The 275,682-nt window shown below is 42.3% G+C and overlaps 1 protein-coding gene across 1 annotated transcript; it reads right to left on the bottom strand.

Annotated features, from left to right (window-relative positions):
- Positions 1–129,120: 129,120 nt before the first annotated feature.
- Positions 129,121–275,146, bottom strand: LOC146782693 (extracellular calcium-sensing receptor-like). The gene is made up of 6 exons (XM_085637185.1): positions 274,890–275,146; positions 240,109–240,400; positions 236,412–237,236; positions 198,959–199,186; positions 144,502–144,625; positions 129,121–130,031 (listed from the first exon to the last, which is right to left on the bottom strand). The coding sequence occupies exons 1-6, from the start codon at positions 275,144–275,146 to the stop codon at positions 129,121–129,123; spliced, it is 2,637 nt and encodes an 878-aa protein (XP_085493311.1).
- Between the last annotated feature and the right edge of the window lie 536 nt (positions 275,147–275,682).

The raw sequence follows: 275,682 nt of genomic DNA, 5'->3' as shown, positions 1-275,682 counted from the left end.
CATTGACACCCTGTTGCACCCCTGATTCTTGCATGTGTGCACATGTGGCGCACATACATGCCCTAAGGGCATGTATGTCTGCCACATGGCACTCTTACATCTGCAAAATATTGCGTTTTGCAAGGTATTCGTTATTTATCACCAACCTGTATTTGGTGGTAAATAACAAATTCTTAATTCTAATTTGCACCCTTTAGAGTGCTCCCTACATTCAGGATTCGGTATTTACCGATTCGGTATTTTACCGATTCGGTAATTTACCGAATCCTGAATTATGCCTCCTACATCCCAAATAGCTAAATACCGGTCGGTAACGGGATATTTACCGAATTTCGGCCGTTACCGACCGGTATTTAGCTATCTACATGACGCCCTTTGTGCGGTATAAGTTCATACAAATTGGTACTGACATGCCTCCTAAAGCAGGACAAATTTACACACCAGCAGGGCTCCCATCTGGACAATCTCAAAGCACTATATGGAATGTTTTAAAGAAAATAAATAGTAGGCGTTGTCTCGTGCGTAAAAGAGAGTGAAGGTCTCCTGCAGTCCCCACGATGGTGCCTGAAGGAGGCTGGTGAGCAAGGTACCGCTCCTACAGAATCCGATAACCCCGGGGGAGGGGGGGGGGTCTCAGCAGTGCAGAATTCACTGAGAGGGGCACATGGGCCCTGACTCGAGGGAGAGCAGGGTAGGCAAGTTGAAATCAAAATGCCTCACGGAAACTCCTCCTACAATAGCCAAAAGATTTTACATTCCTGCTGTCATGTTGCAAATTAGTTTAAATATGCCCTTACCTGGAATATCATATAACCACGGGTATGCTCTAACTTCCATACGCTGTACAAAGTATTTTCTAACTTTCATTATTAATGTGTACCTGATCAAGAAAACTCTTTTGGGTACTTGTGGGTTTTTGGAAAGCCCCACAAGCACGCCACAAATAACAGATTCCCTAAACTCCAGTATAGCAGTAACTCCTTTTCGCATGAGCTGCCCCCCAAGTTTCTCTTCTCTTCTGGGGCTAAGTGCCTACAAAAGATTTAATGCTTTTATGCCACAAACAGTGAAGTGCGGAATGACAAATGAGCACTTCCTGTGGTTGAGCTCCACCGTTGTGGTGCAGCCAAGGCCTGGGGGCGACAAAGGCCCCTCTGACACCAGGCTGCTCGCCTTGGGAGCAGCCATCAGTGCCAGGGCTGGTAATGGGCGAGCATTGATCGTCTTTCCATGCGGTCCTAATGAGCTCCCCAGGTGAGAATGGAGCCCTTTGCATTCTCACACTGTGTCTCAGGACCCCCTCACCTCATTGGGTCAGGCCCAAAGAAAGGCTAATGGAGTATGAGGCCGGCTTAATAGACCCAATATTAAAACCGCCGCAAGCATGTCACCCAACGCAAAGCGCGGGGCAGGCCCTGAATGAGGTATTTGTTACAGTTAAAGAATACACGCAGATAGTAACAGACTCTCAGCACTATATCAATGTCATTATGGCAGGTCTTCGGCGTTCTCCCGAACACAAATGCCCCTTTCCGTGCATTCTTCCCCCATTGCACTGGCCGAATCACTAGGCTTCCTGAAATGTGGAACCCCTTACAAGGATGGCGTTTCTGTTCTGTGAATCTAATTATCCTGCGCGGTTTATGTCTCTCTCATGAGCAAATCTTTTGCAAATCACGAACGCCGCCTGGCATTGAACAGCGCGTGTTTCTGCAATTCTTAAGCTCTGCCATTCAAGCAGGAAGTCACGATGTGCGTATGTGAGTGAACACGTTTTTGGTATACATTAAAGAAGATCAGCAAAATACGTCACATTTTATACAGTGTAGCGCTGAATGTTGGAGGTGTGCCTGTTGATAACCGTGGCAACAAGCAAACCAGCTGAGAGAGATTGTATCGCAACATTCAATCATTTCATATGTTTGGCCAGAATGCCATTATTTGTACACAAATAAACAACATGGGGCTTTGCCTTTGAGTCACACAGAGTTCATCACCCAGCCCTTCTCTGTGAGCAGGCAGCCGTCTTCGCGTTATTTTAATATCAGTTTGCGAAAGGAAGGACGGGCAGGCTGAGCTGCGTCTGTACACACAGCAGACACGGCAGAATACCAGCTGGACCCGCTCCCTCGCCAGCATGCCTCTGACGCACTCCACAGGGACCACCGGCCATGCACTGACAGCCCATTCAATCCCGGTCTGTTGGCGAAGGCCTCCGCGCGCATGCCAATTAATGGACAATGTGAGAGAGAGGAAGGCTCTGGCCCGCCGAGGCCCAGGCCTGGGACCACCGGTTGCAGCCATGCGGACCAGCCAGGCGTCCTCCCACAGCGAACGCGCCACACATGCAAGCAGATGTTTACACTTCACTTCGCTCAGAGCATTAGTAGCTGCAGTACATCTTCTGCACAAAAGTGGAACCCATTCAAAGATTTGGATACTTACTCTATATATTAAACATGAATGGAAAGGAAGGCTGTTCCTGTGTATTTATTGCAACAAAAACAAGCCCGGGAGTGGTGCGCGCGCGCGCGCCGACCTAAACAAATGGCCCCTGCGCGCCGCTGCTGGCGTTTCATTGTTTGTAAGGGGAAAACAAGCACACACATGCTGATTAAAACCACATGGCCCCTGCGTGCCTCTGCTGGCTCCCGAGAGCAAAACGCTCTGGGAGTAAACCTTTTAAAAGAAGCTGAGACATCCACATGCCTTTGGCCAATTGCGTAATAAATCCAGACACAAAAGCCAATGGCGTGTGAGCTCCACATGCACGAGCTTTTAGGAAAGCTGAAGAGATTGCAAGAGGTTGTTTTCCAAGTGCAGCACATGCGCTACGCTAGGCTCGACCTAATAGGTCAGCACCTCTTTTTACTACTCCTCAAAAACAAAACATATCACTCACACCAGCACAACATTATCTCTCAAGCGCAACACTTCATAACCTTTCAAACTGCACAAATGAATAAACTCCAATGCCAAGCTTTCTCTCTTCCGCCACACCTAACACACATACAGCAAACACAGCAACTCTCTTCTAACTGCCTCTTATCCATTGGCCAATTTAGAACCTTACTACATGACCCACATGCTGCACCACTACCCCTAACACATACACCTTCCACCATAAACACACGCAAACAATATAAGCAACATGCCACACATCACAACTTTGCTTCTCCAAGTCTACTGCGCAACAAGGAAACACCACAAAAACAACATAGCACACCAAGTCACGTTCAAACACCATCTCCACCACCTTCATACACAGACCCCTTAAAATGCCTTCTTAGCCTGCTGGATGTGGAACATGATACGGAACTGCTACACTATTACTATCTTCATACATCTAATACCAGCACTAATGACACTCCTGCTACAATCCCACAAAATACTGCTCACTCTTCTACAAAACAAAGTCACACTATCGCCAAAGCACATTCTCTACACTGTCTACTTATAAATGCTTGATCGTTCTCTAAAAACAAACATCACATCTACAACCTTCTCACTGAATCAAAACCAGACATAATATTCATAACTGAATCATAGTTGGGAGATGATATTGCTCTAGTCCTGCATGAAGTTGTTCCTCTAGGCTATCAAATAATCACACAAAATCATATAGGCAAAAAAGGAGGTGGCCTAGCTGTTGCGTTCAGACAAACATTACATATCACTAAAGTTGATGACCTCCATAAAAAATTGTGAGGCTCTTTTCACCATATCCTACACCATTTTTCTCCTGTAACTTCCTACTCCTTTACAGACCTCCACCTAGCAATGCGACATTCCCAGACACGCTTCTAGACATGGTTTCAAACCTGATAACACTACACTCCAACCAGTGAGTTCTAGGTGACCTCAACATTTGATTTGACAAACCCAATATGCCCCAACTGAAAACAATCATCGCTGGCCTAGACACACTGAACCTACATCAGATCGCCCACAAACCCACACACAACACTGGACACTTCTTAGATGTAATTTTACCTAATAACGAACTAGATACCTTTTAAACTATAACTCCAGTCACATGGTCACAACACCTAGCGACGCACTTAAAACTGCCACCAAAAACTTGCATCCACCTATTGATCGTGGTACAAACTCAATTTGGAAGACTTAGAAACACAACTAACATCCAGTACAGATCTAAAAACAATGCATTCTGTTAAAAAACTATATGAGTGGTTAGAGGAAGCTTTTGATATCCTCATGCCACTAAAAACCACACAACAGAACAAAAGAAAATAAGCACCTTGGAGAAATACAGAGATAAAAAACATAAAACAACAAATTAGAAAGCTGCAACATGCCTGGCTCAAAACAAACACCAATCAAGACAAACTTCACCTACCAAAAATTAACAGATAATTCAACAAAAGATACTATTCAGACAGAATTCAAAATGCTAAATGTGCAAATAAAGAATTCAATAAAATACTCAATGAATTTCATAAACCAAATTACCTAGAAGGAGCTCATCCCTTTACTCAAGATTTCACAGACAAACTGGCAAATCATTATACTGCCAAAGCAGACACGTTGGCCTCATACTTAAAACAAAGACAAAGAATCAGCACTGATCCTTTTACAAAACAATCCAAGAATACTCCAACCCAGCCTCTCTGTTCCTTCCGAAGAAGAATCATCAACAACTCTTTAACTACTGGAATATTTCCAGAAGAAGTCAAAAAGTCACACATACGCCCATTACTGAAGAAAACAAACTTGGACCTGCTGAACCCTGACAACTACAGACTGATTACAAATTGACCTTTCCTGGGCAAACTGATAGAAATAGCCACATTAGCCCAGATGTCACAGTTCACTGAAGATAATGTCATACTTTCAGATTTCCAAACAAGATTCTGTCCAGGAAGAGGCACAAAATATGCCCTTCATGACATCTCGGATGACCTGAAGAACACAGTTCATTGCAATTGGGTTGTGTAGCTACTTCTCTTGGACCTCTTTGACACGGTTGACCATGACACTCTGATACAAAGACTCTATGAAGCTAGCATAGAGGGGACTGCTCTATACTAGATTGCATCCTACCTTCACCACAGAACTAATGCCATCCATACCCCAACTTTCTTGTCCAAGCATACTCCACAAACGCTGGGGTCCCTCAGGGCTCTATCATCTCGCCCATGCTTTTTAACATCTACATGAAGTCATTACCAGCATTGATCAATCAATTTCACCTCACGTGCTATAACTATGCAGATGACACACAAATATTCCTTCAAGTGGAATGCCCCAAAGACATTGGAAACTCACTAATTTTCATTTGTCGAAGAGCCATGGATCAATGGATGATGTGGAGCCATCTCAATTTGAATGCTTCCTAAATGGTACTCGTGTGGCGATTGGAAACATTATGACCACTTGCCTCCTGGCCTGATGATCTTGGGACACTGCCTGAAGTCTCAAATGAAGTAAGAAATCTCGACTCCAAGCGATCTATGAATGCCCAAGTGGACAAACTAGCAATTTCAAGCTGTGTTACTATAAAAACTCTGTGAAAAACCTTCCTCCATTTGGGATTTCCACACAAGGTCCAAGCTAAGATCTCCCTTGTTCTGTCCAAACTCGATTACGCCAATAGCCTTTACCATGGATCAGCATTAACGTCCATGAAAAGACAACAACGGATTCAGAACTCAGCTGCCAGACTACTCTTACACATGAAAGGGCAAGACCACTTCTCCCCTGCCCTGAAAGCCCTGCATTGGTAACCGGTTGCCAGAAGATCTATGTTCATGCTGCTCTGTATCACCCACAAAGCAATAGCTGGAACAGGACTTCTCTTCATCAGGAATAAAATCACCAAACACATTCAACAAAGGAACCTCCGCTTTAGAGTGGCACCTCGCCTCAAAATCCAGATACAAGAAAAAGACCATGTGTGGTACATCCTTCTCTGTTCAAGCAGCCAAACTATGGAACTCTTTACCTCAACATAAGATGCATGGATAACCACCTTATCTTCAGAAAACTACTCAAGAATTGGCTCTTCCCCACATAAGCACCATACACAAACAGAAATATACTGCATATCCCTCTGTATATAAGCATTTATTTGTACTATAGATATTTACCTATATATGTGTATTGCTTTGTATAAATGTGTAGAATAATTATGTTAAAAAAAATATATATTTAGATATTCATTAGTTCTGCAAAACAAATGTACATATTACTGATATTTTCCTGTTTTTAACATGTATATAAGTGACTGCATAGGTACGTAAATCATTTATCATGACTATTTATATACAATTGCTTCACTGTTGAATTAAAATATATATATATATATATTACCTACTGGCGTTCGCCAGTAGGTAGTTATAGTTAGGAGCAAGTCTCCATAGGAAGAACATTTTTTGTTTTGCTTATAACCTTGGCGTCGTTTTATGATTCCTCATGAAATTTTGCAAACAAATTCTTTCTTCATATCAGCTCCAATGTGGGAAGTTTGGGGGTGATTCATCAAAGGGGGCCCGAGAAAAAAGGGGGGTCCCAAAACATGTTTTCTCCATGTTAATTTCCATAGGAAACTTTAGACAAGGCTACAGGTCGAACGGGTGAACGGAATTTCCCCATATTTGGCAGGGTGAAGGGTCTTGGTCTAGAAAGCATGCTTTTATTTATTTGGTATAAATCTGTTCAGTAGTTTTTGAGAAATATCAAAATTTACAGATATCGATATTTGGGCATTCTGCCATCTGATTGGCTGAGGAGTTACGAGCACAAACTTGCTGCTTATTGGTTGTGAGTGCTGCGAGTGGTTGCAACTAGGAAATTTTGGCCGCCATTATGTGATTCCGTCGAAGTGAGTAAGGGGAAAACAGGGCAAAAAAAGTGGGAAAGAGGAGGGGAGGAGCACTGTAACCCCTGTGGGGTGTTTAGGGTGTGCTATAGATGGGGTGTGAAGCAAAGTATTCACCCCTAGCAGTCTGAAAGTGCTGGGCTACGGAAATTAAGTGAGGTATTGCCTAGAGTCTGATGCTGCTAAGGTGAGCTGGTGCGGGAGTCGGGGATTAAAGCGTGAGCCCAAATTGTGTGAGTTATGCTGTGAAGTCATGTGCCGTGGCCGCTGCACTACACCTGTGGAAGTAGTGTCAGCATGTGTTTATACCTACTAGGACGAACTACTGACCCGTACTCGTCTAAAAGTCCTGGGGTATGGAAAATATGTGAGGTATTGTGTACAGTCTCATGGTGCTAGGCTGAGCTGCTGCCAGATGATGGGATGAAAGTGTGAGTCCAAACAGTGTGTCATATGCTGTGAAGTCATGTGCTCTGGCCGCTGTGCCACATCTGTCCAGGTAGTGTCAGTATGTAGTTATACCTACTCGAAGGAACTTTTGTTTTGAACATTGTAACTTGTGTATGGTGCTTAGGGGGTGTTATACAGGGAGTGCGAAGGGAAATTTGTGCGTATCAAATCAATTTGGTATTTGTAAAGTGCAAACTACTCACTCCTACGGGTCTGATGGCGCTGGGGGCATAAGCTGAGCTGCTGACGGACTCAGGGTAAAGCCGGTGAACTACTGACCCCTACTGGTATGAAAGTGCTTGGGCACGGAAATTAAGTGAGGTATTGCCTATAGTGTCATGCTGCTAAATTGAGCTGCTGCTGGACTCTGGTATGAAACCGTGAGCCTGTGTTTGCTATGCTGTGAAGTCATGTGCTCTGGGCGCTGTGCCACACTTGTCAAACTTGTATATGGTGCTTAGGTGTTGTTGTACAGGGAGTGCGCAGGTAAATCAATACGGTATTTGTAAAGCGTAAACTACTCACCCCTATGGGGGAGTAGAGGTCGTGATCAAAGCGAGAGCTCTGTGCTGCAAAGTCAGATGGTCTGGCCGCTGCATCACAGCTGTGTGGAGAGTACATTTTGGCAAGGGTCTGGGAGTTGCCATTACCTGGCCCTAAAATAGTAGGCCTACGTTGTCAGTTATAGGGTGGCTCTAAAAAAGCCCTTGTGTTGATTAGTTGGAGCTACATATAAGTGCGGATGCACAGATTCAAGTTATTCAGGAAAACTCAATTTCCGTGATCCGTGAAGTGTACTCCATCACTTCTGTAGATATCAAAACGTATCTTGTTGTTGTAGATGGACCCCATTTTGTGGTCTCTAAGGTATGCAAACACAGCTTTGTTGAGTTTCTTCCTAGATTTTTCAATCTGAGGACAAAATTGTTTTGACCATTTCCACTTCTGTCTTTGGCATATATTGGAATATACAAAGACAGTTTCAAACTTCACAACAGTATTATCTTCCATTTGGTGATCAACACCTAGACATATCCAACTGTACAGTTCTCTTGACTAGCAAAGAAACGTAAGTCTATATCATCACAAATTTGTTTTATAACATTCATATTAAAACTCGATTTCGTGCCGCAGGAAAACCTAGACTTATCCAGATGGTTCCTGTTGACTTTGAATATAAACTTGCAGATGTCTATCGATCCGAATATTGGTAGGATCCAATTTCTCGATGTGAAAGTATCTTCAAACTGAAGCTGTACATTTTTTTCCTAAGCGTCTTCTCCTGTGAAATTTCTTCCCACATTTCTTTCAATTCTATCTTCTCAGAGTTGGTAATATATGATGTGACATAGTGAGAAACAACAATTGAGTTATGTGCATCATGCTGTATGTTCATATTTGCATTTCACATCTTCAAAATCTCCGTATTGTAATCATTATTGAACTTCGATGCGTCTGTTCTTTTTATATTATAAGTATTTTTGGGTGATTTACAAGTGATGGTATGTCTCATTGCTGACATAAAACTGTTAACTCTTCCTTTGGAAATTACTGGACGTGGAAAGGGAAATCGACAGTTTGTGTAAAATGAATCTTTTGCATTATCTTTTCGTCGGCAATACTTTCCACATTGATGACTTCGATATGCAAATACGCCACACTAATCGAAGGGATTCTGGTGCTGTGGTCGCTGGCAAGTTGGGGTCACTGCCATTCAGGACTCAGGACACAGTTCCACATGTGGGATCAGCTTGTGTTGAAGATGGTTAGTGGTACAATTTGACGCCGGTCACTTACAGTGTAGGGCAGAGGTAGCGGTGAGCTAGGGTCCACAGCCACGTGCATACGTTGGTGACCCAAACAAACCTTGCGTAGTACAGGTTCAGTGGAACCACGTGTCGCCGGTCTTCCATGTGGAAATACCCCTCGGTGATGGAAGGGAGTCTGGTGCTGTGGTTGCTGCCATTGAGGACTCAGGACACAGTTACACATGTGGGATTGGCTTGTGTTGAACAGGGTTAGTTGGCACCATGTGTCGCTGGTTTCCACAGTGTAGGCCGGAGGCAGCGGTCAGCAAAGGCCCACAGGCAGGTGACGTTGACTTGAGCTGCACAGATTGGGAGCATTTGGCTTTCTTAACCCATTATAGTCTCTTACACATTTTGCATCGCTACTAATGTTGAATTGTGAACCATGTAACTCCAGTGTAGGACAGAGGCAGCGGTCAGGATGGGCGCAAAGCCACGCGGTGTTGAGTTGAGCTGCACAGTTAGTGGCACCTGGAGTACTCAGCGTGTGCGCACCCTGCGATGAGACGTGGTCCCGGCGGGCCGCACTCGGAGCAATGTGTTTTGTCTAATGAATTCTCCATTGATAAGGCCACGTGGCGATGACTTATGGTGCAGTGAGTTAGTAGCACCTGAAGCACACAGTGTGTGCGCACCCTGCGATGATGCGTGGTCTGGGTGGGCCACACTGGGAGCAACATGTCTTGTGAACTGGACTTCAATATCTGCAATCGCCCCTACATCTGAATTGTGAGCCGTGCTGTCCGTAGTGTAGATCGAAGGCAGTAGTCTGTACAGACATAAGTCTGCGGTGCTGTGCCACTGGGTTCGAAGGGGCCCTGTGTCGAGGAGGCCCGCGGTTTTGGCGGCTCCCACATGCCAGGGTGAGGGCTGATGTTCTGACAGACTTGTTGGTCTTCCCACAAGTGAACCACGCCTAGGGCCTGTTCTATTTATTCATACTCCTACTCTGGAGTGGCGTACGTTGGAGCAGCCCACTCCGTTTCCGCTTCCAGGGGGGACAACACAGCTACATGACCGAGATCTTCCCCACTGCCTGAAGTAACATGGTTGCGTCCACTGTACACTACACTACAAGTATCAATAGTAAATCTCCACATGGAGAGGTTTGTGCTTTGCATAGTGAGGTCTGTGCAGCACATGAGCATTACACTTGGCATTGTGTCTTTATCAGTAATGGGTGACTTGCCTCCTTCATATATAGTTGGTTGCTCATCTCCCAACATTCAGCTATTGTGTGGCTGAGGAGCATGGCATTTTGGGAAGGTCCGTTGTTCTGTTTTGTGCTGCCTCGGTGGTAGTAGGGGGTTGGTCTGGGGGAGGTTCTGGTGGTAGTGGGGCTGGGTTTTGTGGCATTGTTGGGTGTCAGAGCTGCATGATTAGTAGCTTTATCATGTGTTGGTCTTTAGATGTGGCTGTGAGTTGGGTCGAAATAACGGAGTAGATAGTCAACCTCCTTACACCAGTTAAAAGTTTGATGTTAATTTGTTACTGCTAACTCGGCTTATCGCCTGCTTTTTGGATCGCATTGCAGATTTGGCTGGTCGTTGAAAATATGGGGAAGTGGTGTTTTTGTGTTTTTTTGCATGGGAACGCCTACTGTGCCTTTCATTAGCGTTAGATGTGGCTCTTGTTTGAGGCAATTTTGTTGGTGTAAGGAATTGATGGAAGAGTGGTGAGATTTGCAGTTTTCCCCAAGTTGAGAATGAGATGATAATTAAAAAACACAGAAAAAAAGATAGGTTTAATGAACGTTATAAATAGAAATTAGCATTTAAAAAACCTTTGAAATGCACTGAAAAAAACATAGGTTTCAGGCATGTTATAGTTAGAAATTAGCATTTAAAAAACCTTTGAAATTCACTGAAAAAACCATAGGTTTCAGGGACGTTATAGTTAGGAATTAGCATTTTAAAAAACCTTAGAAATTCACTGAAAAAAACATAGGTCTCAGGGACGTTATAGTTAGTTGGACAATGGACTCATAAAAAACCAGAGAAATTTGCCTGTTATAGTTAGTTGAGCTAACTATAACTCGCGCCCATGCAATGCACAGCTGATGACGTCACATATTATATCACTCATGACATGGTCAGTGACATCACTGATGACATCTCAAATGACATCACTGATGACATAACTGATGACATCATCAGCGTGAAAATCAGATGCACCTGATCAGACCCTAATATAACACTTGATACACCCAGTCTAAAATACAGACTATAATTTTCGAAACTGTGAACACACCAATACCAGTTAGTGCATATCCACTCTCTAATTTGTAGGTCTACACACATCCATTCATTCACCTATACACTCACTCATACATACAGTCAGCCATCAATACAGAATTATCATATCTAGTCACATATCTATATAGACTCTCACACACTGCCTCTCATTCTTAGAGTTATTCACACACCTAGTCAGTAATGGAAATAATCAATAACACTTTCATTTACTCACCTGTACAGTTATACACATACCACGTCACTTATTTACACATATACTAACACATACTTACACTCTAATACAATAACTAATACAAGGACACACTGATCCATGCAGGCACTCTCACAATCAATCATTCTCACATATAGTCATTTATATAGTCCAACACTCATATATAATGCCTTTCACATATGGAGTTACTCAAATGTACCACTGAGGCATCCATTCACTCACCGAGACACTCATACACACTCACTCAGCCATAAAGACCTTCACAGATACAGAATTGAACATATATACCTAGTGAACTAGCCACTCACACATCTATGCAGAGAGTCACACCACCGCACCCACCCACGCAGACACTCAGGTACTAATACAGGTACTCAGACAAGCAATGAATAGCTCATATAGATCCTCATTTAGTTGCTAACCAAACCATGGAACTGCTTACACACCAACTAACAACCTAAACTGTGTGAATGTCCATATCAGTCGCTAACACATGCATTAAGCAAGACACAATTAATTAGTCACTTATACATGGATGATGTCATCAGTGATGTCATTTGAGATGTCATCAGCGATGTCATCAGTGATGTCACTGACCATGTCATGAATGATGTAATATGTGACATCATCAGCAGTGCATTGCGGGGGTGCGAGTTATAGTTAGCTCAACTAACTATAACAGGGGAATTTCTATGGTTTTGTACGACTGAAATGTCCAACTAACTATAACGCACCTGAAACCTATGGCTTTTGCAGTGAATTGCTAAGGTGTTTTAAATGCTAATTTCTAACTATAACATGCCTGAAACCTATGTTTTTTTCAGTGAATATATATATATATCTTATACTATGTATACATGTGAAAATATCTCGGTCCGCCTGTTTGCCTCGGTGGTACAGACAAAATGGGTGGAACTGACGTCAGCACGCCGACGAGGTCCTCTTATGGCTCCGATGACGTCATATGGTGTCGCGAGTGGAGCCGTGCTATTATGACATCCTCATCGACGTGGGAGAGCTAGGAAAGAATGTCCGTGGAATGCTGGTGCAGGGGATATTCACCTAAGTGTTCAGGCTAGTCCTTTGGGAGCAACTGTTTATGTTGCCACTCCAGAAACCGAAACCAGTGATGCACCGGCGGGGCAGCGAAGTGACAAGCACCACAACCCACAAAAAAGGTAACGAGGGCACTGAATAACACATGATTTTCTCTTTGTATCTGGCAAGAACAACAAAGTTAAAATGCCCTAGTACCAAAATGTAGAATTAGTGCTACAACGGTCTTCAAGAGGACCTGCGATGTCGCTTCTGCCTCCCGTACCCTGGAGGCGGCACATGGGTCATGCAGTACGGTCATACTGCGGTGGGATGCACACTCGTTGACCTCTCATGGCACTGCTCCACACTTCAGGGAGGACGCTTTCCATTAGCTATGTTTGCTGATGATGTGTCACGCCGTCCCCGTCCAACAATAGAACTGCTTTAGATCCAAACAGACTCTTCCACTTTCTCACCGGAAGTGAAACCAGGCCATACGGACACTTTCACAATACAACAGCTGGGAATGCACTTTTCGGTTAAAAAAAACCACATTCCTTCTTCCTAATTAATCAAATAAACGTCTCACTGAAGAACAGGGTCAGTAAACAGCCATTACAACGACTTTTTTACTTTGTGATACCATTACAACGCATCCATTACCACGTATGCGTTGTACATCGTGAAATCATTACTACACATTTTTTTAGAATGCATGGTCATTTACCACGCATTCCTTTACAACAAATTTTGTTGTCAAGGTATGTATGGTAAATGACCATGCGTTCTAAAAAACATTTAGATGATCCACGTTGTTGTAAGGAAACAGAGGCTGTTCTGTTTCCTCACAACTACGTGCACCACCCCTCAGAGACGATGTGAAGCAGGAACCACGAGGAGAGAGGAACTATGAGGAGTGAGAGGTAAGGGGGATTGGGCATGGGGTGTTTTTTCCCCCTAGGATTTAGAGTAGTGCAGTGGTGTTTGGGTAGTGTAGGGGGTCATGCTGGGGTAGTGTTTTAGGGTTTAGGGTAGTGCAGTGGTGTTTGGGTAGTGTAGGGGGTCATGCTGGGGTAGTGCTTTAGGGTTTAGGGTAGTGCAGTAATGTAGGGGGTCATGCTGGGGGTAGTGTTTTAGGGTTTAGGGTAGTGCAGTGGTGTATGGGTAGTGTAGGGGTTGTGCTGGGGTAGTGTTTTAGGGTTTAGGGTAGTGCAGTGGTGTTTGAGTAGTGTAAGGGGTCATGCTGGTGGTAGTGTTTTAGGGTTTAGGGTAGTGCAGTGGTGTTTGTGCAGTGTAGGGGGTCATGATGGGGTAATATTTTATGGTTTGGGGTAACGCAGTGGTGTTTGGGTCGTGTAGGGGGTCATGCTGAGGGTAGATTTAAGGTTTAGGGTAGTGCAGTGGTGTTTGGGTAGTGTAGGGGTAGTGTTTTAGGGTTTAGGGTAGTGCAGTGGTGTTTGTGTACTGTAGGGGGTCGTGCTGGGTTCTAGTGTTTTAGGGTTTAGGGTAGTGCAGTGGTGTTTGTGTAGTGTAGGGGGTCATGTTTTAGGGTTTAGGGTCATGCAGTGCTCTTTGGGTAGTGAAGGGGGTCGTGCTGGGGGCAGTGATTTAGGGTTTAGGGTAGCACAGTTGTGTTTAGGTTGTGAGGGGGGTAATGCTAGGGGTAGTGTTTTAGGGTTCACGGTCGTGCAGTGGTGTTTGTGTAGTGTAGGGGGTCATGCTGGGGGTAGATTTAGTGTTCAGGGTAGTGCAGTTGTGTTTGTGTAGTTTAGGGGGTCATGCTGGGGTAGTGTTTTAGGGTTTAGGGCAGTGCAGTGGTGTTTGTGTAGTGAAGGGGGTGTGAAGGGAGTTTTGCTGGTGGTAGTGTTTTAGGGTTTAGGGTAGTGCAGTGGTGTTTGTGTAGTGTAGGGGGTTGTGCTAGGGGTAGATTTAAGGTTGAGAGTAGTGCAGTGGTGTTTGGGTAGTGTAGAGAGTCGTGCTGGTGGTAGTGCTTTAGGGTTTAGGGTAGTGCATTTATGTTTGGGTAGTGTACGGTATTGTATTGGGGGTTTTAGGGTTTAGGGTAGTGCAGTGGTGTTTGGGTAGTGAAGGGGGTAGTGTTTTAGGGTTTAGGGTTGTGCGCCCAACCAGCCACAATATCTGTGGACAAAGGGGATCCTGACTCTTTTGAACGTTCCACCAATTGAATAATTTGGGTCAAGGGCCCTACCATGTCCAAGACCTATCAATTCCTTTCTTGGGATCCCTCATATACTTTGAGAAAAAGGTACATCGTTTCTTGTCAATTTCAGGCGTATGTGCCACCTTCCCCTTCAGTGAGGGCCTGGGGCATTCTCCCCTCATCCTATTCCTGACCTCCTTTTCAACATACTCTGCCACTTTGGTGTCAAGGGTCCACTCCGCCGACCTAGGATGGTAAATTTGGGTAGGCTCAAACATGTCCGAGTGGACCCCGTCCCCAACCCAGGACTGAGAGGAGTGGGACTCTGGATGCCAGGGATGCCCCGAGTCCTTATCCTCATCGGAGGAGAAATCGTCCTCCGATACACCCTCTCCCTCTAAGGGAAACCCGCCGTCGGGGTCTACAATAGTGGTGACAGCGTCGCAATTTTCTCCGGACTCATCCTTCTCCCGGCAGGGTGCATGTTTTAGCATTCGTGCACTCTTGAGGGCGGTCTCTGTAAGTTGATCAAATACTTCTAAGTGTCCTGCGTTATGCTTAACAGCCCTTTTATTCCCCATCTGGGAGCTACTGGGACCTGCCAACACCAGATCTGGGTCACTGAACACCCCAGGGATGCTTTTCGCCAGCTTATCAACCTGATCCCTAAGAGGAGCCAGCGCCCTAGAAATACCCAGACAGAGCGCGTGGTCCACTGCTGGAGGGAGAAGTTGGGGGGCCATCCCTCCTCCACTTCCTGGTAGGAGGAGTAAAAATTAAGGGTGGGTGGAAGTTGCGAAAGTGCCTTACGCAAAATATCGCGAAATGGCAAAAAATCTCCGCGATCACGCAAAATTTCGCGTGAACACGGAGATTTTGTGCTGATTAATGCATTTCTGAATTTGACCTTCAACTCGGGCACCTGCTTTATTTATATCTGTAACAGATATAAATAAAGCAGGTGCCAGAGTTGAAGGTCAAATTCAGTATAAGTGCTTCCTGTTGAGGTTTAATTTTTGTGACAGGAGCATCGTGCCAGAATGAATCCTGCCCTGCATTATCCAAGAAGATGCCACCATTTTGTGCAATACCTCTACTCAATAAGAGTACTTTCTACTGGCTAATCAGTAAGTGCTACCTCTTTGAGTAAATGTATAGTGCCTTTCCAACACTACAGCTGCGTAAAGGGCCAGAAGAGTTGTCTACAGAGACCATGTGTGTCTGTAACGTTGCCACCGCGCCGATGGGCGCAGGGGTCCCTCGAGTGAGCTGTCCATCATAGTGGGGGAAAGGGTGGGAAGATGTTGCACACCGCTGGTGTGTGGGCTGGGGCCAAACGGGCGGGGCTTCCATGCAGTTCACATGCCTCTTGTTTATAAAGGGCCAGAGAGCAGAGACCGATCAGAGCAGCAGATGAGGAGACAGAACCTCCTGGTGTCAGGAACTACACTGGGATTGCGCTCGAGAAACTCATGGATACACATAGCTCCATCAAGGATTACTGCAAATTGTTGACGATAGATATGGGGAGACAGCACACCTGCCTAGCCTCGACCGTGCTCACAAATGTTTTTGTGCTGATTAATGCGTTACTGAATTTGAGCTTCAACTCGGGCACCTGCTTTATTTATATCTGTAAGTGCTTCCTGTTGAGGACGGTTTAATTTTTATGACAGGAGCATCGTGCCAGAATGAATCCTGCCTTGCATATGTACCCAAGAAAATGGCACCGTTTTGTGCAATACCTCTACTTAACTGGAGTAGTTTCTACTGGCTAATCAGTAAGTGCTACCTCATTGGGCAAATGTATAGTGCTTTTCCTACACTACAGCTGTGTAAAGGGCCAGAAGAGTTTTCTCCAGCGACCGTGTGTGTCTGTAACTTTGCCACCGCACCGATGGGCGCCAGGGTCCCTTGAGTGAGCTGGCCATCATAGTGGGGAAAGGGCGGAAAGGCATTGCACACCGCCAGTGTGTGGGGCGGGGCTCCTATGCAGTTCACATGCCTCTTGTTTATAAAGGGTCAGAGACCGACCAGAGCAGCAGATGAGGAGACAGAACCTCAGGAACTACATGGGGATTGCGCTCGAGAAACCCATGGATGCACAGCAAATTGCTGACGGTAGATATGGGGAGAAAGGACACCTGCCTAGCCAAGGGTGGGAGACAATTTCTGTTACCCTCGCGGATCGCAGAAGTTTTGACATTTCCACGTTCCGCGTGGAACGCAGGTGTCGAAATTTCACAATTTCCGCGAGCGGAACGTAAATTGTCACCCACCCTTAGTAAAAATGGTCTTCTGGAGAAGACATGATAGCAGAGGGTGTGAGCACAGAACAAATGCCCTTAAAATCCTTAAGGCAGCCCGCTCGCTGGTGCTCCAATAGCTGGGCTTTTCCCGAAGCTGTTATAAGTATAGACTGAGGGGCAATACCAATGGTCACTAACGAGGCCGTGTGGGGAAATCACTGCATAGCGGTGTGAAAATTAGGCGAGGTTTGGTCGGGAATCAAGCGGACACTAAAGGAGTGACCAGATTCCCAAACACGCGCAAAGACCAGCGGGAGCGCTCGACGCAGCTGCCTCGGGTCAGATGCGCCTGACAGGATCTCACCGCGTGCAGAGCGCACAGCGGGAGAAACTGCGAGGGGGAGAATGCTCTCGGGCAAGAGCCTGCTGCGCAGGGAATATGAAACAATACCAAGGCAATAATGCTAATAACGTGCACAAGAAACCGCTATACAAACAGCAACGTCACATTAAGCCAAGAATGTAAGGAATGCACTTAACTGACGAGCAGTGAAGAAAGAGGAAGCGGAAGGGACGTCACGATATTATATACAATGGACTGTGATATGATTGGACAATAGTTGCCTTGGAGACTACCCCCCTAATGGTTCATGGGTTGTGTAGTCTTTTGTTTAATGAATGTTGTGTTACGTTTTCTTTGAACTGCTATGCAAATAAAGTGAGGAAAGATATGCATAATCCCTGCCTCCGTCCTGCCATAGAATTCATTAAACTTTATTCGATCTGATTTAGAAACACAGATCATAAAAGTGTACATAAAAACAGTAAATACTCTTTCCTAATACAATACAGTGAAAATTAATTAAAACCAGTAGGTAAAAATGGGTGTTACAAAGCCCGGTTCAGAGCAACATCAGGTTAACAGAATCGTAAAGTTCAATGTTTTGCAAGATCAATCTCATGTACTTCAAGCATAATACGCAATAAGGGGTCCAAGGAAGATGTAACGCTCCAATACCTGACCAGTCTGCACTATACAAAACTGCAGAAAAACTAAAAATAGAAAGTGTTTTGCACACTTCTGTCATTGGGCTATATGTGGGCTCCATCTGGGTGACATATCTATGCTACATTTGGGCTCTTTTTTCTCTGGTGGCCATCTTGGAAGACTTATTTGCTATGAAGTTTCCTAATTTCCTCATTTACTGCAGTCTCCTCAGTAGGACATGCTTTCAGTTTTTTACTTTGATTCCATCAAGAAGGCATTCAGATGTGTCACACATTTGCCATATATTCAGAATGATAGCACTCAAGTTGTTCATTAGATCACTGTAGTAAAGCTACTGCTCACCAGGGAGTTAACTGGAAGTCTACTGCTGGTATTGAAAGTGATTGTTTCAGTCTGCATGTCAGAATTTTCTAATGAAATAGAAGAGGATTTGAGATCTCACTTAAAACATGCCCTACATTTTCTTTCTGCAGCACTAACCATAATTTCTATGGCAAAATGAACCCCCTCATTGTGTTCCTTTTTTAAATTAAATGTTTTAAGTGTTACCAGTCTATTCCAATCAAGATGGCTTTAGGTGTGCCATAATTGTGTCACAAGTAAGACTGTTAGCTCTCTAGTTGTTCTTTTGAAAACTCTGGGAAGCTGCAGTAGAACACAAATGCATCGACTGACAGGCTGCTCCTGTTGAAATATAACAGGAAGATATTTGAGATCTCACTTAAAACATGTCCTAATTTTTCTTTCTACAGCACTAACCATAATTTCTATGGCAAAATGAACCCCCTCATTTTGTTCCTTTTTAAATTAAATGTTTTAAGTGTTACCAGTTTATTCCAATCAAGATGGCTTCAGGTGTGCCATAAAGTTGTCATAAGTAAGACTGTTTGATCTCTAGTTGTTCTTTAGAACACTCTGGAAAGCTGCAGTACGACACAAAGGAATCAACTGCCAGGCTGCTCCTGTTGAAATATAACAGGAAGATATTTGAGATCTCCTTAAAACATGTCCTAATTTTTCTTTCTACAGCACTAACCATAATTTCTATGACAAAATGAACCCCCTCATTTTGTTCCTTTTTAAATTAAATGTTTTAAGAGTTGCCAGTTTATTCCAATCAAGATGGCTTCAGGTGTGCCATAATTTTGTGATAAGTAAGACTGTTAGCGCTCTAGTTGTTCTTTAGAGTACTCTGGGAAGCTGCAGTAGAACACAAAGGCATCAACTGACAGGCTGCTCCTGTTGAAATATAACAGGAAGACATTTGAGATCACACTTGAAACATGTCCTAATTTTTCTTTCTATAGCACTAACCATAATTTCTATGACAAAATGAACCCCATCATTTTGTTCCTTTTTTAATTAAATGTTTTAAGTGTTACCAGTTTATTCCAATCAAGATGGCTTCAGGTGTGCCATTCTTTTGTCATAAGTAAGTCTGTTAGTGCTCTAGTTCTTTAGAACACTCTGGGAAGCTCCAGTAGAACACAAAGGCATCAACTGACAGGCTGCTCCTGTTGAAATATAACAGGAAGATATTTGAGATCACACATGAAACATGTCCTAATTTTTTTTCTACAGCATTAGCCATAATTTCTATCACACAATGAACCCCCTCATTTTGTTCCTTTTTAAATTAAATGTTTTAAGAGCTACCAGTTTATTCCAATTAAGATGGCTTCAGGTGTGCCATGAGTTTGTCATAAGGAAGACTGTTAGCGCTCTAGTTGTTCTCTAGAACACTCTGGGAAGCTGCAGTAGAACACAAAGGCATCAACTGACAGGCTGCTCCTGTTGAAATATAACAGGAAGATATTTGAGATCACACATGAAACATGTCCTAATTTTTTTTCTACAGCACTAACCATAATTTCTATGACAAAATAAACCCCCTCAGTTTGTTCCTTTTTAAATTAAATGTTTTAAGAGTTACCAGTTTATTCCAATCAATATGGCTTCAGGTGTGCCATAATTTTGTCATAAGTAAGACTGTTAGCGCTCTAGTTGTTCTTTAGAGCACTCTGGGAAGCTGCAGCAGAACACAAAGGCACCAACTGACAGGCTGCTCCTGTTGAAATATAACAGGAAGACATTTGAGATCACACTTGAAACATGTCCTAATTTTTCTTTCTACAGCACTAACCATAATTTCTATGACAAAATGAACCCCATCATGTTGTTCCTTTTTGAATTAAATGTTTTAAGTGTTACCAGTTTATTCCAATCAAGATGGCTTCTGGTGTGCCACACTTTTGTCATAAGTAAGTCTGTTAGCGCTCTAGTTGTTCTTTAGAACACTCTGAGAAGCTGCAGTAGAACACAAAGGCATCAACTGACAGGCTGCTCCTGTTGAAATATAACAGGAATATATTTGAGATCACACTTGAAGCATGTCCTCATTTTTCTTTCTACAGCACTAACCATAATTTCTATGACAAAATGAACCCCATTTTTGCCCGCTCAGAAAAAGAATCTTAGAACATCTGAGAGCGATTACAAATCAAGATATGAATTATGCAATCTCCAAACACATTCATACTGTACATAACACCAATTGGTAAAACACCAAATACTTCAACATTGCAACAGTTCCACCTAATGAAAGAGGCGGAAATTGAACCCTCAAGCTGAGAAGACTGGAATCCCACCTAATCATTCGATTTAAAACCGAGACTCCTTATAGTCTCAATGGGGATGAAGAATTATATGTCCATCTATAACACCCTCACTGTGGATTGAGTGTTGCACACAAACTGGTCATCAGCCTATGATGGAGCATACTACATGCATCTTTCTAGCTGTTAATTGTACCACATGACAACATTTTGAAATATAGTGTATAGAAGATAACCATTATGGTAAAATCTGGATGATGTCACTGAAATAGTATCCAGTGTGACTATCACTATTTAAGCACACTACTAAGAACTGCAACTATAGTAAAAGGGTACTAAACCCATTATGTGACAGAGGAAATAATTCTGGAACTTTGTAACCCCAAGGTTGGTTATATCAAAGTTGCATACCTACCAAGGAAAGAATGTGATCTCAAGAGACCATCCATGCAACTGTAAAGGTGTCTATCCATAAGTAAATTACAATATAGATGTAAGAACTTCAAGTCCCATAATGCCTCATAATGGGCTAACATGGAACAAGTATATAAATGTGAAACAAAGGACTCACGATACCGTGATCAAGGCCATTTCTTGGCTGAAGCGTTGGTGGTGGTAGTGGTGATATTTGCGCTTGAATAACGCTAATTTACTGGTGAATCATGGAGTGCGGTAATCTTTCTTGTTGAGGAGTTTGTTATGAGGTTAAGTCTGACCGCGAAATACCGCACCGGCTGGGAAAATGTGCGCGCTGAATCCGGACAGTTTGGAGAAGAATATATATATATATGTACAATTAAATACATTCATTTTAAGTACAACAACAATTGAAAGCCGGAGTGTATTGAATGCATCTTTAATCTACATATACTTAATTCCTTTATGCATCTATAAACTTTCCATCTACTTATGGATCTATACATTTATTACTTTTCTTCTGATTCAGCATATCCAATGCACTACCCTATTTCTAACCTTATACCACGCTCAATATATCCTCTACCTCAACTCCTAGACTAATCTTAAACCTCTTTCTACTACTCTTTGTAATGCACTACCCTATTTCTCACCCTTTACCCCTGTCAATATATCAGCTACCTCCACTTTCTCTCTCACTCATCCCAAACCCCATACCACTAATATGAGCCCCAAATTTACCCTTTCTAGACTCTTCCCTACTCTGCCCCTCCTTGCATCATCTCCTACTGCTATGATCACCGAAACAAACAAAAGAATGTCTAAATCCTCCCTTCCTATTCCTCCACTATCCTTTCAATCCACATACCAGACTAACATGTCCACCTCTCAAATGTACTTAATATTTCACTTTACTAATTCACCACTAATCCTTTATGGGTTCCGGTGTAAAGTGATACTAGACGAAAAAACGCTTATCAGGGGTATCAAGTGCAATATAAATGCAAACCTTTTTTCCTCTGCTATCCTTCTCAAGCCAAATAACTGACTAACATATACACCACTCAATTTACTTTCAGATTTCCCTATACTAGTTTACCACTAATTCTTTATGGGTTCTGAAGTGCTACTCACCGTAAAAGTGCTTTTACACCTCATCAAGGGTACTAAGCACTATTTAAATGCAATTACAATACAATACATAATAACAACGATAGTGGTATTTAATTACAATAGGGAAGGCGCTCCTGGATAATCTCACTCCAAATATCTTATTCAGGATGAGTGTTAGGTGTGGTGCTAAAAAGGGAGAGGAGAACAACCAAACTTTTCTAATAAGACCGTGGCAAATGCTACAGTCAACACACAGATACAAAACCCTTAGCACACAACAAAAATAATAACATGATATTCTTTATATCAGGATTACAACAGCAGCAATTCTGAAATAATTTGTAGATGCAAGACTTGTTCTTATCGGTTTTCTTGTAGGTCCTTTTTAATAACACGGTAGATAAGCCAATGCCAAATGCCAACACGTGTTTCGTCGCCTTCCCCTGAAAGAAAACACTAAACTCCTCACAAATAACAAAGACGATAAGATTAGGTTGGTGACTAACTACAGCGCACTATCTAAGGTACTTATCAAAAGCCTTAACAAACATTGGCACATATTAAAGGGAGATGTCTCCCTTAATGATTTTATCAAATCAAGACCAGACATCACGTACAGAAGAGGTGTGTGCCTCAGAAACATACTGAGCCCGAGCTACAGAACTCCGGCCAAAAAAAAGGACTGGCTCACCCTTGAAAGTGTGGGTTTCCACAAATGTGGACATTGTGTAGCATGTAAATGGGCACACAGTGGTAAGAAAGAATTCAAGGGACCAGGAGACAAACAGTTCAAAATACGCAACAACATTAATTGCACCAGTACTTATGTGGTGTATGTTATAGAATGCAGATGCAACAAAAAATATGTGAGTAGCACCATCCGCACACTGAGAGAGAGAATGAGTGAACACATAGGAGCTGTTAAAAAGTGTGACATCAGATACCCTATAGCAGCACTCATTGATCAATGCAGCTCACAGAGCAAAAACAAAGACTTCAGATTCTATGGAATTGAACAAACACCCAGAAACCCAAGGGTTGGTAATCGGGAACTACAGTTGCGACGGAATGAAGCAACTTGGATCCTTAGATTATGTACTACTGAGCTGGGTCTTAACATTGACCAGGAGCTACATTATTTCCTAGGTACCAAATGAGATGATATTAATAGACCTGTGACCTTTGAGCAGTGATAATTCATTTTCGTAACTGTGGGAACTATTTATACTGAAGAGTAATCAATTAGATATTCAGACTAAATAATATGCGCTTAATGTACAGTTTGTCAGCATACATAGCATGTTTCAATTGTTGGTGCATAGGACCGCTTATGTAATACATAAATTTATATGGAGGCAACTGTTTCTCTTTCTCCATTTAAGTTTCAAATATTGGTTGGCACTACTGTTTGTGAGTTGACAAATTAATACTGATTTATGATGTGTTATTTTGTATATACAATTAGCCATTTGGACAAACAATGGCAATATACTCTTAGAAGTAGGAACTTTTATATTACACATTGTATTAATCATAGGATGCGCGTTACTTTCTTTCATTTTGGCTTGCAATTTTCGGCCCCTCTTTTCTTTGTCTCCAATAGACATGTGCGGTGACAATAATGGTAGCAATTGATGCACCGAATTTGGACTATTGACCAAATGTTACAGATTGAACTACTGGTCACGCTTCTAATCCATACATTCCTTTAATTCTTATCACTTATATACTTAATAATAGACATTGGAGGAATTTCGGCTTTAGCGTATTAGTTTGTGCGGTCTCTCACTGAACTATCTAATGAGGTGCGACTTCAATTTGGCTCACACACTCTATGATTATTTTTGTATTGCCTTATTTGGAGTATTATTGATATTTTATGTGGCTGACTGGCTGAGTTCACTATATACATTGTGATTTGATGAGTAGTGGCGCTGGCTGCATTTTCATTAACCGGCTTGGAGAGTAGCAACCCACTTTTTGAGTAAACAAACATGTTCCAAGATGGCGCCGTTATTGGATGTGTCGAGGCACCGGATATGTTCGACACGTGATTTCTTCACGTTGTTTTAAATAAACAAGGATACAATAGAATCGGCCTCGTACTCGAGGGATTCGGCGTGAGACTGTTACTTCTATTCCAGATGAGGACGCGGTAGGAACTTTATGTATATACTTCTCGGAGCTTGTCACGTTCGTAAATAATCAGTAACTGATGCATCTGTATGATCACCACACCAATTTATCGAGCAGAATAGTGCAGTGGTACAGGGTAATTGTTTTACTATACAGAGGCGGTTTTGCCGATATGTATGTTCACTACTTCCCAATCCGTTCTAGTTAGCGGTATTAGTCACCTTCTGATGTAGCTTCTCGGTGTTGAACACAGATAGCTAGTGATCTATTAATTAGGGTGGGACTAAGCACGTCTTATTCTTCATTAGTATGCTTAGGGACACTGACCTTTACTGTCATACGCTTGAGTGGGTACATCTACCTTTACCTGTATTATTTTTAAAGACAGTTTTCTGACAGATAGTTTAGCTTACATAGACTCTCTTTGGCTTTAGGTTTATTACTAGCATTGGATTATTCTCTTACAGTTACCTACATGATACATGACTGCATACCGTACCCATACCTATTTTAGCTTGACTACTCACGCCACAGGATCGTGTGGGTTGGAATTATCACCACACGTCAAGTAAGTGTTCTCTTAGTCCTCTACTTAGACCTTTCTATAGAGGTGGCAGTTCATTTAGAATTGGAGCCTGATTACTGATACAGTTTATGTTTGTCTTACCCCACAGCTTTATGTATTCAAGCCTATACAGGTTGGTGGGATTTGAAATTGTATACACGCGTGGGTGGCAGGGCACTCACGTGTGTCGGTGTTTTTAAGATTCATGTTGCTATGATTGTCACCGCACAAATTTTAGTGGTGACTGACTTTAATTTACACTGGGACCTACTATTTGTCCTCTTCCTTTTAAGATTCCTTTCTTTATGCTCAATTATTTACTCGTTGTTTATCTACGTAGCCATTCTGCTCACATTGGCAATGCTTAATCAGAATGTTTGTTTGCACTATTATATTTGGACACGGTGGAGGAACTTTGGTGCTTTTTACCTTAATTGATGATTAGGACTATTGTTATTGAGTATTGACTGTGATTCATTATGTTTTATTTAGCCTTGAAAAAGTCGCATGTAAATTTGAGAAGGCGACGAAACACGTGTTGGCATTTGGCATTGGCTTATCTACCGAATCACAGTTCGTGTTATTAAAAAGGACCTACAAGAAAACCGATAAGAACAAGTCTCGCATCAAAAAGTTCTTTCAGAATTGCTGCTGTTGTAATCCTGATATAAAGAATATCATGTTATTTTTTTTTGTATCTACAATACAATACAATATTCGGCCACTAAACAAATAGCCCTATCTCTGTCCCTTTATCACCTTATGCTAGTGCTTTGAGTTCAATTATTTTTGGCACACATTGGTGGAAACAATGCAAAGTATTAGGTGTTCATTCAATGTGCCTTGGTACTTGCATAACGTCAGTGTCTTTCTTCAATACAATTAAGCCGAAGGGAAAACAGGAGACTAGTTTTATGGCAGTATCAATGCATTTTTCTGATATAACAAAGAGTAAGAAAAGGGAAAGGATCTGTACTTTAATGATGGCAATTATATCGATCAGCAAAGTGGAATGTGACTTCCTGCAGGTGTTCAATGAGATACATGCGAAGTGGAGCCAGGGCCAGACAGGCCATAGCGGGCACCAGACGTTTTCCTGATGGGCCGAAAGGGTGAGGGCTGGTTTTGGAGCAGTGAGGGTCGGTTTAGCAACAGTGCTGCAAAATCGCCCCGTAACAAAAGCGGCAACACTGCTTCTCACTGTCACCCACTCCCCCCACCGCCATGTCACAGGGCCGGTCAAGCTGAATTTCCAGGGCTAGCTTATGTTCCCAGTCTGGCCCTGAGTGAAGCTCACTTCACAGAAAAGCACCTTTTTAGATTTTTAGATTTCATGCACTCAGCTGTCATGATTCTAGTTTTTTTTTAATACTGCAAGCCCAGGATGTTGCTTTAACTTCATTTTGGCTCTGCAGTGCCAATTGAACAAGAGCCGAGTCAGAACTAGTTGTTCAGCCCGAGTCAGGCTTGAGCCTTACTTGGTTTGCTCATCTCAAGGAAAAGAAAATTGCACAGCACATGTTCCAAAATATGTGCACCAGTGTAAATAGTGCAAACATTTCCAAACCCACTTACACCATGTTAGATGTGTTTGAGATATGGAACGAATCAAACAGTATTTACTCCAAACGTAACTTTCGCACCAAAAAAATCACCCTCATAACTGATGAGTTAGTTTTTCTATGAATTTACAAATAAGTTCCTCCACTTAAAATGTGAGAATTGATAAACGATATGATTATGATACGTTGTTTTAATAGATATCTACAAAAGTGCAAAACTACTTTGCTCTACATCAGAACAATGTATACAAGAGCTAGGGTGTTTCTGATATATATATATATATATATCCACTGCTTTCCGTTACTTCGTCGAGTCTGCCCGCTTCTGACGCCGGCCCCCAACAGTACAGATACGGACCTCAATTTTGGTGCAATTTCTTCATTTAAAAATCTTGCGTGCTAGTCGCCATATATATATATAAATATATATGTATATGTATATATAAATATATATCAATCCAAGAAAGACGACGCCGTGTGCGGTTCAAAGATTTATTTTAACTGCCGTTATCATGATAACGGCAGTTTAAAATAAATCTTTGAACCGCACACGGCGTCGTCTTTCTTGGATTGATGTATTAGGACCTGCTCTAGAGAGGTCCCTTGCGACGACGCAGCTCTCGTTAAGGAGTGGCAAAGAAATACTCGTGAGAGACAGAAGGATATATATATATATCTATATATATATATATATATATATAGATATATATATATATTCACTGAAAAAACCATGGGTTTCACACACGTTATAGTTAGGAATTAGCATTTAAAAAACCTTAGAAATTCAATGAAAAAACCAAAGGTTTCACACATGTTATAGTTAGCTGGACATTTCACTCGTAAAAAACCAATGAAATTCCCCCGTTATAGTTAGTTCAGCTAACTATAACTCGTGCGCCCGCAATGCACTACTGATGACGTCACATATTACATCACTCATGACATGGTCAGTGACATCACTCATGACATCACTGATGACATCTCAAATGACATCACTGATGACATCATCCAGTGAATGTGTGTTTTTCTGAAAATTAAATATGTTTTATATATGTATATCTCAAGGTCGATGGAAGAATAAATGAGTATATAAGTGTCTAAATTGATGATTTGTTTCTGAAAAATTGATTGTATAACTGACTGATTAAGTGTATCTTTTTTAATACATGGCTTAGTGAGTAATGTTTAAATGTGTAAATACCTGTATCAGTCTCTCACTTTGTATATAAGTGGCTGCATGGGTTGGTGAGTAGCTACATGAGTGTCTATATAGGTTAATAGTTGGTTTTTTGAGTATCAGTATGAGTGTCTGAGTGTCTGCATGGTGCGGTGGGGGGTATTACGTAGTGCATAGATGCATGAATGAGTGACTCACTGTTTGTATGTGTTGAAGACAGCATGTGTGCAGGACTGTATGGGTGGATGAGTGTGTGCATGGGTGTGTTAGTGAGTGAATGACTGTCTCAATAGTGTCTTCATAAGTAACTACATATGTTTGAAACTAGTATATGTGACTATTGGTGTATATAAGTGAGTATATGTGAAAGTGAGAGATTGGTAGACTTCCTGTATGAATAAGTATGTGTTTCTATAAGTGATTGTTTAAAAGACTAAGTATGTGTAAGTTTCTGTAAAAGTAAGTGTGGTGGTGTGTGTATAACTGTATATGCAAGTAAATGGATGTTTGATTCTTTATTAGCATGAGTGACTATGTGTGAGTAACTCTATGGATGAGTGGCATTGTGTAACAGGATGTATAGGTGTATGAGTACATATGATGTGTGAGTACATGTATGAGTGACTGTATAGGATTGTTGGTGGATGAGTGGATGTGTATGTGGATCTTAGAATTACTGAATAGGTTGTTGTAACTGTTATTGGTATGGCCATTTTTTTGAAAACTTTTGTCTCTATTTTTGAATGTTTGTATCAAAGGTTATATTAGGGTGAGAGGAGGTCTACCACTCTGTCACAAGGATAATGTCATCAGTGATGTCATTTGAGATGTCATCAGTGATGTCATGAGTGATGTCACTGACCATGTCATGAGTGATGTAATATGTGACGTCATCAGTAGTGCATTGCGGGCGCGCGAGTTATAGTTAGCTGAACTAACTATAACGGGGGAATTTCATTGGTTTTTTACGAGTGAAATGTCCAGCTAACTATAACATGTGTGAAACCTTTGGTTTTTTCATTGACTTTCCAAGGTTTTTTAAATGCTAATTCCTAACTATAACGTGTGTGAAACCCATGGTTTTTTCAGTGAATTTCAAAGGTTTTTTTAAATGCTAATTCCTAACTATAACGTTTTTGAAACCTTTGGTTTTTTCAGTGAATTTGTACGGTTTTTTATATGCTAATTTTTGTATTATTTAATTAATTACATTTATTTTTGTATTATTTAATTAATGATATTTATTTTTTTTTTAAATAAAATTCCTATATATTCATTTATATATTATCTGTATCTTTTTTTTTTTTTTTTTAAATTTCAATTAGGATAATTTTTTTTTTTTATTATTAATTTTTTATTATTATTTTTTTTCCACTTTTTTTTTTTTATATAAATTCTTGGGGTGCGCGCTCTGAGCGCGCTCCTAGTACTATTTCGTAAGATTTTTATGAATTCCGTCGTACGTTATTTACGTACACAAATATACGTCATAGTGCGCGCTGGGAGCGCGCACCCAGTACGTATGTGTGCGTACGTACGTACGCATGCGCGCATGCGTCCTACGCGCTCTACGCGGTTTACTTCCGCATACGCTAAAATTACGCGCAATAACGGTCGCGTATACGCGTGTTCAACGTATGCGCGCTAGGTACGCGCATATGATGTATGCACATACACTCTTACGCGTTCGCGAATACGTAATCACGAGGTGCGCGCTCGGAGCTTGCGCAGTGCGCGCACCTCGGGTTTATGCATAATAAAACAATATTTCTTATTGGTTATCATTACTTTCAGTTTCTAATTGTTTCAACACCACACCCAATCCCCTCATGGCAAGTCATGTGATCAAGAATCATCACTTTTGATTGGTTTGAAGTACTTTCAGTTCCAGATTCTTCCCAAACCACACCTACTCCCCTTATTATTAGTTCTGATTCCTTTGGAGAAGGAGCTATTCTGTTGTTGAGAGACAATGGCTGAACAGCAACCAACTTCAGACAGTGACCAGGACACTCTTGAGAGGCAGAGGAACAGGAAGCAGAAAGACAGCTTTATATGGCAGTTTTTCACTTTTCCAGAAGGTCTGAAAAAGGTAAATGCACCGAAAGTTACATGTGTACTTTGTAATAAAGTCTTATCTCGTGGGAATCCTAACAAGAAATATTCTTTTAGCATTCACACTATGTTGAGACATGATAACAAAATGCATCCAGTAACTTTTCGTCGAGCTTCTGGAGAAAACCCTCCACCTGCTCAGCCGACGACATCAGCAGCAGCTCAGCCGAGCACATCTTCGGCAGCTCAGGGGAGCACTTCAGCTGCGATGGTGCCTTCACCTGTTTCTACACCTCTTGTTGGTCCACCTTGTTTGGCGAGGTTGTCTACACGGTGCACTGATTGCGGTTCTCTTATTTCTGTGGGGGAGACCAGTCTTGATCTCCTTCAGAGAAAATTTGATGCGCATCCGTGCACTAGGCCATAGATGTTTTTTCTTTTTTTGCGTTTTTCTCTTCCTGTTTCCCTCCATTAACTCAAGGGCTTTTTTTTTGAGATATTGTTTTTTGAATTTTTTTTTGAGGTGCGCGCACCCAAGGTTTTTTAATTTTTTTTTTTTTTTTCTTTTTTTAAATTAATATACAAAAAGAGGTGAAGAAATGGAACCACACAGAGTCATGCCATCATTTTGAGCACATAACACAAGCTGCCCCTTTCATGGGCTGCATTTCTTTCAGAACAACAACTTCACAAATTAAATCTCTGCCCACAATTCCTGTGCGCACACAGACTCATGCTATGTTTTTTTGAACAAAACAGTGTCCCTGAATAGTACCAAATTACTGTTACAGCCTGATACATTTCCCTTATTATTTACAGAAGCAGAAAACTGCAGGGATGTATGTAACAGTGCATGTGTGCTAAAGGATAATTTGTGTAAACACAACAGGCTGCCCCTTCCATGGGACTGCATTTCTTACTGAACAACATCTTCACAAATTAAATCTCTGCCCACAATTCCTGTGTGCACACAGAGTCATGCCATCATTTTAGGCACATAACACAGGCTGCCCCTTTCATGGGACTGCATTTCTTACTGAACAACATCTTCACAAATTAAATCTCTGCCCACAATTTCTGTGCGCACACAGACTCATGCTATGTTTTTTGGAACAAAACAGTGTCTCTGAATAGTACCAAATTACTGTTACAGCCTGATACATTTCCCTTATTATTTACAGAAGCAGAAAACAGCACATTTCCTAACTGCTCCTTAAGACCATGTCCATATGTTACAGAGTGAGTGATTAAACAAGATCAATTTAAATGAGGCCTTGGTGACGTTGAATGTGTTTGCATTACACAGTGCTATCTGAAACAGCACACAGAGCTGTGTACTACACATGAGAGTGTTGGAGAAGCTGCTGCGTGTGTGCCAAGAGTGTGTTTCTGAACACTGTGGATTGTCTGGTGCTTGACAGATGAGCAAAGAGACTTCCAGAACTGCATGAAGACTGCAGGGATGTATGTAACAGTGCATGTGTGCATGCTTTTTTCAAATGTGCTGCCATTTTCCTCTCTTTTTTTTCAAAGTGATTTCTGCTAAATGCTAACCATTACAATTAAAAAGAAGCTGTCCTTTTCTTTCAACTGCAAGTCTTACTTTTCAACAGCAACACAAATTAAATCTCTGCCCACAATTCTTCTCTGCACACAGACTCATGGTTTGATGGTAGTCACAAAACAGTATTCCTCATTGTTACCAGTACACATTATCTTATGTTGAAAACATACTCCATAATATTTTACATATTCAAAACAGTTAAATATCTTGCAAAACTGAAAATGTATATCACAACTGTAAACAAATAATCATAATTTTTTTTTATATATCAAAATTAACCACAAACACCCCCTCTCAAACTCATAACTCACCTTGAAAATTAGTTAGTTGTGAAAGAAATGTAGCAGTCACACAGCAGTTTATCAGACCAGAATCACTGAGCTCCACACCTCTCTCCTCTCAGCAGAACCAGTTAATGGCACAGTTTCCCTCTCTTTTTTCACACATATACATGTTAATTTTCAATCTCAGTACTTCCCAAATTTTTTCAAATGAAATCACACATTTCTATTGGATGAAAACTTCAACCCCTTTCCAAATGTACCCTTCCCCCAACTTAACTTCTGCCTGCTACCATAGCAACAGGTCATAGAACACAGGTGTGAGCAGAGAGGTCAGAAGTTCAACAGACAATGTTTCATTTCCAAAGAGCAAGAGTGCTTGACTTTTCAAACCTAACAGCAAATCCAAACTAACGTTCTTTTTTCACACTTTTTTCTGAACCAATGCAATACATGCTTTTTAAAATTTAAACATACAGCCTAGTTTTTAGTGTAGAATGGTTTGAAACAGCCAATGAGTTCTTTTTATAAAAAAAGTATGTGTGCCTCCATTTCCAAACTGTCTTTCATTTCTTTTTGCCATTCTACTGGAAGACACCTCCTGAGTGCATCCAGATCTCCTTGGAAGATGTTCACAGTGTGGATTGTAGGACACAGCTATGTCTTCTGGAGTGAAAAATTTGCAGAAAAAAGAGGTATGGTGAGAGACCTTGCTTTGCCAAATGTAGACATTAAATGGATTGGTCAGAGAGGGTTAAAGTGGCACCAATTAATGCCTTTGGTGAAAACCTTTCTACATCTCCCACAGCCTAACCTTATTATTGTGCACTGTGGTGGAAATGACCTAGGCACTTTAACTGGGGTAGGTCTGGAAATGCTTATTAAGGACACCTTTGTGCAATTGATGACGCTTTTTCCACAAACTGCCTTCGTATATTCTAACATATGCCAAAGGCAAAAGTGGAACTGGTCCAACCAATTTTGTCCGCAGATTGACAAAGCAAGGAAGCACGTCAACAAATCTATTTCTGCTTTCCTCAGAGACTATGATATGGGTTCTATATACCACAACAACTTGCGTTACAACATGCAAGACATTTATAGAGGAGATGGTGTACACTTCACTGATGAAGGCAACAGAGTCTTCCTCTTGAACTTTAGACTCTGCATCGGTACTTACTTGTAGGTACCAAAAAACAAACAATAAACACAAGGGCTCTTTTTAGAGCCACTTTATATCTAAACACTTAAATGCGATTTTTTTTTATTTTTTTAATAAAGTTTTTTTTCGGGTGCGCGCTGGGTGCGCGCACTCGGCGATATTTTTTAACAAAATATAAATCTTTTTTTTTTGCCCTACAAGGTCCAACTGTGACCCCCCTTACAATGCCTACTGGGTTAATTTCTCCCCACTCTGCCCCCTTTTCAAGTTCTCCCCCTTTGTTTATCACCCCCTCTTTATGCGATAGACAAAATGGCGGCCGCCGCTTCCTGATTTCCACCGATTCGAATGTTGACTAAGATCTAACAACCAATCAGAATTGCGCTCGCGCACGGCAAGGTGCGCGCACCCAGCGCGCACGCTGCGCGCTTACAGATATATATATTGATTTAAATACTATTTTCTCAGGAAATACTGAACAGATTTACACCAGACCTGCAAAAGGCACTTCATGGACCTTATGGCTACCTCTCTGCCAAATTTCACATAATTCTGTTCAGCCGTTCGGGCTGTAGCCCTGTCTAAAGGTCCTATGGAAAAATGCATGGGAAAAACGCGTTTTGGGACCCAGCTTTTATCTCGGCCCCCGCTTGACGAATCCCCCCGAGACTTTCAGGGTAGGAGCGGAGCGTAGCGCCCCACCTATTTTGAAAAATTCGCGAGGATTCATCGACCGGCGCCAAAGTTATTCAAAATAGAATGTTGCGGATTTCCTATGGAAACGTGGTCCTAACTATAACTACCTACTGGCGACCGCCAGTAGGTAATATATATATATATATATATATATATGTATGTATATATATATATATATATATTCAGTGAAAAAACCATAGGTTTCACAGACGTTATAGTTAGCTGGACATTTCACTCGTAAAAAAACAATGAACTTCCCCCGTTATAGTTAGTTAAGCTAACTATAACTCGCGCACCCGCAATCCACTGCTGATGACGTCACATATAACATCACTCATGACATGGTCACTGACATCACTCATGACATCACTGATGACATCTCAAATGACATCACTGATGACATCATCCAGTGAATGTGTGTTTTTCTGAAAATTAAATATGTTTTATATGTGTATATCTCAAGGTCGTTGGAAGAATAAATGGGTATATAAGTGTCTAAATGGATGATTTGTTTTTTAAAAATTGATTGTGTAACTGACTGATTAAGTGTATCATAGTGAATACATGGCTTAGTGAGTAATTTTAAATATGTAAATATCTGTATCAGTCTCTCACTTTGTGTATAAGTGGCTGCATGGGTTGGTGAGTAGCTACATGAGTGTCTATATAGGTTATTAGTTGGTTTTTTGAGTATCAGTCTGAGTGTCTGCATGGTTCGGTGGGGGGTATTACGTTGTGCTTAGGTAAATGAATGAGTGACTGACTGTTTGTATGTGTTGAAGACAGCATGTGTGCAGGACTGTATGGGTGGATGAGTGTGTGTATGGGTGTGTTAGTGAGTGATAGACTGTCTCAATAGTGTCTTCATGAGTAACTACATATGTTTTAAATTAGTATATGTGACTATTGGTGTATATAAGTGAGTATATGTGAGAGTGAGAGATTGAAAGAGTTCCTGTATGAATAAGTATGTGTTTCTATAAGTGATTGTTTAAAAGACTAAGTATGTGTAAGTTTCCGTAGAAGTAAGTGTGGTGGTGTGTGTATAGCTGTATATGTAAGTAAATGGGTGTTTGATTCTTTATTAGCATGAGTGACTATGTGTGTGAGTAACTCTATGGATGAGTGGCATTGTGTAACAGGATGTACAGGTGTATGAGCACATATGAGTAAGTACATGTATGAGTGACTGTATAGGACTGTTGGTGAATGAGTGGATGTGTATGTGGATCTTAAAATTACTGAATAGGTTGTTGTAACTGATATTGGTAGGTCCATTTTTTTGAAAATTGTAGTCTCTATTTTTGAATGTGTGTATCAAAGGTTATATTAGGGTGAGAGGAGGTCTGCCACTCTATCACAAGGATGATGTCATCAGTGATGTCATCAGTGATGTCATTTGAGATGTCATCAGTGATGTCATGAGTGATGTCAGTGACCATGTCATGAGTGATGTTATATGTGACGTCATCAGCAGTGGATTGCGGGTGCGCGAGTTATAGTTAGCTTAATTAACTATAACGGGGGAATTTCATTGGTTTTTTACGAGTGAAATGTCCAGCTAACTATAACGTCTGTGAAACCTATGGTTTTTTCACTGAATTTGCAAGGTTTTTTAAATGCTAATTCCTAACTATAACGTGTGTGAAACCCATGGTTTTTTCAGTGAATTTGTATGGTTTTTTAAATGCTAATTCTTATATTTAACGTGTGTGAAATTTTCTTTTTTTTTCTTTTTGCAAGGTTTTTTACTTCTTTTTTTTTTATATTCTCTTTAAACACTATGGTAAAATTTTAAAAATTCTGCAATATAAAAATTTTCACCTTTTTTATAACCAAACAGGTAAGATATAGTAGTATAACATAGTGAATCTTTTTTTTTTTGTAAATTTTTTTTTACGTGCGCGTACGGTAAGCTTACCGCAAGCGCACGTGTTGCTTTACGAACGTAATATTTCTACTCTGTTTGCGTATAGTTACGCAATTTACGTAGACGTCCGTACTGCGTACGCGACGCGTAAGCGCATACGTTACACGCGCACGTTACGCAGAAGTGTTGGAGCGTGCCTGTTATGCGCATGCGCGCATTCGCGTGTCTTTTATACGCGCATGCGTACTTTTACCGTAAGCGCACTGTAAGCGCTCCGTAAGCGTAACCTACGCGCACGGTTGGTCATGTGATCAAGAAACAGCACTTTTGATTGGTTTAAAGTACTTTCAGTTCTAGAACTCTCCTACACCACACCCATTCCCCTCATTTCTGCTTGTGATCCCTTAGGAGAAGGAGCTGAGTTGTCTTTGTGATACGATGGCAGAACAGCAGTCCTCTTCTGAGAGTGAGCCAGGTAGCAGCATCATCAGAGAGAGAAGGAGGAAACAAAAGACTTCTTTTGTATGGGAATATTTCACCTATCCAGAGGGGCAGAAAAAGGTAAATGCTCCTTTAGTCACCTGCTCACTTTGTGAGCGTGTCTTATCTAGAGGGAATCCTAGGAAGAAGTATTCCTTTGGAAATCACTCTATGGTTAGACACATTAAGGATAAACATCCCAGGACTTATGCTAGACATACTGGAGAAACATCTCCAGTAAGTCACCCAAGCACACCTGCAGATGCTCAGCCGAGTACTTCTTCGGCAGCTCAGCCGAGCACTTCCTCTGCGGTGGGAGCATCACCCTTTTCTGGTCCTCTGGATATAAACCCTCGTTTTGGGAGGGTTACAATGAGGTGCACAAGATGTCATGGCCTAATTGTTCATGCGGAGACCAGTGTTTCCCTCATAAACAATAGGATAGACCAGCACATCTGTGGTCCTTGTTAGTATTCCTATTCTTTCTTTCCTCTTTCCCTTAATGAACACAACGGTTCTTTTAAGAGCCAACCTTACTTCTTAACTTTTTTAAAAAAATTTTAATTGACTTTTTTTATTTAATTTTTGTTACCGTGCGCGCATTTTTTTTTTTTTTTTTTTTAAAACCCAAAAATGTAATCACCCTACAAGGTCCATGAGGGACTACTACAGAAATGAAAAAACACATAGACAAGAGTAGTGAAAAAAGTGAGCATTAAAGTAAATGTGTGATAATTCCTGAAATTTCACACTTACCTGACAAAGAAAATAACTAAAAGAAAAATAAGTGATTTATTTTACTTTGTGAAAAGAAGTTTATTTTTATATTTTTCCTTTCTCAATCTGTAAAAAAAGAAAAATGTATTAATATTTAACAATACTTTTTAGAATACAGTGCACATATTTTCATTTTTCATTAAACATATTTTTGCCCTTTTTTTGCTGTTTTCAGAATATATTGCATTTTACTGTAAATCGTAAAAGCAATTGCATTCATCACTTAACAGCGGGCAAAAAAAAATAACAATCACAAAGATTGTTTTAAAAAAGCCCATAATCTCTTCTCATTAAAACATACCGTAATATAATCCTCACGTAAAAACAATCACTAATTTCAGTAAATATTGTCCAAAAATTCTGTTGCATAAGCATATTCACCAAAATAATTTTTGTCAAAGAAGTCCACAATGCAAATTATTACCTTTCCGTACGGCCAAATGGTAATTTTTATAATAATATTTGATGACATTTCCGATGGTAATCCAATTAAATGTAAATAATGTTTTGTACAGATGTTGCAATTTCTGTCTAAAATTTTGGTTGCAGAAAAATTAAATAGGAATTTTCTAAATCAAAAGGCAAACATTGCTTGAAAACCAACTGAGAATCATTACACAGTGTCCAGCCTTTTTCACATTTAAGAAAAACTGTGTAATGACCAGAAGTTACAATAGGCCCATCATGGAAAATTATTGCAACTGTGACAAAAGTTTTTCCAGAAATTGATAATTGCTGTCCTGTAAATTTCTTTATTAAAGTGTCCAATTTTGTTCCATCAGCTCTACAACGTTGCATCATTAAAATTACATACTGTCCATATTTCTTTAAAAATAACGTTGAAAACATGTCTGATTTACATTTAGAACATTCCATGTTTTGATTGGCATCTTTAACTAATTTACTAAAAGTCACTGATTTAGTCTCTGGCAATGTTAAATAGATAAACCTTTCTGAATCAACATTAGAGCTGCATGTGTAGAAATAGTTTTCACAACTATGTTCCCATTTATAAGACAGACCAAACATATTTTCTATTTCTACCCCTTCATCTTAAAGTACTAAAAGAATGTACATGAAGAATTCCTGTGCATCTTCCTGGACATTTTGTGAAAACTGTGTTCGTCCTGAACAAACATCTAATAGATTTCTAATTTCATTTGTACTTTCTATTTTTGCTTTATCAACACTCAGCTTCTCATAAAGAAGACTTAGCACAGAACAGAATCTTGTTTCATGATTTTCTGTTATCTGCTCAAGCAAACTTTCAAGATAAAAAACAACATTTAGCACTACATTAGCATAGCAGTTGACACCAGAGCTATTTTCAAAATGGAAACCAACAACCTGTTCAACATTGTCCTTTTTCTTTTTGCTTGCAATCACATGACTCTCTTTTTGTTTTCTCTTCTCTACATCCTCATTACAGCTATTCTCAAATCTCCTTTTCCGATAAACAACACGTTTCTCCAACACAGGATACTGACCTAAAAGAGGAGCATAGGTTCTTCTTAATCTATTATACTCCTTTACACAATTTGCACCTGCACTAACTTTTGAGTCATCAAATTCTATCATGAATAAACCAGATAATGTTTTCACTCATGACAAAGCAACATATGCCATACCTTCTTTGAACACAGTAGATCCAATGTTTACAAATGCACAGTTAATCCTTGACACTTGTGAATAGTTACAGCATATGCTAGAGAAAATGGAAACTGCTTCCTACGTACATATAAGTCTTTCACAAGCAAAAAACGGACTGAAGAACGACAAATGTTTATTACCTCTTCAATCTGATCAAATTTTATTTGTAAATACTCAATGCCTTATTTTTTTCTGGTAGTTAACAAAACCCACAACTTTACCCATAGCTCCATTTACTAATCCTTTTTCTACATCCAAATTTCTCCTTAAAAATACTCGACAGTTCATGCAAAGATATACATTTTTTTCTAATCCAGCTGTTTTCGAAATGTTCTTCTCTAGAGAATCCAGTTTATTTTTCAGTTCGCCTGTTAATGTAATTGTAATTTTGTCCACTGCTTCCATTTTCTTAATCTCTTCCTTTTCCAATTTCAAAAGTTCCTCATTGAATATTGAATATTGAACATTCACGTAGTGTTGGCATTAAGCAGATTACAGTATTTTTTTCTGCAATGTTCTTGTAGATTTTCTCTGCAACTATTTCTTCACTTGGAAATAAATTATGTAGCAATCGACTCTGTAAAGCTTTTCTGGCATGTTCTGTGAGTAGTCCAATTCTGATATCTTTTAGAATACTTCCATATTCTTCATCGTTTGCTTGTCTCATATTGGTAGTGAGTTCTTTGTACTCAAAGAATGACCAAATATTCGCATTACCAATGCTTCCTAATGACTTCTTCGTGTCCTCATGTGTCACAGTATTAAACACTGGTTGTCCTTTAACTGGAGTGAGCTGCAGTAGATCCCCAAAAACTATAACATGTTTTCCTCCAAATAGCACGTCATAGTCTCTTTTTAGAATTTGCTGCATTCTTAAAAGCTCAAAGGCAAGCATTAAGTTTGATACCATGCTTACCTCATCAATAATGAGAACTTGCAACTTCTTCAACACTCTTGAAACTTCGAAACATGCTTCGCCAGTTAGCTTGTGATATTCTATTTTGTTCTCATGCTCCACTGGTAACATTAGCAAGTGATGGAGTGTAATTCCTTTAATATTATATGCTGCTAATCCAGTTGGAGCAGTAACAACACAAGATAAAGTTGAATCAGTTTTTTGCTGTAGGTAGCTTCTGATGACTTTAATTAAGAAACTTTTCCCAGTTCCAGCTTGTCCACTCACATATAACCTAATTGGTTCAAATGCTGTGCATGTGCACTCTTTATTTTCGTGTAGTAATCCGTGATCAATTTTTTTTCTGACTTCTTCATAAATTTGTCGTTGTTCTTCATTCAGTTGTTTTTCCAAATCTGGTAATTCTATTAAATCTTCCTTTGCTTGATTCATAGCCGTTTCCACTTCAGTCACGGCTATTGCAGCTTCATTTTCTATGATTGGTTGTCCTAGGGGATCTTGACTGAGCGTTCCAGAACTTTGGCTGTCTTGAGAACTATCTCTAGCTACTTCAGCTGCAATTGTAGCTTCCTGTTCAATTTCTTCGTTTAACATTTGGACATAATTCCTGAAAATACTGCATTCAATGGTATCTTTACATGCATTAAATGAATCCTCATAGCTTTGAAATTCTCCAAGTAGTTTGTCCTCCTAACGCCATGGTTTAAACAACTGTAAAAGTGCCAAGTAGTACAATTCCTTCTTGTCAGTAGTGTCACAACTCAGCTTCCTGTGATTAATCAAACTTCCTTTTATTTGCTTCACTAAACATCCTTCCTCACCAATGACTTTATATTTTCCATTGTTGATGTCCTCTGTGGCTTTCCGTGAAAAAATGTAGTTCTGCAGCACTTCATAGAGACACATGTTCTCAAGATGATGACTTCTTTTTGGGTAATATGTGTCCAACATGTTTGTTTTCAAAATATCTGTACTTTCTGGGTCATTTTCGGCCAAATATTCAATTTCTCCAACAGATTTCAGTACCCGATTTCGCATTCCTGCAAGGCCTAAACTGACCCAAATTATTATTCTGGATTTCGAGTAAAGACTTGCAGATGATAACCTATCTGAACATTCGTAGGATCCAATTTCTCGATGCGTTAACATCTTCAAACTGAAACTGTACAGCTTCTTACTGACACTCTTCTCGTGAGAAATCTCTTCCCACATTTCCTTCAATTCCGTTTTCTCAGATTTAGTAATGTACGATGTGACATACCGAGCAACAGCAATAGAATTGTCTGCCACATACTGAATATCCATGTTTGCATTCCACATGGATAAAATGACTGGGTTGTAGTCATTTATATATTTTGACTCTTCTTTTCTTCTCAGGTTGTACGTATTTTTGGGAGATTTTCTTGTAATAGTATGTCGCACAGCTGACATAAAACTGTTGACTCTTCCTTTTGAAAGAACCGGTCTAGGAAATCCAAATCGACATTTTGTGTAGAATTTATCTTTGGTCTTGTATTTCCGTCGACAGTATTTTCCACACCGATGTCTTTGGAAACGTAAAACTTGCTGTTTTAACTTTTTCTCCTCTGTGCTTTTAGGTATAGCACATGTTGCATATTGTTCAATGAAAGATAACACTGCTTCATCAGCATCTGTTCCAAATTTTGGAGCATCCTTGATCCACAACAGCATATGAATGTGAGGAGCACCTCTTGCTTGGTACTCTTTTCTCCAAAAGAAATCCAAAACTTCTCCAAGTGGTGGATTTTTTTTGTTGCAGATAAAGGACATCATAGCCTCAAATCTATGATTGAAATATCTGCAAACATTAACCGGATCCAATGAGCACAGTTCTCCTGCTGTCTTGTATTCAATGTTTTTAATGTTTGAATTTGCCTCTCGTAGAAAATCCAGTAAATCATCCCAAGCGTATTCGGCGCAGCTTAGGGTTAGGAACCATGTTGGAGTTCCTAAATTCCGTAACATACATTTCAATTCTCCATGGCGTCTGTACCAATATTCATTCGTCCCACGCTGACAAGTCATCAGATTGATCAATTGTGATTCCAAATGATCATCTCGCTGCTGCACTTTGTTCATAAAATCCTTAGCAGACACATTATGTAGATGTGTTCCACTTTTTAAAATGTGGTTTACTGCATAAGATAGTGCAGACAAGTCACTTTCAAATAACAGATGGAACAAATAAGGAATACTTTGACGAAATCTGGGATCTTCTGCATATAATCTTGTAGTCCGATACTCAGAAGCAGGAATCTGAACTGGACGTTCATCATATCGTCCACCTTCTCCTGTAGGAAACAGCTGGGGAAAACATCGAGCTTCCAAACTCTCCTCCCATACACTCACAGGAGTTCCTTGTGCTTTTTTCATTTGAAATAGATCAATGGTGTTTGCCATTACTTCTTTTGAATGAAGAGGATGTATGCTGAAATGTTTATAAATTTCTTCTTCTTTTGACTTGTCAACTTTTTCAATTTGCCCAGTTGGTGTGTCTGTGTCTCCTACTAATTCTTCTTCATCTTCATCCATATAAATGGCTTCATACCATTTATTATTCCTTTTCAAATATAAATTTGCTCTTTGTACTTTCCGAACATCTACCAATTCCTGCCAAATTTTCTTATTCTTTGTAGGTACACCATTAACCAGAATAACTAATGGTTCAGTTTCCAAATTTTCTGTGTCAATAGTTTCCATATTTTTTTTCAAATCCAACGGCAAATAGACAACTCTTCCTTTTAAACCTCTCTGTAAATCTGAAGGAGGTAATTTGCCTGTTTTTGGCTCCATACGTACTATGGTCTGGAATGGATGAACACATTGAATGAGTATAGACTCATACGTATTTAAATCAGAAAGTTCAGCAGGAACTTCAACCAATTCTAAATTATTATGTACAGCTCTAGCTGGCATTTTATTTTCTTCCAACTTGTTGTAACAGTATTTACAAATACGATGATCTTCACCCAAATCAAAACAATTTTCAAGAAATATATATGTTGCAAAATCCTTCCACTTATAATTATCTTCTTCTTCACTTTTTTTGTAGAGATCAACATTCCTTGTTTGGATTTTGTAATGGCTTCTCCGGCAACAAATACAAGTAATATTTGGTCTTTCATTAGAGATGATAGCAAATTTTGTAGTTTGATCTTCAAATTTCTTACTTACGGAGGGTTCTACATTCTCTTCCACATTTTCCTCAATAACTGTGTCATTCCCTGCACTTTCTTGTTCTGGCCCAAAGTAACAAAACTGAATCTCTTCAGTAACCTTCTCAACATCTGATACAGATCCATGAAACAGAGCCTTATTCAACTCATTTAACTTTAGTGCTGGACTTTTAGCAAAATACAATCTTCTTACAAATTTCCTAATTTCAGTATGATGAACTGCCAGCATCCTAAAATGGTGAAAAACACTTTGACACACTTTCCTAGATAGACAAGCCAGAGAGTGACCTTGCAAACCAGTATTCTCTCTCACTCTGCATGGATCTAGTCCTTGAAGCACCTTAATCTTCTGTTTTACACTCTTTTTACTATATTCTCTTAAAAACTCACGTAATTTATCAATAGATTCCTGTCGCAAAGTACAAATACTACTACATTTCCAAGTATACACTGGGGCTTTAGGACGTCTCCCCATAGCCTCATCTGCAATCACTTCTTCCTCATTTCTTGGAACCATTTTCTCCTTTTCCATTATACAACCATCCTTAACTTCATATGCTCGACCACTGGTGTCAACTGCATGCAGCAAACTATTACTTTGAAGATAACTCTCTTCATTAAAAAATGGTTCAGTACTTGAACTATGCATCCATTCTCCTAAAAACACTTTACAAAAGTTATTTCTTTTTACTACTCTTTTCTTTTTGCTTTGTGACTTCATTACATTAACTATTTTTTCTAATGTACGCATCCTGTTCAAAATTAAAATTAATAGTTTCCTTTTTAAATTGAAAGCCTTTTCTACAATGGCTTCAATATCTTTTTTTCTCTTTAAAAATGTTGCTCTTTTCTTATATTTTTTCACATCTTTTAGCAAATTGGACATCACTCTTCTCTGAAACATTTTCCTACGGATCTCTTTAAATGCTGATTTTCTTTTCAAGTTAATTATTTTAGCTTCTGCTTGTACATTAGCATTTTGTACATTTTCACTATTCTCCTGTTGTTTTCTACTTGAAACAGTTTTTCCAATGGGGGCATTTTTAAAACTTTTCCTTTTTTTGAATATATTTTTTAAAAATTGCTTTCTCTGCTTACCAGAAGACTTTTTCTTTTTCCCAACATGAGCATCTTCAACTAATTTGGGTCCTCCAGTTGTCTTCAAAGAAACCTTTTTTTTCTGTTGTTTTCTTTGTCTTGATTTTATAGGCATCTTTTATTTTCTTCACTGCTCTGCAGCAATACCTGAAAGAAACTAAAAAAAAATACCTTTTTTGTAATTTAAATATATTACTATTTTTGTTATGATCATTTCTTTTCAAATAACACTATCTATCCCTTTCCTACAAGTGAAAAACACAAGAAAACCAACATGAATGTAATCTTTAAGATCAATTCCTGTTTGCACACAGACTCTTGGTAAAATTCAAGACAGAACACGATATTTCTTTTGCAATTCAAAAGCACACTTTTTTTTTTTTTTTGCAATTATTGATTACTCTAACAGTCTGACACATTTTCTTTATAGTTTACAGAGGCAAAAAACCGCACATGTGCAATCTGCTTTTTCCGAGCATATACATGTGTAACCTGGCATACTGACGGCACTCCTGCAAAGATAATGAACCTTGGTGATGTTGAATGCATTAGCATTTGTCAGGGGGTCCAAAAATGCCATAAAAGACTCATGCTGTGACTTTACGCAGAAAATGAAATTTGCTTGCCAATTTCAAAGCACAGTTACTACTGATTTTTTCCTCCAAGCGTTAATTACTCTAACAGTCGCATACCTTTTCATTACAGTTTTCTGAAACAGAAAAGAGCACATGTGCAAACAGCTTTTTGAGACCATGTTCATGTGTGACCTTGGTGACTGACTACACTCCAGCAAAATAAATCAGCCTTAGTGATGTTGAATGTATTAGCGCGACTCACTGCTTCCATGAAACACCAGTCTCTTGTGAATACTCAGCCAGATTCTACAGGATAAACTGCTGGGTGTGTGCTAACAGTCTGCTTATGCAGACTGTGTATTTTCAGTAGCAAGAGACATAAGCATGGTTACTTCCCAAAAGAACCAGAGAGACTCCAAATACCTCTGTGACAGCAATTCCACTATGCTCACAGCCTCATGCTGTGATTTTACGCGTAAAATGAAATTTGCTTTCCATTTTCAAAGCACACTTACTACAGTTTTCTGTGTTTTTAGGCAGAAAACGAAATTTGCATGCCAATTTCAAAGCACACTTAGTACTGTTTTTTTCCTCCAAGCGTTAATTACTCTAACAGTCTGATACATTTTCATTACAGTTTTCTGAAACAGAAAAGAGCACATGTGCAAACAGCTTTTTGAGACCATGTACATGTGTGACCTTGGTGACTGACTACACTCCAGCAAAATAAATCAACCTTAGTGATGTTGATTGTATTAGCGTGACTCACTGCTTCCATGAAACACCAGTCACTTGTGAATACTCAGCCAGATTCTACAGGATAAACTGCTGGGTGTGTGCTAACAGTCTGCTTATGCAGACTGTGTATTTTCAGTAGCAAGAGACATACGCATGGTTACTTCCCAAAAGAAACAGAGAGACTCCAAATACCTCTGTGACAGCAATTCCACTATGCTCACAGCCTCATGCTGTGATTTTACGCGTAAAATGAAATTTGCTTGCCATTTTCAAAGCACACTTACTACAGTTTTCTGTGTTTTTAGGCAGAAAACGAAATTTGCATGCCAATTTCAAAGCACACTTAGTACTGTTTTTTTCCTCCAAGCGTTAAATACTCTAACAGTCTGATACATTTTCATTACAGTTTTCTGAAACAGAAAAGAGCACATGTGCAAACAGCTTTTTGAGACCATGTACATGTGTGACCTTGGTGACTGACTACACTCCAGCAAAAGAAATCAGCCTTAGTGATGTTGAATGTATTAGCGTGACTCACTGCTTCCATGAAACACCAGTCTCTTGTGAATACTCAGCCAGATTCTACAGGATAAACTGCTGGGTGTGTGCTAACAGTCTGCTTATGCAGACTGTGTATTTTCAGTAGCAAGAGACATACGCATGGTTACTTCCCAAAAGAACCAGAGAGACTCCAAATACCTCTGTGACAGCAATTCCACTATGCTCACAGACTCATGCTGTGATTTTACGCGTAAAATGAAATTTGCTTGCCATTTTCAAAGCACACTTACTACAGTTTTCTGTGTTTTTAGGCAGAAAACGAAATTTGCATGCCAATTTCAAAGCACACTTAGTACTGTTTTTTTCCTCCAAGCGTTAATTACTCTAACAGTCGCATACATTTTCATTACAGTTTTCTGAAACAGAAAAGAGCACATGTGCAAACAGCTTTTTCTGACCATGTACATGTGTGACCTTGGTGACTGACTACACTCCAGCAAAATAAATCAGCCTTAGTGATGTTGATTGTATTAGCGTGACTCACTGCTTCCATGAAACACCAGTCTCTTGTGAATACTCAGCCAGATTCTACAGGATAAACTGCTGGGTGTGTGCTAACAGTCTGCTTATGCAGACTGTGTATTTTCAGTAGCAAGAGAGATACGCATGATTACTTCCCAAAAGAACCAGAGAGACTCCAAATACCTCTGTGACAGCAATTCCACTATGCTCACAGCCTCATGCTGTGATTTTACGCGTAAAATGAAATTTGCTTGCCATTTTCAAAGCACACTTACTACAGTTTTCTGTGTTTTTAGGCAGAAAACAAAATTTGCTTGCCAATTTCAAAGCACACTTAGTACTGTTTTTTTCCTCCTAGCGTTAATTACTCTAACAGTCTGAAACATTTTCATTACAGTTTTCTGAAACAGAAAAGAGCACATGTGCAAACAGCTTTTTGAGACCATGTACATGTGTGACCTTGGTGACTGACTACACTCCAGCAAAATAAATCAGCCTTAGTGATGTTAAATGTATTAGCATTACTCACTGCTACCTGAAAGACCACTCACTTGTGAATACTAAGCATGATTCTACATGATAAACTGCTGGGTGTGTGCTAACAGTCTGCTTATGCAGACTGTATTTTCAGTTGCAAGAGACATATGCATGATTACTTCCCAAAAGAACCAGAGAGACACAAAATACCTCTCTGACAGAAATTCCTCTTTGCTCACAGACTCATGCAAAAATCACCACATACATCCCCTCTCAAACTCATAACTCACCTTTTAAATTATTTAGTTGAGAAAGAAATGTGGCACTCAAACTGCAGACTATCAGACTCAGAATATCAGAGCTGTACACCTCTGAGCAGAACCAATTAATGGCAATGTTTCCCTCTCTTTTTTCACACATATACATGTTAATTACAAATCTCAGTGCTTCCCCCTTTTTTCAAATGAAATCACACATTTCTATTGGTTGAAAACTTCAACCCTTTTCCAAAAGTACCCTTCCCCCAACTTGACTTCTGCCTGCTACCATAGCAACAGCTCATGGAACACTGCTGTGAGAAGTCAGGTCAGAAGTTCACCACACAATGTTTCATTTCTAAAGAGCAAGAGTGCTTGACTTTTCAAACCTAACAGCAAATCCATAGTAATATTCTTTGGTAACACATTGTTCTGTACCAATACAAAACATGCTTCTATAAATTTACACATACAGCCTAGTTTTTAGTGTAGAATGGTGTGAAACAGCCAATGAGTTCTTTTTATTTTAAAAAAATATGTATGCCTCCATTTCCAAACTGTCTTTCATTTCATTTTGCCATTCTACTGAAAGACACCTTCAGAGTGCATCCAGATCTCCTTGAAAGATGTTCACAGTGTGGATTGTAGGTCACAGCTATGTCTTCTGGAGTGAAAAATTTGCAGAAAAAAGAGGTATGGTGAGAGACCTTGCTTTGCCAAATGTAGACATTAAATGGATGGGTCAGAGAGGGTTAAAGTGGCACCAATTAATGCCTTTGGTGAAAACCTTTCTACATCTCCCACACCCTAACCTTATTATTGTGCACTGTGGTGGAAATGACCTAGGCACTTTAACTGGTGTAGGTCTGGAAATGCTTATTAAGGACACCTTTGTGCAATTGATGTCTCTTTTTCCTCATTCTGCCTTTGTATATTCTAACATATGCCAAAGGCAAAAGTGGAACTGGTCCTACCAATTTTGTCCGCAGATTGACAAAGCAAGGAAGCACGTCAACAAATCTGTTTCTGCTTTCCTCAGAGACTATGGTATGGGTTCTATATACCACAACAACTTGCGTTACAACATGCAAGACATTTATAGAGGAGACGGTGTACATTTCAATGATGAAGGGAACAGAGTCTTCCTCTTAAACTTTAGACTCTGCATCGGTACTTACTTGTAGGTACCAAAAAACACTCAATGAACACAACAGCTCTTCTTAGAGCCCCCTAATATCTTAACAGTTAAATTTGTTTTTTTCTTCTTTTTTTGTTATTTTCTACCGTACGCGTACAGTAAGCTTACCGTACGCGCACCCCGTGATTTTTTTTAAAAACATTTAAATGTATTTTTCATACTTTTATGGCCTTCTTGGACCCCCTGACAAACGCTAGGGGGTCTGCAACTCACTTCGTTGCCCCCTTTCCACGTTCTCCTCCTTTGTTTATCAGTGTGAGACACACAAAATGGAGGCCGACACTTCCTCATTTCGGCCGATTCGAATGTTTACAGTCATGTAACCACCAATCAGAATTGAGCTCGCGCATGGCAGCGTGCGCGTACGGTAAGCTTACCGTAAGCGCTCGGAGCGCGCCTATAGATATATATATTGATTCAAATGCTATTTTCTCAGCAAATACTGAACACATTTACACCAGACCTACAAAAGGCACATGCCTGACCTGAGGACTACCTCTTTGCCAAATTTCAAGTAATTCTGTTCAGCCGTTCGGGCTGCAGCTTGGACTAAAGGTCCTATGGAAAAATGCATGGGGAAAACGCGTTTTGGGACCCCCTCTTTTTCTCAGCCCCCGTTTGACGAACCCCCCCGAGACTTTCAGGGTAGGAGCGTAGTGGAGCGCCCCACCTATTTTGAAAATTTCGCGAGGATTCGTCAATCGGCGCCAAAGTTATTCCAAATAGAATGTTGTGGATTTACTATGGAAACACGGTCCTAACTATAACTACCTACTGGCGACCGCCAGTAGGTAATATAAATATATATTACTTTTTTTCTGGCGAGAATCCAAAATGCAGGAAGCCAGAGACAGAGACGGACCCAGAGTAAGTGGTAAAGATGTTTTATTCCCCCATTGTCGTCAATACGCGTTTCGGCTCCTGGTGGTGGTTGCCAGTAGGTAGTTATAGTTAGGACCAAGTTTCCATAGGAAAAACATTTTTTGATGTGCTTATAACGTTGACGTCATTTGACGAATCTTTATGACATTTTCCAACACAATTATTTTTCAGATTAGCTCCTATCTTGAAAGTTTGGGGGTGATTTGTCAAGGGGGGGCTGAGAAAAAAGGGTGTCCCAAAACGTGTTTTCTCCATGCAATTTCCATAGGAAACTTTCGATAAGACTACAGGTCAAACTGATGAACGGAATTACGCCAAATTTGGCAGGGAGAAAGGTCTTGGTCCAGAAATCATGCTTTTCTTGAAAAGGGGTAAATCCATTCAGTAGTTTTTGGGAAATATCAACTTTTACAGATATTGATATTTGAGAATTCTGACATCTGATTGGTTGAGGCGTTACAGAACATGCTTGCGGCTCATTGACTGCGAACTGTTCAAACTAGGAAGTGTTGGCAGCTATTCTGTGATTCAGTCCGTCAGCTCGCATCTCTCCCTCTACAAGCCATCGGGTCCGTAGTTCTACCTCTGCAAGGCAACACTGAAAATATACGGCAGCTCTGTCTCTGCGAGATACCCCTTTCACGCTCCCTCTCCCTACATCACCAGCTCGCAGCTATGCCTTTAGAAGCCAGTCCGTCGGCTCGCAGCTCTGCGTCTGCGAGCCGTTGGGTTCGCAGCTCTACCTCTGTGAGCCAGCCCGTTAGCTTGTAGCTGTGTCTCTGCTAGCAGGCCCGTCGGCCCGTTGCTCTACCTCTGCAAGTCAGCCCATCGGCTCGGAGCTTTGGCCCACAGCTCTACCTCTGTGAGCCAGCCCATAGCTGTGACTCTGCTAGCAGGCCCATCGGTCCGTTACTCTCCCTCTCCTTTTTTGACACATTATTTAGCCTAGTGGAAAAATGTGAACAGAAACTACAGAGTAAAGGTAAGATTTAAAAATTGGAAATAGTATTGGATGTGTTATTTGTGTTGATTTCGTACTCTACTTGCAAGAATTAGACAATCTAGTTGACTGTTTTTTTCCCTGCTGTTTTTGATGATACTACACTGTGAATAGTGAAGTTAAGTAAAATCTGATAACAGCAACAAAAAGGGAGAAAAATATGTTTTCTGGATGTTAAATTATGTTGTATTATTTGAAAAGTAACACTGTAATTTGTGAAATATATTTCATTACATAACAGTTTTACAGTTTATTTTCTTTTATGTAGTGGAAAAGTTACAAAAAACAGTACTAATGACAAATAGCTGAATAGTACTTTAATAGTTAAAAAACCTTTGAAACTCACTGAAAAAGCAATAGGTTTTACAGACTTTATAGTTAGAAATTACGATTTAAAAAACCTTAGAAATTCACTGAAAAAACCACAGGTATTTAGTAGGGACGTTAAAGTTAGTTGTACAAAACCAGAGAAATTCCGCCGTTATAGTTAGTTCAGCTAACTATAACTTGCTTCCCTGCAATGCACTGCTGATGACGTCACCTATTACATCATTCATGACATGGTCAGTGACATCACTGATGACATCACTGATGACATCTCAAATGACGTCCCTAAAATCTATTATTTTTTCAGTGAATTTCAAAGGTTTTTCAAATGCTAATTTCTAACTATAACGTCACTGAAACCTATGGTTTGTTCAGTGAATATATATATATATATATATTCACTGAAAAAACCATAGGTTTCACACATGTTATAGTTAGGAATTAGCATTTAAAAAACCTTGCAAATTCAGTGAAAAAACCATAGGTTTCACACACATTATAGTTAGCTGGACATTTCACTCGTAAAAAACCAATGAAATTTCCCCGTTATAGTTAGTTAAGCTAACTATAACTCGCGCGCCCGCAATGCACTGCTGATGACGTCACATATTACATCACTCATGACATGGTCAGTGACATCACTCATGACATCACTGATGACATCTCAAATGACATCACTGATGACATCACTGCTGACATCATCCAGTGAATGTGTGTTTTTCTGAAAATTACATATGTTTTATATATGTATATCTCAAGGTCGATGGAAGAATAAATGAGTATATAAGTGTCTAAATGGATGATTTGTTTTTGAAAAATTGAATGTATTACTGACTGATTAAGTGTATCTTATTGAATACATGACTAAGTGAGTAATGTTTAAATGTGTAAATACCTGTATCAGTCTCTCACTTTGTGTATAAGTGGCTGCATTGGTTGGTGAGTAGCTACATGAGTGTCTATATAGGTTATTAGTTGGTTTTTTGAGTATCAGTGTCTATATGGTTCGGTGGGGGGTATTACGTAGTGCATAGGTGCATGAATGAGTGACTCACTGTTTGTATGTGTGGAAGACAGCATATGTGCAGGACTGTATGGGTGGAAGAGTGTGTGTATGGGTGTGTTAGTGAGTGAATGGCTGTCTCAATAGTGTCTTTATGAGTAACTACATATGTTTTAAACTAGTATATGTGACTATTGGTGTATATAAGTGAGTATATGTGAGAGTGAGAGATTGAAAGAGTTCCTGTATGAATAAGTATGTGTTTCTATAAGTGATTGTTTAAAAGACTAAGTATGTGTAAGTTTCTGTAGAAGTAAGTGTGGTGGTGTGTGTATAACTGTATATGCAAGTAAATGTATGTTTCTTTCTTTATTTTCATGAGTGACTATGTGTGTCAGTAACTCTGTGGATGAGTGGCATTGTGTAACAGGATGTATTGGTGTATGAGTACATATGATGTGTGAGTACACGAATGAGTGACTGTACAGGACTGTTGGTGAATGAGTGGATGTTTATGTGGTTCTTAGAATTATTGAAGAGGTTGTTGTAATTGGTATTGGTATGTCCATTTTTTGGAAAATTTCAGTCTCTATTTTTGAATGTGTGTATCAAAGGTTATATTAGGGTGAGAGGAGATCTGCCACTCCATCACATGGATGATGTCATCAGTGATGTCATCAGTGATGTCATTTGAGATGTCATCAGTGATGTCATGAGTGATGTCACTGACCATGTCATGAGTAATGTAATATGTGACGTCATCAGCAGTGCATTGCGGGCGCGCGAGTTATAGTTAGCTTAACTAACTATAACGGGGAAATTTCATTGGTTTTTTACGAGTGAAATGTCCAGCTAACTATAACGTGTGTGAAACCTATGGTTTTTTCACTGAATTTGCAAGGTTTTTTAAATGCTAATTCCTAACTATAACATGTGTGAAACCTATGGTTTTTTCAGTGAATTTGCAAGGTTTTTTAAATGCTAATCCCTAACTATAACATGTGTGAAACCTATGGTTTTTTCAGTGAATTTGCAAGGTTTTTTAAATGCTAATTTCTAACTATAACGTGTGTGAAACCCATGGTTTTTTCAGTGAATTTGTATGGTTTTTTAAATGCTAATTCTTACCTACAACATATGTGATTCCCATATTTTTTTTTATTGATTTTGTATGATTTTTTTATTATAAATTCTTATCTTAAATGTGTTTTTTTTTTTTTTAAAACTTTTTATTCTCTTAAAACACTATGTTTTTTAAAAAAAAAATATGCAATATATCAAGTTTTCTCTTTTTTTTTTTACCAAACAGGTACGATATATTAGTATAGCATAGAAAATATATATATATATTTTTTTTTTTTTTTTTTTTATTGCGCGTACGGTAAGCGTACGGTAAGCGTACGGTTTACGCAATGTCCGTAATTTATCTACTCTGTTTGCGTATAGTTACGCAATTTGCGTAGCCGCGCGTACTGTGCGTGGGGCGCGTAGGCGTGTACGCTACACGCGCACGTTACGCGGAAGTGTTGTGGAGTGACTGTTTTGCGCATGCGCGTGAGCGCGTGTCTTTTTTACGCGCATGCGCACTTTTACCGTAAGCGCACCGTAAGCGCACCGTAAGCGTAACGTAAGCGCAACGTACGCGCACGGTGGGTCATGTGATCATGAAACACAACTTTTGATTGGTTGAAACTACTTTCAGTTCTAGAACTCTCCTACACCACACCCATTCCCCTCATTTCTGCTTGTGATCCCTTAGGAGAAGGAGCTGACTTGTCTTTGTGATACGATGGCAGACCAGCACTCTTCTGCTGAGAGTGAGGCTAGCAGCACCACCATCAGGCAGAGAAAGAGGAAACAGAAGAGCTCTTTCATATGGGAGTATTTCAGTTTTCCAGAGGGTGAGAAAAAAGTCAATGCTGCCTTGGTGACTTGCAAGCTGTGCCAGCGTGTACTTTCGCGAGGTAATCCCAACAAGAAGTATTCCTTTGGGAATCACACTATGTTGAGACACCTTGAGGATGTGCATCCTAGGACACATGCACGACATACTAGGGGCAACCCTTCAGTAAGTCGAGCAAGCACATCCACAGCAGCTCAGCCGAGTCCTTCTTCGGAAGCTCAGCTGAGCCCTTCATCTGTGGGGGCACAATCACCTTTTTCAGAACCTCTGGAAATGAACCCTCGGTTTGGTAGGGTTACTATGCGGTGTTCATTTTGCCATGATCTAATTGTTCATAGGGAGACCAGTGTTTCCCTCATTAACAACAAAATAGATCAGCACAAATGTCCAACCAGCTAATGTTCCCATACTTCCTTTCCTCTGTCCCTGCATGAACACAACGGCTCTTTTAAGAGCCAACCTTACCTCTCAACTTTTTTTTATTTTTTCTTTAAAACTTTTTTTTTTTACCGTACGCGTACGGTAAGCGTATTTTTTTTTGGTTTTTTTTTTAAAAAACACTAAAAATCAATTACCACATCTCAAGATCCTTGAGGAATTAATAACTAAATACTAAAAATCTTTTTGAGATAAAGTGGAAGAAAGAGACCATCTAATTTCTCAGTTACCTGTCCCACCCAACGATTTAATTTTTAATTAAAATATAATTGAAATTACTTGAAAAAATGGTTGGTTTTTTTTGAAAATTTTCTTTCACAATCTGAAGAAAAAGAAAAAAGTATTAATATTTAATAAATCAATATATTACACAGTACACGTATTTACATATTTTTCCCCAAAAATGTTTTGCCTTTTTTTTGCTGTTTTCAGAATATATTGCATTTCACTATAAATTGTGAAAGCAATTGCATTCATCATTTAACAGCGGGCAAAAAAAAAATAACAATCTCAAAGATTGTATAAAAAAAGCCCAGAATCTCTTTTAACTTAAACATAACATTATAGAAATGCATAATATTCTAAAAAAATATTAACTAATATCAATACTTATTTCTTTAAAATACCGTCTGACATTTTTGTTTCAGAAGTATAATCACAAAAATATATCTCAAATAATTCCACAATACATCTGGTTCCATTTCCTTTAGGCCAAATAGTAATTTTAAAATTCTTTTTTGATTAAATTTCCAATGGTAATCCAATAAAATTCTAAAGTTTAAATTGTACAGATCTCACCGATTCTCTGTAACATTTTGGTTTCCGAAAGATTAAATAATAATTAAATAAGTCCACAATACAATTGTTTACCTTTCCTCATGGCCAAATAGTAATTTTAAAAATCTTTTTTGAATAAATTTCCAATGGCAATCCAATAACATTCCAAAATTTAAATTGTGCAGATGTTACCGATTTTGTCTAAATTTTTGGTTTTCCAAAGTTTCATTAAAAATTTAAAAAGTCCACATTACAATTGGTTACCTTTCCATTAGGCCAAATGATAATTTGAAAAATCATTTTTTAAGAAAATTCCAATGGTAATCCAATAAAATGGTGAAATTGTTTTGTACACATCTTGCCAAGTCTCTCTAAAATTTAGGTTTCAGGAAGATTAGATAGGAATTTGCTAAATCAAAAGGCAAACGTTGCTTGAAAATCAATTGGGAATCATTACACAGTGTCCAGCCTTTTTCACATTTAAGATAAACTGTGTAATGTCCAGAAGTAACAGTAGGTCCTTCATGGAAAATTATTGCAACTGTTACAAACGCTTTTCCTGAAATTGATAATTGCTGTCCTGTAAACTTCTTTATTAAAGTATCCAATTTTGAACTATCAGCTTTACATCGTTGCATCATTAAAATTACATATTGTCTGTATTCCTTTAAAATTAACGTTGAAAACATTTCAGATTGACACTCACTGCATTCCATGTTATGATTAGCATCTTTAACTAATTTAGCAAAAGTGACTGTTTTACTTTCTGGCAATGTTAAATAAATAAACCTTTCAGAATCAACATTAGAGCCACATGTATTGTAACAGTTTTCACAACTATGTTCCCATTTATAAGAGAGACCAAACAAATTTTCAATGGGAACCCCTTCTTCTTCCAGTACCTGAAGAAAAAACATCAAGAATTCCTGTGCGTCTTGCTGTACATTTTGAGAAAACTGTGTTCGTCCTGAACATACATCTAAAAGTTTTTTAATTTCAGTAGCACTTTCTATTTGAGTTTTATCATTACTCAGCTTTTGAAAAAGGAGACTCAAGTCATAACAGAATCTTTTTCTCTGATTTACTATTATCTGCTCTTGCACACTTTCCAGATAAAATGCAACATTCAGCACTACATTAGCGTAGCAGTTGACACCAGAGCTATTTTCAAAATGACATCCTACAACCTCTTCTTCATTTTCCTTTTTCTTTTTGCTTGCAATTACATCACTCCTCTTTTTTTCCTCCTCTCTACATCTTCATTACAGATATTCTCATTTCTCCTTTTACGAGAAACTACACGTTTCTCCAACACAGGATACTGACCTAAATGAGGAGCATAGGTTCTTCTTAATCTATTATACTCCTTTACACAATTTGTATCAGCACTAACTTTTGAGTCATCAAAGTCTATCATGAATAAACCAGATAATGTTTTCACTCGTGACAAAGCTACATAAGCCATACCTTCTTTGAACACAGTTGAACCAATGTTCACAAAAGCACAATCTACAGTCAATCCTTGAGACTTGTGAATAGTTACAGCATATGCTAGCGAAAACGGAAACTGCTTCCTACGTACATATAAGTCTTTCACAAGCATGAAACGAACTGAACAACGACAAATGTCTTTAACTTCTTCTATCTGATCAAATTTTATTTTTAAACATTCAATTCCATCTTTTTTCTGATAATTAATAAAACCCACAACTCTTCCCATAGCTCCATTAACTAAACCTTTTTCAACATCCAAATTTCTCCTTAAAAATACTCTACAGTTCATGCAAACATATAGATTTTTTTCTAATCCAACTGTTTTGGAAATGTTCTTCTCTAGTGAATCCAATTTATTTTTCAGTGTGCCTGTTAATGTGATAGTAATTCTTCCATCCTCAATTTTGTCCACTGCTTCCAATTTCCTGATATCTTCCTTTTCCAATTTTAAAAGCTCCTCATTGAATATTGAGCATTCACGTAGAGTTGGCATTAAGCAGATGACACTTTTCTTTTCTGCAATGTTCTTGTATATCTTCTCTGCAACTATTTCTTCCTTTGGAAATAAATTATGTAGCAGCTGACTCTGTAATGCTTTTTTGCCAACTTCTGTGAGTAGTCCAATTCTGATATCTTTCAGAATACTTCCATATTCTTCATCGTTTGCTTGCTTCATATTAGTAGTAAGTTCCTTGTACTCAAAGAAGGACCAAATATTTGCATTACCGATGCTTGCCAATGACTTCTTTGTGTCTTCATGTGTCACAGTATTAAACACTGGTTGTCCTTTAACTGGAGTAAGTTGTAGAAGATCCCCAAAAACTATGACATGTTTTCCACCAAATAACACGTCATAGTCTGTCCTTAGAATTTGCTGCATTCTTAAATGCACAAAGGCAAGCATTAAGTTTGATACCATGCTCACCTCATCAATAATGAGAACTTGCATCTTCTTCAATACTCTTGAAACTTCCAAGCATGCTTCTCCAGTTAGCTTGTTGTATTGTATTTTGTTCTCATGCTCCACTGGTAACATTAGCAAACGATGTAAGGTGATTCCTTTTATGTTATAGGCTGCTAACCCAGTTGGAGCAGTAACCACACAAGACAAAGTAGAATCCGTTTTTTGCTGTAGGTAGCTTCTGATGACTTTTATTAGGAAACTTTTTCCAGTTCCAGCTTGTCCACTTACATACATCCTGATTGGATGAAATGATGTGCATGAGCACTCTTTTTTTTCATGTAGAAATCCGTGATCAATTTTGCTTCTGATCTCTTCATAAATTTGTTGCTGCTCTTCATTCAGTTGTCTTTCCAAATTTTGTAAGTCTATAAATTCTTCTTGAGCTTGATTCATAGCCGTTTCCACTTCATTCATGGCTATTGATGCTTCATTTTCAACGATTGGTTGTCCTAGGGGATCTTGACTGAGTGTTCCTGAACTTTTGCTGTCTTGAGAACTGTCTCTAGCTACTTCAGCTGCAATTGTAGTTTCCTGTTCAATTTCTTCATTTAACATTTGCAGATAAGTTGAGAATGTACTGCATTGTATGCTGTCTTTGCAAGCATTAAAAGAATCTTCATAGCTTTGAAATTCTCCCAGTAGTTCATCCTCTGTACGCCATGGTTTAAACAGCTGTAAAAGAGCCAAGTAGTAAAATTCCTTTTTGTCAGTAGTGTCGCAACTCAGCTTCCTGTGATTTATCAAACTTTCTTTTGTTTGCTTCACCAAACATCCTTCCTCACCAATGACTTTATATTTTTCATTGTTGATGTCTTCTGCGGCTTTCCGTGAATAAATGTAGTTCTGCAGCACTTCATAGAGACACATGTTCTCCAGATGATGACTTCTTTTTGGATAATATGTGTCCAACATGTTTGATTTCAAAATATCTGTACTTTCTGGGTCATTCTCGGCCAAATATTCAATTTCTCCAACAGATTTCAGTACCCGATTTCTCATTGCTGCAAGGCCTAAACTTGCCCAAATTATTCTTCTTGATTTCGAGTAGAGACTTGCAGAAGATAATCTATCTGAACATTCGTAGGATCCAATTTCTCGATGCGATAACATCTTTAAACTGAAACTGTACAGCTTCTTACTGACAGTCTTCTCGTGAGAAATCTCTTCCCACATTTCTTTCACTTCAGTTTTTTCAGATTTAGTAATGTAAGACGTTACATATCGAGCAACAGCAATGGAATTGTCAGCTACATACTGTATATCCATGTTAGCATTCCACATGGATAAAATGACTGGGTTGTGGTCATTTATATTTTTTGATTCTTCTTTTCTTTTTAGGTTGTAAGTATTCTTAGGTGATTTTCTTGTGATAGTATGTCTCACAGATGACATAAAACTGTTTACTCTTCCATTTGAAAGAACAGGTCTAGGAAATCCAAATCGACATTTAGTGTAGTATTTTTCTTTGCTCTTGTATTTCCGTCGACAGTATTTTCCACACCGATGACTTTGGAAACGTAAAACTTGCTCCTTTAACTTTTTCTCTTCTGTGCTTTTTGGTATAGCAGATGTTGCATATTCTTCAATGTAAGATAACACTGCTTCATCAGTATCTGTTCCAAACTTTGGGGAATCCTTGATCCACAACAGCATATGAATATGAGGAGCACCTCTTGCCTGGTACTCTTTTCTCCAAAAGAAATCCACTACTTCTCCTAGAAGGTGGATTTTTTTTATTGCAGATGAAGGCCATCATAGCCTCAAATCTATGATTGAAATATCTGCAAACATTAACCGGATCCAATGAGCACAGTTCTCCTGCTGTCTTGTATTCGATGTTTTTAATGTTTGAATTTGCCTCTCGTAGAAAATCCAGTAAATCATCCCAAGCGTACTCAGCACAGCTTAGGGTAAGGAACCATGTTGGTGTTCCTAAATTCCGTAACATGCATTTTAATTCACCATGGCGTCGGTACCAATATTCATTTGTCCCACGCTGACAAGCCATCAGATTGATCAGTTGTGTTTCCAAATGATCATCTCGGTGCTGCACTTTCTCCATAAAATCCTTAGCAGACACATTTTGTAAATGTACTCCACTTTTTAAAATATGATTTACTGCATAAGATAGTGCAGACAAGTCGCTTTCAAATAAAAGATGGAACAAATAAGGAATACTTTGTCGAAAACTGGGATCTTCTGCATATAGTCTTGTAGTCCGATACTCAGAAGCTGGAATCTGTTCTGGACGTTCATCGTATCGTCCTCCTTTTCCTTTAGGAAACAGCTGGGGAAAACATCGAGCTTCCAAGCTCTCCTCCCATACACTCACGGGAGTTCCTTTTGCTTTCTTCATCTGAAACAGATCAATATTGTCTCCCATAACTTCTTTTGAATGAAGAGGATGTATGCTAAAATGTTCATAAATTTCTTCTTCCTTTGACTTGTCCACTTTTTCAATTTGTCCAGTTGATGTTTCTGTGTCTTCTTGTAAATCTTCTTCTTCTTCTTCTATATAAATTGATTCATACCATTTGTTATTCCTTTTCAAATACAAATTTGCTCTTTGTACTTTCCGTACATCTACCAGCTCCTGCCAAATCTTCTTATTCTTTGTAGGTACACCATTAACCAGAATAACTAATGGTTCAGTTTCCAAAGTATCCGCATCAATAGTTTCCATATTTTTTTTCAAATCCAAGGGCAAATACACCACTCTACCTTTTAAACCTCTCAGTAAATCTGAAGGAGGTAATTTACCAGTTTTGGGCTCCATACGTACTATGGTCTGGAACGGATGAACACATTGTATAAGTATAGACTCATATGTATTTAATTCAGAAAGTTCAGCAGGAATAGCATCCAATTCTAAATTATTATGTACAGCTCTGGTCGGCATTCTATTTTCCTCTAACTTGTTGTAACAGTATTTACAAATACGCTGATCTTCACCCAATTCAAAACAATTTTCTAGAAATATATATGTGGCAAAATCTTTCCACTTATAATTATCTTCATTTTCACTCTTTCTGTAGAGATCAACATTCCTAGTTTGTTTTCTATAATGAGTTCTGCGGCAACAAATACAAGTAATATTTGGTCTTTCATTAGAGATTTTTTCAAATTTTGTTATGTGATCATTAAATGTCTTACTTACAGAGGGTTCTACATTCTCTTCCACTTCTTCCTCATTTACTGTGTCCTTTTCTGCACTGTTTTGTTCAGGACCAAAGTAACAAAACTGAATTTCATCAACAACCTTCTCTACATCTGATACCGATCCACGGAACAGAGCCCTATTCAATTCATCTAACTTTATTGCTGGACTTTTAGCAAAATACAACCATCTCACAAACTTTCTCATTTCAGTATGATGAACAGCCAGCATCCTAAAATGATGGAAAACACTATTACACACTTTTCTAGATAGACAAGCCAGAGAATGACCCTGCAAACCAGTATTCTCTCTCACTCTGCATGGATCTAGACTTTGAAGCACCTTAATCTTCTGTTTTACACTTTTTTTACTATATTCTCTTAGAAACTCACGAAATTTATCAATAGATTCCTGACGCACAGTGCAAATACTACTACAATTCCAAGTGTACACTGGGGCTTTTGGACGTCTCCCCATAGCCTCATCCGCCATCACTTGTACCTCATCTCTTGGAACCATTATCTCCTTCTCCATTATGCAACCATTTTTCACTTCATAAGCACGACCTCTGGTGTCAACTGCATGCAGCAAACTATTACTTTGAAAATAACTCTCTTAATTAAAAAAAGGTTCACTACTTGAACTATGCTTCCATTTTCCTAAAAACACTTTACAAAAGTTTGTTCTGTTCACTACTCTTTTCCTTTTGCTTTGTGATTTCAGTACATTAACCATTTTATCTAATGTACGCATCCTATTCAAAATTAAAATGAATAGTTTCCTTTTTAATTCTAATGCCTTTGCTGCAATGGCTTCAATTTCTTTTTTTCTCTTGTAATATTTTGCCTTTTGCTTATATTTCTTGACATCCTTTATCAAATTGGACATAACTCTTCTCTGAAACATTTTTCTACGTATCTCTTTAAACGCTGTTTTTCTGTTTAAGTTAATCTTTATTGTTGCAGAAGGTATATTTGCATTAACTAAATTCTCAATTTGTTCCTGTTTTTTTCTATTGAAAACATTCTTTCCAGTACAGACATTTTGTAAATTTTTCCTTTTTTTGAAGATGTTCTTTAAAAAATCTTTTGTCTGCTTACCAGAAGATTTGTTCTTTTTCCCAATATGAGCATCTCCAACTAACTTAGGTCCTCCAGTTGTCTTCAAATATAGGTTTTTTTTGTGGTCTTTCTTTAGTCTGGATTCTGTAGGCATCTTAAATTTTGTTCACTGCTCTTCAGCAATACCTGAAAAAAACTAAAAAAAAATTCCTTTATTTTATTTAAATATATTACTACATTTTTTATGATCTTTTCAAATCTTAAAATACTATGTACCCCTTTCCTACAAGTGAAAATCACAATAACACCATCACAAATTAAATATCTAAAAACAATTCCTGTGTGCACACAGAGTCATGGTTTGAAATTAGGCAGAAAACGAAATTTCTTTGCCAATTGCAAAGCATACTTTCTACTACTTTTTTGGCAAGTGATAAGTACTTTTACAGTCTGACACATTTTGAATCCACTTTTCAGATTCTGAAAACAGCACATGTCCAAACAGCTTTTTCAGACCAGCAACATGTGTAACCTGGGTGTCTGACTAAACTCCAGCAAGGGCAACCAGCCTTAGTGATGCTGAATGTATTTGCATTACTGATTAAAACCTCAAACCCCACTCGGTTGTGAATACTGTGCTTGATTCCACAGGATAAGCAGCTGGTTGTGTGCTAGGAGTCTGCTTCTGCATAAAAAAATAACACCCCCTTTCCATCTAATGCAAATGTAAAATCACCAGAGCAATACCAAACAGCTTTCTCTGACCAGCAACATGTGTAACCTGGGTGACTGACTACACTCCAGCAAGGGCAACCAGCGTTAGTGATGCTGAATATATTTGCATTACTAAGTGCAACCTCAAACCCCACTCGGATGTGAATACTGTGCATGATTCCACAGGATAAGCAGCTGGGTGTGTGCAAAGAGTCTGCTTCTGCATAAAAAAATAGCTCCCCCTTTCCATCTATTGCAAATGTAAAATCACCAGAGCAATACCAAACACCTTTCTGAGACCAGCAACATGTGTAACCTGGGTGACTGACTACACTCCAGCAAGGGCAACCAGCCTTACTGATGCTGAATGTATTTGCATTACTGACTGAAACCTCAAACCCCACTCGGTTGTCATTACTATGCATGATTCCACAGGATAAGCAGCTGGCTGTGTGCTAAGAGTCTGCTTCTGCACAAAAAAATGGCTCCCCCTTTACATCTAATGCAAATGTAAATTCACCAAAGCAATACGCAATAAATCTCTGCCTGTAATTCCTATTTGCACACAGAGTCATGTTGTCATATTAGTCACAAAACGAAATTTCTTTGCCAATTTGAAAGCACACTTATTACTCTTTTTTTTGGCAAGTGATAAACACTTTTACAGACTGACACATTATGAATCCACTTTTCAGATTCTGATAAAAGCACATGTCCAAACTGCTTTTTCAGACCAGCACCATGTGTAACCTGGGTGACTGACTACACTCCAGCAAGGGCAATCAGCCTTAGTGATGCTGAATGTATTTGCATTACTGACTGAAACCTCAAACCCCACTCGGATGTGAATACTGTGCATGATTCCACAGGATAAGCAGCTGGGTGTGTGCTAAGAGTCTGCTTCTGCACAAAAAAATGGCTCCCCCTTTCCATCTAATACAAATGTAAAATCACCAGAGCAATACGCAATAAATCTCTGCCTGTAATTCCTATTTACACACAGAGTCATGTTTTCACATTAGTCACAAAACGAAATTTCTTTGCCAATTTGAAAGCACACTTACTACTCTTTTTTTTGGCAAGTGATAAACACTTTTACAGACTGACACATTATGAATCCACTTTTCAGATTCTGATAAAAGCACATGTCCAAACTGCTTTTTAAGACCAGCACCATGTGTAACCTGGGTGACTGACTACACTCCAGCAAGGGCAACCAGCCTTAGTGATGCTGAATGTATTTGCATTACTGACTGAAACCTCAAACCCCACTCGGTTGTGAATACTATCCATGATTCCACAGGATAACCAGCTGGCTGTGTGCTAAGAGTCTGCTTCTGCACAAAAAAATACCTCCCCCTTTCCATCTAATACAAATGTAAAATCACCAGAGCAATACGCAATAAATCTCTGCCTGTAATTCCTATTTACACACAGAGTCATGTTTTCACATTAGTCACAAAACGAAATTTCTTTGCCAATTTGAAAGCACACTTACTACTCTTTTTTTTGGCAAGTGATAAACACTTTTACAGACTGACACATTATGAATCCACTTTTCAGATTCTGATAAAAGCACATGTCCAAACTGCTTTTTCAGACCAGCACCATGTGTAACCTGGGTGACTGACTACACTCCAGCAAGGGCAGCCAGCCTTAGTGATGCTGAATGTATTTGCATTACTGACTGAAACCTCAAACCCCACTCGGTTGTGAATACTATCCATGATTCCACAGGATAACAAGCTGCCTGTGTACTAAGAGTCTGCTTCTGCACAAAAAAATACCTCCCCCTTTCCATCTAATACAAATGTAAAATCACCAGAGCAATACGCAATAAATCTCTGCCTGTAATTCCTATTTGCACACAGAGTCATGTTTTCACAATAGTCACAAAACGCAATTTCTTTGCCAATTTGAAAGCACACTTACTACTCTTTTTTTTGGCAAGTGATAAGTGCTTTTACAGACTGACACATTATGAATCCACTTTTCAGATTCTGATAAAAGCACATGTCCAAACTGCTTTTTAAGACCAGCACCATGTGTAACCTGGGTGACTGACTACACTCCAGCAAGGGCAACCAGCCTTAGTGATGCTGAATGTATTTGCATTACTGACTGAATCCTCAAACCCCACTCGGTTGTGAATACTATGCATGATTCCACAGGATAAGCAGCTGGCTGTGTGCTAAGAGTCTGCTTCTGCATACAAAAAAATGGCTCCCCCTTTACATCTAATGCAAATGTAAAATCACCAGAGCAATACGCAATAAATCTCTGCCTGTAATTCCTATTTGCACACAGAGTCATGTTTTCATATTAGTCACAAAACGAAATTTCTTTGCCAATTTGAAAGCACACTTACTACTCTTTTTTTTGGCAAGTGATAAACACTTTTACAGACTGACACATTTTGAATCCACTTTTCAGATTCTGAAAACAGCACATGTCCAAACTGCTTTTTAAGACCAGCACCATGTGTAACCTGGGTGACTGACTACACTCCAGCAAGGGCAACCAGCCTTAGTGATGCTGAATGTATTTGCATTACTGACTGAAACCTCAAACCCCACTCGGTTGTGAATACTATCCATGATTCCACAGGATAAGCAGCTGGCTGTGTGCTAAGAGTCTGCTTCTGCATACAAAAAAATGGCTCCCCCTTTACATCTAATGCAAATGTAAAATCACCAGAGCAATACGCAATAAATCTCTGCCTGTAATTCCTATTTGCACACAGAGTCATGTTTTCATATTAGTCACAAAACGAAATTTCTTTGCCAATTTGAAAGCACACTTACTACTCTTTTTTTTGGCTAGTGATAAACACTTTTACAGACTGACACATTTTGAATCCACTTTTCATATTCTGAAAACAGCACATGTCCAAACTGCTTTTTGAAACCAGCACCATGTGTAACGTGGGTGACTGACTACACTCCAGCAAGGGCAACCAGCCTTAGTGATGCTGAATGTATTTGCATTACTAACTGAAACCTCAAACCCCACTCGGTTGTGAATACTATCCATGATTCCACAGGATAACCAGCTGCCTGTGTACAAAGAGTCTGCTTCTGCATAAAAAAAACCTCCCCCTTTCCATCTAATGCAAATGTAAAATCACCAGACTAATACCAAACAGCTTTCTGAGACCAGCAACATGTGTAACCTGGGTGACTCACTACACTCCAGCAAGGGCAACCAGCCTCACTGATGCTGAATGTATTTGCATTACTGAGTGCAACCTCAAACCCTTAAAGTATTCCTTATTTTTACCAGTACACCTTAAATTTTCGTGAAAACATAGTCCATATTATTTTACATGTTCCTCACATTTAAATTTCTCCCAAAACAGAAAATAATAAACACAACTTCAACAAAAGGAATTCCAATTCTATTATTCATTTCTTAATTTACCATATACATCCCCTCTCAAACTCTAAACTCACCTTTAAAATTAGTTAATTGTAAATGAAATGTGGCACTCAAACAGCAGATTATCAGAGCCAGGATCTCTGTTCTGTTCACCTCTCTCCTCTCAGCAGAACCAGATAATTGCAAACTTTCCCTCTCTTTTTCCACACATATACATGTTAATTTCAAATCTCAGTGCTTCCCCCTTTTTTTCAAATGTAATCACACATTTCTATTGGTTGAAAACCAACCCTTTTCCAAAAGTACCCTTCCCCCAACTTGACTTCTGCCTAGTACCCTTCCCCCAACTTGACTTCTGCCTGCTACCATAGCAACAGCTCATGGAACACTGCTGTGTGGAATTAGGTCAGAAGTTCAGCAGACAATGTTTCATTTTCAAAGTGCAAGAGTGCTTGACTTTTCAAACCTAACAGCAAATCCATAGTACTGTTCTTTGGTAACACATTTTTCTGTACCAATACAAAACATGCTTCTATAAATTTACACATACAGCCTAGTTTTTATTCTAGAATGGTATGAAACAGCCAATCAGTTCTTTTTTTTATAAAAATAAAAAGTATGCCTCCATTTCCAAACTGTCTTTCATTTATTTTTACCATTCTACTGAATTACACCTCCTGAGTGCATCCAGTTCTCCTTTGAAGATGTTCACAGTGTGGATTGTAGGGCACAGCTATGTCTTCTGGAGTGAAAAGTATGCAGAGAAAACAGATATGGTGAGAGACCTTGCTTTGCCAAATGTAGACATTACATGGATTGGTCAGAGAGGGTTAAAGTGGCACCAATTGATGCCATTGGTGAAATCCTTCATGCAAATCCAACACCCTGACCTCATAATAGTGCACTGTGGTGGCAATGACCTAGGCACTTTGACTGGGGTAGGTCTGGAAATGCTTATGAAGGAGACCTTTGCACAACTGTTTTCACTTTTCCCTAAAACTGCCTTTGTGTTTTCTAACATATGCCAAAGGCAAAAATGGAACTGGTCCAATCATTTTTGTCCACAGATTGACAAAGCAAGAAAGCATGTCAACAAATCTGTTTCTGCTTTCCTCCGTGACTATGGTATGGGTTCCATTTACCACAACAACTTGCGTTACGACATGCAAGACATTTATAGAGGAGATGGTGTACACTTCACTGTTGAAGGGAACAGAGTCTTCCTCTTGAACCTTAGACTCTGCATCGGTACTTACTTGTAGGTACCAATAAAAAATCACTTCATAAACACAACGGCTCTTTTTAGAGCCCCCTAATATCTAAACACTTAAATCTGCATTTCATTTCATTTTTTTTTTTTTTTTTACCATACGCGTACGGTGAGCTTACCGTACGCGTACCCCGCGATTTTTTTTAAAATCAATAAATGTTTTCTTTGTACTTTTCTGTCCTTCTTTGACCCCCTTACAAATGTTAGGGGGTCTGTAACTCTCTTCCTTGCCCCCTTTTCAAGTTATCACCCTTTTTTTTCTGAGTGAAATACACAAAATGGCGGCCGCCGCTTCCTGGTTTCGACCGATTCGAATGTTTACTAAGATCTAAGAGCCAATCAGAATCGCGCTCGCGCACGTCACCGTACGCGTACGGTAAGCGCACGGTAAGCGCACCGTAAGCTGGCTCAGATATATATATTGATTTAAAGGCTATTTTCTCATAATCTACTGAACAGATTTACACCAAACCTACAAAAGGCACTTCCTTGACCTGAGGACTACCTCTCTGCCAAATTTCACGTATTTCTGTTCATCCGTTCGGGCTGTAGCTGTGTCTAAAGGTCCTATGGAAAAATGCATGGGAAAAACGCGTTTTGGGACCCCCCTTTTATCTCAGCCCCCGCTTGACGAATCCCCCCGAGACTTTCAGGGTAGGAGCGGAGCGTAGCGCCCCACCTACTTTGAAAATTTCGCGAGGATTCGTCGACCGACGCCAAAGTTATTCCAAATAGAATGTTGCGGATTTCCTATGGAAACAGGGTCCTAACTATAACTACCTACTGGCGACCGCCAGTAGGTAATATATATATATATATATATATATGTTTCCCAAAAGCCCACAAGCATTTAGAGCGCACTCGCTGCTTTTGAAAACTGAAAGTTTTATTTTCGGCAGACAAGGGTAATTGAATCCGGTGAAGCGTTCTGGGGCCGACGCGTTTCGAGGATCAACCTCTTCTTCCTGGGCTCGCTTCACGACTGTATTACAGAATTCTCTTGGTGGGACCTTGAAGTACTGCATGCTCAAATGCCCCGCCTTTAGTGGGTATGTGCTTAGTAGCTGGTTGCAAAGTTAGAATAGTGCATGCTGGGTTACATGGTCCGTTCACAAGAGATAGTTCATCCTTAGTAGGTTCTGAAAGCAGTCATTTTAAGCACATTTATATTCCTTAGTAGGACCTCCGAGTTCAATCCTTTGTTAATTTTGAGCCCAAAAGCAGCGCTGTAGAGTGAAGGACGTTTCTTCCTCGCAGCCTCCTTGGGATGAAAGGACGGTGCAGCTCAGCGCGGCATGGGCGCCACGCATAAATTTATGTTTCCCAAAAGCCCACAAGCATTTAGAGCGCACTCGCTGCTTTTGAAAACTGAAAGTTTTATTTTCGGCAGACAAGGGTAATTGAATCCGGTGAAGCGTTCTGGGGCCGACGCGTTTCGAGGATCAACCTCTTCTTCCTGGGCTCGCTTCACGACTGTATTACAGAATTCTCTTGGTGGGACCTTGAAGTACTGCATGCTCAAATGCCCCGCCTTTAGTGGACTACGAGTCCCAGCATGCTCAAGGCACTAAGCACAACCCACTGATGGTAATGAGCCAATAAAATCACGCTTGAAAGGGAGAACATTTGTGCACTGTTTGTTCCAAGCCCATGATTAAGGGGTAATGTACCTTGAAACGCGTCGGGCGAAGAAATCATTCCAGGAACGCTGACACAAGTGCATGTTTAAACCCGATGGGAGGCAGTTGTCGAGTGCGCTCTCAAAGCTCAAGGGCACTTTGAAATATAATGAATATCACGGCGGCCCGCGTCGTGGAGAGCAGCACCATCTACTAATGGTTAGAGGCTGAGGATTGAAACTATATTCAACCCATCTTTCAGCGCAATCTGCCAGCACCAAAAGAACTTGTGCCAAGGTCCGGAGCCTACAGAAGGTCAAAGAATGGATTTTAACTTACAAAGAGTGCACGAACCCACTGCGGGGAAGGTACGAATTTCTCCCGAAGACTACGAGTCCCAGCATGCTCAAGGCACTAAGCACAACCCACTGATGGTAATGAGCCAATAAAATCACGCTTGAAAGGGAGAACATTTGTGCACTGTTTGTTCCAAGCCCATGATTAAGGGGTAATGTACCTTGAATCGCGTCGGGCGAAGAAATCATTCCAGGAACGCTGACACAAGTGCATGTTTAAACCCGATGGGAGGCAGTTGTCGAGTGCGCTCTCAAAGCTCAAGGGCACTTTGAAATATAATGAATATCACGGCGGCCCGCGTCGTGGAGAGCAGCACCATCTACTAATGGTTAGAGGCTGAGGATTGAAACTATATTCAACCCATCTTTCAGCGCAATCTGCCAGCACCAAAAGAACTTGTGCCAAGGTCCGGAGCCTACAGAAGGTCAAAGAATGGATTTTAACTTACAAAGAGTGCACGAACCCACTGCGGGGAAGGTACGAATTTCTCCCGAAGACTACGAGTCCCAGCATGCTCAAGGCACTAAGCACAACCCACTGATGGTAATGAGCCAATAAAATCACGCTTGAAAGGGAGAACATTTGTGCACTGTTTGTTCCAAGCCCATGATTAAGGGGTAATGTACCTTGAAACGCGTCGGGCGAAGAAATCATTCCAGGAACGCTGACACAAGTGCATGTTTAAACCCGATGGGAGGCAGTTGTCGAGTGCGCTCTCAAAGCTCAAGGGCACTTTGAAATATAATGAATATCACGGCGGCCCGCGTCGTGGAGAGCAGCACCATCTACTAATGGTTAGAGGCTGAGGATTGAAACTATATTCAACCCATCTTTCAGCGCAATCTGCCAGCACCAAAAGAACTTGTGCCAAGGTCCGGAGCCTACAGAAGGTCAAAGAATGGATTTTAACTTACAAAGAGTGCACGAACCCACTGCGGGGAAGGTACGAATTTCTCCCGAAGACTACGAGTCCCAGCATGCTCAAGGCACTAAGCACAACCCACTGATGGTAATGAGCCAATAAAATCACGCTTGAAAGGGAGAACATTTGTGCACTGTTTGTTCCAAGCCCATGATTAAGGGGTAATGTACCTTGAAACGCGTCGGGCGAAGAAATCATTCCAGGAACGCTGACACAAGTGCATGTTTAAACCCGATGGGAGGCAGTTGTCGAGTGCGCTCTCAAAGCTCAAGGGCACTTTGAAATATAATGAATATCACGGCGGCCCGCGTCGTGGAGAGCAGCACCATCTACTAATGGTTAGAGGCTGAGGATTGAAACTATATTCAACCCATCTTTCAGCGCAATCTGCCAGCACCAAAAGAACTTGTGCCAAGGTCCGGAGCCTACAGAAGGTCAAAGAATGGATTTTAACTTACAAAGAGTGCACGAACCCACTGCGGGGAAGGTACGAATTTCTCCCGAAGACTACGAGTCCCAGCATGCTCAAGGCACTAAGCACAACCCACTGATGGTAATGAGCCAATAAAATCACGCTTGAAAGGGAGAACATTTGTGCACTGTTTGTTCCAAGCCCATGATTAAGGGGTAATGTACCTTGAAACGCGTCGGGCGAAGAAATCATTCCAGGAACGCTGACACAAGTGCATGTTTAAACCCGATGGGAGGCAGTTGTCGAGTGCGCTCTCAAAGCTCAAGGGCACTTTGAAATATAATGAATATCACGGCGGCCCGCGTCGTGGAGAGCAGCACCATCTACTAATGGTTAGAGGCTGAGGATTGAAACTATATTCAACCCATCTTTCAGCGCAATCTGCCAGCACCAAAAGAACTTGTGCCAAGGTCCGGAGCCTACAGAAGGTCAAAGAATGGATTTTAACTTACAAAGAGTGCACGAACCCACTGCGGGGAAGGTACGAATTTCTCCCGAAGACTACGAGTCCCAGCATGCTCAAGGCACTAAGCACAACCCACTGATGGTAATGAGCCAATAAAATCACGCTTGAAAGGGAGAACATTTGTGCACTGTTTGTTCCAAGCCCATGATTAAGGGGTAATGTACCTTGAAACGCGTCGGGCGAAGAAATCATTCCAGGAACGCTGACACAAGTGCATGTTTAAACCCGATGGGAGGCAGTTGTCGAGTGCGCTCTCAAAGCTCAAGGGCACTTTGAAATATAATGAATATCACGGCGGCCCGCGTCGTGGAGAGCAGCACCATCTACTAATGGTTAGAGGCTGAGGATTGAAACTATATTCAACCCATCTTTCAGCGCAATCTGCCAGCACCAAAAGAACTTGTGCCAAGGTCCGGAGCCTACAGAAGGTCAAAGAATGGATTTTAACTTACAAAGAGTGCACGAACCCACTGCGGGGAAGGTACGAATTTCTCCCGAAGACTACGAGTCCCAGCATGCTCAAGGCACTAAGCACAACCCACTGATGGTAATGAGCCAATAAAATCACGCTTGAAAGGGAGAACATTTGTGCACTGTTTGTTCCAAGCCCATGATTAAGGGGTAATGTACCTTGAAACGCGTCGGGCGAAGAAATCATTCCAGGAACGCTGACACAAGTGCATGTTTAAACCCGATGGGAGGCAGTTGTCGAGTGCGCTCTCAAAGCTCAAGGGCACTTTGAAATATAATGAATATCACGGCGGCCCGCGTCGTGGAGAGCAGCACCATCTACTAATGGTTAGAGGCTGAGGATTGAAACTATATTCAACCCATCTTTCAGCGCAATCTGCCAGCACCAAAAGAACTTGTGCCAAGGTCCGGAGCCTACAGAAGGTCAAAGAATGGATTTTAACTTACAAAGAGTGCACGAACCCACTGCGGGGAAGGTACGAATTTCTCCCGAAGACTACGAGTCCCAGCATGCTCAAGGCACTAAGCACAACCCACTGATGGTAATGAGCCAATAAAATCACGCTTGAAAGGGAGAACATTTGTGCACTGTTTGTTCCAAGCCCATGATTAAGGGGTAATGTACCTTGAAACGCGTCGGGCGAAGAAATCATTCCAGGAACGCTGACACAAGTGCATGTTTAAACCCGATGGGAGGCAGTTGTCGAGTGCGCTCTCAAAGCTCAAGGGCACTTTGAAATATAATGAATATCACGGCGGCCCGCGTCGTGGAGAGCAGCACCATCTACTAATGGTTAGAGGCTGAGGATTGAAACTATATTCAACCCATCTTTCAGCGCAATCTGCCAGCACCAAAAGAACTTGTGCCAAGGTCCGGAGCCTACAGAAGGTCAAAGAATGGATTTTAACTTACAAAGAGTGCACGAACCCACTGCGGGGAAGGTACGAATTTCTCCCGAAGACTACGAGTCCCTGCATGCTCAAGGCACTAAGCACAACCCACTGATGGTAATGAGCCAATAAAATCACGCTTGAAAGGGAGAACATTTGTGCACTGTTTGTTCCAAGCCCATGATTAAGGGGTAATGTACCTTGAAACGCGTCGGGCGAAGAAATCATTCCAGGAACGCTGACACAAGTGCATGTTTAAACCCGATGGGAGGCAGTTGTCGAGTGCGCTCTCAAAGCTCAAGGGCACTTTGAAATATAATGAATATCACGGCGGCCCGCGTCGTGGAGAGCAGCACCATCTACTAATGGTTAGAGGCTGAGGATTGAAACTATATTCAACCCATCTTTCAGCGCAATCTGCCAGCACCAAAAGAACTTGTGCCAAGGTCCGGAGCCTACAGAAGGTCAAAGAATGGATTTTAACTTACAAAGAGTGCACAAACCCACTGCGGGGAAGGTACGAATTTCTCCCGAAGACTACGAGTCCCAGCATGCTCAAGGCACTAAGCACAACCCACTGATGGTAATGAGCCAATAAAATCACGCTTGAAAGGGAGAACATTTGTGCACTGTTTGTTCCAAGCCCATGATTAAGGGGTAATGTACCTTGAAACGCGTCGGGCGAAGAAATCATTCCAGGAACGCTGACACAAGTGCATGTTTAAACCCGATGGGAGGCAGTTGTCGAGTGCGCTCTCAAAGCTCAAGGGCACTTTGAAATATAATGAATATCACGGCGGCCCACGTCGTGGAGAGCAGCACCATCTACTAATGGTTAGAGGCTGAGGATTGAAACTATATTCAACCCATCTTTCAGCGCAATCTGCCAGCACCAAAAGAACTTGTGCCAAGGTCCGGAGCCTACAGAAGGTCAAAGAATGGATTTTAACTTACAAAGAGTGCACGAACCCACTGCGGGGAAGGTACGAATTTCTCCCGAAGACTACGAGTCCCAGCATGCTCAAGGCACTAAGCACAACCCACTGATGGTAATGAGCCAATAAAATCACGCTTGAAAGGGAGAACATTTGTGCACTGTTTGTTCCAAGCCCATGATTAAGGGGTAATGTACCTTGAAACGCGTCGGGCGAAGAAATCATTCCAGGAACGCTGACACAAGTGCATGTTTAAACCCGATGGGAGGCAGTTGTCGAGTGCGCTCTCAAAGCTCAAGGGCACTTTGAAATATAATGAATATCACGGCGGCCCGCGTCGTGGAGAGCAGCACCATCTACTAATGGTTAGAGGCTGAGGATTGAAACTATATTCAACCCATCTTTCAGCGCAATCTGCCAGCACCAAAAGAACTTGTGCCAAGGTCCGGAGCCTACAGAAGGTCAAAGAATGGATTTTAACTTACAAAGAGTGCACGAACCCACTGCGGGGAAGGTACGAATTTCTCCCGAAGACTACGAGTCCCAGCATGCTCAAGGCACTAAGCACAACCCACTGATGGTAATGAGCCAATAAAATCACGCTTGAAAGGGAGAACATTTGTGCACTGTTTGTTCCAAGCCCATGATTAAGGGGTAATGTACCTTGAAACGCGTCGGGCGAAGAAATCATTCCAGGAACGCTGACACAAGTGCATGTTTAAACCCGATGGGAGGCAGTTGTCGAGTGCGCTCTCAAAGCTCAAGGGCACTTTGAAATATAATGAATATCACGGCGGCCCGCGTCGTGGAGAGCAGCACCATCTACTAATGGTTAGAGGCTGAGGATTGAAACTATATTCAACCCATCTTTCAGCGCAATCTGCCAGCACCAAAAGAACTTGTGCCAAGGTCCGGAGCCTACAGAAGGTCAAAGAATGGATTTTAACTTACAAAGAGTGCACGAACCCACTGCGGGGAAGGTACGAATTTCTCCCGAAGACTACGAGTCCCAGCATGCTCAAGGCACTAAGCACAACCCACTGATGGTAATGAGCCAATAAAATCACGCTTGAAAGGGAGAACATTTGTGCACTGTTTGTTCCAAGCCCATGATTAAGGGGTAATGTACCTTGAAACGCGTCGGGCGAAGAAATCATTCCAGGAACGCTGACACAAGTGCATGTTTAAACCCGATGGGAGGCAGTTGTCGAGTGCGCTCTCAAAGCTCAAGGGCACTTTGAAATATAATGAATATCACGGCGGCCCGCGTCGTGGAGAGCAGCACCATCTACTAATGGTTAGAGGCTGAGGATTGAAACTATATTCAACCCATCTTTCAGCGCAATCTGCCAGCACCAAAAGAACTTGTGCCAAGGTCCGGAGCCTACAGAAGGTCAAAGAATGGATTTTAACTTACAAAGAGTGCACGAACCCACTGCGGGGAAGGTACGAATTTCTCCCGAAGACTACGAGTCCCAGCATGCTCAAGGCACTAAGCACAACCCACTGATGGTAATGAGCCAATAAAATCACGCTTGAAAGGGAGAACATTTGTGCACTGTTTGTTCCAAGCCCATGATTAAGGGGTAATGTACCTTGAAACGCGTCGGGCGAAGAAATCATTCCAGGAACGCTGACACAAGTGCATGTTTAAACCCGATGGGAGGCAGTTGTCGAGTGCGCTCTCAAAGCTCAAGGGCACTTTGAAATATAATGAATATCACGGCGGCCCGCGTCGTGGAGAGCAGCACCATCTACTAATGGTTAGAGGCTGAGGATTGAAACTATATTCAACCCATCTTTCAGCGCAATCTGCCAGCACCAAAAGAACTTGTGCCAAGGTCCGGAGCCTACAGAAGGTCAAAGAATGGATTTTAACTTACAAAGAGTGCACGAACCCACTGCGGGGAAGGTACGAATTTCTCCCGAAGACTACGAGTCCCAGCATGCTCAAGGCACTAAGCACAACCCACTGATGGTAATGAGCCAATAAAATCACGCTTGAAAGGGAGAACATTTGTGCACTGTTTGTTCCAAGCCCATGATTAAGGGGTAATGTACCTTGAAACGCGTCGGGCGAAGAAATCATTCCAGGAACGCTGACACAAGTGCATGTTTAAACCCGATGGGAGGCAGTTGTCGAGTGCGCTCTCAAAGCTCAAGGGCACTTTGAAATATAATATATATATATATATATATATATATATATATATATATATATGTATATATATATATATACAAAAAACACCTCCTTCTGTCGAAGTTGATGAGGAGACACAGCGGGCTTGTAGAAACCATTTATTTAAACAGGCATGACTCATTTCGGTATTTAACCTTTTTCAATTGACATTTGTTTTAAAAGTGCCTCTGGTGCTAACAGTTCCCAATTGAGTCTATTTATATGGCCCCAATTCCTAAAGTAGTTTGGAGTGCAGCTGGATCAACTTACACGAAATCACTAACGCAATACATTATTTTAAGACTGCAATATCCAGCATGCAGTTTGTCCATCGTGCTGGTGAGTGGTTCCGCTTAGCCGTTATTTTCTTTACGTTCCAAGCTAGGAAACTGACTTGAAACGTGACCAGGTCGAAACTGTAGTGCTGTACTGGGCAATGATGGTCTTTACATCCCTCACTTCCAGCCGCGCAATTCCGTCGGTAGCAGGTCCAAGGACGCCATTAAAGTAGCACCGTCTCTTCATGTAAGTATGGACTGCCCATTGACAGCATGTGCTCTGCTCCCTCTGGAATGCGGGGTGGTCCGGGAAAGCACCATTGATTCCCAACACTCTTGCGGAAGGGCCATCCTCCCGTGTCACTGGCATCATGCAAAATATACAAAAACCACCTCCTTCCATCGAAGTTGATGAGGAGACATATATATATATCCTTTACCACCAAAATGGCCCCAAAGAGAGCGCACTATCTCTCAGTGGGTGCCGGTGTCGAGGATGGAAAATTCCTCACACTTAATCATTCATCAACAAATCTTCCAAAGGAAGGCATCGCACACCAGTAATTCGAGTAATTTATATATTTGTTACAAACGTGCAATTTTCACCAACAAACCACCACCAACGCCTTTCAACCTCAATCGGTCTTGCTCACATATACACATATATGTATGTGTGTGTGTGTGTATATATATATTTTATGCATTTAAATGTCTCAACAGCAGTGTATGTGTTATATATGATACTAAGGTGTTAGCTTTTAAATGACTTGAATCACTGGATCTCAGTAAAAAAGTGATACACACAAGATCTATGAAAAAGTACATCTGTAATCCAGCAGGTTACCAATTTTGTCTTATGCGAGAAAGTAAGATTTTCCTTACTTGGGGCCTGGTTCACACAGGTAAACTTATACTTTTATGTAAGTTTATACATTTTTGCAATTCACAAAGCAATTTTATGAGTAGTATCTTTACGACTGTCTATCTTTTAATGTGCGGAGTCTCCGTCACAAGTGCGGGGACTCCGCAGTCGTAAGAATACTATTTTTAAAATTCCTTTGTGAATTGACAAAAATCATAAACTTAAACAAAAGTGTAAGTTTACCTTTGTGACTCAGGCCCTGTGAATTTATTGTAGCAAAAGAGGAGAGCAAAGACTTAGGAAAATGTGCAGACTGACTTAAAGTAGAGTGGTTTCTGGAGAAATTGGTAAAGTTCATGAGAATCCCCTTATGGGTTTTTCTCCAACATTGGGGGGTCAGGTTGGGTGAAATTCTACAGGAGTATCCTACCGCAGGTTACAGACTCCTAGCAGTAAAGTGTGGTTGTTAATATCATAGTCTGATATTAGTATATTGTCCTAAATAATGCTTGCAAAAATATTTCCCCCTTGGAGTTAATAATAGAAATTCTAGACCCAATGGGTTGATATTTTTGCAAAGGGCATTAAGGACAATGAAGTTATAAACATCATTAAATATTTGCCAGTGAAGGATGACAATGTAACTTCAGAACTAATAATAAGGGACGCTATCTATCTGATTTCATGTAGCCAAACTGGACAGAATAATCCACCTTATCCTCCTTATAGCGCTGGCAAGACATTGGGAAAATTCCAGGATGTAAAAGCAGCCGTAAACAGCACAACTGAAGACCCGGCAATACAATATACAAAAGATGATGTTTACAAGATAATAAGATCAGGCAGAAAGGATGGTGCTCCAGGACTAAATGGCATCCCACAGGCAATTTTTTTTATTGGGCGCGGATTTTTGGGCCACTCCTTTGGCTCATTTATACAACAAGGTGAGCAGCTCTAGTATTTTACCTGAAAGCTGGAGAGGCACCATAATCAATCCTGTATATAAAGGAGGCAATTTAGAGGAACCAGCAAATTACAGACTGATCTGGCTAATGGACTCAGAAGCTAAATATTACACCTCCCTAGTTCTTAGAGACTTGGTACATTGGTCGGAAATTACTAATATAATTCCCATTAATCAGTCTGGATTTCGTAGGGGTTCTGGCACAATTACGAATATCCTAGCTTTCGGCTCATTGGTAGACAAGATCATAAAACAGAGGAAAAGTCTATATGTTTGTTTTGTAGTTTTCAAAGCAGCATTTGACCTTGTAGACAGAGGTGTTCTATGGAACAAATTAAGGCAATGGGGGCTTCCAGCACATATCCTCCGAGCCATAATGCAGTTATATACAAACACCTTGATGCAAGTTAAAGTGGCAGATGGTTCTAGACTTACGAGGAAAATACAAACAGAAAATGGCCTGAAACAAGGTTGCATACTAGCACCTTATCTTTTTAACTTGTTTATGACCACTTTCCCCTAAGTTGGACCAGGTGTATTTACATCCGCTACTCCTAGGCCCCTTATAATTAACACACTTATCCTATGCGGACGATATAGTCTTGCTAAGTCAAACGAAAGTAGTGCTTCAAATAGGGATTAACATATTGAGCAATTTCACGAAGGATAACTTATTAGAAATAAATATAGCGAAAACAAAGGTCATGACAATAAGCCACCGCTTGCAGGTACGACAACAATTTAAACTAGGCAGTGTGAATTTGGAGGGAGTCACAAATTTTAAATATCTCGGTTTAAATATTGACAGCCGATTTAATTTTAGAACGCATAACGATGGTCTGACCAAGAAAGGAAATGGATTGATACATGCTTTCTGCGTAATAGCAAAGCCTTTAAGTGGTCCATTGTTTAAACCTCTACGGGTCGTTGTTAAAGCGAAGCTCTTGCCAACACTAGCTTATGCTACTGAAGTTCAATACGGCAAGGAAACAGCAGTCCTTGAAAGAATGCAAATCAAGACATATAAAACAGTTTTTGAGTTACCGACAAATTCCTCCCCAGAGCAGATTTGCTTAGAATTTGTTTTAATGCAGCAACGTCTAGCAAGAATGTATGCGACAATCAAATTATGGTATAAAATCCGGTTAAACTGCCAGGACCCGCTAAATAGTGCCATCTGGGAAGCACAGAAGAATAATCCACGATCAGCTTATCATAAGTATTTGCAGCTATCAATAAAGTTAACAAAGGTGTCGGATTTATGGAATCTGAACTTACCATTCACAACATTTCGACAAATAATAAATAAAGCAGCAAAAAGACACTCGTTAACGGAGGATGAAAATAAATTCAGCAAGCGCTTGCATGCCTGGATGATACTACAATCTTATACGATCTTACAACCGGTGACTTACTTGAACATAAAGTACTCTATGGGGCAGATCTATATTGGAGATGCGCCACTTTTACGCCGTTTACGCGCTTGCGACGCAACTGAAGCACTGCGCCAACCTTACGCCATCGGATGCGTCACGCATCTGTTTATTCCTGCGCCATGATGCGCCGCATTGTAAATGCGGCGCATCATGTGTGGCGCAAGGGTAAACTTGCGTGACGCATCATTCCTGGCGCATCCTTGCTGATTTGCAGGGATGCGCCAGGAAACATAAATCTGCCCCTATATATTTAAAAAGGAAACTGCTAGAAAAACGTCTTGGGTCACTACCAACTAATGCTAATCAACCACTTTGGAAATACAGTGGCCCGACGTCATGCACTCTATGTGGTGCACCGAAGCAGGATTTTGTTCATCTGATCTGTATATGTCCCGTTTTAAAATTAAATTGTCTTTTATTGTTAAAAAATCCTTTTAATGCCAGGGGCATACGCATTTGTAGATCTGCCATCCTAAGGTGTCTTGATCCAAATGACCCACAACTTAACTTTAAATTGGTAACATGTTTACTTTTATATGAGAAATTAACTTGAATTGGTATTTTAAATGCCATTTTATCAAAGAGAGGAATATTCTTGATGTACTGTTTAATATTGTCTTATCTACTTATAATTGGTTCTCTGGCAGACCATCAGCAAATCTAACATGTATATAACATTAGTGACAATACCGTCTTGATATGAGTTTATGAAAAGCCGCACACCTTACCAATGGCAATTAATGATTTTAATATGTATATTATTATATTTTTCTCTGGGAATTGTTTAATTTTATCAAAACTGTTATGGTTTTAATTAACTTAAATAATAAAGAATTTCAGACACCTGGGGTTAAATTTATTAACATTTTGACCTGTGTTTGCATCACAAAAGTGAAGCAAATTGACACAAAATCTTTATTACTAATCTAATCTACAAAACTTGTTTTGTGCTGAAAATCACTTGAAAGTAATTCAAAGCAGTGCATGCTTAGCACCAAGGGGGCGTTCCGTGGCTGGTGCATAGGCGCTCCCATGCAAACACCCACGGTTTTTGATGCAAAACCCTATTTACTTAAAAAGTGAACAGAGTTTCGTGGCAAAATACAGCACACATTTCAAATAGGATCTATCATGGAGAAATGCTTGTATTCCTCCTTTCCTTTCCGACCTACATACAAAGTGGGCAAAGTTTCAAAGTTAGACAGAGTTTAGTATTTCGTACTGGAAGGGGATCCTCCCACTGCAAAACCTATGCTAGGCTGACGCAGACACCCTTGCACTAGAGTGCAAAAGTGAGCATGTGGTGTGTGGCAGCATATTTCAGCACTGGCGCTAGGGAGAGGAGAGTGCCATATTTCTGTAAACAAGACACTCTCCTGCTCTCTCCTTCTCATATATATATATATATATATATATATATATATATGTACGATATTTCTGACAGCAATATTCTGGGTGAAGCCCCTCCAGAAAGAAGGGGATAGTCATTATTAACACATTTTAAATCAGGGTATAGGATGGTCGTCCAATGGCCAACATTCAAGTGTCTACACCACACCCACTCAGAGACAGGCACTTTGCTTAAAAAATACTGAAAGAATCAATGCTTCTTTTAAAGGTACTTGCCTAAGATCACACTGGGCGGCAGGGGCGGCTGACTGAAGTTTGGCTTCGGAGCTCCCGATTTCAGCGAGAGATGAGTATACCGTAGCTGTTTAATTTAAAAGGCAGGATTCTCCAAAACTCTGAGCCGCGAAAAGTGAAGCGACCGGCAGGACCTTGGCCCCGACCGCAGGACGTGTCTGCTTCAGCTGCTCGCAGGGACGTCTGCCGGGTCCAACGATTTATTGCCCTCCTATAAAGTCAGTTTAGGGAGGGGCTCGGAAACAATCCCATTATGCGGAGCTCATCTGTTTTCTAATTGAGCCCAAAGATTAAGAGGTCGTAATTGAGTGGAATGATGCAACGGTATCGCAATTCCAGCAGTAACAACACTTAGGCGCCCAGAAGCATTACAATTAGTGGAAAGGTGCTAATGACTGCATCTGTTCCGTACTTCGCCTAACTTCATGGGCTATAATGGCTGCAAGCAGCGCCCGTGGAGGGGGGGAGGGGGGGGGGGGGGAGCTAGAAGGATCGCAGGGTCCTACAATGGGCCAGACCCACAACTGACACAACACACACGTCCAATGCGCACTGGAGCTTTGTGTTGACAAACCATCGAGTTGTGGCGCATGCCGTCCAGCGTGGGTCTTCTTTGAATCATACTTCCGGGTACCTCATTATTCCACTAATCCTTATCCTCATTAAACTGAGGCTAACGTTTCCTCGCTCGAGTTATTATCAGCGCGAGTGATTCGCAACGTGAGAGCCATTTTGTTATCTGAACAGTAATGCATCCATTTTTGCACCCAACTCAATTGAGAAAAACGGCCTACAATATCACTACCACTCATGATGAATTCATCACTAAAATCAAGAGTGTGTGAGAGAAAGAGGGACCGCAGCGACGCAGAGAACTGCTCAGTGCGATTTTACATTCTAACCACCACTACCACTTTGGCGGCTCTGGTGCCTCGGGGGCCTAATACATCCACTCCTGAAGTCTTTGACCTAATAGACATAGGTTTAAATCCTGCAGGGTCTAGTGAGACTTTCATCCTTCAGAGGTCAATCAAATAAGTCTCACTTAGTTGGATGACAAAAACACCTGTTATTCAGCGCCACGATCACTAAGAGGTTAACGTGTGCTTTACATATTCATGTCATGTTCACCACAGCTCAGTGAAGATATTTGGAGCAGTGACCTCATGACGTGACCAAAACCCGAAGTCAAAATATATAGGGGCAGATTTACAAGAAACTGATGCATCTGTATAGATGCCTTAGTTTCCCTGCGCCTCCATGTGAAACCCCTTGCGCCACCATGGATATGCCATATTTACAATACGGCGCACTGTCGCGCAAGGATTTCAATTATGACACATCTGTTGCCGCAAAATTCACCCATTGCTGGAGTCATGTCACAAAGCATGACGCAACTCCAGTAATGCACGGGGAGGCCTATTCACAAAACACTGCGTCACTCCTAATGCCTGTTCCAAGCAGGGAAGAGTTTTGACGCAATGGTGTCCAGAATTGGCGCAGTTAAATCTTGCAGATTTCACTGTGTCACTTCTAAGAGGCTTTTTTTGCAACACGCTGTTGCAGGGATTCTGCTCATGCACAGAACTATGCACAGGAAACCAGGACCTCAGTGAATTGCGGTGTACCAAAAACTCACCTCAGTACCCAGAACCCCAATCCGACTAGCATCAGTGTCCCATTCATCCTCCGAATCTCTGTCAGAGCTCGCAATGTATAGACAACCCAGAACAAGCGACTTAGAGTACTCTCAGGAATGGTGGGAATCAGGCATAGTCACCCTAGAGTAAAACAACTCGTAGGGATACGACGCATCGGCACTCACCACAAAAATAACGGCCATCCCATCGTCCGGCACCCCAAACTGCGTCAAACGACGCCGCAGAGGTGTTCGGCTATGCGCTGCAATTTCAACCGCCATAAGGACACAGAGAAGAACAACAATGGATATTACAGTAGCACAAGGGTTCAGAAATATAAAAACCTTTTTAATTAACAAGCTTGAGGGAACCTATCGTACAAACAGGTAGGTCAAAACCGTCACTCCCGCTATCCGGAAACAAGAGTGAGGGTGTCGTGGACTAATATAAGCACTACTAAGGCGTTTCAAATCAGAAGACCAAACGTTAGGTGCGCCATGTTGCAGGGATTCTGCTCATGCACAGAACTATGCGCAGGAAACCAGGACCTCAGTGAATTGCAGTGTACCAAAAACTCACCTCAGTACCCAGAACCCCAATCCGACTAGCATCAGTGTCCCATTCATCCTCCGAATCTCTGTCAGAGCTCCCAATGTATAGACAAACCAGAACAAGCGACTTAGAGTACTCTCAGGAATGGTGGGAATCAGAAATACATGTTCGTTATTATTCTCATATCAGTCCACAACAAGAGTAATCAAAGACATGGTAAAGTTTAAAAGGTTTATTTTATAAACTACGTGTCCTAAGACGCAGTACTTTGGCTAACACAAGCAGAAAAATGATTAAAATTAAAACCATCAGCATTGTTACAATATCATAGAAAATGAAGGGAGAAATCATATTACAAATGATAGTGGAATAGAACCACCCTCCCTTCGCTAGTGAGCTAGTATTATTATACTAATAGAAGGTCTCTAGGTTTGAATGGGGAACCCCATACCGTAAAGATCAGCTTAGGTGAATCACATCACAGTATCAGCTTTGCTCTGCGCCTGGAAAAATTCTTCTCTAGAATGTGTGTGTAATGCATGCAAACTGCAATATTAAAGGCTCTCGACTTTCAGATATTTTCAGCTGTGTGCGTGTTAGGGCTAGAGCGTGGGCCGATCAACCTGAACTCAAAAACATACATTGTTTGGTGGCTCAGACTGATTCTGCACACAATGTTCAGACCAAGGTCGCAGTGCACGTCTAGGGATGTGAATAACAGACAGTTCTCATGTGAAGAAAAGGCAAGCAAGCATTTTTCAAAGAATAACATGTATCTGCAGTGTCGTGTGCAATAGCAGTAAAAGTGGCAAGATGGCGTTTCTACATCTAAGGCGCTTATGCTAACATAGCAATGTATGTATCTAAAACACTGCCTCCACTACACCCCCTCTTGGTCGGACCACGAACTATTAGGGATACAATTAAGTAACGCAGAGTTCAAGTTTGACAGAGCGGAACCAAGTGCATGTATTGGAAATCCAATTATAGGGGAGTGAAAGTTCGAAAAGAAAAAAAACGCAAAAAGCAAGAAAAAAAAATGAAGTGGCAAAAAAGGAAATGGAAAATTGAAACATCTTGCAAAGGCTCAGCGAGCCCAAATGTCGAATCAAAAAAAAAAAAAATGTGTGGGCTGTACAATGAAAGTATGGGACATCCAAGTTAATCCATTAACGTGTAAGCACAGTAAGTAGCGACAGCTTCCAAGAGAAAGTCATTGGAACGTTCTGCAAAAGTGTCCGCCATCCAGTCTAATAAGGTAAACGAACATACATGTTCCTCGACAACTGGGCCCTCTAGCACAATCAGAGGACAACTGGCATGTTCTTCAAGATAACTTCTTGCCAGGAAGTCATACGCTGCCGTACAGATGTCCCAATTCCCTAGGACTCCATGTGCCGCTCCACAGGCCATAATCCTGACGCCAGAACAGTCCAACTCATGAGCCACTAAGGGACTCCTCAGTCAATCATAATCCGGGGCAGGAGACACCGAGTTTGTCAAGCACAAATCCAGAGCCCATTCGAAAGGACAATCTAGGCAATTAAAAACAGGTTGCACGCAAGTAAAATAGGAAAACCGGGAGAACAATCCATAGGCTATGCTCAGGGTTGCCAGTTGTAATGTTCCACAATATTCAAGCATCCAGTTACGAAGATGGAGCAGCCGGGACAAGCTGTCGTGTGACACAAATTGTGCAGCCATTGCGCAGTAAGCAGACCAACAACAGCACACCAGCCGTGAGAGCGAGAATCAACGGGAGCCCGCCAAAGACGCTGGAAAAAATAGAATGAAAAAATACCGGTGTCACACCAAAAATAGTTTGGAAGGAGGTCACGAGGCCGGAGCCCACAATTTTGAAAAAATGCGCCAAGCCAGATGTTGACGAGGCATTAAATATAATTTGAATTAGGGCACCGAAATGAAGTGGGAGATCCGTATTTAAAAGCGCGTGCACCTCTGTGCGGGTGTTTGCTACGTGAAGGACAAATGTTTCATGGGATGAAGTCAGAGCGACTTCTTTTTGAGACAATAGAGCCCTTATTCTGCTCATCTTGTTGAACTCTGCTTTCAAGGTTGGAATGGAAGGCCAGATGGATACATCCAGCCGACCATGTGGGGGTGGGAAAAGGACATTTTTACAGCAGACTACTCTCTGTGATACAGTCACAATGTAGGGAATTCCCACTAGCATCCCGCAGCAAGCCTCGTTATTTAAAATCAAATAACTACCATTAGCTAACAACGTGAAAGAGGGTGTAATAGCTGGCACTCGAATACCTTTCAGGACGCATGCTAAATTAGGTGCCTGAACATTGCACGCGCCATGCAATTGTATGTGACTACAAACTACTGAGTGTTCAGGTGTGGAAGTGCAGTCCACACCTTTCCAATAAACGTCTTTACCTTCTCTCCTGCACCTGTATGTAAACGGGAGTGACCAAACTTCATGCAAGAAAGCAGTACCCAACGGTTCATATCTACCCATGGCATAATGTTTCATGCACAAACCGAACTTAAACAAAGGAAATGGTAATGTGATTAGGCCTTGGATAAGCCACACAGTGGAGTTCAATTCGACCACAGAGAAAGGCAAAGGTTCTAACTTTTCAATATGCTGCAATGAGAATGTTGCATCTTTCATGGACATGAATTGTTGTTTCGCAGTTAGATTAAAGGGAAGGAACAAAGACGAAGTATTCATGTAGTCCCAGGGGACTCTCCCAGCCTTTAACGTTTGCAAAGTCCATGCAAACTGCATTATAGAACGTAATTGATTTTGACCATGACACAAAACAGACATATCATCCTGCACAATATAAACAACAGATGAAACAATATTATCTAACATATAAATTCTGGAAGAAAGGGTGTTAATGCTATTATCGATAACAGCTAGTACTTTTTCCAAATTGGCTTGATCAATGGCTCTCAATCTGGAAGCCGCTTCAATTTGAGATAATTTCCAAACTTCGTTATACACAGCATAAACCTATCTTTTGCACCTGCCACCAACACGACCCTTAACAAAATCATTCAAATCTATTTTGTCATGTAATTTAGATAAATGAAGTTTAACAGATGCCATGGTGGAATGTTGCAGCCATGATTGGCATAACTTTCCCACAGAGTAGGTAGTAACCGAATGGGAAGATTCAAAGCGGGGGTCTACGCGAACCTGCGTATACCCAGGTCTCAGACCCAGAAAACGATGATGACAGGAATCAGAGCTCGTCTGCCATGTTAACCATCCTTCCGGATTTAATTTGGAAATATTGAAGGATGTATTAGTAATGTATGACTGCAACGCATCAAGGGACAGATCTGTATGATTATCCCAATTTGGATAAGCACCCAGATCTGGAGTAGAGGGGGAATTCAGTTTTTTAGAGGTAGCCAATCCAAAGCAGGGGGTCTGAAAAATAGTCGAATTCAAAAATATTATGTGGTTTGGGATGAGGCATGCACAATGCAAAGCCTCTGTTCCCTGTACCTGCCATGGTTTAGAACCCCAAACAGATTTAAGATCAATAGTAGCTTTCCACAGATCATAACCCCTGACCGCCAAATCATCCATAAAGGATTTGGAATACAACAATTTAGTGTGTGTCAGCCTAACTTTCGAGGCAGACTGGGCTGCCAATTTAAAATAAAAGGCGGCAGGTTTTGAAACACTGAAATCAGTAAAATAGGCAAATTTGTTCACTAATGTACTGGAGCTGCCTAGCATTGGCGTTGGACAATGTTCCCATTGCGTATAATTTACAAAATTTCGATACGTATTGGCTTTATGTAGGAAATGATTGCCATAATGTTGGTAGCAAAACAGCTCCCCGTAATTAGCAGTGTCTAAGTACAAATCTTCAGCATCAAATGCGGCATAATATTTCAAATCTGAAAACAGTGCCTCTATGGCCTGAACGTCCCAATCATCAGAGCGGATGTTTTGTTTAACCACATCACCCATAGAAACACGAAAAACATTCGGAACATTAATAACCTCAGTGGGTCCATGAATTTGAAATTTAACAGCATCCCACACAATCCCATCTAACACAGGCCAGGCAATAATATTTAAAAAAGTCTGGTCCCTCTTCATGATGTGTGATGAGGAGTAGGGGGCCAAAGTTCCATCAATTAGTCTAATCGTAGATCTTTCTTTTAGGTAGTGTCCATTTATAAGACAAAAAAATACCACCACAAATCCAATGGACATAAACAAAAAAACACATATGAGCACCAGCCAAATGTAAGTCCAAGGGGGAATTAAAAAATGTCTTTTAAACAAAACAGCAGAAATAGAAACTTTTGATGGGACACTGAGAGTCATAGAGTTAGTGTCAAAGGAGAAAGGTGACTGGTTAACTGCGCTTGATTGTAAAACAGGCAATGATACATCTGCAGGATAAGCATACTCAGTAGCTTCATGTGGACCACCAGCCGGTGGTAGCAACAAAGGATCAGTAACTGTATGCATCTCGATGGCAACATCAGGCGTGGTGGTAGAAGCCAGAGCCAAAACAGAATTTCTTAGCATCGCAGGGCAAGAAACCACTGGAGTCATACTAAGAAGAATTGGCCACTCGCTGTAGATTGACATTGTCAATGGAGATGTACCTGTTATCCTTGTGACCAGGAAGTGGAGGTAAAATAACTGTTCTTGTTCCCTGCACGCCAAGCACTGGAACCGGGGCACGATAAGAGGGGCCGAACTCCTTCTTGTTCTCCACCTTCTCACGGACCAGGTCTCCAACTCGAGGTAGCCAGCCGACTAACGGAATCTGAAGCGCAGCATCAGATGTGGAGGGCAAGTGTTCTTTTGCGAGACTGTCTCTGGTCTCTAGTAGACTCTGTAATACAGCACAGTGATCATCTACGTCAAAGGGTGCGGCAGACGCCGCCATGTCTAGACCATCAAGGTCCAGGACAAACATTTTTATGCCAAAGAGCATCATGTATGGAGTCCGCCCACCCAGAGACCTTCTAGGGAGATTATTAAGTGCACGTTGAACGTTATACAGATGGGCTAACCAGTTTCGGCCAGTGCCTAAAACCCTGGCTGTCAAGGATTGCTTTAACTCACGGTTCATTCGCTCCACTACACTATTACCCTCAGGTCGGTATGGGGACGAAAATTTGACTTGGACCCCCAAGGATTTCATGGTTTCTTTGTACACCTTAGAGGCGAACGCAGGGCCTTGATCAGAATGAAAGGTACCACATGCAAAAATTCCCACAAAGACAAGCAAAAACCCTTATGACAGTACGAGCATCAGCACTCCTTTGTGGGCATACCCAAAGAAAACGTGTGCACGGATCCACCGCAACTAAGATGTACTTATACGCAGTATCAGAGGAGAAAGGACCGCAGTGATCTAAATAAACACACCCAAGTGGTTTATTAGATATGTACAACTGAGTTTGTGGTGGGCGCGCAGCATTCGAAGGTTTAATCTGCTGGCAAATGTCACAATCAAGAACATAAGTGCGATTTTGTTTATACAATCCGCGCCACCAGTAACACTGTTGTAATTGAGTAACAGTAGCTGACACGCCGGCATTGGCAGAAGCCATACCCTTGTGAGCCGCTGTTATCAAGGATGGTCGGCAGTCCGCGTTGGGAATCAATCTGTCACCAACGTCGTTAATTCTCACATACGGGACGTTATCAGGACTTAAGTGATAATGGTACCGAGAAGGGAAACCTCTCGGGTAATTACTTCCCTTCTCTGTAGCAGCAATAGCTGCCAAGATGTCATCATCGATCTTACTTTCGGATCTTGTAACTGCTGCTACTAAATATGTTGCCACTGCTGTTTTCGTTACTTCGTCAGCTAAGCTGTTGCCGACAGCGTGGACACCAACTCGCTGGTGACCAAGAGTGTGAATTACATTCACAAGTGGCAGTTACTGTTTAAGTTCCGCCACTCGAGCAAAAAAGCATTTTATGCTTGATTGTACTACATTTGAAATCGCGGTATTCATTCTGAGACCAAAAGAATAGATTGTCGTTAAAAGACTGAACACAGTAAAACGAGTCACTCACTATAAGAGTAGTAATCCAAGGATCAGCAAACTCCAGTGTAAGCACCAGAGCACGGAGCTCTGCCAACTGTGCGGTACAATCACCCAATGACTGCGTATGCACGACATCAGACTTGAATTCTCCATTCGCGAAAGTACCCGCTACAATTGCGCAGGCTGCTGAATAGGCATGCTTCGACTCCGTCGCCGGTTGCGCCGAACCAACAGTGTAAATTACACAATGGTAATCTTCAAGCGGGCGCAAAGACAGAGGAGCCGGATGAACAAATTCATACTGCAAGTACTCCTGTGTCTGCAGTGAGGCATCAAAGATATAGGTGGCATCTGGCGATGTCAAAGAAGTTGCCCATTGAATCCAACGTGGATGCAAAGCTTTTGAATTGGGTACACTGGCTTTCGTCACTGCCTCTAGGGCAGGATATGGTGTAACCACCAACATGCATTTCCCTTGCGACAGCGCTCGTTCTTTAAGAATCGCCATCTGCACCGCAGTCAAAACTTTTTCAACTGTGGAAAAGCGCAACTCAGCCGAAGTGTACAAGTGTGATTTGTATGCAATGGGGACAGTGTCGCCCTCATTGAACGTTAAGTACGTGAAACCCACTGCGCCCGGCACAATTTTTATTACCAGGTTAGTGTGGTTATCACATGTCAGTAAGTATTTCGAAGCAAGAAGATCAGCTTGCAAAGATTGCAAAATAGCTGAATGCTCTGGCAGCCAGCTCGATTTGGAAAAAGTAGGTTGTACCAAGGCATATAACAGCTTGATATGCTGGGCATAATCGGGAAAGTACGTACAACCGAAATCAGAAAGCCCAGCAAAGATTGTAATTTTTTCAGTGTTGTACGAGCACGCAAGCATGCGCACTTTTCCAGAAAGTGAGGAGCTAACCCTCGACCTTCATTGTTGAGCTCGTAGCCCAAAAACAACACTGTCTACTCAATGTGAGACTTCGCAAAGTTGAATTTGTAACCGAAGTCTGCAAACATGACAATGATGCGATCAACGCGACACAGATGCGGCCACAACTCGTCGTCTGTGAGATAGATATCATCAACATACAAGTACTCATCAGGGTCTATGCTCTCTAACAGAGAGACAACACCTGCGGCAAAGACCCCAGGGCTGTTTTTATAGCCCATGGCTAATCTCTTAAACTGCTTTTGTTTGCCGCCAGAAGTTAACGCTGTCCACTGAATACTAATAGAGGACAGGATATGGCTGTAAAAGCCATTGGATATGTCAAGTGTGGTCTTAAACCTTTTTCTCATGAGACTATCAATGAGGGCAGAACTGTGGGTATTCTGTACCGCACATGTCCGACAATGAGAGTTCAAATGCCGGTAATCCAAAACTAGGCGGTACGACCCATCAGGCTTGGTTACAGTGAATAAAGGATTATTCATTGATGACACACATGTCTCAATAACACCTTGATACTCCAATTGTTCAAGGATTTCTGCGACGTGAGATCTAGCTTCTCGGCACATGGGATATTTGGGCTGTGGCTGGGGCATGGACCGTAAAGGAATCTCATGGCTCGGAGATAATTTATCCCACCCAACCTGAGTACGGTACAACTCCGGAGCAAGGACCTGAGCCCACTCCTCGGCAAACCTTTCAGCGTGCTCCTTTGGCACAGTGTGTGCAAAGGATGGGAGGATTACCTCCTCCCCCCTTGGAGCATCCAAAATGAAAGCCGGGGGCCAGTCCGCCTCTGCTAAGAGGATGTCATAGGAAGAGGTCAGATTATCCCCAAAAATCCCTTGTATTGTACGTTGTATGTCACCTTCAATTAAGAGGACTATGTCATATAGTCTGTCAGGGGGAGCCACTTTAGTGTCAGCAGTTTCTACAGTAATGAACGTGTCAATTGCTGTCACCTCCAGATATGGACGCAGTGCTTGCCGCACTACTGTAACCTCCGCTGCGCTGTCGAGCAGCGTTAGTGCCCATGTCAGGTTCTGAAGCTGCGTTCTCACTATCTGTGGTATACCTCGCTGTTAGCGCAGCAACTTTCTTCTTCTGAAACGGGGGACGTTGACATGCAAACTCGTCCTGCTTGCTCTTACCCTCATGCAAACAGGGTTGCTCACGTCCTTGTTGGGCACCCCGACCTTTGCCACGTTCTCCGCCACTGGACTGTGAGACCGATGTTTCCTGTGAAGAACGAGGAGAGCGTTGTTCAGTAACCTGAAATCTATCAGGTGACCTAATACTATTGCGATCGTGCAAATCGTATGTGCGTTCACCAGTCGCCTGTACCGGAGACGCAGGACGAGACCCCTGTTTCTGTTGCTGCTTTCCCTGTTTCTTTGTTCGCCAATTTTGGTTAGGAAAAGTTGGACGATCGTCTTTGACTGACGAACTCACCTTAGTTTGCTGTATTAAAGTCTGGAATGACAATAATTGGCTTAATCCCTAAACTACTGTGGCCAATAGTTCTATATGCTTCCGCAATAATTTTAGGCAACTCTCGGGGCTTATCGAGTTCATCGACGTGGGCTAAGCCATTAGCCACTTGAAATTGTACCGCATCTCCCTTGAGATTACCAAGGACAAGAGTGGCAACTACATAGAACACACCGACAAGCCGCATTCCCAACTCAACTGCCGCCTCCGGACCGTGTTAATCTTGAACACGTTTGATGACGGAGGGAAGCATGGCCATAGATGGGGTGCCGAAGCACTTCGAGTAAACCGCTGCAAAAACCTTATCCCAGTTGTCACAATCGGACACCTCTGGGACTTAGTCTTTCTGCAAACTAATGGTGAGGATCATGTGTTTCTCCACAGGAGTAGAGGGCGGAAATACTGCTTTCAGCTGGTCAAATATCTCAGCAAGCCAATAAGGCAAATCGTCCTTATTCTGGGGGCACTTGCCCATTACCGAATTAACCATGAAGGGACTAATAACAACCCCGGCCTGGCCAGCTGGCTGTCCCGCAACAGCAGGTGCCCCCACCTGCACGCTGTGTGAAACGTATTGCACTAAAGCCCTATATACAGTAATCAGGGCTGTATGAAGGACACGCAACTCATCCACCGCAATATTCCAATAACGAGGATGAGGCGTAAATCCAGCCAGCACCGGCCAAGTGGCCCCTGGAATTGACAAAGGGCCCATTCTAACCGGTGTAACCGCATGGGGAAGGGCGCCATTAAACCAAATGCGATGCTGCCAAGCTGAAGTAGGAATTTCTTGCATCCTATATGGCGTATAATTGGCTGGGAGCCGCGTGGGAGTATAGGAGTGAAACGTATCATCATCCGCATTCACCCCCGGCATAGTCACACAAGAGTAAAACAACTCGTAGGGATACGACGCATCGGCACTCACCACAAAAATAACGGCCATCCCATCGTCCGGCACCCCAAACTGCGTCAAATGACGCCGCAGAGGTGTTCGGCTATGCACTGCAATTTCGACCGCCATAAGGACACAGAGAAGAACAACAATGGATATTACAGTAGCACAAGGGTTCAGAAATAAAAAAACATTTTTAATTAACAAGCTTGAGGGAACCTTTCGTACAAACAGGTAGGTCAAACCTGTCACTCCCGCTATCCAGAAACAAGAGTGAGGGTGTCGTGGACTAATATAAGCACTACTAGGGCGTTTCAAATCAGAAGACCAAACGTTAGGTGCGCCATGTTGTAGGGATTCTGCTAATTCACAGAACTGTGCGCAGGAAACCAGGACCTCAGTGAATTGCGGTGTACCAAAACCTCACCTCAGTACCCAGAACCCCAATCTGACTAGCATCAGTGTCCCATTCATCCTCAGAATCTCTGTCAGAGCTCCCAATGTATAGACAACCCAGAACAAGTGACTTAGAGTAGTCTCAGGAATGGTGGGAATCAGAAATACCTGTTCGTTATTATTCTCATATCAGTCCACAACAAGAGTAATCAAAGACACAGTAAAGTTTAAAAGGTTTATTTTATAAACTACGTGTCCTAAGATGCAGTACTTTGGCTAACACAAGCAGACAAATGATTACAATTAAAACCATCAGCATTGTTACAATACCATAGAAAAGGAAGGGAGAAATCATATTACAAATGATAGTGGAATACAACCACCCTCCCTTCGCTAGTAAACTAGTATTATTAGACTAATAGAAGGTCTCTAGGTTTGAACGGGGAACCCCATTCCGTAAAGATCAGCTTAGGTAAATCACATCACAGGATCAGCTTTGCTCTGCGCCTGGAAAAGTTCTTCTCCAGAATGTGTGTGTAATGCATGCAAACTGCAATATTAAAGGCTCTCGACTTTCAGGTATTTGCAGCTGTGTGCGTGTTATGGCTAGAGCGTGGGCCGATCAACCTGAACTCAAAAACATACATTGTTTGGTGGCTCAGACTGTTTCTGCACACAATGTTCAGACCAAGGTCGCAGTGCACGTCTAGGGATGTGAATAACAGACAGTTCTCATGTGAAGAAAAGGCAAGCAAGCATTTATCAAAGAATAACATGTATCTGCAGTGTCGTGTGCAAAAGCAGTAAAAGTGGCAAGATGGCGTTTCTACATCTAAGGCGCTTATGCTAACATAGCAATGTATGTACCTAAAAAGCTGCCTCCACTACAGTGTGTGCACTGCCACTGCGTCACTTTTTGGGGTGCATTGGTTGTGTAAGCAATGTGCCACGTTGTGCCCCATTTACAACGTGAAGCATCTAGGGAGATGTGTCACGTTGTAAAGCCCTGCATCACATTATTCCTGCACCTGGTATAATGTATGCAGGGTGGGTGTTCCCATGCAAAATGGCCTCTTACAAGTGACGCACACCACTTCTAGGACACCATTGCACCAAAACCCTACGCCTACTTGGAGCAGGTGTAAGGAGTGGCGCAGTGTATTGGGAATAGCACTCCCCGTGCATTACTGGAGTTGCGTTGTGCTTTCAAGATGAATCCAGCAATGCGTGACTTATGCAGCAACAGATACGTCAGAATATCTGACGCATCTGTCAATCATTACATCATGGTGTGCAGTATTGTAAATACGGCGCATCCGTGATGGCGCAAAGGGTTTCGCATAGAGGCGCAAGGAAACTGAAGCGTCTATACAGATGCGTCGTTTTCTTGTAAATCTGCCCCATTATACCTGGCACAGGTATAATGTGATGCAGGGCTTTACAACGTGACGCATCTCCCTAGATGCATCACACTGTGAATGGGCCACAACATGGTGCATTGTTTACGCCACCACTGCGTCACAAAAAGTGACGCAACGGCGGTGCAAAAGTGCCACAAGGGGCTTGTAAATCTCCCACATAGTGTGTGAGTTTAGAGAATAAATAATCACCAGTATTACACTGTATTAGAGTAATGGAGGCCAGTGGCAACCCTTCCAGTCGAACCACAGGAGTACCACCATGCAGTTTGTAATAAGCGAAGCAGGTGTCAGGCAATGTTCAGTTAGCCATTCTACAGCTATCACACATTAAAACTCAATGATAAATAAAAACCTCCAGAGGGTTGAGAACTTGGAAGAGGATTTAGAAGATTCTACATTGCACTTCATTTATTATTGTAATGATGGACCTTTTCTATAGAGGTTTATGGACTCTACAGCCTTGGGCTTCATCCTATAGCGAAGCACAGTTAGACCATGTCCATCACTAATGTGTCAGAAAGTGGTGAAGACAGAGTCCCAGAGAGGCAGATCCCTCTTCTGCAGGAAGGCAGACATCCTGTGTACTATGCCTGACTGAAGGATGTGCACCCGTTTCTCCTCTGGGTCGATCATCCCTTCCTTCTTCTGAATCCTTCTCTAAAGAATGGATTGGGCTTGGAGATGGGCAACTCAATCTTTGAGAATGGACTTTGAGTATGACTGCAAAATGCAAAAGCTTGATTTAAATGATTTAGGAAACAGTCTTCTGCCGTCGGCATGGAACCCTCAAAATGATGCATCCATGGGTTATGGCCACCTCACACAACCCAGATGCTTCTAGTTGCCTTGCCCGAATTGTTTCCAATAAATCAAAGAAAGAAGGTAAATATTCAAACTTTAAAAGCGAAATCTAATCCAGTAGGTTCTTCTACTGGTTAATTTATTGATTCGGTAAGTATTAAAAGCATTTATCGCCATGATGAAGTATGGCAAGTAAATCATATATTTTCTCACGTACGTGGCCTCAGAAACAAAATGTACATTTGTGTATATAGCGGAATACGTAGAGGCAATTAGATAAGATCATATGACAGCATAGTTACCCCAGTGAAAATTGACCCGAATTTAACAGCTTTCTAATCTTTCAATAATATTGTTGAGGACAGCACATGATAACCCTAAAAGTGCATAAAGATCTCAAATTATAACTAAAGTTCCATCTTGAAAGAAATATATAAATTAAGAGGATGTCCCATATACTGTCGAGTGACCTTCAAGATTTTCATGGTATTCGTCCCTATGTATCTTGCTAAGTTTACTTCTTTTATAAAAAACACATGCACTTTTAATAATATCATAAAAGTGCAAAACAGCACTATATGGACTTCTTGACTAGCACCTGTAGAAAGACTCTGATAGTGTCCGATGAGTCACAGGGGAACCACATAGGCTCTGAATAATGGCTTAAAGGCCAGTATCGACAGACTAACATATGCAGGGTGCACTTAGGGAGATATCTGGGACAGAAATCTGTGGAATTCAGGAGACACAACAGTAGATTTGACTTTCTAGTATATAAACCTTTTACAAGATAGACATTAGGACCTGGAGATGCCCAGGAGATGTGGTCTTGATTCCACAGTAGTGTGAATAGAAAGCCATGTCAGCCAGTAGCTCAGCTTCAAGTTGTTAAAGAAGTCAATTGCTACCCCTTCATGGAATATATTTTAGTTGTGCCTTGGTATCTGCTTCCATTTGACTGTCCAGATTCACAGAAGTAAAAAGGGTCTGTTGACATTCGAGATCCATATTTTACCATGTAAGTGGTTAGAAAGCATCTCTCTAACTGAATCTAATTACCAGCTGCCTTAATTAATAGCATTTTTCACCTCACCTCAATGCACATATAAAAATAAATTTGCATTCAAGTCTGTTTAGAAGTTGGTCCTTCTTCAAAGCGTCTATCCTTGATAGCATTGACACTTGGTGCCACTGCTGGTTGTCGCAGGGGTGCTGGTACAGAAGAGATTAGGGCATCCTATGGCCAGTATTCTAGTTGAAGCAGCAGGTTGCTCAATATTGTGGCCAGGATGAGGCTGATAAAGCTTGGAAGATCTTCATCTTGTGTGATGCTGTCAATTCAAGTTAGTACCTCTAGATTTCTCACCTTCGGCAAAGCTGGAGCTTCCTATTTGGCCTAATCCTCACTGTGATCTGGTCTGTTTCAGAGTAATGAAAACCAAAGGGGATGATGGACGGAGTGTTGAAGATTGCAAGCACTCACCCCCAGTCAACTGATCTGGGTTTAATCCATCATCATTCTTTAGCTCATTCCGCCACCCCAGTTCTGAACTAGGTTGGCGGAGTGAGCTAAAGAATGATGATGGATTAAACCCAGATAAGTTGACTGGGGGTGAGTTCTTGCAATGTTCAACACTCTGTCCATCATCCCCTTTGGATTTGCCCTGTTTCAGAGTACACCAGTGGCTGCCTGTTGATCCTCCACAACTCAACCTCACCAAAGTTTTATACACAGAGTTGGGCGTTGTTGGTGTACATGTAAAAGTGAGGATGGTTTAACTAGGCTGGACTTGCCAGAATATCTACATGATCATGAACAACACAATGACATGGAGGAGCCCTGAGAGATGTGACTTGTTGTGCATACATGTCACTGAGATCCAATCCAGTTTGTCAACATGGAATAATGGTCTCCAGCTCATCCAAGACAAACTTGTGGAATTCAGTGTCAAAACCAGCAGATAGATCTGGTGGAAACAGAACAGTGGCATCATCCTTATCACCAGACAAGTATGAATTCTGATGAATAGCTGTAAGCATGGATTCCAAGCCCCTTCGGTGACAGTGTTCAACCTGGATATTAGCTAAATATCTGGAAAATTCAAGATTTGTCAGAGACTGATGGGCAGCCATTGTTTCCAAAGATTTAGCAGAAGCCACGATCGGGCCAAAGTATACATGCATGCCCAACAAACCCCCAACATGCCAAGTGGCTTGATAAAGGCCATTGGCATAATGACTATAGTGTTTGTGTAGGACAGCTTTGGCATACTATTGGTTTCCATATTTGTAATGTAATAAGGATGTTCTAGGCATGAAAACTTTAGAACTTGTGTGCATGACAAAATTAATATACACCTGCTGACGTATACGTTATATGAGGTTAGTCTGTCATACTAGTGAGTCCTCTGTGCCAGTGGTTCTTAATCTTTACCTGTGGTCTGGAGACCCCAGGTGGTCTGCAATGCCTACTCAGGGCATCAGTGACTCTTGAGAAAATAAATATTATTATCAGATCAATAAAGTACATATACATAAAGAGAAAACATGAATGTTTAAGAATGTTTGTAAATGTGAAGGGATTTGAACTCTTGAACCTATAAATGATATTGGCATCCTTAGCTTAAGTTACAGGAGCAGTGCCAGTATAGCAAACATAATCAAGTAGGCACTGTTATGTGCTCACAAAAAAGAGAGTGTGCACTACGAGCAAAAAAAAGATAAAGTGATATGCTAGGGTCCAATTTTGTCTTTTATAAATATAAATACATTTGCAAAGGCATCAGACTTCGCATTAAAATTTCAATATTTTAATTTTTTTGTTTATGAATTAGGTAAAATATTACATCATGTGTGTATTTACTTAATGTATACATGCTTCTGTATTTTTGTAAGTTTCTTAGGTGGGAGTCCCCGACCACCAGTACTAAGTCAGTGAAGGTCCTCAGTAGTCAAAAGGTTAAGAACCGCTACTTTATGCCACATAGGTCTGTAGACAGCTTAGACAAATGGGCTTTGCCAAGGAAGCCTCGGAGGACTGATTAGGGAATTGATATGCAAAATATGTATGCACCCACACTTTTCTTTATAACATTCAGAAGCATTTCCCTTGATTTTCTTACACTTTTCAGTGCCAACTATAGCTGAAGTGAACAGGTATATATGGCACAAACATTGCATACTTCCGGAGGGTGTGAATCAGTGGTTGGACATTCACTAGGCAAACATTTCTATTGAAGGATAGCATTGAAATAACAAATATTTCTGCCATTGCCAAGTGTGTGAAGTTTAATAATAATAATACAAATGCAATTATGATTGAGTTATTATTATCATTATTATTCATAGTAGTAGTAGTAGTAGTAATAGCAGTAGTAGTAGTAGTAGTAAAAGTCACAGTAGTAGTATTAACAGTAGTAGTAGACTGTTGTTATTTTGCACACAATATGTGCAAAAATATAAAAATATATACAAATTAAACAGAAATTAAGAAGCTCATGGAAACTAGGGAAACTAGGCCTTGCACTTAACTTCACTCCTTTTCAGGTTACCATTCGCATGTAATCATGGAAAATGCAATTTCTCACAGTGCAAGACGCATACATGGAAGAAGTGAACAGGCCCATTGCCTCAGTCTTTATGCTGTAGTGGGTGGAAGCAAACCATGAATGACATTTGAACAGACCAATGGATGAAGAATAAAGCAGAAAACAGCTAAATGTATTCTTAGGCCATACATAATATTGGCACACAGATAAGCAACTGTATCAGTGAATATAGGAATCAATATATGCATGAAGTAATGGGTGTGTACCATTCCAAATTTAAGCCTGGCTGGATAAAAAAACTCAGCCGAGCTACGCTGAGTTCCGCGAGCGGCTGAGTGCATTAGGGTCATGGCGTTCACAGTGATTGTGAGCAGCCAGTGTTTGTCCTGTGCTGTAAAATCATTGTGAACTGCACCATGCGCTGCGCTAGAGGGCACATCATACCTTCTGCTGCTCGAGTAGATTTTCTACTTGAGCGGCAGCTTTCTCAACACAAACGGAAGGTTTCTCAACGCAAGTGGTTGTGACCTGCTGCAACCACTTGCATTGAGATAGCCAACCACCCGCATTGAGAAACTAGACCTTGGCGAGCATGAGCAAGGAAAAATCTCGCCAGTAGGTGGATTTTCCTCACTTGCACTCGCAAACTTGACGTTGACGAGCATGAGAGAGGGAAAATCTCTGGTCTGCAAATTTTTGGGAACTTTGCGTGCTCTGCAGAGGGCGAAGTGCGGAAAACTTCACAAACTTTGCGAAGGGAACAGAGTTCACCGCTCAGGGTTAGTTCCGATGTCATTTATGGACAGTTTTTGAAAAGCAAAGTGTTCTGCAGATAATTATTTCCAAAAAACACCATGAGGCAGATTATTTGATATAGGAAGATTCTGACACATGAGCGGGTTAGCTAAGTGTGTGGGTGAAACTGCTCAGTGTGTGATGGCAATTGACTGGAATAAAAGAACACACACAGGTACACCAGATGGTGCATATATATATATATATCTGCCTGTGATTAGAATGAAGAGGCAAATGACTAGGAGATGCATGAATGCAACAATAAAATAAAACATTTAACAATATAGATGATTCTTGCTATAGCCAAGGGCCACAGGAACCTAGAGTTGGAGGATTGAATGTTGATTCAAGGTGGTACATGGCTGTAGACCCCCAGCCATAAAAGCAGACACTAGAGATGAAACACAATTGTTCTTCTATGAACAGATGTAACTTGCTGCTGCAGAAAATTAAAGATACTGTGTTTTGTGTGAGATGATAAAGTCAATATATATATAATATTTGTTTGTCTTAGGAACGCCCTGAAAAACGTATGTCTTTCACTAGATACATTTGTTGAGCTGTGCTGCACAATTAATTGCTTGGCCTATTTTGAAAAAAGCTTGAAGGAGGATTCCATCTCCAAATCCTCCAGCGAGGCTGGGGCTCACTCAGTGCAGTGAGGAGAAGACAAGGCGGACCCCAAAGTAAAATGAACCTTGGTAAAAAGTTTAAACAAGGCCCATACTACTGGAAGCTGTGAACATAAAAGTGTTATGTGGTTTGCATTTAGCTTCCGTTTTGGTGGGCCATGTTAACTTAGCCTCATTTTCTAATGGTGCTTTGTACATGTTTTTCAATTGCATCAAAGGCCCCTACACATTTCTTCCAGATTAGCATTGATGCCCTGTAGTCCTAACACTTAGTTGCAGGGTCGCAAAAATTCAGAACATGGGACATTTTGTTATTTTTCATGCTCTCAAAGAGAGAACATTTCTGCTTCAGTATAATTAAAATGCTGTCCTGCACCTTTACACATTTTTGATTAGCTTGCTGTTTTATTATAAAAATTGCATCTGTGCTAAAGAAGGTGAGAGGTGCACTGCTGCCAAAGTCATCATGGAGCGCCGCAGGAAGATGCGGTCCTGCTGTCCCCGACCTTCATCTGAGAAGCACATGGAAAAACAAAGCATTTCTCCTTGTTTCCCCGACTTAAGACCAGGATTTTTCTGGTCTTAAGTTCGGCGCTGCTACCTATTATCGCCGCCCTTGATAATGGGTGTCAACGTCGATCACAATGGATGTTGCGGTGGAATGCCCACCGCAACTCCCACTGCAGGCTAAATGTAGCGTGAAAGGGGCTTTCTTCTCAAGGCAGCGTTAAGCCACTTAACGTGACTTAAAGCCACGTTAAGTGGGTTAACGCTGCCTTGAGAATAAGCCGCTGACCCTATAGCCACGGGAAAGTCTGAAAAAGTGACGTTCCCGTGGTGATAGGGGCTTGAGAATATGCCCCACAGAATCAGATTTAGAGAAACCCACAATGGACAAAGCTAAACTTGAGTAGGTTTTGTTGACTTCTCAGTCAAGGCACTGGAAGGCTGGATAAAAGTTAATGATGTGGAATCTTATGAAGAGCTGTATAATCTGTTGATGAAAGAGGACATTCTAACCAATTATTCCACAGAAAGATTGCCCCAGCATCGAGTATATTCTGGGTTTATCTTCTCCCAGAGAGTTGGGTAAGATTGCAGATAAATGGGTCAGATCCAGTAGAAGGAGGTGAGCACTGACAAGGTTAAAATGACAGAGTCATCTTCAGCCCCTCAAAAGACTTCTAAGCAGGGTAGGCCCTGAGACTCTTTCAAACCCAAAGGACATAGAAATCATGGTTAAAACTGGAATCACAAGAAGGCCAGTAAGTTCTGTAACTGTCAACAGGAAGGGCACAAGAGAGGTGATGTAATATGCATCAAGAAGTCCCCCACTGGTGGACAATCTATGGTTATTGTTAGTATTGGAATCAGAACAGAAACATATTCTGGAGAGGCCAAAGGTCACACTGCGACAACTGTGGTTTCCCTGGGAGGGGAAGATGTTGAACCCAAGGCAGTATTACCTTCAAGCCTCAAAAAGTACTGTCAAAGTCCAAGAATCAATGAGACTGAAGCAAAGGCTCAGAGGGATACATATACTAGTGTTAAGATGTTAGCAGCAGGACTGTTTTACCTGGACCAAATTATCCCTGGTGTCAGCTACCAAATTTACCAGTGCAGATAATTAGATGAAACTTCATCCAATGGCATTGGTGACCTTAGAGTGGGGAGGTGTTTCTGGCCAGAAAAAGGATGGCTGTGTCTCCTATACCATTAGAGCAGGGGTCTCCAACCTTTTCTGTAGTGAGAGCTACTTCTGATCAGTGAAAATCGTCATGAGCTACTAAAGGCCGAGCAAATTCGAGAGAGCCCCCACATGCACAGTTTCATTGACTGTGAGCCTGATTTCTTTGGAGCCCATAATGTGGTTTGAACAAAAGGGGCCACACTCCCTCTTTCGAAGCTACAGACAGCTGCAGGTCGTGCCACCTGAAGCAAAAGCTTTTCTTGTTTGGAAACATTCCTGGAAAGTGTAACGAGCTACTGCAGGATACAAGCTGATGACCTCCTTTTGTGATCCTTGATCAACTTGTTCACACACTGCAAAAGTTAGACCTCAACATGTATTCCTTACAAAATGTTATTTATTTAAGTCTAGATTAGATGTGCAGTCACTAGTTTTCAAAACAGAGACTCATTTTATTATGAACAACCTCAAATATTTCTCCTTGACCACATAATCTTTTTTTTTTTACAGTTTTAAAATGTCCCATCCTGGTTCAGATTTGAATAATGTTTAACTCATTTGATTCATTAAAGGCTTTATTCTCTACAATGTTTTTTTGTGGAGGTGAAAAGAGAGTTCACTTTATGTAGAATACATATTTTTCAACATAATACTTGACCCAATCAAGTGCAAGCTTAACTAAGTTTGTGAAAAAATTAATCTTCAACAGTCACAGATGCTCTAGGCCCGGGGCTAATAGGAAGGTTTCCAGTTCTTCATGTGGCTATTCTGTCTAGGCAGGTACACGTCCTCCCATAGCTTCCTTTGAAACAGGATAACTTCTGATATAGATGCTATTTATTTGGAGAAAAAAGAGTTTGAAACACTGCTTTATTTCAATGATTCAATGTAGTCATTAATAACAGAGTTTCATACTGGTTTTTTTTAGACAGCATTTAATGTGCAAGTAAAATCTGCAAAACCACCTTGCCAATTCAGCTACTAGGCCAGGGCAGAAGCTCACAATGTATGCATCTGTAAACAACTTTATGAAAGTATGTGAAACACCTGTTGTTTTTTAAATGCTTTTATTGAATAAAGAGTAAGGCTGGCTATTTTGGTGTGAAATCACTCTTAACAGATAAGGTCTGTTCCCAAGAGGCAGTCAAACTCAACCTCCAAACTGAGTATTTAACTAGAATACTTGTGACCTGTCCATGATCCGGAACGTTGCTACCCAGAGAAACTGCTGTAGAGTTGATGTTGATTACCACATGTGCTAGGAACAGGGATGGCATGGGCAAAGTGGTCTCCAGCTCAGAGCCCCACCTTTTCAGGGGGTCTGATAGAGCCAGCGCTGTTCTGCAAAGAGCCTTGCCCGAAAGACTTTCAATCATTTTGAAACAGATTGCTTAAATTTCATTTTCCTTCAATTTATTTTGAATGTGGGTGAGTGTTACAGACATTTTGCAGAGAAATGTTGTGTTCATGCAATGTCTATGAAAAGTCTTTTTTAGATCGAAACATGATATCACATTATAAAAAGGGACGTCATCACAGAAATTACTTGCAGTAATGTTAGTGAGCTGCTGCTGTGTTAAGTATTGAAAACACAAATCACTATCCCTGAATACTGGATATAAAAACATTTTTCATTTGGACAAGAATGACGGACTCTGTCAGTGACCTGGCCACAGATGGTATAAAAGAGTTGACACCGGATCATAAAGTCATAGTTGTTTGAAAGAGTGGAACAATTTACATTCTTTTTAGGAGTCCAGATGGGGGAGAGCTTCATTTGTCTTGTGCCTTCGGTAAAGGAAACTGAAACTTGGCAACACCTGCTTCTCCTGATTTATAGCCCTAAGCTGAAAAGTGGGAGCAAAAGCCATTCCCAGGCTTTCCTGCTCGTGGTATACCAGCAGCTGAGTATAGAAGGCGCACATCGCAGCTCCTGTCTGGAGAACAGAGCATTAAGTTGTTTACTGGCCAGGCCTGTGCTTACCTATTATTTGCTGCTTAAATATAACGTGCCAGGAAGGAGGTGCAGGTTCATAGCAGTTCAATACTGCTTGTTCCACCTACCTGCTAGCAGGCTTACGGGGACGTGCGGCTCCACTCTGGTCCACCTGCTGCTTGCTCCGGCACAAGTCACACACAATCAAGACCGCAATGCCAGGCTGTGAAAGCCAGGTGGCGTGGAGAGGCAGTTCAGCAACAGTGTCATCAGCTTTGGCCTGCCCCCACCCCAGCTAAGCTCAGTTAGGCCAATCTGAGCAGCTGGTTTTGGTGAGGACTGGCAGCGACTATGAAAAAAGGCCTAAGAATAACAAATTAGAATAACATGCTACAAAATCGAGATGCAAGGCATGGGCTACTCATGGGGGTTCGGCGAGCTATCTGTAGCTCACGATCCACCTGTTGGAGACCCTGCATTAGAGTTTCCGTTCGGCACTGATCTGGAGACTTCTGCATGGGTAGAGATAGAAAGGAGGACTCATGCAGAAATTCTGGGTCTCCCTGAATGGTTATGTGTGATAACTAGTTCAAAGGCTGCACATCAGGATAAAGGTAAAGAGCTGGAGCCTGAGACTATGGCCACGCACTTCAAGAATAAGAGGAAAGGCAAGAAGACTAATAACCCGGCTTCTAATAATACACAGAATCAGGGGGAGAATGGCTTCCAAGGAGGAGGCCCTGATGCCTGAGTAGGGAACTGCAACTGAGAACGCCTGGCCTGACCTGGCAGAGCTTTTCAGTGCAGGGATACCCTCCAGAGAGGAACCTTGCCAGGGGGAAATTACCTGCCCAACCCTTAAGAGCCTCAGGCAGCCAAATGCAAGTGGCAAGTGGCACTCACAGAGTTTATTGGGAGCATGGATTGCTCTAGGCTGAGGACAGGGACACCAAACCAGGGACAACAAGGAGAGTGATAGCTCCCCAAATATCCAGTGAATGAATTCTCACTCTAATCCATGGCATTACCCTTGCTGGACATCTTGGTAAGTCAAAGACTTGGGACTGTTTAGTGGCCCAATTCAATTGGCCCCAGATGTCTGAGAAATTGAAGGAGTTTTGTCACTCCTGTGCAACCTATCAGGCCAGTGGCAAGAAAGGTGCATGACCAAAGGTTCCTTTAATCACACTACCTGTGGTTGAGACACCCTTTGAGAGGGTAAGGATTGACATAGTCGGTCCCTTTGACCCACTTACTCCATCTGGAAACAGATTTATGCTGTTAGTAGTGGACCATGCTACTAGGTCTCCAGAGACAATCCCTCTTAGGACTGCAACTGCTCCTGCAGGGGCAAAGGTCCTCCTTGGTATCTTCACCAGTGTTGGGTTCCCTAAGGAAGTTGTACCTGATAGAGGGACCACTTTATTGTATGCATACTTAGAGAATTTGTGGAATGACCAAGACAGATGCACACCCCATTGCAAGAGCATATTAACTTATTAATAAGCTAGGGGAAGCCCCGTTTCTCAGTACCTTTGACTTAACATCATGGTACTGGCAGATTCGACTTGCCGAGAGAGCCAAGGAGAGATTTGCATTCTCCTCCCCACAGGGCCACTTTCAGTTCAAAGGGATGCCTTTTAGGTTGGAGAATGCGCCTGACACTTTTCAAAGGTAGGTGAATAGGCCTGAATGACTTTAGTGCAGCATTCTGGATGATATTGCTGTCTTTAGCTCCACCTGGGAGCATCAACTGGTCCACCTGAGAGAAGATCTGTAGGCCGTGCAACATACAGGCTTCACTATCAAGGGCAGTAAGTGCCAGATAGGGCAGAGTTCTGCTGCTACTTGACCACCTTGAAGGTAGATACTAAGCTAGACCTCTCCAACCCAAGATCCAGACCATTCTGTATTGGGAGCTTCCCAAGACACAGACTTAGGTGTTGCTAGGATATGAATTTACCTTATATAAATGAAAAGGCAAAAGGCAAAACAGGAAGAAATTTGTTTAATTAAACTCTGCTGCTGGGAGAGCCTGGAAAAAATGTGTCTGCTCAAAATCTCACGATGTATAAAGTTTTGCCCATCCGTTTATTCAGTTAATGAGGTACAATAAAACACGTTGCTACATTCTGAAAAAAGCATCTTGATGGTAAATCAGCAAACACAGGCATCTGATAAGGACAGAGATGGCTCTCAACCTTGGGGAGAGCTAGTGTGGGCCAGGGTGAATGTGTCCAGATGTCCAGCATAAGGAGCGTGGGATCGCTACGTGTGTTGTGCCTGTCGTATCCTTATTGGTTGAGTGTGCCTATCTACATATGCTATCTAGCTTTGTGGTATTTCTGGGAAATACGAGCCTTTGGCAAGTTGTGGTGAAACTATGCATCTGTGGAATTGATCATGGTTTCCCCTGGGTGCGTATTTGTCTTTCATTCTTTTCTGGAAAGTCTCAAGGCCAAACAGTATCCTCCCCTATGGTGACCTGTTACTCTTAGGCATTGGCATGGGTCACAGAACCTGCCTGACTGTGTATATCCGATTCAGGGTTGATGGGGTGGTCGCCGTGGACAAATCTGACACCAATGATGTGAGTTCATCGGAACTCCTAAAAGTAATATGGCAGCCACATTTATCATTGTGATAGACATTATCATTATTTATTACGAACACAGTTGTTATTTTGTACATTGATATTGTTTGTACTGGTATTGGTACTGGTATTAATAAGTTTATGCTTGCTCTGGTCTGAACTCATGTCAACATTGTTCGTATTCACTGGATACTATAGGAGGTTTGTGAAGGCGTATAGTACCATTGTGTTCCCTTTCACTGAGGCAACCTCAAAGAAGCAGCCCTCAAAGGTAATTTGGACCACAGGCTGTCAAAATGCATTTTACACCCTGAAATAAGTAATGTGGTCAGCACCTGTCTTAAAAGCACCAAACTATGGGAAATTGTTCATTGTTCAAACTGACGCTTCTGAACATAGAATTAGGCAGTGTTAGCACACACCAACGATAAAGGCCAATATCGGCCAGAGGCCTACATTAGCAGGTGACTTCTCCCCAGGGAGAAGCATTGGAGTGCCATTGCGAGGAAATAAGCGGAGGCCCTCCTTGTTTGCGATTCACTTTCTTGTTCAGACTGACCACAAGCCACTCAGGTGGTTGATGGAGATGAGAGAAGACAACCTCAATTGTTGAGGTGGTCCATTTTTCTACAGAGGATGGACTTTGTAGTGGAACACAGACCAGGGACTGACCATTCCAAAGCAGATGGCCTTTCCAGGTTCTTACAAATAGATAATGAGAACTTCCAAGCGTGAGGTTAGTGCTCATCACCTTTCGTCTGGGGGTGTCATGTTGTAAAGTGTCCTTTTTAGATGGTGACCGCACACTTTTTGCTTCTAGGTGCTGTGGTGACTGATCTGCTAACCAGGCCCCAGCACCAGTGCTTATTCCCTCCAACTGTAAATGTGAATTGGTATACCTAATTGGCAAGTACTTTTGCACCCCTGCAAGGCCCTGGTATATGGTACCAGTGGTACGTACTGCAGGGATGTAAATGGGGTTTCAAGGCTACAGCACCTTATTGTGCCACCCTGAGTGACTCTAGTGAAACAAAAGTCTGCAGGACTGCCATGTCAGCCCTGCAAGAGCCGCTTGCCAACTCGTGTTTGAACCAGCATATACCATATGTGACAGGATCACCACACTCCAGTTAATATATGACAGTCACCCCTAAGTTAGGTCTCCTATATCACAGGAGGCAAGGTGCATTATATTTTATGTGTGAAAATATAAGTGGAAGAACATATTGCCCATTGGTATCATTGTAAATGCAATTCTACTGCAAGTGACATAACCCCCATAGGATAACATGTGCTGGCACAATGGACTACCCAGACATCCAGCTCCATTATGGAATGGTAGACTTACTTCATGTTTGGTGTGAAACACCATTGTTTTTAACCCTTGATATGGTGTTTGTGTTGCTTGAATATGAATTTTCCTTGAACAAAAGAAAGACAAGAGGCACTTGCCAAACAGGAACAGTTAGTTTGATCAAATGTTTCGGCCAGGAGCCCAGAGTCAGGGTCTTGAAGTACAATCGTTTGGAGCACGTTTATATACATTTCTTGGAGCACCATAAAACAATTCATAGATCGTGTTTGGGGAGAGTAATGTGGGCCTAGACATGGAGCCATAAATTACTCCCACCTGATGACAAATGCAGGTCGGTCTCGACCTTGCTTGGACATGATGAGGGCTAGTCAATAATGTGTACAGATGTCTAGCATGGGGAGCACGTGATCACTGCATGTGCTGTGTGTCTGGTGTCCTGATTTGTTGAGTGTTCCTAACTTCATGTGGCATCTAATTTATCTAATTTTATGGTGTTCTGAGAATGCGCACCCCTCCAGCCATGTGCGCTTTATTTGGGCCAATATCCACGGACCCTTGTGGTGTCGCTGCCTGTCGCAGGGATACATCTAGGTTTTTCTTTTCACCCATTTCTACTGCTGGTTATGTGCCACTGCATCTGTGATCTGGCAATCAGTTGTCTCAGGCCTAAGTTGCAGGGCCTGCCTGACCACTTATTTCTGACTCTGGGTTGACGGAGAGGTCATATCGGGTGATTGTGAAAGCAGCAATTCGATTTTTCTTAAAGGCGCACATGTATCATTGCGTACATCGACATTATTATTAACATCCCCCCTCTAGTTGAATTTTCAATTAAATCCCTTACCACATACTTCATGACAGTCACATTATTAAGGGCTTGTCATGCTTCAGTTTTAAATATTCCTCATGTACTTGCATTTTACCCAATTTGAGAACTTCGTTTTTACAGCAGGAAACCCCCACTTATAGGAAACCACACAAAATCAATATGAAGATGAGAATGGGCAGAAATGATGTACACAGACCAGTCAACCACTAGGGGAGCCAGGAAAACTAGCTGACATACCATTCCTGCCCAGGGGCACCCCCCTTCTCACGCATGTCTGTTTCCAAATGATGCAGTGCTCGGATGGCAAGAGTCAGACTTCCATTGCCCATGTCTGTACTTGGGATAATCGTGCAACAAGACGCACCGATCTTGGCACACACCCCTCCCTCCATTGCGGTCATCAAGTCCAACACATACCGATGTTGCATCACCATGAGGCAGATGGCTCTTAGTTCGCTTTAAGGCCGAGCTTCGTACTGTTCATCATTTTAAACATTTCCCATCTGGTTATTTTCAAACAGCAGGCATTTGCTTTAGTCTGCACATGAAGAAGAGTATGGATCTTGTATTGACTTGTGTGCCAGAAAACAGTCTGAATTCTTCTGGAATGTCCTTGTACTGAGCCCAACCAAAATACTAAGCAGTTCTTTTCCCCAGAGCCTGATTCAACAGTTTTTGTTTTCTGTAGCGAGTGTTGGTACAACTCTGCCAGATCTTCTTCAGGAATGACCAAAATATTGGTGTGTATGGACACCAGAGATCATCGGCCAAGCAATCCATGGACGAGCTGGGTGTGGGTATACTGGTCGTACTGCCAGTAGGTATCTATCAGCAGTTAGGTGCTGCATTGCATGTATGCTAAGTGTAGTTGCGCCACAGTTCTCAGTTTACCTCTGAAACACAAGGAATACGGTGTAAGTTTCTGTACAATTAGGGGTTGCCCCTTCCCTTCCAACCACGTATTCCTATTTATCTTGATATCCCATACTTCCTGACATGAGTTATCTATGCTGATGTTTAATCCTTCCCTACAAGACTAATTTCCCTTTGTATCATCGAGGTGGACGGCCCTACACTGGAACTCCAATGTTGGGTCCATTTGTAATGATAGAAGACTGCCCAAAACACACAAAGGGCCACTATGGGACTACAGGCGGAGGCGGGAGTAAATGTGTTGGTGCACTGGTGTGGTGGCTTTGCTACCTCCAAGAATCTGTTTTCTGGAAAGTCTCAAGGCCAAACAGTATCCTCCTCTATGGTGTCCTTCCTACGCATCCTATCTAGCTCTGATTGAATATAGTTAGGCTTTGTAAAATTGTACAGTGCTGTGGGATTAGTCTCGTAACAGGTTACGTTCACAACTACTCTATGGGGTTCTGCTCTGTTTGGGTTTATCTTGGCCCTATTTCTGCATAGGTACAGGTGGAGAAGACATTTTGGTTTTTTCGAGGGTTCTCTCTTGGGACAAGTAAAGCCTGTCTGTCCCTACTGCAGGCAGTATCAGCGAACATACGCAGCATTACCTGACTGACATATGGGACATGTTCTTTTGAGAGTTTCCCATGTTATTTATATGATTGCTTATTTCTTATTGTTGTGTATCAGAGGGGGTTGGAGAGCTGTCCGGTGGCACCCATGTGTTTCTGATGTGGTGGTGTCTGTGATTTGTCTTATTTGCTACCCTAGACGGTGTGTGCAAGGCCTTGTATGTGTCGGATGATCACTATTCCGGATACAGTGGTGAATATATTTCTGAATATATTTCTGAGCACCTTGCATGGAGTTGTGCTGGAATTTTGCAGACTCTCCCTTTCCCGACACTCCCCCTCCCTCCAACTATATCCCATCAGGATATTTGGGCCTGCTGTCCCTGTCTGTGGCGAGGGACTCCTAACCAGTGACAAGCTACTTTCGTGTGTTTTGGATGGACTTGACCCGACGAGCAGGTTTTGGATGTAAAACCTAGCGGGAACAGAGGAGGTAGAATGTTGCTGGATGGAGAGTCTTTTGTGAGGCCAGAACTTGTCAAAATGTGCATGATACGAGTAATGGACTGGTACTGCCAAATGGTTCTGGTGAACATCCCTACTTACTTAGCAACATTTGATGCCTTTGCGAGTGGTCAGAGTTTTATTCGTGCAGGAAACCTGGCTACCGACAGTGAGAAGGAGCCCCTATTGACCTGGAGGCTGTTGGCTGCAGTTGGCACCACAAGCCATGAAGCAATCTTGGTCCCCGACTCAAGGCCCAAGAGTGGGGTACCTTTGATTGGCCATTGGAACCCATCCCAATTGGGCTTTTGTGAGGGGACATTGGTGCCTGCTCTTTATGGCCTGATTGGTAGGCGCGCTGCCACCTTATGAAATGCCCTCCCCAGGGGTGTGGCCAGGCAGCCCACCTTGGGGGATCAGCAGCAGAGTGGGGCCCAAGCTCCTTCCAGCACCCAAGTGGCGGCTTCTAGTGCAGATTCCCAATCAACAAAATGTACAGCAGCCCTGAGTTTCCTGAATGCAAGTAAAGACTTGGAATTCCTATATCTTCTTGTCTTTAATTTTGAAATGTGTTTTGATGTGTGCATGAAGTGTATGTTCTGTATTGGGGGTTGAAATTACTACATCGGTTAGTTTTGCGATTGTGTAATAGTAATACTTCTCCAGACCGTTACCCCTCCCTGCTGAGATCCATGTTGGGCTGGGGTCCCTGTCTGTTCCTGTTGTTGCCACACACCTGACCAACCACCTAATCCCTGCTTTGGTGGTGTGGTGGCTGTCTGACCTCCCTGCAGCAGAGCGTAAGGTGCATTCTGGTTAACTTGGGGTCGGATTTGAGGATGGGAATTTTGCGGGGACTTTCCCAATGTGGACCTCTCAAGGATGGTCTTTTTCAATTTGTGTTGGACCAACTTGACGGAGTCTCTCTGGCCTTAATCCTGCCCCTTCCCAGTGGGCTGCTGTGTTGGGGGTCTGTTTAGGTGCCTGCCCGTTCCAGACTGTGGTTCCCTCTCCATGTAGTCGGCCGGGACACTTCCTTGGGTGGGCTTCTATTTGCTCTATGTGCCGAAGCACCTATGGTGGTTATGTAACTAGGTACTGCATTCAGCACAGGAAGGGCACATGCTCCTCATAGTGCCAGGCAATGACATCTGCACCACTTCATTAAACGTGGAGGTGCCATGATGTTAGTAGGTGCTAAGGTAGATGATCTCTGAAGTGCATGTGCTTTGGCTGTTACTGCCATGGCCCTTTCACACCTTGACCCTGCTCCCTACTAAGGGTGGGCGTAGTTCGCGAAGTAGCACTTCGCGAAGCTACGCAAAGTGAAGTTCGCACTACGCGAGCTACGCGTAGCACTTCGCGAACTGCGTAGTAACATGTTCGCACTGTGCAAGATGTTGTTTTCAATGATTGCACAGTGCGGACAAGCAACCGCCACTGTGCAATCATTGAAAATGGCATCTTGCACAGTGCGAGCTGTAGTTTTCTGCTGCTCGAGTAGATTTTTACTCGAGCTTCAGCTTTCTCAACGCGAACTGGTAGTTTCTCATCGCGAGCGGTCGCGAGCATACGCGACCACTCGCAATGAGAAACCTGACCTCCTCACGTTGGGAATCTCGCCGGGAGGTTTATTTTCCATGCTCGCGATCGCCAACTTGCAGTTGCTGATCGCGAACAAGGAAAAAGTCTCGCCGGGATGTCATTTTGCTTGCTCGCGGTTGCCAACTTGACGTTGAGGACCGCGAGCAAGCAAAAAATGACCGCAGCACTACGCAACACTACGCTACGCGTGTTCGCACTGTGCTACGTGCAGTTCGCGTAGTGCGAAGTAGCACGAACTTCGCAAACTACGCGAGCGTAGCGTAGTGCTTCGCCCAGGCTTACTCCCTACCCAGTCCTGGGGACCCAGCAGGCATGTGCATGTCGCAGTCCCAACTCCCTTCCTCCCTGTTGGTTCTCGTTCTTTTGGCTGCTTCAACTAGGAGGTGGGTTGTGTGACTTACACTCTGCCTAGCTAACCCCCATAGTTCAAAGAAATTCTTCGAATATTCCAGGACTGCCTCAGTACAGGTGGTCAGATTGGTTGGAATGGTACTTACCTGTGTACAAGCAGTGCAGGTGTGCTTCTCTTATCTGGGTTAAAGGGTGGGCTGCAAACTCTGTTCTGCCGGAGTTTGCAGAGTTTTCACCACTTCATGCTACAAGTGGAGCACAGAGTTTGGCAAAAACTCTGCAACTGTGGAGCCCCATCAGTGCTAGCAGCACACGGATGAGGGCACCTGGCTGGGAGGGCAGGTTGAGGGTCCTCGGCAGGTTTCACTTTGTCCAGTGTCCTTCCTGAGCTCTAGGTAGGCTGTCCCACACCAAGCTCCTCCTCCAGCATTCATTTTGTTTCATCACTAGTTTTAGAATTCATGCAATTGGTGCACAGAGCTCCAGCCTCCAGGCAGGGCTTCGTTGGTAGGCTGGTGGCGGCATTTCCCTGGCCGTCACTTACAGTGATCCAGCCTGTGGTGTATGCCAATGACTCCTGGTGAGAAGAGCTTGCTCTGCTGGTGGCAGACAGGACTGGCTGGACTCTAGGGCCATGGGCACTAGCTGCAACTTTGAGCTGGGCGGTTTATGTAAAGTTTGGAGTGGCAGAAGCCATGATAGGCAAGCAGCTGTGTTCAGGCTAGGCATTCTGGTGCTGATCTACATGAGCGGGGTGTTGTGGTGTTGCTCCGGCATGGGAGCACCAACACTGAAATCTCTTTGGTGGAGAATCTGGCCGCTGATGAAGCTGGGGTAATGATCACCACCACCATGCAGGTATACCTGGCTGCAGGGAAGGGCACAATGGACTGGATTGGTGCTGAGCACTGAGCACTGAGCACTGCACTCCGCTGCACTCAGTGTCCAGATGGTGCACTCATGTGTACGTTGCGGTGGACTGTGCCCCTGGGTGTACCTGCTCTGCACCGTGAATGCCCCACATGTGCACGCACCTAATGCGGGCATGCCCTTGCTCTTCCTCTCTGGACGTTAACCATAAAATGATGAGCAGCAGCCATTTCACCCATTGCCCAGCACTGAAGTTCTGTTTTCTTTTCTTCTTTGTGGTGCATCCTTCTACAGTGTTGACTTTGCAGTGTCCTTCACGCAGTCTGCTAATAATCTGCTGACTTCTCAAACTCTGCGTAATTTCTCGGTACTTCCATGGAATTCTGCAAAGTTGAACTCCGCAAGTTCTGCCCACCCCTATCTGGGTTGTAAGGAAGAAGCTCAAAGGGAGGAGCAGGTTATAGTTCAGTTGTCGTAAAACTGAAGGGATATTTTTAGCTTGGTCCTTAGGTCTCGCCCTAATATATTAGCAGGGGATATTTTCTCTGCATTCTGTCAATCATCTATTTGTATTTTGCTTACATGGGAACAGTCCAGCCCAAATTGCCAAGCCAGGTCCTCCCTGAACCAAAACAAGCATCCTGGGACCAGTTTCGGGGTTTCACCCCTCATCATCCATGCTAGCTTGAATCCACTGGCACAGTGAACCCGGGACCCACGTCTGCGCATACCCGGTGCACTTAGGGTGAAAAAGCAAAAGACACACAGATGAGGACGGAATGCAGAGCAAATCAAACATTCACCCCCAGTCAAGAGATCTGGATTAAATCCATTGTTCTTTAGCTCACCCCTCATCAGCCAAGCTAGCTTGAATCCAGTGGCACAGTTAGCCTGGGACCCATGTCTGAGTCACAGGGTCAAGACTGATCTGCATATGGCTGGGCATAAACTGGGGTAGCATGGTGAGCAAAAGAATGATGGATTTAACCCAGATCTCTTGACTGGGGTGAATGTTTGATTTGCTCTGCATTCAGCCCATCATCTGTGTGTCTATTGAATAAGCACATCATGTCATTAACAAAACAAAAAAATCAAGAAAAAAAGCAGTTGCAACAATTTACCAGCATAACTTTATCAAGAATGCATTAGTTAATAACCACAAAGAAGAAATGGTGAGAAAAGGCTGACAGAGAAGAAATGATGACTTTGTCAAAAAAATACCTTAGCCCGCTCCTTCCTACTGGATGACGAGAGGATGCTTTGCGCGGTACATGGGACTAATTGAGCCTGATAGCCTGTCAATATCGGCTCTGTGACAAAGAAAACAAAAATTTGCTAGGCCTGTGTTCCGAATGAGAACACAGGCTCCCATTGCAAAAAGGGGCAGTTTGGGAAACACATGCACCCTGTTACGGACACACCATGGTGCCTGCCTCACTGTTCATGGTTGGTAAGAGGGGTCCCTTGGGTACCTCCACAGGCCCCAACCAGAGGCCTATGGGTGAAGAGGGGACTGCTATGAGCCCCCAAATTAAAATTCCAACAGATGTTTCATGTCAGGCAGATCAAATCGGAACGGCTGTCCGAATCGGTCATTATAATTGCTCGTTCGGAAACCGCGTAAGATTCAGCTCCAAATGACTCAGGCTGTTCAAATGCCATTCGGAACTGATAGGGACAGCCCAAACCGTTTCCTTGCATTATAATCAGTCCTTCGGAATGGTGTCCAATTCGGTCAGAAACATAGGTTCCCAAAGTGGATTTGACAAATCCAAATCCCATTCGTAGCCTTTCCGGACTGAATCGTAAATAACCCCTAAGTGTGCGGATGACAAAATTAGAAGACACACAATTGATGGACGGAATGCAGAACAAATCAAAACATTCACCCCCAGTCAAGAGATCTGGGTTAAATCCATCATTCTTTTGCTCACCATGCCACCCCAGTTTAGACCTGGCCATATGCAAATCAGTCTTGACCCTGTGCCTCATGGGAACAATCCAGCCTGAACAGCCAAGCCAGGTCCTCCCTGGAACAGAAACAAGCATCCTAGGACCGGTTTCAGGGTTTCACCCCTCTACAGCCAGGATAGCTTGATTCTAGTGGCACAGTGAGCCCGGGACCCACATCTGGGCATCCCTGGCGCACTTAAGGTGAGAAAGCAAAAGACACACAATTGATGGACGGAATGCAGGACAAATCAAAACATTCACTCCCAGTCAAGAGATCTGGGTTAAATCCATCATTCTTTTGGTCACCATGCCACCCTAGTATAGACTTGGCCATATGCAAATCACTCTTGACCCTGTGCCTCATGGGAACAGTCCAGCCCGAACTGCCAAGCCAGGTGCTCCCTGGACCGGAAACAAGCATCCTAGGACCGGTTTCGGGGTTTCACCCCTCTTCAACCAGGATAGCTTGATTCCAGTGGCACAGTGAGCCCAGGACCCACGTCTGGGCATACCTGGCGCACTTACGACGAGAAAGCAAAAGGCACACAAAATTAGGCACAGGCAACTGCTGTTACTCACAGTGATGGGAGCCAGTAGTTGAAGTGGCTGGCCTATTGCTCTATCCTGTGATGCCTGAAGGCAGGATGTGAATGTCAATAAATCTGACAAAATATATATGCATGTGTATATTTGTACAGATGTTTTTGAAAAACAAAAGGTCTTGGCTGTATTAAGGGCTATAAATAAAAATGTCATGATTCTTTGTAACTCTTCACAGATGTTTGGTATGAAATGGATAGAACGCATGCTTAATAAGTTTTAGAAATTAGAATAATGGTTGAGGAGGGTAACTGCCCACATCAAGCAATAACAACATTCTAGTCAGGGTATACCGCTAAAGTCACTATAAAGACCAGAGCTTAACACCCTGGTAAGTATCGGAAAAAGCATAGAGACTTAACGTAGAGACAATATATAAAGTATTTATGCAGTTCCAAATGGGAATTAAGTCAAAACAAAATGACACAAAACTGGCAAAAATTCAATAAGGATAACTAAAGATATACATTTTAATGTTTTTTTTTCAATTAGCACAAAATCGTTAAATGTCAACAGCTGTCAACTGGTTTGCATTAGCCCAGTATTGCAGATTGAATACAGAAAGCAGATTCAACAGGGTCAGAAATGTTACCATCAGGAATGGAAGTCCAAAACGTACAGCAGGGCCAGGCAGCAGGCTGTGGTGCCGATGAGTGTTCCACAAGATCGCATAATCATTGCACAACGTCTTGGTGCAGCTACTGATTTTTTAGTAGTAAAGCTTCGTGAGGGACAAATTAGAATTTTTCAACCAAAGAAGGTCGTATACTTTTGGTACCTTCGCCCAGTCAAGATTACTTCTTTTGAACTCAGTCACTTTTTGGAGTTTAATTTCTTCCAGCAGGGAATGGTTGCAGGCTGTAGCTGAAGAGGACTCCATGAGACTGGATACCATCTCTACGTGGACCTGCTGATTTGGATTTGCAGCTGTAGAAAAGATTTGAGCAATAAATCTGAATCTCTAGCCCAGCATCAACACAGCTTGGTGAGATTGGCTTGCAAAAGTGTGCCCCTGTTCTCCAGAGGTCTTAGAGCCAAAAATGTTTCTATGTCCCCAGTTTTCAGTATTGATAGGAAACGTGCTGTCAGACACAGACAAGGGTTCCAGGGTCTCAGGTACAGCGCTTGGGGGCAATACCCACTCCAGCGGATGCCACTGCAGAGTCCAGATTAGGTCCAGTTGGAACTGGCCAGCTGGGAATTCGCAGGAAAGGCCTCCTGTAACCTGTTGTGTCTCTGTAGCTTGAACAGCCTTATTACCCTTAGAGTCCACTTCTTTGTCCAGGGTACAAGAGAGAGTGGGTTCAAGGCTTGTCAGTCCTTTTCTGATCTTTCTCAGGTCCACTAAAATTCTTAAGAAGGGGGTGAGGATGCCACATTTGTGCCTGGCACCAGCTTATAGTTGTAGTTTACTACTGGTTCCTCCATACTTAATGGACTAAAAGTGCGCCAGGGCTGCCCTACCTACCTTTTCAGCATTTCCTGTTTGTCCTACAGCAAATAATTCCACGTTACCCCTCTCTGCAAAATCCAAGCTGATGAAACCTTTCTCTGTTTGTGTGGAGTCTATGCATCCACCCACATGTGTAATGGTTCTGTTGGGGATATGCTTAATTTCAACAGCACTACATGCATTTGATAACTGTTCTCATATTCCTTTAAGTACAGTTATATAAACACACACATATACACCAATTTAAGAGACACCACATGATTTTCTTTTCACTTGTGTTTGAATCCAAAAAGATATTGCTAATATATAGTCCTGTATATTAGCAATATCTTTTTGGATTCAAATACAAGTGCAAAGAAAATCATTTTGTGTCTCTTAAATTGGTGTATATGTGTGTGTTTATATAACTGTACTTAAAGGAATATGGGAACAGTTATCAAATGCATGTAGTGCTGTTGAAATTAAGCATATTCCCAACAGAACCATTGTTTCTGCTTTATGTACTTACCCAGGTTCTGAGGGTTACTGGGTTACCCCATTATCTTTAATGGTCCACCCACATGTGTGGCTGGGGAAATGAGAAATCTGTCCAATGTGGTCACTTCAAATCAGTTCTAGGGCAGGTCCCTCCCCACTGGAACTATGCAGGTGTCACCTTATGACATGGGAGGCCCCTTTGAAGTTAATTAAGTTCTTGGGCACTGGTCAGATGTTCATCCTGCGGGAAGAACAGACATACCTCCTCACACCCAAACCTTTGTCTTCTACTCTGGAAGCTGTTTTCACGCCTCATTCAGGGTTGAACACTAAGGTGGCTGCATCTGAAGGCTAATACCTCAATATGAATGTTATAGCCATTTCTTAGCCAGAGATAACAATATTAAACTTAATATTGTATCCCAAAACTTTTATATTGGATAGCCAGCTTCGCTACAGTGAACATAGCCTAAAGACCTTTTCACTGTAAGGACATTTGTAGCAATACATTTATACATGTCATATCTTTAAATTCCATGCATTTTACCTTATGCTCAATAAGACCAGCTTGGGATGCCTTATTAATATTTAAAAGAAAGGTTTAGACCAGCAAATAGAGTTTAGTTGACAGGTCGAATTGCGGCGTAAAAACGGATTTAGTTAGGCTACAATGGTGGACCTGAAAACCTATTTTACACTATCACTATAGCGAATGGCACAATAGGTGCTGCAGTTGACAAGTGACAATTAACTTATGAACCATGGGTACCCTTTGTACCATAAACAAGAGTCTTATAGGTAATTTCACTATACCAGTTAGGATTAGAGCACAGGTATTTTCCTACTGGTTAGCAGCGATAAAGTGCACAAAGCTCTTCAGCCAGCAAAACAGTTAAGGGAAAGATCAGGTATACACCATGCAAAACATAGTCATTACCTACAATGAGGATAAGAAAACTTGCATTAAGTCATCACTGAATCTATCATGCACTTACATATGTAAACTTTAACATACATTACTTTCTTTCCCTTACACTGTCATATGTAGGAAATATTTCAGACTCACCCAGACATGCTTAAATTACAGCTGTGTGAAAACATAGCAATAATTAAGAAAAAAATGACAAATCCCCCAGCACCCCCAGTAAGGTACTAAAGAACTGGAGTGCTCAATGTGAATGCTATGCAAACGGGAATGCAATTTGTGATATGAAGGCTATGTACTAATAGGTCACATCACAAATTGTCCTTTACCGGAGGTAAAATGAATGCAAAAAGAAACTTTAGATGGAGGCCTTAACGGATCAGCAGACCTCTATTTTCAAATTGAAAATATATGTGTGAAAACACACTTTAAAACCTCAGTAGAAGGTTAAATTATTGTCTAAGCAGCATGTGTTGAACCTGCTTTTCAAAGAATCTCCATAGGGGACAAACCTTTTCAACCAAACCTAAATCAGATTTTATGAAGAAGTAAATAACAGAAATAAACTACCTACAGGGGTATAATAACAGAGCAGTTAGTTATTTTTATTAATTGACAAGCTGTCCCTTGAAAGTAGTATATGATTATTCCTAGATTTGCTTCACTCCTTGATTATTTGCAAGATATATTATTTATCCCATACAGTAACCACAACAGTGCACATGTGTACCACATTATGCAGGATCATTAGGAACATTGTATCAGACAGCTGCAGTGCAAGTGCGTAAGTAGTGTCTTATATCTGTCTGATGTCTTTGCCCATCAAATATTCCTTTGTGTTAATTTCAGGTCTCAACAGAATAATGTAACATTTTGGGAAGAATATACAGGAAACCAATGCAAAACTTGAAGACAAGATGGCAAAGACCTCCATGGCAACCATGTACTTTCCTTTGGTGCTGAGGTAGGCTGGAATAAATGAGAGCCAAACGGTGAGGAAGGCCAGCATGCTGAAGGTAATGAATTTGGCCTCATTGAAGCTGTCAGGCAGTTTTCTAGCCAGGAAGGCCATTGCAAAACTGATAGTGGCCAGAAGCCCAAGGTATCCAAGCATGCACCAGAAAGCAATAGTAGACCCTTCATTACATTCATATAATAACTTTCCAGGTTGAGAATGGATGTTATATTCAGAGGAAGGTGGAGAAAGAATCAGCCAGGAGGCACAAAGGAGAACTTGAATGAATGTACAGACAACAATCACTATGTACGATAGCTGGGGACCAACCCATCTCCTTAAGTCACTGTTGGGTTTTGTGGCGTTGAACGCAATGACCACCATAATAGTTTTGGCTAAGATGCAAGAAATGCAAAGAGCAAAAGTCATGCCAAAAGCTGCCTGGCGGAGGAGACATTTCACTGTAGTAGGATAACCAATAAAGATCAGTGAACAAAGAAAGCATAGAGCAAGAGAAATTAGCAGGAGGTAGCTTAGAGAACGGTTATTTGCTTTGCCAATGGGGGTGTTCCTATGACGAATAAAGAGTTCCAGAATAGCAAGTGGCATTAGTGAGTAGCGAGTGTTGGTACAACTCTGCCAGATCTTCTTCAGGAATGACCAAAATATTGGTTTGTATGGACACCAGAGATCATCGGCCAAGCATTCCATGGACGAGCTGGGTGTGGGTATACTGGTCGTACTGCCAGTAGGTATCTATCAGCAGTTAGGTGCTGCATTGCATGTATGCTAAGTGTAGTTGCGCCACAGTTCTCAGTTTACCTCTGAAACACAAGGAATACGGTGTAAGTTTCTGTACAATTAGGGGTTGCCCCTTCCCTTCCAACCACGTATTCCTATTTATCTTGATATCCCATACTTCCTGACATGAGTTATCTATGCTGATGTTTAATCCTTCCCTACAAGACTAATTTCCCTTTGTATCATCGAGGTGGACTGCCCTACACTGGAACTCCAATGTTGGGTCCATTTGTAATGATAGAAGACTGCCCAAAACACACAAAGGGCCACTATGGGACTTCAGGCGGAGGCGGGAGTAAATGTGTTGGTGCACTGGTGTGGTGGCTTTGCTACCTCCAAGAATCTTTTTTCTGGAAAGTCTCAAGGCCAAACAGTATCCTCCTCTATGGTGTCCTTCCTACGCATCCTATCTAGCTCTGATTGAATATGGTTAGGCTTTGTAAAATGGTACAGTGCTGTGGGATTAGTCTCGTAACAGGTTACGTTCACAACTACTCTATGGGGTTCTGCTCTGTTTGGGTTTATCTTGGCCCTATTTCTGCATAGGTACAGGTGGAGAAGACATTTTGGTTTTTTCGAGGGTTCTCTCTTGGGACAAGTAAAGCCTGTCTGTCCCTACTGCAGGCAGTATCAGCGAACATACGCAGCATTACCTGACTGACATATGGGACATGTTCTTTTGAGAGTTTCCCATGTTATTCATATGATTGCTTATTTCTTATTGTTGTGTATCAGAGGGGGTTGGAGAGCTGTCCGGTGGCACCCATGTGTTTCTGATGTGGTGGTGTCTGTGATTTGTCTTATTTGCTACCCTAGACGGTGTGTGCAAGGCCTTGTATGTGTCGGATGATCACTATTCCGGATACAGTGGTGAATATATTTCTGAATATATTTCTGAGCACCTTGCATGGAGTTGTGCTGGAATTTTGCAGACTCTCCCTTTCCCGACACTCCCCCTCCCTCCAACTATATCCCATCAGGATATTTGGGCCTGCTGTCCCTGTCTGTGGCGAGGGACTCCTAACCAGTGACAAGCTACTTTCGTGTGTTTTGGATGGACTTGACCCGACGAGCAGGTTTTGGATGTAAAACCTAGCGGGAACAGAGGAGGTAGAATGTTGCTGGATGGAGAGTCTTTTGTGAGGCCAGAACTTGTCAAAATGTGCATGATACGAGTAATGGACTGGTACTGCCAAATGGTTCTGGTGAACATCCCTACTTACTTAGCAACATTTGATGCCTTTGCGAGTGGTCAGAGTTTTATTCGTGCAGGAAACCTGGCTACCGACAGTGAGAAGGATCCCCTATTGACCTGGAGGCTGTTGGCTGCTGTTGGCACCACAAGCCATGAAGCAATCTTGGTCCCCGACTCAAGGCCCAAGAGTGGGGTACCTTTGATTGGCCATTGGAACCCATCCCAATTGGGCTTTTGTGAGGGGACATTGGTGCCTGCTCTTTATGGCCTGATTGGTAGGCGCGCTGCCACCTTATGAAATGCCCTCCCCAGGGGTGTGGCCAGGCAGCCCACCTTGGGGGATCAGCAGCAGAGTGGGGCCCAAGCTCCTTCCAGCACCCAAGTGGCGGCTTCTAGTGCAGATTCCCAATCAACAAAATGTACAGCAGTCCTGAGTTTCCTGAATGCAAGTAAAGACTTGGAATTCCTATATCTTCTTGTCTTTAATTTTGAAATGTGTTTTGATGTGTGCATGAAGTGTATGTTCTGTATTGGGGGTTGAAATTACTACATCGGTTAGTTTTGCGATTGTGTAATAGTAATACTTCTCCAGACCGTTACCCCTCCCTGCTGAGATCCATGTTGGGCTGGGGTCCCTGTCTGTTCCTGTTGTTGCCACACACCTGACCAACCACCTAATCCCTGCTTTGGTGGTGTGGTGGCTGTCTGACCTCCCTGCAGCAGAGCGTAAGGTGCATTCTGGTTAACTTGGGGTCGGATTTGAGGATGGGAATTTTGCGGGGACTTTCCCAATGTGGACCTCTCAAGGATGGTCTTTTTCAATTTGTGTTGGACCAACTTGACGGAGTCTCTCTGGCCTTAATCCTGCCCCTTCCCAGTGGGCTGCTGTGTTGGGGGTCTGTTTAGGTGCCTGCCCGTTCCAGACTGAGGTTCCCTCTCCATGTAGTCGGCCGGGACACTTCCTTGGGTGGGCTTCTATTTGCTCTATGTGCCGAAGCACCTATGGTGGTTATGTAACTAGGTACTGCATTCAGCACAGGAAGGGCACATGCTCCTCATAGTGCCAGGCAATGACATCTGCACCACTTCATTAAACGTGGAGGTGCCATGATGTTAGTTGGTGCTAAGGTAGATGATCTCTGAAGTGCATGTGCTTTGGCTGTTACTGCCATGGCCCTTTCACACCTTGACCCTGCTCCCTACTAAGGGTGGGCGTAGTTCGCGAAGTAGCACTTCGCGAAGCTACGCAAAGTGAAGTTCGCACTACGCGAGCTACGCGTAGCACTTCGCGAACTGCGTAGTAACATGTTCGCACTGTGCAAGATGTTGTTTTCAATGATTGCACAGTGCGGACAAGCAACCGCCACTGTGCAATCATTGAAAATGGCATCTTGCACAGTGCGAGCTGTAGTTTTCTGCTGCTCGAGTAGATTTTTACTCGAGCTTCAGCTTTCTCAACGCGAACTGGTAGTTTCTCATCGCGAGCGGTCGCGAGCATACGCGACCACTCGCAATGAGAAACCTGACCTCCTCACGTTGGGAATCTCGCCGGGAGGTTTATTTTCCATGCTCGCGATCGCCAACTTGCAGTTGCTGATCGCGAACAAGGAAAAAGTCTCGCCGGGATGTCATTTTGCTTGCTCGCGGTTGCCAACTTGACGTTGAGGACCGCGAGCAAGCAAAAAATGACCGCAGCACTACGTAACACTACGCAACACTACGCTACGCGTGTTCGCACTGTGCTACGTGCAGTTCGCGTAGTGCGAAGTAGCACGAACTTCGCAAACTACGCGAGCGTAGCGTAGTGCTTCGCCCAGGCTTACTCCCTACCCAGTCCTGGGGACCCAGCAGGCATGTGCATGTCGCAGTCCCAACTCCCTTCCTCCCTGTTGGTTCTCGTTCTTTTGGCTGCTTCAACTAGGAGGTGGGTTGTGTGACTTACACTCTGCCTAGCTAACCCCCATAGTTCAAAGAAATTCTTCGAATATTCCAGGACTGCCTCAGTACAGGTGGTCAGATTGGTTGGAATGGTACTTACCTGTGTACAAGCAGTGCAGGTGTGCTTCTCTTATCTGGGTTAAAGGGTGGGCAGCAAACTCTGTTCTGCCGGAGTTTGCAGAGTTTTCACCACTTCATGCTACAAGTGGAGCACAGAGTTTGGCAAAAACTCTGCAACTGTGGAGCCCCATCAGTGCTAGCAGCACACGGATGAGGGCACCTGGCTGGGAGGGCAGGTTGAGGGTCCTCGGCAGGTTTCACTTTGTCCAGTGTCCTTCCTGAGCTCTAGGTAGGCTGTCCCACACCAAGCTCCTCCTCCAGCATTCATTTTGTTTCATCACTAGTTTTAGAATTCATGCAATTGGTGCACAGAGCTCCAGCCTCCAGGCAGGGCTTCGTTGGTAGGCTGGTGGCGGCATTTCCCTGGCCGTCACTTACAGTGATCCAGCCTGTGGTGTATGCCAATGACTCCTGGTGAGAAGAGCTTGCTCTGCTGGTGGCAGACAGGACTGGCTGGACTCTAGGGCCATGGGCACTAGCTGCAACTTTGAGCTGGGCGGTTTATGTAAAGTTTGGAGTGGCAGAAGCCATGATAGGCAAGCAGCTGTGTTCAGGCTAGGCATTCTGGTGCTGTTCTACATGAGCGGGGTGTTGTGGTGTTGCTCCGGCATGGGAGCACCAACACTGAAATCTCTTTGGTGGAGAATCTGGCCGCTGATGAAGCTGGGGTAATGATCACCACCACCATGCAGGTATACCTGGCTGCAGGGAAGGGCACAATGGACTGGATTGGTGCTGAGCACTGAGCACTGCACTCCGCTGCACTCAGTGTCCAGATGGTGCACTCATGTGTACGTTGCGGTGGACTGTGCCCCTGGGTGTACCTGCTCTGCACCGTGAATGCCCCACATGTGCACGCACCTAATGCGGGCATGCCCTTGCTCTTCCTCTCTGGACGTTAACCATAAAATGATGAGCAGCAGCCATTTCACCCATTGCCCAGCACTGAAGTTCTGTTTTCTTTTCTTCTTTGTGGTGCATCCTTCTACAGTGTTGACTTTGCAGTGTCCTTCACGCAGTCTGCTAATAATCTGCTGACTTCTCAAACTCTGCGTAATTTCTCGGTACTTCCATGGAATTCTGCAAAGTTGAACTCCGCAAGTTCTGCCCACCCCTATCTGGGTTGTAAGGAAGAAGCTCAAAGGGAGGAGCAGGTTATAGTTCAGTTGTCGTAAAACTGAAGGGATATTTTTAGCTTGGTCCTTAGGTCTCGCCCTAATATATTAGCAGGGGATATTTTCTCTGCATTCTGTCAATCATCTATTTGTATTTTGCTTACATGGGAACAGTCCAGCCCAAATTGCCAAGCCAGATCCTCCCTGAACCAAAACAAGCATCCTGGGACCAGTTTCGGGGTTTCACCCCTCATCATCCATGCTAGCTTGAATCCACTGGCACAGTGAACCCGGGACCCACGTCTGGGCATACCCGGTGCACTTAGGGTGAAAAAGCAAAAGACACACAGATGAGGACGGAATGCAGAGCAAATCAAACATTCACCCCCAGTCAAGAGATCTGGATTAAATCCATTGTTCTTTAGCTCACCCCTCATCAGCCAAGCTAGCTTGAATCCAGTGGCACAGTTAGCCTGGGACCCATGTCTGAGTCACAGGGTCAAGACTGATCTGCATATGGCTGGGCATAAACTGGGGTAGCATGGTGAGCAAAAGAATGATGGATTTAACCCAGATCTCTTGACTGGGGTGAATGTTTGATTTGCTCTGCATTCAGCCCATCATCTGTGTGTCTATTGAATAAGCACATTATGTCATTAACAAAACAAAAAAATCAAGAAAAAAAGCAGTTGCAACAATTTACCAGCATAACTTTATCAAGAATGCATTAGTTAATAACCACAAAGAAGAAATGATGAGAAAAGGCTGACAGAGAAGAAATGATGACTTTGTCAAAAAATACCTTAGCCCGCTCCTTCCTACTGGATGACGAGAGGATGCTTTGCGCGGTACATGGGACTAATTGAGCCTGATAGCCTGTCAATATCGGCTCTGTGACAAAGAAAACAAAAATTTGCTAGGCCTGTGTACCAAATGAGAACACAGGCTCCCATTGCAAAAAGGGGCAGTTTGGGAAACACATGCACCCTGTTACGGACACACCATGGTGCCTGCCTCACTGTTCATGGTTGGTAAGAGGGGTCCCTTGGGTACCTCCACAGGCCCCAACCAGAGGCCTATGGGTAAAGAGGGGACTGCTATGGGCCCCCAAATTAAAATTCCAACAGATGTTTCATGTCAGGCAGAGCAAATCGGAACGGCTGTCCGAATCGGTCATTATAATTGCTCGTTCGGAAACCGTGTAAGATTCAGCTCCAAATGACTCAGGCTGTTCAAATGCCATTCGGAACTGATAGGGACAGCCCAAACCGTTTCCTTGCATTATAATCAGTCCTTCGGAATGGTGTCCAATTCGGTCAGAAACATAGGTTCCCAAAGTGGATTTGACAAATCCAAATCCCATTCGTAGCCTTTCCGGACTGAATCGTAAATAACCCCTAAGTGTGCGGATGCCAAAATTAGAAGACACACAATTGATGGACGGAATGCAGAACAAATCAAAACATTCACCCCCAGTCAAGAGATCTGAGTTAAATCCATCATTCTTTTGCTCACCATGCCACCCCAGTTTAGACCTGGCCATATGCAAATCAGTCTTGACCCTGTGCCTCATGGGAACAATCCAGCCTGAACAGCCAAGCCAGGTCCTCCCTGGAACAGAAACAAGCATCCTAGGACCGGTTTCGGGGTTTCACCCCTCTACAGCCAGGATAGCTTGATTCTAGTGGCACAGTGAGCCCGGGACCCACATCTGGGCATACCTGGCGCACTTAAGGTGAGAAAGCAAAAGACACACAATTGATGGATGGAATGCAGGACAAATCAAAACATCCACTCCCAGTCAAGAGATCTGGGTTAAATCCATCATTCTTTTGCTCACCATGCCACCCTAGTATAGACTTGGCCATATGCAAATCACTCTTGACCCTGTGCCTCATGGGAACAGTCCAGCCCGAACTGCCAAGCCAGGTGCTCCCTGGACCGGAAACAAGCAACCTAGGACTGGTTTCGGGGTTTCACCCCTCTTCAACCAGGATAGCTTGATTCCAGTGGCACAGTGAGCCCAGGACCCACGTCTGGGCATACCTGGCGCACTTACGACGAGAAAGCAAAAGGCACACAAAATTAGGCACAGGCAACTGCTGTTACTCACAGTGATGGGAGCCAGTAGTTGAAGTGGCTGGCCTATTGCTCTATCCTGTGATGCCTGAAGGCAGGATGTGAATGTCAATAAATCTGACAAAATATATATGCATGTGTATATTTGTACAGATGTTTTTGAAAAACAAAAGGTCTTGGCTGTATTAAGGGCTATAAATAAAAATGTCATGATTCTTTGTAACTCTTCACAGATGTTTGGTATGAAATGGATAGAACGCATGCTTAATAAGTTTTAGAAATTAGAATAATGGTTGAGGAGGGTAACTGCCCACATCAAGCAATAACAACATTCTAGTCAGGGTATACCGCTAAAGTCACTATAAAGACCAGAGCTTAACACCCTGGTAAGTATCGGAAAAAGCATAGAGACTTAACGTAGAGACAATATATAAAGTATTTATGCAGTTCCAAATGGGAATTAAGTCAAAACAAAATGACACAAAACTGGCAAAAATTCAATAAGGATAACTAAAGATATACATTTTAATGTTTTTTTTTCAATTAGCACAAAATCGTTAAATGTCAACAGCTGTCAACTGGTTTGCATTAGCCCAGTATTGCAGATTGAATACAGAAAGCAGATTCACCAGGGTCAGAAATGTTACCATCAGGAATGGAAGTCCAAAACGTACAGCAGGGCCAGGCAGCAGGCTGTGGTGCCGATGAGTGTTCCACAAGATCGCATAATCACTGCACAACGTCTTGGTGCAGCTACTGATTTTTTAGTAGTAAAGCTTTGTGAGGGACAAATTAGAATTTTTCAACCAAAGAAGGTCGTATACTTTTGGTACCTTCGCCCAGTCAAGATTACTTCTTTTGAACTCAGTCACTTTTTGGAGATTAATTTCTTCCAGCAGGGAATGGTTGCAGGCTGTAGCTGAAGAGGACTCCATGAGACTGGATACCATCTCTACGTGGACCTGCTGATTTGGATTTGCAGCTGTGGAAAAGATTTGAGCAATAAATCTGAATCTCTAGCCCAGCATCAACACAGCTTGGTGAGATTGGCTTGCAAAAGTGTGCCCCTGTTCTCCAGAGGTCTTAGAGCCAAAAATGTTTCTATGTCCCCAGTTTTCAGTATTGATAGGAAACGTGCTGTCAGACACAGACAAGGGTTCCAGGGTCTCAGGTACAGCGCTTGGGGGCAATACCCACTCCAGCGGATGCCACTGCAGAGTCCAGATTAGGTCCAGTTGGAACTGGCCAGCTGGGAATTCGCAGGAAAGGCCTCCTGTAACCTGTTGTGTCTCTGTAGCTTGAACAGCCTTATTACCCTTAGAGTCCACTTCTTTGTCCAGGGTACAAGAGAGAGTGGGTTCAAGGCTTGTCAGTCCTTTTCTGATCTTTCTCAGGTCCACTAAAATTCTTAAGAAGGGGGTGAGGATGCCACATTTGTGCCTGGCACCAGCTTATAGTTGTAGTTTACTACTGGTTCCTCCCTACTTAATGGACTAAAAGTGCGCCAGGGCTGCCCTACCTACCTTTTCAGCATTTCCTGTTTGTCCTACAGCAAATAATTCCACGTTACCCCTCTCTGCAAAATCCAAGCTGATGAAACCTTTCTCTGTTTGTGTGGAGTCTATGCATCCACCCATATGTGTAATGGTTCTGTTGGGGATATGCTTAATTTCAACAGCACTACATGCATTTGATAACTGTTCTCATATTCCTTTAAGTACAGTTATATAAACACACACATATACACCAATTTAAGAGACACAACATGATTTTCTTTTCACTTGTGTTTGAATCCAAAAAGATATTGCTAATATATAGTCCTGTATATTAGCAATATCTTTTTGGATTCAAATACAAGTGCAAAGAAAATCATTTTGTGTCTCTTAAATTGGTGTATATGTGTGTGTTTATATAACTGTACTTAAAGGAATATGGGAACAGTTATCAAATGCATGTAGTGCTGTTGAAATTAAGCATATTCCCAACAGAACCATTGTTTCTGCTTTATGTACTTACCCAGGTTCTGAGGGTTACTGGGTTACCCCATTATCTTTAATGGTCCACCCACATGTGTGGCTGGGGAAATGAGAAATCTGTCCAATGTGGTCACTTCAAATCAGTTCTAGGGCAGGTCCCTCCCCACTGGAACTATGCAGGTGTCACCTTATGACATGGGAGGCCCCTTTGAAGTTAATTAAGTTCTTGGGCACTGGTCAGATGTTCATCCTGCGGGAAGAACAGACATACCTCCTCACACCCAAACCTTTGTCTTCTACTCTGGAAGCTGTTTTCACGCCTCATTCAGGGTTGAACACTAAGATGGCTGCATCTGAAGGCTAATACCTCAATATGAATGTTATAGCCATTTCTTAGCCAGAGATAACAATATTAAACTTAATATTGTATCCCAAAACTTTTATATTGGATAGCCAGCTTCGCTACAGTGAACATAGCCTAAAGACCTTTTCACTGTAAGGACATTTGTAGCAATACATTTATACATGTCATATCTTTAAATTCCATGCATTTTACCTTATGCTCAATAAGACCAGCTTGGGATGCCTTATTAATATTTAAAAGAAAGGTTTAGACCAGCAAATAGAGTTTAGTTGACAGGTCGAATTGCGGCGTAAAAACGGATTTAGTTAGGCTACAATGGTGGACCTGAAAACCTATTTTACACTATCACTATAGCGAATGGCACAATAGGTGCTGCAGTTGACAAGTGACAATTAACTTATGAACCATGGGTACCCTTTGTACCATAAACAAGAGTCTTATAGGTAATTTCACTATACCAGTTAGGATCAGAGCACAGGTATTTTCCTACTGGTTAGCAGCGATAAAGTGCACAAAGCTCTTCAGCCAGCAAAACAGTTAAGGGAAAGATCAGGTATACACCATGCAAAACATAGTCATTACCTACAATGAGGATAAGAAAACTTGCATTAAGTCATCACTGAATATATCATGCACTTACATATGTAATCGTTAACCAACATTACTTTCTTTCCCTTACACTGTCATATGTAGGAAATATTTCAGACTTACCCAGACATGCTTAAATTACAGCTGTGTGAAAACATAGCAATAATTTTAAAAAAAATGACAAATCCCTCAGCACCCCCAGTAAGGTACTAAAGACCTGGAGTGCTGAATGTGAATGCTATGCAAACGGGAATGCAATTTGTGATGTGAAGGCTATGTACTAATAGGTCACATCACAAATTGTCCCTTACCGGAGGTAAAATGAATGCAAAAAGAAACTTTAGATGGAGGCCTTAACGGATCAGCAGACCTCTATTTTCAAATTGAAAATATATGTGTGAAAACACACTTTAAAACCTCAGTAGAAGGTTAAATTATTGTCTAAGCAGCATGTGTTGAACCTGCTTTTCAAAGAATCTCCACAGGGGACAAACCTTTTCAACCAAACCTAAATCACATTTTATGAAGAAGTAAATAACTGAAATAAACTACCTACAGGGGTATAATAACAGAGCAGTTAGTTATGTTTATTAATTGACAAGCTGTCCCTTGAAAGTAGTATATGATTATTCCTAGATTTGCTTCAATCCTTCATTATTTGCAAGATATATTATTTATCCCATACAGTAACCACAACAGTGCACATGTGTACCACATTATGCAGGATCATTAGGAACATTGTATCAGACAGCTGCAGTGCAAGTGCGTAAGTAGTGTCTTATATCTGTCTGATGTCTTTGCCCATCAAATATTCCTTTGTGTTAATTTCAGGTCTCAACAGAATAATGTAACATTTTGGGAAGAATATACAGGAAACCAATGCAAAACTTGAAGACAAGATGGCAAAGACCTCCATGGCAACCATGTACTTTCCTTTGGTGCTGAGGTAGGCTGGAATAAATGAGAGCCAGACGGTGAGAAAGGCCAGCATGCTGAAGGTAATGAATTTGGCCTCATTGAAGCTGTCAGGCAGTTTTCTAGCCAGGAAGGCCATTGCAAAACTGATAGTGGCCAGAAGCCCAAGGTATCCAAGCATGCACCAGAAAGCAATAGTAGACCCTTCATTACATTCATATAATAACTTTCCAGGTTGAGAATGGATGTTATATTCAGAGGAAGGTGGAGAAAGAATCAGCCAGGAGGCACAAAGGAGAACTTGAATGAATGTACAGACAACAATCACTATGTACGATAGTTGGGGACCAACCCATCTCCTTAAGTCACTGTTGGGTTTTGTGGCGTTGAACGCAATGACCACCATAATAGTTTTGGCTAAGATGCAAGAAATGCAAAGAGCAAAAGTCATGCCAAAAGCTGCCTGGCGGAGGAGACATTTCACTGTAGTAGGATAACCAATAAAGATCAGTGAACAAAGAAAGCATAGAGCAAGAGAAAATAGCAGGAGGTAGCTTAGAGAACGGTTATTTGCTTTGACAATGGGGGTGTTCCTATGATGAATAAAGAGTTCCAGAATAGCAAGTGGCATTAGTGAGAAAAAAATGCAAATGGCTGTCAGGCCAACGCCTAAAGGCTCTTTGTAGGAAAGGAACTCTATGACTTTCCGGATGCAGTTGTCCTGCTTGGCATTTGGCCAATGATCCCAAGGACACTTGGAGCATTCAGTTGAGTCTGAGGGAGAAAATTATCAAATAATTAACAGTAATTCAGGAAGAAATGTTACTTGCTTACTTAAGATTTAGTGGCATTATGTACAATCCACTATTTTTGCATCATCTTTATATATTATTGATTCCAAGGCAGAGTCATATAATACCCTTGATGGTAATCACTAGGAGTTTTCAAGTACTTTTTTATCTTCACTGCCAAACTCACAGTTAACACCAGACCCCCTGCCTTCATCATCGTCCACAACGATTACACACACATTTGTACATATTACACAGTGGTTATTTCCACAATGACATTATAGTTTATATGCACTCTCCATTGAAAAGGCATTTTTTATTTGCCTATTACTTTTGACCCAGTGAAAAAATATACATACAACTTTGGAAACTTAGCAAACTAGTAAGCCCATCAGTTAATTTTTGTATCGTTTTTATGCAGCTCTCTGTGAAAAAGAGTTAAGGGGTGTGTTTCTCATTTTAGCTCCCATAGGAAATTTTGTCCATGCCTGCATCTCTGAATGGATTTACTACAAACTAGCCATGAAAATAGAAACTACTTAGAATGTGTGCCTTTGTTGCTTTAGAGTTTTTTTTTTAGATATTAGAGTTTAATAAAATCTGCTGAGCAGACTAACATTTTTGTATATTAGCTGTTTTACAAGCGATGACTTGCGAATCCTCTGAAGCATGTCAAACAAATTAGAATGTATTATAAGAAATATGATTGGATGGATTATCTTCTCGCTATCCTTAAACTTGCATGTTGGCACCTACATGCAAGGTTTGTTCTGTGGAATTAAAATGTGCCCAGCCATGCGGGCCACTAACAGAGGTAACGACTTCAGGGCACTGCTCAGAAGTTTCCAGAAGCACACAAAAGTCAAGGGCTGGAAATTAAGCACAACATGCAAAAATTTAATTGTTGGAAAAAGCCACAGTAAAAAAGAGACATATTGTTCTGCCTCAAACATGTCAAACCACTGAAATTTGTCAGTTATGATAAACTTCCTCCATCTGTCATGCTTGAAAGATGGAGGAAGTTAATAACATGGTGGGTAGTGCATGATTATGCATATGTTGTGTGCATGGATTACCATAACTAGTAAATGTCACTGATTTAACATATTTGAGCAAGACCCATATTATATTTTAACCTTTGTTTTTTCAGTATATATGCTCCAAACTTTTGAAATGAAAAGTCTCCTTCTAATTGCTAATTACATCACATGACCAAGTGGCTCAAGGAATTGTGGAACCTGTAGTCAGATCAATCCCAGGTGGGTGTCGCATTTGTGAAAAATAATAAAACATGTCCCTCGCCCCAGTGGACTGAAAGTTTGTCACCAAGTTAATTTTTCACTTGGTCATGTGATGTAATTGGCAATTAAAAATAGACTTCTCAATTTCAAAGTTTGGAGCATTTTGTCGCATTTGAGAAGGGGCTGCCTATGAACAGGGATGTCATCATCGAAACACGTCGGGAATGAGGCCTGGTCCTATAATTGAGGCTGTTGTCTGCCCGTGGCCTTGATGTGAGTGCAGACTCATGCTGTTGGCCAAATTTTGAATTTCTGTTACACGGCGGTCCAAGCCTAAAGTGAAATCTAAAATAATAAATCACAATTAAAACTTAGTTTAAAATTAGAACTATTACTATTAACAACTAGTTATAAAGTAATTAAAATGTATTTAATACCTAACCTTTACCCCATTAAAAGTAAAAACAACACACAAGAAAACAAACAACTACCCAAAATATATAACAAATACTTAACATTAGTTAACAACTGTATATTAATTAATTAAACACAAATTACTTCTCGCCCTTTACCCCTATAAACACAACACACACCTAAAATGAATTACACAATTGCCATGATGTATTTTTTAATTAAATCAGTTTATATCAATTAACAAATAATTATTAATAATAAAAAATTGCCACTCTTTACCCCATAAAACCCAAAACATACACCTAAAATTAATTGTACAATTACCATAATCAATTACCACTTAATCAATTAATATTAATTAACAACCACTTATTAATTTATCAATTAAAAAAAATTATAATTCCAACCCTTTACACCTATAAACACCAAAACACACACATACATTTAATTAATTAATATTGATTAACAACCAATTATTAATTAATTAATAATACATTATTTTACACGTTTAACACTATAACATCTTAATTAAATAAATATTAGTAAATAAAAATAAATTAATTAATTTAATTAATTAAATTACTTCCCACCCTAATCCCCAACAAAACCCACAACTTGCTACGGAACTAAAAAACGCTAAATTCAAATTAAAAAAATAATAACTACTAAAAATGTAACACATATATTTAAAAATATAAACAATTCTTATTAAAAAAACATACATCACATACATTTAAAACATATACTAAAATACAGAACATTAATAAAAAAATCAATATTTGTAACAAATATATTTTTGCAAATGATATTAAAAACTTCGATATTTTGACAATCAATATTACTTACCGTCCTTAAGTCGATATTCTTGACCACAATCTTCTTGCTGTTGATATTTCTGACTCACAATATTTATGACTCGATATTTCTGCCAGTCGATATTAAAAACTCAATATTATGTCTGCACACCTGAAAAACACAGAAAATCACCAGTCAAAGTGATTTCAAGTAACTATAACTCATGCCCTAAGGTAATCTTGAGTCTTCACCATGCATAGTCTTCTCATCAATAATTTAATTGCAGATTTTGCAGTGATATTATCAATGATGCCATAAAAGATTTCATGAGTGATGTAATAAAGTGGGGCAATTAGCAGCGCATGGCGAGGGGGCAAGATATAGGTACCTTAGAGCACGATTTATAGTTGCTCGAGATAACTAAAACTAGTACATTTCTGTTGTTTTCAGAGTCTTAAAAGTTATGTTGAACATTTTACCTAACTATAATGTATACTGCTCCACAACCAACACTCTACTGAACTCTATAAAACTCCACTCTACAACGCTCTACCACACTCTATGTGACTTTACGGCACAGTACTACACTGTATACCCATACACAACACTGTAAAACACTGTACTCCACTCTAAGGGCCCAATTACGATGGGAGACAGAAAAGCCTTCCGACCGCCATGGTTTCAGAAAAAATCCCCCCGCATGACCCGTGGTATTACCGTCAGTCAAATTATGATGCAATGTACGCAAAATCAGACAGCGGCGGGTGGATGTCACAAAAGACTGTCCACCACGGCGGGAAAAGGTGCAAATCTGACCATGGCTGACGGGGAAAGCTGTTCAACGGCATGAAAAGGCCGCTCTGGCCGCGGCATGACTGCACGGCTAATTACGATGAGAACGCGGAACTGGCGGACCCAGTACTACGTCTGACCGCCACGCACGCACATACGCCAAATGAATGGCAGATGGAACCAACTTCACAACAATGCCCGAAGTATGCCTGTACACCCTGCCGCCCTCAATCACAACACACCCGCCACAATGATACACCCCAACTTGCTCCTGGCAAGGAAAGCCATGCTCAGCATGGCAGAGACATCTGGAGTTTATCACTCATGTGGACACACCCACATACCACAGTATAAAACCAACCCCTTCCTGGACCAGCATCCTTTGCACACTACAAGCCAAGACAAAGAGACAGGACACCATTGACTTACACTGCACACCCACCTATCTCCACACAACACCACTTTCACCCACACACCTCACACACCATATATCTCCACCACTACCTTTCACCCTGCACCCCTCATTCATTTGCACTATGCCCCCCAAGAAAATGCCTAAATGTAATGACTCAGAGTTAAAAGTGATGGTAGACTAGATAATCAGGGTAGAGCCACATTTGTTAGGACAGCTGGTCCAACACACCCCACTTGTGCAAAAGAATCAGATGTGGGCATGGATCCACAGCAAAGTCAATGCCATAGGGACCACCCTACACCCAGTGCATGACATCAGGAAGTGGTGGCTTGACCTCAAGGGCCAGGTCAAGCATTGGGTACAGAGGAACCACTCAGCAGCACAGAGAACTGGTGGAGGCCCTCCCATTCCACCACTAACCTTCACTGAATGGGAGGAGAAGGTGCTTGCCATAATGCATCCAGAGAGTCTCACAGGAATCGAGAGGGAAGTGGAGGCTTGTAAGTACTAATAAATGTCTCCCATCACACTGCAATGCACTGTTGTGCACAACAAGTGAGCCTCAATCGCCAGCTCACATCAAACTCGTGTAGAATGCATGCTTTCAATACGAATGGATCACAAGGCTAGCATTTCCTTACTCAGCTTCACCTAACAGGTAGGTAGTCAGCTCATGCAACCTGGCCTCCCTCCCAAACAGAATGGACCACCCTACATACCCCACAGCCATGTGTTGGCTAAGTCCGTCAACAGTGCCTCCTAACAGGTAGGTAGACATCTCACTGGGGAAGGGATTGTTGAGCCCTGACAGCAAGACCACAACTCCCACAGGTCCCTCTGTCTTCCCTCACAGACAGCATGGAGCTAAATGACCCCCACATCCCTCACTTGGTAGCCAACTCTGGAATTCCCCATAAGCTGTAGGAAGTGCACATGCAGCACAACACATGCATGGAAACTCTGTCAAACCTCACATACCACAGGATGTAAGTACAAAAAGCATAAGACAAATCATGAAATTGCAGCATAGTAGTCAGATACTCATAGAAAGACACAAATGTCCAAGCATGAACTGAATTGGATGAGCAACAAGTTGGTACCAGAAGACATGTCCTTGGAAATACAGTATCTGTACAGACAAATTTGTTTCTTCAGCCATGTCACATCGCTAACGAGCAATATACGTACCTCCACTTCATGTTCGACTGGTGACAAACTGTTATGAATGCATAGTAATGCCAAGGTAAAAAGTAAGGCCATCTCAAATGAAATGTGTTAAACATGAACATCAGAGCTGTGCTGTGTACTGAACATGCTGACAATATAACCTCTCTTCAACAGCTGACTCTCTAGCAACAGCAGGCAACCGTACCATGGGCGAGCCCAGCCATGCTCCCCCGCAGGGAGGGGAACCCTCAGATGCAGACTCCCTGGTCTTTTCGGATGAGGAAGACCGACCTGGCCCCTCCAGCGTGCCCGGGACAGCTCAGTCTTAGGCCCTCACTGTTCCCACCACCACCACCACGACTCTCACAACAGCTGCACCGACGATGCAGACCCCTGCAGCAATGACCTGTGTGGTAGCCACCATCACCACCGCTGCCTCCAACACTGTCCCTTTGCCAGCACTTGTGAATACCACCAGGCAGACCAGCAATGCTGAGGATGGTGTGCCGCGGCAGCGCCTGGCACCGCCACAGATCCATGGCAGCAAAGCAGTTGGGAGGCCAACTGGGTGACAGCCACAGGAGGACAATGAGACTGAGTCCCTGGACACCATGCTAACTGTCCTTGGTGCATACCAGCAGAACCAGGGACAGATGCGCCAGGTCCTCTCAGAACTGCGTGAACTCTGCCGGCTGCAGAGCTCCATGGACATTCACTTGGGACAACATGTGGAGTACATGGGCCAGCTTGTGGGTGTTCTGAGGGACATGCATGCGGCTCAAATGTATGCCAACCTCCCCAGTGGCCCGCCGGATGATAGGCACACCACATCAGCAGCGGCCACAGGGATGGGTGACTCATACCATGGCGAATCCTCAGACACCTCTGAGCATGCAGCATGTCCCCCCCGGCCAAACGGCAGAGGGGGCATCCAAAAAAGAACTCCGGGATGACCATGTGGCACAGCACGTGCCGTACCAGTTCTTGGAACAAACGCTGATGTCACCACTGTAACACTGAGCATTGACTTTGTTGTAAACGCGAAACCACATTGCCACAAGGATGGGAGTGTTTGGTTGGACTTTGGAACTCTACCATTGTGTGTTCCATCTTGACTATCTGTGTACCATCACTTTCTACATCACCCCTCACCTGTCACTCATTGCAAAATAAACACAACTCACAACAGTATTCCTTTGTGTCAAGAGCATTTACATTACAGTAAGGAGCATTTTAACTCACATTGCAACGTATCCAAATATGTAAAAGCAAAAATCCATTGAGAGAGTGGAGGAACCTCGGAAGATACAAGGAAATAACAGTGTGTTGACATATCATGGAATAACTGCAAAAGCACACCACTAGGCAACACTGTACACTATGCATTACATATAACACCGGCCAACACCATCAACATGGACAGCAGGGGGACTGGAGCACACAAGTGCACCTCCCAATACAGTTTAGCCCTTAGCATCCTGGTAAATGCAGTTCATTTGAAAAGCTTACTCCTGTTACTATTGTCGTGTGTCACCAAGGTTGGTGCAGGCCAGTGCTGTGAATCTCTAGACACATGTGTGTCACGTTATCCTCCTACATAAGTAGGGATAAGATACATTTTGATCAGTGTATGCTGAGGAAGCTGCCACAATCTACTCGGGTCTCTGTACCTCTTCCTGCCCAACTCAGGTGAAACACCTCAGTCACATGACAAGCATCATGAATGAACTGCAATTACCAGAATGCTAAGGGGTGAACTGTGCTAGGAGGTGAAGCAGTGTGCTCCCATCCCCCTTATAACATCATCATGGACATGACGGAAGTTGTCACAGATCACACAGTGCAGAACGATGAAATCCTTAGCAGTGTGCCCACAAGAGCCAGCATCACAGCACATCCTGAAATGTGGACGATGGTGAAATTGTTGCATTCACACACTCAAGCAATGTTGCCCAGGGATGTTCATGTGACATGTGTGATCAATGCATGTTGACCCACATGAACACCTGTCCCTGACAACATACCCATGCTAAATCTGTTTTACAACTGAAGTTATCTTCTCTGGAATGAGCACAACAGCTGTCGTTACAGGGCGGACATCACGTATATAGAAACTGTTGCATGCCGTGTTCCTTGCTGGAGCAATGTTCTCCTTACTCCCCCATACTTGATTGTGGATAGTCATATGTGGCCTCACATTCCCACAGCGAAAGCAAACTTCAATAATTGTGCAGGCACAATGGACTTTTGTTTCAACAAGTAGTAGCTCACACATCAGCCCTGAGACCTTCGAATTCCAGGTGCCTTGTCCATCCAGCGCGAATCAGTCACTGCTGAACACGGCACTCCCACTTTTTTCCGGGGAACTGACTCAAAAATTATTAAAAGCCTCTGATACTGAAGACTATTGCACACTTTTTTCAAACTTGTGGGCTCTGGCCTTGTTCCTTCGTTTTATGCTACTTTTGGAGTACTACTGGGTGTCATGTCATTCCTCCAATTTTCAGACTGTATTTAGCGGTTTGATATCACTACTTGTGGCTGTACAGCTGAGCCCTCTCAAGCCATGTCTGCCCATCCTGTGGTCCAGGAGAACCCCGGTCAGTTACAAATGTAATGTGACCGCATGTAGCTTCTCTTTGGATGTGTTCCATTAGCTGTGCTATGCATCAGTTATAGGCTAACCTTCTGCTATGCCTATTTCACCTGCATGCAACCTGTGTTCTACTGTCACCGACGCGCCTTTCAATGGGCCATGGATGTCTGCCTTTCCAACAAATCCCTTGCTACCCTGTATCATGAGCTGTGGGTGAGTCCTTTGTTGGTCCACAACCAGGACTGCTTTGGTGATGCACGTTTGTGGGATGCCTTTCAATGTGTCAGACAGGCTACCAGCTCGCCTGTGTGTTTGCTCAATGGCTCCTGTGCCATGCCTACATCGAACCTCTCCCAGGTTGCCATGGGATGCTCCTTTCATCCTTGTGGTGCGAGGAGCACATCTGTTCCTTCATACTGCTGGATTGGATGGCTGTCCTTTTTGCTGAAGATAATTTGGATCGTCTTTTGGAACTGATTACTTTCAAAGCTGCCTGTGCCTTTTTGGATTCGTAACTACTTAATAGCCACAAGAACTATTAGTGACTAATTCAATATCCTTGTACCGTTTTTCACGCCTACTGACAAGAATTGTCATTCAGCTCTCTGACTTTTGCTCTGTCTGCATTAGCTTTGACTCTGCTGACCTCTGCTGTTTGTTTCGCTTGGTACCACAGGCCTGAGCAAGGAGAGGCTGTCATCTGACATTGTCGACTGGCATGAGCCCTGCTTCCATCATGCAGCTGTAGCGCACAACATTTACATGGCATAGTTGTTTTGCAAATACCTTAGTATATGTCTGTCACATGAAAAGTGTTCACAGAGCTTGTTCTCTGCATGGTCCAGGAGTACTGCCTGAACATTCTGTCCGTGGTCGGAGAACATTGTCAGTTGTAATTCTCTTCTGGTCAGACCCTAGCACCCCGACTCAACAAAGTGTCACAGCTGCTAGAGGACACTGGTGCTTTTTAGATGCCATGGGCAGGCGGACTAGTTGCCCCACCCTTGGAGAGTGATCCATCCAGTGATGAGAGCGACACAGCACATGTGATGTACATTTCACCATGTATTGGCTGTGGAATGGGGTCTGCTGACAAAGCCCATAGACCTTGAACATCTCATACAACTCCTGCCAGCAAGGGGTGGGGGGATATGCTTGTGGCTCTTGGTCCAGAGGGATTATTGATATGACATCTTGCTTCATGTGATATGGATGTGTCACAATGGTAACTGTTTTTGTACTCATGCATTCTCAACTTATGTGGCACATATGTTGCATGTTTTGACACTGTAGTAAACAATGCACATTTCAAAGCGTTTCTTTTCTTCAGCTTATCTACTTGTGTACAGGCAATTGAATACCTCTGAGTGAGTAGGCTGGCTAGTGAGGCACTATAGCAATTGGGTCCTGTGCCTCTGGGTCCTTCTGGGTGCTCAGTCCCTGCCTGCCCAAGTTCTCTAATCCTGCGCATAGTCCTGTATGTGAACAAAATGCCAGGAACAATTCTCAAAGTATGTGAGACAACAGCAAGGCACACAGACACAGTCATAGTCGCTCATTGTTAACTTACACTCAACTGAAGGAGTTGACTAAGAGCTGCTAACGCTGGTCAAGGCCTTCTTCCTCACCACTGTCATCGTCACTGGGCATGTGTGGGTTGGGAGCAGCAGGCGGCTGCTGTTCATCATCATCCAGAATCAGGGGGATCCTTCTGCGCAAGGCCAGGTTGTGTAGCATGCAGCATGTGACTACCATCTGGCATACCTTCTGTGGTGAGCATATAAGTGCACAACCTGTCTTGTCCAGGCACCTAAATCTTGACTTCAGCAGTCCAAAAGTGCACGCCACCACACAACGTGTCCTCCTATGTGCATCATTGTATTGGACTTTCCCCGGCGTTGTTGGATTCTGCAGTTGGGACAGCAACCACGGACAATTAGGATACCCAGAGTCACCCAGTTGTGAGACAAACAGGCAAACAGAGTAATCTGAAAATGTGAGGTGAGCAGCATGTCGCACATACATCACAGTCATTGACACCAACAAGCCTGGCCAGCTCGGGGTGCAGATTGGCCATCATTCTTGGGTATGGTGCTGTTCCACAAGATGTAGGGGTCATGTGCCGATCCAGGATACTTTGCACACATGTGTGAAATGATCTGATCTACCTGGCATACCACTTGAACGTTGATGGAGTAGTAGTGTTAGCGGGTCCTATAGATGTGTTAACTACCTGTGGTGGATGATGGCAATGTGGGTACCATCAATGGCTCCCACAACATTTATAATGCCTCCCAGGTCATAGAACTCCCCTTTCACAGCTGCCAATTCATCCCTCCTTTGGAAGTGGACGTATCTGTCATTGTACAGCATCAATGCTGACAAGACATCACCCAATACCATGCTGAACATGGGTTGTAACATCCCACCGTCACTGGCCACAGTTTACTGGAAAGACCCAGTAGTAAGGAAATGTAGTGCAGCCATCACCTTAACTGTAGCAGACAATGCAGCCGGATATGTTCTGTTAGGCTTCAAATAGGGCTCCAACTGAGCACATAGGTTTCGTAGTGTGCGGCGATCCAAACAGAATTTCCTGATGATTTCGATGTCCTTCAACATCGCCAGGTCGGGGACAGGTCAAAATATGGGTTGTCTCCTCCTAAGTACTCTGTCAGGGTGCACATGCATGGGATGAGTTAGAGATGAGATGTGGTGAACAGCTTACCTAGAAACTAACACAATCTCAGCATTGACAGGGCTTATGGTCACGTGGAATGCACAAGTGACCTGCATTCAGACATTGTTTGTCTTCACTCACTTGACATACTGACTACTGCAACATCCAAAGAAGTTGATGTGTATGGCATATAGTACACTGCTACATCAAGGATGAGCTTCCCTGTGGTTTGATGGCACAGCACTTGTGTTTCCCAGCATCAGTGCTGAGTTGCATGTAACTGCTGTCACTGCACGACCACAAGCTTTAGCCCCACAATACACAACAACATTATGGAATGAAGGCAGTGAGTGTCATCTGGACAACACATAATGGATTACAGCACCGTGGACAGACACTTCTGGACATTATGGGGTCAGTCCTGCATGAGTGTGTGATGATTTTGCATAACAGGCATTGCAATGTTCACCTGAATGAGGCACAAATGCACATGGATTGTGTATACATGCCCACATGGCTGACAATGACCATTGATGTTGGTCAGATCTATGTTTGTTTGTTTCACATGTGTACTCCTATGACGAGTGTGAGAACATTTACAGGCAATGGCAGCTAGGCACACTGCACGCCACATCAGTACGTGTATTGGAAGTGCTGGGAATTACAAGTATGTCTGATCTGCAGACAATGGACACCTCAAATTGTCTGCCTTCACACGATGAAGCCCTGGCTAAGAGACGCCAGTCAGATGTCAAGGGACATACAAGCGATGTTCCCAGGTTGGATGTTTCATTACACAACATTCGTACAGTGCAAGAGACCTTTGCCCTCTTTGACTCCGTCCCTCATTTCAGTCCATGCTGGCCACGAAGCATGACAATGTACGTAATTTCACTCTCCTTGTCTTGGACATACCATGTGTGTGAAGACTTGACTCAAAGGTCACACTCTCTCATACCAGCTGGTCACTGTTCTAGTTGTTCTGATGTACCAGCTACTTCCAGAGGGCTGGCGTATCCCCCACCCTACAGCCACCCAGCACAGGCGTCACTGGACATGTGACCCTGCCAACAAATGGGGCCGAAGGCATGTGCCCTGGGCCAGTTCTCCTATACATCTACAGTGTCTGTTTGGTTACTTTATATGCATGGGGGCCTCATGCCCCACAACATTACACATGGGGTGCACCAATCACTTTAGGCAGTTGTGATGTGTGATGTAACTCGCATGGAGCCAATGCAAATGCAGAATGTGTTCGCATGCGGGGTAGGTGGCATCCGCAGCGATGACACGCATTGGCCCCAATTGAATGATGCAGGTTTGCGGATCAGCTTCCAGGTCGCCGCGGTGTGGCACTCACTATGCGAATGAGCCATCAGCCAATGGGAGCCTTCAGAGTACATTTTTTGATATTGCGGTGTGTGCGCTCTGCAACTGCGGGGCTCATCATAGGCCCCAATTGCCTTCAGGGGCACCGAAGGTCACTCATGAGGATTGGGTGGGCCGGGCACTTTGCATTTGGCAGGTTGACTCATTCATTGTGGTGCCGCCACGCTTGCTGGGAGTTGTAGTTGTTCAGGGGTTGAATGCGTGGAGATGTTTGGTACGTACCTCTGCTGTTGAGCGCGGCAGCATCTTATCTGACGGAGGTGCAGTAGGTAGAGCAGCAGGAAGGCCTGTGGCGCAGGATCCATGGTGGCTCCGGTGGTTTACATGGGTTCTGTATGGGCTCTTCCTCTCAGTTGTGTTTCCGCCACCCGCAACATGGTGGTTTTTACGCGGCGGTGGGAAGGGCTTTTTGCAACATCGTAATCTGGTTGGCGGACGGAACGTGTTTCCGCATGCTGGTCTTGCTCAATTGGCTCCATCCACCACTCTTCCAAATGCAAAAAATGTGCAGAACCTGAAAGACCGCAGCAGACGGAAAATGGCCTCTGTTGGACCATTGTAATTCGGTGGTCTCAATGACCGCATCCGGAGCGGGGAAATGAACGTTTTCAGCCACCGCCACCAGTGTGGATGGGCTTCCATCCATCATCGTAATGAGCCCCTAAGTCATTCAATTACACTCTACTCAACTCTAAGATACTCAGCTCCACTACATGACACTTGACATCAAGACACTGTAGTCGGCGATACTCCACTGTATGACACTCAGCTGTATTGTACGACATGCTACTCCACTGTACAACATGCCACTCCACTGTACAATACTCCACTCAACTATATGACACACCACGCTACTCCACTATATAAAACTTTATCTCACAATATGCAATCCCACTCCACCGTACTCCACCTAATTCTACACCACAACACTAGACACTATAATTATGACATTACACTTAACAACACTCAGTTAAATGACACTGGACAGTATGGTTTGAAACATAGTTTTGTTAAATATGAAAAACATTCACATTTAATGAAGAAACCAAAGGTTAAAGCTAAGTTATAATTATGAAAACTATATTTATTTTTTATATACAAATCACACTTAAACTACACAAACAGGAGAAATTATAAAGTTATAGTTATACCTTAAATTTCGAAATTACACACCACTAGTTACAAATTACATTTATAATTAATGCATTATCCATTTACTATCTGCTGTACACATTCGTACACATTCTTCTTGCATCAATCGCCATGCTACATTAACTATAACTCAACACTCTACAAAGCACTGTGGGGTTTATTTATAACAAAGTGGCGGAGCATGGCATTGGCCTCCTTGGCTTAACGCCACCATACACCTCTTCAGAAATGCAGGGCTGCACCATATTTACAACAATATGGGGCAGGCCTGTGTTTATCCCTGCGCTGGCGCTAAATTTATCCGCCTTGCGCCAATGCAGGCACCCTTGCACCATAGTGCAAGGGTGTCTGCATTGAGGGGAAGATTATTTATGTGCAGGAAGGGACACCTTACTGTACATAAACAATCAATAGCTTTTTCCTATTTCTATATGTGCTGCATTGTGTAGCACACATAGCAACAGCAACAACGAGGAAAAAACAAAGCATTTCTCCTCGTTTCGCCAGGTTAATACCAGGTTTTCCCTGGTCTTAATTTTGGTGCTGCCTCCAATTTGCGCCTCCCTTTAAACTTGGCGTGAAAGGTGTGGGCAATGGGTGTTGCGGTGGACATTCCACCGTAACACCTATTGCCCACCCCTTTCATGCTAACTGTAGCATGAAAGGGGGCCTTATTTACAAGGCAGCGCTAAGCCATGTTTAGGGCCTTAACGCTGCCTTGTAAATAAGGCAGAGCCCCTATTGCCACTAAAACGTCCTGAAAAGTTACATTGTATTGGCATTAGGGGCTTGTAAATATGCCTCTGTGTTCTTAGAAATAATGCAATTTCAGATGGGATAATTGGGAATATAACTGCTATTATTTCACATTCTATAAGTTATATAATATGCAAGGGTATAACCAGTGCATGGAGAAAGGGCAATTAATAGTTAATGTAGTGTGGTGTTTGATGCGAGAAGAATGTGTACAGAGGTGCATGATATATAGTAAATTGAAGATGGTGCACAAATTATAAATGTAACTTCTAAATATTGGTGCATAAATTCGACATTTTTGTTACAACTATAACTTTATAATCTCTTCTGTTTATTTTGAGTTTGTGTGTAAAGAATAAATTAAAGAATCCTAACTATAACTTAGCTTTAATGTTTGTTTTTTTCACTAAATTTGCCTGAGGGCACCCACTGCCAAATCTAATCTATAGCTTTGTTCATTATCAGTTGATTTTTTCATGGCTGATCTCAGGTGTCTGAATGGCTGGTTTGGCAGACAGACCTGTCCTTTATAGGCATTCTAGGCTGAAGTTTTGGAATGACTTGGGAAAGCATTTGGCAGATAGTAGAGGAAATTAAGAAGCACTAGCATATAATATATTGGTTCTTATCTAAACATTTTTCCCTACTTCAAAATAGATGATGAAGGAATGTGTAAAACTAGAAATATGACCAAAATGCATCTATTGTGATATTTTGCTAATGATCTTTGTGTACATCTTTAGAAGTCATCGGTGATGGCTTCAGTGTAATTCTGAAACTAGAAACTGGACTAAATTTCTTCTACTGTTGGAAGCATAAGGATTTGGCCCAGACATTTGTCCAGATCTTGCTGAATTGGAAGATGTTGAATTCCATATTTGTTGATTTGCATGAGGGCTCTTTTGGAGATGGGCAGAGTATGTAAATCAGGATAACAGGTGTTGGCATTAAGATCAAGGATTCCTGAAGGAATGTGTCTTATTTTTTTTGCTGAAAGTGGATCATAGATTCATGTCAACTATTAATGTGAAGATCCAGAAATGCAGATTAATTTACCTGTCTGGTTGGAGATCTCACCCTGAGGACATGGGACACACAGAAAGCAACACACTGGCTGCCCTTCTTTCCCAGCTTTTCTGAACCCAGGCAGGCAGCTTTGACTACATACTGAAGAGGGGACCTGAAATACATAAATACAGAGAGAAAATCTTTCTGTAACAATAGATTGCATATACTGCTTTACATCTAAAAAAAATTACATTTAGTACCCTTAAATTGTTCTAAAGGAAAGGAGGATATAAACTTAGGGTTCACACATAAAGATTGCCTTGGGTATTTTTGTTAGTAGCATTAGTCACTGTTCTCAAGTTCAAGCATTCACAAGTCTTGAAATATTTATCTTGCTATTATTCTTATATAACAGATGTACTACATGCGCTCCAGGAAACAAAGCCTTTGGTTCAACTAACTGAAAATAAAATGCAACAAAAGTAAAATTATTTAGCTTTAAGATCTGCACAGATGTATTTTGGCATGTGGGATAGTGAACCTTTCAGAGTGAAAAGCTGTTGTGGCCAATTGTTTGTTAAATAGAAACAAAAAGCATGCATGCTCTCACATTTGGCTCTTCATTTGAAATCAGATCTTAAAACCTGAACTGTTTTGCACATGGGAGGCACAGATTTAACTACCTGTTGTACATTAGAGAATATAATGCTGATGTAGGGATAAAATAACTCTCCTACATAAGTTGCCTATCCTGGGAAAACCTGTTGGATTTTATTTGTCAGCCTGGGATAACATTATTTGAAAAAACTCTTGTGATTTTAGTTTTAAAAAGCAATAATGTTATAGCATGAGCAAAGTGTATAAAGTTGTCCCAATTGTAGGGAATATGCCTCTAGTGGTATATTTTCTTCCCACAGCGACATTGTGTGTATCTCTATTATAAAGACAATGCCGCTAGAGGGATTACCAATATGTTTATGAAAATATGTGCATATTTTTTGTAGACCATAACATATGCTTATTTGTTAGATGCCCAAGAGCTTCAGAGTATTTTCTTGTAGTTATAATTTCACCTCAATGAATGTTATCAGCAAAAGTCACCAAATATCCTTTGACAGTGCGTCATACTATTGATTTGGAATAGGAGACTTAAATAAGCCATTTAGCATTATGAGTCTCATGATGTGTCGAGGACTTAACTTTAGAAATGTTAATAAAAACGACATCTTGTTTGACTGAGAAAAGTGTGATTGAACCTAGCAGTCATAATGCTGCCTTGCATGTCATATATACAAGAATCATGTCAAGAGTTTCTGTTTAGGTGTGTCCCAGTTACAACGAAAAAGCTGCAAAGGGCAGACAAACCTTCCTTGACAATTTTGATAGTTATTGATTGAAATGATGAGTACATATAGATGTTGATACGAGAGGCACAAACACCATCTGAAACAAAGTAGATGAAGAACTGACCTGAGAAGTTCCTCATGAAGGATGCAGACAAAAATAATAAGAAGTGGATGATGAATTGACAAAAAAATAAGGTAACTAATGTGTTGCTATAAACCCATCCTTTTTCAGAACCTCCTTATATGTGGTGTAAATGGAAATTTCATCACTGGAAAAAGGTTAACTCAATTTTAGTTTAGAAATTTCCGGCAGGGGATCATTTGAAAAAAAAGAGTTGTGTAAAAAACCTAGCTACAATTACATCTTCAGGAAGAAATTATTTTTCCAGTATGAAAAGAAGGTTGATTTTGACATCCGTCTTACCATGTGAGCCTCCAAGCCCTGGCTGCCACGCCTCCAGGCTTGTGCTGCATGCACATTGCACAGCCCCAATCACAGTGACCTTGGTTGCGGGATTACCAATGCAGACAGGGCAGCAAATGGAAAAAACAGGGATTCACCACCTCCCCAAGCTTTAGTCATGGCAACTAGGAAAGTGCTGCCTCCTCATAACTGCACAACACTGCCTCTGGTAAGCTTATGGCATGGATTTATTGGTATGTGCCACTGCTTAAGCTCCAGGTTTATCAGGATAAGACTGAATGAAATGATAAACCAACTATTGAGCATCTTTTAAAGAAGCATCTTTCCAAGAAATTGTCACATCTATGGATAATATTTCCAATGCATCAGAAATTGAGGGCTTTCTCAATACAGTTAGGAATAATTTTTGTTTTATATATTCTGTCTGTCCATTTACCATAATCAGCAGAGGTACAGAGGTTTGCTGACTATAAGGATAAGAAACATATGTTATGAATGAAACAAAGGCTACATTCTCCATGTGTGAATTGAATTCAAAACAACAGCTATGGTGTTAATGTGAGACATAATGACAGATAGACCAAAATATCAAAATCAAACTTCAAAGGTAGAAAGTCAGAAGATAACTAAACATTACCGGCAATAGGAAAAGGAGCAGAACTTGATCTTGAGCTCTAGGATGATTCTTTCATCATGAGAGTAGAATCAAATTTTGATAACTATAGATGTCTTTGTGTCAAAAATGATCAATACCAGGAGACTAAGGCACAACTCATTTATAGAATCTTTGAAAGCAGGAAAATGGAGAAGTTTTGGTTGCATTGTGAGTCACGTTAAGATAAGAAAACCTTTTAATCACTCAAAAAGAGGCCCAGTTATTTTGCATGTAATCACAGTACCATCTAGATACTGTTCCTATTCGTCCACTAGAGTGAGTGCGAAAACATGAACAAACAGGTAGTTCATTTACTAATATCTTGCAAACAGCCTTCAAAAAATGTGAAATATATTGAGATACTCAGTCAAAAATAATGGAATGAGGCACACCATGAAGATGAAATTGTATGTCAAAATTACTAAGCCTTTTCCTCTGCTGTAGGTAACCTATACAAAGAAGAAATATTTGCTGTCCTAGAAAAAGTGTCTACTGTGACCATTAAAATTGAATTTTTTCTTAAAGTGGAAGGTCCATTATATTTCACAAGACAGGACATTCTACACTTTAGGCATCACTACTAAAATCTACAGAGTTGAAAACGATTGGAATCTGACAATTAAGTTTGCGCATAAATAGAATAAGGAAGAACATATTCTTGAACATCAGAGTAAACAGTAGGTCACCAAAAAGATTATAAGCCTTTATCTAACCTACCCCTCACTCTGTGATGGCCAGAAATAGTAGAACAATTGCACAGAGGCATCAGATCAAGCTGTAGCTCATAGGAAGAAACAAATAATGCTTGTTTACTAAAAACAATATGTTTGTGGTAAATACGTGTCTTAAGACGATTATTTGTTTTTGTAGACATCTTAGCCCTTTCTGGAAATGACTGAACAGATCCAACCACACAATGAGAAGAGACTGTAGGTTGATCATAGGGAAGTGACACATCTGGATAGTGATGATATAAAGCATCAGAAAAAAACATTCTTTGTACAAGGTACATACCAAATAGTCAAATAATATGGTGCAAAGTAAAAAACCTATCTAGCTTACTGACTATTCCCACTCTTAATAAATTAGAAAACCCTTCAATTTCCAGTTAGCAGTTTGAACTTCAAATGGTTTCCTTGAGCCCTTCAAAATATGACTCCATTCAGTTCAAGTCATCTACCTAGGCTTTAGTTCTTGTTAAAGGACTGAAAAATTCTATTTACTCCTTTACAAGCGACCAATGGAAAACAAGGTATTTCCGTCCATTGTTTTCTTGTAAATATAAGAAAAGTGCTCTAACTGCCTTTTCAGGAGCAAAGGTCTCTACAATGAGTGCATTTCTAATGTCTTGATGGCATAATATTAGAGAATTGATAAACATTCGTTCAATCACATTGAATGCATTTTCAGCTCCAGCATCCAAACAAATATATTTCCCATCTTGAAGTCCTTGGAGATGTCACTAGTTCTCGCTGCAAAATTTTTGATTAATTATTAACTAATAATGCAAATCCAAGAAACCTTGGAATCTTTCAACAGTAATAGGTGAAAGCCAACCAAATCTGTCTAAAATTGATTAAAATAAAATGCAAATCCAAGAAAACTTTGAGTCTTTTTAACATTAGGAGGTGACGGCCATGAAAGCAGTGTTAACTTCCATGAAAGGTCTGATGCATTCGTCTAAATCCATGATACTCAATCCCTGTTCCTCAACTTCATATTTCATGGGCTTACAAGTCAAATGTAGTTACTGGAGTTTTAATAATAATAATTGTACATGTCCTTGCTATTCAACTTTTACATGGCTTTGTGCAAACTGTGCAAGGCGGCATATGTAACTCTCCATGAAAGGCCATATTATATGATGTAGAATTTGAACCTGTGTCATTAATAGTCCAATTTTACAAGTGGACTACAGCACTTATTGTGTCATCCACCAGTATGGCAAGGAAAACATGGCTTCAGGTCTATCATTGTAACCTGGCAGCTGTGGTTTAAATCTGCAGTTTAACCTGCTAAAATAACCCTTTTTGGCATGTAAAAACCTCAAATCAAATATGAATAAGTCATCAGGCAGAGCTTGCCTGGCTCCAAGATGGCTGCACACTAATACATCTCTGTCAGTTGATCTACTATCCTAAATGCTCCTGGTGCCCAATTCTTCTAACTTGTGGGATAATTAGCTCCCATTGGGGCCCATTGTCTGAAGACTGCTGCCTATGGTGAAAGTGCATCTGCGGGATCTGACGCTGATAACCCGATAGGCAGAGCCCCCATCTGTGCATAGTAGTGGTGATTGGTGGCAGTGCCATTGGGGACACTTGTGGGTGTATTTGTTGGCAGAGCTATTGGTAGATTCTCGGTAGTGGTCTCCATCTCGTTACCTGACAGTTAGCCTGTCTGGGAGAGGAGATGCCATAGACCTCTTATACACTGCTTGGTGACTCCTGCAAGACCATTGGCCAAACTGAAGGTGCAGTTTCATGGCTCAGACCACCTGCCTACCTCCTTGATCCTAGAGGAGATGAACTCTGTTTGCTTGCAGCTGTGCTGGGTAGTCTGCAATTGTGCTGCAGTTCGACCTTGAAGGTGGCAGTCCAGTGAAGAGATTGGATGCCTGTTGGTGGTGCCTACCGGACTGGCAGCATGGGTAAAGCTAACAAGTCTCAACCAAAGCTCCAATTTGATCTGCGCAAAACCCCCAAATTCCACAAGGCTGGCACGACTGGGATGGATGCTGCGATGGAGATCCTTGAATGGTCCCTGAATGGTACACTCAGACCTGAAACATATTTTCACAGCCATGCAATATAGTCTTGCAAAAATAGATGGCAAGATTGACGCCCTCTCTTCCAGAACGGACAGGATGTCGGACAGGCTGGACAAATACTCAGAGTGACTGGACACTGTGGAGAGGAGGGTTTCGGACACTGAGGATAAGTGGCCCATGGTGATGGCAACACAAAAAAAGATGGATAAATTGCTGCTTACACTTCAAGCAAAGATAGAAGGCGTTGAGGCATGTTGGAGGAGGAACAGCGTAAAAGCAGAGCCGAAACAACCAACATCAACAATATGGAACGCCATGTATAATTCCTCCTTATTGACTTACCGGGCAGAGACGCTTTTTCAGAAATGTTTGTGGTGGAGCGTGCCTATAGCTTACTTGCTCCAAGACTGGTGTCCGGAGCCGGCTCTCGCCCCATAATGTGAGACTTATATAGGGATCAGGACGCCGCTTTACAAAGGGCTCATGAATAACAGATACTATAACATAAAGTCTTGGAAATATCTCTATACCCTGTATTTACACAGAAGGTGCAAAAGGCCAGGTGACTCTTCATTAGGCCTGGGCTAAAATTCCGTTCCGCTCGCGGAAATTGCGATAATTTGACATTTTCGCGTTCCGCGGAGAGCGCGAAAATGTCAAAATTTCCGCATTCCGCATTTTACCGGAAATTTTTTGCTTGCTCGCACTGTAAAATAATACATTCTCGCGTGTGCGTGATCGCCTTACCTGAATCCCCCCGTTCGCCGACAAGTTTTCCCGATCCGGTCGCGTGCTCCACGAGATGTTGGATTGTTGGTAGCCATTTGCGCTGTCTCGCGACAGTTTGCGCCCGCAGTAACGTCATTTGTCGCACGATCACGTCTTTCTTCTCGCGATCATGCACCACGAGACAAGTGAAAACAAGATGGCCGCGCCCGCGAGCAACCGCATGGGTTAGCTGGCGAGCCGCGACCATGCAGAAAATACCGCGAATGGACGGTGAAAAAACTTCCGCATCTTCGCGACATTTCCACGTGTTTGCGGAGATTTTTAACATTTTGCGATAATTTGCGAAAGTGAATTTCGCAAATTCCGCCCTCCCCTACTCTTCATTACAGCAAAGAGGAAGCTCCGTGAACTCCAGAAGGAATCCAGCGTGCTTTATCCTGCGTGTCATGGCTGACGGCAAGGCGCTATGCTTCACCAGACAAAAACAAATGCATTTATTCCTCAAGCGCAGGGAGGCTGCTGGTAGCTGGGGCAGTTCTCCACGTGCAGCAGACAACAATGGGGAAAACATGCAGGACACGGAGGAACAATGATGGATTACTCTGGTAAATCCTACCTGTTGGTGCCAGCTGAGGTAACTGCAGTGGGATTGCGCAGTGACTGACCTGGCCTTTAACCCACTGTGACTGTCACGGGGGCTTCTACCACCCCCTGATGATGAAGGACTGTGAGGACTCGGGTTGAGGTTGTGCCCTAGATACAACCTCCTGCCTACAATATTTGCTTTGGACACTGGTAAGAGTGTTCCAATTGACCATGAAAGCTCTCCCTTTGTATGTTTTTGTCCTATGCTGTTTTGCACTCTTGCCACTATATCATTGCATTATTTTCATGTTCATGATGCAGGTGCTATGTGGTGCTATCAGTTTATTCGAGGATTTCCGTGTTCCATATTCTGGGCACGTGCGATGTTTTACATGTGGCCGCTTGTGGACTAGTCTGGCACAGAGCACTGGACCAGGCAACATCTATCCTTATATGTTTACCACCTGCTATTGTTCATTTCTTTTTGGATGGGGGTAGGAGGTGGGCTGGGGTGCGATGTGAAAATACTATGACATTTGTGGGATTACATGGCATGGGCAGGGTATTCATCAAAAATGTTCTTTATCTGTTATTTATGCAAAAGTGTTTTATTTGCTGTGTGGCTGGGAATGACAGAAGATATGAAGCAGGAACTGGTTGATGGCTAACATAGGGCAGACAGTGGCAGGCGCACGTGGCTGTCCACTAACTAGATTTCTTACATGAAACATCAGAGGTCTTAATGACAACAGAAAGATACGAAAGGTGGTGGCATATCTTAAAAGGCATAGGATAGAGGTCGCATTATTGCAAGAAGCCCACTTAGCCCCATGGTGCAGTGTATTGGCGCAGTGTGGAATGGACGGCCTTTGGTAAGCAGCGGGCTTCACCTCGATGCCTGCAGAGTACTGACTTGGGTTGTCGTGGATCATGGATTAGTTTATCAGAGAGGTGCAAAGAACCGGGGGATTGGTTTCTGGAAGCCCAGTTGCTCCAAAGAGGACTTGGCTGTGTTGCTGGCAAGAGTGTACAGAACACTATTATGAATAGTAGAGGTATTATTCTCTCAGTGCACACCTCCTCCAGTGTGGTGACCTGCCACAGGTTTGGGGTGGGTATTTTAGCTGTGTCTTGAATCCTGAATGTTATTATTACAAGGGCTCCACTTGTCGACAAGTTGCTGCTGTGCGAGCACTCATGGACATTGCTGATAGAGAGAACATTCTTGATGTTTGGCATCAGAGATCCCCCACTGGGATGGGGTACACTCACTGTTCCACAATACGTGAGATCCACCCACAAATAGATTTTTGGCTTGTGTCATAGGGGCTGGTTTCTCATACTCAGAGATGTGACTCACTGCCGCGGACCTATTCTGATGACTCACCCGTGGTGATGGAGCTGGAACTCCGAGCCCCGAGGGCTATTGCATTTGCTTGGCGCTTCCCCCTTACTCCTTATCGGACTTTGCCTTCAAAGTCGAAAAGGCACAGGCCATTGAGCAGCTCTTCTGCATTCACATGAGAACTGTTAATAACTTTTTAGTGGTAAGGTCTACATCAGAGGTGTCACTATATCTAAATATTCTGGCATCCTTAGGTTGCTGAGAGGCTGCTTGACAAATCGTGAGTGGTAGATTGCGGAATTGGAGCAGAGAAAACAGAGGTCAGCCGACGACCGCTTCCTTGGGGATATTAAAGCAAAGATAGATGAGTTTCATGAGACAGTGAGCACTGAAGTTGGGCACTCAGGAAAATCTGCTATTGTGAGTACATATGGGAAAGGGAAATGTCCCGGAGTCATATTAGCAGTATTTCTGCACCCTAGCAGGGTGTCCGATGTTATTCTAGAAATGCGAGATGAACAAGGACAGCCACTCGACCCAGATCAGATTGAAGACAAATTTCACAGATATTATGCTGCCTTGTACCAGTCACAAATCCCCCATGATGAGGATGCTACCACTGATTATTTAGCACATATAGCTATGACCTGGCTTACCACTGAGCATAGGGAACATTTGAAGGCACAGCTGTAATGAGCGTAAATATGCATGACACTGAAGGGCATGCAATCAGGAGAGTCACAGGTCATGGATGGGTTTACAGTGGCCTTTTATAAGGCCTTCCAAGAATGGTCCCTCACTTAGTCACGCTATATGAGGAAATGGTGGAGACGGATATTATTCCTGCCCCCATGTGTGAGGCCGTAATAGTGACATTTCTGAAGCCTGGCAAATAGTCAAACCTCTGTTTCTCTTGTAGGCCATTGTCACTATTAAATGTGGGTACTAAGCTATAACGCTAAAGTATTGGCTAATAAGTTAGCTCTGTTATTACCAGGGGTAGTGCATCTGGAGCAGGCCAGAATTGTCCCAGGTCTTAGCTGACTTACAGTCTCAGGACATTTCTGGGCGCTATTCAATGCATTGATTCGGAGATTAGGAAAGCTGTTGTTTTTCTGGGTGAATAAAAGGCATTCGATTCAGTGGAAAGGGGATTAATGCTTGCTGTGCTGCTTCACATCAGTTGTGGGGGAGGTGTTTCTGCGTCCGGTGACAGTGCTCTATTCTTTGTCCACCACTCTGGTACACGTCAATGGTGGTGTGACTGCTCCTATCATGATTACTAGAGACACCAGACAGAGTTGCTGCCTGTCACCCTTGTTGTATGCACTAGTGGCAGAACCATTAGCGTGTGTGCTTCGTGAGTATTACGGACTTCAGGGCTTGCGTTTTCCATCTTATAACCTTCCAATTTAGATACAGTTCAGAGGATTCTCAGGTCTTCGCATGAACTGGGATAAATCCACTATCTTTCCACTATCTTTCCACTCACCCTCGCCATGACACCCATAACATTAGAATATCAATTGCAGTGGTCGACCTACTTGGTGCGTTATCTGGGGATTCGAGTCCACACTGACCCAGTGGTGGTCCTTCTTGATGATTATGGGAAGGTGGAACACAAGCTCTCGGAGGCAGTGTGCCACTGGATTAAACTGCTTCTATCGCTAATAGGGCGTATAGCTACTATGACGATGGTGGTGCTCCCCAGATTCTTATTCCTGTTCCAGTACATGGCAACGCTAGTGTCTCGAAGAGTGCTTGACAACTAACATCCTTGTTGATATAATTGGCCTGGGCAGGAAAACAACCGAGAGTACACTGGAAAGTTACCACTTGCCATATGGCATGGGAGGTTTGAATGCACTGGACCTTGAGATGTACTATAAAGCGGCACAGAGTATGTATATAGTTGGATACACGGTCCTTGTGATTTGCAACATTTGCTTCTTGACAGAGATTCTGCGGATCCTCATACACTACCTCAAGTGCTGCTTCAAAACCCGATGTGGTGACATGGCACCCTCAATTCTTTAAATGTTACAGTGCATGCTTGACCTGGTCTTCTGGAGCGACAGTCTGGCTCCATACTGCATTCACTGCACATTCCATTGAGTTGGTGCTCCTGGTTACCTATGGGTCAGGAGAAGGGCACTTCACAGGCCTTACATACACTCAGGATCAGCAACGTGGGCGACTTATTTCAGGATGGCATAATGTCCAAGTGGGAGGTGGTTAAGGAACGGGGTGACAAACCAACAGCTTTCACTCGCTACCATTATTACAAAGCAAGACAGACATTATGAGCATCACTGGGTGATGATATTTTGGAGCCCCTGGAAATGCCAGTACTGTCCTCCCTACAACGGGTAAACTCCCCTATCAAGCTAGTAGTGAGACGTTATGCGTATGCACAAAAATCACGTAGACCTGGGTTGATCAAGGCTTGCTTGATTTGCAGAGGGACCTCGGTTTGGTTATAAGTGCGAAACACTGGCAACATTGTTGTTCCATAGTTCAAACTGTCTCGTTGAATGGAAGGCACAGGTTGGTACCCTTCAAGTATATCAACCGGGATTATTACACTCCAGAGCAGTGTGAAATTTACACTGAAAAAATAATAAAAATGTAAGCATAATAAGTCACGGTGGAGGCAATTTGGTGAAATGTCGTGGAGTGTTTGTATATTTCATCTAACTAGTGTTTAAATTAGTGACTGTGGTCTATCTCTCATTTAGCCTTGAGAAAGTCGCATGTCAATTGAACGTGAGGCGACAAAACACGTGTTGGCTTTGGACTCACAAACAGTAACAAGATTGAATAACCGGAATCAACATAAGAATTAAAGATCCAAGATTCCAAGATATATGCTTTGTGCTGTTGATTTATAATTTGTCTCAACTGTTCATGTACGATTTGAACTGTTAATCAACATTAAGAATTAACGCGTGCTAAGGAATTGTGTTGGTACTTCCCAGATATCTTGTGGCAATGCACTGGGCTCGTGGCCCGCTCCCAGCCCCTAAAGAATGGCATGTAGATATGGTTTATAGTAATACACAATCTGACACGTACAGTGAGTTGCTCCTTCCCAAGAGTCACCCATTGAGGTCCATACCAGACCTACCTAATTGGCAAGGAGATAGGAATAATGGAGGACGAGGATATATCAGTGGTGGGGGGTGAGTGATGAGTGTTGAATATGCTGTCCCTGGATGGCAATGCATGCACATAATTAGCATTGATCTTTGGGTGTTAACTGTGGCCATGACATTTAAGTTTACCATATTGTATAGGTATTGTTACTCTCCAAAGGGTGCTTGTCTCCCTCTAGCATTGTACTGTAAACCTCAGTTTTGAGAAAATTGAACTGCCGGTCAATGTGCTGCTAACCCTGATGTACATTATACTGTCTTGTTGTTCCCATTGACTCCTTGCATCTATGAGTGCAGTTATACAGCAGATGCAGGGACCAGCCAAATTGTATGTTCTTTATAATCTTTTCACTAAAAAAATAAGTAAAACAATATTAGTAAGTCATTTCTATGTATAAATGGTAGCCTGCAAGCTAGGGTTCATGTTAGAAAATTCTGCCTGGGGCTAAAAACTACACTTTAGCAAGACATATCAAATTCATTTCAAATGCAATTGCACCATATCAGTATCCCCATTTAATTTTGAAAATGAATCTACTACGTTGTGCACGGTGTTACAAAAACATAAAATGCATGAACATTTTAACGTGTTTAATCTTGCTAACAGATAATATTTTCTCGTTTTTAGGTCCCGGGACCATCCGGTCTGCCGAAGGCAGAACCGGAAGTCCAGAGATTTAATGACTTGGAGAAGAGGGGCTTGAACCAGCCCCTCTTCTCCCCTGTTCTCCATTGGCTGGCCTCGTAAATGCTGGCCAGCCATTGGAGAAGAGGTCCCGTCACTCCGATCAGGCCCCGTCCTTTTCGGATCGGGGGCGTGTTTTTTGCAAGAAGTCTCATTCTCTCCTCCAGCCAATGGCTGGAGGAGAGAAAAGACAAACACGCCCCCGAATCCGAAAAGGACGCTGCGTTTCTCCGAGGCATTTCTGCTCTGCCTCGGAGAAAGGCGGTGGTGTCTTCCGGTGCCCTTCGCTGTGTGTGAGCCTGCGTTATCATTAGTCCATCGTCTATGTTAATTCTTGTTTTAATATGTAATATGTGCCTCTAACGTTACGTAACCTAGCCTCCAGAGATTTCTGTGTCTTTTTAGCCTCTTGAGAAACATCTGCCCGTGATTGTTTTAACTTTGAGAAGTGTATGTTGGTTATTGATGTATACCTTTGAGAGGTCCCTTTCCTAAAGAGAGGTCTGTCCGTGATTGTTAAATGTCTTTGAGAGAGAAGTCTTTGAGTTTTTGAAGCTGCCTGAGAGTTGGTTGTTTGATTGTTTAGTCTCTTAATGAGATGCTTCACACCAGAGAAGATTTGTACAGACAGAGAGAACGCAATATTGTGAATTAATTGTGGCACTTGGAGAACAGGGACAGTCGCCCGGAACCACATCCCCATCCCAAAATGGTGCAGGACGCTTGTGCTCCCAATAATGGGGCTGCCTTGTTTTGGGGTAACTGAATAAGTCCATTTGGTGCTATTGAAACAGACAAAGACTACAACTCCTAGAATGCTCCGTATTATTCAATGAGCGTGGTATCCGGTGTGACATGGATTAGTGTCTACTGTAGAACAGCGCCGTGAAGACTCATAGGAGCGCTGTATGGTAGCGCCTAGAAACTGAAGGTGCGCCTAGTAGTTGCAGAGTTTGGGGGAGCGGCAAAGATATGGTATCTAATGCAGATTTAGGGGTGGTCCGGGTTTGGTTTCTCTCTATTTGATTAGGTGCCCAAAGTGAAAGTAATGCAGTCTTTCACACCTGGAACAGAGGTGGGTCCGTATTTGTGTCTGAAGTTCAGCAGAGGCACCTAGAGGGACTAGTCTGCAGTGCGAGGAAAAGGTCCAGCGAGGCCACGTTCTGTAGGGGTAGGAGAGTCCAATCTCTACAGTGCAGACAGAGGCCAGACCTGGTTGTGCTGTGGAGAAATTGGCATGCTCTGCAGTGGAAAGAGAGGCCCACAGAGTTCGGACTGTGCAGGGAGAGGCCAGGCTATGCCGATGGAAGGATCCCTGTGACAGAGGGACCAGGATCTGCAGGGGGAGATGGTGAGGCCAGGCTCTGCAGGGGGGATAGTGGGGGGTGAGGATCTGCTGAGGGAAGAGAGAGGCCAGGTTCTGCAGGGGGAGAAGGGGGGGGTCAGGCTCTGCCGATGGAAAAGAGAGGCCAGGCTCTGCAGGTGGGGAAGGGGAGGGGGGGTGAGGCTCGGCAAAGGGGTAAATTCGCTGCCTCTCCCTTCGACCTCGGTCGCCGGCATAGAGGGGGTTAAACCCTCACCATTATCCGGGAGTGGGCGGGGCTTTAACTGGATTGCAGCAGAGCCCGAGACCAGAGTCCACCCCGCCCCCAATTTATCTCTCACATCAGAGCCCCCCGCTCCTGATCATCTCAGACCCCCAGCAACCCCCACTCCATCCACATCCTAGCGCTCCAGACCTCTCGTCTCAGGCTGCTCGCCCTCAGTCTTTGCAGACCCCCTTACTGTCCGCTACATCTCCTCGCCCCGACAGAACTCCACCGTTTCTTCATGGACCCTTCAAAACACCAGACCCCATCGACCTATATCCCTACGAAACTACACAAAGCCTTGTCTCTTCGGACCCCCTCTAACTACCCAGACTCATTCACAACCCTCCCCCACAGTCCTTCCTCACACCCATCAGACCTCCAGCTCGCTTCAATCCCCTTCAGACTCCTGCCGTATCTTAAAATTCCCCTCCGTACATGAACCCCCTCCCCCGCCCCAATGCTCCGAGACCCGCTAAAACAAATTTGGCTCCGTTCCAGCCTACCTTCTTACAGCCATCTCCAATCCTCCTCAGCGCTTGACGCGCTTCTGACGCTACACAAATGGTTAACGTAGATCTTGCTGGAGCAGAGTTTTCATTTAGAAAATTCAGGGGCTTTTGAAGCTCTAGTATGTCTATGCGTTTTATTAATTACTAATGAATAGCAAATTAATTATTTGTCTTGTGCAAGTGTGTTTTTTATTAATCAATTCGTTTGTCTTAACATAAGAGAAAGTTACACGAGGGTTAGCATGTGTGTGCTGTTTCTGTTTTTAAAAAAAATAACGTGCAAGTTTTCATGTTTAAACGTTGCTGTGTGCTGTTTATTTTGAGCACAAAACGCTGTCTGAATTAATGCTTTTTTATGTTGCGAGAGCTAGATAAATGCATACACATAAGGGTATTAGTGGGGTTAACACTGTTTAATCATTATGCTGTAGTAACGTTTATTTTGTCTCTTTAATTAAAGATGGTCTATTGTGGCCTATGGAGGCTGTATTAAGATGGCCGAATTTTGAAGCCTGGCCTCGAGTGAATATGTGAAAGACGTGACGAGGGAGACCCCTGCTGGAAATGGTCTTGAAGTTGACTGACCATGGTCCTTCTATGAAACTTTCCATGAGGACAGCAGCAGTTTTTGGGAGTTCTCCAAGAAAAGTGGAAGTGTCCTTGGCAATCTCGAAAGACAAAGGAGCCTTAGAGGAAAACTCTGAACTGTGGCTCGATGGCCGAGGAGAAGTCGGATTAAATGTGATACATGTTTTATTTTCTTGGTTCCTGTTCCGTAGTCTTCGCTATGTGTATTTTTCCTGAGCGGAGGTTCACAAATGTTGCAATGTTGCATCCTTTCCTTCTCGCTCTGCTCAGTGACTCAGTGTATCTCGCAAACTTAATGTGTGTTTCCATTGTAATTTTTTACTATAAAAACTGTTAGCTTAGAGAGGGATCTCCCCACTCTTTTTGCCACCCTTTTGCCACTTGCCATTTTACCTTTGCTGCGTGAAGCTGCGTTGCTGAGGATTGATGCTGAGGACTTCGTCTTGAGAGACTTTACCGAGAGACTTGTCCTGACCCGTTCTGACACTTAGTTAGAATAGGTAACTATGAGAAATGATTTATTCTGATTGATTTCACTTTGACTAATTTTAGATAAAGCAATATAATTTTAAACATGGTGTTGAATTTTCTTTCTTGTCAATTATTGGGTTTATATTTTTGATCATTATTGTATATGTTGTGTAGATTATGTTATTGATTAGGACAGTCACTAAACCAGATCCGATCGACCTGATATTGATGCAGGGTGTTTAGGTGTTTTCTTTCCACAGGTTTATTGCTGGTAGAGTATTTGAGCGTATGTTAGTGAAATGGGCCCTAGCGTATGATGAATGTATGTGCGTGTAACTGTGTGATTACTCTATCCGTGGTAGTGGGCATATTTTAGATACCCTGATCTCTATCAATTTCCTGGTAGCAGAGGATGGTTTTAGATGGTTGTCTTGATCTGATAAGATTGCTTGTACATTGGCTTATTGATTATTGATTTTATTTTGTCGATATTGGTATATGTACTAATATTATATGTTGAAGTCGTCATGTTGAGTTATATGTAGTGCTTCTGGAACTTGGAAGCTGTTGTAGCAGTTCCGTAGTAGGGCAGAGGGAAGTATATGCTGCTCTCGGGAAAGACGGGATTGTAAGGAATAACGTGTGACAATTGAAGTTGCGCGTTCACATTGTCTGGGTTCGGAATTAGTGACATCGTCGTATGTTACTATTAGATATTTCTGGTATGTAAGGAGTGTGTATCGTAGTGAAGGTTATCTTTGAAACTCTGGTCTTAAGTCCCAGGGATCCGTAAGGATTTCCGTTAAAGCTTATCGCGGGAGGAGTAATAGGTATTCTCTGAGCTTGTTTGAGGAACTGGGCGAAGTTGCTTAGTTAATGTATGTTATAGTTCTGTAGTGGGACAGATTGTGCGCTGTTCTCGGGAAACAGGATTCTGTGTGCATGTACTATATTTTTCTTGCATGAATGTGCGTGAATGTATATACATTTATTGATTGTAAGACTCTTTGGATAAGTCCTAGAGGAAACAGTTATGGGATGTATGAAAGTTTGTTGACTCTTGAAAAATAGACTCTCTTTTACTATTCTGTGGTTAGCGAAGCAGACAATGGAGATGTTTTTATGTTGTAACTAATAGATTTTGTAGAAATTTTTACACGAAGTCTACTGAGAGATTTTGTAAAGGAGGGGTAGACGAGTGACAGAGGACAGAGACAAACTGCAGCGACTGTTGACGTCAGAAAGTCCGCGCTCTGATTGGATAGTGGATCAGAATAGCGTTCGCGCTAGGATTGGTGCGTTAGTGTGAGTCGCGCAGGGATTGGAAGAGCTGTTTGGTGACGTAAACGCTCCAAGATTGGTGCGTTAGTGTGAGTCGCGCTGCTATTGGTTGAAAAGCTCGTATTGTATATTTATAATACGGAAAGAGTAGAGAGTTTTAGTAAGCGCTAAAATGTATTATCAAGAGGAGAAAAAGAAAAAGACATTCTTTGGGAAAGTTAAAAGGTGGTTTACCAAGGATAAAGAGGTTAAAACGAGAGAGGGTGAGTTGCTACCTCCAGCGAAAACACCTGCATCCTTCATGGTTGCGAAATATGGATTACATACTTGTATATGGTTGCAGAATTGGGTTAGGTATACTAAAGAAGATGGTGTTCTAGCATTTCCAGAACATGGTTCATTTAATTTGGCCGTGTTGAGAAATTTACGGGAAAAGATGGTACGTCTGGACCCGAAGCCGAGACCTACACAGTTCGAGGCTTTAGTGGAATGGGAAGAGGAAGTTCATGAGCGAGAAAAGCAAAGGTCTGGAGGGTATTACAGGAATATGTTTGGGAGGAGACATGATCGTGAAACACATCATGATCGGATGAAAAGATGGCGAGATGTTAATATGTCAGAGGGATTATATCCTATGAGAACAATTGAAGAAGGAGCAGTTGGAGTTAATGAGTATGATGATGAGGTCTTAAATGACATGATTTACAAGAGACCACCTCCATATAGACCGGAACCAGATGAGAGTACACCAGTTGTTTCTCCGATAAGAGAGACAGTCTGTATTATTGAGAAAGAAAAAGTGACACCTGAATCAAGAAGTAGTAGTTCTTTCAGGGAGAGAGAGAATCGAAGTAGTGAGGAAAATGCCAGAAAATTAGCAAAAACGACAACAGAACTGACTGAGAAAATTAAGGAGTTAACGAAGAATCTAGAAGCTGTTACGGTGCCTGTAACAATTGGTCCAGTTATGCCTGTATCTGACAAACAGAGAGCAGGTGAGAATGGACTGGTGATTCCATATGTTGGGAATAATTTGACAAATTCAGTTGGTCCTTCAGGAGATTCAGATAAAAGAGCAGAAAGAAGTGACCTGAGACAAACAAGACATGACACATGTAGTGAACTATTGGATACTAGTGAACCTGGTTGTTCAGGGATGCCAATTTTAGAACCGCAGAAAAGAGTGGTTCCAGTGAGAAAAACTGCTGAAATAACAGTTGATGATTTGAATGATTGGATGAAGGTTCTTCAGAAAAAGGATAAGGATTCACAAGTTATTGATGTGGCTAGGTTACGTATAGAATTAGAAGAGCTTGTGACAGGAACAGTTCCAGTAGAGATCCTGAAGAGTCATCATGATGGTGAGCTGTTGTTTATGTGCAAAAGTATTACCTGGAGAGCAAGGAATACACATGACAGGCTGAGAACAATAGCAAATGAACAAGGAGTTGACATTGATAAAGTGAAAGCTTTACAGAGAACTTACAGGATGGATTTTACTGAGAAGGACATTGAAAATTTGAATGCTTCTGGTAGAACAGGACAGATTAAAGAAATGGTGGCATTACTGCGAAGATGGGGTGATGTTGAAAAGTGGAAGGATAGGTGGTATAAGAAAAGAGAGGAATCTGTAGATAGAACAACTTATGCAGCATTTCCAGTAAGAGAAAAGGAGAAACCAGTGGATAATTATCCTATGAGAGAAATACCTGGAGGAGGATATGTACATGTTCCATGGACCAGACAGGATATTTTATCATTTACAAATGATTTCCCTCGATTGAGAGAAAAGCCCGTTGAGTGGTATAGGCAGGTAGATAGGTTTGTGAAATTGTCAAAAGTGCTGTGGGTTGACCTGAATAGTCTGTTTGATATAATTGTTCCAGCAGACTTGTGGACTGAGTGTAAAATAGTTGTGCGTTGGCCTACTGAGGAATATCCAAGAGATCCAAGAACAGGGGCACCAGATCCAGAAGTAATGAGGAAGTATGATCAGGTGATGGTATACCTGAAGAGTAAAGTTCCTCCAAAAGAGACAGACTGGGTTAAGATAGATCAAACACAACAGGAAGCAAAAGAATCAGTTCATGCTTTTTACGAGAGGCTGATACTGGCTTTTAAACAATTCAGTGGAGATGAACACCTGGGTGATAAAGATTTGAGTCACTTTGTATACAGATTTGTATATGGTCTAAGACCTGAAATTGGTGAGAGAATTCGTGAACACACAGTGGATTGGCAGAGTAAAAAAGTAGATGAGATTCTGAGACATGCAAAATACTTCAGTGATGAAATTGAAGCAAAACAAAGAAAGCTGAAAGAGAAAGCAATGTGGGCACAAGTGAAAGTTGCAGAAAGACAGGAACCACAGTTAGTGGAACAGGCGAATAATTCAGGAAATAATGCAGGAAATAGACCCAGATATGCAGGAAAGGGGAAAGGAAGTCTTGAGGAAGCAAAGAAAAAGTTCCCTTGTCACAACTGTGGCCAGCTGGGACATTGGAGATCTGAATGTCCTAATCCACCATTAGTGAGTAATGAGAATAAACCTTTAAATCAACAGGTGCAGAACCAGAATGAAGGGAATAATCAACAGCAACAACAGAAAGTTGTGAGACAGCAGAGTCAAGAGCTAAAACCGCCCTTGCCGCAGAATAGAGGGGTACAAAAGTATAATCAGGATTCAGGATTCTTCAATGATGAACAGGTAAACAAACCAAGACGTTCTAACAAAGTACAGCAGTACTTGTTAAAGAGTGAAGGGAGTGAGTCTGAGGGTGATTATTGACGGTGCCGAAGAGAGGAGGAAGAGTGCATACTTGGTGCAACTCTAGAAATAGACCAGGCAGGACCATTTGTGGATGGGAAAATAAATGAGGAGAGTGTTACTTTTTTAGTAGACACAGGTGCGACAAGATCAACTGTCAGGTCAACAGATGTTAGAAATCTTCCTCTCTCGGATGAAGCAATCCAAGTAGTTGGTGTAGCTAATACACAAATCAGAACACGTCTTACTGAACCAGTAAGAGTACAGATAGGGAAATTTTCAGACTTGCACAGATTTATTGTCTGTGACACGAGTCCAGTGAACCTGTTAGGTAGGGACTTATTGTGTAAGATGAACTGCACAATTTTTTGTACTCCAGATGGAATAGCTTTTGAAACACCAGATGATGATGTTTTCTACCGAATGACTCTAGAAAATAGAGAAAGTGAATTAATTGGTGCATTTGCTGTGTTTAATCCGGAGGATTTGCCTCAAGAGCTGAGAGATACAGTGAAAAGAGCAGTTTGGGATTTTACAGGAGAGGATGTGGGATTGATGAATAATGTAGATCCAGTGAAAATTGCAGTGAAAGAGGGAATTACATATCCTAACATTCCTCAGTACAAAATGACACCAGAAATAATTGAAGGGATAACTCCTATAATTGAGAAAATGATTCAGCAGGGAGTTCTAAGAGAACTACTGAGTAGTCCGTGTAATTCACCGATAATGGGACTGAAAAAGCCCAATGGCAAATTTAGGATCGTACAGGATCTGAGAAAAGTTAATCAAATTGTGGTGGCATGTTGTCCTATTGTGCCAAATCCATCAGTGATTCTGTATCAAATTCCACATGATGCTGAGTGGTATACAGTGATTGATTTGTGTCATGCGTTCTTTTCAATTCCATTGCATCATGACAGCCAGCCGATTTTTGCATTTAGGTTTGGCCAGCGTATCTTAGCATGGTGTCGAATCCCACAGGGATATACAGAGAGTCCTTCGATATTCAATCAGTTATTGAAGAAATCGTTGGAGAGTTTGATTATCCCCGAAAACTCAGTGTTATTGCAGTACATTGATGACCTACTGGTGGCATCAAAGACACGTGAAGCTTGTGAAGTGGATACCATAGCTTTACTGAATCATCTGGCAGATGGAGGATTAAAGGTATCTCCAGCCAAATTGCAATTTTGCAAGAAAGAGGTTCATTATCTTGGACACAATATTGAAAAGGGTCTGAGAAAAGTGACTACTGACAGGATCAGAATAATCAGAGAAATGAAAGCTCCAAAAACCCAGAGAGAAGTGAGAATGTTCCTGGGTATGGTGGGTTATTGTCGTCAGTAGATAATTAATTTTTCTCTGATAGCAAAGCCACTGATTAAGCTGACAAAAAGTGAAATGACAGATCCATTAGATCTGGATGCAGAACAATTGGCAGCATTTGAAGAGCTCAAAAGTAAAATGTGTGAGGCTCCAGCTTTGGGTATGCCTGACTATGAAAAAGAATTTGAGCTGTACTGCAGTGAGAGAAATGGATGTGCACTTTCAGTGTTAATCCAGAAACATGGACAATTGAGAAGGCCTATTGCGTACTTCTCATCAACACTTGACCCTGTAGCTGTGGGTTTACCAGGTTGTCTGAAATCTGTGGCTGCAACATGCAGAAGCCTGGAACAGAGTGAGGGAATCATAATGGGATATCCTGTAAGGGTATTCGTACCTCACAATGTGGCAATTCTTTTGACAAGAAGCAGAACTCAGTACATGTCACATAGTCGGTTGACTAAGTATGAAAAAGTGATACTGGGTGCATCAAATGTGACTCTTGAGAGATGTGTGAATGTGAATCCAGCGACACTCTTGCCGGATATTGAAAATGTGGGTATAAAGATGGAAGATGATCATGATTGTTTGGATGTGCTTGAGTACTGTACAAAACCAAGACCAGACATAAGGGATATTCCCTTACCTGAGAATGACCATGTGTTGTTTGTGGATGGATCATGCTTGAGGAATGATGATGGTGTGCTATGTGCAGCATATGCGGTGTGCAAAGTTTCAGAGGTCATGGAAGCATCACCATTGAAAGGAGTGAAATCTGCGCAAGTTGCTGAATTAATAGCATTGACAAAAGCTTGTGAAATTGGGAAAGATTTGAGGACGACTGTGTTGAGTGATAGTCAGTATGGATTTGGAGTGGTGCATGATTTTGGCCAACTTTGGCTACAAAGAGGTTTCTTGACATCGAGTGGAACTCCAATAAAGAATGCTGAAATGATTGGAAAATTGCTTGAGGCGATACAGCTGCCTAAAGAGTTAGCAGTTGTAAAATGTGCTGCCCATGGTCAGGGGGAGGATTTTATAACGATTGGAAATAGGTACGCCAATGATGTTGCGCAGTACTGTGCCAAGACCAATCAGTCCATTAACAGGGAAAGAGAAGGGGAAATGTCTTTTCTTTCTGTGATGTTTACTAATGTCCTAGAGACCTGGGATGAAGTGAAACAGTTACAAGATGAGGCAGGAGATGAAGAAAAACAAGATTGGATTAAGGCAGGATGTGCTCCAAGAGAAACAGACCATGTTTGGGTCTACAGAGATGGCAGACCAGTGATGCCTAACTCTATCTTGTCGTCAATGGCAAGGATGTATCATGGCCAGGGACATTTGGGGAGAGACGCGATGGTTAGGTCGTTTAAACAGACCTGGTACAATGCAAAGTTCAGGACAATTGCAGAGAGCATCTGTCAGAGGTGTTTAGTTTGTCAGCAATTTAACACTGGGAAAAAGACAGTGGTGAGTCTGGGAACAATAGGCAGAGAAGGAGGTCCTTTTACAAGAATGCAGATTGATTTCATTGAAATGCCCCAAGTGAACAGACTGAGGTATGTTCTAGTGGTAGTCTGTTTGTTTTCAAGGTGGGTGGAAGCTTACCCGACTAGAAGAAATGATGGATTAACAGTGGCAAAGTTACTGTTGAGGGAGTTGATTCCTAGGTACGGGTTTCCAGTTACAGTTGAGTCTGATAGAGGTAGACACTTTCAGAATGAGCTCATGGGTTTGATTTGTGAAGCATTGAAAATACAGCAGAAGCTACATTGTGCATACCGACCAGAGGCTTCTGGTGTGGTTGAGCAGATTAATGGCACGATCAAGAATAGGATTGGAAAGATGTGCTTAGCCACTGGCATGAAATGGCCAGATGTTTTGCCTTTAGTTCTGATGACAATGAGATCTACTCCAGATAGAACTACTGGTTTGAGCCCGCATGAAATAATCATGGGACGTGCTATGCGCCATGCATTCGTGCCTGTCAATAAGTTGGTGACAATAACTGATGACATGATTTTGGATTACTGTAAAGGCCTGGCTGACGCAGTTCATTCTGTGTTTCACCAGGTTGGAGAAGAAGCTACCACACTTGAGAAGAAGCAAGCCCATGATCTGAGTCCAGGAGACTGGGTGAGGATTAAGGTACACAGAAGAAGAAATTGCTTGATTCCAAGGTGGGGAAGGCCGAGACAAGTTATTCTGACTACAACGACTGCAGTAAAGTGTGCTGGAGTGAAGCACTGGGTACATGCAAGTCATACTCTGAGAGTTCCAAACCCAAAAGAAGGGACTGGTAAAGAGTATTTTGAAGAGTCAGATTCCAGCGATGATGAAGATACAGAATCAGTGGGGAAAGAAGTAGGAAGAGCTTCGAATGAACCACTGCGAGTATCAGAGAGGAGATCAAATTCTGTAAGAGAGCCTGAGGTTTCAAACAGCAGTGAAGGAAAAAGAAAAGAAAAGAGAAATCACACAGAGATTACTCCTGAATCAGAAGAGGAGGAGATTGAAGAACCACTTGAGATTATACTTGAAGAAGTAGGGTCAGAAGAAGATAGAGAGGGACAGATTGCGGAAGACCCCCGAGGAGGTGTAGGGAACATTCATGAGGAGCTAGGTGAAGGGACAAGTAGACAGCAAGAAGATTGCGTGTCGGAGACTCGAGGAGGGACAGGAGTAGGAAAGTCTCAAACAGTGGTGAAAAAATCTGTGGAGAAGAAGAAAACTGCTGGGAAACAGAAACAAGAGGCACTTGAAACAGATGATGAGGATGAACAAACAGAGGGTCGAGTTTTGAGAAAGAGAACTTGGATTGGAGAAAGGAGTAATAAAGAAACAAAGCCGAAAAAGGTGTTAAGAGGAGACCGTTGGCCTAACAACAGAGTTAAGAGGCTGAGATACAGAGTAATAAGAGCAAATACATCGAAAGCTGAACAAGTGAATGAAGTTTCGAGTCAAAGTTCAAAAGCTGAAGGAGAAGAATCAAAGGAGTCAAACGAACCAGTGGAAATAAAAAGAGTAAGAAGACCCAACCAAAAGTACAGATCACCGGAATGGTCTTATGTGGCACTGTCTGAAGGAGGAGAAGAAGAAACAGTGACTCGAGATAATCCGGAAGTGGTCTTGAGAGAAGTGGTTGAGGAAGATACTGGTGAAATTCTGAAAGTACTCTTGACTGACATTGGAGAAGAGTCGAGTACTGAGGATCTTGATGTTGGAGATCTGATACAATTTGATGTTGAAGAAATTGAAGTGAAGAATGACAAGTATCCAAACTGAGTGAAAGAAAGATTCACTTGGATCAAGTGAACGAAAAGATCATTTGGATAAACTGAAAGCTGAAGAATTGCTGAAGAATTGAAGAAGTTCAAACAGTAGTGGAGTAGTACAGGCTAAACTAGAATGGCTAACATAGAGGATAATAGAAATAGATGTGCCTTATTTAAGAGGTGGTGTAGAATGTGCTGCTGTTGTATTGGATTATTAATGCTTCTATGGGGTGTTTTAGTTTTATTAATTACTTTTAGAGTAGAATTTGGAATGAATATAGAGAATGTGACTAATGTAGAGAAGAATTCACAAAAAGTAGTTCCAATTAGAAGTAGTAGTTACATACACAAAGATAGATCAATTAATAATTTTTCTAGTAATGTTTTTTCTAAACTGTTATATGAATATGTGAAAACAATGGAAGTAAGGGATTGCTACGTCTGTATGCAATTACCTGCATCCGTATCAGAGGGTGTTACTTATCATCATTTACCAGCTACATATGGTATTTCCTGTAGTATTTTAAGTAGTGTTTTTTATTTGTTAGGGAAAGTAGATTATAAGATGTCTAACAGAGATAGTATTTTTGGGCACTTGCCAATGAACAAAGAGCTGAATCCAGCTAAAGAAGTTAACACTTTTGGTGAGATTTTTATTGAAGAAAAAGGATTAACATTAGATTACATTTTTAAGAATAATTTAACTTGCAGTTTGAAAGAAGAGGAGAGAGCTTTCCTGGATATGGTAGAAGAAAGGAGAGTGAACATGCATGAGAAAGGGGGACAATATGAAGTGAGTGAGACAATTTGGGACATTGAGATGGGAAAAGAGTTGAAGAATGGGGCTAGTCCAACTTTAGCTCTAGATGCGCTGCAGAAGGGTAAACTTTGTATTACCAGAAGGAAATCCCAATATGATACATATTTTGTGGGAACTAGTGAGTGCCATGATACATACTTCATTGCGACAGGTTGGGGTTTCAGAGGTGGAGAAGAGGGTTTCTTTTGGTGAATACGGAGTTAAGTGCCGTACGTGCCATGTCTATGCAAAATCGACTTGCCCTTGATATTCTATTGGCCAAGGAGGGTGGAGTCTGTGGAATATTGAAAGTTCAACATTGTTGCACTTACATTCCTGACGAAAGTAAAGACCTGAAGGTCTATATCAGAAATATTACTGATTTGCATGAAGAATTAGTACCACTTGAAGCTGGGAGTTTGTGGACTAAAATAGCTAATAAAATGATAGCTGTTAAGGATTTTATTGCAAAGATAGGTAGTACTATTATAGGTAGAATACTGTTTCCCTTGTCTTGTATAATTGTGGCTTTATTAATAATAAGATTGGTGTGTGTGTGTTGTAAAAACAGGGGAGGGAAAAAGAAATTGAATAAGGGAAAGAAAAATAAGAAGTTGAAAAGAGAACCTCAAGAAATTGAACTAGAAGAATTGAGGGAGAGTGTTTATTTAGAGACAAAGAGAGATGATGAAAGAGTGACTGGTGTTTAATGTTGTGTAAGGGGAAAAGACATTTCTGATTTCTCCTAAAATGGGACTAAATTTTCACTTATTTTTTTTTTTGGGTTTATTTGGTGATAAAATCACCAAAGGGGGGATTGCTGGAGCAGAGTTTTCATTTAGAAAATTCAGGGGCTTTCGAAGCTCTAGTATGTCTATGCGTTTTATTAATTACTAATGAATAGCAAATTAATTATTTGTCTTGTGAAAGTGTGTTTTTTATTAATCAATTCGTTTGTCTTAACATAAGAGAAAGTTACACGAGGGTTAGCATGTGTGTGCTGTTTCTGTTTTAAAAAAAAATAACGTGCAAGTTTTCATGTTTAAACGTTGCTGTGTGCTGTTTATTTTGAGCACAAAACGCTGTCTGAATTAATGCTTTTTTATGTTGCGAGAGCTAGATAAATGCATACACATAAGGGTATTAGTGGGGTTAACACTGTTTAATCATTATGCTGTAGTAACGTTTATTTTGTCTCTTTAATTAAAGATGGTCTATTGTGGCCTATGGAGGCTGTATTAAGATGGCTGAATTTTGAAGCCTGGCCTCGAGTGAATATGTGAAAGACGTGACGAGGGAGACCCCTGCTGGAAATGGTCTTGAAGTTGACTGACCATGGTCCTTCTATGAAACTTTCCATGAGGACAGCAGCAGTTTTTGGGAGTTCTCCAAGAAAAGTGGAAGTGTCCTTGGCAATCTCGAAAGACAAAGGAGCCTTAGAGGAAAACTCTGAACTGTGGCTCGATGGCCGAGGAGAAGTCGGATTAAATGTGATACATGTTTTATTTTCTTGGTTCCTGTTCCGTAGTCTTCGCTATGTGTATTTTTCCTGAGCGGAGGTTCACAAATGTTGCAATGTTGCATCCTTTCCTTCTCGCTCTGCTCAGTGACTCAGTGTATCTCGCAAACTTAATGTGTGTTTCCATTGTAATTTTTTACTATAAAAACTGTTAGCTTAGAGAGGGATCTCCCCACTCTTTTTGCCACCCTTTTGCCACTTGCCATTTTACCTTTGCTGCGTGAAGCTGCGTTGCTGAGGATTGATGCTGAGGACTTCGTCTTGAGAGACTTTACCGAGAGACTTGTCCTGACCCGTTCTGACACTTAGTTAGAATAGGTAACTATGAGAAATGATTTATTCTGATTGATTTCACTTTGACTAATTTTAGATAAAGCAATATAATTTTAAACATGGTGTTGAATTTTCTTTCTTGTCAATTATTGGGTTTATATTTTTGATCATTATTGTATATGTTGTGTAGATTATGTTATTGATTAGGACAGTCACTAAACCAGATCCGATCGACCTGATATTGATGCAGGGTGTTTAGGTGTTTTCTTTCCACAGGTTTATTGCTGGTAGAGTATTTGAGCGTATGTTAGTGAAATGGGCCCTAGCGTATGATGAATGTATGTGCGTGTAACTATGTGATTACTCTATCCGTGGTAGTGGGCATATTTTAGATACCCTGATCTCTATCAATCTCTTCTCAGAAGCCATCAGATCGGTTCCTGTCCCCTCAGCCCCTCCATACCCCCCCCCGCTCTCTTACAGACTCCTCAGGTTAAGTCTATCTACAAACCCTCTCAGTCTCCTTCAAACCAACTCCGGTCTCACACATTCGCCACCCACAGCGCCACAGATCGCTCAACAACTCTGAATCCACAGACCAGTCACACAATCCTTCTCACCTAAGACGCTTCGGGCAGTCTTAACATAGACGCCAGACCCCCGCAAACCATATCCGTCCTCATCCTCTCCCTACCACCCATGCCCCCTGCCCGTCTCACTCTTCAGCGCAATCCAGACCCTTCATACCGTCACTGCTCCCTCTCAGATCCCTCGCCCCACAGTCCTAGGCCCTTTCTACTACAAATCCACCTTCGACCCCTTAGAAGTACTTAAACTCATGCCCTCTTCCACTCTTAATCTGCACCCCCCACACCTCCACAGACACCCCAAGCTCTGCCCCCCCCCCCCCCTTTTCCTCCACACTGCCGGTCGCCCCGGGACTGGGAACAGGTCATGGACCTGTCGACGGAGGTGGACCGCTTCAACTCCTCGCCGGGAGCCAACCTCAGCACAGCCCGTGAGTATGGGGTCTGTGATACTACCCCCTGCTTTCCCCCCTCCACACCGGGCGCTCGCTCTGTATAGGAAATAATTAGGTCTCCCAGTTCTGTAGTAGTTATATTTTAAGTGTAGATGTCTTTAATTTTCTAAATTTATTTTTTGCCCATATTATTCATATTTATATATATTTACTTTGTTTCACAAACGGATACATCATACCCCGTGTATTTCCACACCTTCCAACTCACCCTGTGCCCCCCTGCCCTGTGTCTCATCATATATCGGATCCTTGACACAGTCACTCCATGGGGAGCCCTTATCAGATGGTGAACACAGTTATTTGGAAACTTCTGCAGAGAGCAGGGTTCCAGATAATTCTTTAGAGGCTCTGCTCAGCCCATGATCATCCCACAATGTGAAACGGTGCTAGGACATTGGTCACTGCATCAAAGCTTTGCTTTTTATGGTGTGGTAAGAGGGAGGCAGTGACTCAAAGTCAGCACAAAACCCAACCCCCTCCAAAACCCCACTCCCTTATACAGTAAAAAAAAAAAAAAGGCAGTTCTGTAAATGTGAACTACTTTAATGTTTATCAAGCTTTAGCGTTACAAGCACCTAACTATATTATCAAAATACACCCAAGGAAACATTAGCATTGTAGTATAAGCAAGCGCACATATAAAGTAATGTAAGAATATGTCAACACTTTTTACTCTCGCCTACTAGATAGCACATGCTTGTTTTGTCATAGTTTGTGTAAAAAAGTATTTATGAGTGAGTTGTCAACTCCTCGCCAATGTAAAAATAATTTGGGTCTTAAAAAGGACACTTTGTCACCACAATAGTCCATGGCACTGAAGGAAACTACTTTGCGTGTGGATGTGCTTACTGTCGGTTATAATCAGACGTAATCTTAGTTTGTGGGCACAAGTCCTGGCTCCAGTGTTTGGTGTGATAACACGTGGACACGATCTACCAGAACCTGGAAAGGTAGCTTTAGGGTCCCATTGTATAAAAAAAGTGAACAGAACCTGCCCTCGAGTTAACATATGATTACTCTGTTGGACATTCCCAGTAAAATGTACGCGAAACACCCACTGCGTTTAGTGGAGGACTGGGTAAGCAGTGCCAGAGTTTTACCAAAGGTTCAAGTGGGTTTCCGTAAAAGGAATTCAACAACGGATGGCAGTCTACTCTTAAATCTTCTAGCTGAAGAATACGCCTTCAATATAAAACAGCACCGCTATGTGTCATAAATGGGGTACCCCTTTAGGTCCTCCCCCCCAAGATGCAGCATTTTAGCAGTACTCCTAGTGAAAGACCCTCATCTCATATAAGGGTGTCTGTTTCTACAGAACTGTGCCTCGGCACACATTCTTCGTGTAATCATCTTGGAAGCAAGGATCTGTTGTCTGATTCGCTTCTGAAGGACTGGGCTATTCTAAGGCCCAGCGGTGCCAGGGGACAACACCTGAAACCTTCGTGGGTTACCTGTTCCGGCGTACAAAACACAGAGACACGGGACACTTCCGGCGGCGTCAAAGATCAGCGTTTATTTACTGCAGGGATACAGAAATCGCAAGAAGTACACAACGTGTAGGTTCTGAGAGACTGCTTCGAATTGCAAAAGTGGATCGCTCCTTTTATACACAATTTGGTCATAGCACAACATGGCAGACAAAGGTTACGACTCAGTTCCCACAATAAACTTCAAAAGGGTCGCATTCATGTTTCAGAAGCCCGGAACATAATTACAGCAACATTGCCGGTTCCCAACTGTAAAAGCACGTTATCCCCACATTAAGCACATTCCATTCTGACTGTAAACACATTAAGAGAAGGGACAGAAACAGATGCAAAGGAAGAACAAGGATGCACAACAGATTGAAAAAGAGTGTAGAGAGTAATAACGGAAACTTGATTGCAGGATCAAAGACCTCGTGTCTAATGCATGCATGACTGAAACAATAGACTGGCACGGCAAGATGAGCCTTGAGCGGGGCCATCTGCCTTTGCCGTGTCATTTCCCTATCATAAAGGACACCCTCAAAGAAACACGTGTCCTTCGTGAAAGCTCGGGAATCCCAAGGTCACAGAGCGGACAAGGTCCGTTCGCTGGCTACTTGAGGGCAAGAAACAAAATGGATGCCGCATCTAAAATGGAACCCGAGGGTTCGGATGGACATACCTAGAAATGAGACGATCCGTACATAGCAGCGTAGCGAAAACGCGTACACCCACTAAACTCGTCATTTGCGGTTCGTAGATACCAAACTCGTCCATAAAATATTAATCAGATAAGAGATTTAAAATACTAAAACTGTATCTATGGAAATAGACAAGCTAGAAAGATTGTTAAGATTATTAAACCACAATTTTGAATAGGTATTAAATATCCAATTTAAATATGAAGTCATATTTTTAATAAATATTACAGGAAAACAACCTCTTCCTTTCCTGGAGTTTCTGGTGGCTAATTTTTATTAACTCTCCAGAATCTTCCAGCCTGTACTTGGCTTATATAAGGGTGAATGAAGTATGACATTTCTTCCAGGGGCTACACAATATATCATTGAGACTTACTGGTTGATCTGTATGGGCAGGGATGATTCCTTTGCCCTCATCAGAAGGGCGGAGGCCTGTCATCCTGTTGATACCACAATATACAGCTCTGCCTGACAGGTCTGTTTGAGTCACATGTAAGACTTTGGTACATTTGAAAAGGTGCAAAGATGATGCATGGACAGTTTCTGTGTATTTTGTGTCTTGTTGCTAAAATACTGTATTTTTTCCTTACAAGACTTCTGTTTCTTGGCCTGCTGTGGGTACTGCCCTGCCTCAAAATGTATGTTAGTGTCAGTTATGGGTGAATACTGGTGATTTCCATAGTCCAGTCCCCTACGCACCCCAGCCTTCAGAGCCCAGATTTAGTGTGGCTGAAGACTTCAGCCATATTGTGATTCCCCTGGAACATGACATTATGGGAGTGTTTGTGGGAAGCAAATAGGAACTACTGAAAAAGTAATACTTTTCCCCCATTAGTTATGAAGTAATCAGGGGTCACCCCCACCCACTAGGTGGTGGCAAGCATAAATGTTGCACCCCTAGGCACCTCCTGAAAACACTATCTGGACTTGTGGAAGAACAGAAGAAGGACTGCACTCGCTATTTCAGACATGTTACTAGATCAACAGGGCTGGGATTGTTCCTACTTGCACCTGATGCAATGAAAGAGACACCAAAGGTCTATTTGCGGACCTCCTGTGTGGCTATAGGGACACAACAAGCTACAGAGGCTTTTTTTCCAAACGTGCATTGCTGACCTGTAGCCTCGGGCTCTGTCTGACACTCTGTTAGTCTATAAGTGCCTCTCTCACGTCCTGCGGGCCACAGAAGTGCATTCCCATGGTTGTTCATGCATCAGAAGAAAGTTTAAAATGTTTGACAACTATTCTTCCAGACCAGTGGGACTTGGAAACTTTTTATAACTTTCTGACTTTTAGACTTCCTCCTGGGCTCTATGACGCTTGGTTTGAATTTGAACCTTACTCCCAGTCTACAGCAGCCATTAACTGTCATTGACTATCCTCTTGGTGCTTTTTCCACTTGAATCTCTGAGAATTCATATCTCCTGTTCCTCTATTAAATATGTTTCACACTGGGGTTTTAAAATGTTCTCTATTTTTACAATTGGTAATGGGTATTTTACTGTGTTGTGGCTTTGATTTTTACCTTTTTTTATGCTTCTAAATGCTTTTTACATTTTTTTTAAACTTAGGTCTGACTTCTCTGTGCCGTAGCTATCAGGGGTTGAGCTTAGGTTTAACTCACTGAAACCTGTGACTTTATTACTTTGGAAGACACTAATCCACCTTAACTAATAAATGGATTTCTCACACTAGCCATAAATACATTTTTAGAAATATGGTGTCTTTTTGGCATGGGAAAAAGAGCTCTAAGTTTGACATCCTTCATCCCATTCGAGATGCTGTGACCCAGCCACCACCCTTCAAGACCAGCACTTCACATAAACTGCTGAGCACCCCTCCAGGTAATGCTGCAACATACATTTCCAGCTGGAGAATGTGGCAAAAAAGGTATCACAATACCGCTATGCACTGGGGGTACTGCGCGTACATATGGGGTGGGGGTACGGCACGTACATACGGGGGGCTGGGGGTACGGCGCGTACATATGGGGGGCTGGGGGTACGGCGCGTACATACGGGGGGCTGGGGGTACGGCACGTACATATGGGGGTGGGTGTACGGCGCGTACAGGTACGGGGCTGGGGTACGCGCCTGGGGTGCGGCGCGTACAGGTGCGGGGCTGGGAGATGGGCCTGGGGTGCGGCGCGTACAGGTGCGGGGCTGTGCTACGGTGTTGGGGTACGGTGCGGAGGGGGTACGGTGCTGACATATGGGGGTACGGTGCTGACATGTGCGGGGTGAGGGGGGGCTGTACGACTAGTATCCGGGCACAAGTTTACCCGTGTACATGTGTGCTACGTACGGGGCCTTTTACATGCGGTTGTGTATTCGGACGGGCGGTACGGATCGTACTTGCGCGCTCGGACTTCTGTTTTACGATTTGCACGTAAAAATGTCCAGCTCCCTATCGCACACTTTTCCCGACGCTATTCGGACGTAAAAATTTACGGCTCCCTCTCGGACCCTTTTCCCGACGCAATTCGTATGTATTTTTCACGTACGAATCGTACTTTGCAGTTTGTACGGTACTTGTACGATTCGTACGTGAAAATATACGATACGAGTCGTACACAAACATTTTTACCCGGATCGGAATCGCCACCTTAGTGTGTATGTGTTTGTATGTATATTTGCATGTTCTTTTTTAGTGAGCAACTTTTCCTGATTGCTTTGAGGGATTTCATGACATCATAAGCAACAAGGCTAAAGGTCAAGTAGTCTGTAAATGTCACCAGAACCACCAATATATGTCAGCTAGCAATCACAATAATGTGTGGCTATGCATAGCTTTAATTACTTGTAGGTACAAACCATGGGGGCCTACAAAGATGTTGGCAGCACAACATCACACCATGGCTACGGACTTTGCGTAAAAATCTTCTTAGCTGAAACTCACTCTGGCTCTTCATTCTTGCTAGAATAGCTCCCTAAAATATGGCAGCAGTCCTCTGACTTTTATATGTTCTCAAAATGAGCCCTTTGAGGTCCTCTCACAATTCTTTTAGAAAGTTCATGAATATCCTGTTGCTTTCCACTGGGTTGGTAGGGTGCCCTGCATCAACTTGCAAAAATGTGTCCTGTCAGTATTTGATGATGAGCTGGCTATGGTAACTGTTCAATTGCATTAGAGTGCATCTCAATGTGCTGTGGTCAATATTTGGCTATTTGGGTACATGGATGGTCTGGCTATCTCTTCTGAACATACAGTATTTTTCTAGACAAATTTGTGGTTCATGCTATATATAATCCCTATATCCCCATCTCTTCCACCTGTCTCAATCCAGATTGTGTAGATCCCAAAAGTGTATTATACCATTGTAGAAATGGCCATTTTCACAACTGAGTTCATCTTAGTTATACCATTTGATTTGAACTGCTTGGTTATGTCAATATTATTGGTGTCTCCCCCACTTATTTGCTCTTTCATTATCTGGCCTTTTAATTAAATTGATTCATTGAACAGTCTGGGAAATAAAAATGTAGTTAAGATGAGCCATACATACATGAAATAGACATAGTGGCGACAAATCCCACCTTGCTATAATAAGGAAATGCCATAAAACATTGCTCTGTACTGTGCTTGAGACATAATGTGCCAGTGCTACCCCTACATGTGAAATCCACCCTTGGCACTGACTACACACCCTATAAGCACACACAACAAAAATGTTTCAAAATCTCCCTGTTGAACGTGGCGTTCTCTGCACTGTCACTTCAAACTTCTTTTTCTTTACCCCTGTTTTACTAAAATGTTTATTGTTGGCTTGCTGACTGTGCACTTTATCACTGCTAACCAGTGATAAAGTGCTTGTACTCTCTCCATAGAAAATGGTAAAAGTGGACCTATACCTACTTAAATAACTTGTAAGTCCCTAATAAATAGTAAGAAACACATCCTCGACCTGTGAATGTATTGCTACTATTGGGCCCGCAGCACTCATTGTGCCACCCACTACAGTACTCCTGTGAACCATTTCTCAGGCCTTCCACTGCGACTGGCAGTGCAGTTTCTTACTGCCAAACTTGGCCTCACAAAATAAACCTTGTCCTAGGCCTAAACCTACCTTCATAATACATAGAAGTCACCGCTAAAAGTAAGCCTTAAAGGCTCATAAGGCAGGGTGCATGGTATCTAAAAAGTATGAAATGTGGGTTTAAGGTTTGCGTGTCCTGATGCTGAAAAAACCCTAAATTCAATTTTCACTATTGTAAGGGCCATCTCATTCATGGACTGACACTGAGTTACCTTATGACATTTAATAATTGCTAACTTTAGATTGGGAGCAGACAGAAATTGGCTGTTTACACTCAAATTAATTGCAATTTTAAATCCTCTTTAATGGTAAAGTTATATTTTAGGTCCCAAAAGTGAAAAATCCTTTTTTAGAAACCTGGAATTTTCTAGTTGACAGCAACTATCTGTGTCTTCAGCCAGGGCCCTGTGTCAGATGAGAGTGAATAGATTTTGTTGGGGTTAGTGTATTGCTTCCAGGCAGTAACATAAATGGGGCTTAGGTGTGGACAGTTTGGGTCATCATGGTAGGATGACTGGGTAAGAGCCATACCCTGCTACGTTTACACTTCAATGGGTGCTACCATGTGTACACATAAAGGAACCTGACAACAGGCCTGTCCTTTTACTTCCAGACAGTTTAGAGCCCTGACAGGGAAGGATGAGAGCTTTCCAGAGCCAGATTCCAGAGTATTGATAATCGGCGATTTTAACTACTGGCCAAACAATGCAAGGGAAAGCCCTTACTCGGTTTGATTTACCGACCTGCTAACAGGAATGAATTACACACAGCACATCAAGTTACCCACATACATAAAGGGACATACCCTAGATCAGGTCTGGACATTCAACCTAGAGATAGCCGACCTACGAATTTCCCCCTACACATGGTCGGACCATCATTTTATTACCTTCACAACCCTGAGTACCCCTACTCCTAAAGTCTCACCCCCCGGCACTACCATGGCCAGGAACTGGAGCCGGGTAGACACCAAAGAATTCAGCGCCCTACTAGCCGCCTCTATACCCTCTGGCCAGACATCATCCCCTCACACTCAGTCGGAAAATATTAATGCTTGGCTGGAATCTGCCAGAGATAGCATAGCTCCCTTAAAGATAATTAAAAATAAGAGGCCCCATGACGCACAACGTTGGTTCTCTGACAACTTGAAGGCGATTAAACTGGCCTTACGACAAACCGAACGAAAGTTGCAGCACTTAAAGATTACAAAGGCGCCATTCTCAGGACCAAATTTGAATACTTTTCCTCAAAAATTCTAGAATCCACCAATAAAGCCAAGGACATCTTCTTCATAGTAGATTAACTTGTTAAACCAGATCATGTCATAGCAAAACACACCCCATCACAATCCTTATGCGACTCCCTCAACACTTACTTCATTGAAAAAATCGCCATCATCAAATCAAGTATCCCCAAGTACTCCGCACTACCAGACCCTCGATGCTCACACACCAATCCTCACCACCTTGATCAAATCCCCCTTATTACCCAAGATGCCTTTTTTTCTTTACTTAAAAAGGTCTGTTCTGGGTCCACTACGGACAGCTGTCCCCCCCACATCCTTCGGAAAGTCTTCCTCCTCTGTCCTGAGCCTCCAATGTAACTTCTGAATAACTCTCTCACTAAAGGCATTGTCCCTAATCTATTTAAGAGGGCAAAAGTTGTACCAATTTTTAAAAAAACAGGTACCGTCCCCTCAACACCTAGTAACTTCTGTCCTATCTCATTACTGCCCTTCCTGGGTGAAATCCTAGAAGCACACATTGCTAACTGCCTCAGCACCTTTGTAGAGCAATCTCACTATCTGGACTCACACCAAACCGGTGTTAGACCCAAACACTCTGCCGAGTCCGTCATCTTAGCAGCTCTCGAAGAATTAAGAAGGGGGCTGACCAGAACACCACGCAAGCCCTGGTGCTCCTGTATCTCTCGGCCGCTTTCGACACGGTTGACCACCATCTGCTGGTCGACCGGGTCGGGAGCGCCGGGATCAGGGTTCTCTCACTGAAGTGGATCTCTTCTTTCCTCAGCGATCGCTTTCAAGCAGTCTGCCTCACCAGTTTTTCTGCTGAAAAAAGAAGACTGACTTGTGGGGTACCACAGGGCTCATCCCTTCCCCCTTCTTCTTCAATTTGTATATCTTTCTCTTGATTCTGGCCCTCTGAAAGAGAGAGGTTGTAACCTTTAACTATGCTGATGATCTCCAGCTAGTGTTCAATATCCCCTTCATCTATGGTGAGCTTTCAGTCTACTATGAAATTCATCAGCAACTGGATGAACATTATTTATCTTAAACTAAATCCCGATAAAACCGAGTTGATTCTCACTGGTGGCCCAGCAAATCCCTGGAACTCCAACTTTTGGCCACATTCATTGGGGTGCCCTTCTCCTCCAGTCAGCTCGGTCAAAAGCCTGGGAATCGTGATCAGCAACGATCTTACTATGAAGGCCCAGATAAGCTTTGTGGTCTCTGCTTGTTTTTTTCATCTTTGGAGAATTCGAAAAATAAGCAGATATTTAACCACTGAGGCCCGGATCCAAGTCATTCTCGCCCTGGTTATGTCACGTATTGATTACGCTAACTCGCTGTACACCGGTATCCCAGTCTACCAACTACGTCGGCTCCAACTGGTGCACAACCAAGCCGCCAGGCTTGTTTACGGTCAACCTAAGTCTCACCACATGAAACCTCTGTTAAAAAGCCTACATTGGCTTCCCGTGACCCAACGCTGCCTCTTTAAATTAGGCTACACGATCTACAAAGCTCTCTCGGATCGTGGTCGGCCTTTATCGCTTCCAAAATACAGCATTATGTCCCCTCTGTGATTTGCGTTGTTCAAACATGAACCTGCTGACCCCTTGCACATTCAAACGTAAAAAACAGGGTGGTCTAAGATTCTCAACCTTGGCACCCCAATTCTGGAACTCCCTCTCCCCCGAATTGCGGCTGACCACCTCCTACACTCAATTCAGGAAATCCCTTAAAACATGGTTATTCGTCCACTCCTACAATTAATTCTACTGTTACTGTACCTGCAACCGACCCCGCTTAGCGCCAAGAAACCATCTGGTGAATGTGCGCTTTACAAATCACTTTTAACATAACATAACAGATTGGGGGCAGTACAGGGAGCCTTCCATCCCCAAAAATGCTGGCACAGGGTGTACATATTGGACATCCCGAGCCATTCTTCAGAAAACTCCTGGACCTATGCAAATTACAGAAGAAGTGCTTCTCTGCTGCCAGAGTATTGACCTGATGCTTGAAGGGCTGCCTTGCTTTCTAAAGAGGACAATTGGAACTACGTGCCTTTATCCAATGCTGAACGGATTCAATTCAATGGTCAGATGGCTGACCTCCTGTGTAAGGTATAAAGAACAAGATTCAGATGAGTTCCTGCAACTGCCCAGCTTACCTTCTGCAACTTGACTTGCCTGGAAATGCATCTGGACCTACCTGAGCCCTGCTGCTGGTCTCTGCTGTCATGAGCCTGATCCTCAAGAGGTACCCCTAGGACCTAAAGCTTTGGCTGGCATCAAAAAAGAAAAGTTGAAAATTCTGAAGATTTAGCTTTTCACAACCATGAATGAGCCCATGCATGCCAAGACTCCACTCTCTGTCATGGTCTCCAACATGAAGCTTCGAAGACATCTAATCTTTGCACCAACAGGACCACCAGCAATGCAAGACCTGCACTTTGGTATACAGCAATGACAGCCCATGATGACCTCAAATACGAATCTGGAGCAACAACCATCCGCGAGAATTAACCTGCACTTTGAGCTACAGCGATTGCCATTTGTAATGCATGACCTGCACTTCAAGCTACGGCGATAACCATCAGCGACACTCACTTCCTGATGTGTTATTCTGGGTGTGATGGAAGGAAGGAGCTAAAATGTACACCTGAATAGGCTGTCTGGAGCCAGAGCTGGGAGGGATGACCTCTGTGCACTTCAAACCCCTTCCTTGAAGTCAACCCCACTTCAAAGGCACCACTGGGTGTACGTAATGGACTTCTGAAACTATCTTTTTTTTTTTTTTTTTTTTTTTATTGAGCAGAGCAGGGATAAAACAAATACAATCAAAAGAAGTAACTCTCCATATGCGTCAAATTCAAATTCCATATAAAACACAATTGAAAACTTTTTCCATAAAATGTAGGTATATATACAACTGAAATAAGCCACAATGTTAAAGTACTGTTTTGAAAGAAAAAAAAAAAAACAATCAACTTCAAGCCATATCAGAATAATCAAAAAACTGCCAAGTCTTCTTAAATTTGCTCATTGCTCCCACCCTCACCGCATATGCTTCTTCAAACGCCCTCGTACGTTTCATTTTATTAAACCATTTCATAAATGAGGGTATCTCAGGTGATCTCCAGTTTTGCAAAATTAAAGACCGTGCCATCAATGAACAAATCATTACAAATGCCTCTTCATATTTGGTCAAGCCTAAGATTGTTCTGGAAATTCCAAATAAGGCTATCTTTTCTTGGGGATCTACCGATTTATGGATGGCCTGACTTATGGCTCGAAAAATATTTCGCCAGTATTCATTAAGCTTCGGACAGGTATAGAAAATATGAAGCCAGTTCCCTCCCTCTTCGGCCTGGCACCGAAAACATCTATTTTCTACCTCCGGAAATCATTTACTCAGGGCCATAGGGGTATAATATGCTAGCCATATATTTAGAAAAGCCATCCGTTTAAAATTAGCCGCTCTCAAGACCTTATGACCTAGCTGAGCTTGAAGTTGCCATTCTTGACTAGACAAAACGTACCCCGTTTCCCGCTAAACCTTATCCAAGAAATTATGCAAGATAGGGAGCTCACTATCCTTCCGAAGAAGAGAATACCATTTTCCTATACCTTTCACTTTGGTTTCATATAAAAGGGAAGCCATATGTGTCGTCGCAGAGGGAGGGGGGAAATTGGCCGTTTGGAAAAAATGAGAAATCTGTAAGTAATCAAAAAAATTGAGTACAGTTTGATCTGGATGTTTGATTTGAATCTCCTGCCACGAGATGATCCTATTGTTCATAAAGAAATGTCCCAATTCCTCTTGACCCATTTCCTTCCACTTCAGAATACGTACAGGATGTAATAATAATCCTAAAGTCTTGCATTCCTGAAGCTTTAAGTAAAGCCACCCTGGGAAAATATTCTGTTTAAATAGTGATAGCAATCTAAATGAAAAATCACGTAGTGTCTTATACCTAGTTTTTTTTGGCAATTTGATGATTTTCAAAAAAGTTGGAAGTTGTACGCCTGCCTCCTGAAGCATTTTGTTTAAAAAAAAATGATCTTCTGAATTATTGATATCTAATAAACAAGCTACTTTATCCAGCATCACCGCCTCATAATAAGTTTGCATTTTTGGAAGAGCGAGCCCCCCATTTTCTACCTCAAGATGTAGAATATCAAGTTTATCCCTGGATGCCTTCTTGGCCCAAATAAAGTTCCTAAATAAAGAATCAATTTCTTTAAAATAACTCGCATTGATTTTTAAGGGCACATTGCTGAAAAGGAACAACAAAAGCGGGAGAATCGACATTTTAATCTGGGACACCCGTCCGATTATAGATAAAGGGAGTACAGACCATTTATCAAAAAGGGTTTTTATTTTAGTCAATGTGGCCCTATAGTTCAGGGAGAATAATTGATCTATTGATTTAGAAATAAAAATACCTAGATAACGTACCGGGGCTAACTTGGCTGCTTGTATTTGTGAAGTGGGTGGTAAAAAAGATTTATCATTTAAGTTTAGTATAATGATCTCTGTTTTATTTTGATTAATTTTATATCCCCCTATAGACTCAAAGTTAGTGAATTCCGCCAACAGATGATCTACATTGGATTTATCCGGATGTAAATAAAGAATAATATCGTCTGCAAAAAGTTTCAATTTCTCCATCCCACCTATTGGAGGTCTTATTTCGGGATTTTCTCTGATTCTGATTGTAAGAGGCTCTATAAAAAACGTAAATAATAAAGGAGAAAGGGGACAGCCCTGTCTAGTCCCACGTTTAATGGATACTGTTCCAATCTGCTCGGCATTCAAAACTACTCTAGCTTCAGCTCCCGAATAAATATTTCTTAACATATGTATTATTGATGATGGAAATCCAAATTTGTTTAGCCCGATAAATAATGCCTCCCAATTTACTAAATCGAATGCCTTTTCGGCATCAACCATCATAAACATTGATGGAATTTTATTACAAGTACAATAATCAAGAGCTTGAATCAAGTAGTTAGTATTAGATGACATAAAACGACCGGCTATGAAACCTGATTGATTACTGTGGATTATTTCCTGCGCTGCTGGTGTAAAACGTTGAGCCCAAATTTTCATAAAAAGTTTATAATCGACATTAAGCAAACTAATCGGGCGGTACGAATTTACATCCTTTGGGTTTTTGCCTTTTTTAACAAAGCTGACAATCAGCAACTCTTTAAAACTGATGGGAATGTCTGAGCCATTTTTAATAACATTGAAAAGCTTTGTCAAAAATGGGGTCAACTCCTGGGAAAAGGTTTTATATAGTTCTGCGGGAAAGCCATCCGCTCCGGACGCCTTAGCACCTGAGATAGATTTTAGAGTTTGTGTAACCTCTTGTTCAGTAATTTGTTAACTAATTAACTTGCATCGATATTCTGACAGATGAGGGAAAGAAACCGCCTCAAAATATTCGATTATTCTTTCCTGAGGTAAGTTATATTGTGTGGTATATAAATTTGAATAGTGATCCATAAAGATCTGGGCAATTCGTTCTTTTTCGAGCATTGTGTTCTCAGTTCGGGGATCGGTAATCTCATTTACCGATGCAGCTTCCTGCTTAAATTTAGTTGTCCCAGCCAGTAGTTTGCCTCCCATCTGGCTTTCTTCATACACCCTCTGCTGGAAATTTTTAGTATGACTGATCTCTTCTAATATAAAAAATTCTCGCAGTGAGTGTTTAGCCTTATCGAGGAGAGATCGGGCATTAGAATTGACAAAGCCTTGTGCATTATTTAGACGATGTAAAGCTATTTCTACATCGCGCTGAAGTTTAGCAATTTTATATCGCCGTAATTTATGCTGAGCTGATGAATAAGCTATTAATTGACCGCGTAATGTCGCTTTAAATGCACCCCAGACCGCAAATATCCCTGCTGAGTCCTGGTTATGAGAAAAAAACTCAGATATCCAATTCTTAGTATTTGCCACCCAGATGGGGTCTTGCGTTAAGCGCCGATCCATCTGCCACCTGAAGCGAACATTTAATTGTTCAAAAACCTCAACTTCTATTTTAATAAATGAGTGGTCTGAAAAAGAATTAGCCCCTATCTCCGAACCCAAGCACTTTAGTGACTGGGATAAGAGGAAAAAATCAATACGAGAGGCCGTAAGAAATTGACGCGAACAACAAGTATATTGATGCACGGACCGATGTAACTGCCGCCAGGGATCATATAAATGATGCTCTGATCTGAGGGCTTCAAGAACTTTCTTAGTACGTGGTTTCAACTCTTTTTTATTTACATTAGATGTGTCTTTTTTAATGGGGCTGCAGCGGCGTGGGAGCTGGATGCGAGAGTGGCTGCGGATGCGCGGTTTGGGCTTTCTGCAGGTGGTTCCCAGCCAAAAACAGGACCCGGAAAAGCGGATAGATTGCAGTGTGTGCCTTTGACCGGCGTGGGAGGCATCGCTGATGGTTTGCTCGCTCTACTTGCTTTTTCTCTTCTTGGCTGTGTCTGGCAGAGGGAGCTTCAAGCAACTCTACAGGTGTAGGGCATAGCTCTGGTTAATACAGTTTATCGGTGAGCCACATATTATTTGGCGCTTTACCACTGCTGTCTCATACTCCTATTTCATACTGTTGTGGAAACACAAGGCACCTAACCGCTTTTCCATTCTTGCAAATTCAAAGACATTAACAAAGGTTTTTTTTTTTTTTGTCTTTTGCAAAAATGGGGAAAAGCTTTAAATCCTCAAGCACTGCTGTAGTTCCTGATGCAGCGGCGAAACGCAAGACCAAGACACGCCTGGGTCAGACTAAATCAACACTACCCATAGTGACGCTAGAGAATAATCCGGGTCGAACTCCGGCCATTTCTAGCCAAGTCAGCATCGTTGAAGAGGCTCGCCTATCGGCAGATGCGGATTCCCCCCCAAAGGGGTCTACATTAATTTCCAGTACAGAGACAGGCCCTATCCCGGAAAATCCAAGTTTGCCTCCAGCTCATTTAGCTTTAACTGCCGGGCCCAGTTTAAGAGAATTTCCTTTATTTAAAAAAAAAAAATGTTTTCACAAATATCATCTGATACTCTTAATGGTGCAGTAGCTAAGGATCAATCCACTCTAGAATCATCCGGGGGGGATGATATTCCACCGCCTCGATTGAATAGCTCTACTCCGACATCAACTCAATCACTGGATATATCTCAAACCTCGGTTTCGTCATCCGAGAAGTCATCCGAGAAGTCTATTTTGAGACCCCTTAAATTAATTATCCAACTCGCAGACTCCCAGGCAATGACATCCATTGTTTTAACACCTTCTTCCACATTTCCCCTACAGCTAGGCCCAGATACTATTCCTCAAGACGTAGGGAAAAATACGACAGTTGTAAGTCCGTCACTTGCAACAGCCTTTTCTGAGATCTTGGCCACGCAGTCAAGGGAGGATCATTTGCAAACAGAAAGAGGAGATTCCCTTTTACTAGCCAGGGAGCAAGCAGGGTTTACATCCTCAGTTCAATCACCTTCCCCGCCTCTATTTTCTGAGACTAAAGAACATAGTAGCCTTCAAATGGATATTAAGGTAATGCTTAACATGATCCTAGAAGGAATTCGAGACTTAAAAAAATCTCAAGAAATGGTTACGGCATCCATTCATGGTCGTCTGGATAAAATCGAAGAGACTATGGCAGGTTTCCCTGCCAGAATGCAAGAAGCCGAAACAAGAATCTCGGAATTAGAGGATCAGATGGCCAGCATGTCCGTGAGAGTTAAACATGGGGTAAAGGAAAAACGCCTTTTGGAAAATAAACTGGAGGAGCTTGAGAATCATTCTAGGCGTACTAATCTCCGCTTCGTGGGGGTCCCGGAGGGGATTGAAGGAGCACAACCGATTCAGTGGATTGAATCTTTCGTTAAACAGCAAATTCTTCCAGGCTGTATGGATGACTTAACAATCACGCGGGCACATGGAATTCCATCGCATCCTCTTCCAAATTCTCGGATACCACGTACTATACTAGTCAACTTTGCTGACTTCAGAGTTAAAGAGAAAATCTTGACCAAGGCAATTGAACAGAGAGAATTTATGGTCAGTGAGACTTCAAAATGTCGTGTCTTTTCAGACATGTCAGCGCAGGCAGCCAGAAGACGCAAGGAGTTTGTCAAGCTTCTACACCTGTTCAAAGCTAAGGGGGCACAAGCCTCCATAGCTCAGCAATCCAAACTAAAGGTTCTAGTTAGAGGCAAATTTCTAATGTTTTCCTCTGTTGAGGAGGCTCAAGATCTACTGAAAGAGCTATCTACAGGGTAGAATGCCTTTCTGGGGGATCGAGACTGGAGAGCTAGAGGATAGAAGGGAAGTGAGGGTAAGGGAAGAGGAAGGAGAGCGAGAGAAGAGAAGAAGGGTATAAGGAGAGTAAGGGAAGGGAAGGAAAGGAAAGGGAAGAAGAGAGAGGGAGAGAGAGAAGAAAGGAAAGGAAAGGAGAGGGTAAGGGGGGGAAAAAAGAAGAGACAAGGAGAATTTATGTATTCAGGCGAGTAAAGTCTGTTAAATAATTTGTGCCTTCACTGGGGTGGGATGGGTTATAGGTCATACACACAGGGTGCAACAACAAAGCACCCCATGCGGTATGGGTGGGAGAGATGTGGAAAGCGGGGAAGTGCCATATCTCTAGGGGTTAGGGGGTTGTGGGATGGGGGGTTAGGGTTGGGAAAAAAACCAAAATGAGCAGTATCAGGGAAAATTATATTTTGGATAAATCAAAGGAAATTACGATCAGGATTGTTTTACAAAAGAATGGTTAAGAAAGGCAATAAATGTATCATAATGTCTGTTAACGTAAATGGAATCTTAAACAAGGAGAAATATGGTGGATTAATGAGATGGCTCACCTCCTTTTCCCCCCATGTTTTATTTATGCAAGAAACTCACCTGAAAACCAACCTTCCTAAATTATTTCTTCCTGTTTCTTTTCTCATGCGTTTTTGCTTCTTCTGGTTTAGCGCAAAGAGGGGTCGCAATTTATTTTTCCAGGAATCTTTCCTGGGAGTTTTCTCAAATAGAGAGAGATCCGCAAGGGAGATGGATTTGGGTAGTTGCTAAATTGGATGGCGCAATACTCAATTTCATAAACTATTATGACCCGGTGGTTGATGAGACTCTCCAGTTAACTAAAATTGCAAATCTAATAAGGGGTGTGCCAGGAAAAATAGTTATGGGAGGAGACTTTAACTTTATTCAAGACATTAAAACAAAGGACTTCTGAAACTATCACTTAAGTACCTTACTGGACATGTGAAGAACTCAGCCAGGAGGAAGGACTGCTGTGCTGCTACAAGGACTGTCACTCTGCTGAACTACTGCTCTGAAAGAATTCATTTTCTGCTTGGCTTCCTCGCTGCTGATACTCTGTGCCCTGCTGAGGAAGGTCTGTACCCCTCTCGCTTGAATACAGAGTGACTCCAACGGCATGTTGGCTTGCCTCCGGTTCTAAGTCTCAGAGGCATCAAATGATTAAAATCATCCTGAAAGAGCAGCTGGGCTTAGCTTTTGGCAAGTTTTGCCCAGTCAAGTGGTACCAACCTAGTCCTCAGCCCTTAGAAGTGGGAATAAGGTGCTGCAACTGTTGGAATCCATCCATCGACAATGTTGCGCCGATCGGAACCAACACATCTTCTTTGATTCCGACGCATCATCCCTGCCACAAGGATCAAACTTTTTGTTTTGCTGACTGCGTGGAGCATCACCATCGGTTTCTGACTCATCACCTAAATCCTGCGGTCTGCCTAGAAACCTGGGCTTCAAAGTCAATGCATTACCATTTGCTTCAAGCATGTCATCCCCTTTAAAAATGCATTGAAGGTACTTTTCAGCGGGTCAAGGCTGGTGCCCGTATCCAATCTGCGCTCCGTTGTGGTCGATCTGAACTTTCAGATTTGGCCTAGTCTAGCTCAACCAATTAGCTCTGGTTGGTGTTTTAAGCTCTTAAGCACTAAGGGCCTGACTTAGATCTTGTCAGATCGATTATTCCATCACAACGGTGATGGATATCCCATTCGCTGAAATATAGATCCCACAGGTTATTATGGGGTTTATATATCAGCGCATGGGATGCCCATCACCATTGTGACAGTCCATCGAGATCTAAATCCAGACCTATATTTTTATGTAAGCTTTAAAAATTCATAACTCCAGTTATACTTTTTCTAAATTGTTGTAGAGTGTTTTTGTCATTTTTTCACTGTTAATTTTTGAATTGTTGCACAAATACTTCACACATTGCTTCTGAAGGTAAGCCTGCCTGCTCTATGCCAAGCTACCAGAGGGTGAGCACAGGTTAATTTTAGTGTGTATCTGAGTTTCCCTGACTAGAATTGCGGTTCCTTCTTGGACAGGGAGCATACCTCTGCCAACCAGAAACCCCATTGCTAACACTGCTCAGTGGTGAGGATAAGACTTGTGAATTTGCAGTGCCATAATTTCGTGTGCACTACTACTCTATATCTAGACCAATTAGAGTAAATTCTCCCTGATTAATAATTTTGGATTTTTTCAAATGTTCCTTATTCCTATTTTTACTGTAGTGTATGTGGCCTTTCCTGCCAAGATGCAGTTTGATCTGGCCAACTTAGAAAACTACACTGTGGCCCAGCTGAAGGGATTTTGCCTGGAGAAGAGGTTGTTTAACAAAGGGAGCACTTTGAAAACAGAGCTCGAAACAGCTTTGAGAGCAGGATCAGAGGCCAACTAGAACCACACAGACAATGAGGAAGAGGGTATTGATATGCTACCTGTTGATGGGGGATATATCCTTCCAAGACAGAAAGTCCATTCACGTGTAGGAAGCAGAGTGGCATCTTGGAACAGACAAGAGGAAGGAGAAAAAGTTAAAACTAGAGTTTGAATATGGAGAGAGAGCAAGCCCTGGAAGAAAAGAGGCTAGTCATGGACGAAAAGAGAATGGCCTATGAGCTAAGCAGCTGCACTTCAAATACATGCAAGTAGAGTCTAGCAGTAATGATGGCAGCATACCTACACTGTCCACCGGTGAAGGAAGGGCCTGCAACCCAAAATATTTTGTGCCCCATTTTGTTTTGGGGGATGACATAGGCAAACTGTTCTCAACCTATGAAGTGGCTCTAATGGTGGACATGGTTACTGAGAAGTCCAGTTGGGGTAGCTTGTGGAGGTACATTCCAACTGTGAGGACGGATACACTCCTAACACTAGAATAGGAAGACCATACATGCCCTCAATGCCATGAAAAACATTCTTGTGAACACATTTGGGCTGACCCCTGAGAGGTATAGACAGAGATTCAGGTACAACCACAAAATCTCATCACAGACTTGGGTGGATTCCCTTGACTATTCCTGCAAGGCATTGAAGGACAGGGTGATGCGGCAGCAGGTTGAGGATTATTCTGGTCTGTTCAACTAGATTTTGACAGAGCTCATGCTAGATATTTGTTTTCCAGAGCCATCCCAAAACCTGGTTGAGAGCAAGCTGACTGACCCCAGGAAGATTACTGAGGAGATGGACAAATGGGTCAGCACCAGAGTTGTCATTTGGCATCTGATGGTGACTCCCAAAAGGTTGATCAAGGTACCCACCAGAAGAAGGAGGGGGCAAAACATAAGGAGCTATCAACAGGACCCAACAGGGGAAAGGGTCCCTTCCCAATCTGGCATCAGAAAAAGAGCTTCCCTGAGAAGAATTAGAGTAAACCCTTTATGTGCTATGAGTGGTACGAGTATGGGCACTGCAAGGGGGATCTCTAATGTCACAAGAGGGCATGGCCTCCCACTGAAGGAAAGATACCAAGGGTGGTCTGTATAATGCTTTGAGAAGAGTCCGTCTCAGTTAATGGAGAAAACTCAGTAAAGTTACGCTATTTTCCCAGGGTGACAGGGAGATGACCCCTAAACACATATGCCATACAATACTTTAAGGTGTACACAGTAGGTTACCATCAATGGGAAAGGTGTTGAGGCTCTGACGGACAAATGATCCAGTATGACTATGGTAAGGAGTCAGCTGGTGGCCCCAGAGCAGATTTTCACAATATATTCTACCAGGTATTGGTAGCAGACAACCGTGAGGCTCACTTCACAGTGGCCCTTGATAAATTTGAGTGGGGTAGGTCTCAGGTCTTCTGAAAGTAGCTGGAAGCTCAGCGATGCCTGTGGATTGTTTGCTAGGGAATTACCTAGAGGATACTACCAATAAGGAAGGTGAGCTCAGGTCACACATGGAATTGTTGGGATTGACTGAGAGAGTATGTGCAATCACAAGGTCCAAAGCTTGCCAGTAAGGGAGTCAAGGAAGTTTGGAGCTTGGACAAATGGTCCAGACAGCTGCCAAGAAAAGAAAGGGCAAGGGGTGTGGGAAGTAAGCACCTGAATGTCTCCCAGCTGAGGTGGATGGGGTGCCAGAGGAGGTTGCCCTGGACCCCAGTGGAGAGGACATTATCTCCCTTGGTGACCTGCCTTAACTTGCTGGATGGCAAGTAGAAGGAGGGCCCACCAGAGAGGACTTCTGGAAGGCACGGAAGGGATGCCCAGCTTTGGCGGGCATGAGGCAACAGGCTGAAGCCCAGGGAGTAGGAGATGTCTCTGGAAGTCAGTGGATTTATTGGGAGGAAAATCTTCCTGTACAGTGAGCTTAAGGAACTCATGCATAGGGCAACAAGGGCTGTAGTGGTCCCCCAATGCTACGAGGGCTTCCTACTAGGGCCGACTCATAAGATAACCCTGGCAAGACCTCTGGGCAATGACAAGACAATTGTCAGGCTTGCCTTCCACTTTTAATGGCCCATGATGAAGATTTCCCGATATCTTCTGTAGAGCTTGCTTGACATGCCTGGCCAGTGGGAAGACAGGGCAGAAGCCCCTGAATACCTTGCCTGTCATTGGCACCCCTTTTGAGAGGGTGGGCATTGACATTGTGGGGCCCATAGATCCAGAGACAGCCTCTGGCAACAGGTTTAGGCTGGTTCTGCAGGCTCATGTCACAAGGTAGCCAGAGGTAATCTCTCTAAAAATGCAACTGCACTTGCAGTGGCTAAATCCCTATTGGGTATTTTTACCTGAGTGAGTTTCCCTGAGGAAGTGGTGTCTGACCGGGGCACCAACTTCATGTCTGCTCATATGTAGTCAATGTGGAAGGCGTGTGGAGTTACATATAAGTTCTCTACCCAATATCATCCACAAGCAAATGGGCTTGTTGAATGATTTAACAAGACATTCAAAGGCAGGATCAAGGGCCTGCCTGAGGCCCTGAAACATAAGTGGGAAGTCCTCTTGCCATGCCTCTGCTTTGCTTCCAGACAGGTACCACAGAGGTCAGTTTTATTTAGCCCCTTTCAGTATTGTCAACCTGTAGGGGGACCTCTCTGTCTGGTGAAGAAGGTGTGGGAGCAGGCTTCCAGGACAACATCCCATGATGGAGTTAATTACATGCTGGTCAGATAGCCAAGTTGTGGAAGCAACCTTCTGACAAATTAGAGGCCAGCCAGGAGGTAATGAATATGACCAAATGGCGATCCGTGTGGAATTAGAGCCCGGGCAGAAAGTGTGGGTGATGGAACTTGTGAAGCCAAGGGAACTCCAAAATCATTGGACAGGCCCCTATGAGATAGTCAAGAGGAAGGGGAGGTCACCTACCAGGTGTACCCCAAGAACCCCAGGCACCACCAGAGGGTGCTCAACATCAACCATCCAAAACTACACTTTGAGAGATCTGAGGTCACCATGTTGCTTGTGAGAGATGGAGGGGAGGAAGAGGAGTGTGAACCTACCTGATCTCTTAGCCTCCAAAGAAAAGGATTGGTCAGTGGAAGGTGTACACCTTTCCCCTCCCCTGACTTCAGAAGAGCAGAGGGATTGTCACCAGCTGCTGGGACAATTCTCCTCTCTGTTTCCCCTTGCTCCTGGGACTACCCAACTCTGTACCCATGATGTGGACACAGGAGACACCCTCCCTCTCAAGAATAAATCTATAGGCTGTCTGACAAAGTGAGGGATAGCATCAAAGATGAGGTTTCTAAGATGCTGGAGTTGGGGGTGATTGAACTTTCAAGTAGCCCCTGGTCCAACCCTGTGGTGCTCATATCAAATGCTGCCCCACCGGGCGATACACCAGAGCTCAGTTTCTGTGTCTATTGAAGTGGATTAAATTCAGTCACAAAAGCTGATGCGCATCCCATCTCCGGGCTGATGAGCTGATTTATAGGTTAGGCTAGCTGATTTATAGGCTAGGGGCTGCCTAGTTCCTGAGTACTTTTGACCTCACTTGAGGGTACTGGCAGATTGCCCTAACCAAAAGAGTCAAGGAGAGGTCAGCCCTCCCCACCCCGAGGGCCACTACCAGTTCCAATTGATGCCCTTTGGGTTAAAGAATGCCGCTGCCACCTACCGGAGGCCAGTGAACCAGGTCTTGACCAGAATGGAGGCCTTCAGTGCTGCTTATTTGGATGACATTGCTGTCTTCTGTGACAGCTGTAAGGACCAGCTTTTTACTTGTATGAAGTGCTTCAGGCCCTACAAAAGGCAAGGCATACTATCGAGGCTAGTAAGTTCAATATAGGATAGGGGTCTGTGTTGTACTTGGGGCCAGCTACGGCAGGCACAGGTAAATGTGGTGGGTCAGGATCTTTAAATCGACAGACGATTGAATAGGTAAAATTAAATAAATAAATAATACCTATTCTGTCATCTGTTGACCCCCTCCGCTGTACCCTGCCCAGCCCCACCACACTTACCTGTGCTGGCCACCGCTACTTTGGACACCTTGTGGGCAGGGGCAAGGTTCAGCCATTCCAGGCCAAGAAAGAGACTATCATGACCTTGGAGCCCCCAAACTGAGGTGAGGGCCTTCCTAGTCCTCACAGGTTATTACAGGTGTAATGGCAAGGGATTTGGCACCATTGTTTTCCAGTTGTCCGAGCTGACTTCGAAAAAGCAGCCCAGAAATGTGATTTGGACAGAGGCATGCCAAACAGCATTCGGCTTCCTAAAGCAGGTCATTTGCACAGCTCTTGTGCTCAAGTCCTCTGATTGTTCTAAGGAATACATTTTGCAAACAGATTTGTTCTTTTTGCACTGGTCACCCTCAGTGGGTCATATCCCAAAACTGGGCCTAGAATCCTTGTTTCCAATCCAGGGAGTACCTGGTCTGGCAGTTCAGACTAGAGTTTGGAGGGTCAAGCTTGGTTTGCATATGGCTGGGTCCAAACTGGAATGGTGTGGTGAGCAAGAAAACAATGGATTTAGGCCAAGATCTCTGCACTGAGTGTCTGACATATTTCAGCATTCCAGCAATCATTTTTTCTTATTACTTTTAGAAAGATGTCATTTTTCTACTCTTAGCCCTGTGTGCCTGGGGACTTCCTCCAATACACATCTGGGACAGGTGACAGCTGATCTTTGTGCAGTACCTCTCGACAGCCACACACAAATGAAGCTTTGCAGTGACTGAGAGGCCAACCGAAATCTGATGGGTTATCCTGGGCAGGATGGAGGGAGGAGATGACACTTACAGCTAAATAGGCTGTGGCTTGTCCCCACATATAGGACTGCCTACACCCCTGGAGTGACTCTGGAGCCTGAGCTGAGATGGAGGACCTATGTGCACTTCAAAGCCCTTCTTGTAATATTCTATATTTGTAAAGTGTGAAAAAATCACCCCTTCAGGTTTTAAGGTGCCGGTGGCTGTCGGGGAGTTAAAGTGATCTATTGCCCAGTGTCACATGATTCTGAGCTGCATCCGGTGCCGCAGATCGAGCCTTGATCCCTGCGCTCTGGAGTCAGCCACTCTAGCCACTGCACCACACCTCTCTTTGAAGTCACTCCACTTCAAAGGTACCACTGGGTTTAATACTGGACTACGGACCCTATCACTTCAATACTCTACTGGAACTGGAACGAACTCTGCAGTAGAAAAGACTGCTGTGCTGCTACAAGGATAGTCACTCTGCCGGACTGCTACTCTGGAAGAACTGCTTTTCTGCTCTGCTGCCCTGCTGCTTGCTACACTCTTCCATGCAGGGGAAAGACAGGACCCATCTCACTTGAAGTCAGAGTGACTCGAAGGGCATAAAAGACTTACAAATATCCTGCAACAGCACCTGTGATTTGCTTGCTGCAAGTTGCGCTTTGCCATGTAGTGCCAATCCAGTCTTGGGCACTTGGACGTGGGTATAAAGTGTAGCAACTATCAGAAACCATGTGTAGATGCTGTTGCGCCTATAAGACCCAACATATCTCCCTCAAGGGCTAATCATCACTGCAGCTGCAAGGACTGAACCCATCATATCTCTGACTGCTTGGCGCATTGCCTCCAGATCATGATGCATCGCCTTCATCCTGAAGTTCGACGATGGGCCAAGTCTCGTCACTGTATCCAACCCTTGCTCCAGCGCAGTCAGCCTGAACCTTCAGATTTGTCCCAGTACAGAGTAACCAGATAGCCTTGGTTGGTGATTTAGGATTTTAAACACTATATTTTCATTTAATCATTAAAAATCCAACTCTTGTTATACTTATTACATTTTTGTCATGTTGGTCTTGTCTTGTTCATAAAAATAGAAGCCGTTTTTCTAAGCTGGTGTGAAGTCTTTTGTAGTGTTTTCACTGTGTTACTGTTTGAAGTGTTGCACACATACTTTACACATTGCCATTTAAGTAAAGCCTGCCTGCTCTGTGCCAAGCTACCAGAGTGTGAGCGCAGGTTTCATTATGGTGTGTATCTCCTTTACCCTAACTAGGATTCTGGTTCCTGCTTGGACAGGGTGCATACCTTTGCCAACCAAAAACCCAATTGCTAACACCTTTCTACAGTTGTGTTAATCTGAGAGCTTAAATAAATGATTGCCCTACCCTGGTCTGCCTGTGCTCTTTCTTCTCAACTATTGTCACTGTTTTCTATTTGGACAGGTCTCATGTACTCTGCGTAGTATTCAGTGTGGCAGTCAGTGTTTCATGTGGACTTAAGTTCCATATAGAAATTCTTGTTTGGTATTTTTCATTAAGGACTCACACCTCAAGCTGTGTGTAAGGTTGTCTGAAGTGCTTGTGTTTTCGTTTCAGAGTAACCCTCTTGACTGAAAGAGTGTGCCTTGCCTCTAGAGCTTGAGAGGTCCAGTTCAGAAGCATTAACACCCACTCACCATCCTTCACACAGAAGCTCTGACTCACACCAGAAACCATTACTTTCCCTCTATCTCCCCAAACCCCCTTATCCCTTAGGGTTAGTCAAGGGTATCCGCAATCTCTTCTAATGCTAAGGATTAAACTCAAGGGGAAATTTTGGAAGATCATTGCTTCTGCAGTAGGACCCGGGATTTCAGGTGAGTGGCCCTTGGTGTGACAATGATTTGCTGTTTTACAATTTGGAAGTAACAGGGTGGGGTACTTACCATATGGTAAATACCATTACACTAGAGTGAAACATTTTCCATATACCTCTTGTTCTTAGTTTTCAACTTTAATATGAGTCATGGCATATTTCAGCACATTTGATCTGATGCAATTTATAAGGCAAATACTTCAAAGGTTTGATAATAATCAAACACCTGGTAATTCTGATCCCTGTGCTACATCTTGTTGTAACAGGGATCTGAAACTGAATCCTTAATTTGTAAAGAGGACCATAGAGTATTGATTAGTTTTTTGTGATCCTTTTGTGAATTATCTGCAGCAATCTTAAAAGAAATTGAAGTGTCACCCAAGGACAGGACATGAGAAAGGAGAGAGTTAAAAGGTAATCAGATCTATGCAAGTGTTGCCATAAACTGAAAAGAGAGAATCAATTTTAAAGATGATAGTGTTTACACGTTTACAAAAGCATGAGAGATACATTTTTCTCATTTTTGGTCATTTTTATATAAATGATGGTGGTGATGATGATAATATAATGATGGTGATGATGATTGACGAAATTAAGGGTTATTTGCTAAATGAGAGAAAGCGACCAACAATATGTATAGTGTATGGCTCAAATATACATCCAAACCACATTTAATAAATTAAATATTTACTTAAAAACAAAATTATTATCCTTTTGACTTTCCAAGTGCATCAAGTATTAAATACATGTCATAAATATTGTGAACTTGATTGTGTTTAAAATAAAATGCAAGGGATTCACATAACATTTTAGGAGTAGGACAAATAAATAGCAGTGATCATTATTGAATTAACAAAATCAACAATTCTGAAAATGCAAATGTAGTTCAGCGCTGTCAAGTAATTACTACATGTAACTTTTTACATGTAGGTGGTGCTCTCCAGCATTGGAACAGAGATCTCTCTATGGTAACGTATAGGGCAAATGAATTAAACATATTAATATATTAAAGCAAATAAAACATATTGTAATAGTAGGTTAATTTAATAATAGTAATATTAGAAATGTACAGTAATTTAGAATTTTAATAAAAGTTTAGCTTAATTATATTTTTATAAAGTAGGTTTATTCTGATTTTTTAAAATGATAAACTACTTAATATTCAAAATAATGAAACGTTTCACACTATATATATATATAAATATATATAGAAACAGTCCTTTCCGCTCTCTTCTCAGCGGAATGCAGGCACGGATCTCTTGCCTCCAAAACTCAAATCAACAATCCCACAACACAAAAAAGTGGATGAAGCAGGTGATTTATTACCCAAGTTAAAACAGGAAAATAGCAGGACCAGTGTCCTCCATGACGCGTTTCGCTCCACGCAGGGAGCTTGATCACATGATGCGTCTCCGTGTGATGACATAATATATAGAGAGACACTGGGCACCAACCAGGTAAAGGAAATGAAAGACAGACTGAAAAATTACAATCATTCACTGCATTGAAATCCAAATGATAACGATTAATGATATGAATATCATGTGCAAAATACGCATATAATAGTACGGCTCACCATATTAACAAATCCAGACAAATTATTGCATGAATATATAAGTACATAAATATATAAATATATAAATAGGAGACATAAAATGCGGTTAACAAATAAATATATAGTGCACATAATCCGCCTCTACAGTAACCTATATTGCCATAAGAAAAGGCTGTCTGAACAGGGAGAGGACAAGTGTCCAAAAAATGGGAACCCAAAAATGATGTCCCAAAAATGAATGCGTAAAGGAAAGAATAATTATATATAGAATAATGATCAATTAGCAGCATGTATGAATAAAACCAATATTAATACAACAAAGTTAAATATGCTAAAAGCCATAAATAAATATATAAAAATTTCTTTAAAAAATTATTTTTGTCAACCAAGGATTTACTAAAACTCTATACAGGCGATAGCTGATGGTAAACAGTCTGATGATAAAAGATTATTGTTAAAGTAAAATATATATACATTTTTCCTTGGAAAATTAAAGGTTAAAGTGGCAATATATTTAGTAATTTATACTCAGGGCATGTCTTGTGCATAGGAGATAGATAGTTTGTTTGACAATAAATTGTGAATTTTGGTGGTTTCTTTCAGTTTAAAATGATAAATTTTCACCTAACTATGAAGTAACTTTAGTCTGTATCTTCTTCAGTAAATTTCTAGTGTTCTTTAATGTAAAGTAATATGTTATTACTATTCCCACTCCCTTCAGGAGGCCAAACCCCTGCAGTTCTCAGGCTTTGGAGACCATTGAGCTGGCAGTTGTGAGTTGCAGTACCTGTGACTGCCCGTTTGTGTGTTAATACTCAGCAGCAGCATTAAGTAGGTGCAGAAGAAAGGAGGGTTATTAAAGGAAGGTAAGTGTTGGTTGTTATGATGAGATAGTGGGCTTGTTTTGCTGCAGACTCCTGCTACTTATGATTGTGCATTCTTGAGGAACTGACTGTTTGCTCTTTGCCATGAGCACATGTCTGCTCTTTGATAACAATTAGAACAAATGTAGTGTGCATAGTCATACCTGTGAGACCCCTGAAGACCACAGAATGGAGCTTGTATTAATTGTGAGAGTCTTTCCTCCAGGGGCATTGTAATCATATATTCCAACCGTCACTTGCCTGAGGGTGCCATCAGAATTGCGTTGCCAGTTTACGATATCATACTGAGCGCTCACTTCCCCATTGTTATTGAAAAATATCTCTGCCCCCGCTTTGTTTTGAAATCTCACATTCTTGATATAATAGATGAGCTAGGAAGAAGACAAAGCCATATTATGTAACACCATTAATGTAAGATTTAAACATTTGAGACTTTTATAAAAATCCTAGTCTCTCTTCCTCTCCAACTCCTTTTGCATTATGCTGGAGGAACTACTTCCTCAGTATTCATAATACTTGTAGGTAATTCAGCTAGAAGATTCTACGCTAATGGAGAATCCTCCAATGGTAAGTTACAATAGAATTCTATGCCAGCCCACACAAAATAAAACACATTCTCCTTGCAGTCCTCCACACTGAAATAAAAAAGAGTGAAAATGGACATCCTTCCTGCTTTTTACTTTTTTTGTTCCCAACCACATTGCATCATTACATTACTTTATGAAAATTGGGTGAAGATTTGCTGACAGTTTGCACAGGGTTTGCATCACAGTTGATTTGTGATTTACTTTCCAGCCCAAAACATAATTTTCACGTGAGTGTAGCCCTGAAGTGACTCAGACTAACACTAGCTCTTTGTTTCAAGAGTGGTAGATGGGCATTTCAATGCCTTCACCCATCGGTTTTGACATAAAGTGATATCCACTATCATTTTAAGACAGGGCTTTGCACCAAAAAATAAGATGTATTTGAAGAAGGTGTTTAAAAGGCGAAATATTTTCATTTCTCCTACCTTTTCCATCATTGCATTGCATGTTTGCTGTTCTCTACAACACACTTCTAGTAAGGAAAACTATTTAAACTATGTTACCTATGCCCTAGTCACCACTTAGTTGAACCATAGGAACACCCTCTATGCCAGTATCACCCATCAACTCACTAGAAGACTAAAAACCATTGACAACTCGGCAGCCAAGCTCATACTCACCCTCCCAGAACGCACATAATACCTCAGGGAACAGCACTGCCTCCTGATACACAAACACACTGTTAGGATGGGTGAATACAATGTCAATATAGAGCATGATGTGTGCAGGCCTGACAATGGCAATGCTAATAAAAGCAATGTCAATGTATGCCAAACCATGGCCCGCATAACAATGTCAATACCCATAAATGCAATGTCAATGAATCCATGAACTATGCCCATGCAACAGTGTTGATACTGGTAGAAACAATGTCAATGTATGTCATATTCCATGCACCCATAACAATGTTGATAGCAGTGGATACTATGTCAATGTACATCATGATGGAGATACACACAACAATGTCAAAATCAGTAAAGACAAAGTACTCTATGACAAATGCACGCACAACATCAAGGGTGTCAGTAAAAATAATATCTATGTCTGCCACATTATTTGGAGGCATTCTGACGAACTTGTATCATTTGCTGTCAGATTTACCCAAAGTGAACTCCCAATCAACCCTGTGTCAGACATACGTGATCAAACAGTCCCTGCAACCCCAATAAAGTCACACACACAGGTAAAACACTGATCGATCCCACAGATAGACAATGGCGGTTTCTCCAAGAGGGCAGGGGAGCGTAGCCCTCATGCCCACTGTGAGCTGCGAGCTGCCCATGAAAAAGGAAAAATGCAATTAATGATTTCATTGCCAATTTATTTTTTCAATGTGTGCGCCGCACATAGTGCCATGAGCCAAGAATATGGAGGGTCCTCAACTACCTACTGGCAGCATAGAGGATTGGAGCGCTGGTCAGATGCTCCAAAGTGCGTATGTCAGTTTGGTGGGACATCTTGCGATGGCCACCCTAACATGCGCACTTTGCAGTTCCCCACTCAGCTGTCTAAGAAAGCTAGGTGGAGAGCAAGCCTAGGACTCCAGGGCCTATAGGAGTGCCCAACGAACCCGCTCCATCCAATCATGGTGCTCCTCTCATGCTGGTTAACAATATGAGAGCAGCACCAGGATTGGTTAGGGGAGATCCACAGCAGAGTTCAGTTTCACTGAGGAGGACCGGACGACATGTGATAGTTGGTAAGTTTAGTTTATTTAACTTTTTTTTTAAATGCTAGTGTTATTTTGGGTGGAGGGAGGTGTTGCTTTATTATAGGCTTTTGTTGGAAGGGAGTGTTTTATTTTGGGATTTTGGAAGTGGTTGTTTCTTTATGGACTTTTGGATGCAGGGGATGCATTATTTTGTGTTTTTTGGGAAGTGGTGAGGCACTTAATTCGCCCACCACTTTCAAAGGTTACCCGCCACCACTGCATCATAAACAGGTCTAAGGGAATTGGCCCCAATATACCCCATTTGGCCAGAGGTGCCTGCTACCCAAAAAAAACACACATCTAGATGTCACATGTAGATAGACACACTCAGCAAATCAGGATACAACATGCACCCCACATGTAGGGATCACGGTGCTCCCCACACTAGACATCTAGTGCCAGATGTGCGACCATTCCATTTTGAGGGTCGCAAATTGAGCTTTTTTTCTGATTTGCAAATGTATTAGTCTGTCTTAGACACATTTAGCATATCCCAATGGTGTCGCAAATGACCTGCCTCAATATTCTTGAGGCAGGTAGTAATTTGTGACCCACTGGGAATGGGCAATAACAAAGGGATGGTGGCCTGCTGGGGACAGCAGATCACCATTTCTGTGTTTGCTTTTTAAATAAAGCCAACTTTATTTTCCAAATGCAGCCCATTTTTCTTCTAGGAAAACGAGATGCGTTTAAAAGAAGAAAATGAAAAATGTTCTTTTAATTTTTTAAGGTCTCTGCCAAACACTCCTTTCCACTTGGGACTGCTTACCACCAAATTGAAATTAGTGGTAACTGCATTTGTTTTGAGACCACCTTTGTGTTTGCAAAACAATCATACATCCTCCTGTGACTCGCTATTAGGAAGGGACTCCCCTGGCATTCCCCTTCCTAATAGAGACTCACAAACTCTATTTTGCGAGTTGGTAATATGTTACCAACTCACAAAATAGGGTTTGTACATGCTACAACCCTTTTTAGTGGTCGCAAAGAGCACGATTTTCTGTCTGTGACCGATAAAAACGGTGGTACATCTGGCCCCTAGACACATATACACTGATGCACACCAGCTCTCCCCCAGGTACTGAGCTATCTGCCCCCTCATCAGATCACTAAAATTGTTATTAATGACTGAGATGCTCTTCCAAGAATGCCGATCTTTTTTATTGTACCTAATGAGATGTAAATATTGTCGGCCGAAACTGCGCAATGAGAGATTTTCTTCAGACGCAACACTATTGACTCTCTCCTGGCCATTGTGTTTAGTTAAACCAACTTTTTCCTGTTTTTCCAAATGCCTTTTATTTTTTATTTATAGATTGCAAATTCAAATTTGGGCTACAACGCTCAATTCAAACTCCTCACACACACATATTCAAGGAACTACACAATTCAGGCCACACTTACCTGAACAGCCACATCTCCCTCAACCAACCACCCAGAGACCTCCATTTCAAAGGACTCCTACAAATCCCACGCATACACAGAACCTGATCAGGAGGACGGGCATTTTCTTACATCGATCCTAAAGCATGGAGCAACCTCAACTTCCCACAACACATCAAATGCTCCAGCTCTTTTCTTGAATTTTGTAAGTAGCTGACGACCTGGCTTTTCAATTCACAACCTACAATAGGGACGGCTAGGCACACACACTTGCTCAGCGCCAGTATACCTTTGTGGTTGATAGTACACTTTACAAATACACATAATATACCATAACTATGTCTAAGCTCATTATTTTTTATTGGAAGGATACTTGCTCAAACTATGCAAAGAATCATGTACACACCATTGCACAATTGTAAAAGTGTATGTTCATTGGTACATGGCAGTGTAAGTGTCCTAGCATAAGGAGACAGGAATAAAGTGCCATTACTTGGCAGATAAAGTGCTGCTATGGTCTTATTATGCCCGCAGGAAGCATCATTATAAGCTATTCCATGCGGGTGGGAGCAAGCCAGCTTCTGCTGCATGTAGGGAACTGACTGGGGCCACAGGGGCCTTGGGACTACCCTCATACCCCCAACAACAGTGTGGCAGTGCTCTGGGTAGACACAGAGCACCCATTTTTTCTTACACTGCGCCACAGAAGATAGGGTCCCTGGGTCCGAAGTAGTCCCAGAGAGAGGGGCTGTGTATCCCCTCACCTTTTAATATGCTGCTGGGCCATGGGGATGGGATTCCTGGGACCAAAATCAGCCAGTGAGCGGGGACACATTCCCCCTGCAATATGGTGCTAGGCCCCAGGGGATGGATCCTAGGGCCAAAATCGTCCTGGGGAGGGTTGGCCGTGTGTCCCCTTTGCCCATATAAATGGCACTGGGCCTCAGGGGATGGGGTCCCTGTGGCAGAAATTGGCATGTGGTGGGGGGCGCAGGCCCTCTCCCCCATAAAAATGGCACTGGACCCCAGAAGATGGGGTCCCGGGCCAAAATCAGACATGAAAGGGGGGTCATGTGCCCACCTCTCCTTTAAAAAAATGACCCTGGGGAAGGATTATCCAGTGTCAAGCCCTATGTCCAACCACCCACTGCACACTTATGTTTGGTAATTAAGTATTACTTTACGTTAAAAAGAACCTGCAAATTCACTGAAAAGATCATAGGTAAAGTAGTGTTATAGTTAGGTGTGCTAAAAGGAACTGTTGTTTATGAAATAAAACTGAAACTCAGAAATTCACTCAAAAAAACAAAGGTTAAAGTAATGGTATGGTGAGGTGAATTTGGCAGTGACTACATTAAGGTTTTGACAAAAAATCACAGAAATTCACTAGTTAAAGTTAGCAGCACTAACTATAATTTGGGTCCCTGCCATACACTGCTTATGAACCTCACATATGACATCACTCATACAAAATGTTCTATGACATCATTTATGACATCACTGCTGACATCTCAAGTGACATCACTTGACATCATCCAATGAGTGTGCTGCTAGTTTCTATTATAGTTTTTATAGAGGCGAGTAACTACCATAGTACTTCTTAACCAAATTTTGTACAGCCTGAGTCCAGCCAATGGGTGTATGTGTTTACAAAACGCATATACTCGTAATGCACCATAGTTGTGTAGAGGTATTGAACAGGTTATAAATATTTGCATTCAAGAGTAACTCTGTGTGCAAGTGACAGTTGACTTTTATTCATTATGCTACTCACAAGTTTTTGGTTCTGCAGAAAATGTTTCCAACAGGAGAAAGTTTCTACGTAATAGATACACATTTTTGTAAGCAGCCTTGAGTTCTTAGAAAGAATCGCATCAGCCTTCAGTGCTTAATTTGCGCCGGTGCTTTCCGGTGCTTAGCACCGGCACTTATTTCTCAGGGCCTGGTCTACCCTCCACATGGGTCTTTCCGGTGAATGCCGTAAAATATTTCAAATTGGATCCGCATGCCTTATGAGGCACATTCCGCCTCTCTGGAGAAAGACGGTCCGAGATCACACATGGAGCAGTGCCTGCCCATGCTCCTGCCTAAGGCTGATGATGAAAAAGTGTTCTCCCCGGTTGTAATCTAGTTCCTCCTGCTTTAAAAGCTGCGTGGTCCCCAGGGCAGACTCAGCCTTCTGGAGGGAGCAGCATATCCCGTAAGAACATTTGAAAATAAATATTACAGTGGCTCCCGGCCTGCTCCTCCCGAACCCTTTTTACCACATTCTTCTGAATCGCAGACACACTTTTGGACTCAGAAACCCTGGTATAGTCAGAGACTTTCAGTGCTCTCCGTTTCGTAGAAACTAGTCTGGTCTCTCTTTGGCTCCAGGGGTCTGTCTTTGGGAGTGCCCGGGGTTACCTGCCTGCGGGTAGCTATTCTCCTGTTTTAGTTTCTCTCCCCGCGCCAGTGTCAGCCTCAGCCCTGAAGGCGGTCTCGGGAAATTCCGTGCAGGTAAGGAGACTGGCCTTCGTGGTTTCTGTCACGTAAAACAAAACGTGAGTTGTGTTTGTGAACTACAGGCCTGTCGGGTTTCTGATGTGCGGTGAGGGAACGCGGTCTAGTCGTGGGCATAGGGAATGTTCTCGAAGACGGGCGCAGGGGCATTATTTGAAAGCGCGGCCCGAGAGCCTGCTAGTTTGAGCTTGAATTCAATCTGTTTACGCGTTAATGGTTCTAGGGATTCATTCTCCGTGGGTATTGTGTGTGAGTAAAAAGATAGGGGAGTGTGAAAACCTGGGACTTTGAAAGACTTTGAATTCTAAAGGCGACAAGAATTCCAAGTGACATCTATTCACATAGGGGAAGTCACTTTAAAGCAGTTTGGCTGACATATGTAAATATTTGCTTGGGTATAAATTGCTCTGAACACCACGTACATGGTGTCACCTTGTTGTCCGGTGCTTCACAGCAGAGGACGTTTAAAGCATAATTACCTTGATAAACATCTTCTAGGAGGGAAGCATGAAAAAAAAGAGTCCCCATTGCCGGGCAAGTCAATTGTGATGGGTTGTGTAGCTGGGCTCACTTGCATATCAGGGGCATAGCTTCCATTGGGGCAGCGGGCCCAGAGGCGCGAGGGGCCACTGCACTTTAATGAAATTATGTATTTTAAAATTCAAAGAGCAGCCAGAGGCCTGTTTCCTTCTTTGCACTAGGGCCCACGGCCCACTGGCTACACTACTCTCCCGTATCTCACAAATATTAATTGGTCTTCGATTTTATGGGAAACCCGCGTAGAGTTGCAATATCTCAGCTCTCCCCCCAATGGCCTTGCAGGCTGAATTTGGATGGAACGGGATGTTTTTCATTAGATTAATAAAGTGTAATGCTGCCATACTGGGCGGGTGGTGTTTGTGCTGGTTTTCTCATCGTAGTTGTGTTTCTTTACCATTCTATTCTGCCCTGCCTTAACTGCCGGAGTTCTATGCTTTTTTTACCAGAGTAAAGCAAGTTTACTGTTGAGGTGCATTAGCAGAGGAGCTGCGTGTCACTGCCATGTTTTGCTGCTGGACACGATTGAAGTGCATTGTGCTCAATGCTTGTCTTGTAAGCTATTAAACGTAGGGGTCTCAAGGATGTCTGGGGCCTGTCGGTGTAGCCCAATGGTAAGGTTGCACAATTTGCCTCATTCCTCTTTCTGCACCTCGCTCCACTTCAGTTCATATTTCTCACTCTTGGAGGTGCTCTATTCTTCATAGTCCTTTTTCCAATCATCTCTCCCCCCTTATTTCTCCAAATTCTGCCCCTCTCTTGCTATTTCTGAAGCTAGCACTGCCCCTTACTCAGTGAAATAAATATTCCTTTACTTGATCTTAATTTCTAATTCTGGAAGGCTAAATACGAACTTGTTTACAGTCCTCTTCCCTACATCACCTTTTTAACAAGTTTGTTCTGTCTTTATTTGCATTACTAATCATTTATGGATAAATCAGACAGGTCTAAAATAGATTTGAATTGTATTATTCCTGTATATATATATATTTTTTTTTTAAGTCTGTGTTACAAAAGGGAAAACGCCAGTTTTGGATGATTTCCTCAGTTTGTTTTTTTACAGAGTTTTATATAGCGCAAACTTGACCCGAATCAGGTATCAGAGTGCTTTACATAGCACCAGTTGCATTACATGAGGACACATTATTTTTTTTTATTAGGCACGGGGAGATTAAGTGATTTGCCCAGAATCACAGGATGTTCAGCGTTATTGCTGAGACTCGAACCCAGTTCCCCAGATTCGAGGTCGACCGCCCTTGCCGTTAGGCCAACTCCTCTCATTTCATCTCATCTCCTCTAGGTCATAGGCACTTCAGTGGTGCTGGCGGTTGTGGAATAGTCCATTTAGTTAATCTTGCGGTGGTGCTTGCGACCGCCATATTAAAATGGGCAAAGATTTCCCATTTCCCGTCCAGCGTGGTGTTTCTGTATTAGCCAGAAATATTGATCCGCAACGGTGCCGGAGGGAGCCAATAGAGAAAGCCCTCTGTGCGTAATGACGTCCCGACCGCCGAACAGATCACGATGCGTGAAACAGCCCATCCAAATGTGGCAGAGAAACCAGCTCTTCGGAGATGTCGGAAGCGCAACTGCAAATGTAGAAATTCGAGTCTGAGACACCTCTACACTTTCTGACTGTCATGTATCCTGCTCTACAAGCCCTGCCGCTGCTGTACCTGATCCACTACCAGCAGATAAGACGCCATCACAGTCAGCATCACAGGTAAGTTCAAAACATATCCCCGCATACAACCCCTGTACAACAACAACACACACCTGTCGCACTGAAATACGTGTCCTGTCTACATCAGAAACCCTGGTGGAACATTTACCATAGTTAAAGTACCCATGTCTTGCACGTAGGTAAATTGTCACTTTTGCATCGGGGCACCCATCTCCATAGAAATGATTGCATCTATCCCAGTCGTGGTGGTCACGTCACCACAGCAGTGAAGCAGCGTAAAACTTGCCACCAATGTTGTAGGAGTCCAGAACATTGTCCCAGGTAAGCAAGATCCTTGTTACAAACTCCACCGCACACATTTTCAAAAAGAGACACTACTCAGCACAACATATCCACAGCAAGAAGTCATGTTCAGGGATACTGTCTTTAGTGACATCTCATTAGTATCATCAGCAATTGTATAGGATCAGGAGTGAGGGATGAGGCAAGAGTCCCTTCAGAAGGACAATAGTCATCATTGCAGCCAAATAAGGCTCAGTCCACTTACAATGTGGAGCAGAGGAGGTCAGAGCAACCAGGGTGTGTATGTGTATATCACAGTTGTCCAACAAGGTATTGGAGGAGTCAGAGAGCCAAGATAGATGACATATGATTTGAGACACCACTGCCACATAATCACAGTTCAGCACATACCCCAAGCAGACATTGGTAGGCTCATCACATACAATGGCGAACCATACCACATAATGAAAGCCCATCCCATGCAACACAGTAAAAATGTTCCGACTCAAACAGCAAATTCAAAGTAGGCACCAGTGTGCATTTGACTCACTTGTGTACTGCTGCACTAAATGACACCACGTGAGTATGTCCTGTACATCAACAACACTGACAACACTGCCACTACACAGAGCATCTCCACACCATAACTCCACCACATCAAAGGCAGCACAAACTATAAAGTATTGAATGAATGCCAAAGGAAGAGTCCATCTTGACAGCAGTAAACTCTGACCGGAGACTCATGACAACCCATCTCTTCCTCACACCTGCCTTCCACTCATGTGAACAAAAGTGAGAAATTGAAGAAATGAAGAGTCACTGTGCAGAATAACAACCTTGGAAATGGTCAGTCTGCATGTTAAGTCCTTGATACAGCTCATACACTCTTACACTGCCTCATACGCAAACCATAAGTCAGCGGCACTGTAGGATAACAAGTAAACTATTCTAAAGTGGAGGGCATAGTGCGGGAAAAGCATGGAGAAATGACTGATACCTTATGTACATGGAATTCAAGAGGTACCACATACGACACAACACTTAAAGACATCAAATAATACATGTGTGACACAGAGATTAAAATTGTATGAAAGTAACATCTGTGCAGTATCCCTGTGTCACAGCAATGCAAGAAATGCAGTGGAGCAGAATGAGACAAACTGTCATAAGATATTCAGTGACCAGCCCATCATCTGTATCAACTAACATGACTAGGGGTGGGTGGAATTTGCAGAGTCGCGCTACGCAAAGCTCCGCAAAACGGTAAAAAATCTTTGCGAGCACGCAAAAGTTCAGCGAACATGCGGAATTGCTTGTTCCGCCCTTTCGCAATGCTTTTTTCTGGTTCGCGAACACTGTTTGCTTGCTCGGGCAGAAATAACTAGCGAACACACATTTTGAAAGCGCGACCAAGCAAAAACTTCCCCGAAGCCGCGGATCGCAGAATTTGTGGCAATTCCGCGTTCTCCGCGGAACGCGAAATTACCCAAGTTCTGCAAATTCCGTGAGCGGAACGGAATTTACCGCCTAGGCCTACACATGACATGTGTATGCCACCAGCACAACACTCATGGCTCACAGTGACATTGCCTGACTTTCAAACTCAACTATGACCTTCACACATACCCCTCATCTACCCATCTGCCACCTTCACTGCTCCACACCTGGGACAGGCTCTGATAAAGGTGAAAATAAGGTCATATGATTTCTCTGCTACCCAATGCTACATCCTAGTGTGCATCTAAAAATATCTGCGTACCACTCAGGGATGTCTGATCCAATGCTGATCTCAAACCAATAGCCAAATACATATATCACAAACCACACCAAAAGAAGTCCAAAAAGCATGGCCATGTGCAGCAAAAGAGGGGATAGGCAATGTGATCCCAGATCACCCTGGAACAGATACAATCTATCCTCTGGCCAACTGTACAGACAGCATAATCCAAACTAATCCAATAATACACGAACAAATGACAAATATAACCACAAACTGTGTGCATCCAGACAAATCTTCCAAGACAGCCATAGACACTCCACCGGTTACTAAGTGAGCATGGTGTAAGTGTGTTGCACGAGCATTCACATGCGAAATCCTGACAAGTGACTGTTCAAAGATAGGAGGCCATTGCACAACTGTGCACACAAAACAAGCCAATAAACAAGACTCCACTTTACGGCATTTGACATGCACACACTAAATGCACAGTAAAAATTCAACACACATCTGAATGCATTCAATTACACAAACTCCTCACACACAACATCATGCTAAAAAACATTCCACACACGTGGACCTGTCAGTAGAAAGAGACAAAACAGGTCAAAGACTGCATCCCTCAACAACAAATTCATTACATATGCACATCCAAAGACATCACAGCAATCTCAGCTGGACATCAGGGGGACTCACACCTGTCAAGAACAATGCCACATCCACTGACAGAAGTGCATGTACAGTAGGCAGTGTGTGAACACCACTAAAACCAGTTTCACACATATCTGATTTCACCACCATCAACTTTAACATCACAAATCATCACAACACACAGATCACTTCATACTCAGGATGGGTAGCAGTACCTCATGAAACATCTACACACTTTAGCTGTCACCTAATGCTGCACAACGCAGGCAAACACATATTCATGGAGCTTGACTAGAGGACTGTGCTGAAACTCATTGGTACTGTACATGAGCAACCATGACTCCAATAAAGTAAAATAAAATAGCACAGAACAAATTGTGAAACAGTGCTGAGGGTTACAATGGTTCTGGACAAAGATCATCCTCCCACACTATAGTGTCACACTATGGAGTGGTGGGGAATGTCAAACACTGGCAAGGCATGGAGTGGAGTATATTTTACAAAAGTGGTGTATACAGTATTATTGTACAGGTGAGGAGAGTACAAGGCAAAAACACATAGAGGAGTAACTCATAATGTGTAGGCATCAAATAGTCTTCTTGGGGCTGGTATGACTCTGAATACAACACAGTGGAGTAACTAGAGTGCAAATTGACATCAATATATGTGAGAAGTCACATATAATGGTTGTTTGCCAGAGCCAGTCAGCACAGTGAGAAAAAAGGTAAGCAAGAGCCATGGCTGATCCCAAAACTCACAACACAGACATTACAGTGACTCACACTGCAAACTCACAAATGATGTGGACAACCAGTAGGTGTACCCTAGGACTGCAAGGTCACACCAGCACACTGTACATTACTCTGCACATAACTCCTACATATGCACAAAACCCCCAACAGGTGTCAGATCATGTAAACAAACTGGCACTCATCAACTGGATCATACATGTGTGAAAGGGTCATACTCAATGGTACATACACATCAATACTTCAGCTAATGACAGCACAATCACACTGTATGAGTACTCAAGCGCACACATTGTAATGTACCCATGTGACTATTAAGTCATACGTACCCAAGATGATTACACAGCTACACTGGTGTGTACACATCAACATGAATATGTCTCTTTACTACGAATGTGCTTTTCACGCATTCCATTACAACAACCACGTTGTTTCAATGCAAACCATTACATTGCAGGTTGTTTCAACGACTTGCTGTAGGGGGCATGCTGGACTTAGGAATAGTATTATTTACTATTCCTACTCCAGTTTGTGTAACAGTAGGGAAAGTGTTGGATTGTAAATTCAACACCAGCGCGCCACCTACAGCAATTCATTCCAATGACTTGCGATGTAATGGTTCTCGTTGAAACAGCACGGTCGTTGTAACGACCGCGTTGTAATGGAATGCGTTGTACCACATTCATAGTAAAAGATGTCTCCCCATCACCATAGAACCTAGAGTTATGATGGACCCTGTCCTCCCCTGAAGTCATCATGTTAATAGAAATAGCTGCTGTTGATATAGAGCATCCAAATATGCTATGTGTACAAAAGTAAAGCCTCAACAAAACAAAGAAGAGGGCAAGAGTTTCCCATCGCAGACAAGCATCATGGACCCATGAAGCCTTTGAGTCAATAAGCACATTATTTGCTGTAACCTTTGTGAGCCTCTGCAAAATGAAAGAAAGTACATGTCAATGTGAATTTGCCATTCAGCATGGAACAGATGAATATGTACACATACATTGTACTGCATCATTAGCAAGTCCAGTGACAAAGATCACAACATAACTTATTTTTTGTATTGCATACACTCCATATCTGCATCAAAAGTTAAAAACATCAAGGGCAACGGCCAGTCCAAATTGTGAGTCCACACATGTGTGCATTAAAACTTGCACGATAATCTTGCAACACAGTCCACTGCCATGGGAATTTCACCAGGATAGGGGCATCAAATTGGCAGTCCAGGCATCACTCAGGGAGGAATGGGATGGGAAGGGGGACTTGGCTTCAACATTGTGGAGAAGTGGAACTGGGAAGGGGATGACTGTCTTGGCCAGTCGGAGGACTGGACCTGGGACAGAGAGAACTGGCTGAGGTAGAGGGATCTGTGGATGTGCTAGTCTGAGGGCAACTGGACATGGTGGAGTAGTTGCACGGGGAGGCAGAGAAATGCTGGGGGTAGGCTCAGTGGCTAATAGTGCATGTGGAGGGCTGGGTCTCAATTGCTTGGGGATCCGAAATCCAACAAGTGTCTTTCCACAAGTGACAAGTGAGGGGGCTCCAACAGCCTACCTTTTCCCCGAAACTGTAGCAGGTGGTGGTGGTGGATCTTTCCGAGGATATTTACCAGACCTGGTGGTATGCTGGGGTGTTGTTGGCCTTTTCTCCTGCCTTCCCTGTTGTGGAGGTACTTTCCTCTCATAGTTACCTTCTTTACCCTTCACGGTGGTGGTGGTGGAAGTGAAAGTCTTTGCCAAACCAATCCTCTGAAGGGGAGTGGTGTCAGTTGTGGCAGGCATCAGGTCAACAGCAGCCAGGGAAAGTGTTTGGGTGGATTTTGGATCATGTGTGGGGATGGGCTGGCACTTGAAGAGTGAGGAATGTGAGGTATGCAATGTGGATGAGTGTTGTTTATCCTTATGTTTCTGCGTGTCCAGTGATGTGCTGGTTGTGGTGCAGTCATGTGTGCTTCTAGTGTGCTGTGTGGATGGTGTATGTCTTTTTGTCACTTAGAATGCTGTTGTTGTGTGCTGTGCGTAGATGTCTGGGTGCCTGAGTGCTCTGGTTTGTGTGTGCTCTGGTCAGGTGGGGGCACTGGGAGTGTGGTAGCAGAAGGGAAAGGAACAGGACTGGGAAATTAGGACTGCAGAATGGCTGCCGTCACTGTGGAGGACAAAGACTGGACGGTTCTGTGCAGGCCACCTACGTCTGAATGAATGCCCTCCATGAACGCAACTACCTGTGACAACTTGTTGCCATTGTCCTGGAGGGCATTTAGGATCACAGTCTGACCCACACACAGCAGCTGTCAATGGCCTCCACATTGAGGGTAGCAGGTGAGACCGGGGCAGGGGCAGGGGCAGCGGTGTCTGGTGGAAAAGAGACTCAACCCTTATTGGGGCTGTGGGCCCGCATACCACATGGGGGAACATTAAGGAGGGTGGACACAGGACAGGGTGTGGTGGACGAAGAAGCAGATGTTGAACTTCCTCTGCCCACCAACACCGAGGAGTCACCGCTGGAGTCTGAAGATGTTGATCTCCTCCAGGGCACTCCTGTCACCCTCTGAGGTGCTGGTCCCCTCAGTGTCGCTGTACTCCTGGGACCAGTGATGCCAGTAGCTTCCCCTATGGTGTTGGGCCCCTCTCCTTCCCTGCCCTCGGTAGATGCTGCAAGAGACAGACACATAGGTTAATTAAAGTGGCCTGCTCACAAACATGATTTGCTATACAAACATAAATGCTTGCACTGAAAGTCGCATATCCACATTATCCATGTACTGTATGCATATTCCCAATTCCTGGCATGATCAGCTGATGCATGTCAACATGCTTAGTGGATAGTCATGCTTCATGTTGCATTGACACTGCCAAATTTCTGTGCATGTGTCTTCATCTCAACATCACATCCTATCATCTGTAGGCACACCTACATTCCTGCAGGTAAGAGAGCTAAACATCCAAATATGTTGGGTTTCACACACTTGAACTATACGTTCACAGAAGCCCACAAATACAAACAGAAACATAGACATTGTTAAGAGACATCAACTCCTTACATCCACTATGTTTGCCAATGAAGCACAACTACTGTTTAACAATGGTAAGCACTGTGTAGATATATAAATTAGATGGAAGTCCACACAACTAATTTCTGAAAGCACCTTAACATGATGCTCACTGCTGTTCACTGCCAGTTGATGTCTCTGAGACTCACACTGCTGGATATATCACATGGATACATATTTTGTGTGGATGACGTGCTACTAAGTCACGCATGATTTGGGTAATGTGATGCAAGGCCATTACATGTTGTGACATGCCACATACCAACAACATTCAATTTGCCTGCCAAGCTGTCAATGATCCAAGGCATGAGAGTGCCTTCTGTGGATGAAGCAATGAGTGTCCTCCATAAGGACAGCTAATGTGTGCAATACCTAGGCTTTTGCATCTGACATCCCTACGTAGTGTTGAATGATGACATCCATTACACATCAATGTACCAAGAAATCACTCACTGATTGGAAGCAGAAGCCCAACTTCACCATGAATTGTTGCACATAGACACATCTCCTCAATGTACACACAATGAGGACTGCAACTCTGAGTGACAATATGTTTGTCCAACAAAAGTCACTGTACAACACCTCAGTCACATTACAATTTGACACACCCACTGATCACATCCAACCATGTTAAGTCTAGTGCCAAAACAATCTCAATATAGGAACATTTAGCTACATTGCTTCAAATGTCCAGTGTCTAACCATCACAGACATGTTGCCATGTGCACAATTATCAAATGCAGATCAGCCAATGCATAACTGCAATCATCACTATCTACACCATCAGCGACTGTGTGCACTTACTATCACTGTTGCATGAAATTACTTCATGTGATGCCATGCTGCTGATATTTGAATAACTGTTTTGCATTGATGCTGTCATCTGTATCATTTAGAAAAACACAAACCATGGGACAGGTGCAACCTCTGCTAACATACTGCACCCTGAGTACCCATTTGTGCGTGTCTCTTTTCACATACACCTCATCACATGAGCACACTGTTGTGTGAGCCACACAGCACACACAAGGCTGACAAGTGTACTTGGATACACACTTCACACAGCATCTTCTCCTGTGGAGGGATATCTCAGTTCAGACAACATTCACCAGATGGTAGATGAAAACATGTCAAGATTAATTGCTATGACACCGTTCATGTTTTCACACATGAGAATCAAAATGTTGTACACATGCAAGACCTCCACACTCACCACTGAGCCTACTTAGAAGCCATTGCATCACACTAGAGACATCCCCGAGGTCCTGCCTTGCTCGGGCTGGGATTAATGCAGTCACTCATGCGCACAGTCACACTACTCACCCCAACTTGCCGCTGTTGGACCCTCAGGCATCCATCCAGCTCTGGCTGTGAGACTGTCAGGATGCAGGCCATTAGTGGGGTCATGCTCCTGCACGCCAACCTGCCACTTGGAGGGACTAGCCTCAGTGTCTTTCTGCAAAGTTTTAACTGAGGCGGCAGATGTCATCCCTCCTCTTGTTGCAGTGAGTGTAGAGTCGGTTTGAGACCCCCAGGGACCGCACCTTGCAGGCGATGGCCCTCCATAATGCTTTACGCTGATGGACCTTGAGCTGTAGGCATGGGAGACAAGAAGAGGATTATTTTTAACACTGTCTTGTGTACCATTGTGTGCCAGTCCAGGAGCATGTTAACATGAATCACACAGATACATCAGTGGACAGCAGAGCCCATAGGCCATGTCACATAGTACACTTGGAGCAAGCTATCGTATTCCAATGTGAACATCTATAATGATGGACACACTGCCTGCCCATTTCATACACATGCAGAGTGCCAGTACAGAAATCAAGGTGAAACTGGACCTCATCTGTGATGCACTATGTAAGTGAGCATGACAGACGATACACTGTAAATGATGTGTAGTGGTCAGACTCACTCTGTCTTACACTACACACCCCTTAATGTCCTTGACTATTGCATAGCTACACGTGTCATGAAGGTCACAATTAAGTACCTGATCTTACATTCTCCCACTCTTGTCACAAGGTGTATGCCTGTCTTGTGTACTCCTCAGGCCTCACATTTCTGCTTCATAAATAGGAGGGTAGACAACACATATGTCTTTCTAAGTCATTTTATTGACGGTGCCTTGCTACATTGTGCATTTACTTGACAGTCCTGAGGGTTTTTCACTGATGAAAATAGTGGTCCATCACATGAATTGCATGCATGTACAACGAGAATGATGACACAGTGCATATAAATGTGAGACTCTACACATAATGGAACCAAAAGAAGGATGACATGTCCACTGTACATTTAGCAGATGTGTGAGAGGGAATCGTCAATTTCAGAGCCTGCCTACCTGCTGGGTGAACTTCTTGTGGACCCGCCACTGCACCGCTGTTGCCGCTGTTCTTGGGCCGTCTCCTGCTGTGTGTCTCCCCCGCCGCCGCCATAGCACCTCGCGGCCGAGAGCGGGGGGAGACTACAGCCCCCGGGCTCCTTTGCGGCCGGTGACGCCGCCAACGCGACCGGAGGCGATAAAAACATCGCGGCTCCCTCCGCGTCGCGGGCGGCGCCGGGCAAAGCCCGGGCAAAGGGCGGGCCCTCTGTGGCCCTCAGAGGCCTGAGGAGACTGGACTGGACCCGTCCCCCTGGGCAAATAGTGATTGAAACAAAGCGAGTGCACAGTAAGTCACAATTTCACCCTATTGCTATGTCATCTGGTTGCCAAGTCCATAACATGCCCATGGATGTGCTAAGTCCGATAATTGCGGTGGCTAATAGAGTGGGGACCCCATCGAATGGCACCTTGGATCATTACATTGTTAGAACTCCATCTGGTGGCTTGACAGATTGCTCACTTGTAGAGCGCCGAGCAGAACGCCGACGCTCTATCGAAAATATTAAGAAGAGGGCACTGTCTGAGCCTAACCCTGCTGCCATTTATAATGATGAGCCAGCCCTAGATTCTGCAAATAATACCTTATCTACAGATGGTGTCCCGTATTTGCTGAGAGACTGTGAAGTGCCTAGCAATAGCTCTGCTGGAATAGTCACTTCTACCTCACCACATAATACTCTCTGTACTTCTAGTACCTCTGGAGTTCTGATTGTTGTGTCACCTACTCCCCCCAAGACAGCACGACAAAGGTTGAAGAAACCAGTACAAGCTATAAAGCATGGTCCATCTCCTACCAAGAGGAGACGTAAAAGGATGGAACCCAATAAGCTGAAGCAGAGTTTTACTGACTTTGGGAAAAAGGCCATTCCCTCTAGTACTAATGCAACGACTGACGCTGTTCTTACGGATGTGACTGGAATGGTTAATGCTTCTATATCCCTGCTAACTTCTGCATCTACAGAGGGGGAATCTAGCATTAAACACAGCTTGGAGGATAATAGGTCTAACTCAATACATACAAGCAACCTCTTGGATAGTATTGAGATTATTATGCGAACCTATACTCTAGCTATAGTAGAAAGATTGAAAAATATGGAGAATAGACTAGGGAATATAGAAGCAGAGTTGGGTAGGAAGAGAAGTCCATCAAGTCAAAAAGTTAATCCAGAGTTTAAATTGGCGTCAGTCCCTTCCCTAGTAGATAACCCTGCCAATAACTCCCGACCATCGTCTATAGAAATTTTGTCAGTATTAAACACAATTCCAAACAATCCCACACTAGATGTCCCGTCTTCCAGTAGTTATCCTCTGAATGGGATAGTTCCTGCCCCTAATTTAGCTCACACTAATGTTACAACTAATCGGGTAAATGCCCCTGTGTGCACTGCAATAGTTAAATCTAATTGCCATTCATTAACCCATGACAATAAATCTTTTAAAGATTTGGCCAGTTGCCCGATTGGACTAACGAGATATGAGGAGGGGGGCCCCACGCAGACACGGGGGGAACAGCTTAGGAGACCACTACCGGATCTTCCCCCAGAGGCCGTACCATATGTAGTGATTCTTACAGGGGTACCAGAGCTTCCAGTGAATAAGAGAGAGAGTTTTTCCCAACTAAAGAATAAAATAACTCACTGGCTGACATTACACAGGCCAATTGCCAGTAATATAGATGGCAAAATAATACATGTACGCCGTCTTCAGTGGTTGGGTGGAAGACCTAAAGATATTGGGGGGGATGTGGTTGTGGTCAATTTTAGAGACCACAATGCTGTACGATATATCCTGAATTGGCCTCAGGCAAATCTTAATAGTAGCATCTTTCCACGCGCTCTGACTTATTTCTATCCAAGATCTGTGGTATTTCCTTTCCAACCTGCCCATGATTACTCTCTTCCTACTACCAACCTACCCCCTATGCCGATTGATAGGAACTCGGCCTTTGTGCAGTATGTAGTTCCAGCTGTAGAAACTCCTGGGTGGAATAAAGTACCTACCAGGTCAAACGTTGCTGTACATAGGAGTGTGGACTATGCAGTGCCATTCACCCCGCTGGAGCTGTCAAACAGGTTTGACATCTTCAGCGGTCTGGATGCCTGTGATTGAAGTCTACAGTTAGGCGGGGAGGAGACCGTGGGTGTACACTTCTTGGTTACAGGTGATTTGGACGAGGTTTTGGAGGGGATTGTACCCATTGTTCCAAGTTTATCTGATGGAGATTCTGATCCGATCAGTGTCATTGTTAATGTACCTAATAACCACGATAATTGTACACAAATAGATAACCAAGGTAGTCGTCTAGGTGGTGTAACAACTCACGGTTTAATTAACCATGAGGCTCTTCCTGGAGCTACAGGATATTCTACACCTGGTGACTGTTCAGGAATGGCCAATGAAATTGGCTGTCCGGTGGAGATTATTGGATCAGAGTCAGTGGGAATTCAGGCCACCAGTGGCATGGGAGATACTACAAATGTTCACAATCCTCAAAACAGAATTGTGGAGAGACAGTTTCTGGTTTCGTGGAACGTGGCAGGTCTTAAAAATAAGATGGCATCTAGGGATTGGGCCTCCGTTATTGATAACTATATGGTTGTCAATATGCAAGAAACATGGGCATTAGAACCCCAATATAGATCTGGGTATCTTCATTTTGCAGTAGCTGCAACTAAAACAAATAAAGGTAGACCTAAGGGGGGACTGACCACTTGGATAAAACAGGATGATAGATTCTCAATTACACAACTAGCAATTAATTCAAGGGATATCCTGGGGGTTAAGTTAAAATCTCCCTCATTTGGTGAACTCATTATTTTTAATGTTTACGCCAGGGGCAAGCCGGGAGGGAAACCGTCAGAAGTTGTTGTGGCATTGGGACATTATCTAAGTATCTGGAGGGGAGGTGCCAATATATTAATCTGTGGTGATTTCAATTGCTCCTATTAGCCTCTGGACCATATGGATCTAGAGCTCACGGAGGCTGAGGATATCTGTTGGCAAATTCCCCCCCTTAGCATACCCCCTATTAAACGGTGGACCCAGGCAGCCCTCCAACTTAAGACCTTTAGTTTAGAAAATGGGCTGAGAGCAGCGAATGGTAGGACACGAGGGGATGAGTTGGGTAATCCAACTTTTAATAATGGACTGAGTACTAGCAGAATTGACTATATTCTGGTCAATCTTGAATTTTGGACTTCAAAACGAGATATGACTGTCATCCATCGTATTGAAAGTGACTATAATCCTCTCAGTCTTGAGCTAAAGCTTTATAAAGGGCTGGGGCTAGCATTAGATGATGTAACAGATGATATCGTCATGGCAAATGACACTCGGCGGGTTAGATGGGCCGAGTGCCTGGGCAAACCTGAAACCATTAGTGAAATGAATGACTTGGTAAAAGAAGCAATCACTGAAATACAGGGGGAGTCAGATCATGAGGATTACTGCAGTAGGGTAGTCCATATTCACTCGACCCTTTTTCTTAAATTAAGCAAATATTTTAGTATTCAGAGGAAGAGGAACCCCGGTAAGGGGAAAAGAAAACCGGTTTCATGGTATGATAAAAACTGCAGGACCGCATATAAATCATTAGCTGACGCAGTGCGATCTTCTGCTAGGGAGGCTATTCGGGTGGCAAGGAACCATTATAAATGGACACAAAACACAGCGAAAAAAGCGTGGGACACTAAATACTGGGAGGAGTTATTGGCAGCCAGTAAGTCCAGAGATTCAACGGACTTCTGGCATCTTGTGAGGTGGGGCTCGGGGAATCAAAAACCAATCCCGGTTAACTATGTCCCGCCAGAACACTGGGTCAAGCACTTTAAGTCCCAGTTTGCTAATATAAACATTGTCCCAATACCTGCCCCAGCCTTTTTATGCCGTCCCTTATCAGTAACTACGCTAGTGTTTACCAAGAAAGATGTTGAAGATGCCCTCAATTTAATACCTAAGGGCAGGGCCCCGGGCTTAGATAAAATCCCTGCGGATTTGTTTCTGCACAGCAAATCAGTCTGGGTCCCTTACATCAAATTATTGGCAAACACTATTGCTAAAGGTAACACTGTGCCGGATATCTGGCGGGGAGCAGAAATCATACCAATTTTTAAGAAGGGTGACCGAGCGGACCCGGGAAACTACAGGCCAATTAGTTTAATAGCCTGTATTCAGAAGGTCGTGGCAAGAATGGTACTTCTTAGGGTCCAGAATTGGATCGAGGACTCGGGAGTCATGTCTACCTTCCAGGCTGGCTTTCGACCTATGACCAGCACGGTAGACCAAGTTTTTAGATTCTCCACTATATATTGGAAATGGGTGGTTCTGGGGGGTGGTACACTTTATGCAGCCTTTGTTGATCTAAAGGCTGCATTTGACCTAGTCCCAAGAGATAGGCTGTGGAGAGCGCTCCACGAGCAGGGTATCCCACCGGAACTGCTTGTGGTCTTGATAAAATTACATGAAAATAACTACGCGCAGGTCAGATGGGGTAACCAGAGCCAGGTGAACGCCAGTTTTCCAACGGAAAGGGGTGTGCGGCAAGGGTGTGTGCTGGCTCCCACATTATTTACACTATATATAAACAGAGTCATGGATTATTACAGGGACTCGACTACTGATCCACCTAAACAAAATGGTATCCCCGTTCCCCTGTTAATGTTTGCCAATGATACCCTCCTATTGTCAAAGACCCAGGAAGGGCTTCAGAAGGCAATAGATTGTTTTGAAAAATGTTGTAATGACTACGGCCTCTCTGTTAATGTTTCTAAAACTAAATTTATGACTATGCATAGGTACAGGAACATCAGGGGCAGAGTCATTATGAACGGGGAATCATTAGAGCAGACAGATAGCTTCAGCTACCTGGGTATCACACTGGGCTCTAGGTTACAGTGGAAGCCGCATGTGGCCCATCTAATCTCTAAGCATGCACAACTATCCGGTGCCCTTTTAAGAGAATTTAAGTTGTCAGCCACCAAACCTGTAGCCCCAGTATTAAGAATTTACGATTCTAAAGTAAGATCCTCCTTGTTATATGGAGCGGAACTGTGGGGGTGGTCCAACATTGCAGGTTTACAAAAAGCACATAACAAATTCCTCCGCTGTATAACTGGGCTTCCACCTTCCACACCACTCGTACCCCTGCGTATGGATCTGGGCTGTCAGAGTCTAGAAAATATTTGCAGATTCAGACCAGTTGCATACTGGAGAAGACTGTGGGTGACCCCAGAATTGCATCACTATGCCTTAGCACTTCTGGAAACGCGTGATATGGATACTGGGGGAAAAATTCTATGGTTTAGAAAGGTTAAAACCCTCCTTAAGTCTTTAGGTTTGGGAGATCTTTGGGATAACCCTCAGGAGACATTATTTCCAACAAAACAACAGTTAAAAGAGGTTTATTGGTCATTCATATCCCAGGAGGAGTTTCAGTCACATACTGCTCCATCGTATACAAAAGTTTTTATGGAGCTGAAACATACTCCCAGGTATGAGTTGTACTGGGATTTGATCACAATGCCCTATGACAGGAAACTATTCCACCAGTTTAGGGTAGGTACCCTTCCGCTGAATACGGTTACCTGTAAATGGGCATCTAGTAAAAATGACCAAATGTGTCCTTTCTGTATAACACTTCGGGAAACCATAGCTCACGTTCTGTTTATCTGCCCAGAATACAAGGTCCCCCGTTATAAATGGATAAGAGCAGTCTGCATTCAAAAGGGTATTATGACAGGGATCACTGCATTGAGAATATTTCAAACTGACTGTTCTGAAATAATGGTGATAGCGATAGCTAAATTCTTGAAATGGATGTGGATAATAAGAGCTGGGAAACTGAAAGCTCTCCAGTCGCCCTATAATTAATTCCAGTATAATTGTGGCATTCTTATTTTTAACTACTAAAGTTTTAGTATGTTTTTATGGAAGACAGATATTTATTTTTTTAAAAGGCCGAGTAGGAATATTAATTATGTAGTGAACTCCCGCGGTTCCTGGTTTAAGTGATATGCTTCTGTGTCCAACCTAAATGTGTAGCTCTAATGGTTGTACTTGATGTTGTACCGTGCTTCTCTTTTTTTTTCTTTTCTATGTACTTGATGATGAAATGTGTGTTTTTAATTTCTCTTTTATGACAATATGTCGAAATAAAGACTGAAATGAGATGTGTGAGAGGTGAGTTGCCAGATACATGCCTTGTACTCCTGTGCAGACTTGCCACATCTCCATAGGGTCACTATCAAAGCAGAACACACAAATGATCATATGCACACTTAATGAATTATTACATGACATGGCATAGGAAATGTGTGTACAGAGTGAAAGCTCCTCAAATCAGCAGTGTAACTGTACAACTGCTGATGTCCATAACATAATTGCATGCAGTCAGGGATCTGGGGGAATAAGGCTATACACACCATTGATGTGAAGTCATTATGCTAGGCCGTATATCACACATTTACAGGACACATTCTCAGAACAACATGTGTGATGTTTGGCTTTTTTGGAGCTGGACCAGTGTCTATGGTGCCGTCCTCCCCACATACTCAAGTGTAAAAACATATACGTCATGTATGGCCCATGCTTATAATCTGAATGCATTAACATTGGCTTGCCTTCACATGCACATACTACTGTAAATAACAGAATGTGAGCATTGTGAGCACTCTAAAAATGTTGCTCATACACTTACCAGTACCTCTGGAGCACCATATAGCTGCCCATACTGGCCAAGGACCTCGTCCACCAAGACCTCCAGCTCCTCTGTGATGAAGGGACAGGCCCTGATGTTCTCTGTTCGAGCCATGACTGGGTCCAGAGTAGAGGTACAGCAGCAGTTGGTGGTGATGAATGAAAGGCAGCAGTGTCTGTATGAAAGTGACAGGTGTGGCTATCTCACAGACAGTTATAGGCCCCTAGGGTTGTTTCAGAGGTCCTCTGATGATGCAATTGGTCCGCCTGGTTAGCATCTTTCAGTTGTGGCCCATGCCTGTGACTGCAGTGGCAGAGCACGCCGACAGCGATGTTCAAAACTGAAATGCACTACCGAGATGGCGGTTCCCATTGGCTGCAATGGTATTCACATAGGCGGTGTCACACTGCGGGGGTCATGATGTCTCTACTGCAATCCTGTATCATTCATTTGTGGCCAATTCCTGTGACTGCAGTGGCGGAGCACACCTACAGCGATGTTCAAAACTGAAATGCACTATCGCGATGGCGGTTCCCATTGGCTGCAATGTTATTTGCATAGGCAGTGTCACACCGCAGGGGTCATGATGTCTCTACTGTAATCCTGCATCATTCAGTTGTGGCCAATGCCTGTGACCGCAGTGGCGGAGCACGCCTACCGCAATGTTCAAAACTGAAATGCACTACCACGATGGCGGTTCCCATTGGCTGCAATGTTATTCGAATAGGCGTTGTCACACCGCGGGGGTCATTATGTCTCTACTGCAATCCTGCATCATTCAATTGTGGCCAATGCCTGTGAGTACAGTGGCGGAGAACCTGGTGCTAACCAATGTATTTGTGCTTGTTTTGCTTCAGAAGATGGGGTAGCTGTAGAGTTTCCACAACCATATGAATGCTGCAGGCAATATAATCTTTAGCCCTTTCAAACTTTGGGTTTTTTAAGTGAAGAGTCTCTGGGCATGTTTTCCACAGAGTGTACACTGTTCTTAGTATATACTCTTCAAAGCTCTGTAGTGTATTTCTCATGAGAGTTCTACTTTCTGCCTGAGCGCTTATCTGAGCGCGACCGGAGCAGAAGTCGAAATCAGAAATATCTCTCTCGACGAAGGAGAGGGTAAAACTCTCCCTGACGTGGAGTCGTCAATACATTTCAAATATTTCACTTTGCCAAACCTTTTTCCTTTGCGGCCGGAGTCGCCAATAGTGGCCTAGCGCGGCCAAGCATTTTTCCAGCCGCATTTTTCTTCGCTGGAACCACTAAAAACTCTGTTTAACGCAGCCGGAGGGAGAGGGGGAAGCAGGCTGCGTGCGGGCGTAAGCGCTGTAATAGCGCTGCTCCGCCTGTGCTCCAGTTCTGCTCCCTGATGGCAGCTGCCCCCTTGTCTTTGCCCACGAGGTCACAGAGGTAGTAGACGGGCTTGGGAACTTGGGAGCATACGGGGTGCTGGGCGGTTAGACTGACATTCTTATTATTAGGCCTGGGCCGGAGCCTGGGCAAACTGGGGATTCTGGGCAAAGAAAGTTGCAGATCTGAAGAACATCACTCTCAATAACCACTGGATAGATACGTGGAATTAAAATTAAATCTACAACGACAACGCACCTAACGTTAACGTCAACACCATGAGATCGGGGAAAGTACAAACTGTGGGTTCAACATCAAAACGTGCTAAAAGACTGCAGCAACCTACTGTGCTAAAAAATGTAAAAACCAACGCACCCGGTCAGTCCCAGTCCCTTATATCCCCAATTGCGCGGATGTTTGAGAAGTCTGGCAAAATAACGGACAAATTTCAATTCTTGAAGGATCCTGCGGGAAGCATTTGGACAATGAGTTCTGAAACAAATATTGAGAGACTCCAGACTCCTATGAAACCTACCAATATTAATATCGATTCTCTAAACCCTACGGAAACCACGAAACAAAATGAAAAAGTGGAGCTACTAGAACAAAACTGGAATTACAATAAAGCTAAAAAAATAAATCTAGATACCGGAGAGACTGGTGAACAGCTGCAACGGATAGCACAGGAAGAACCTCTAAAAGAGATGCTAAACTATAGCCTAACACTGAAGAAGGAAAACAAATCCCCTGTAACACCTAATTCGGAAGCTAGCCCACTCAATAACCCTTTCTCGCAATCCACGGCAGGAAGCCAGGAAATTTGTCAGGATAGGATTGAACACGCAATTCAAAGGATCCCGTTCGAAGTGAAAGTTGAGATAAAGAAAAACTTGGTTCTAACTGCTGAAGAAACTGAAACACTCCCAAAACACCATGGGGAGTATCACCTGAGTGACAATTACATCAACACTCCTAAGGAAACGAAAAAAGAAACCACTATGCAAGGGTCAAAAACAGAGGGACAACAGGGATTCAAGAAACTCGTCATAAAAACGCATGAAAACCCTATCAACGCTGATAATGACCGGGAGGAAATTTTAGATCTAAGTAGATCAGAGCAAAACAAAACGCAAACTGCCCAAGCAACTCAAATAGGACTAAAACAACAGGAGATAGTGAAACCCTGGGATATTTTCTACCAAACATCGACCCTTACATTAGAAGCTCTTCATTACCAATTGAATAAAATGGACATACAGATTGACCTACTAAAAATGATGGCTACGAATGTAGCGGGAATTGATAACAAACTGGCTCAATTAAATGATCTTATAATCAGGGCACAAAGTGAAAATGAAACAAGTACTTCTAATTCTATCTACGTTCCAATCATGGATAAGTTATCTGCCCTACCAGCAGTTCTAACTACCATAATAGAAGATACAAAAAGAAAGATTCGATCTAGTGTGGTCAATCCGGTAATAAACCCTAAAAGCACCGAGGGAACGCAAGAAATAACAGCTGAGATAGGATCTGATATCCTTATAGTCGAAGATCCACATAAGTTAGTAAACCAACCCTGCGATAAAATCAACTTACAGACACAGCAGGCTAACGATTTAATGCACAATGATTATATGTGGGAGGCTTTAATTAAAGTGGATAAAACGGACTCAAATCAGAGTGACACTGACTCAGAGGGTTTTACGAAGATGTCAAAACGACAAAAGAAAAAACTCCGTAAGGCACGGAAAAATGAGAAAACAAAGCTGAGTAATACAAACAACAAAGTTGAGGAGGAAGCGTTACCTATTGCAGAAAACAATAATAACATGAAAGAAAATAACAACTCCTTCCCTATTTTTGAAAAAAAACCATCAAAAGGCCAAAATATAACAAAATTTGAAACAACAAAATTTGAAAAAAAAAGCATCCATTTGTCAGTAGGGGAGGAAAAAGTAATATTGGAAATGCAAGAGCAGAACGGGAAACAAAAACATCTGCAAATAATATCAAACGGGGAGGCTAATCAAAGTAGGGATGAAAAAGAACCGTACACTAACAATTCGGATAAAAGAAGTGGAATCAAATCAAGTGACACGACGGATGTAATGATTACTCATCACAAGGTGTGCTACGAGGAAGACTCATAAAAAGAAAGGGCCCAGGGTAGAAAATAGCCCTGAAATACCTTATGAGTGGGTCAATCTGCATATCAAAAGTATGGATGGGAGTAAAACAATCAGCTTGCGAACGAATCAAATAGAGCAAAAGGACCAAATTAGACAACACATCCCTAAAAAAGCTGAGAAACTTATATTTACACCAGAATTCCAATCTAGAGGTAAACAAGACATACTCAACCGAGGGAATCTACTCCGACTTTTTAAATCCATACCCTCACTGAATAACAATGTAAGTGAAGACATTATATCTGTACAATTTATTGAGGATGAACTGAGCAGTCAAACTCCAACTCTAATTTCACTAACAACATTATCTTTAGCTGATCAGATAATGAAGGAGCAGCAAACATTCAAATCATGGGGTATAATGCTAACGAAACAACTCCCAGAGGTTTACCCCACTCCCTTCATAGATGTTGACAATTCACCAAAACAAAAAATATTAAGGTCCAAGCTTACGTCAGTCTTAAAAAACGCACTAGGTAGATCTCCGGGAAAAAAGGTATGCTCAAATTTAAAAAGTAAGGGAGAAACAAACCTAGAAATGAAAGAAAAATTGATTAATATGGCACTCCATAGTAACCATACACAATGATATGGCTCTCCAATTCAAACAGGACCTATCAGTAAAGATAAAGAGACAATAGAAATATGTTCATGGAACATTAATGGTCTGAGGCTGAAATTACGCAATGCGTGTATAGACTCAATACTTGGACACCCAGAAATAGTAGTACTGCAGGAAACATGGGAACTTAAACCATTCATGCTACATGGTTACGCTGGATACTATAAGAAGGCAAAGAAAGAGCAAAGGTTTGTGCGAGCAAGCGCTGGGCAGGCAATATTCATCCCTAATGCGTTGCACATTGACCATGAGCAAGTGGAGACAGATGACCTGAATATCTTGATGGTTAAACTCAGTTATAAAACAAATACTCAAAATGTTAGAACTATATATTTGATCTCCGTCTACATATTGCCCACAAATAAGAGCAGAGAGACAGTATGTGGAACCCTGAATGCAGTTCTAATTGACAAAATGTTGAATGACCCAATAGCGGATTTTCTGGTCACCGGGGACTTTAACCTCAATTTAATGTCTTCTCATATAAGAGATGAGACCACGCTTATCCAAAACCTACAATGGCTAATTCCTGAGCAGGATATAGGGGCGGCGACCAATTCCAATAGAAATCGAATAGGACTGACTTTCTTAAAGGACATGGAAGCTTTGGGTCTTCGACTACTAAACGGAAGAGTAAAACCAGATGTTCCACCTAAATACAGCTATTTTGGTCATAAGGGAAATTCCAGGATCGACTACACAATGACATCAGTTTGTATGTTCCAAAACATCATCTCATATCGACTAATAAAGGTAAACGAAAGTGATCATGCCCAGCAGTCAATATTAATGGATATTGGAGTAACGACGAAAAAGACCGACCGGACCGTTCAAGGGCACATTGGTACTATTAATTATAAAAAACTGATCTGGAACATGGAAAATAAAGATGAAATGAGAGAACAACTAGAAATGATCCTGGATAAAACCTTGAAAGACATTACATCAAAAACAGCAATAGAGCAATGGGAAAAATTGATCGGCATCCTAACTAAAACAGAAGGTCAACTAAGATCAAATAGGCCAAATTACAGGAGGGAAAATAAAAAGGAAAACAAAGTTACTTTGAATATGCCGCTAACAATAAGAGCATTGAAGAAAGAACGAAACAGGATTATCAGACGAGCCAACAAAACAGGGAGAAATGCAGAAGATATGGGAAAACTAAAGTCATTAAACCAGAATTTGAAAAAACTAATATGGGGTGAGAAAAGCAAAGCCGAACAAGTAATTTGAGCAAAAATATTCCATGCCAGTAAGCAAAAGAACTCAAGGGACTTCTGGATTATAATCAACGGTCTTGCAAGACCCCATAAGCAAGCAGTCTCATCACCTCTGTCTGAGCAGGAATGGGACAAGTACCTGAGGAGGCACCTGAATCAAGAGACTCCGTATACAACCCCAATAGAAATGCAGCAGGGGCATAAAACAGTCAATGTAAACACCACTTTTTATCAACGCAGTGACACAGACTCATTCATAGCCGTAGATGAAGAAGTGATAATCAAACTTATAAAACAACAGAAGAACGGCGCTCCGGGTCCAAACGGGCTACCGTTTGCGCTCCTCAAAGAAAAAACAGAATTATGGGCACCCATCTTAGAAAAATTATACTTAGAAGTTGCTCGGACAGGAACGGTACCTAAGTCATGGCGTGGCTCCCTAATAAGCCCCATTTTTAAAAAAGGTGATTGGGCTCTGCCTGAAAACTACAGACTGATCACATTGCAAGATACTGACGCTAAGCTTTTTGCCAGAATAATACTTATGAAGTTAACAGAATGGCAGATGGAAGAAAAAATAATGCCCGTAAATCAAACAGGCTTTATTCAAGGATTAGGTACCACTACCAACATAATGATTCTTGCACTTCTAATTGACAAGTCTCTCCGGTTAAAAAAACCTTTGTACCTTTGTTTTATAGACTTTAAATCGTCGTTTGACTGCGTCAACCGAAAACTGCTCTGGAAAAAATTAGAAAAAATGGGAATTCCAACTCCACTCCTTAAGTTAATCTGCCTTCTATATTCAGAGACATGGGCAAGTGTGAGGATGGGCGATGGTCGTACTTTATCGAGGGAGATCCCAGCAAATGAAGGTCTGAAGCAAGGCTGTGTGCTAGCTCCCCTTCTTTTTAATCTGTTTCTTGCTGACCTACCTCTAATTTTAGATAAAGAAAATGCGCGTCCCCCGAAACTGGCAGAAAAGAGGCTCACAAATTTGATGTATGCGGACGATGTCATCTTGATGAGCCACACAAAAGTGGGCTTACAGCGTTTAATTAGAAGGACTTGTACATATTCGAATGAGAATGGGATGGTTATAAATTAGACCAAAACCAAAGTTATGGTGGTTGCCAAAAACGTTAGGCTTAATTATAAAAGCCGTTGGTTTATGGAAAAAATAGAACTCGAACAAGTTGAGGTCTACAGATACCTAGGCGTATTATTTGATGGAAAGGGCACCTACCAGCTACACAACAAAGAGTCACAAAGAAAAGCCAACACATTAACTTCAGCTTTTAAAACTATCCAGAAGTTTTTACCTACCCTGACCTATGGCCCCCTTCTAAGTATAGTTGGTGCAAAACTTTTACCCTCGATTACATATGGCAGCGAAGCTGTGATGGGTAATGACAGCGTCAACCTGAACAAAACCATAACCAGAGTCTACCGAGCGTTTTTCCACCTCCCAGCGAATGCGTCCCCTTCGCAAATAAGGTTGGAGTTTGGCCTTACCAATCAAGAGTTTGCAAGGCAAGGACATTTCATAAAAGTCTGGAATCGAATAAAAACTGATCAACAAAACGAGATTTCGCAGCTCTTATGGTCAGAAATAATAAGGGACACTAACTCCACTGCTGCTCGCTATCTTAGTGAGGCAATTAAAACATTCGGAATTACATCAATATGGGAAATGAACATAACTAAGTTATCATTTAAGAAAATTATTAATAAAACTGCAGCCCACTTATCTGTCATAAAGGATAAGGCCATCCTTACAAAGAGAAACCATGCATGGATGGTACTAAATGGATATAAAAAGATGGAGATCCAAAAATATTTGACGACCCCGTGGACGGAAAAAAATAAGCAGGTTCTGCTTAAAGCGAGATTCGGATCTATGCCTGGGCTATGTCATCTTCCCCCATGGGAATTACAAGAAACTAAAACAAAATGTAGACTGTGTAAGTGGGGAGAGGAAGACATTTCTCATTTACTATGTATTTGTCCTGAACTACTTCAAGAAAGAAAAAGACTGCTTAAGGCCCATTTTAATTCTCGCAGTATATGGTCATGCAGGCAGGCGGTGATCAAATGTATGGTTCCAGATGATATTATTTTAAATGTCCCTTTTGTAAAGTTCTTAATTTTAGTTAAAAAGAAACTCGGTGAGGCAATCATTGCAAATATTTAATTGACTAAGTTAGCCCATGTAATGTAATTTTATGCGATTTTATATTAGGAATATAATTTTTAATTCTTTCTCTTTTGATATGTACTGTTGTAAGATTTTAAATAATCAACACAATAAAATTACTTACTTACTTACTGTCTGCAAACAAAGTGGTACGGAGTAAACTTTCTTCATAGAGTAAACAGTGTCAAAAATACCCACTTTTCTACTTATATCCACTTGACAGTGAGTGTCAGGAGTTTTATACAGGTAAAGCTATGTAGGAGCACAACCTCTGACCCGGTCTGAGGTCTGCTCTCTCCCCTCTACCCAGCAGCTCCGCGGTGCTCTGCTCTGACACAGATTCCATTGGCCCAACCCAGGCAGGGTTCGATCCTGCTCTGTGACACCTAACAGTTACTTCATTATTATTTTATCCATCATGTGACTCGTGCCATCACTGTTTTTTTCCCGTTGTTTGTTCCTGTGTTTTGTGCCTCATTGTTGTTTTGCCTTCTTTTGTGCCTGGTTTGCCTGTATTCTCTGTGCACTGCACATTGTATTTTTGCCCTCTGGTTACTCTGTCCTCCCGCTGGTTTCCCACTGGTTTCCCGCCGTGCCCTCCCTCGCTCCCGCCTCCCAGCTGCATGTTCTCGCCCTCTCCCCCACATAATGGCGGCCGCTGAGGGGGAGCGTGAGCACAACCTCTGACCATGTCTGAGGTCTGCTGTATCCCCTCTCCCCAGCAGCTCCACGGTGCTCTGCTCCGATGCAGATCCCATTGGCCCAACCCAGGCAGTGTTCGAGCCCGCTCCGTGACACCTAACAGTTTCTTCATCTTACTTTTTTCCCTCATGTGACTCGTGCCATCACTGTATTTTTTCCCTTTGTTTGTTCCTGTGTTTTGTGCCTCATGATTGTTTTGCCTTCTTTTGTGCCTGGTTTGCCTGTATTCTCTGTGCACTGCCCATTGTATTTTTGCCCTTGGGTTACTCTGCCCTACCGCTTCTCTCTCGCTGGTTTTCCCACTGTTCCCGTCCCCGCTCCTGCCTCCCCACTGCACGTTACCACCCCCCTACCCTACTTAATGGCAGCCGCTGCGGGGGAGCGCAGGCACAACCTCTGACCCAGTCTGATGTCTGCTCTCTCCCCTCTCCCCAGCAGCTCCGCAGTGCTCTGCTCCGATGCAGATCCCTTTAGCCTAACCCAGGGAGGGATTCTCAGTATACAAAATCTGGATTAGTGCCAGTTGCCCAGGATCAATGCCCATTAGTTTCTTGGGACCAAATCGAAAGCTGACCAAAATCTAGATTTCTGTTCTAAAATTAAAATTTATATGTGAGAAAGTTAATATCTGAACAATTGTTGATAATCCTTCTCTGAAAACTACTTGCATTGGTGCAAGCATATCCCTTTTGGTGACCCAATCATCAAAGGCATTCAGAATCATCAGATTAGATACGTTTTTACAGTCTATGTCAATTAAAATTATTGTTCTATAAGACTTTTGGTCATCCCTTTGTCCCTTCTTATATAACAATACAATTATACTGTTCCATCATGAATCTGGGCAGTTCTTGGTTACTTTGATCTCTGCAAGGACTTTTCAAAATAGTTAACCCCACCATTCGGTATCTGAAAGAAAGACCTCTGGGGGTATCATCAAGACCCAGGAAGAATGAGGCTGAAGAGGACACAGGAAAGGAGTGCAGACTTTCAGGAAGTGTGACTTAAATCGAAGAATGAAAATAACCAGAAGGGTCAGGATCAATGAACACTTGGGCTGGAAGCATGAAGTGTGACGCAAGGCATAGACTGGATTGGCTTTCTTATATATGCCCAAAAACAGGAAGTAAGCAGGAACCATTTTGGATTGGGGAAAGGAAATGAGTTGAATTTCAGTGTCAGCCATTTTGGATCGGGTTACAGTTAAGCCCCGAATTTCTCACTAAGGAACTCTGGGATTGTGATGGCCTGGGGAAATGGAGATGCTGATAGCATCCTCCATGGACAGCCCCCTTTAGGCCACCAGAGGAGGAATGGCTACACCAGTGGTTCAGCTGCTCTATGGTGAGTGCAGACATGCAGCACTGTGACCCGATGTGTGTTTCTCGTGCTCTCCACTGGCACCCAGTAATGCGTACCACCTCCAGACAGGAGATTGCGTATCAGGTAGGGCGTGATTTGGTAGTTCCACATGCTTGTTAATAATTGTGTTATACTTTAGAGGTGCAAGCCAATACGCAGGTTTAATCATGTGAGTGGTTGAGTGTTGTGTATGTTGGGGGGCTGCTGCTCCATGATTGCTGTTGTATGCCAGCAACCCCAAAGAAAATGGTAGGCATGGAAGAATGGGAGAGCAGGGCAATTTCCAAGTTCCATGTTGTGTCAAAGATGGGGTCTTGGAGCAGTGGTCTACAAACTTTTTGATACCGAGACCACCCAATATCAAAATGTTTTAGGCGTAAGGACCTCCTCCCGACAAAAATTTCTAGCACCTGGTACTTCGTATCATTGACAGCCATACCTGTTCACCAGAGAAACAGTCAATATGTGGTTGCACCTCATCAGTACCAGTTTAACACCCAAGTATTGCAATAAGCAACAAAAAGGTGACCAGTACAGCTTCACAAATGCCTTTTCCAGAGCGGCAACACCTGTTGCTCCTTTTTAGTAACATTTGAATCTTTTGAGTAAATAATTTTTTTGTTGTTAAAATCAGCAGATCATGCAGCAGATGATAGATTATGTGGCAAATGTGCAAATCTATAATTTTGCTAAAATCGCTTTGGCTGCACAACCACATAATTCCAGTGGCCCCATGGTATAACAGCTGTAATGCATGGGGTGAAACTTTATTGCATGGCATTAGAGGAAAACCATACTATATTTCATAGGATGCTGACAGCTTGGCATTTACAGCTGCATGTAACTGGAAGTAGCTGAACATCATTCATCATAATTAAAACCTACGTTTGTTTTTTAGGTCTTTCACAGGTAGCTACATATAAAATAACGGGCAGCTTCAATAAATAATAAATATACATTTTAAAAAGTTGTTACTCAGTGGGAAATGCACTATAGTAAATCATGAAACCTCTATTAGTTAATGCACTGCAGAAGTCATCATGAGAAACCAGAGAGCCACAGAATTAAATCGTAGTTGGTGCAGTGGAGAATAGGGACCTGTGTATTTATAGTGCTATGAGGTCACAGCCCATGACAGAAAGCACTGTGGATATGTAAGTCTTTTTTTTATACTTGCATTACACGCAGTACAAGTTAGACCCCTACAAAAGCACAAAATGTTTTACTATAAAATGGTGCTTCCAAAATATATGGGTTGCTTCCAAAATATAGGGGCTTATTTATAAGCCCCTTGCCCTGCCGGTGCATCATTTTTTATGACGCTCTGGTTGCACAGAGTGCAGACCCATATCCATGAGGCCACGCAGAGTCACTTTGCATGGCTTTTCATGGCCTCCTAGATATGGTGTAAGGCAACGCAGCACAAGTCGATGCGTTGCCTTACACTGCATCAGGGGGGGCGTTCCATGGGCATTGCGGTGGATTTTCCCTTGGGTTTTGACACATTCCCAGATTTACAAGGATCTGTAAACCTGAGGGTGGGTCAAAACTGTCCGCTGCCCCAGGGGATGCGGAAAGAGGAGAAATATCTTTATTTCTCTTCAATTGTTTCCTCTTTCTATGTAACACACATAGAAAGAGGAAAAGGCATCCATAGGTTGTTTTTGCACAGGAAGACGTGCCTTTTTGCACAAAAACAATCCTGCTAACAATGCATATGCCCTTGTACCATGATGCAAAGGTGCCTGCGTTGGCGCGAGGCACCAAATTGTGCGCGACAGAACGGACAGGAGTGCACTCTATCCTATAGATACAGTTCATTTCTGCTCTTTAGAATTGGCATAGGGCAGCGCAGCAAAAATACTTGCGGAGCTGCCCTACACCATTTCATGGGAAATAAAGCCCATGGATTTTAGTAATATCCAGACCCTATATAATGCAAGTTTTTTACATACCTGTCCCTTCAACACATTCTCAGAGAAAGTAAGCACTATGTAAATACAAAGACAATTAAAAGCAAGCACTTCACAGCTCTACCACTCAAAAAGCTTCAAGTGATTTGATTGATTAATTGCAACAGCACTCTCCTGAGAAATCAAAGTCAGGCAAACAGCTAAACACACCTTTCTGCCAGTGTGCTACTGGCCTGAAAGATATTCAAGTGTGCACAACGAGTTAATCTCCAATTTCTGTACATTTGCAGATTAACTCGTTGTGCACATTTGCATTTCTTTCAGGCCAGCAACACACAAGGCATGTTTAGCGGTCTGCCAGGCCTCGATTTCCCAGCACAGGAAAGCATTTTAACTAACCGTTTGGGCCATTTTCTTTGAGCAAATGAAGTGCGTGACCCCCTTACCATGCCTCCACGGCCCCCCTGGGGGTTACGCCCCACAGATTAAAGACCTCTGGCTTAGAGTGATCTCGCATCATCTTTCACATTCTCTTTTACTGTTTGTAGGAGCTCAACTCACTGCATCGCTATAGAATGTTCCACTAACCCTTGCTTCTCTGCTCCGTGGCGTACCAAACTCTCTGCCTCAGACCAATATTCAACAGGTGTTTCATGGGATGATCCTTGGGGGCATTGAGGACTTCAATGTTATAGTTTTGGCTCACTTACCTAGCATAAGTGACAGATCACTGAATTTCATGACAACTTTAATTCTCTTGGGTTGGAAGCCTGCATCCATGAAATAGCATCTACATATTCAAATTTGGGTCTACCTGTCACTAATGATTATGGCCAAGTCATAATTAGGTTTTCAGCCAGCACTATCATGCTAAGATGGTAACAGATACATAAGGCTTCCAGCTTAGGACCCTTATCAGGTTTCAAATGAGGCCCCAAGTGGGGCTCAGTGTCCAATTAATCAATCAATCATTATTTATAAAGCGCTGCTCTTCATCCTCTGAGGGCATCCGTGTTCAGAGGTCTCCCTGGTCTTAGTCTAAAAGCCAGGTTATGAGTCCCCTCTTAAATTCCACTAGGCAGGGGAATAGTCATAGGTTGAGGGGTAGGCAGTTCCAGGCCTTGGCAGAGAAGTAGGAGAAGGAACAAACTCCTCTGTGGCTACAGTGAATGTGGGGAGTCTGTGCAAGGGCTAGGAAGGCAGAGTGTAGGTATCTGCCAGGTTGGTGGACATTGAGTGCAATCATAAACAAAGCCTTTCTTCTGTTGATCTACAGAAACTCTCATTTCTATTCAGCTTTTGCTTCCTTTGTGACTAAAGTTCAAGATGTAAAACACAAAGAAAAAGGCGTGAGGCTATGCTCTCTGTGTATTAAGTTACTGACAATGTTTTACCATGGCTTGAAGAATAAGTGTATTCTATTGGAGCATTAAACATGTTACACAGGATGTTGTAACCTAGTCCAGTGAAGATTGACATCTCCCCTAAGAAAGTCGCCCTACTTATTTACTGATTTCCAAAATGAGTTACATTTGTGATACCATCGACAGTACATGGTCTTAATCTACTAAACTGAACTATATGGCATAATCACATGTTCCTATGAAGCATCATATAAGAACAGTTCGATTTTGTTGCTGCATAATCCAGTTGGTGACCTGAGCTCCAAACCTAAGTATACCTGGTTAATATGATACCATTTCATGCATTGGTAAAAGTTCAGAGTTGCAGAGGTGGAATTTGTTTATTGGTTTTGTCAAGCTTAATTCTGTTCGCTTCTCACAATTAGTAGAGTAAGGGGAGATTGCTGTCTGTCTTTGATGTCCAATGTCACAAGAGTAAATGCACCAAGACCATAGAATATGTCAATGTGCAATCATTAAATCTTCTAATACTGTTTTAAACCTGTGGTTTATATTTATACTACACATAGTATACTATACATTTTAATGTATTTACAAGTAACATCATGACCTGTTCTATTTTTAATGGTTCTATAAATAGGTTTTCAAGAGATAGGGACCATTAATCATTAGTTTTGAAATTCACATTTTTTTTACAATATGCATTTTATGCAAAAGAACATGTTCAGCATACCTGCCATGGCTGGAAGTCTGTACTGTCACCGCATTTCCTATTTGTCAATGCTGATACACCATTCTTGCAGAATTTTAGATTATGTAACGCCCATGCAGTTGCATAAACAGCATTATATACATTGTAAGCAACTCTTGAATTGGATACAAGGGTATAGTCATTATGAATGCTCTTTAGATCCTCCTCTCCAGTGCATAATATTGATCTGTTATCCAAAGAGTCATTGTAAGGTTGATAGTCAGGCCACTTGCATCCAAACATTTCTTCCCAAAACTTTCCGATAAATCCATTGCTTGTTGATGGACGTACACTGGTGAGATGCTGGTCAAATCCTTCCATAATTCCACTACGAACTGCAAACCCTATAGTGCCAGCAAGGAATTCTCTATATTTATCCACTGAGAGAGGGGCAGATGTAGACCAAGCTTCACTGGCTATCCAGGTCTTCCCAGTCACATTATGTGCCACCATCTCATTTATCAATGGAATCAATCCAGCATCACTGCTGAAGATGACAATAGCATCAGCAGTCGAGTTCTTGATAACCTGAATAATATGTAAGGCATTTCTGTCTGCTTGATTTAGGACAATGTTTACTGAGAAAGCAATGCAAACTTCTGTCCTGGCAAGTTCTTGCCTTAATTTCTGAACTCCTTGTAGCCCGTAATCATTGTCTTCAATTAAAAGTCCCACCCATGTCCAGCCAAAGTGCACCAGTAATTGCGCCAGCCCATGGGACTGGAAATCATCACTTGGGATAGTGCGGAAAAAGGAGGGGAACTGGTTACGGTCACTCAAAGCAGAACTTGATGAGAAATAGCTGATCTGCAAATAGCAAAAATAACTTTAGAGCATGTCTTCAGCTTTAGAAATCTTTATGTTGTAAATCATCTTCTACTTGTATTTATCTGTCAATCAATAGTTTTGGAGTCTACCATCCTAGACCATAATATTACTAGTGTTTGTGAAATGACTATTGGAACACATATTTTAATTGGTTACACAATGTTGGTAACACCTATTTGTAACATGCAGTTGCTGATAGTGTTAGAAATGTATTCGGGGGGGCAGTCACATTGGACCTTAGTGTTTAGAATTGATGATTTATAATGATAGTCACTGACCTATTTATATTGTATAGTATTGCAGGATCTGTATGGTGAGGAGGCTGTCAAGTGCGCTGTTTTATATTGGGTTACTGGGAATTCTTTTGAAGTGCTGTATGCCATATCTAGGACATGTTGGAGGTGGTGTATGAAGTTCAAGGACATATTTCAACATGGTGCAGTAAATATCACTGCACATGAGCATGAGCTATTATGAAAGGAGTGAGAATATGCGCATTCATAAATATCTGCATACCAACTTAAATAGGTTGTTATCTGCATCTTGTGATTGCCTAATTGAGACAGAAAGGAGTTTAATGAACAACAAGGTTTTGGTGATTGTTGAGCATTCTTATACCTATAATGGTCAGGTTGCAGAGCTTTGGAATATAGATAGAGAAGAATCTTCTACCTCTTTGTGAAGCCAGGGCCCTCCTGGCATTGAATTTCATGATAGACATTGAGTTTTTTTGGGATAAATAGTAATCAAATATGTAGATTGATCAATGAGTGAGGCACATTTCATTGAAGGTGCTCTTTTTAGTGAGAGAAAGCCAGTATAGGGATTTGATGACTGGCATGATGTGAGCCTGCATTGGTAGGCTAAGAAACCGCCTGTCACCTGTTTTCTGAATTTTCTGCAATTTCCATGGGATCAAAGTTACAATATCTTAAAACACTGAAAAGGAGCCTCATGAATATGCTTAGTAAGCGTCTGAGCCTTCAGAAGCAACAAAACAGATGATAGAAAGGTGAAAAATGTAAACATTCACCCCCAGTCAACAGATCTTAAATTAATCCTTCGTTTATTTGCCCACCACTACGTCAGTTTGGACCCAGCCATATGCAAATCAACCTTGACCCTGATCCTACATGGGAACAGTCTAGCCCAAACTGCCAAGTCAGATTCTCCCTGGACTTGAAACAAGCATCCTCGGACGGGTTTCAGGGTAATACCCCTCATCAGCCAGGCTAGCTGAATCCATTGGCCCAGTCAGCATGGGACACACATGTGAGCATGCCCATCCCACTTAGGGTGACAAAAGCAAAAAGAACAGATGATGGACGGAATGCTCATCAATGCAAACATTCACCACCCAGTCAACAGATCTGGGTTTAATCCTTCGTTTTTTTGCCCACCACACCACCCCAGGTAACAGGGGGTATGTCAAGGACTCTGATTAGTCCAGATCAATGCTATGTGACATGATAGATTGCTTTCAGCATGGAAAAAGGATTTCCAGAGAAAGGGTTTAACATACATAATTGCAAGAACAAATGGGTACAAAGAAAACGAAAGACAAGCTATCATAAAAAATGGAAAGTAAGCAGATTAAACTCACAGAGTTTAGGGAAACACCAAGGATCTCTAATGGAGACAGAGAGCTGGGTGGGTCTCTGTGCCAGAGGCACAAGCCTGAGAATCAAACTGATTCCCTCTGTAGCTATGATAATCAAGAATGTAAAACAAGCACAAGAAAGGGCATCAGGAAACAGAACAGAGAATACAGACACAGGAACTGGAACTGGGTTCAGGACAAACAGGAATACCATTAAGTTCAGGGTCAAGATGGAATCGAAATCCAAAACAGGACTGAATGCACAGAACTATGGATACTGGAAACAAAGCAGGAAATACGCATACTAATTGCAACAGGACAGAAATATTACTTCAGAGGAAAGACACAGAACACAAGGTAAGAGATCTGCAGAACCAAGACAGGCCAGAAAAAGTGTAGTCAGAACCTGAAAGAAGACAATTACATAAACAAATAGTCATGGTAAATAAGAGACAGAAAAAAGAAACAAATAGCTAATCTGGACAGGAAATAGAACCAAGTAATATCAATAGAAATGAAACAAGGGGAAGCATGAAACTATAGCTACAAGTGTTTTAAAGAGCACAATAGACTCAGCAGTAAGGTCAAATGGAAGCCACTGCACATCAAGCCTTCAGGGTTGAAATTGGTTGAATCTTAGGAGATGAGCCCAGCTTCAGGTTAAGAGCCAGATGCAAAGAGTAAAAAACCATGTTCAAGGAATCAGAGAATTACCATTGAAGAGACAGTTATATTCATATTTGGGAAGGAAAAGCCCAGGAAAACCGACAAGCACAAGGCATGAAATTGGAGAACTTGGAATGGAGTGCGGAACAGAGATAAGAGAGAGAAAATTGCAGAACACAGCTATAAAAGGGTCAGAATTGCAATAGTATCCAGGAGCCAAAATGTTGAAAAAAGACCCACAACCAGGACCTGATCTAGACAGGGTTTGAAGACAACAAGAACCATGATGCATCAGGAAAGTAGTGCAGAAATCTGGACTGGAATATGAAGGGGCTTTGGGAATGCAAGGTGTAGAAGTGTATATTGTGCAATTCAGATATAAATGTAGGACCTCTCCTCGTGGGCCCCAATTAGCAGCCTTTTGGTGCTTTGCATGCTGTAGGTTCCTATGGTTATTTGAGCTTTAATCATTTATGCAACATTAATGTCAATTATTAATTTTCCCCAAACAGAAATTGTATAGCTAACTCATCATATGTTACTCATTCATTTAGAATACAATAGACTTTGATGTTGTATTCATACCTGGGGAAATCTGTACAAGCCCAATACTCGTGCCATAATGATGGAACATGATGACCCAGCATCTCCTAAAATGCCCAGGAGTGGAAGGTTATGCTGACATCGAAAGTTTGGAATGATCTCCCCTTGCCCGGTCAATATCCATAAAGTACCTTCAAGTGACCGCCGCATCATGACACAGGAGTCATAAATCCAGAAGCCCAGGGTGATGTTGGGCAGGAAGTGGGCATTGTTATTGATCTCATCAATTGCAAACACCATAGCTTGCATAAATTGGTATTTCTGTAAACCAAACCTGAAAAATACATGGAGGATCATTGAATTATGTCTCTGGTAAATAATTTGCAAGTTTGAAAAATTATTTAAAAACTAAAACAATTTCAGAAGACATTTTGTGTTGGTTTTAATAATGTACCAGTGCCTTCAGAATCAAATTTGAGCACATCTACAACTAATGTTGTTGAAATTGAGCTTTGTTGTGCCAAGCATGATTTGGCTGAAATTCAGAAATTCCACACTGTTTTGTCAATGTTTCCCAAACACTAACCAGCAAATCCCCTCTTGCAATAGAGTCAATATTTCTACACAGACTTTTGGATGGGCTTCATTCTTAACCTGCACAGCATATGAGATGTATGTTGTATTATTTTCTGCAGTCTCTTTATAGGGGGCTGGTCATTGAGCCATGTTCTCCAATCTTCTCTTGTATCTCCCTCACACCCGTCAAATCTATTTCAACATGGAATAGCTAATGGACAAAAGTCTACTACTGAGGAAATTGAGTACACCCATATGTCTTCAGAAGGTGGGCACTTATGTTCTAGCCATGTACAAGTCCTTCAAATATGTGCAACATGGCAAACAGCTGGTAAGGGGGACTTAGTCTGCTCTTTTTTGATCCCTGTCCGAGCCAGAAAATTTCAGGCAAGTCAGGGGTTAGCCATCAGCTATTGTCTTTCTGAGGACAATGAATCACCTACAATGAAAAGGGCTGTGAGGGTGATATATGAGGAAGGCGCTGGAGAGCCGAAATAACTGGGTTCCAGTTGCAGAGGGCTCTCGGAATGTGGACTCTGAGAAGTGATAGTGAATGGCAAAGGGAAAAAACAAGCACAGAGATTATGATGTACACAGTTTATGATGAGACATGGCAAGAGATGACAGAACTCTGATAAGGGAGGAAATGCAGTAACTTGGTCATTTAGAGCATGCAAAATGTTAGATTAGTTATCCCATCTAATGACGTATAGTCTTAAAAGGACAAGAAACCATTGCCTATGGGTAATTTTTTATTTTGCTCCCCCTTGGCTGGCCGCTGTTTTATTTTAGTGCGCTCTATAAATGTCCTTGATTGATTGATTTTATTTTTCCTCCAGATGGCTAACAAACTTCTACTGGTGCTTGGGATGCTAGTAGGGAGTTTATCAGAGTCCATGAGCCTTGGTGGGCATCAAAAAACCATGGAATGAGGTGACTTGGTGCTCACTTCTAGGCTGCCACATTACTATGCATGTGACCTCTTGAATATGTGAACACAGTCACTGTTCCATATAAGGATCAAGGTATTAGGCACAGCTAGGGAAGGGACTAAGTGCAGGTACAATTGTCACTAATCTTCATATTAAACTTGCCCCTGGCCTGATCCACTTTTTCCGGAGGTGAGTGTAGATTACTGACTTTCTGACTTTCACAAACATTTCCAGGGATACACATGAAAAGCTATGCCAAGCTCATGTTTCCAAGTTAATTCCCTGGCAGGTCAAGTAATATTCAGAGCAGTATGCTACTCCTATTCTGTGAACCTCTCTATAGTGGAGGACTCCAGTCCCTCCAAACCCCTATCAAAGCATGAAGTCATCTAGTTCCAAATCTCACTCTCTAGGGGAGTTACATCAACCCTGTGCAGGAATTAATCTCGGTCCTTTTCCAGAGTAGAAAGGGAAAAGCGAGGAGCTTGAGCATGTCCACAAAAGTCATGTTTGTCAATGTTCAGAAGCTTCCAATTCTAGCCACTTACTTGAAATCTCAACTTGTGACTTTGATCTATGTACATGAAAATGGGAATTCCCTTTGTGAATTCCAAAACATTTGGGTAAGATAAATTCAGTTATTAACATATGTTTATAAACAAATTTACCTTGCTAATAGCCCTGTTGGATCTAGCCCTTTCTTCAGGGTTATCCCTAAACTTTTTTGCCTAACTCCGCCTATTTTCTGACCCTTTTTCTGTTGGTTTTAGGACTCTGGGAATGTTACCACTGATAATCAATTCTAAAGTGCATGTGCTTTCACCTCCAAAGATAAATTAATTTGTTTACACCTGTTTGGAATATTTAATGTACTTGTAAATCCCTTGTACAGTGGTATCCCATGTAACCAGGGCCTGTCAACTGAATGCTACTGTCTCAGGCCTGCCACTGAAGGAGCCCGCAAGTGCAGTTTACTGCCACTTTAAATTGGCATTGAAAGCTACTTGCCAAACCTTAAACACCCCTTTCACTACATATAGGTTACCCCTAAGACAGGCCCTTTGGGCAGGGTGCTGTGTAGGTAAAAGTTAGGACATGTGCCTTTATTGTGTGGCATGTCCTGGTAGTGACAAATACCCTATTTTGTTTCTCAGTACTGTGAGGCCTACACCTCTCATAGGCTAGCATTTGGAATTCCCTGATATATGCTAAAGTGCTAATTCGTTATCTGAAAGGAGTAGCGTTGCCATGTTTGGTATGTTTGGAATATTAGTGATAGATCCTGATTACTGGTGTAGTTGGATTCTATATTACTATTTTAGAAATGCCACTGTTAGAAAGTGGGCATTTCTCAGTGCTTATAACTCTGTGTGCATTACAGCCTGTCTCCAATCTATGTCTGGTCCTGGTTGACAGCTACAATTGGTACATACTTTCCAGACAGCCATCACACATGAAGTGTTGGGTGTGACTGGGTTACATCTGCATGCTGATAGCCTACCTGGCCTGGGAGAGAGAGAGGCAGAACACACTTATATTTGTATAGGCTGTGTCCTGCGCTCACACAAAGGGATGATTTACCCTCCCACACTGATATCTGGAGCCAGGGCTGGGATTGAAATGCAGTGTTGTGCACTTCTTAGCTGTCTTTTCAAGTGTCTCCTTGAACAAAGAGATTTTGGAGTATAAGTACAGGGGCTCTGACCCCATGTTTTTAGACACCACACAGGACTTGTAACCAGATGCTGCTGGTTCTACATGCTGCTCATTTCTAGAGGACTGCTGTGCTACCATGAAAAAAACGCCATTTGGACTATCTGCTTTGTTCTGCTTATCCGCTGCCTACTGATTGCTGGGCTGCAGGAGGGGCTGCCACTTTGCAATTGGCCTTACGTGCAGGTCTGCTGCTTTCCTTCCTGCTCTTGTGCCCCCCTGTTGCTCTCCAAGAACCATGTGGCTTGCACCCTCCCTGTCTTTATCGTCTGAAATTTACTCTAAGGCTGGGTTTAAAATCTTTGGGACCAGCGCGTGTTGAGCATTTTGAGCTCCCCCACTTTTCCAGAAAGAGCAGCATGTGGGGCAAGCCTTTGTTTGAAAGGTGCATCTGGAGCACCTCCTCCTTCAAAAAGAAGTTACCTGATCAGCACGTTTTGCATTAGCATGTGGTGAGCACTTCATGTTTTTGCTTCCTCAGCGGGTGCTGAGGGCTCTGACCAAGTAGAATCAGTGTGTGACAAGCGCTTTTATCACTGAGCCCCTTCAGCTTTGAGTTTGATTGTTTTGTTTATGTCTCACACCGCAGCCAAGAGAGAGGCTCAGCGCTGCTGGGTACCGTGACCATGTGGCGGTCAAGGAGAAAGCAGCACGGCTGACTTCCATCGAGTGGTTTGCTCCTATTGTGGCATAGCCAAGAGAGACAGAGGGAGGTCGCCTGTGACCGCAGCTGGCCACAATCATTGTTTGCAAGTGGCACAGCAGCCCAAGACCAAAAGAGGTCGCCGACGTGATCTGCACTATTGTGGCCTTGAAAGGGAACCACAGAAGGTACTGAGTTTTACCACGTGTTTGCGGACAGATGCCTTTGCTGATTCAGTCTGTTTGAAACCCAGTGAGGTCTCCCCATAAAATTTGGTTGTGTGTGGATGCTCCCCCCGATTGGGTCATACTTGGAGGCACTCACACTTACCTGCTCCATTGTTGTACATGACAGATGTGTCCTCCATGGAGGCCCACAGTCCGGAACTGGTTACCTTTTTGACAACTGTAAATTATTGTATGCCCGGTAAATGGCATGTATGGGCTGCTACATCCTACGTTTGGTACTTAAATAACTGCATTGAGCCTAATAAAAGTGCAGGTGTGCTGCACCCTATGTGTGTAGGGCGATATTGGTGATTTATGTGTTTTGGTCATTATCTGTTGCATTACTAGCTCTCACATATTGATGTTTGTTGTTTTATCTTGCCTTGTTTAGGATAACAAGTACTATACAATGTGACTGCAAAGAAAGCACAGTAACCTTGTTTCATGATGTTTGCAACATATAAGTCTTTCTCTTATTGCACTCATTGTGATGTTTGACAATTACCCAGTTGGCCGAGTATAATTGGTTCATATCCTTCCTGGTCTATGTTTTAATGTACAATATGCAATCTAAATGTTATGTAATCCTGTTTGGAGTCTCTTTTGTGGTCAATTTATTGTGTTACTGGTGTGAATGTGTTGCACAAACACTATACACATTGCATCTGATTATAAGCCTGACTGCTCTGCACCAAGTTACCAGAGGGTGAGCACAGATTATCTTTGGTGTGTAACTTACGTCTCCTGACTAGACTGGTGGGCTCTGCCTGGCTTAGGTGCATACCCTAACCAACCAGAAACACAATTTCTAAAACGCCCTCAATGTTTTTTTAATTGTGCCCAAGAATCTGAGTTTAGGGACGCAGTGTCATTTGGATCATTACCAATTCTAGATTATCCATAATTCTAGATGTGATCTGGGGACTTCTAAAACAAATTGCCATTGGGACACTTATTTAACCAGAAATCCAATAATACATACAAATTCAATAGACAGTGTCATATGATTCTATATTCCCAACCTTCTCCAGACTAAACATGACTGAGGAAAGTTCATGAAGGAAGACAGGATTAGGTTGATTTTTCAGAAGTGGGTAGCCTTGATATTTAACCCCTGGCTCAGGATAGAACCAAAAAATTACTACCTGTCATTCGGACCTGCAATGGTCAAATTTTGGGTCAAAAGATAGAATTCCCTCACAACTCTGTGATGCAGCTGTCTAAAATGCCTATTCAACTGTGAAAGTACCACCACTCAATGTTCCCAATTGTCTACCCTTGGTAGGTGGAGCTATTACAATGAATAGGAACAGGGTAAAACAGTGTCCAAGTGAAGCAAGTCTACTTCCAATGTGATCTTCACACGGTCAGAAATTTGTCGTATGACTGTCTCGAGCAACACACATATCTGGTCCTAATTTTATCAGAAGAAGTAATGAGTCATTGACCGGTGGGGCTTATGCCATTTGCCAGAGCTCAAGAGTTTTCTTTCACAGAAAATTAAAGCTATTATGATTGAATTAACCATAACTTGCATAGCATTCTATTTAATAGAATATGCTGCAATTTATTTATGAGTTCAGAGGAAAGTGATGCCTCTCACTTCCAAGTTGGAGGTGCGCACAATTATCCTTGGACCTGTTCAGGTCTAATCACATTCAATATGTTCAATAAAAAATTACATCCAATTCAATATGATTTTGCTTTCATTTCATTTATTTCTCTTTTGTTCTTCAAATTGTCATGTTCACTCGTCTCTTTAGTAGAGAAACATATTCTTTTTACATGTTCACACAACCCAATGCATTTCGGGTCAACAAAAAAGAGACCCTTCTTCAGGGGTCTGAAACAGAAAAAATGAAGGAAATCTAATGAGCGATTCAGTCCTGTAATCATGCTCTTACAATATTTGGCTATGTCTAATATGCAAATAAAATACAATCAATCAGTGAACCTTAATACCATCAGTTCCCTAAGTCTCATTTATGGTAAAGTTTTCATTATTCTATAAGTTGGTGAGGTCTAAAAGTCTATTCCTATCTATATCATAACAAGAAACCAGTACCTGTGTTGCCCTATCGCTATTAAATGAAAATCGTGAAAAGTGATCTAAATCAGGTAAAACATGTGCTCACTGCGTCTATTAACATTTTCCTGTTGTGAACACTTAGTAACAAATTATTTTAACAAAACGAAGACTAAAAGTTAACGTGACTATTCTTTGCAAGCCTTTGGGTTACTTACTTCCGTGTGCAACAACGATTCCCGCCTCTCCCTCAATTCGAGTTCCGTTTACAAGTCAATCCGTGTGTCCGGTATTTATTCATGACTCAATTGGTTGAGAGCATGCTGACGAGTCGTGCTTACAACCAATAGCGAGTAATGGTTCACGGAGCCTATCATTTACTTTTTTCCATGTTGACAATAATCCCGCCTAATCTTGACCTATCAAAATACAGTTCCCAAAGACACAAGTGTGTTATAACTAGGTAGAAGCGCGCTCACTGGTCGCTCCTCTGTAGAATTTAAAAACAATCTGTATCTTGTTTATGGTGATTCTCCACAAAAAACAAATATTATGAAAAACGAACAATTGTTGTGAAATTAATTACATGATCATCCAATGTCAAATCAATGTTAAACAGTGATCAAAAAATAATAATAATAATCAATACTATCTGGTGATGTCTTCAGTGGATGCCCAATTCGATCAGTCATCTTAAAAAGTTGTTTTATATGCAGGAAAGCTAACAGTAAATCCTCAAGAGTTTTACAAAAAACAGGATAGTACAATTCTATCATTAATTCCTTCCGGTTGCATGCTGGCCATTTTTCTGATCCAGAAATATTCAGCTCTTAATCTCTGTTTATGAGTGTCCATCGATGAATTTGGTTTGATCACTTCTAATATGGTAAATTGTAGTTGTGCAATATTATGTCCAGCCTCTATCCAATGCATAGCCAATGTGGACTTTCGATTTTTATTTCTTATGTTGCTTTTATGTTCTGTAATCCTGATTTTTATTTTCCGTTCTGTCTGACCCACGTATAATTTACCACAAGGGCATTTTATTCCATAGATAACTCCTTTTGTGTCGCAGGTGCTTGAATGTAGGAGTGGAATCATTTGTCCAGTCATCGGATGTCTGAATTGTTGACCAATTATCACATTATTACAATGCGTGCAGTTTTCGCATTTTTTCATACCTTTGTGAATCATCTTTTCACCTTGATTTGGTTGTTTCTTGATTAATTCTTTCAAATTTTTTGATCTCTTGTAAGCAAAAGTGATTTGATTGGCAACCAAAGGTTGCAAATCTGGTTCTTCTGTGATGAGTGACCAATGCTTTCTCATGATGGTTGTGATCTGTTTGGATTGAACTGAGTATTTAAGTACGCATACTGTGAGTTGTTTCTCCAATTTTTCTTTTTTATTAAGTAGCAGTTCTCTGTCCATAGACTGAACTTTATTCTTAGTCTGTTCTAATAGTCTTTCAGGGTATCCTCGTTTTAAGTATTTCTTGATCTGATTGTCGATGGTGGAGGATAAGTCGTTCGGATCTGATGTTATTCTCTTAAATCGAATGAATTGAGATAATGGTAGATGTGTCTTCAATGAATGGTGATGAAAGCTGTTGAAATGTAAACTGCTGTTCCTATCTGTTTCCTTTGTGTGAACACTGGTTGTTATTTTTCCATCTTTAATTGTTATCTTTACGTCCAAGAATACCAGTTCATTGATGTTAATTTGATGGGTGAACTTAATCCTATCATGTATCTGATTCAGTGCGTGGATGTTTTCAATTAATTGATCTTTTGTCCCTTTCCAAATTACAAAGATGTCATCTATGTATCGTTTAAAAATCATGATGCCTTCCTGCCATTGTGGATTATTCAGTATGTGGTCATGTTCAAATTTTGCCATGAAGGTGTTGGCGTAGGACGGTGCCCCCGCAAAACCCATGGAAGTTCCACTACATTGCTCGTAGAATTCATTCTCCCATTCTAAATAACTGTGGAATAACGCAAAATGTAATAGTTCCATCAAAAATTTTTTTTCTGTTCCTGTGATGTCATTTTCCAGTAATCTCCATTCCATTGCTTCTAAACCCTCATGATGGGGGATAGAGGTATAAAGTGCTGTAACATCAATCGAACATAGCCATATTTGCTCATCTTTTGGAATTGTTACTTCGTTTAGAAGGTTTAGAAAGGCAGTTGTGTCTTTAATGTAGGTACTCTAAAGGTTTCTAAACCTTCTAAACGAAGTAACAATTCCAAAAGATGAGCAAATATGGCTATGTTCGATTGATGTCACAGCACTTTATACCTCTATCTCCCATCATGAGGGTTTAGAAGCAATGGAATGGAGATTACTGGAAAATGACATCACAGGAACAGAAAAAAATTTTTTGATGGAACTATTACATTTTGCGTTATTCCACAGTTATTTAGAATAGGAGAATGACTTCTACGAGCAATGTAGTGGAACTTCCATGGGTTTTGCGGGGGCACCGTCCTACGCCAACACCTTCATGGCAAAATTTGAACATGACCACATACTGAATAATCCACAATGGCAGGAAGGCATCATGATTTTTAAACGATACATAGATGACATCTTTGTAATTTGGAAAGGGACAAAAGATCAATTAATTGAAAACATCCACGCACTGAATCAGATACATGATAGGATTAAGTTCACCCATCAAATTAACATCAATGAACTGGTATTCTTGGACGTAAAGATAACAATTAAAGATGGAAAAATAACAACCAGTGTTCACACAAAGGAAACAGATAGGAACAGCAGTTTACATTTCAACAGCTTTCATCACCATTCATTGAAGACACATCTACCATTATCTCAATTCATTCGATTTAAGAGAATAACATCAGATCCGAACGACTTATCCTCCACCATCGACAATCAGATCAAGAAATACTTAAAACGAGGATACCCTGAAAGACTATTAGAACAGACTAAGAATAAAGTTCAGTCTATGGACAGAGAACTGCTACTTAATAAAAAAGAAAAATTGGAGAAACAACTCACAGTATGCGTACTTAAATACTCAGTTCAATCCAAACAGATCACAACCATCATGAGAAAGCATTGGTCACTCATCACAGAAGAACCAGATTTGCAACCTTTGGTTGCCAATCAAATCACTTTTGCTTACAAGAGATCAAAAAATTTGAAAGAATTAATCAAGAAACAACCAAATCAAGGTGAAAAGATGATTCACAAAGGTATGAAAAAATGCGAAAACTGCACGCATTGTAATAATGTGATAAGTGGTCAACAATTCAGACATCCGATGACTGGACAAATGATTCCACTCCTACATTCAAGCACCTGCGACACAAAAGGAGTTATCTATGGAATAAAATGCCCTTGTGGTAAATTATACGTGGGTCAGACAGAACGGAAAATAAAAATCAGGATTACAGAACATAAAAGCAACATAAGAAATAAAAATCGAAAGTCCACATTGGCTATGCATTGGATAGAGGCTGGACATAATATTGCACAACTACAATTTACCATATTAGAAGTGATCAAACCAAATTCATCGATGGACACTCATAAACAGAGATTAAGAGCTGAATATTTCTGGATCAGAAAAATGGCCAGCATGCAACCGGAAGGAATTAATGATAGAATTGAACTATCCTGTTTTTTGTAAAACTCTTGAGGATTTACTGTTAGCTTTCCTGCATATAAAACAACTTTTTAAGATGACTGATTGAATTGGGCATCCACTGAAGACATCACCAGATAGTATTGATTATTATTATTATTTTTTGATCACTGTTTAACATTGATTTGACATTGGATGATCATGTAATTAATTTCACAACAATTGTTCGTTTTTCATAATATTTGTTTTTTGTGGAGAATCACCATAAACAAGATACAGATTGTTTTTAAATTCGACAGAGCAGCGACCAGTGAGCCCGCTTCTACCTAGTTATAACACACTTGTGTCTTTGGGAACTGTATTTTGATAGGTCAAGATTAGGCGGGATTATTGTCAACATGGAAAAAAGTAAATGATAGGCTCCGTGAACCATTACTCGCTATTGGTTGTAAGCACGACTCGTCAGCATGCTCTCAACCAATTGAGTCATGAATAAATACCGGACACACGGATTGACTTGTAAACGGAACTCGAATTGAGCGAGAGGCGGGAATCGTTGTTGCACACGGAAGTAAGTAACCCAAAGGCTTGCAAAGAATAGTCACGTTAACTTTTAGTCTTCGTTTTGTTAAAATAATTTGTTACTAAGTGTTCACGACAGGAAAATGTTAATAGACGCAGTGAGCACATGTTTTACCTGATTTAGATCACTTTTCACGATTTTCATTTAATAGCGATAGGGCAACACTGGTACTGGTTTCTTGTTATGATATAGATAGGAATAGACTTTTAGACCTCACCAACTTATAGAATAATGAAAAGTTTACCATAAATGAGACTTAGGGAACTGATGGTATTAAGGTTCACTGATTGATTGTATTTTATTTGCATATTAGACATAGCCAAATATTGTAAGAGCATGATTACAGGACTGAATCGCTCATTAGATTTCCTTCATTTTTTCTGTTTCAGACCCCTGAAGAAGGGTCTCTTTTTTTTTTTTTTTTGTTGACCCGAAATGCATTGGGTTGTGTGAACATGTAAAAAGAATATGTTTCTCTACTAAAGAGACGAGTGAACATGACAATTTGAAGAACAAAAGAGAAATAAATGAAATGAAAGCAAAATCATATTGAATTGGATGTAATTTTTTATTGAACATATTGAATGTGATTAGACCTGAACAGGTCCAAGGATAATTGTGCGCACCTCCAACTTGGAAGTGAGAGGCATCACTTTCCTCTGAACTTGTGTTTTAATAGAAAGTGTTCTTAGACAAAACACTTAAAGAGGGAGCAGCACACCATAAAAAAGAACGAAATTCATCATAAAAAGGGATAAAGAGTGCCTGATGGACAAATAAATGAATTATGCAATTTATTTATGGTCACATCACCCTAGGTCACCATGAGTCTCTATATTTTTTTTAGAAATATCTGGTGTGCTGGCTTATCCCAACCCAAATATTGCAGGCACTCCATATATATGCTACCCCATTAAAAATATTCCCTGGTGCCTACTGTCTGTATCCCTGCACAAACCCATTGAAAACTCAAATATATCTGGTCCCTCTGAGGAACACAGATGTAGGTCACTCCTTGGCAGACACATTTTTCTGCATGAGGAAGAAAGAGGGAAGTACTGTATTTTGGGAAAGAAAACACTTGCTGATTATCTGACAAAGTTACATTGTCCAAGCACGTCCATCACCTCAATCAAAGGGAGAGAGATCTAGCCACTAGCCATTGAAATTTTAGCATATGGTAAAATAGGGTTATAGTATGTTTCAATATAGCCCAGGGGTTGTACTTGCATTCAAAAGACAGGTAACCTACACTAATTGTTTTCCTTTTAGTTGCTTTGCAAGATTCCCAGACATATTGCACCCAGTTTATGGCTAGTGGGCACTTCAAACCCATGGGAAACCCATACAGGTCGGCTACCTCGATGCCCAGGAAATCCTGAGTAACTCAGAGTGTCATCAAGTAGTTGTATAAATATATTGTTGCACAAAAGCCAATGGAGGGAACTACTGTTTTTTTCAATAACATTCTAATAATCTGATAAACATTATATTCAGCAAGTGCTATTAATCTCCATCTAATAAGGGCAAGAGAGGTCTGTATCCAGGAAATCTTACGATTTGTAGATGTTGATAAAATTGACTTGTGGTATGATTCCATACTGCCCAGTGGCAATGCCTTTGAGCAAATGCCAGGTTCTGTAAATCATATTTTCAAAAAAGCAAGGGAACCCAAAGGGTAGATAAGGACCTTGGGTGACAGTTTTATGTTAGAACAGTGGTCCTTAAACAGAACAATAGTCACTAGGATAAATATAGACTAGAATCAGTGCTATATTATTAGTGCCAAGCCGGACATTCAATTAAATCAATTAATAACGTCAAAAAACACAAATAAGAGCACATCAATATAGTGGGACACAGCCCTGCATCCTACAGGAACACATGGCAAGTATATTTAAGACAAAAGCATTTGTCATATTTTGTTAAAGGCATTGCTAAATATATGCCAAACATCATGTTTAGTGTGTTCTATCGGGAAGCAAATCATGGAGAAGGTGATCTCACTTCCACCAATAGGTTCCATAGATCCCCAGATTTAGAACTTATATATTTGTATACGTTTCTTATAGTCCTTAGTTTGATATTTGTCATCTAATGAATAGTGCATCATAAACGGTATTTCTGCCACAATTGTGTGATCTTTGATAATATTCCACAATAGAATGTGCAGACTACAAAGCCTAGAAAAGCCCCCACACATATATGGTATTTGGACTCCAGAAGATTAGAGGCAACATTTAGTTGGTTTATGTTCTGGGACATATGTTTGCCCATTTACAAATACAAGAGAATATTGAGCAAATTTAAAATCAAAAACAAAGTATCTCTGTAGAGGAGCCCCACCAGGAGCAGCCTGCCTTTTGATCAGCCCATACTCCAACTGTAGCACTTCACCTCACAGCCACCCAAACATTCCTTTCAGCATCACCACACCAACATTTCATGCAGCACATTAACACTGGCTCAGCAGCTAGGGAAAAAGTGACAGGATAAACACATATATAGGATGCTACATATCCTCCCCCTGTATATGACACAAAACCTAAACTGCAAAACTGAATAAGGTTTAGACAAGAAGAACTGTAAAAAGAGAAATTATACTGAAGTATTCTAATGCAAGAGGGAATAAAGCATTAAACTGAATAAGTCAAAATACATACACAATGAAAAACTACAGTAAACATTAAAGAAAAATATAAAGAAGATGCACAGGAAAATATACAAGAGAAAATGAAGTGGATGCAATAGATAAAAGTACAACATACGGTGAAAAAGATGCATAGATAAATATACAGGAACAAATTAGAAAAATTGAGAAGATGCATAAATACATATACATATACATAATACTATATCACAAATCCTAAGATTTTGTGCCTTGTTTTTGTCACGAAAGTGACACAAAACAGCACAAAATCTTTTTTTTCCATGGGGACGTACCTAGGATGGTGCATGGGCGTTCTCACGCAACCACCCAAGGTTTCTCACGCTAAACCCAATTTACAAAAAATAGTAGATGGGTTTAGCGTGAGAAAACTGTGCCCTTTTCAACTTGATGCAAGGAAGGAGAAATGCTTACATTTCTTCTTCCTTTTCTGACTTTGCATGTGAGCTGCACTGTGCAGCATGTATGCAAAGTGGGAAAAGCTTTGCATTGTGCCTAGAATAGTATATTGTACAGAAAGGGTATCCGTCCTGTACAAAACCTATGCTACACTCATGCACACCTCCTAGCGCAACGGCACTAAGGTTTGTGCATGAAGAACAGCAGCTGAAATCAGCACCGGCACAAGGGAAAGGAGAGGAGAGAGCCATATCTCTACAGCTATGTTGCTCTCCTGCTTCCTCCCTAATGCACAACGCAACCTAGTCTCGTGGGGGGCTGCGCTGCATGGAGATTTTGTAAATCTCCCCCACAGTCGCACCTATGACTACCACCAACAATACCCACCGGCCAAACAGGCATGAGAGGAGGCACAACACAGCACAACATGAACTAGCTTTATGAACGACTGACACACACAGGTATACCATAAAAGTAATGGTTGTAGTACGCCGACACAAAATCCTCAAGACAAAAGCTAATGGGGTAACCTGTAGCAAAGGGTGACACTCACACCCAACCAACATCCTTAGAGTAAGGACCGGTAGTGAAAACTGTGAAAATGGGTGACTCTAACCCCTACAGCCGTTGTTAACCTAAGGGCAGCAAACAAAAATTGAAGCGCAGGGTGACTTACACACCATCAAACAAAATGTGTAGCACATGGTGACTTACACACCGTCAAACAAAACGTGTAGCACAGGGTGACTTACACACCCTCCAAACATCCCTTGTGTAGGGTATGAAACTTGATCTGATGAAATGGGCCTAGTACCCATTCAGACACTCCTCATGTTAGGATCTGTAGTCTACATTGTGTTGTATAAATAGGACTACATCCATATCCTTCCCTCATGTAAGGGCGTAGAACGACAAACATAGAAATGGCTGAAAAACACCCACCTAATTATCCCTCATGTAAGGGTAAAAAAACACACTTTGAAAATGGGCTAATCCCACTCATAATGCAATCCCACTTGTAATGGATATGCAAACTTCTATTTAACAATGTAAAGAAGATGAAATGTAAAATGTCAGCATAACTTAATAGCGTAAACTGTGAATAGCACATCACCAGAGTAGTAACACTATTGCAAGCTTGTGCACATAATCAGAACAACACACTGTGAAAAAGACTGCTAGAATGCGATCAATACAGCAAGAGCAATAACGCATACCATTGGAATGTATTTAAAACAGTGACAAAATCAGCCAAACAAAAACTAAGGAGCAGATTTACAAGAAAGTGACACATCTGTAGAGATGCGCCACTTACCCTGCGCCACCCTGAGAAACCCTTTTGCCACCATGGATGTGCCGTATTTACAATAGAGCACACCATGGCACAAGGAGTGACAGATGTGTCAGAAATTCTGACGCATCTGTCGGGGAAAAAGTCATGCATTGCTGGAGTGGTGTTACAAGCATGACGCAACTCCAGCAACGCATATTGAGGCCTATTCCCACTACACTGCATCACTCTTTATGCCTGCTTGAAGCAGGCCTAAGGTTTTGATGCAGTAGCGTCCTCAAAGTGATGCAGTCAAATCTTGTAAATTTCACTGCGTCCCTTTTACAAGACTTTCCTGTGTGGGAACGGCCACCCTGCATATATTATACTTGATGCAGGTATAATATGACGCAGGGTTGTACAACGTGACGCATCTCCCTAGATGCAACATGTTGTAAATTGGCCGCATTTTTTATGCCGCTGCTGCGTCACCAATGAGCAGTCCCATTCCATATGTGCCATCTTGGAAGCGCTGGTTGATGATGGACTGTCAGAAGATGAAGAAATCATGCACACTGACGGTGTAGTTGTCGACGACGTTGGTGAAGAGTCCCCGGTGGTCCACTATTGCCTGCACATTGATGGAATGCTGATGCTTTCTTTTGCGGTAGTGGAGTGCAGTATCCGCAGGGGGCACAAGTGGGACATGTGTGCAGTCGATTGCCCCCACCACAACTGGGAATCCAGCTATGGCGTAGAAGCCTTACTTTGTCTCCAGCTGTTCCTGCGCAGTGTTGAGGAAGTGAAGGTACTGGGGTATGAAGCTGAGGATGGCATCCAGGACATCTGTGATGAACTTTGATAGGGCTGGCGGTGAGACCCCTCCGACTCTGGCAGATGCTGGTTGGAAGGTACCAGAGGCCAACAGGTGCAGCACAGCCAGCAGCTTTGTCTGTGGAGGGATTTTGGTTCTCCGCTGTGTTGGGACTGTCAGTCTGTGGGCGATGTGTGTCATGATGAGTAGGATGGTTGCCCTTTTGAGCCTGTAGTGGGCAATGACTTCCACCGGCGTTAGGTCTGTGAGAGTGGTGCATTTTTGGTAGTCTTACTCTGCACTGCCTCTGTGGTGGTCCAGGGGGGCAGGTCCGGGTCCAGGGGCTGGTGGAAGTCCTGGGGGTGGTGGCGGTGGGTGTTGTGGCCCTGTTGGGGCTCTGAGCTGCATGATGAGTAGCTCCATGGCGTCATTTGTTCTTCCGGTGTGGCTGAGTGCGGGGCTCCGTTGCCTACTGTAGGGAGTCGTCCGTCTTTACACCTGCTTGAGGCAGGTGTTAAATACCTGTGAGTAATGCGGCTTATCGCGTGGTTTGGACCCGCATTCCTGATCTGGCAGTTCGTTGTGAAAGGGGTGTTGTGTTTTTTTTGTGTGTTTTTGCACTGGAACGCCTACTCTGCATCTCATTAGTGTTAGTTGGTGGTGTCCACCGTGGTGTTACATTTTGGGGCAGTTATTGCGTGAATACTGGTGATGTCTGCAGTTTGCACCGGATTGGGGTGTTAATTCTATCTCCACTTTTGGTGCGTTAATGTGGGGATAAATTGGACTAGGGTCCTTGTGAATATGGCCCAGACTGCTGTATTTTAACTAGTGATGTGCAAAACTTGCATTGTTTGCTGTAGAGTAATTCCTTAAAATTCAGGTCCCACTCAAAAAATTATCCGAAAAAAGAAAACAATTCCGAACAGTCTGTTTAAGTCAAAGTTCAACTAGAAAATGTTTATGTCCACTTGCTCGTGTTCAAAAGGCTGCCGCTCGAGTTCAGACTTGTAGTTTTGCACTCAAAAAATTACCCGATCGGTCAGCTCGAATAAAGCATCTACCTGAATACTTGCTGACCTCCCACATGAAAGGAACTGCTGCTCACGGAACTGCCACTCAAGTTCAGATTTCTCTTTTGGTATGCAATCTACCTGAAATGGCACTCGAGTTTGTACATCTTGCATCAATATTTCTCACGTGCAATATGGTGGAAGCTCAGTATATTCTGTTATGTAGGATTATCAAAATCACACCAATTATACTGACATGATTAACATTTCTCCCAAGCCTAATTTGACCTTCTACACAGGTTACTAAGCCATGTATTTATCTAACAGATGCACCCCTAAATTAATGTGAACTTATCTATTTTGTAGATGTTCCTCCCTCAGAAAGAAGGTACTTTAGATGATGGTTACTCTGTTTGTACTGTAGTTTATGTAGTAGAGAGCTGTATACGGCTCAAATTGTGAAGCTCATTGTTTGCATTCTAGCCAAGAAAATACTTTTACTGTATTCATGGACTCAAAGTATGTGTTTGGAGTGATGCATGATTTCAGACTTCTCTAGATGCAAAGGGGATTCCTGACATCCACAGTGGAGCTCATATAAATGGGTAGCATGTTCCAAATATTTTAAATGCCTTGCAATTACCAGAGAGAATAGCTCTAGTAACACTTGCAGCTCAACAACACCCCCATATTGATGTCTAGAGAGGTAATGCCGTACATGACGTTGCTGTTAAAAATGCTACCTTGTCTAATACTGAAGATGTTGTGAAATCTGATCTAATTTCTGTGCCAAAAAAACAATTTATCACAATTGCAGAAGCAAAATAAACAACGTAAAAGAGACATTGAGGGAAAATGGCAAGACACAACTGACATGTGGATGCACACACCAGGTTATACAGTAGAGCAGCCCATATTGCTAGCGACCCATAATATATGCCACTGCAACCCTCTGGTGCGCCCTTCTTTTCTTGCATAATCCAAAATTATTGCCAATCTGTCTAGATTAGGAAGAGATTAGCAATTCTTTTGTGTCTATCACCCAGAGTCAGTGGATAAACTGGAAAGGACTAATGGGACACTGGCAACAAGATAGCCAAGATATGTTGAGAGACACAGTCAAAATGGCCTGATGTTTTGCCAGTAGCCTTGTGGTCTTTGAGAGCGATCTCTTCCCAGACGAGTAAAATAACCCATTTGAAACAGGCTTGGTTTGAACTGTGATGCTACTCTAAAACCCTCCTGCATTGTCTGCAAAACTACATCTGCAGTTAAATTAAGTTGTTTATAAGAAATTGGGTTATTGGTTGAGTGGGTGTCAACCCACCTCAAGCAACAACACAAGCCTTTTCACCGTGAAACACAAAGGTCACTAAATTAACCCGTGCTTTACCCTCTGGCAGCTTGCCACAAAAGTAGTCATGCTTAACAAAGAGCACTGTGTTGAATATTTATGGAACACACAAACAATAATAAAGTGAAAACCCAACCCAAGAAAAATCCCAAACCAATTTAGAAAAATAGAATACAATGTTGTGAATAAAATAAATTAAAACTTAATTAAAAGCAATCAATAGAACCAGAGTTATGATTTTTTTTAATTGTTTAGCAAAAATTTGTGTCTAAAAGATCAAAGCACCATGGTGCATGAGATGAGGACAAAGTCAAAAGTTATAGCCAACTGTGATGTATTGTGGTCCAGACATACATGGTAGATTGGGCCAAATCTCGGCTTATCTTCAGACTCTAAAGAAATGCCCCTGAGAAGGTAAAATTCAGCTGGGCCAGTCAGCCAGTGGTGACAAGGAGAAGGCGCTGTCATTGGGGAGCTGCTGGCACAAAGTCATGGTGAACATATCTACACTTTTATGGAAGTTGAAAATCTCCAGCAGAATGAAGCTGTAGGCTGCATGCAACGAGGGCTGCATGAGGCCGGATTGCATTGCTTGGAGGTACTACTGAATAGGATTTGTTGCTGTGGACTGGAACAAAGTGGGAGCTACCGTGCAGTCAGGCCTCCCTGGACCCGAAAAAAGCATCCTGGGACAGCTTTCATCACCAGGCTAGCTTGAAACTAGTGGCACAACAAGCCAGGGACCAACATTTGGGCATACCATCCCACTTAGGACGAAAAATGCTACATGTAAAATTGATGGGTGCAATGCTGAATAAATCAAACATTTTTTGCCCTAAGTGGGATCGGTTGCGTATGCCCAGATGTGGGTCCCTTGCTTGCTGTGGCACTGGATTCAACCTAGAATGGATGATGAGGGGTGATACCCTGAAACCCATCCTATGCTTTTTTCTGGTCCAGGGAGGTCCTGGCTTGGCAATTTGTACTGGAATATTCCCACAAGGAGTAAAGCCAAGACTGATTTGTTTACAAGTGGGTCAAAACTGGGGTGGCATGGAGAGTAAAATAATGACGGATTTAACCCAGTTGTCTTGACTGGGATCCATTGTTTGATTTGTTCAGCAGTCCATCCATCAATTGTTTGTGTACCATTTTTCACCCGTAGTGGGATGGGTATGTCCAGACGTGAGCCCCTTCATCATTATTCAACTGGATTCGAGCTAGCCTGGCTGATGAGGGGTGGTGCCCTGAACCATGTCCCCAGATTTTTTTTTCCAGTCCATTGAGGACCTGACTTGGCAGATCAGGCTGGACAGTTCCCACAAGGATGAACAGTGCAGCCTTGAGATTTGCATATGGCTGGGTCCAAACTGGGGTAGCATAGTGAGCAAAAGAACAATAGATGTAATCCAGATCTCTTGACTGAGGGGGTGAAGTTTTGATTTGTTTAGCATTCTGTCCATCATTTGTTTGCGCAGCATTTTTTATTTTAGGTGGAATGGATATGCCAGATGTCGGTCCCCTGCTTGCTGTGCCACTGGATTCAAGCTTGCATGGCTGATGTGGGGTGATACCCCGAAACCGATCCAAGGATACTGAGGACAAGTGGTAAAGTGCATGTGCTTATCCTGCAAACATAGTAACATTGGTGTATACACAACTGCCATATATAATTAACTTGTATCTCCCTTGTAAAGTGGTATGCCACATACCCAGGGCCTATAAATTAAATGCTACTAGTGGGTCTGAAGCACAGATTTGTGACACCCACAGAAGTAGCCTTTTAAACATGTCTCAGGCCTGCCACTGCAGAGCCTGTGTGGCCGTTTTACTGTAACTTCAACATTACATTTGAAACTCTATACCAAGCTCTAAACTCACCTTTTAATACAGATATGACACCCATAAGTTAGGCCCTAGTTAGAACACAGGGTGGCAGGACCCTTACGGTTCATGCAGCCAAGCTCTGGAATGCACTTCCCCCTTCCTTAAGATCCATATCTGAGCTTTAGGAGGAAGTTGAAAACATGGCTTTTACCCAAGTAACTGGAGTTTAGCCATCTATTCCTGAAGCTATGTCTTAAAAGGTATTTATTTCTATTTATTGTTCCATTTCCTTTTCTCTAACTTCCCCAGCTGTTATGACCAGCGCCACAATACCAGTTGGTGACAGTGCGCTTTGTAAACTCAACAATAAATACATGCAAATAAATAAATACAGCAGAGTGTTGTGTAAGTAACATGTAGGGCATGTACCTTTACATTTTGGATGTTCCTGGTAGTGAAAAAAACACTAACATTAGTTTTTCGCTACCGCAAAACCTACTCCTCTCATAGATTAACATTGGGAGCTCCTTAATACTCATTTAAACTTGATTAGAAAGGTATCGCTGTTTCATGTTTTATATCTTTGGAATGGAATGGAAATGATAAGTCCTCTTTGCTGGTAAAGATGTATTTAACATTACTACTGCAGAAGTGCCACTTTTAGAAAGCTTTATGTCCCTGCAGCCTGCCTCCAATACATGTCTGTGGTGGGTGACAGCTACACTTTGCGCGTTCCCTGTAGACAGCCACAAACACAGGAATGTTAGTTGTGTCTGAGTACGCATCTGCATTCTGATGGCTATTCATGGGTGGGAGGGAGGAGTTAATACTTATACCTGAACAGTGACCTGTCCCCACAGAAAGGGCTGCTGACTCCCTACAGCTACTCTGGATCCAGGGAAGAAAGGGTTTCTGTGCACTTTAAAGAGGCTTCTTTGAAGTCACCCCCACTTCAAAGGTACACATGGGTATAAGTACTGGGTCTATGAAAACACCAAATCAGACACTTCTGGACCTATAACTGAATTCTGTCAGAAAAGCTGCTGTACTGCATCAAAGACTAACCCTCCGCTGGACTGCTGATCTGGAAGTCCTGCTTTTCTGCTGTGCTGCCCTGCTGCCTGCTGCTCTCTGACCCTACTGAGGGAGAGGTGGACTCTACCTTGCATCTTAAGTGATCTTGTTGGTTTGCCTCCTGCTGCTTGAGACACTGGGCTTTCAACGTCTCTACACCTGCTCCTGTGCTGGTCCACTGGAAGTGGACCCAGAGACTTGTACAAGAGAAATTGACCTATCTCCAGTCTGCGTATAGCAGGACTAGTGCATCAACCTTGTTGCGGGAGAAGAATCGTCGTATCGATCTCGGAACCAATGCATTGCATTAAGAGCCTAACGCATCAAAACTGTGCATCGCCAGCGCAGCAGTGTGAAGACATCAATCAATCCCCGTGACTGTGTGGAGAAACCAGGCATATTGCACTTCAAAGCCAAGACAACTTGGCTCTGCACTTTGTCTTTGGAACTGATGCATTGCCACCACTGCGTGGATAAAATCAACTCATCACCCTGACTGTGAGCTAGACATTGACGCATCGCTCATCTGCACCCTGCATCTCACTATTATGACCAGGATGAATGTATTTCATACATCGGGTCTGTGTGGCTCTTGTACCCAGGCTGTGCTCCATCACGTTCTGTTTGAACTGTTGATTTTGCCCCTGTCCAGCATGACCAGAACTCCCATTGGTGCCTATTGCTTCTAAGTGCTCAAACTATTCTTATTGTTTAAAAAAACATATCTCGAATTCTACTTTTTGGCTTTTTGTTGTTTTGGTATTGATTTTATGTACAAGTATTGTCTATTTTTCTAAACCAGCTTGGAGTCTTTTTGTGGTGTTTCCATAGTGTTGCTGTGTGTTGTGCTGCACAAATATTATACACATCGCCTCTTTAGATTAGCCTGACTGCTTTGTGTGAAGCTACCAGAGGGTGAACACAGATAATCTTTTAGCATGTATCTAACTTATCCTGACTATGATACCTGCTGGACAGGGTGCATACCTCTGCCAACCCAAAACCCACTTTCTAACACTACTGCTCAATACCTAGGCTCAGCGACTTTGATACACTCCTCCCATTGCAAGTGTGTTGGCCCTTCTAGAGATATCGGTACTCATACTGCTGCACCAAGGCTGGGGCCATTCCCAAAGCATCTGCTGACACCACCTCTGCTGCAGCCTCTTCACCTCTTGTCTACCTCCTCTGTCTGCCACACTAGCTCATGATGGTGCCCATCAGCCTTACATCTGTATACAGGGAGCATTTAATCCCTTCCAGGCTGTATTCCTTTGTGGGTCTGGACTGCTGTCTTCCTCATTGCCCTGAGCGTCTGGCTGGTGGTGGGATTCTTCCTTGCGGCACAATGGGAAATTATTATTAGGCCAAACAGTGCTGACACTCCCCTGGCAGGAAATAACACCTCAGCTTACATGATTAACGCCTGTGTGTTGCTGCTAGTAAGGTACAGACAGACCAATAACTCTAGCTCTTGCTTTACTTGCCTTTTGATGTAGGAGATAGACTCCCTTTGATTGAAGTCCAACATAGTTTTAATGACCCTTGCTGCAACTTTTCCATCTTCGGCATGGACTGCCAGAATGTGTTGAAATCGCTTCCTTCACCTTTTTCCCAGGTCTTAAAAAGATGAAAATCCCTTTAATTGCAACAGGTAAGTTATTTCAGATTTACTGATCAAAGATTTATTTGTGAGTGCCATGGAGCAAATGTCTCCAAAATCTTTATTGGACACAGTAGAGACCATTCCTATCGAATCAAGCTCCTAGAAGTACTGCCATCCCCTTGAATTGTTTCGCAAGTGTCATCCCCAATATGGTCATGCATGTTTATCATAAACTTACTCTTTGCTGCCACTAGACGTAACTGGAACTTGCAATCCAGGATATAGTCTTCCATCATAAAACATTTTGATGATCATTCCTTTAAACGAAAGAGGGGTAGGAGGGACATTTCTGCTACCACCCACTAGATTTTTCTCTGCTCTAATTATCATGTAAAGTATGACTGATGCTTTTGATGAAGACAAGGCATATTTCACCACAATAGCTCTTGGATTGGTAACTGAACATCTAAATGTTCATGCTAAATTGCTAGTCCAGAATAGGCTGGCTTGATATTACCTTCTCGCAGCTGAAGGGTGGGTCTGTACAATTGTATGGTCTAATCTTACCAACCATAGTATGCACTAGCAGATCGATACCATTAGTTAGAGTGTTTAGAAAATACAAGAGATGCAAAGTGGCTACATCCTTTGTCCCAAAGGGTGATGTTGGCTCCTGGTGCATCAAGGTACATCATCAGCATTAAACTCATTGTGGTTGTCATTTAAGTTTTTATTAGATTGATCCCATGTGTCATCCAGCACTCGTGCAAAAATAAAGGCACTGCCAATACTTTTATGCGTACTGCTTCTCACGATAATGAGGAAAGTAAACAGGCATGCAATGCCCATTGGGCTAAAAGCACTTCAGCCCCCCCGGTTATTGTGCATAGCCCAGGCAGGTGTCCTTGAGGGTACTTGCCTCAGGTAAAGCCCAGGCAGTGCAGAGCAGTGTTCTGAAGCTGTGTCAGAGAAGACACTTTATTTTCTTTAAAAAGACAGGTTCAGCATCTCCTGCTGCTACGGAATGCTTTCTCAGGAAGGGGTGGAGGTAACTGGTAATTCACAATATCCTAGGGTGCAGACCTCATGGTGGGGGCTCTAGTTGTGCAGGGAAGTGTGTTTGAGCCTTCACTATTGTTTTAATGGAGAGCTAATAATTGCCAGTCAGCACTGGGATGAGAGAGACCATCTGCATTTTTAGGTGATTTCTGCCCCCTCCCCAACTTGACTGAAAACTCCCCTTTGAATTTCTAAGAAAACAAGGCAGACAATGACAAATTGTATTGCAAGCAATTGAATTTATAGATAGTGCTTATTATCCATCAGGAACAGTAGCAAGCACTGTAGAAAACATCATAAAGGGGGAAATTGTTTTTCTTTTTAAATGGGTTTGCAGTGGTTCAGTGTACATCAGACAGTGCATTTGTTTCTATCAATATCATCACATCTTCCATTCTATTGAGCCAGAGGGGGCTTGTGGGGTTTCTTCTAAAAAAATCCAAGTAGTGGCTAAAAAAATAAGAACATACAAAGTGATTGTGGCAAATAGGTTTATGGGCAGTATTTTGTTTCGTTGGTTGCTGCTGGATGCAGTAGTACTTATATTCAGAGACACTGGAATTATGTGACAAGGGATGACCAAATTATAGGATACAGTTGACTAAATTATCTGGCAAGAATAGGATTACTATGCGGTATAATGTGGCAAATTTTGTAATAGCATTACACCTAAATACAGGGAAACACAAATAATGGTGGCCATTCAAGCTTGGTGTGAGTCCTTCCCCTGTGCATCAACATATGTTGCTGCATTTTCAGGATCTTTTGTTCCATTCAAGCTTCAAACATGTTTCTGCTAAATCTGTAACGTGTGGCAATTGCAAATCCATAATCATGCAAAAAAGGCAAGGACCGCAGAATTACATAATTCCAGTGGCACTACTTATTAGTGGGGACAGAGGCTTTTAAAAATAGGTCCAGCAGGCAGCAGTCCAAATCCTCTGAGTTCAATATTGCTGGCGTTCTGTTCTATCTCAGAAGGAAGGCAAGCTAAGGCCCAAGCACTGATGTGGCTTGTGAGCCTATCATGCACTACTGGCTTCATGGTGATGGCTTGACAATAACATCCTGTCACACAGTTCCTCTAACAATCAATAGTCAGGCTGTGGTACAAACCAGTCTGTCACTGTGCTTCTCTGCCTCATACTTGCTTGGTGGCTAGGTTTGGTTAGTGCAGGATATGCACCCTACAGAAGGGAACACACATGAGGTGTGATATTCCCTGTGCCTTTGTCAAGCACTACTGAGTGCTAACCTCTCATAGTCCACTTCAAAGAAGGCCCTTTTGTGCCTGTCACCTAGTGTGTTTAGTGAATGGATACATAATAGACTTGGCAGTGTACATGGACAGAACCTGGCACTGCATCTACTGAAGCGTTCGGTGGCAACAGCATGGTATGCCCCAGACAGCTCATTTATTTGTGGGGTTTACCTGTCCATCATCTTTTCCATCTCTGCAAGTGACAGCTTGTGCTTTGAAAACCTTGTGATGAAGGGAGAAAGAGGACTGAGACACACATGCATTTTAAAGGCTCACTTGAAATGCAGATTGGCAGCTCAGCCTTGTTGCTGTTCTTTATTCCTTTAACTGATCCATTTTTGCAATCTGCTAGTGCCTGCGTCACCTTCTACAACTGTATGCCAATTTCAAACCAGCATGTGTTGTCCTGTAGATTAACACACCTGCTGCTGTGACAGAGTCCAGGTACCTTGCCTTTTTTTTAAATCCATATAAAGAGTGGATTTTAAAGTTCAAGCTTGGTTCCAAGAAACAAAACTTGAAATGTAGAACATTTAATAGTTGCCATTTGCTTTTCTGCCAAAGTCTACTTTTATCCCATGCGCTGCAGTGTTTTTCAACTACTATTTCATCGTCTATCGGCCATCACCTCAACGTTAGCACTGTTCATCCTACCCTCCTCCTGCCCTCTATCCCTGTAGTCCCTTTCTCCTATGCCGCGGACTCCTCTCCTGCTACCTGTCACCGTACCTTTCCATTTTTCCTCCATCTGCCCCCTTCCCACTCCTTACATTTCGTTGTTGTCTTCTTTTTATTTACCGTTGTCTCCATCCATCTGTCCCTACTTACCTGTACTTTCTAAACACCCCCACTACAAATGTAGGCCAAAAACAATATCATATTGACCTAAAAGCAATGACTACTAAGACTGGATTCACAACAGTTTGGATGGTGAGGAAGGCAGAAGAGGAAGAGAGTGTGCAGTAGGAGTGAAATAGAAGTTGAGGTAAATATAGGTGAGAGGTTTAACTGTAATGGAAACCATCACCTGTCCAGTGTGTTGCAGCACAATGTACCCATCGAAAGGTTAGGGCTACTAGAGAAGCACATGTCAGTACCTGTTTATTGAGGAGAGGAACCTAAAACTAAAGTTGATTAACGATCTCAAGATAGGGATAAACATCTAGTGGACATAAATGAGTTTGTCCACTGATAAGATTTGTTTCTGCACATTTGGAAGGAGTGAAACTCTGTCATAAACATGTGTCATTTTCTTGTAGAGCTGAGCTGGAACACAGATACAGCTGAGTCCCTGCATACATAGTGCTCAACCCCTGTCCAGATAGAGCAAAGTCCAAACACAGATGGAGCAGAGGTCATATAAATATATTGTTGAGCTCATTTACAGACAGTTGATTTCTTGCACTGAATTAGAGCTGATTCCCCAGTATACGTAGAAAACCAGTTCACAAGCCGACAAGAGTCTATGAAAGGAAGTGAGAAGTAGGATGAGAGAGAGAGAAGGGATTGATGGAAGAAATTGCAGAATGAGATAGAGAGAAGAAATAGGAAACAGTGAAAAAGAAGAAAGCCAAAGTTTGGGGGCTGTTGCTGCGAGCTAGAGGGTGCCTCGGTGTGCTCTTACCTGCCTTTACATCCCGTGGAGCTGACCCTGTGGATTGCGAGTCTCCCTCCCGCCGTCGCCGGACAAACGCGACCGCCGTGTGGGGGGAGAGTAGTGGAAACTACATTTCCCAAGATCCTTGCCATCCCGGAAGTGCCGCATTTTCGCGCCTGAAGGCGCTACAAAACTGACTCTGCCCTCCGCATCGCGGGACGCGCGCGGGTGGCGCCGGGCTAAGCCCGGGCAAAGGGCGGGCGCAAAGGGCGGGCCCTCTGAGGCCCTCAGAGGACAGAAGAGACAGGACTGGGCCACGGACTCTGTATGTATGTAACGCAGTCCTTGTGCAGTTATTATACGGTGTGGTGTAACGTGGTTATCTGTAGGTGCTACTTGTAGTTAGGTGTCTGGTATAGCCCCCGGTAAACGTGCCCGGACCTAAGGCTTACTGTGAAGGCTGTTAAAATGTCTAAGGTCAAGAAGAATAAACCCACCATGGGGGCTGGCTCTATGGACAACTATCTTGTACAAAAGGTGACCCAAATTAACAATACCCGTAGAGCTTCCCTAGGGCGAAGCAATGATCCTGACGAATGTGCAGAACTATCGTCTCCTTTGGTATTCACAGTTCCTACAGTTGGTCATGATGGGGGAAGTGGGGCTGCCGTAACTACTGCCGTAACTACCGCAGCACTAATACACGTAGATCAGACTGTAGATGACCTAGAATTAGCATCTGAACTAATAGAGGAAGAGCCAACACTCTCATCGCCCCTCCATAGACCAGTGAGACTGTGCAGGAAGATTCAAGCTAAGCGCGGGGGCAAGCACTGCAAGAGTAAAATAGGGAGGGGTAATAGAGTCTCTAATAGTGGGGCATTGCAAAAGAACTTAGAAGAGGGTAGTGGCATGGGCGGAACCAGCCCTAACATCGCCTCAGAACCATTGACACTTCTATTTCACTCATTGGAGGGGAAAATAGAGGCAAAAATTGCGGAGTTGATGCATCCTTTGCTAGCCAAACTAGATATAATGGCCTTAGAAGTAGAAAGATTAGGTGGCCTGCTAAAATTGCATCTGGCTGGAGCATCAGGTAAATCAGATGCAGCAAATAATAAATTAATTGTGGAGGATCCGGGAACGTGTAAAGGAAATGTACCTAATATTCTATCAAATAGGCAGACTAATAGGCAGAATACAGTGGTTGTTGCTGATCCTGTCGGATCCCACGATATTAACAATGCAGAATACCACTGATAATGGAACTTTTGAGGGAAATCTGCCCTATAGCCATGTAAAGATAAGTCGTCATGTAAATCTTCCCCCTGAATGTACACCTTATGTGGCTGTACTTACAAATGTTCCACCCATCCAGCCTCAAACATATCAGGTGCATGAAGAAAATCATGATTTTTTAAAGAATAGGACGGTCTTTTGGCTTAATAAGAATTGTGGGTTTCCTGTTAAATTTGCCGATCAAATATTAACAACAAGAAGGGTGAGTTGGATCGGATCATCTAGTAAGGCAACACATGGTGACTGCATTATCATCAATTTTAGGCATCCTCAACATGCTGCTACAGTTTTACTAAGAGCTGCTGCATTGGCCAATAATCCTAATAGTATTTGCATACGTCCTCTGGGGTATTTTTATTCCCATTTGATTAGAAATCCACCAACCCCTGGCCCCTTTAGATCACGAATACTCTCATAGTCACTGCCTCTCAATGGGGAATATGTTCACAATGCGGGATTACAGAGAGGTAATGGATTTAATATTGTAACTCACAACAGATTTGATGCCCTCTCGGGATTAGAGTTATGTGACTGACATGAGGTAGCCGTTGGGCAGGCAACTCGGGGCTCAGTGGATCTGGAATGTACGGATTGTATCTCGGCTATCAAAAACTCTAATAATATAATTTCTTGGAATATTGCGGGTCTAGGTACCAAAATGGAGGATTGCAACTGGATTGAGTACATTAAAAAGTACCAAGTTATCTGTCTACAGGAAACTTGGTCAATCGATTGTAATTACTTCCTAGAAGGGTATAAGGCCTATTATGTCCCAGCAGTAGCAACTACTAGGGGCAGACCTAAAGGGGGCTTGGTTGTGTTTATCTCTATAGTATTATGTTGTAAGGTACGGAGAATTATAACAAACCATACTGGTATTATTGGGTTGGTTTTAATTGGAGATAACTGTTTGGCCGGTCTGGTAAATTTTTATAATGCCACTAATTGTAGTACTAATTTTAGTCAGATAGTTACACTGAATACTTTTATTAGTAACTCCATGAAGGATTGTATTCATAACCTCATGGTGGTCAGGGATTTTAATGTTCATCCCTGTGGAGACCCTCTTTTTAAAATGATTACGGATCTTAATTGCCCGTTATGTGAGAATTTCCATTTTGAGCACTCATCTGAGGGGGAACACCTCAATGACATGCTTAATGAGCTAGAATTAACTCCCATGATGGCATTGATGGCCCCGAATAAGTGCTTTGATACCCCAACATTTAAGGGGAATGGTAGGGCAACTTTCATTGATTTTATTTTGTTAACACCTGTAATGCAGTCTTTTGTGGGATTCTTCTCTATTGAAGTCAGTGAATTTAGTGACCATAATCCCCTCACTGCTCTTATGAGGGGTCCACTGATAGCTAAAGAAAGAGTGGAACCCCTTATCGGTAGGGTGAATGCCACAGATGGCAGACGTCGTCTGAGATGGTCCATGGTAACCCCTGATCAGCTGTACAACGAAATTAAAACTACTTGTGCTGACGAAATTACGTTATGCACACGAGAGGGTGCACTCCCAAACACGGTCCTAAATGCCTTCAACTGTCTAGCGGTGAAGGTATCTCAGTTACTATCAGTACCCATAAAAAAATCGGATTCCATAAAAGGTCCTAGGTGGTTTAATCAGGATTGCTCAAAAGCCGCCAGAAATTTAAGAGCTGCTTTGGCATCTAAGCCTAGGATAAAAGCTGATGTTCAGCAGTGTAGAAAGATCTACAAAAAAACTATTACAAGGCATAAGGAATTTCTTAGGGAAGAGGCGTGGTTAGAGATCTTAGATCCTGCCACCCTTGGAAGTAGCACAGCTTTCTGGGCCCTGATGAGGAAACCATTTTTGACACAGGACCCGGGAAATGGTACTGAAAGCTATATATCTAAGGAGGAATGGGAAGTGCACTTTAAGAAGTTGTACTGCTGCACAGGGGACATGGAAACAACTTCTGTCTGTAGCAATACTGGTGCACAGATTGTTTTTAATAGAGGTGAAGTTTTGAAGGGCATACAGGGTATCACAGGCGGAAAAGCTCCCGGCCCGGATGGGATTCCCCCTGATTTATTTAAATCTGATCCTAGTTTTTGGGCACCCATTCTAGAGTCTGTTTTTAATGCAGCTGCAAAAGAAGGATGCCCTCGATCATGGGGTGTTTCTACAATTGTCCCGATTTTTAAGAAGGGTGACAAGGGTAGCCCACACTGCTATCAACCGATTTCTTTATTAGACTCCATGGTCAAGATTGTAGGAAGAATTGTACTGCAAAGATTGTTAGAGTGGGTGGAGGAAAAGAACATTATGTCTCCCTCGCAGTACGGATTTTGTAAAGGCCGATCGACAATTACTCAATGCCTTAATCTCTTCCTGATCTTAAGCAAATATACTGTAATACAGAAAGGTACCATTCATCTTGCCTTTATGGACTTGTCTTCCGCGTTTGACTGCGTCAACCGGGGTAAGTTGTGGCAGTCCATGAGGATGAAAGGGGTTGATAGCGGTCTGGTTGTTTTTTTGGTTGCCCTACACTGTAATACCAGTGCCAATGTGAGATACTCCCTGGATTTGAGTGTATCAAATAATTTTAGCATTGGAAAGGGTGTCTGGCAGGGTTGTATCCTGGCACCCTTTCTTTTTAACTTCTATATTAATGACCTAGATGGTGTGTTACAAGATGTTTGTGCTGACTGCCCAAGAGTCGGCAGGCGTGGAATTCCGATACTACTTTATGCAGATGATGCAGTACTTATATCTAGAACAGAGAGGGGACTTCAATCACTGTTAACAGCGTTTAACATATTTATGAGAGATAGAGACCTCTTGGTAAATAACACTAAATCTTTTATATTACAAATTGGTCAGCAACCAAAAAAACCCTTCCCCTTTAGGATTGGTGAAGAGATAATCCCTTTAACTAAAACATTCTCTTACTTAGGAGTTCTTTTTGATACAAAATTAAATTGGGAAGCTCATCTTGTAAAGAAAAAAGGTGAAATGGTGAGGGTTAACGCATCAATATTTAATTTTGCTACTAAACTGGGGAAAAAGCCTATTTGTGCTATGTTGAAATTGTACAATGCTAAGTCTGTGGCAACTGTATCCTATGGTAGTGAAATTTGGGGGTATGTCAATGGAGAGCAATTACAGATTGCTGAAAATCGATTCATGAAGCGTCTTTTGTGTGTTCCCCCTGGTACGCCTAACCTCGCTGTACACGAGGAGTTGGGGTCTCAATATTTATGTGATCTGCTTTCCTTACGCCCTCTGATGTTTTGGCTTAAAATTTGGCTAAATGAGAACATACCCCTAACACATTTAATTATCAAGGATTTCTTGTCGCTGGACAAAGCACTGAGCTCTCCTTGGCTAAGCTACCTAAAATTAAATTTCGATAAACTTGGTCGCCCTGAACTCTTTGCCAACCCACAATTGATTACAAGGGGAGATCTGGAGCTCATCAAACAAACATTTCTGATGGACAAGAGGATTACGAGAGAAGAAGTGGAGCTTCAGAAACCAAGTGTGAGAAAGTTTGTTATGCTCAAGACTACTGCGGCCATCGAACCATATTTGGAAGGGTCTTTTTCTTCACATGAGAAATTTTTACTGACCAGATTTGGTTCAACCAGTTCCATCATCTGCTTATTCGACCTAAGTGTGACATTTTTAATAAATTGGCAGCGCCCTGCGGCTGCGACGGAAAGTCTCCGCAGGATATGCTGCATTTTATTTTTTTATGTAAATTTTATGAATTTCCATGCAAACAATATTTAGTGACTCTTTTAAAAAAACTTGGTTTTAACCAAACCAGACCGGCACTTTTGTACTTGCAGCTTTTGCACAGTGACAGTATTCTCCAAATCAAGGAGTTTTTAAAATTATGTATTAGACTGAGAAACTGCCTGGACCAGTGAAACCTTGTCCCATGTTTGTGTCCATACTTTCTAAGTACTCTTTTCCTGCACTTGTTTATGATGAAATGGTTGGTGTTCTTGTGATAATGTTTTGTATATTTTATGTGTCTTTTATGGTTAGCAAATAACCGAAATAAACTTTTGAATTGAAATTGAATTGAGAGAATATGGAGGGAAAAGAGAAGAAAGAAATGAGAGGAGAATGTGAGTGAGACAGCAAAGAAAAGAGGAGTGTGAAATGAGAGGTGGCAGAGTGATTGACGTGTGAACAAGCAGCACAACAATGATGCCAAGGCAAATTATACAGCACATTTCAGCAATTCCTTTGGCTCCCTTCTTCACCGGAAGCCTGGATGCTACCTTGCCAGTGGGTGATGCCGTACTGGCAGTAGACGCCACAGGAACCAGTCTTCAACATAACATTTTGAACACCAGCACCTTGATAATTTACTATTCCAACACCTTTTCTACTGTTGCACACGCTGGAGTTGGAATAGTAAATTATACTATTCCTAAGTTCAGCGCACCCCCTACAGCAAGTCGTAGAAACAACTTGCGATGTAATGGTTTGCGTTGTAACAACAAGGTCGTTGTAACCACCACGTTGTAATCGCATGAATTGTAGCGCAAGCGATGTAACATCGCATATTCCCTGGATTCCTGAGGATCTGGGTTTGAATGCAGATTCACACTTGACAGAAAATTGTGCAGTTCTGGGCAAATCACTAAGGGCCTCATGTAGGTACCTCAATACTGGTCGGTAACGGCCGAAAATGGGTAAATATCCCGTTACCGACCGGTATTGAGGCACTTGAGATGTAGGTGGCTGATTTCTGGATTCGGTATTTACCGAATCGGAATTTTAAGAAATCGGTAAAATACCGATTTGGTAAATACCGAATCCAGAAATGCAATGTAGGGGGCACTCAAGTGAGTGCATTATTGGTGTCTGGATTCGTTTTTTACCACCAACTACAAGTTGATGGTAAATGACGAATACCTTACAAAAAGCATTTTTGTGCTATTTGTAAAGTGCCATGTGGCAGACATACATGCCCTTAGGGCATGTATGTGCGCCACATGTGCACACATGCACGAATCAGGGGTGGAACAGGGTGTCAATGTGACACCCTGCCACCCATGATAATGCCTCTCCTATTATCGATTCGGTATTTACCAAATCGCTAATAGTAACTGGCTTCCCATTCATTCCTATGGGCCTCCAGGCCCATAGGAATGAATGGGAAGGGATGCATTATTACCGATTCGGTAAATACCGATTCATGAATACCGATATTTACCGAATCGGTAATAATTACCAATTATTTACCTACATACTATTTACCGATTCATAAATACTGAATCGGTAAAATTCGGTATTTATGAATCGGTAAATGGTATGTTACCTACATATGGCCCTTAATCTCACTGTGCCTCAACGTTACATTTGTGAGATGCTAGTGCAAATGTGTGTAATTCAAAGATAAAAACCCCCACTTGAGATCACTTCCCATAATGTATAGTGCTCTGGTGCTAACCAGATAGGTCAGTGCAATATAAATATAACAAATACTCACTTTCACATTTATGAACATGTATTCTACTAGTTCTGCACTGTGAATGCCCCTACCGTTTAAGCTCTTGGTGACCCATCCTCACTTTGTGACAGGCAGAAATAAGCCCTTGATAATGTAATTAATCCCAGTACATGCTCCACATCATTGATGAGGTTCATATAAGTGTACTTCTCTGTGTCTGAGGAAGCACATTCATGTGCTCTTTGGGAGATCCTCCCACAAAAACCTTGTCTCTTGGAAGTATTTGTTTATTATGTGGCTTTTCTTGCTTTTATTATGTAGAGATACCTTTCCAAAAATGCTTCAGTGTTTTTAGTTCTGTGTGTCAGACATGAAAACTCGACACAAGACTCATGTGGTACCATCTTGCAGACATCTGATGCTCGCAGATCTGGTGGACACTCTTTAAGCTCCAGCGGTGCTAAACGTCTCAGGGGAAAGCATGGGCAAAGCCAATAGATCTGGCTTTAAAGAAAAAGTAGGCATGCATAAATGGTGATTGCATGTGTTAGCACATGAAAGTTAAACCTGTTGGCTTTGCTAATGTGTGTTCTCATACTGCGACTGAGGAGGCCTCCACCCATTTGCATGAGATGGTAACCCCATCCCCATGGCTTGAACCACTAGCCCCCCATTCCCGCCGAAGTTCAGGGCTAGTTGCACTCCTGAAAGTGATCATGCTGACATTAATAAAGAAATTCTGAGATTGTATTTTATTGAGCTACTTTGAAAATTGCTTTTTCCTCATTGAAAAATGGGGACATGAAGAGAAATGTTACTAATCATATATGTAATCAGGAATGTATTCATAGTCAATCAACTCTGAATGCTGTTCTCCATTTGAAGGTTCACATGGCATTGCAGTACCTGCAAACCTTTCAGGGTCTTAGCAGGCTCAGTAACCATAATGCTCTGTTGTACATTGAACATTTTCCTGTAGTGTACCCTCATTTTCAAACCATTAAAGATAAGCAGGAGTTTGTCAGAAGATTGAAGTTAGTATTGTGTTTATAAATTATATCTGTCCTTAAAGGTTGTTCTATGCTTATTTTGCGGTGAGATCCTGGCACCTACACACTTGACAACATTTTGCTGAGAATAACACGTTTCTGTCACATGGTCATTGTTCATGAACTGATGCTATCATTGTAACAGTTTCATCAATGCACTCCTGTCTGGACCTGCTATTAATTGATATGCATATAATGCAAGGTCCACCAATGCATCTCATTCTTGCACAATTATTTTATAAAATTAGCGACATTGCTAGACTCACTAATGCATGTGATTCACTCATAAAAATCACTTCACAGTTCAAACAATATAACTCTGCCCTGACCTACAGCATTGAGCTAACACATGATGTCACCCCATTAAGAGCTCCACCAATGCACTTCTATTTTGAACTGCTTTCTGATGAGAACTCTTTAACACAGACTCACCAGTGTCCCTAAATATTTTTATGTTCAACTCACTGCTGCCCCTTCAACTCTGCAGAACGCTCCCTCCCTCCTAAGGTCAATCAGCACATTTGAATTCTGATTGCGAGCTATGAAGCATGTAGCATGATTTAAAATTAAACTGGCAGATATAAATACATGTTTTCTCTCATCTGTGCATGGATTCCCAAGTTCATGATTTTACTTTGACTTTACTAAAGTTTTTTCAGCATATATGTACATGTTGAAAGAGAGATCTTTCATCATTCCCAGGGTCTTACAATGAGACCCAAATCTGTAGGCAATAGTATTCCTGACTGAATCTCTTGTCTTACCTTTGGCAAGTAATGGGTGCAGGAGTTGATGTGAAGGTGACCTCCTGCAACACTATGTCATCGTGCACCGCAAAGAGTCCACCCAGAATAATGTCCCCATCTCTGGAGAGTCCGGTCACCTCTGGGGTTGGCAGCTGACATGTGGGGTCCACGCTCGGGTGAGAAGATGCTGGAACCAAGCAGTGGGTCAGTAGAAACAGAAGGACCTTCTGAGTGAAGAAGTGGTTTCCGTGCCTTCCAAGTAGCCTATTCTCCATGGTCAGGAGCTTGACTTTCTCCTTCCTTAAGAGGTGAATGTGCCTCCTTGGGTGAAGGCCAAGGACTGTTCTATTGCATAGAATTTGAAATGATTTATGGGGTTTAAAGTTGGCCATTTTTCTGAACTTGTACTATAGTTTCAATAGGATGTAAGTACATAAATATTTAACTATTGCTCAAACTTCACAGTCAACACATTCAGACATTTAAGAGGCACAGACTAAAAAGATTGTCAACAATAGAGGTGTATACCAGAGTGTCCCTGAAAGCATCAAAAGTGTTACGCGATCCAATAGGAAATGCAATTTCACTAAAAACCCCAGATGTCTCTACAAAACACCTGATATCTCTACAATGACCCTGGCACTGAGTTGAACAAGATCACGTGCAGCATCCATGGGGCTGCTGGGACTTGATTCATGCAAACTATTCCCGAGGATTCTGCTGAATAATTATAGGTTATACTGGTTTCAAGCTGTACCTAATGGGATCAGCTCATAACTTAATGTTATAATTTAGCACATGTCTGAGGGCA

Source organism: Triturus cristatus, chromosome 12 (assembly GCF_964204655.1).
Source record: "Triturus cristatus chromosome 12, aTriCri1.1, whole genome shotgun sequence".
Taxonomy (NCBI): Eukaryota; Metazoa; Chordata; class Amphibia; order Caudata; family Salamandridae; genus Triturus; species Triturus cristatus.
This window is presented reverse-complemented; position numbering and strand designations above follow the sequence as displayed.

Coding starts and splice junctions, on each gene's coding strand:
- LOC146782693 (XM_085637185.1), bottom strand. CDS start 275,146: ATGGAGAATAGGCTACTTGGAAGGCACGGAAACCACTTCTTCACTCAG. Junction 240,401..274,889: donor GCACCCATTACTTGCCAAAG/GTAAGACAAGAG, acceptor TGTATTTTTCAG/GTTTGGTTTACAGAAATACC. Junction 144,626..198,958: donor GGTCTTCAGGGGTCTCACAG/GTATGACTATGC, acceptor TATGTATTTCAG/GTCCCCTCTTCAGTATGTAG.